The 288358-nt window shown below is 42.8% G+C and overlaps 2 protein-coding genes across 2 annotated transcripts in view; one reads left to right on the top strand and one right to left on the bottom strand.

The window, feature by feature from the left end:
• Positions 1–77180, bottom strand: part of imp3 (IMP U3 small nucleolar ribonucleoprotein 3) — a 264779-nt gene extending 187599 nt beyond the window's left edge. Inside the window, exons 1-2 of the mRNA XM_087990922.1 lie at positions 76948–77180; positions 61909–62016 (exon numbers count right to left, since the gene is read on the bottom strand). Coding sequence (XP_087847048.1) covers positions 61909–62016; positions 76948–77084 — 245 coding nt within the window. The 5' untranslated portion in view covers positions 77085–77180. The remainder of the gene's footprint in view (positions 1–61908; positions 62017–76947) is intronic.
• Positions 77181–128726: 51546 nt separating this feature from the next.
• Positions 128727–287104, top strand: LOC122554632 (neurogenic locus notch homolog protein 1-like). The gene is made up of 34 exons (XM_043699954.2): positions 128727–129008; positions 159874–159955; positions 202507–202769; positions 204828–205166; positions 210823–210945; positions 214474–214707; positions 220327–220482; positions 222871–223056; positions 224368–224481; positions 232741–232854; positions 233749–233982; positions 234729–234839; positions 237027–237219; positions 239020–239165; positions 240822–240935; positions 243589–243708; positions 244742–244894; positions 245788–246016; positions 249905–250106; positions 251342–251495; positions 251801–251985; positions 255632–255764; positions 256684–256941; positions 259199–259311; positions 261493–262001; positions 263147–263485; positions 265111–265253; positions 268889–269105; positions 271276–271372; positions 275384–275552; positions 277683–277987; positions 278839–278986; positions 279847–279944; positions 281352–287104. Exons 1-34 carry the CDS (start codon positions 128945–128947, stop codon positions 282759–282761), a joined length of 7455 nt encoding a protein of 2484 aa, XP_043555889.2. The 5' UTR covers positions 128727–128944; the 3' UTR covers positions 282762–287104.
• Positions 287105–288358: the final 1254 nt, after the last annotated feature.

Genomic DNA, 288358 nt, shown 5'->3' with positions numbered 1-288358 from the left:
GCTCATGTTGGGTATCGGGTCCTTCGTTCTGCTTCAATGTTGTAACTTCCAAGTAATTCATCCCTGTACCAAAGTCTTCACGTTGACATAATTTGATCACTGATTTTTCATTCATTTCATCTTCTCACAAATGACAGGCCTTGGGATAAATCTGTGTTTCTCCGATTTACAAAATGTTACAGCAATCGCTGTTTATCCATGGCAATACAACGGCAAAGGATGACATCAATTTCTGTAAGGAGAAAGCAAAACCTAGGCAAGTCAAATACTCAGGGTCCGTACATGAATTCCATGTCAAGCAGACCTTCAAGATAGCCAAGAAAGCCCCAAAGTTTCCAATGTACACTTGTCAAACAAGAAATAATAATATGAAAAATTAATTTTTAAAAATTTGGTCATACATTACAATGGTCTCACCTTGTACAGTAAAATGCATTAAAATTCTGAGTGTCTGCTGTGGATAAACTTTGTAAACTTTTTCTGCTCAGCATATCGTCTTTGAACGAGTATGCCTTGTCAACCACACAGTTGGAGAAAATGAGGGCTGCAGATGCTGGAGATCAGAGCTGAAAATGTGTTGCTGGAAAAGCGCAGCAGGTCAGGCAGCATCCAAGGAGCAGGGGAATCGACGTTTCGGGCATGAGCCCTTCTTCAGGAATGAGAAAAGCGTGCCACGCAGGCTAAGATAAAAGTTAGGGAGGAGGGACTTGGGGGAGGGGCGTTGGAAATGATAGGTGGAAGGAGGTCAAGGTGAGGGTGATAGGCCAGAGTGGGGGTGGGGGCGGAGAGGTCAGGAAGAAGATTGCAGGTTAGGAAAGCGGTGCTGAATTCAAGGGATTTGACTGAGACAAGGTGGGGGGAGGGGAAATGAGGAAACTGGAGAAATCTGAGTTCATCCCTCGTGGTTGGAGGGTTCCTAGGCGGAAGATGAGGCGCTCTTCCTCCAACCGTCGTGTTGCTATGGTCTGGCGATGGAGGAGTCCAAGGACCTGCATGTCCTTGGTGGAGTGGGAGGGGGAGTTGAAGTGTTGAGCCACGGGGTGGTTGGGTTGGTTGGTCCGGGTGTCCCAGAGGTGTTCTCTGAAACGTTCCGCAAGTAGGCGGCCTGTCTCCCCAATATAGAGGAGGGCACATCGGGTGCAGAGGATGCAATAAATGATGTGTGTGGAGGTGCAGGTGAATTTGTGATGGATCTGGAAGGATCCCTTGGGGCCTTGGAGGGAAGTAAGGGGGGAGGTGTGGGCGCAAGTTTTACATTTCTTGCGGTTGCCGGGGAAGGTGCCGGGAGTGGAGGTTGGGTTGGTGGGGGGTGTGGACCTGACGAGGGAGTCATGGAGGGAGTGGTCTTTTCAGAATGCTGATAGGGGAGGGGAGGGAAATATATCCTTGGTGGTGGGTTCCGTTTGGAGGTGGCGGAAATGACGGCGGATGATACGCTGTATATGGAGGTTGGTGGGGTGGTAGGTGAGGACCAGTGAGGTTCTGTCCTGGTGGCGGTTGTGGGGGCGGGGCTCAAGGGCGGAGGAGCGGGAAGTGGAGGAGATGCGGTGGAGGGCATCGTCGATCACATCTGGGAGGGAAATTGCGGTCTTTGAAGAAGGAGGCCATCTGGGTTGTATGGTATTGGAACTGGTCCTCCTGGGAGCAGATGCAGCGGAGACGAAGGAATTGGGAATATGGGATGGCGTTTTTACAGGGGGCAGGGTGGGAGGAAGTGTAGTCTAGGTAGCTGTGGGAGTCGGTCAGTTTATAGTAAATGTCCGTGTTGATTCGGTTGCCCGAGATAGAAATGGAAAGGTCTAGGAAGGAGAGGGAGGAGTCTGAGACGGTCCAGGTGAATTTGAGGTCGGGGTGGAAGGTGTTGGTAAAGTGGATGAACTGTTCAACCTCCTCGTGGGAGCACGAGGCAGCGCCGATACAGTCATCGATGTAGCGGAGGAAAGGGTGGGGGTGGTGCCAGTGTAGCTGCGGAAGATGGACTGTTCCACATACCCTACGAAGAGGCAGGCATAGCTGGGGCCCATGCAGGTGCTCATGGCTATTCCTTTGGTTTGGAGGAAGTGGGAGGATTGGAAAGAGAGGTTGTTCAGGGTGAGGACCAGTTCAGTCAGTCGAAGTGGGTGTCAGTGGAAGGGTACTGGTTGGAACGGCGGGAAAGGAAGAAGCGGAGGGCTTGGAGTCCTTCGTGATGGGGGATGGAGGTGTACAGGGACTGGATGTCCATGGTGAAGATAAGGCGTTGGGGACCGGGGAAGCGAAAATCATGTAGGAGGTGGAGGGTGTGGGTGGTGTCCCGAACGTAGGTGGGGAGTTCTTGGACTAAGGGGGACAGGACCGTTTTGAGGTATGCAGAGATGAGTTCGGTGGGGCAGGAGCAGACTGAGACAATGGGTCAGCCGGGGCAGTCAGGTTTGTGGATTTTGGGCAGGAGGTAGAAACGGGCGGTGCGGGGTTGTGGGACTATGAGGTTGGAGGCGGTGGATGGGAGGTCCCCTGAGGTGATGAGGTTATGGATGGTCTAGGAGATGATTGTTTGGTGGAGGGAGATGGGGTCATGGTCAAGGGGGCAGTAGGAGGAGGTGTCCGCGAGCTGGTGTTTAGCCTCAGCGGTGTAAAGGTTGGTGCGCCAAACTACTACCACACCTCCCTTGTCTGCCGGTTTGATAGTGAGGTTGGGGTTGGAACGGAGGGAGTGGAGGGCTGCACGTTCCGAGGGTGAGAGGTTGAAGTGGGTGAGAGGGGTGGAGAAGTTGAGGCGGTTAATGTCGCGGCGGCAGTTGGCTAAGAAGAGATCGAGGGCAGGTAAGAAGCCAGCACGGGGTGTCCAGGAGGATGGGGTGTGTTGGAGGCGGGAGAAGGGGTCGTCAGAGGGTGGGTGGGAATCCTAGTTGAAGAAGTAGGCGCGGAGGCGAAAGCGGCGGAAGAATTGTTCGTTGTCACGCCGCGTATTGAACTCGTTAATCCGGGAGAGTAGGGGAATGAAGGTGAGGCCTCTGCTGAGGACTGATCTTTCATGCTCAGAGAGGGGTAGTTCTGGAGGAATGGTGAAAACACGGCAGAGCTGGGAGCTCGGACCTGGTGTGGGTGTGGAGCTGGGAGTGGGGCGGGGTTTTGCATGTTTTTGTGTAGTGCTGCAAAATCCTGGAATATTTCTATAGCTTGGGAAATTAGTGGGTGAAAGGGTGGACAATTCTTCAGCCTCTTCAGGCTAATCACATTGATAACCATTCATTTCTTCCACTGCTACACTTTGTTCAATTACTTGATCTGCTCCTCAAAAATGATGTCGGTCAGCCAGGCGGTTTTGTTAGCCTAACATAGCAAGAGTCATGTCTTGATATTTATGAAGCAATGTGGCCTCATGGTCTTTTCTATTCCAAAAGCAACAGCTTTTTGGTGCAATCTATGGGTGGCCCAGAACATAGCAGTAACACATTCCTTGCTTCACCTTCCACCATTATATGCTTCATCTTTAAACATTAATGAGCAATCTGACAAAAGAATGTAAAATGGTCCAGTTTCATCGAAGTTAAAAATGTATATTTGTACATACTTCGGCAAGATGCCAGCGAGACCATTGTGTAGCCATCACCGCAGGCTTGCCTCTGGTTTCACTCTCTAAACCCCACGCTGATTGGTAGGTCATGTCAACAAATGTGACAAGCATGCACAGGTTTGACTAACACAGAAACACCAGTCTGGAACTTTGAATTATCACGAGTATCCTTCTACTCAATTTTCTATTCTGCTGATGGGAATGGCTGAAAATGTTGTCACAACTTGCGAGTTATAGATTATGCATATTTGACTCATTGCAACAACACTATAATAGCCAACAGAAATGACCAATGACTTTAATTCAAAATTGAAAAGTGGTGTTCTTTTCTACACTTAATGATATTTGCATTCCAAAGACATTATGTTTACTTGTGCAAAATGTCATTGAACTAAATAAGTTCCTGCCATATTTTTCAGACGCAATCCCACCTCATTGTGATGATCAATCCTCTCACATTTTCAGCAACCACACTACTGAACATTATAGACAAGCAATACTGTTAAGGTCATTGATGAATGATATCGCTAACAAGTGGTAAAAGCCAACACAGAAGAAAAAACAGGATGATTTGTGAGACAGGAGGAGTTGTTAAACATATCAGACAACATACATCACATGAAAACAGCATTAGACTCAGCCACAGTGTCTATTAGTTAATCAACTTACCAAGTGTCACTGCTTGAACTTGAGAAGAAGGGCCAAATGGATGAGTAACCAAAGAGATGCTGGCACCAGGGAAACTACTTTACAATATAATTTGTATCGTTAAATGGAGAAAAAGAAGAACCATGTAGTGAGGTAGGTATAGCAGTCATGATAGGTTCCTACATAAAGACCTAGGAGATCTTTATGTGGGAACAACCCAAAATTATTTTGGATATAAAGCACTGACCTTAGAGAAAATTGAATATCCTCCATGGCTACAACTTGTGCAATTGTGATTTACAGTAAAGATTCTTTGACTGTTGATACAAGTCTTCCAAACTATTGCAAATGCTATCAGTTTGGCTACATTGAACTGAAATGTGACACGTGAATTTCAGCAGCAGAGTCAACATTTAGATTGTCAACGATTGACCACCACATCAGCATTATCTTTATCAAGAATGTTAAACCAATGTAGGGAGGAAATAAAAACTAACTTTATAAAGGTAAACCTACTGGACCATAGGGATGCTGTCCAACCCCTAAAATCAATACAATTCAAAGAACAAAGAAAATTGCAGCACAGGAATAGGCCCTTTGGCCCTCCAAGCCTGAGTCGATCCAGATCCTCTATCCAAACCTGTTTTCCAAGGATCTATACCCCTCAGCTCCCTGCCCATTCATGCAAGTGTCTAGATTCATCTGAAATGACGGTATCGTGCCTGCCTCTACTACCTCCGCTGGCAGTGCATTCCTGGCACCCAACACCCTATGCGTGAAGAACTTTCCACGCATATCTCCCTTAAACTTTTCCCTTCTCACCTTGAACTCGTGACCCCTCACAATTGAGTCCCCTACTCTGGGAAAAGTTTCTTGCTATCCACCTTGTCTAAACCTCTTATGATTGATTTTGTAGACCTCAATCAGGTCTCCCCTCAAACTCCATCTTTCTACTGAAAATACTTCTAATCTATGCAAACTTTCTTCGTAGCCAGTGCCCTCCATACCAGGCAACATCCTGGTGAATCTCCTCTGCATCTTCTCCAAAGCATCCACATCCTTCTGTAATGTGGTGACCAGAACTGTACGCAGTATTTCAAATCTGACCAAACCAAAGTCCTATACAACTGTAACATGACCTGCCAACTCTTGTACTCAATACCCCGTCTGATGAAGGAAATAATGCCATATGCCTTCCTGACCACTCTATCGACCTGCGTTGCCACCTTCAAGGAACGATGGACCTGAACACCCACATCTTTCTGTACATCAATTTTCCCCAGGACTTTCCCATTTATGGTATAGTTCGCTTTAGAATTGGATATTCCAAAATGCATCACCTCGTAATTGCCCGGATTGAACTCCATTTGCCATTTCTCTGCCCAACTCTTCAATCTATCCACATTCTGCTGCATTCTCTGACAGTCCCCTTCACTATCTGCTACACCACCAATCTTTGTATCATTTGCAAACTTGCTAATCAGACCACCTATACCTTCATCCAGATTATTTACGTATATCACAAACAACAGTGGTCCCAGCACGGATCCCCGTGGAACACCACTGGTCACAGTTCTCCATTTTGAGAAATTCCCTTCCACTACTACTTTCTGTCTCCTGTTGCCCAGCCAGTTCTCTATCCATCTAGCTCGTACACCATGGACCCCATACAACTTCACTTTCTTCATCAGCCTACCATGGGGAACCTTATCAAATGCCTTACTGAAGTCCATGTATAGCCCTTTGCTCATCAATCAACTTTGTCACTTCATCAAAGAATTCTATTAAGTTGGTAAGACATGACCCTCCCTACACAAACCATGCTGCCTATCACTGATAAGCCCATTTTCTTTCAAATGGCAAGAGATCCTATCCCTCAGTATCTATTCCAGCAGCTTCCCTCCCACTGAGGTCAGGCTCACCAGTCCATAATTACCTGCATTAGCCTTGCTACCCTTCTTGAACAATGGGACAACATTCGCAACTCTCCAGTCCTCCAGGAACTCACCCTTGATCAAGGACACTGCAAAAATATCTGTTAAGGCTCCAGCTATTTCCTCTCTCGCTTCCCTCAGTAACCTGGGGCAGATCCCATCCTGACCTAGGGACCTGTCCACCTTAATGCCTTTTAGAATACCCAATACCTCCTCCATCGTTATGCCGACTTGACCTAGTGTAATCAAACATCTATCCTTAATCTCAAAATCCGTCATGTCCCTCTCTTCGGTGAATACCAACGCAATCACTAAGAATCTCACCCATTTTCTCTGAGTCCATGCATAACTTTCCTCCTTTGTACTTGAGTGGGCCAACCCTTTCTCTAGTTACCCTCTTGTTCCTTATATATGAATAAAAGGCTTGAGGATTTTCCTTAACCTTGTTTGCTAAAGATATGTCATGACACCTTTTAGCCCTCTTAATTCCTCGTTTCAGACTGGTCCTACTTTCTCGATATTCTTCCAAAGCTTCGTCTGTTTTCAGTCGCCGACACTTTATGTATGCTTCCTTTTTCCTCTTAGTTAGTCTGACAATTTTGCCTGTAAGCCATCATTACCTAACCTTGCCATTTCAATCTCTCATTTTCACAGCAATATATCTCTACAGCACAATAATCAACCTCTCTTGAAACGCCTCCCACATATCAAAAAACTGCTCCTAATCCATATTCCCCAGCAACTGCTAACTTTTGCTATAGTTGGCCTTCTGCCAATTTAGCACTCATCCTTGAGGATCATTCTCAACTTTGTCCGTGAATATTCTAAAACTTACAAAATTGTGATCACTAATCCTAAAGTAATCCCCTATTGAAACTTCAACCACCTGGGCGGGCTCATTCCCCAACACTAGGTCCAATATGACCCCTTCCCGATTTGGACTATTTACATAATGTTTTCTAAAACCTTCCTGGATGCTCCTTACAAATTCTGCTCCATCTAAACCTCTAACACTAAGTGAAGCTCAGACAATGTTGGGAAAGTTAAAATCTCCCATTACCACCGCCTGTTGCTCCTACATCTTTCCACAATCTGTTCACATATTTGTATCTCTATCTCACACTCACTGTTGGGAGATCGGTCATATAGCCCCAATATTGTTACTGCACCCTTCCTATTTCTGAGCTCTGCCTCATTACTTAAGTCCTCCTTCAGCACAACTGTGATATTCTCTCCTTCCAGTAATGCAACTCCTACACTCCTTTTACTTCCCTCTCTATCTCGGCTGAGGTATCTGTATCCTGGGATATTTAGTTGCCAATCTTGCCTTTCCCTCAACCAAGTCTCAGGAATAGCAATAACATCATACTCCCAGCTACTAAGCCAAGCCCTAAGTTCATCTGCCTTACCTACTACTGTACACTTCTGTTTTAAAACAAATGCACCTCAGGCCACCTGTCATTTGCATTCATCATCTGCTCCTGCCTACTTTTCCCCTTAGTCATGTTGACTTAATTATCTAGTTTTTTTACAGGCTTTAGGTACTACCTCCTAACCTCCTCATTTGGTTCCTAATCCCCTGCTACATGAGTTTAAACCTTCCACAACAGCAGAATATCCAAGAGGACATTGGTTCCAGTCCTGCCCAGGTGTAGACCATCTGATTTGTAATAGTCCCATTTCCCACAGAACCAGTCCACATGTCCTAAAAATCTGAACCCATCCCTCCTGCACCATCTTCCAAGCTACTCATTCACCTGCCCGTTCTTTCATTTCGACTCTGACAGCACATGGCACTGGCAGCAATCCTGAGATTATTACCTCCGAGGTTCTACTTTTTAACTTGGCTCCTAACTCCCTAAATTCTGCTTGTAGGACCTCATTCCGTTTATTACCTATATCATTGTAGGACTTTTGCTTCAAAACAAGAGTTATTTAACGTACTTGGTCTTTCTAGCATTACATGTTGAACAAATTGGGAGCATCTTTATCAGGATTCAGTAGTACAGTAGTGTAACATTTAATTAATTCTGATGATCGAATAGCCTCTGCTTAACTCAAAGTGCACATTGTATATAAATCACCAAGATTATAATAACTGGAATTAGTCAAAACATTCTTTTGGTCCATAAAACCTGATCCCAGTCTGGAGTGTGGTGGAGATGACTGGCAGCTTCAGAGATATACAATGCAAAACAAAAATCAACAATGGAGCTGAAGAACCTAGAAAGAAAGCTGGTGCATCTAAAATGCTAACAAGCCTCAGAAAGATTTATAATGTAAAAAATGCTGTTTAATTGGGGTAGCGGGAATTACAATGCTATTAGGCAGGAACTGTGGAGCATAAACTGAGAACAGATATTCTGAGGGAAATGCATGAGAGAAATGTGGAGGATATTTAGGGAGCAATTGCTACAAGTGCTGGATAGGATTGTCCCACTGAAGCAAGGAAGGGCTGGTAGGGTGAAGGACCCTTGGATGATCAGAGATGTGGAACATCTAGTCAAAAGGAAGAAGGAAGCTCATCTAAGGTTGAGGAAGCAATGATCAGAGAGGAGTCTAGAGGGCTATAAGGCAGCCAGGAAGAACTGAAGAATGGACTTAGGAGAGCTGGAAGGGGACACGAAAAATCCTTGGCAGGTAGGATTAAGGAAAACCCCAATGCATCTAACTTATATGAGGACCAAGAAGATGGCCAGACTGAGGGGAAGGCTGATCAGCGATAGTGGAGGGAACTTGTGCCTGGAGTCAGAGAAGGGAGGGTAGATCCTTAATGAATACTTTGCTTCAGCATTCACCATTGAGAGGGACCTTGTCATTTGTGAGGACAGCATGAAACAGGCTGATATGCTCAAACAGGTTGATGTTAAGAAGGAGGATGTTCTAGAAATTTTGAAAAAAATGAGGATAGGCAAATCCCCTGGGCGAGACGGAATACACTTAAGGTTTATATGGGAAACAAGGAAAGAAATTGCTGCGCCTTTGGCGAAGATCTTTGCATCCTCACTGTCCACTGTGGTAGTACCAGATGATTGGACGGTGGCAAATATTGTTCCCTTGTTCAAGAAAGGGAATAGGGATAACCCTGGAAATTAGAGACCAGTCAATCATACGTCGCTGGTGAGCAAATTATTGGATAGGATTCTGAGAGATGGGATTTATGGTTATTTGGAAAAGCATAGCTCGATTAGAAATAATCAGCATGGCTTTGTGAGGGGCAGGTCATGCCTCACAACCCTTACTGAATTCTTTGAGGATGTGATAAAACACATTGATGAAGGTAGAGCAGTGGATGTGGTGTATATGGATTTTAGCAAGGTGTTTTATAAGGTTCCTTATGGTCGGCTCATGCAAAAAGTAAGGAGACATGGGATACAGGGAAATTTGGCTGTCTGGAGACGGAATTGGCAGGTCCATAGAAGACAGAGGGTGGTAGTAGATAGAATGTATCCAGCCTGGAGCTCAGAGACCCCCTGGTGTTCCTCAGGGATCTGTTCTGGGACCTCTGCTCTTTGTGATTCTTAGAAATGACTTGGATGAGCAAGTGGAAGAGTGAATTAATAAGTATGCTGATAACACAAAGGTTGGTGGAGTGGTGCATAGTGTGGACAGCTGTTGTAGGGTGTAAAGGGACATTGACAGGATGCAGAACTGGGCTGAGAACTGGCAGGTGGAGTTCACCCTGGAAAAGTGTAAAATGATTCATTTGGGAAGCAAATTTGAAAGCAGATTACAGGGTTAAAAAGAGAGGATTCTTAGCAATATACAGGAATCTTGGGGTTCACGTCATAGGTCCCTCAAAGTTGCCACCCAAGTTGATAGGGTTGTTAAGAAGATGTATTGTTTGTTGGCTTTCATTAGCAGGGGATTGAGTTTAAGAGCCACAGGTTTATGCTGCAGCTCTATTAAGTCCTGGTTAGACCACACTTGGAATATTGTGTTTAGTTCTGGTCGTCTCATTATAAGAAGGATGTGGAAGCTTTAGAGAGGGTGCAGAGGAGATTGACCAGTATGTTACCTGGACTGGAGGGCATGTCTTATGAAGAAAGGTTGAGGGAACTAAGACTTTTCTCACTGGAGTGAAGAAGGATGAGAGGTGACTTAACAGAGGTAGACATGATGATGAGAGACATAGATAGAGTGGATAGCTAGACAGTATTTCCCAAGGCAGAAATGGCTATCACTAGGGGGCATTAGTTTAAGGTGATTGGAAGAACATTTTGGGGAGATGTCAGAGGTGCATTCTTTACACAGAGAGTGGTAGGTGTGTGGAATGCACTGCTAGCAGGAGTAGTAGAGTCAGATACATTAAGGATATTTAAATGAATCTTGGATAGGCACATGGATGATAGTAAAATGTAGGATACGTAGATTAGTTTGATCTTAGAGTAGGATAAAAGGTCGGCATAACATCGAGGGCTGAAGGGCCTGTACTGTGCTGTATTGTTCTATGTTCTGTGATTCTCAACAGGAGACTGTTTTTATCTAATTATCCAAACTAAACTCTCATCAAACCTTGGGATTTGTTAACTGGATAACTTTAATTTACAATAAAGAAAATGGGGAAGGGGTAGCATCTAGTCCATTTCATCTGAGCTTTTATTACCCAAAGGATTGCAAGCAATGTTTCACATGTTTACCAGGAAAACAATTATTTAAACAAGATGAAAAAACTGGTCCCAAGATAATTAGCAACCGAAAATGTTTTCAGTACAGAAAGGGTAGACTTGAAAGAGCCAGATGCATTTGAACATAATGGGAATCAGAGGAATTACAAGGAACACAGCTGTTGAGAAATTCTTCAACTAGATAGGGAGGTGGAGACTATAGATAAAAATGATCCCACATGAAGTTGATCCAAGACTGGAGTCTAGCCAACAGATGAGTACAAACAATAACATTCAGAAAAATATCAGATCCAGCTTTCAAATATAAGCCATGAAAGGCAATAAGGAGTGAATCTAAGGTACATAGACACAATTGTGAAAAACATTGCAAATAATGTGTCTGAACATAAGAATTAATTAACTGGATCAGAAATACAGCCAACTCCAGGTTGTGCAAATCAAACCAACTCACAATGGTACAGACAGTTTGAGGAGGACAAAATGTATTGTTAAAAAGGTGCAGCAAGTTAGTAAAGCAATCTCATCCTGGGATTAGCTTCAAACAATGCACACTGCTGGAACACATGAAAGCGAAAATAATACTTAGGAAACCAAGGGAACCAAACATAATCCTAAAGGATTATTTTCTTTCTGCTACAATAATGTTGTAGCTCTTACTACCACATGTCCCAAGACTTCTTTCTCCAAACCCAATCTGTTTGCTCCTACTATTCTCCTATAAAAAATAAAATGTTTAATTAATGCAACAGCCTGTTCAACAGAAGATCTTCTGAAGGTAATATTCAAAGAGTAAGGAGTTCTATTGAATATTTATCCCTCAACTAACACCAATAAAATAGATTTGCGCAATTTACTTTCATTGATTTCTGTCAATGTACTCAAATTGACTGCTACCCTTATCGACATTAGAACAATGATTTCACTTCAAAAGTATTTTATTATCCAGAGTTTCAGAAAACATTCACATGAATGGTCCTTTCTTAAGTAGACAATCCCTTGTGCGAATTAGCCGAAGTGATCTATCCAACTGTCAAGTCACAGACAAGACTAAAACTGCCCTCAATCTTTGTGTAGCTCATTTAAACCAGTAGCTAGAAAACTTACCAACAGCTTCCCCTCGCCACAAAGTGTGGTAAATCAGTATGGCTTTCTTTCTCTAATGATGACATAGCACCCTATACATTTTATCTTATCTGATCATCCATACAGGCCCAGTTACTTCATTTTTGATGGTACTGAGAGTTTTAATAATGCAGCCTCCCTCAATAAGCTACTCTGAAATCTCATAATTTGATTAATGTAGGTCAATGTTCAAGATTCTGCCAAATTTATGAATGAGAGTTAGCAGCAAATCGATTAGACAATGTAACACATTTAACAATGGACTAGCAAAAACAGGATGAAGCTATGAATGCAGTTTAATACATCCTCATAGTGTGAAGTTATATACCATTTGCAGACATACAAGTTCAACCTTCACTGGATCATAAACAGTTTTATTTTAACTGCAGAACCTGGAAAGTGAATATGGTTCAATTCATCAAGAATGCATCCAACAGAAGGTTATAACCAGGCTACATTTTCAACAGACATAACTAGATTATTTGACCTGAACAGAGATTCTTTTCAAGGCTTTCCTGTGGGAAAGTTCATTTTGCACTAAGTGTAGTTCTCATTGCAAACTTATAATTATAATTGCAGATATGAACATGGCTATATCAAGGACAAACAAGACATAAGTGATAACTAAGTAATAACAGAGGGACGAAAAAGCATTCGAGTTCAAACTTTTTTTCATTCCTTAAACAGAGGAATTTAGCCATCTAACACATAAAAACTGGATCATTTCACTCTGCATTCTTTCTTAAATCAGGAATCGTTCAAAAAGAAGGGAACTTAACCAGCATTTGGCTGAGGAGGGAAAAGAGATTTGTTGATTCAGAGAATGTTTATTGCTGCCTTCAAAAGTGGTTGGAAACACTTCTAAATCTTCCTTAGTATTAAATCAAGTTGACACATGAGAAAAGAAGAAAACTAAACCTTTGCGACTGTGGTGTATTATCCTAAAGGAAAACCTTGATGTCATATTTGACCCAGAGATGAGCTTCCAACAATACATTTATGCCATTAGACAAACAACATATTTTAATAACACTGCCTGATTTTGCTAGTCTCAGCTCATCTGCTGCTGATAATTACATTCTTGTTTAATTCTTTCCTGGAACAGAATCATAAAATCATTAAGTACAGAAGAGACAATTCAGCCCATAAAGTCTGTATCACTAAAAATATACTACTGCCTACATTAGTCCCATTTTCTCACATTAGGCTCATCACCTTGAACATTATGACACTTCAAGTGCTCATCTAAGTACTTTTTAAAAGGTTGTGAGGTTTCCCACCTTAACTATCCTCTTATGCAGTGCATACCAGATTACTCCCAACATCTAAGTGAAAACATTTTTCCTCAAATTCCCGCTAAACCTCCTGCCTTTCCTGTTTATGCCCTCATAATCTTATATACCTCAATCAGCTCTCCTTGTCTATAGCCGCATGGTGGCTCAGTGGTTAGCACTGCTGCCTTACAGTGCCAGGGACCCAGGTTCAATTCCAGCCTCAGACAACTGCCTGTGTGGAGTTTGCACATTCTCTCCATGTCTGCATGGGTATCCTCCACGTGCTCCGGTTTCCTCCCAAAATCAAAAGATGTGTAATTGAGGTGAATTGGCCAAGCTAAATTGCCTGTCGTGTTCAGGGGTGTGTACATTAGGTGCATTAGTTAGGGGTAAATGTAGAGTAATGGGGTGGGGAAGCGGGTCACTCTTTGGGAGGTCAGTGTGGACTTGTTGGGCCCATGAGCCTGTTTCCACACTGTGGGGATTCTATGATTGTCAACCTTCTGTGCTCCATACAAAACAGCCAGAGCTTATACTGCCTTTCTTCATAGCTGAAATGCTCCATCCCAGGCAACATCCTCATGAATCTCTTTTGCATCCCTCCCAATGCAATCACATCCTTCCAACATTGTGGTGACCAGAACTGCGCAAAGTATTCAATATGTGGCCCAATCAAAGTTCTGTACAGGTCCAACGTAATATCCCTGTTCTTATAATCTATCCCACGACTGACAAAGGCAAGCAACTGTATGCCTTCTTAACTACCCTATTAACCTGTTCCCTGGCCACCTTCAGGGATCTGTGGACAAGTACCGCAAGATCCCTCTGTTTCTCTCTCCCTTGTGTCTTGATATTCATTGAATGTTTCCTTATCTTATTCCTTCTTCAAAAGTGCATACCTCACATTTATCAGGGTTAAATCCCATCTGCCATTGACCTGCCTTTCTAATTAATCAATTTGTATCCTCCTGTAACCTACAATGTCCTCCTCAATTACATGGCCAATCTTTGTCATCCAGACTTATCATCATTACAACATTCTCATCTATGTCATTTGTGAATATCACAAAACAAAATGGGACCCAGCACTGATTCATGTGGTACCTCAGTGCACACTGTACTCTAGTCATACAAATAGACTTCTACCACCATTGCTGTGGTTCTGTTCGCCGAGCTGGAAGTTTTTGTTGCAAACGTTTCGTCCCCTGTCTAGGTGACATCCTCAGTGCTTGGGAGCCTCCTGTGAAGCGCTTCTGTGGTGTTTCCTCCGGCATTTATAGTGGCCTGTCCCTGCCGCTTCCGGTTGTCAGTTTCAGCTGTCCGCTGTAGTGGCCGGTATATTGGGTCCAGGTCGATGTGTTTGTTGATGGAGTCATCCACAAACTCCATCAACAAACACATAGACCTGGACCAAATATACCGGCCTTTACAGCGGACAGCTGAAACTGACAACCGGAAGCGGCAAGGACAGGCCACTATAAATGCCGGAGGAAACACCACAGAAGCGCTTCACAGGAGGCTCCCAAGCACTGAGGATGTCACCTAGACAGGGGACGAAACGTTTGCAACAAAAACTTCCAGCTCGGCGAACAGAACCACAGCAACGAGCACCCGAGCTACAAATCTTCTCACAAACTTTCTACCACCATCTTCTGTCTCCGGTCACTAAGCCAATTTTGGATTCATCATGCCAAGTTACCCTTCTTTATGAGTTTTCCATGTGGGACCTTGTTTGGCTTTTCTCAAATCCAAATAAACTACAACTACTGCCCTGTCCTCATCCAAACACTTGGTCACCTTCTCAGATAAATTCCACCCGATTTGTTAGACATGACTCCCCTCTGACAAAACCATGTCGACTATCTCTGATTGAATCTTGCTGCTCTAAATGGAGAATAACTTCTTCTTGGAAAAAAGGAGTTGGATCTGGGCATGGGGAAGAGGCTTCTCACCTCGATCATCCTTCTCACTGAGCACCTTTATGAAAAAGCCATTCAGACACAGTTTGTGGTGGATAAAGTTCTGTCAGCCCCTCTTTCACTTTATTGAAGTATAAATTTAATGCCATATACTGTTAGTTATTGTCAAGGGTCTTCATCCTGTCTGGAGTCCATGGACACAATAATCAGAGCTGGTCAGTAACAGCTAATCCAGGTAGCCGCCACTGCCACTGAAACCTGAGGCAGCGATGGGCAAGAACTGCTTCTGACTGCCATGGGAAAGGGCCCAGGCTCTGGCCATACAATTAAGGTGCTGAGGACTGCTGGTCCAGGCCCTATTTAGCCACTGGTGAGGAGGACTAGTCCCAGCTACTCCCCCATGAGGTAGTCATCCAAGTAATGTAGACTGAGGTTCTCACAGTAGATGGATATCTCAGAGACCTGCACAGAGCTGAGATTACAACACATTTTCAAAAACTTTTGGAAGTGTTTTTTCTGTTCATGATTGTTTACTTCCTTGGCGAGATTAGTTTTCTTTTTAAAAAAAACTTTTCTTCAAAAATTCACCAAAGCTCCATAGATTATTTTCTTCAAGTTAAGAGTTCAGAGTAAGGCAAACAAAGTGACTGGGGCAAGAGAGAGGGGGAACTGGTTTAGAGATGGAGGAAGGAGTAAGAGAGACGGAGGAAGGAATTAGGGGTGATGAGAAGGAGATGAGTTTCAGTCAGGGTGAAAGGAAAACAGGCTTCAAGAGGAGGAAACCTGAGGTTGACTTTACTTCCATCCGAGTTCTAACAAGACTGCATTGGAGTGTACCCCATCGAAGGCAATCAGTATTAGTTAATCCAAATAGCATTTATGGGCGGCATGGTGGCACAGTGGTTAGCACTGCTGCCTCACAGCGCCTGAGACCCGGGTTCAATTCCCGCCTCAGGCGACTGACTGTGTGGAGTTTGCATGTTCTCCCCGTGTCTGCGTGGGTTTCCTCCGGGTGCTCCGGTTTCCTCCCACAGTCCAAAGATGTGCAGGTCAGGTGAATTGGCCATGCTAATTTGCCCGTAGTGTTAGGTAAGGGGTAAATGTAGGGATATGGGTGGGTTGCGCTTCGGCGGGGCGGTGTGGACTTGTCGGGCCGAAGGGCCTGTTTCCACACTGTAAGTAATCTAATCTAACTCAGCCTCAGCCACTGCCCTTTCCTTGGTGACCATGAATTGAGAATGATTCTTCTTCTCTTCTCTTGATATGCTGCTTAATCAAAAATGCAACATTACTATTAAGTTTTGCTGCTTGGCACTTTTAAAGGTTATTTCTATTTATTACTCATTTAAGTTCTCAATTTATCATTTCTGAATTTTTTTCGGTGTAACTCATGTTTAGCATTGTCGCTAATTGTGAACAAGAAAGTTTGAAATGTACCTTCCCTACCCCAAGCGAAAAGGTTGTCCACCACTGCACCCAGTGATAGAAGTTGAAAGTTTGGAAGGAGCTGTTGAAGGAGGTTCAGTAAGTTTCTGCAGTGCATCTCGTACATATTACACCCTGCCACATTGGTGCTCCAACGGTAGCGGTAATAATGTTTAAGTGGTGAATGGGATGGGGATCAAGGAAATTGTTCTATACTGCATGGTGCCAAGACTCTCAAGTGTTATTACAGCTTTATTCATTCCATACACATACTTACTAGAAGTACAAAAAAAGAGTTAATGAGACAGAGATTTTTACGGAATTCACATAATTCACCGAGAAGGAAAACCTGTAAATTAAAATTAATAATGCAGTACTTAGAAATGACTGGTTGCACTGGACCTCCACTTTTAAGAATACAAAAACAAGTACAAGTGTGTTGAACTGAAGTAATAGCGTGGAAGTGTGAAGACAGGCCACTGCTGATGGAACAGGTAAGAGTGGTACCAGGCAAACATAGTCTCACCCAGCTAATTGATGGTGGACAGGCATGGCACAGATGGAGGGACAATGACAAAAAAAAACAAGAATCCTTGCTCTTGGCAACTGATCAAATTTGTCCCCCATGGGAAAGTTTGCATATGTGGATGAAGTCAGACTCAGTTGTCTTGACTCCCATCGTTCAAACAGTAGCCAGCACTAAACTGACACAAGACTGATCAATTGGGTGAAGATGCATGGAACTGGCTCCTAGAGAAAAAGACATAGCTTCCAAAGAGAAGAAATAAGGAAGAAAGGACTACGAACACTTAGCAGCACTGGGACATCTCAAATACTTCAGTCTGTTTCCATGCTGTACATCTCTGTGGCTCTAAGTGTCAGTGACACAGGAAAATACAGAGGCAAACTTGCATAAAATATGGACTCAAAAACAACAAACAGATAAAAGAGCAAATAATCTGGGTGGTTGTTTAAAAAAGGGAAGAAAATTTGACTAGGAAAAAATGCATCAGCAGCACACTTAATCCACAGCCAAAACCATTTGAGTCACCCGTATGATTGAACATTTGCATGAAGTTTCAAGATCTGTAGTGATGAATTCTCAAGAAAATATTTGTGGGACCATGACATAGATCAACAGAATTTTATATGTCAGACACTGGTGAGGATTGCAGGATTAAGAGTGACAAAATGAAGGACACAGTTCATGGTCTGAAATTGTTGAACTCAATGTTCAACCAGAAGGCTGTAGAGCCTAAACAGACAATGAGGTGCTGTTCCTACAGCTTGCATTTGCAATTACTGGAAAATTGCATCAGACCAAAGATAGGAATATTAGCATAGAGAAAGAAAGTGTATTAAATGGAGTGGCCAAAGGAAAATTGTGATCTTTCTGGCAGACTGAATGGTGATTCATAAAGCAGTCATCCATTCAGCATTTGGTCCCCCTCAATCTAGAAGGCATCACATTGTGATCAGTGCATACAGTAAAGAGGCAGAGTGTATGTATTTATGTGTGTGTGTGTGTCCAACCAAGGATTTATCCTCCCGCCCCTTTCATTTTTATTCAATTTACCACTCCTTGCTCACATCACCTGATCATGATTGGTAATTTCAGTGTTCTATTTGACTCCATCTTCAGTTCCCGACCCTATAGTCTGAAAATCACCATGATTGCCTACTATTTAACAGACTGGTAAGCCACATAGTAAAATGCGTACTGACAAAAAGTAAAACTAGATTCTGAAAAGGTGGAGGCTCTGATGAAATGATCCACATCTTTCGGTAAATACAAGGAGAAATCCTGCAATCAACAAATGGGACTCTACTGTGCCTTTGTTGATTTGATGAAGACCTCTAACAGAGTAAATAAAGGGGCTTGAATGATACATCAGATGAAATGTCAAGGAAACTTCACACTGCGTGCAACGCACTTCTTACAATCATTAGTAAGTAGAATGTATAAAAATGTTTTCCATTATTACAGTCATTCCCTTACTCCAAAAAGCAGAGACATGCAAATAACGTGCGTGTGAGAGAGAGCAAATTGGACCAAAGTAGAATATTTGTTATTTTGGGAACCCACATCAAGTCCTCCCTAGTCAGGTGAAACATAATAAAGGTCCCCTGCCATAACATCTCAGTCCCAAACTCTCCACCCACACTGTACCCACATTTTTCAGTTTCCCTTCTGCGACCAACTTGTGGTTGTCTGACTGCAAATGTTGATTTACTGACAAAGAAATGACAGATAGAAATTGAGCTGGCACAGCTTAAAGTATTTTAGGTATGATTTCAAAAGAAACAGCACACCATCAGGTGGATGTCAATGCAGTTCCCACACTTGGAATCTAAACAATGATATCAGTGACTCCTTCAACCAATATTCCATACCTGGAATGAACTTCAGACAAGACTGTGTGGAGAAGCAAAAAAAAACTAATCATTCAAAAAATAGTTATATGCTGAGTTTGGTGGTTCTAATTGCCAATGGAAAAATGAGCAAGATGTACCAACTTTGCCGCTAATTTCTTTCATGAGTTCCTTCCTTAAACCATTTCCCCCCCTCCCTCAATAAGTGTCAGGATGTTACATTACTGAAAACAACAGAGCTAAGCCTGGTCCTTCTCTCTCACTCACACACACACACAGCAATCACATTAAAAAAACTGTTCCCTCAGACTAAAGTCTCACAAACCTTCAAAGGCAGCACTTTTAGGCAATCATTTGACCAAAAATGCATGTACAATACACATTTATTGCAAACATCAGAGCTCATCTCACTATAGCAAAAAAATGCAAGTGAATCAATGTTCTGAAGATTTACCAGATGCCAGTTACAAGTTTAAAAATTACTGCAACACAATTTAAAATTGACCTTCACTGTGGGTGCATGAGATTTTTCATTTCTGGAGACTATGCCACCACCAACAAATCGCATCAGTTTACACTTTGTCTTGGAACTTTAGATTGGAATTAAATTCCATCCTAACTATACTATAGTTAAAAATGAAGGCACTCCAGGTGAGATAGCATCTTCAATCATCAACCTGAGGAAACCAGTGACTTTTGAGAAGGTGAACAAATATTGTAAACTTGTAAAAGGCATTCGGAGTCTCTGGGAGGTGGCCCTGCCAGTACCTATGCGATAGAAAATAGCATCAGGAATCAACAATTGCATATCCTCTACAAGCCCACAAATCTCTTGGACATTTTATGCTGTTCAGCAACCAAACAGGTAACTTCCCAGTTCAATAATATATATCAGCTGCTATATACCAGCGGTTTCACAGGATCCCACCAGAGGATTGAACCATACAACTTCCATGGTCATGCCCTGTTCCACCCAGGCACTCAACTAATGTAATTATATTCCCATTACAGAAAAATCAAGCAACTTAGAGGGAGGAGGGGGGAGAGGAGGGGGGAAAAAACCGTATAAATCAACTCCCTTGTCTCAGGAATCAAATACCACCAGCTAGCAGCCCCTCTTCCCACAAACCTTCAGGAAGGAGTAAAATAATGGCTACACAATATCTCCCTAAAACCAGACAGTAAAGGCAACCAGTGTTATGGTAATCCTGGTACTAGGAGAAAGTGAGGACTGCAGATGCTGGAGATCAGAGCTGAAAATGTGTTGCTGGAAAAGCGCAGCAGGTCAGGCAGCATCCAAGGAGCAGGAGAATCGACGTTTCGGGCATGAGCCCTTCTTCAGGAATGAGGAGAGTGTGCCACACAGGCTAAGATAAAAGGTAGGGAGGAGGGACTTGAGGGAGGGGCATTGGAAATGCGATAGGTGGAAGGAGATCAAGGTGAGGGTGATAGGCCGGGGTGGGGGTGGGGGCGGAGAGGTCAGGAAGAAGATTGCAGGTTCGGAAGGTGGTGTTGAGTTTGAGGGTTGGGACTGAGACAAGGTGGGGGGAGGGGAAAAGAGGAAACTGGAGAAATCTGAGTTCATCCCTTGTGGTTGGAGGGTTCCTAGGCGGAAGATGAGGCGCTCTTCCTCCAGCCGTCGTGTTGCTATGGTCTGCATGTCCTTGGTGGAGTGGGAGGGGGAGTTAAAGTGTTGAGCCACAGGATGGTTGGGTTAGTTGGTCCGGGTGTCCCAGAGATGTTCTCTGAAACGTTCTGCAAGTAGGTGGCCTGTCTCCCCAATATAGAGGAGGCCACATCGGGTGCAGCGGATGCAGTAAATGATGTGTGTGGAGGTGCAGGTGAATTTGTGGCGGATATGGAAGGATCCCTTGGGGCCTTGGAGGGAAGTAAGGGGAGAGGTGTGGGGGCAGGTTTTGCATTACTTGCAGTTGCAGGGGAAGGTGCCGGGAGTGGAGGTTGGGTTGGTGGGGGGTGTGGACCTGACGATGGAGTCACGGAGGGAGTGGTCTTTTCGGAACGCTGATAGGGGAGGGGACGGAAATATATCCCTGGTGGTGGGGTACTAATCCTCGTACTACACAAACAGGAAGACCTAATTCCTGGAAGACATGGATCAGGTTGGTTAAACTCATTTTCCTCACAATATATGTTCTGTACTAACACTGAATCCATATCAGCAGCACAACAAACACATTTTCAATGAAAAGTCAGGTGCTATTGAGATTAAATATTTACAGTGCATTACTGATACTAATCAAAACCATTGTACAATAATTCATCAGCATCTAGAATTTGCATCTGGCTTACCAGACTAACTCAAAAATGAACACATTCCACCATGTCACAAGGCACTAGATGCTATAATACCCGAAGACATCAACCTGACTACAGTGTGTCAAAGTTTTACAATGTCTTAATTAGAAATAACTTTATTCAGCTCACAATTACTTTTCAAGGGCAACTAGAGATAGGCAATATATGCTAGTGCTGTCAGCGCCATGCAAATAAAAACAATATCGAGAATAAAAACAAATAAAAACAGAATATCGAGAGAGCACAAATTTGTAGAGATTTGCAATAAAGCATTCACGATTAGCATAATGACCTTCCAAGTGCAACTGATAGTTTTTAAAAACAGAAGCAACAAAGGTACATTTATATCATTGCTGATTAGTATTTTTGTTCTTTTAATCAGTTTAGAGCCAGCGACAGTATTGAAACCAGTCTGATCAAAGACACCAATGAGATCCAATTTGTTATTCCTGCTCACCCTCAATCATCTTCACTCCATTAACTGTTCTGGAATACTTTTTTGGAGGACAACACTATCTTATCTCCATTCCTACATGCCCAAATATACTCAATGCAACTTCCTTGTTTATGTAATAGAATCATGCAGCACGGAAACAGACCCTTCGGTCCAACCAATCCATGCTGACCATGATCCTAAACAAGCTGAAAATGTGTTGCTGGAACAGGGCAGCAGGTCAGGCAGCATCCAGGGAACAGGACTTATGCCCGAAACGTCGATTCTCCTGTTCCCTGGATGCTGCCTGACCTGCTGCGCTGTTCCAGCAACACATTTTCAGCTCTGATCTCCAGCATCTGCAGACCTCACTTTCTCCTTATAATCCCAAACAAAACTAGTCCCACCTGCCTGCTCCTGGCCCATATTTATTCACATACTTATCCAAATGTCTCTTAAACAATGTCACTGTACCCGTATCCACCACTTTCTCTGGAATGCACACACAAACAACCCTCACAAAGAAATTGCCTCTCATGTCCTTTTTAAATCTTTCTCCTCCCACTTGAAAAATATGCCTCCTAGTCTTGAAATCCCCCACCATAGGGAATAGATACTACCATTCATATTATCTATACCCCTCATCATTTTATAAACCTCTTTCAGGTCACCTCTCAACGACCTACAGTCCAGTGAACAAAGTCCCAGCCTATCCAGACTCTCCTTATAACTGAAACCCTCCATTCCCCATAACATCCTGAACCCTCTCCAGCTTGATAATGTCCTTCCAATAACAGAGCAACCAGAATTGAACACAGTATTCCAGAAGAGGCCTCACCAACATCCTGTACAACTTCAACATGACGTTCCAACTCCTATATGCAAAAGGTCTGAGAAATGAAAGCAAGCATGCTAAATGCCTTCTTAACCACCCGATCTATATATGATGCAAACTTCAAAGAATTATGTACCCGAACCCATAGGTCCTTCCATAGAAGAGAGGGAGAATGTACTTTGCCTCTGAGCACATGAAACTGGAGTTTGTATGCTCAGATGAGATGTCCTCTCTTACATCCACAGTCTCTAGGTATGATCAATGAAGACTGTTGCTGCCCGCTCACAAGAGTGTAGCTCACACGTTGCTACTCCAGGGGCTTAGGCAGTTAGACACGGGCACCAATGTCTGCCATCAGCTACCACATGGAATAGGATCAAACCCTATCAGGGTTCCTTGAGATTTCGTGAGGCAGTCTTCTTCATTCTCAATAATTCATTAATTTAATAATGTTGTCCTATAATTACATTACCTTCTCTAGCTGTATTGACATATAGAGTACCTGGACTCAGAAGCATTAATTATCAATATCCCCCGATAATTATCAGTCCTCCATTTCACTTCAAGCAACAACTCACAAGGAAAACATAAAATACTGTGGTGTCTAGGAAATTAAATTGATACAAAAGAATACATATACTTTAGCAACAATTTGGTTTCCCCAGTACAAGTGATACATTTCTACACAAGAAAGCCTATCATGCTAAACATATCTTCCACATTGGTGAGATCAATATGCATTTCCATCACACATTCACAAAGCTGAAATATTTAAAACATGATAGGACTACACATTTTAACTCAAACTCAATCCCTAACAATAGGCAATAGTGTTCATTACAGTAGGATATACTACATTTACAAAGTATTCCAAGAATCTTAAACTCGAGACTGGGTATTCCTTTGCAAGGAACTCATTACCTCAGTAATGCAATGTTTTCCTCAATCCCAGTGAACTGTGAATTCTTTTGACAGGTTTAAAACAGTCCCATCTCCTTGGCAGCATTCCATTCCATTCCCCATCCTTGCAGCCTACTTCTTCACCCTTCTCCCCCAACCACCCCTTGCAGCCTTTATCCTCCAGACTCTTTTCAGTTTCTTTCTACCTTCTGAAGTCACCTTCTCCTCAACCACACATTACAGTCACCTTCTCTTCCCCAGCCTCTCTGCTCATCCTTCATCATTACTTGCAGTCTCCCTCTATCCCCACAAATGCCTTGTTTCAGCATCTTTCTCTTCTCCCTCAATCCCTTGCAGAATTCTTCTCCCAATCACCCTCCTCCCCAATCACAACTTGCACAGCCTCCTTCTCTTTCCCACCCTTCCTGCTCAACTTCATTCTTTCCTAATAGACCTTTGCAGTCTGCGATTTTTAGTAGATAATCAACTCACAGGAGCAATCATCTCAACACCCACTGCAGCACCCAGGAACTAAAAGTAGCAGAAGAAAAATACCGATACAGCATATTTAAGAAGAACAGGTATCTAATAAACACAGTCCACCAATTCTTAAACAACAAACCCAAACAAGAAGACACAAAACACCTAGAGACTCTAGCCACACTACTGTGCTTCAAAAGACATCTTGGAGATGACTACCAGATTACTCTGACCCCTTGGCGTCATGGTAGCCCACAAACCTACCAACACACTGAAACAGCTACTGATGAACCTAGAGGACCCTGTACCAACAACCATCAAAACAAATATCATTTACAAAATACAGTGCAAGGACTGTAACAAGCACCACACTGGACAGACAGACAGGAAACTAGCCACCAGGATACACGAACACCAACTAGCCACGAAAATGACCAGCTATCACTGGTATCCTTACACACAGACGAAGGAGGACACCATTTCAACTGGGACAACAAATCCATCCGAGGTCAGGATAAACAGAGATATGCACGGGAATTCCTAGAGGCCTGGCATTCAAACTGGAACTCCATCAATAAACACTTCGACTTGGACCCCATTTACCAACCTCTGAGAAAAAGAACCAGAAATGATATCACCCACCTTAACCAACTAAGACACATAAATAGACAGCAGGACAAAACACCAGCACTTCACCGGGGGCTCACTGGTGACGTTATCAAGCATGGTGATGAAACGTCTGAGAATAAATCTACCAGCTCAGCGAGCTAACTTACAATCGGAGTCCTTTGCAGTGTGCTTCTCCCTGCTCAAATTTCTTGCAACCTCTTTCTTTCTAAATCTCAACACCTAGCAGATGGAACTCTCAGCCTTGGGAAACACTGGCCCTGATCCCAGCCTCAGCAACAGCCCCTCCCACCAGTGAAAGGTTTTCCCATCAACTCATGCACTGCTATCATACACTTCTCCATTTGTAGGTTGCTTCTCCCCTGCATTGCTGATTATCAGCAACAAGTATGAGCGAGATCAGGTCCGTGACTGAAGGGGCAGCCCCTCACTATTTCTTTCCATTTAACTTATGGGAACAAACTTTCTCGAACTGGTTGACCCAGAGTGAATTTAGGAACTTTCAGGGGATGGATTCACCCGATATCTCCATATATTTGAGTGTTGATGTAGATAATATTGAGGCGCTGACCAGCCATGATCTAAATGAATGGCAAAACAGGGCCCTGCAGTGAAGCTACGATTCCATCATAACAAATAGATGCCAATCCACTAAGTAAAAGACAAGATGAATTGACATTTCCAAGTGGTCAGTATCAGAAAATTGAAGTCACCCTTTCCACCAGTTCCTGCATGCCACAAAATTTCAACCAAATCAAAACCTCTAACCAACCTGGTCCATTCACAATTATCTCCTTACAGCTAAACCATGCACATAACGTACTTCCCCTCTCCAACAATTGAAATCCACAGAATGACTTCTCACTTCAAAAGTCAATCCTTTATTGTCCTGGGCCTTTCCATCCCCAACATCAAAACAGTTCAGTTAACTGAGAACTCTCCAAAAAAATGTGCTCAAGTTGCACATTCAAGGCTATAATGCTCACCAGCATCACGAGCTGTACCCCACTGTATGCACTGAAATAGCTGCCTTCATTATCAAAATCCTCAAAAATCACAACATATCCAACTGAAATCTTAAATGTACTTTTAACACTTTCAGAGTCAGATACAAGTTTTCAGGTGCTAGTTTTCAAAATCGACATGGTGTATGAAACTCAATTTATCAAAAAAATGCCCTTGTTTCAAACCAATTCCCTTACGCTAATTGCCCTCAGCACCCACACTGGCTACGCCACTAAAGATCTCTCTATAAATTCATCCATATCCATATCCCACTGTCTCTGAAATATCCTCCAGCTCAAAACTGTTACCAAGGCCATCTGTAGCTTCCAAGGAGATCTATAAATGATATTATTTATTACTTTATCGATCACTGGATCAATAGTTGTCTCTATTCTGCTTGCCAGCTTAGTGGCTCTAAAATGCTGTACCCATGAAAATAGTCTTCAGAAACATAGTTTTGTAACTTTCCTCCCAAGTGCTTACTCATCAGTTCAGCCTACGTTCTCTTTTTATGAAATGACTTTGGACATTTCCTTATTTTAAAAATACTACAGATACAAATTGCGACTACACTCATCTTTTATTACACATTCAAACCCAAGACACATTTTTTAAACTATCTTTTTTTCTAGGAGAAAGTGAGGTCTGCAGATGCTGGAGATCAGAGCTGAAAATGTTGCTGGAACAGCGCAGCAGGTCAGGCAGCATCCAGGGAACAGGAGAATCGACGTTTCGGGCATAAGCATTCCTGAAGAAGGGCTTATGCCCGAAACGTCGATATATCTTTTTTTCTAACCAACCTGTTCAGAGATATTATTCCACACCTCTGGAGCAGTTGGGACTTGAACACCAACCTCTCAATACAGGGGAAAGGCACCACAAGAGGGCCCGCCTTGATAGATTCTGGAGTCTGCATTACTGTACACTTCTTGCCCTTTCTGACTACCAACAGAAGCAAGTCCTTCTGCTATTTTGTCCTTCATGCTCTCCAAAAATTATGACTTTAATGCTGTCTGCCCAAAGAGGCCTCCCTATCAACTTATTTTCAGTCATTTTTTTCCCCAATTGTTGCTAACCTTTGTGTCTTGTAAATCTTTCATACATTGCTTTAGATTAGAACTAAGATACATGTGATGTTAATGATTTCACCCTCCCTCGATTTCGTAATTTATGAATTTACTTTTTTTTAAACAGAGGGAAATTACACACAGGGAAAGTTTTCTGACTATTTCAATTTATCAAAGAGAACAAAGGGAAAGATCTGATATTGACAGTGACTGTACATACACTGTACATAACCTCAGATGTGATATTCACTTGTGATCACTATCTCAACAAATTTCTGGTAATCCTGCAAAAGATTACTTTTAACTTGACATTGCATTGCAGTTACCACTGCTGATATTGCTTATTTGTTGCTACTTTAACCTGGGTGAAGCTCAACATGAACAATTACATGCATGATTATCCTTGTGCATGGAAGAGAGAGAGAAATAATTTTCTTGTACATCTTTGGTTTTGTTAATAGTAAAATGTCAAAAACAATCAGTGGAGGCATGTGTTATGCCTCACTGGTGGAGAGTATTGGAAATCAAGCCTGGCTCTGCCTGGAGTCGTCACAAAAATTAAACATTTTAAAACGAACAGAATTTCCCAATCTTTAGGCCCAGATTGATGCAAAGCACAAGCCACATTTCAGCACTGAACAAGAATTTGTATCTATTTGTATCTATTTAATCGACTTAAATTATAGAAAAACAACCACGAACCATTGACACTTAATGCATATGGACAGACAGAGACTGACAGAAAAAAATGCATGCTTGCTACAGCTGGAAGGGAAGACTGGACAGGCAATTCAGTGGCCCCTATTCACAGGGCTTGCTGAGATGATCCTTTTGCTGATCAGAATGCTATTTCTCTACTTTCTTTCTGCAGGTACTTTTAGTTGTTTGCAGAAAGTACAGAGTGATTGATCATACTTTATAAGGTCTCTGATCCATTAATTAAGTTACAGTTTACTGCAACTGATGAGAGGAAATAAATTGGCTTTTGCAGAATTGAGGTACTTTTTAACTGCAGAAAAGAGACATGGTTCTTTCCCTTCCAGATGTCCGACTGCTTCTGCCCAAACATTCATACCCTGAACTGTTACACTACCTGGGAGTCGATCACATAGTTGTTGGTAGGCAGGAGGCCTTTGACATTGATAACTGATCACTATTTCACAGACCAATCAGCTACTTGTTGCCAATCGAATCTTCATTCATACACAATCCCAAGGCTCCAGCTAGTCCGTAACTAGGCTTTCTCCACTGCTTGAACCAACAGCTGTGATAACAGCACTTACAATAAGAATCAGGTAACTTGCTTTTAAAAAGTGCAGTAATCTTCAACAATCCTTGACTTTTAAAACCGCTCCTTTATATTTCCAGTTCACAATCAAAAATATAGAAAAATAGAAAGATATGACCTTTAGAAGTGTCATTTTGGCAAAGGCACAGACCAGTAAACCAGAACGCAAGACTAACACTCTGGGGACACGGGCTTAAATACCATCCTGGCAGATGGTGAAATTTGAATTCTATAAAAATCAAATAAATAATTTGCCCAAAGGAGGCACAGAATCATAGGAATAGGAATAGACCATTCAGCCACCTGAGCCTGCTTCTCCTACCTGCCTTTGAGCAATATCCCCTAATACCCATGTTCATCAAAAATGTATTGATTTCACATTTAAAACTAACATCTGATCTCACATCCACTGCTATTTGTGGAAAGGAGTTCAAAACAACAGTTAATTGTTGCAAAAGTTCATTTGGTTCAGTAACACAATTTAGAGTAAGAAATCTGCCATCCTTATTTAGTCTGGTCTACATCTGATTTCAGACCCGCAGCAATGTGGTTGATTCTTAGCAGTTTTTTGGGCAATTCAGCAATAAACTTTAGGCTAGCTAGTGACATCTACATCCCATGATTAAATATTAAAAAGTTATTGGCAAGAATATGGAGATGCTTTGTTTCCAAGATTGTTGTTTTGCTCTCTGGAAGGCGATGCTACATTTACAATACTTGGCACTGGCTTCAGTAACATTAATTAAGGTGCAAATGGTGAACCAGCATTCAAGGACAATGGTCTCCAGGGATCCAATTTAACAGTGCAATAAGACTGAATTTCATCATGGAGAAGGTGCAAAGAAGGGCAAGAACATATAGTACACCATATATAGGAGGTACGAGGGAGAATTAACAAAATCAAGACACAAGACAAATTCCAAATGCAATAAATAACTATCATTTCTGGGATGTAACACTACCCTTGCCAACCACTATACCCATTACTATGGAAATTGTTCCAACTGGTTTTGAATTCAAAAGAATCATCCACACTCATCTATCGTTCTTTTGCATTTTCAATTAGTTGCTCTGATCAGAATTGTAATTTCAGCGCAGGTTGAATTAAAACCTGCAAGGCAGCCTCAGGTTCTTTGGGTTTTGTTACTACACAACTCAAGTGTAAAAGTGTTCCTCCATTACGCAATTGCAGTGTATTGTTGACTGCTGAAAATTTCAAAGTGACCTAAGGCTGGCAGAACATATCAATTTGAAGAAAAATTGTCAGAACTTAAAATTACTGCAATGTCTTCCTTCTCAAAATAGGTGGCTCTTGGAAAGAGTGACGAAAATCATCAGTCCCTTGCAAGAATAAATGGCTGCCTGTACAAGTGACCCACATTAAAATAGACAGGACTTAATCCTCTCATGTGTTACAATGAGTTGCTAGAGATTTATTGCACTGGTTATTTTCACGAAACACTAATGTTATTGTCCTCACTTAGTGGATGAGCTGCTAATTACAGTATTTGGCAAGCTTTACTGAGGCCTACTTTGGCAACAAGCAGGCCTATGTTAGTTTTTGTAAAATGTTAATTGAAAATCCTGCTGTAGAGTTCTTTCCTTTTGATCATTATTGCACACTGCACTGTTCCTCCCTTTGCAGCCTAATTAGTGTCATCTGAAGCTGGTGCAAAGGTGGGGAAAGCATTCCCTTCCAGAATACGAACCAACAACCTCCAAAACAAAGGGTTTCCTTATTCCTGCTGCTAATGACTGACTGCTATTTGACTGTGAAGACATTTGCCTCCTGATCTCAGTAGACACAACTTTCAAAACAAAAGGGTGATCAATGTCCTGCCATTTTGTACTGATTTGGCAGTTGTTCATGACGATACCTTCCAGAATATTTTTACTGAAGCAAAACTGCAGCTATCCAATTCAAAGTTGTGCAACTTCTTCAGTTCTCTATTGTCTTCTACAAAGCTGTTCAAATCAAAAACAGTTACCATAGGAGCAGAAGTAATCCATTCAGAGTTTGCTCTGCCAATCGATGAGATCATGGCTGATCTGATGATCTGATAATCCTCAATGGCACTTTGCAGTATTTTCCTCATAACCCTCAATTGCCTTACTGATTAAAAATCTATCTTAGCCTTGTGCATGCTTAATGACCTGGCATCGATAGCCCACAATTTGATACTGTCCTTAATTTCCTCAGTTAATCATAGTTGGTTTATCTCTGACCTAGAATCCTTCTTCACAGAGATATATATGTTGTCAGTTATGAACTATTTTCTTAAATGTTTCCCATCATTCCTCAACCATCTTTTCTGCTAAACTCCTTGCCCAATCCACTCCAGCCAAGTCTGTCCTTGTTAGGCTAACCTCAGTCGTGGATAAGATCCTGGAATCTGTTGTGAAGCATGAAATTTCGAAATACTTGGAAGTGTATGGTAAAATAGGGTAAAGTCAGCATGGTTTCATCAAGGGGAGGTCATGCCTGACAAATCTTCGAGAATTCTTTGAGGAAGTAACGAGCAGGTTAGACCAAGAACCGCCAATGGATGATATCTACCTGGACTTCAAGAAGGCGCACAGGAGGTTATTGAGTAAGATAAGGGCACCTGGTGTCAGAGAGAAGGTGCTAACATGGATAGAAGCTTGGCTACTTAGCAGAAAGCAGACAGTGGTGATAAAAGGTCCTGCTCAGGAAGGCAGCCGGTGACAAGTGATGTTCTGCAAGGCTCATGTTGGGACCATAACTTTTCACTTTATATATTAACAATCTAAATGAAGGAACTGAGGGCATTCTGGCTAAGTTTGCAGTTGATACAAAGATAGGTAGAGGGACAGGTAACATTTAGGAGGCGGGGAGGCTGCAGAAGGATTTGGACTGGTTAGGAGAGTGAGCAAAGAAGTGGCAGATGGAATACCATGTGATAAAGTGTGAGGTCATGCACTTTGGTCGGAAGAATAGAGGCATGGACTATTTTCTAGATGGGGAGAAAATTCAGAAGTCTGAAGAGCAAAGAAATTTGGGAGTTCTGGTTCAAGATTCTCTCAAGATAAACTTGCAGGTTGAGTCAGTAGTTAAGAAGGCAAATGCAATGGTGACATTTACTTTGCGAGGACTTGAATATAAAAGCAGGGATGTACTTCTGAGGCTCTAGAAGGCTCTAGTCAGATGACATTTGAAGTACATGTATTATGCACAGCTTTGGGCCCCATATCTCAGGAAGGATGCACTGACCCTGGAGCATGTTCAGAGGAGGTTCACGAGAATGGTCCCAGGAATGAAAAGCCTAACATATGAGGAACCTTTGACGACTCTGGGTTTATACTCAGTGGATGTTTAGAAGGATGAGGGGGGATCTAATTGAAACTTACAGAATACTGAATGGCCTAGAAAAAGTAGATGTTGGAAAGATGTTTCCATTGGTCGGACAGACTAAGACCTGAGGGCATAGCCTTGGAGGAAAGGGAAGGCCTTTTAAAACGGAGATAAGGGAGAAATTTCTTCAGGCTAGTGTGTGGTGAATCTATGGAATTCATTGCCATCAAGGCTGTGGAGGCCAGCTCATTGAGTATATATAAGACTGAGATAGATCGGTTCTTGAGTATCAATGGGACAAAGGGTTATGGGGAGAAAGCAGGAGAATTGGGTTGAGTAACTTATCAGCCATGATTGAATGGCAGAGCAGACTCGATGGGTTGAATGGCCTAATTTCTGCTCCTATGTTTTATGGTTTTTATACTTTTCTAGTTACCGTTATTTAATTTAGCAGAGCTGTTTCCAATCCAATTTTCTCACTCACTGTATGCACTCTCTTCTATAATATCAAAGTCACTGTTTCTGAGGGGAGTTTTACTCTTAGATTTTATATCAAACCTACCTCATTACACATTCATCAGAGCCAAAATAGCCTGATCCCATCTTGGATCTACAACAGACTATTCTAGGAAACTATCCAGAAAACACACTACAAATTCATCCCTTTAGCTACCTCTGCCAAATGGATTTTCCCAATCTACGTGAAGCTTAAAGTCGCACCATAAGCAGTACGATAACTAACACATTGATTTTTAACATGTCTGCCTTATCTCCTGATTTATTCTCTGTCCCATCATACAGCTACTGTTAGGGGGGCCTGTAGAAAACTTCCCCTTGCCTTCTTCCTGCAGTTATTTCTTACCTCTACCCATAGGGATTCTACACTTTTCAATACAAGATCATTTCTTGGTATTGCACTTATTCCATCTCATACTAACAAGGTTATCCTTTCACCATTCTCTTTCTGCCTGTCCTTTCAAAAAAATCAAAATAAATCCCTAGTTATTTAATCCCCAGCTTGCAACTTTGTAATTCTATGGCTGAGATCATTAATCTCTATTTTTGCCATTAATTAATTTATTTTGTTCCAAATACTACATGCATTTAAGTAAAGAATCATTCAACTTTACCTTTTAACCATTTCATCCTCTTTTTATCTTAACCTACATTATGTTTGTAAACTCCGTCTCACTCCAAGTATCATTAGCTAAATTGCTGCCCTGTATTGCTGCCATATCTCTTGCTTTTGTAAGTCTATGTAAAACCTCTTCAGAATACACCCCAACTCTCTACCCAAACTATTCAATTCACTAGGACAAAGTTCCCAGCATGCTTCAAGTGAAGCCCACCTCACCAGACCCTTCTCCCTTCTATCTCAGTACTGGTGCCAGTTCCATGTGAGCTGGATCCTAATCCTCCCACATGAATCTTTGAGCCACATATTTAACTTATTGACTTTATTTACTCTATGTCAGTTTGTCCGTGACTCAAACAGTAATCTTGAGATTATCTTAAAGGTTCTGCTGCTTAAAGTGCCTAACTGTTCAAATCTTTTCAGTAGAACCTTGCTTCTAGTTCTGTTGACGTTGTTGGTTCTGACATGGATGACAACAACTGGATCCTTCTCCTCCCACTCTAAGTTCCTCTCCAGTCCTATAATCCTGGCATCAGCCAGGCAACTCGGAGTTTAAGATTCATGCTCACAATTGTAGTGAACAGAATCTATAATTGGAATATAAAGATGCCATCTCCTACCACAACTAGATTTCTATTTCTTCCCCCGCTTGAGTGGCTCCCTGTATCATGGTACCTTGTAATCCCTGCACTCGTCCACACAGCTTGCAAGAGCCCCCAAAACTATTGTGCAATTGCACGAGTTGAGGTTTCTCAAACACGAGCAACCACACTACCCACTCCAATTTTCTTTTACACCAGTATCAATCTTACAGTTAACAATCCACTTTTAAGAAAAATAGATAAAAGAGACTGGAGATCTAAACACAAACTAAATGTCTAACTTTTATTTTGAGGATTAGAAATGCTCACCAATCCATTGCTTTCCCTGCAGTGGCATCACATTGCGGTTTGTGACGTGACTCTGCCACTGGTCTCTCAACAGGCAGGCCTCTCAATCTATACTTTTTATCCTCTCCTACTCACCTCTCCCTCCAGTATGCCATTTTAAATCTTAATTAATTGAATAATCCTTAATCACTTACCAGACACTTACTAATAAACCAGCTTCTTCTCCTGGAGAGCAGAGCATGAATTCCTGGAAGCTGATGAAAGTTTAGGTAAAAACATGAGCCCAAAACACCACCTTCCCATCTCTCCCTGAATTCCCTGAAGTGCTCAACTCTCGCACTCTGTTGTAAAATGCACTCAAGTACTAAACTGAATTAAATTGGTACTTCTAAATGCACTCCTAAAACAAACTACTCATTTAATGAAGATCTAGTTTCAAATGGTTCTTGAGTAAGTTGTTCTTTCAGTGGAACCCTTGAAGAAAACCTACTTAAAGGTGGCAAACTACAGACTTTAAACTGTAGTCTTCCGCTTAATGCCAATTATAAACTAAATTAGGTTTGTATAAAATAAACTTGCAGACCCAACAATTTGTGCACTCGTTCCTAAGTAAAACTTGGGTTTACTAGTTGAATATTATATTGATCATAGTTTTAAACATGAGAGTTTGACGAGTGTATCAGTATGTTTCAGAACCTATACTCGGTTAATTCATATATTTCCCTATAGTCTGAATAGCAATCTAGTAAATAGGGATAGCAACACACTTTAAAGGAGGTGAATATAGTTTTAATTCTGAGGACATAGCCAAGATAGTTTTCTCTGTGGCTCTCCCATTTATAAGTTTAAGTCTATCACATTGTGGTAGATGAATTGTGTTACAACCACTGATAAAACAACTTACATTAAAAAGTAAATTGTAATTCCAATCAATAGCTGAAAGAATTACCCAAGATTATAAGTTGGAAACCACTTGCGGTAACAGATGACAAAAAGAAATATTGATTAGATTAGATTCCCTACAGTATGGAAACAGGCCTTTTGGCCCAATAAGTCCACAGCAACCCTCCGAAGAGAAACCCCCCTAGACCCATTCCCCTACCCTATGTTTACCCCTGACTTACGCACCTCACACTATGGGTAATTTGGCATGGCCAATTCACCTGACCTGCACATCTTTGGATTGTGGGAGGAAACCAGAGCACCCAAAGGAAACTCACACAGACATGGGGAGTATGTAAATTCCAAACGGACAGCTGCCCGAGGCTGGAATTGAACCCAGGTCCCTGGTGCTGTGAGGCAGCAGTGCTAACCACTGAGCCACCATGTCGCCCTCAACAACAAACTAAACAGTGTTCCTTTACAGACAATATAGGTGCAGCCTCGTGGCTGAGTGATCAGCACTGCTGCCTCACAATGCCAGGGACCAGAGTTCGTTTCCACCTTCAGGCAACTGTCTTTGGGGAGTTTGCACATTCTCCCTGTGTCTGCTTGTGTTTTCCCTGGGTGCTCCGGTTTCCTCCCACAGTTCAAAGATGTGCAGGTTAGATGTATTAGCCAGGGAAAATGCAGAGGTAGGGGGATGGGTTTGGGTGGGATGCTCTTCAAAAGATTGGTATGAATCAATGGGTTAAATGATCCGCTTCCACACAACAGGAATTCTATGAACTTATGCTTTAACTGGAAAAAGGACATTTGGCATGTTTTCTTATCATTCAGTTACCTTTCCAGAGAGTTATTTTTTGTGAAGAGGACACAAAGATAGGAATTACAGGAAGACAGTACCCATAGTGGTAATTTCACTGGATTAATACTGTAGAGACCCAAGCTAATGGGTGGAATGTAAATTGAATAAAATCTTGAATTGAAAGCTAATCTCAATAACAACAACCATGAAAACATCACTGATTACCCTTTACAAAAATAAACTTGTTCGCCTTACTCAGTCTGGCTTACATGTGTCATTGGTCTGCATTGCTTTCCATCAAAGAACTGGAAAAATTTTGCTCCCAGCTTCCAGTCGATCCCATGTCCCAACTTCAACAAGCAGTAACTTCACCATCTGCAGATATTTTCCTTGAATTTTAGGGAGTTTGTTAAATCCACCAACTGTAAGGCTGTTCTTATGATTCTTCCTCCTCCCGACCATGTGAAAAAAGTCACAGAATCCACAGCTTCATAATGCATCTCTTAAGTTCAGGATCATGTCCCTTACACATCTGGCTGTTGCACATTTCAAATTCAAGTTGCCTTTTCCTCATTGAACATCCACAGCCCCTGCTGTCTGGCTGCAATTAGCATTAATTTATACAGAAACCCAGAACAACATCTCAAAAAATTCTACAAGGCAGCTTGAAATACATTAACTTTGCAAGCAGGTAGAAATGCCGGTTAGCTATTTTTAATTACAACTCTTTATTTTAGAAGTAAATGCTACAGTATAACTGTTCAGAGTCAAATATAAATGACAACTTTATGGAACTTTGGGAAACTCAGGAGTCAACTCAGTAATCTCAGAGACTGCTGTCATCAGCTCCAAGCATAAACATCTTGCATCACTGTTTCAGCAAAAGAATTTAAGCCTTCCTTTGACCTCTTAGAACCAAGCTACCCAGGCTTACTGCTCAGTAAAGTAGAACAAGTCATATGATCCCCTTCATTTAAATATACTAAACTTAAATCAGAAAATATAATAATCTTGTAAACTTTATACTGGGCATGGGTTTTCTTTTGACTAACGACCTTGTTCTGACATGTACAGGGATGTCATATGTGCAAGTCAAGAGTCACAGAACTATGTAGGTGATGTAATAAATATCCTTTTATTGAGACAGTTTGATAATACAAATGCAATTATATCAGTGGTGCAAAAAAAAGTACTTCAAAGTTGCCAATTAACAACACAATTGTGGTACTGGTCCTTTAATCCTCCATGATCACATTGTACTGCTGTGTCATACTAAATTGCAAAGCATGTTGAAACAGACCACACAGGAGACAAATGATCAAATGCCAGAACATAAGAAACCAAAAAACTGTGTCTATGCTACTATCTGTTCTTATGCAGTATAATAACATATATACAATAATAAAATGTGAATTTCAATTGTATGTAATTGACCAAAATTGACTTTTGCAATGGTGGGAGGAGGGGCGAGGGGGGGAGAATGTGAGAGAGAGAAAGAGAGAGAGGGATTGTGTATGAGAGAGAGAGAGTGTGTGAGTGTGTGTGTGTGTGTGTGTGTGTGTGTGTGTGAGAGTGAGAGAGTAAGAGAGATATCAGGGGTAGTCATTTAACTCTAAGGATTAACGAGAAACAATTATTTGACAGGTATTAACATACAGCAATGGCTTACAACTTTTCCAATGGATATTTGAAACAAGGAAGAAACAACGTTGACTTTGTTTTTGTGTGACATCCACCCCAACTAGTGTTTTTATCAGTTGCAGTCTCTCATTGAGATTAGTTTGCTGGACACTCGGTCTGAAAACTACAATGTCCTTAAGGATGCAGTAATCAGTTTTTTTCAGCGAGGGAAGAGTGACAAAGGAAAGGAGGTCAAAAAGAAGATTATTAAAAGATGGTGCAAAACTGCTATCATGTTTTGTTTTACTAATAAAATGTGCTGCCTTTTCACTCTCATTTCTTCATTTTGAGTAATATCATTCCCAACTGATTCATTAAGGTCAATTTCCATTTATACTTTTTCATGAAAATAGTACCAGAAATCTGTATCTCATTTACAACACCAACTGGTGACCCAGAAGAAATGACTTCATGAGTAAAGCACACCTACACTGATCCTCTTAATATGTATAAAGGCAAACATTCAACAGTGTTACTCATATCATCATGGAGGATAGACTGGAATACACTTCCAGAAAATTTCTTTCAGTGAAATACTTTGAGATGCTCGGATTCTGTTTTGAAACTGCTCAAGGACAAGGAGAATCTCCTAATAATTACTGAAATAGCCGCTTGCAGTGAATGTTTCTTCCATTTACCAATAAATTTAAAACATATTTGAAATAGTGCTCAATCATTTGCTGACTGAATGGCCAGTTATTACAGTAACCAACATTAGGTTGTGTCAGACAAGGTGTGGCATTTTAACAATAAAAACCTGTTTCTTTCTAAATCTTGGTCCAAATTCATCTCTCTTCTTCACAACGTTACTATTTGCTTTCAGTTTGCTAATCATTCTGTCCCTTTTATGATCGTTGACTTTCTCCTTGGTACAAGCAGCATTTACAAGAATAATTTTGTCCCCAAAATATCATCAATAACTGTGTCCCTGCAATACTCAAAGTCAAAAAGTAGGAAGTCAGGTCAACAAATTACAGAATCATGCAGCCAATTCTCCCAGCATCACAATGATGATGATGCAGAATCAGCTCCAGTGGTCCAGACTGTTTGCATATGCCAAATAATCAGCTTCCAAAGCAAATTCTTTTTCACAACTTATGATAGCATCCAATCTCAAAAAGGACACAAAATCTTTTAAGAGCAATGTGAAGGGCTCATTGAAAAGGGGGGTATTGGTGCATGCAAGGAACTTGCTGCATACTGCACCTTCTGGGACAATTCATTTAACAAGCCACAACACAGGTAAAAGTTGACAAAATAAACTCTGCTGCAGAGAAATAACCAAAATGTAAGGACAGTGAATAGAACCACAGCTCAAGAAACCTTTCTTCAAGGCAACATTTGTTCTCTCTGCCCAAAGTGCTGTTATTGTCGTGCTGTTTCCCCCTCAGTCGAAGCAAAACGCTCAAAGACACGGTGTAGTTTTACCTCCATCTTTATTCCAGGCCTGGAGGGAGAGAGAACGATCGCCCATGTGCACAGAGACATGAGTCTACAGTCTTCTTTCGAACAGCAGTTTCTCAATGAACTATACAGTCATTTCACAGGGACAGGCATCGAGATAAGGCAACATATGTACTAATTGGGTGACTAATATGTACTGATTGTTACAATCAGCGAGCATCAACAGTAAAAATTAAGCCATCTGCTGTTATGCAATGGCTTCACATAATGAATACTTTTCACCTTGTTAAACTGACCTCACATACTGAATGCTTCCAATATTGTTAAATGGCTCTATACAATGACTGCTTTTCCACCTTGTTAACCCATTACCCTTGCCTTTAACACCCCATTGTTAACTATAAGTTCTTATCAGATCGAAGTCATGCTTAGCTGAACCCTTGTTTCACAAAGCGCATAACTTAACTCTTTCCCTGTCTGCTGATATCCTATACACGTTCTCACAGTGGCTATAAAATTGCCTGAGTTATAGTCATGAAACTTGGTGGACAACATTCTCATTTTGAGGGACCAAAGATGACAATGATAATCTCAAAAATGTTCCACATTTCCTTCTTTACCTTCTTTTGATGATTACTTTCCCTCAGGCTTCTACTTATGCTGCATATTGTTAGCAAAGAATAATTATTGGTATGTGTTGAGACTTTATAGACTAGAATGTTCATCCAGACTTGTAGATGGTGGACAAACATCAGGGAAAGAAAGATTCAGATAGAGATTTTCAAGGTTTTTTTTTGCAGTGATTGTCATCTTGTCATCTATGAGGATATTGGAACCAGATTTAATCAATACTTTCAAAAGGGAAATCATAAAGTCATAGAGATGTATAGCATGGAAACAGACCCTTTGTTCCAACACCTCCATGCTATCTTTGAAAAGTTTTTTTTGCAGGAAATGAGCGAGTGAGCAATTGAATAATACTTCCCAAGAGTCAAATGAGAAACAACAGACCAAAGTAAATTCTCACAATTGAAACAATTTTACAATAGTTGATTTCAGGAGTGACATTTGACTATAAATGAGGTTGGTACCCCTGTCAGAAGTCACCCAACACCAGATTACAGTCAAACAGGTTTATTTGAAATCACAAGCTTTCGGAGCACTGCTCCTTCATCAAGTGCAGTGGCAGGAAGCACACAGGCACAGAATTTATAGGTAGAGAGATCATTGCAAAGTAATTCCAGGTAATTAAGAGTGTCAAAATATGGTACAAACTGTGTGAGTGGAGTGTCGACAGGTGAATAGCAAGTGAAGAGTTGACCTACGATCCAATTAATCAAGACAGAGAGATAATTACAAAAATTCAAAATGGTGAAAATTAAACCAAATGGCTGGAATAACATGATACATATGATGGTCGAACCAAAGTAACAAGTAGTCCAAAACTGTACAAACTAATTAAGGTGGAGAGACCATAACAAGTTATCAAGCTGATGGTGTCAAAACAGAATAGGAAGATTTCACAAGCACGGAACAGTTTGGTGAGGTTACATGGAGCATGACATGACCCCAAGATCACAATTGAGGCTGTCTTCATCGATATGGAACTTGGCTATAAGTTTCTGCTCTATGATTCTGCATTGTTGCGTACCTCGAAGGCCATCTTGGAGGACACTTATCCAAACATAAGAGGCTGAATGTCCATAACAGCTGAAGTGTTCTCCAACTGGGAGAGAACACTGCAGCCAAGCAATTATTGTGCGGTGTGCATTCATCTGTTACTATAGTGTCTGCATGGGGTCGCCGATATACCATATCTCGGGGTATCTTGCCTGCAGCATATGAGGGAGATAGCATTAGCCAAGTCACACATGTACCTATTGTGTACTTGGCGGGTGGTGTTCCCATGTATAGTAGTATCCATGTCGATGATCTGGCAAGTCTTGCAGAGGTTACCATGGCAGGGTTGTGTGGTACTGTGGTCACTGTTCTCCTGAAGGCTGGATAGTTTGCTGCAAATGATGGTCTGTTTGACATTTGGCGATAGTTTGAAGGTGGGAAATGGAGGCATAGGGAAGACCCTGGTGAGATGTTCGTCATCATCGATGACATGTTGATCACTACGAAGAACATGGCATAGCTTCGCTGCTCCGGGGAAGTACTGGACAATGAAGGGTACTCCATCAGTTGTGTCCATCTTCTGAGGAGGTCATTGCAGTTATAAACGTTGGAATTAGTGATCAATGAGTTGAGCATCGTATGCTATTCTTATGAGGCATTTTTCGGTGTCTGCATGTGTCCGTCCTGTTGCTCCTCATCTGAGCAGATCATATGTATACACAACACTTGTCCATAGGTGATTGCTTCTTTAACATGTTTAGGATGGAAGCTAGAGAAGTGAAGCTTTATGAGGTTATCCATGGGCTTGCGGAAGACTGAAGTACTGAGGTGTCCATCCTTGATGGAGACTTGTGTGTCCAAGAATAAGACTGATTCTAAAGAGTAGTCCAAGGTAAGTCTGACATTGGACTCTGTGTGGGAATCTCTCTGGCTGTGCTGAGGGCATCTTGAAACCCATTGTACAAGGAACACCTAACTTCTCTGGTAACACTACAGATTTCTTACAGAAACTCAGCAGCCACGGACCAGTCAAACCGGGAACATTCCTCATGACAATGGACACTACAGCACTCTACACAAGCGTCCCTTATGGTGACAGCATTACTGCAACAGCCTCAATACTCTACAACAACTGACAATTTCTAAATGCCATCCTACAATGCATCCACTTCGTCCTAGACCACAACCAGCTCTTAATCGAGATACACTGGTTAGCCATGGGAACCAAATTTTAGTACCAACATACCAACATTTTCATTCACAAGTTCGAGCCAGACTTCTTTGCTACACACCATCGACAACATTTTTTTCCTTTGGACTCATGGCAAGGAATCACTGAAACGATTACATGACGATGCCAACAAGTTTCATCCTACCAACAGACTTAGCATGAACTACCCTTCAGAATCAGTCTCATTCTTGAACACATGCATCTCCATCAAGGACAGACACCTCAGTGCTTCACTCTACTGCAAGCCCACAGATAACTCAATGCTTCACCTCTCTAGATTCCACTCTCAACATGTTAAAGAAGCAATCCCCTATGGACAAGTCCTCCATATACCCAGGATCTGCTCAGATGAGGATGAACGTGACGGACACCTACAGGTGCTGAAAGACACCTTCATAAGAACGGGATACGATACTCAACTCATTAATCACCAGGTCCAACATGCCACAGCCAAAAACCACAATGATCTCCTCAGAAGATCGACACAGAATATGACCGATGGAGTACCCTTTGTCATCCAGTACTTCTCCGGAGTGAATAAACTAGACCATGTTCTTCGCAACCTTCAACATGTCATTGATGATGACAAACATCTTGCCAGGGGCATGCCTACTCCTCCATTGCTCGTTTTCAAATAACCGCAAAACCTCAAACAGACCATCGTTTGCAGCCAACTATCCAGCCTTCAGGAGAACAGCAACCACAGCACCACACAAACCTGCTATGGCACCACCTGCAAGGCATGCCAGATCATCAACTACCATCACAAGTGGGAACACCACCACCACATACACAGTAGGTACTCATGTGACTTGGCCAATGTTGTTTATGGAGAAAGTGAGGTCTGCAGATGCTGGAGATCAGAGCTGAAAATGTGTTGCTGGAAAAGCGCAGCAGGTCAGGCAGCATCCAGGGAACAGGAGAATCAACGTTTCGGGCATAAGCCAGATCATCAACAGATCATCCTGAAGAAGGGCTTATGCCCAAAACGTCGGTTCTCCTGTTCCCTGGATGCTGCCTGACCTGCTGCGCTTTTCCAGCAACACATTTTCAGCAATATTGTTTATCTCAAACGCTGCAGGCAAAGATGCCCCAAGGCGAGACCATACAGACACCATGACAACAGATGAATGGACACCGCACAACAATCACCAGGCAGGAGAGATCCCTTCCAGTTGGGAAACACTTTAGCATCAAGGAAATTTAGCCTCCAGTCTTCAAGTAAGGGTCCTCCAAGGCAGCCACTGAAATGTGCAACAACTCAGAATCGCTGAGCAGAAACTTATAGCCAAGTTCCATATCCATGAAGACAGCCTCAACGTGATCTTATGTAACGCCACCATACTGTTCTGTTTTGACACCATCACTATGTTAATTAGTTTGTACAGTTTTAGATTACTTGTTACTTTTGTTCGACCTTTGTCACGCGACTCTTATACCCTTCATGTTATTTCAGTAATTTCAGCTATTTGGTTTGTCTCTAGCACCATCTTATTTTTGAATCTTTGTAATTATCTCTCTGTCTTAATGAATCGGATTACAGGTCACCACCTCACTTTGGTATGACACTTTACTCACACCATTTTACACTTGCAAAGACTTGTTATTAGCCTGTCGATATTCCACTCACACAATTTGCACTATCCTTTGATACTCTTAATTACTTGAAATTACCTTGCAATGATCTCTCTGCCAATAAATTCTGTGCCTCTGTGCTTCCCGTGACTTCACCTGACAAAGGAGCAACCCTCAGAAAACTTGTGATTTCAAATAAACCTGCTGGACATCAACCTGGTATTGCGTGACTTCTGACTTTATCCATCCCAGCCCAACACCAGCACCTTCACATTACTGAAGTGGTGCCTCCAGTTTGACAGAAATGTGAAAGTTCTGTGCTGTACCAGCATGTGGTGATGAAGGGGAGATCCTTTGTCTAACATCACTGAAGACAAACAGAATTTGACAGTATCTGCACCAAGATTATACAGAAATTTCATGAGTTCTCAGACCTCAAGTCTTCAGAGATCAATTTGAAAATCTGTGCTTTTGAGCATCCGAAAAATGTCAATTAGTTTTCTATATATCCTGCAATATTCACGTCTGCTATACTTATGACCATTTCAAATAAAAGAAGTAATTTCTAAGCACTTTTATATAATGGACATTGGTTAGGCCACTTTTGGAATATTGTGTGTAATTCTGGTCTCTGTCCTATCAGAAGGATGTTGTGAAACCTGAAAGGGGTCAGAAAATATTTACAAGGATGTTGCCAGGGTTGGAGAATTTGAGCTATAGGGAGAGGATGAATAGGCTGGAGCTGTTTTCCTTACAGTGTTGAAGGCTTAGGGTGACCTTATAGAGGTAAATAAAATCCTGAGGGGCATGGATAGGGTAAATACAAGATCTTTTCCCTGGGGTAGGGAAGTCCAGAACTAGAAGGCATAGCTCTAGGGTGAGAGGGGAAAAATTTAAAAGGGACCTAAGGGACAGCATTTTCACACAGAGGTTAGTGAGTGTATGGAATGAGCTGCCAAACGAAGTGGTAGAATTGCAACATTTAAAAGACATCTGGATGGGTATATGAATAGGAAGCGGTTAGAGGGATATGGAACCAAGTGCTGGCAAATGGGACTAGATTAGGTTAGGATATCTAGTTGGCATGGACGAATTGGACCAAAGGGTCTCTGTCCATGATGTACATCTCTATGACTCTATGACATAAATGCAATGCAGGGCAAACCCCTTCATTGATCTACAATGAACTGAAATTCAATTCCTTAAGATGAATACAAACCTACTGAGCAACTTAGAATTCTATTTATCGTTTTAAAATTACCTTACAAGAGAAGATACTCCTGCAATAATCACATTGCACATTTCCTAGCTGTTCACAACCTGTGCCTACTGCACCAATATTTCAACACAACTTAACATAATAATGGTGTTCAAAAGTGAAGGCAATTTTATGGTAAACAGGTTATGAACAGCAATAGAGTGTGTCTGTAAAAGACTGGGACAGGTCAGTAATGTGTACTGCAATAATTTAGCAAATTTCTAAACATTATGAGATTACTTTGTACACAGTTGTACATCACATCTTCAGGCTTGCAAGTAGCACCAATATTTCAACTACTGGTTCACAGATTTCCCATGAGATAGAGAAAAGACAATTGGACATCAATAAAACAAAATGGGCAATAAAAGGACCACTATCACGTCAGTTTCTGTTCACAACTCTAAAGATCTTCACAATAAATAATGGAGTTTTTACAAACCACAGAACACATATATTGTTTTCCCATTGTTAAGATATAAATCATACATTTATGGCATGGATTCTATGTATAGTTCTGACAGCTGTGATTGGAGAAAGTAAACAGCAATAGTGGGAGAAAAACAAGAATAAACATCTTTTATCTATTGGTAAGCTTACAGCTGTTCACTTGACTGTGTGACCTGGACGTATATTAGTGTCTCAATTTCACCTTGGGATGGGTCTTAGACTTAACTCATTCACTGCTGCACAAGAATACCAGTGGGATTTCTTCATTCTCCCATCAAAGTTTAACAAGAAGTGGCAAATAGTAGCATCAGGCAAATTAAAGTCAATTTTGCTCTGATTCAGGTAAAGTGTGTCAGTGCTGTTAACGTTGCCAGGTACTAGTGGACAATTTTCAGACTCCCCCATCTGGCAACACAAATTGTCTGCGGAATGTAAAGTGCTACAAAGGACCTGGTTGTTCCCACAAGACAACCCAGTGACATGACACTGTCTGTTGCTGAACTCCTGATCTGGGTTCTGAGCTAATTTCAGGGGAAATGGTAGTTAAGAGTGCTACAAATCAGCAGCAGTACATTTAGTAAGTCTCAGTGCGCACTGTGGAGGAAGAGCAAAACAGAATGAGAAGTGGGCCAAGGAGGATAGGAAGAGACTGAAGAGAGAGATTGCAAGGCTGGAGAGAAGGAATGGTGTTATTTGGACAGACAGACCACTACGTTATTCAAACAAAGAATAGCGAGAGAGGCAGCAGACAGCATTTTATCTTTTCAGTATAGACTGGGTTTCAACTTAAGTTTAGAGGGGGAAAAACCAGTATTTAACCAATGAATTACTAAATCCTTTTTAAAAGGTTGCCTATTCATCGTCATTGCCTGCTTGAGGTAGCACTGTTGCACAACCAAACAATGTGACAAGTCGACCCTGATAATAATTTGCATAGAACCTGACAATATCATTAACAGCAACATTCACTCAACTCCTTATCCATCATCTTTGTAAAGATAATAATAGTCTTCATTCTGATTTGGAATGTAGTTCAAACTTGCAACCCTGGTGAGATGAGGTGTTTCACACGATAGAACTATTGAAATGATACACCTCAAAAGGAGGCCAATTGGCCCACTTTGTTCTTGCCTACACAAAGACACCCAGAAACCATTTCTAATACCATCCTCCTGCACATGACACATAGCCCTGCAGCTTACAGCACTTAAGGTGCAAATCCAGGTACTTTTTCAAAAAAGAGAGTTTAAGGTGTCTGTTTCCACAACCGACTCAGGCAGCGAATTTCAGGCACTCACCACTCTCCATTTAAAAACATTTCTCCTTATGTCCCCTCTCATCCTTCTGCCACTTACCTTGAATCTACGACCCCTGGTATTTGAACTATTTGTCAAGGAAAACAGGTTCATCTAATCAATCCCTACTCACAATTTTGTATACATCAGTCAAGTCATTCCTCAGCCTCCTCTGTTCCAACAAAAAGTACCCCAACCTCTCCAAATCTCTCCGCCTGGCTACAATTCTGCAGCCCTGGCAACGTTCTGGTAAATCTTCTCTGCATTCATTCCAAAGTAATTACGTCCTTTCTGTAACATGGTGACCAAAACTGCACACAATTCTCCAGTTGTGGCCTCACCAATGTCTTGTACAGTTTATTCTATCCCTACTTTTGTATTCTACATCTCTGTGCCAACGGAGAGCATTCCATATGTCTTCTTTACAACCATATCTCCTTGTACTGCTACTTTTACGGACCTCTGCACTTACATGCCAAGATCTTTCATTTCATCAACCCCTCAGTATATTCCCATAATTACATATTCTATTTTAATGTTAGACCACCCTAAATGCATTACTTCACACTTATCTGAACTGAACTCCATCTGCCTCTTTCCTGCCCATTCCATCAACCTATTATATATATTTCTGTATATTTCATCCACTTTCCAGGTCTGATTATCAGTTTTTTTTTTGTTCATAGGGTTTAGTGGATATTGGAAAGACCAGCATTTACTCATCCCTGGAAAAGTTATAGTTAGCTTTTTCCTTGAAAAGCCGCAATCCTTAGGGTGTACGGACAGTGAAGAAATGATGGGATGTGGCTTGGATGTGAACTTGCAGGTCGTGGTCTTCACATGCATCTGCTGCTCTTGTCCTTCTCGGTGACAGAAGTCACACTTTGGAGGAGCCTTGATGAGTTACTGCATTGCATCTTGAAGATAGTGTGCACCACTGCCAATACGTGCTGTGATGAAGCTAGTGGATGTTATTAAGTTGGTGGATGGGCTACCAATCATCTGCAGTGCATCTTATGTACTATCAACACATTGTTGTCACTGAACTGGCGATTGAGGGAGTGTATATTTGTAGATGTAGTGCCAATCAACCTGGTTGGTGTCAAGCCTCTTGATTATTGTTGGAACTACATTCATTCAAGCAAGTGACAAGTATTCTATCAACTCCTGACTTGTGCTTATAAAATGTGAACAGACATTAAGACCACAGAAGTTAGTTACTGGTCAAATTACTGATACAGGCAGAATTCCTAGCTCAATCCTGATCTTGCAGACTCAATATTTATGGCTGGTCCAGACAAGTTTCTGGTCTATAGTAACCACCAGAATTTTAATAGTGGGTGATTCAGTGATGGTAATGCTGCTGAATATCAAGGGGTTATGGTTAGTTTTTCACTTGTTGGAGGTGTTTATTTCCTCACACTTATGTGGCGTCAATGCTACTTACCACTTATCAGCCCAAGCCTGGATTTGTCCAGGTCTTGCTCTATATGGATATGAACTATTTCAGTGTCTGAAATAACACAAATGGTACTGAATATTGCACAATCAATCAATCAGCAAACATAAGCAAACATCCCCACTTCCGATCTTATGATAGAGGTAAGGTGTTGGTGAAGCAGTTGACGATGGTTAGGCTGAGGATATTCCCTGAGAAACTCTTGCAGAGACTTCCTGGAACTGAGGTGACTGACCTCCGACAAGCACAACCACTTTCCTTTGTGTCAGTTATGACTCCAAATGAGAATGTGTAAAGAGTATAGGCAGGCAAGGAAAGAATTAAGTTCTGAGTTTTGTGAAACAACAGATTCAGCTGAACATGACACAGACCAGAAAAGAATCTACAGTTACCAATGGGGTGCTGGAGGCAAGGGTAATGGATTAACAAGGTGGAAAAGCAGTCATTACGTAGAGCCATTTAACAATATTGGAAGCATTCAGTATGCAAAGTCAGCTAACAAGGGGAAAAAAATCCATTGTATGAATCCAGTTAACAAGGTGAAGAACATTCATTGTGTAACAACAGATGGCTTAATCTTCGCTATTGACACTCGCTGATTTTAACGGTCACCCAATCAATATGTATGTTGCCTTATGTGGATGGTCCTCCCTGTAAAATGACTACGTAGTTCATTGAGAAACTGCTATTCCGGAGAAGACCGTGAACTCATGTCTCTGTGCACATGGGCAATCATTCTCTCTCCCTCCAGGGCTCGGAATGAAGATGAAGGAAGTAAAACAACATGCGTCTCTGAGCTTCTTGCTTCAACTGAGGGGTGGGAAACAAGACAACACAACCAATAGAGAGCTTTCCCCACGATTCCCATTGACTTCAATTTTGCTCGGGCTCCTTGGTGCCATACTTACAATATGGCCTTGATATCAAGGCCAGTAACTCTCATCTCATCTCTGGAATTCAGCTTTGTTGCCCATGTTTGAACTAAGACTTTAATGAGGTCAGGAGCTGAGTGGCTCTGTCATCAGTGAGCAGGTATTGCTAAGCAAGTGCTTCTTAACAGCAATGTTGATGACACCTTCAATTATTTCACTGATGATGGAGAGTAGACTAATGGGGATTAATTGGCTGGGAATGCCTGATGAAGGGCTTTTGCCTGAAACATCGATTTTCCTGCTCCTCGGATGCTGCCCGACCTGTTGTGCTTTTCCAGCACCATTCTAATCTTGACTCTAATCTCCAGCATCTGCAGTACCCACATCCATCTACCCAAAAACATTTCACTGTCTAGTAACCTACTAATATTCATTAAAGGAGAAAAGCAAAATAAAGTAATCGTTATTCACCAGGAGACGAGGACTGCCAGTAATTTTGGAACTACTGCATAAAGCCTGAAGTTGGGTTCGAATGATGCTATCACAAAACCAAAACCTAAAACATTAATAACTGACTCAGAAATCAAACCTACTCTGGTGTAAAGCTGGTCCATTCAAAAGGTCTTCAAATATCGTCATTGACTGGAGGATAAACATTCCATTTAGTGCTTATAAATAGCACCATTACACCATACAAGCCAATGATGGAACAAGTTGTTCACAGTAACAGTGCAGCTGGACTCAGGCCTCCTTTCCTCAAAGTACGAAACAACTGTATCATAACAGCAATTTTTATTTAAATTGCTGTGACCCACGTAAGTCAGAAGTTACAATACATCCAGGTTTCATAATCTATTGACGCAAAAAATCTTGAAGCGCATTCAAAATAAACATTCATATAGAAATAGGTCAGCTGAAACAGCCTACTTTTTTTGTTTACAATTATTTCAAAGCCATGGTAAAACAATGTTTCTGCAACATTGACCACAGTACAGTCATGACAATATTATTAAATGTATGCTTCATAAAAACCAACAGAGTTATGTTTTATTCAACTGAAAGTGAATATGTAATGAAATACCAGTCACAAATCAGATTCTTGGCTGTCTTTAGGCTAATATGGAACAAAAAAGATCTGTATATCTCTGACACCTCATCCTACTATCCCATTAATTATGAACCCATCTCTGATCAACAAATCATCATCTCCCAGACCGTCAAAAATCTCACCACCTCGAGAGATCTCCCATCTACAGCCTCCAACTTGATAGTTCCCAACCCCACACTGCCTGTTTCTACCTCATACCCAAAATCCATAAACCTGACTGCCCCAATCAACCCTTTGTCTCTGCCTGCTCCTGCCCCACTGAACTCATCGCTTCTTGTCTCGACTCCGTCCTCTCCCCTTTGGTCCAGGAAGTCTCCACCTCTGTTCAGGACACAACCCACACCCTCCACCTTTTCCAAGACTTTCAATTCCCCTACCCCAACTCCTCATCTTCACCATTGACATTCAGTCTATCAACTGTACTGCCCATGAAGAGGGCCTCACAGCCCTCCATTTCTTCATCTTCCACAGGCCCAACCAGTCCCCCTCCACCAAAATGCTCATTTGCTTGGCGAAACTAGTCCTCACCCTCAACAATTTTTCCTTTGACTCCTTCCACTTTCCAGAAACCAAAGCAGTGTCTGAGCTATGCCTGCCTCTTCGTTGGATACTGGAACAGTGCCTCTTCTGCTGCTACACTGGCACCATCCCTCACCTTTTCCTCTGCTCCAGTGATGACTGTTTCAGCACTATCTCGTACTCCTATGAGCTCGAACAGTTCAATTTCCACAACTTCCACCCCGATCTTAAATACACATGAACTATCTCTGACACCTTCCTCCCCTTTCTGGACGTGTCCGTCCCCATCTCCAGTAACCGGCTTAGTACCGACATCCATTTCAAACCCATCAATTCCTACAGCTACCTCGACTACACCTCCACTCACCTGCCCACCCACAAAAATGCGATCCCATGTTCCCAATTCCTCTGCCCCATCTGCTCCCAGGATTAGGGATTCCACTCCAGGACATCCCAGATTTCCTCCTACTTCCATGAGCAATAATGTCCTCAACCATATCTCTTCCAATTCCCACAACTCTGCCTTCAAAATCCCCTGTCTCAACTACAATAAGGATAAAGTCCCCTTGCTCCTCACATACCACCCCACCAGGCTCCAGATCCATCACATCATCCTAGACCACTTTCGCCACCTGCAGTCAGACCCCACCACCAAAAAGACATTTCCTTCCACACCCCTATTTGCTTTCTGTAGGGACCGTTCACCCTACAACTCCCTCATCAGTTCCACACTCCCCACCAACCTCTCCTCCACACCTGGCACCTTTCCCTGCAAACACAGGATGTCCAACACCTGTACCTAAACTCCCCTTTCATTCACATCCAAGACCCCAAGCAATCATTCCAAATCCAGCAGAGATTCACTTGCACTTCTTCTGTCCTGGTGTATTGCATCTGCTACTCCCAATGTGGTCTCCTCTACATTTGGAGAGACCGAATGCAGACTCAGCGACCTGCCCATGGAGCATCTCCACCCTGTACGCTCCTCAACATCACCTTCTGGCTACCAGCCATTTCAACTCCCCCTCACACCCCCTTGGTGACACGTCCATCCTGGGCCTCCTCCACTGTCCAAATGAGGCCACACACAAACTGGAGGAACAACACTTATATTCTGCTTCAGAAGCTTACAGCCCAATGGCCCCAACATAGAGTTCACCAGCTTCAAACTCTCCCCACCCTCAACCTCATTCCACACCCAGCCCTTCCTCTCCTCCCCGCCTCCTTCACCTGGAGGAGACTGATACAACTACAACATTTAAAAGGCATCCAGATGGGTGAAGAAATAGGAAGGGTTTAGAGGGATATGGACCAAGTGCTGCATATGGGACTAGATCAATTTAGAATAACTAGTTGGCATGGATGAGTTGGACTTCGGTCTGTTTCCATGCTGTACATCTCTGTGACTCAAAAAGGAATTCCTGAACTAGACAATAGGACACGATTTGGCCCCACATCCATTTTGCAAATACACCAGAAGCTCTGGATCCAGTATTTATACCAATCTACCAGAAATTTTTCACTACTTCTTCCACAAAACATCCACCAACTTCTTGACAACTCCAAAATCATTTTCTCCAGGGCACACTGTAGAATCAGTTTGTTCTGTCAATAATGGAATCAATATCCAAATCAGAACTGAATGTTTATGAGAACAATAGCTTTAAATTCTAAACACCATTTTCATGTATCCAACCATGAAGCATTTTTGAAGTAGAATCAGAGAGTCATAGAGATGTACAGCATGGAAACAGACCCTTCAATCCAATTCATTCATGCCAACCAGATATCCTAAATAAATCTAATCCCATTTACCAGCATTTGGATCATATCCTTCTAATCCCTTCCTATTCATATACCCATCCAAATGCCTTTTAAATGTTGTAATTATACTAGCTTCTACCAGTTCCTCTGGCAGCTCATTCGAAACATGCACCATCCTCTGTGTAAAAGCATTGCCCCTTAGGTCCCTTTTAAACCTTTCCCCTCTCACCTTCAACCTATGCCCTCAAGTTTTGGACTCCCCCACCCCAGGGAAAAATCCTTGTCTCGTCATCTTATCCATGCCACTCATGATTTTATAAATCTCTATAAAGGTCATCCCTCAGCCTGCGACACTCCAAAGAAAATAACCCCAGCTCATTCAACCTCTCTCTACAGCTCAATTCCTCCAATCCTGGCAACATCCTTGGAAATATTTTCTGAACCTTTCAAGTTTCACAACGTCCTTCAGAAAGGAGGGAGACCAAAATTGCACGCAATACTCCCAAAGTGGCCAAACCAATGTCCTGTGCAGCTGCAACACACCCTCCCAACTCCTGTACACAATGCACTGACCAATAAAGGCAAGCATACCATATAATATAAAAGCAAATTACTGCGGATGCTGGAATCTGAAACCAAAAGAGAAAATGCTGGAAAATCTCAGCAGGTCTAGCAGCATCTGTAAGGAGAGAAAAGAGCTGACGTTTCGAGTCTAACTAACCCTTTGTCAAAGCTGGCAAGCATACCAAACTTCTTCACTATCCTATATACCTGCAAATGAAGTAATGTTTGACACAGTCAACTCATGGGAGTACAAGTATCAAATCATCTGGCGCAATTTAGTCATTATTCTGACTTGAAGCCAATGTACAATCATTACCCACATTGTATTGGACTTCTGTACGTGTAACAACTTCACATCAGCAGAATGTGCTGAAGCCTTCAATTTCTCAGTGCACAGTTTTCAACTGGTGAATGGCTTAACGATTCTTAAGCCACAGTTTAACGGACAGCAGAAGTGAGGTGCATCCCACTTTAAAACAGTCATTCATGCACTTGTCAGAAACTAAATAGATCTTTGGCAGAAAAGAAGAAAAACATTTTTACCACTTTCAATAGTGACATTCATTTCAAAAAATGCTCAGAATCAATATACAGAAAAATTCCATCATGAGGTATGGCATTCTTACTGAAAATGAAATCTAGTTATTTTTATCGCATTTAAAACTCACTTACCATTTGTTATATTTACTGATTTTCCATTAATGCATAAGATGGGGTTTATGGAAAGCAAATCTTGGTGTGCTCAGCAAATGGCTAGTCTTACTTGCGATCGTAACTCACAGAAGCTGAAGCATGCAATTTGAGCGAGTTGGCTGAGAGTGATGATGCTGGCAACCTCCAGGGTCTTGAATGTCTCAGTCTTCCACAAGGATTTATATTATGGCTAATCTAACTGTACAAGTCCTTGTTTCTTTTGAATAAAAAACTTCATCGCTAATACAAAACAGGGTGTCGAAGAGACAAATGTTTCGGTCAAAAAATTCTGGTCTCCTTCCTATCGGAAAGATGTTGTGAAACTTGAAAGGGTTCAGAAAAGATTTACAAGGATGTTGCCAGGGTTGAAGGATTTGAGCTGTAGGGAGAGACTGAATAGGCTGGGCTGTTTTCCCTGGAACGTCAGAGGCTGAGGGGTGACCTTATAGAGAATTATAAAATCATGAGGGGCATGGATAGGTTAAATAGCAAAGACTTTTCCCTGGGGTGGGGGAGTCCTGAACTAGAGGGCATAGGTTTAGGGTGAGAGGGGAAAGATATAAAAGAGACCTAAGGGGCAATGTTTTCAGGCAGAGGGAGGTACGTATATGGAATGAGCTGCCATAGGAAGTGGTGGAGGCTGGTACAATTGCAACATTTAAAAGGCATCTGGATGGGTACATGAACAGGAAGGGTTTGGAGGGATATGGGCCAGGTGCTGGCAGGTGGGACTGGATTGGGTTGGGATATCTAGTTGGCATGGACATCTCTATGACTCTAAAAACAATTTTTTACTTGGTCCTTTCAAGAGAACTTGCGGACAATTTTACAAATGGTTTACATTATAATCGGAGACAAAGTAATACCCAAAGAGGACATGATAAATAAATTATAGTCTTAGATGTTTGAGTACAGTGACTACCAAGTATGAATTAACACAAAATAAAACAAAAAAAAACACTTGGTTGCTGGAGGTCTGAAACAAAAACAGAAATGGCTGGCAGCATCGTGAGAAGAAAGCAGAGTTACTGTTTCAAGTCTGAGTTTTGCCAGCCATTTTTGTTTTTGTCATGAATTAACACAACCCAAATGCATAATTTATTCCCAAATCTTAATAAATCCCATCCCAGAGACTATTTGTGAATCACAAAAAAAAGAAAAAAAGAGTGCTTTATTTTGTGCTTTTTATGATCTTTGGACACCCCAAAGCACTTCACATCCAATACTTTTGAAATGCTGTCCCTGTTTTATTGTAGGAATCACATCATTACAAATCATACCACTCTCTACAGTTAAGAAAACTTTTCTTGCCATCTCCTGGGAAGCAACACTTCTGGCTTCAACTGTTTGGTTTTCATTTTCATAATACTCGGGTGGGAGAAAGACAGGTACGGACGAGGAGAGCTCCAAATACTAGCAACAGGGTCTTTGTTTCAAAAGTAGTTAAGGCAACTAAATTAAATGTCTCTAGTTTCATACAACATTCAAATTCAGCACTGTAACAATTACTTGTGATCAAAAGGTATGATAATGACTGGCAAGACTAATTCCTTGTTCTCTGAAGCAGTGATACCCAGATCTTTTACAGCATAAGATTCAACGTGCATAAAGCAAAAGAGCCCTTTCATTGAAGAAGTTTCTTGACAAACAAGCTTTTCGTGTGATCAAACAAATTGTCTCCTATCTTTCATTTTGAAATTTAGTGAGGATCGGGTTCTAAGCTAACACTATGTCATCTTTAAAAAGATATGAAATAAAAACAGAAAATCAACGTTATGCCAAATGATCTCCCTTCCCTAACTCAGAGATGACACCAAGACAAAATGTTGCTGTAGAAAGATTAAATCAGATAGGGTTCAGAAAAAAATTATCAGGATGTTGATGGGCCGAGAAGGAGAGGCTGGATAGGTTGGAACATTTTTCATTCGAGTGTAGGATGTTAAGGTGTAACCTTGCAGAGGTCCATAAAATCATAAGGGGCATAGGGAAGGTGAATAGCAAAAATCCTTTCCCCAGGCCAGGGGAGTTCAAAATTAGGGGGCATATTTTTAAGGTGAGAGGAGGAAGATTTAAAAGGGACCTGAGGGGTAACCTTTTCACACAGAGGGTGGTCTTTATGTGGAATGAACTTCCAGAGGAAGTGGTAGATGCGGGTACATTTACAACATTTAAAAGACATTTGGACACGTACATGAATAAGAAAGGTTTAAGAGGGATATGGGCCAAATGCTGACAATTGAGCCTAGCTCAGTTTGTGAAACTTGGTCAGCATGAGTTGGTTCAAAGGGTCACTTTCTGTGCTATCTGACTCTATTACTTTATGTAAAGCAAAAGGCCATACAAGCTAACTCAGCACAGATCACAGATTGAACCCTAAAATCTGGCTAGACACTGTAGACCTGGATCACATCTAGTGTTGCAAGAACTGATGATGCCATAAGAAAGTGGTTAGAGGGTGGGGACTGTGAGTCTTTTTGATCATGGAAGTGCAAGGCGGGCAATTATTAATCATCCTCAATTGCTCCTGAGAAGGTGATAGTGAGCCATTTCTTAAACTACTACAGTCCATATGGTGTAGGTACATCTATAGTGCTGGTGATGGCAGTATTTAAAAAAACACATTAATACAGCTCAAGAAACAGTATAACAGGACACCACACTTAAGATGAAGAAAGTTTATGCATCTCGGTTCCATTTTTCTGCCCCATTAATCCCCAAAATCATCAACAAGATCTTTTCAACTCCAGAATTTAAATTCTTGCACAAAGTTTCACCATACAATGGCAATCCTAAAATCAGACCATAAACAATGAAATGCATTCAGTATGCAAAGAATTAAATGTTTACAGCACTTTTCGGGAAGCATTCAAGGTAAACAACAGTAGTTAACTAAGGCAATTTAAGATAGAACAAAGCTTTGTTCAAATTCCACAAAATAGAAATAACATTCTCATACAACAGCTTCAAAACAAGAAAGAATACTGAGCCAGACTTTCTTACTCATTTTATCAGCGGTACAGTTCATAGCACAACACGGAACACAACTCAAAGAGAACCCAGCAGAAAGGATAGAGAAAGATTGATGTATTTGCAGGAGTATGTCTGACAGAGTACAAATTACACAACATGACTGATGTATAACTACAGCAGCAAGAGACAGCCACACTATAAAAAGTGATATTTTTTCCCTTTCTGTCCAGCTAAGTCACACAAAAAAACATATTTGTACAGATTCTAAAGCACAATAAAACATCTGAAGATACTTTACATAGAATGGAGTCGGATAAATGAAGTTTTAAGGAAAACGTGGGCTAACTGAAGACAAGAGATGGTAAGCATCCAGAGATTTAGGGTAGAACTACCAAAAAGTGGAACCAAAATTGCTCCATTAAGCAAGGAAAATGGCAAGTTCGCAATTTCACCATTACTAATTGCTCTTGAATTTGGGATGGTTTCGGATGGCAAGATAACAATGGGACAGCAGTTTCTGTGAAAAACTCATACAGCATACATTCAGACTTTTGTGGTGAAGTGGTTGTGTTTCTATTTCTGGGCCGTAAAGTCCCAGATATGTGTCATAATATACCTGAACAGGTTGAGTAAAAACCTTTTAAGGTACGCATTAGCCATTTAGAGTCATAGAGTCATAGAGATGTACAGCATGGAAACAGACCTTTCGGTCCAACCCGTCCATGCCGACCAGATGTCCCAACCCAATCTAGTTCCACCTGCCAGTACTGTCAAAATTAGCCTTCCTCCAATTTAGATCTGATCTATCCTTTGCCATCACTATTTTAAAACTAATAGAATTATGGTCCCACAGCGCTCCCCTACTAACACCTCAGTCACTTACCCTATCTTATTTCCCAAGAGTAGATCAAGTTTTGCACCTTCTCTAATAGGTACTTCCATGTACTGAATCAGAAAATTTTCTTGTACACACTTTAATTCCTCTCCATCTAAATCCTTAACACTGTAGCAGTCCCAGTCTATGTTTATAATGTTAAAATCCCCTACCATAACCACCCTGTTATTCATACAGATAACCGATCTCCTTACAAAACTGTTTCTCCATTTCCCACTGACTACTGGGAGGGTCAATAGGACAATCCCAAAAAGGTGATGATCTCTTTCTTATTTCTCAGTTCCACCTAACTAACTTCCCTAAATGTATTTCCAGGAATATCCTCCTCAAGCACAGCTGCAACGTTATCCCTTATCAAAAACGCTTCTCCCCCACCCCCCACCCCCACCACCCCCCATCACCACCCCCCAAATCCACCCTTCCTATAGCATTTGTATCCTGGAACATGAAGTTGCCAGCCCTGTCCATTCGTGAGCCATGTCTGTAACTGCTATGATACCCCAGTCCCATGTTCCTAACCATGCCCTGAGTTCAGCTGTCTTCTCCTGCACTGAAATGAATGCAGTTTAATGTATCAGTCGTACCTAACACTGAATTTTATTCCTCCACAACTTCAGAGATTCCAACAGACCCTGCATTAACATATTTTTGACTGACTCCAGTTTCAATCTTTTTCAGGAAAGAAAAGGTTTAAGCTTTTTATCATGAACCTTGTGGCATCGGCATTGACGCCAGACCTCCTACCACATGCTCATCATCACAGACTGCTTACACTCACCATTTTCTAGCTGAAGCTCTCATCAGATCTTTGCATCATTCAGACTTCATTATTTCACTGCCTTCGTGGCTGGCTTCCAAACTCTCCCTAAGCTTTAGCAAAATTCTTATTACCCTGGTATTATTCTCAACTTGCACAATACATCCACTACAGACCACCTTACTTATTGGTTCCAAGTTTCAAATTGAATCTCTCTATACATCTGTATGTAATCTACTTTCACGTACAGAAATGTCTCCCTGAATGCACTCATGCACTGATTGATGTCACTTTCATCACCAGAGCCCAAAGGACTGAAATTGCCTCACTAGTTCCCTTTGATCAAACAAGTTACTCTCTACCTTTAAGACATTTAAAATCTACCTTTTTAGTTAATCAGAATAATTCTTGCTATTTCTACTTATTTTCCTTCCCCCTATGGGATTTTATCTACATTGTTAAACATCACAACACCAGGTTATAGTCCAACAGGTTTATCTGGGAGCACTAGCTTTCGGCATGCTGCTCTTTAAAATTTAATTGAAAGAAATAACTTGCACTTCAACCTTGCTTTGATGTTCCAAATACTTTACAGGCAATGAATTATTGTCCAAGTAGAATAACTGCTCTGGAAGCAAATTCAGCTACCATTTTGGTTCTGAATTGCAAATAAAATGAATGACCCACTCATTGTCTTTGGTGGTGTCCGTTGAGGGATAAGCATCTATCAGGACATCATGAAAACTCCCCATTCTTTGAATGGTGCGAGCCGACTTCTACATCTGCCTAGACCTACAAACATCCATATGACAGATTCCCTGTCAATGCAACATTCTTTCACTAAGTACTGCATTGAAGCTTCAGCCTAGATAACATGCTCAAGACCTAAAATGCGACTGAAACATACAACTATCTGGTTGAGGTAAAAGTAATATCACAATATCAAGCTGACACATTACTCAAAATTATTATTTTCTTCAAAAACACAACAAAAAACGCTATTAATGATTAAAAGATTAATCAGCTTCACAAGGTTCATATGAAGTAAATCAGAGAACAAACAGTAAAACAGCATTTAGAAAGTCACCTCTTATCGCCATAAAATGGAGTGATATTTATGATTCCTATGGAAAAATACTAATAAATTATTTTTTTTAACTGCATGGACTTTGCATGAACTTTAAAATTATTGATTTTTATGTATGACTTTAGTACATCTATTTGAGCCTCATAAATCCCATGTGAAAGTTATAAATCAATGTTTCCATTAATCTCTCACCCAACTTTAATCTGAAGATAATCGCCAACCTTGGTATTTTAATGAAACGTTGCAATTTCGTTAACGGCCCCCAACAAATTTATGAATTTCAAACATGGCAAACAAGCAAGAAGAGTTTAATTGCAAGTTACCTGGATTTGGTTAATCATATTTTCTAAGCATAAATGACTCAGGGATCATTATTTGGAAATTTAAAAGGATTTCAGATGCAGGAGTCACCAGAAGGCTCCCTGGAACCAGGTAATCACAACTGCTCTTTGTTTTCATTTTAAAAATTTGCCCATCTCTTTTTCATCACCCCACTCCACCCCATCTCAACCCACTGGAATCCTCTTCCACGCATTTGCTACCTTTAGACCATTCTAATATACTCCGAGCAAGTATACCATTTTATATTATTCATTAACTTAGAAGTCATACAAATAGTCTGCTGCCCATATCCTAAATTGTAATACATTATCCAATAAGCACGTGAACTACATTGATTCAAGCCTAGACTTGAAAATTATCATTTTGTTTTTAAATTTGTGCATTGTCTCAGCCCATCCCTTCCCCATCTTCAGCCCAGTATCTGTCCAAGAAAACTGCATCCCTCCAATTGTCCTCTTACATATCTTTGATCCTCAAGATGACCCAAAACAGAATTCTGATAAAAAGGATGAAGATAATGATGAATCCAGGGAACAGGCAATTCTGGATTTAGTGATCTATAATGAGGCAGATTTGAATCAAGAACTTAAGATGAAGGAACCTAGAGGGGGCAGTGACCATAATATGATAGAACTTACCCTACATTTTGAGGCGAAGAAGCTGGAATCAGATTTAACAGTATGACAATTAAGTAAAGGTAACTACAGAGCCATGAGGGAGGAGCTAGCCAGAGTTGAAGAGGAAGGGAAGCATAGCAGAGAAGACAGTGGAATAGCAATGACAGGAGTTTCTGGCAGTAATTCAGGAGACACAGCATAAATTCATTCAAGGAAGAAGAAACATTCTAAGGAAAGAGTGAAAGAACCATGGCTGATGAGAGAAGGCAGGGATGGCATACAAACAAAAGACAAAACATTCAATGTGGTGAAGATTAGAAGGAAGCCAGAGAATTGTGAAGCTTTAAAAACCAGCAAAGGATAACTAAAAAAGTAATAAGAGAGGTGAAGATGAAATAGGAGTGTAAGATAGCTAGTCATTTAAAAGAAGATTGCAAAAGGTTTATTTCAGATATATAAAAGGGAGAAGAGAGGCAGGAGTGTGATTTGCACCACTGGAAAATGAGGCTGAAGAAGTAGTAATGAGGAACAAAGAAAAAACTGAATAGGTACTTTGCATCAGTTTTCACAGTGGAAAACACCAACAGAATACCAGAACTCCAAGAGAGTCAGGGAATAAAAGGTGAGTGTAGTGATCATCACTAAGGAGGCGGTGCTGGGGAAGATGAAACGTCTGAAGGTGCATAAATTATTTAGACCAGATGGACTAAACCACAGACTTCTGAAGAACTTAGTTGAAGAGCATTGATTGTGATCTTTCAGGAAAGAGTGGAGTCAGGGAGGGTCCCAGAGGACTGGAAAGTGGCTAATGTAACACCCTGTTTAAAAAGGGAGGGAGGCAGAAGACAGGCCAGTTAGCCTGAACTCATCATTGATCAAATTTTAGAATAAGTTATTAAGAATGAGATTATAGAGTATTTCGAAGTGCATGCTAAAATAAGGCTGACCCTAAAAGGGGCATTCATATTTGACAAATCTGTTGGAATTCTTTGAGGAGGTAATGAGCAGATTAGACAAAGGAGAGTTGACGTACTCCAGTTGCATTCCCAGAGATTTTTAACAACGTGCCACACAGCCATCTGCTAAACAGGATAAGAGCCCATGGTATATGGGGCAAGGATAGAGGATTGGCTGACTGGCAGAAGACAGAGAGTGGGGATAAAGGATGTTAGCCGGTGACTAGTGGAGGTCTGCAAGAGTTAATGCTAAAACAACTATTTACATTACATCATCCATTGGGACAAAGGAACTGAGGGCATTGTTGCTAAGTTTGCAGATGACACAAAGATAGGTGGAGAGACAGGTAGTGTTGAAGAATTGGGGAGGCTGCAGAAGGACTTGGACTGGCTAGGAAAGTAGACAAAGAGGTGACAGGTGAAATACAATGTAGAAAAGTGTGAGGTTATGCACTTTGGTCGGAAGAACAGAGGTGTAAACTATTTTCTAAATGGGGAAAGTCTTCCAAAATCTGAAGCTCAAAGGGACTCCCACTTCAGGATTCTCTTAAGGTTAACATGCAGGTTCAATTGGCAGTTAGGAAGGAAATGTAATGTTAACATTCATTTCAAAAGAGTGAGAATACAAGAGCAGACATGTAAAGTCGAGGCTGTATAAGGCTCTGATCTGACCGCATTTAGAATTTTGTGAACAGTTTTAGGCACCGTATCGAAGGAAAAATGTGCTGGTGCTGGAGAGGGTCAAAAGGACGTTTACAAGAATGATCCCGGGAATGAAGGGCTTGTCATACAAAGAGTTGTTGAGGATTCTGGGGATCTGTATTCAAAGGAGTTTAGAAGGATGAGGGGTGTCATTGAAACTTAGAGAATACTGAGAGGCCTGGTGGAGTGGATGTGGAGAAGATGTCTCTACTCGTAGGAGAGATCAGGACCCGGGGCACAGCCTCAGAGTGAAGGGATGACCCTTTAGAATTGAGAGGAGGAGAAATTTTTTCAGTCATGGGATGGTTAATCTGTGGAACTCATTGCCACAGAGGGCTGTGAATGCCAAGCCATTTGAGTATATTTAAAACAGAGTTAGATAGGTTATTGATATGTAAGGGAATCAAGGTTTATGGGGAGAGGGCAGGAAAATGGGATTGAACAACATATCAACCATTATCAAATAACAGAACAGATCTGAAGGGGCTAAGTAGCCCAATTATGCTCCTACATATTATGATCTTATTTCAGCTATTCTTACAGATTCTTAGCATCTGAAATACCGTTCTGAATAGACCAGATGAGACTTCAGTTTAACACTCCTTTCAGATGGTGAATGAAGCACTCTATTAAGTTATGCATTGAACCATCAGTCTCGATTACAAGTTCATTTCTCCAGAGTGCGACAACTTCCAATTATCAACTGAATCATTATGACTTTTTGTTTTACAGGTTTAGGATCTTTCAAATCACAAAACCAAGTTGCAGTCTAAAATCAAAGTTTTAACGTTTACATTCAGACTAACTTACTTAATGAAGAGAATGGAAATCATGATAATTTACAATTAAAAGAGTATGAAACTGCCCAAACAACAAAGTGATTGTTTGAGCTGATTTGATTATTTAGTGGGATATGTGTACTGTGATATATGAGCCTTTGAGTAAGATCTTACATCTATCAGGAGTTTCTTTATTCCAAATAGAACAGTTGAATGACTACAACTGGTCTCAGTGTGCTGAGGATACTAGAAGAGGAGGAAAAGTGAGAGAAAAAGGAAAAACATTAAGTTTTAAGCATTCAACATGAAACTGGGAAATGAACTTCTATAGGACAACATTAGTAAATTAAAATGCATAAAACTCAGTTTCCAACTATAAACATATTCATGGTTTAAATTTTCCCAGTTTAAATTATTATCCTTTTGCTTTCTTTAAATAGAGTTAGAAGCACTCACAGTTTTTCCAATAGTTGGCTTGTACACTTGACTCGGAAGGAGTCTTTCTCATTAAGGTCTCGGATCTTGCGTGCCAAATCTCGAACTTCTCGACTCAGCTTATTGTACCTGTTAAAAATGAGAGAGATGGAAAATCTAATTTTTCACCATTAAATAGGTAGTTCCACACTTGGTCTGGACAAAATGCATGGCAAATAAGGTAGGATTAAAAGTAATATTTGTCTAGATCCTACACACTAGAAAAATGGTTTCAGGCGATTAAGAAACTACATTTAAGAAAACATCTAATCCAAGTTGTAGGCCATAATGCCAAACTATTGTTACCGTCTTGAAAGTCTGAGATAAAATCAATTGCCAGTCTGGTTTTCAGCATGGCTACAGCACCGGTAACCTTGTTTGCAAATCCAACAATTTAGTGCAATTCAAGGATTTTTTGGATTAATTTTCATAAAACCCCAGCAGAATTGTGATTGTTCTTTACAATTGCTTTCAACTCCTTTTCTCATTCACCCGTGGCTGTCTCTACCAGGCCCCACTTCAACTAGAATCTGTTGTCTCTATGAAGATGCCAGGTCTCAAGTCATGTTACATTTATCTGGATGCTTAATACAGAATAAGTTTACCTCCAAGAATTTAAAGAAACTTTATGGCTGGAAAGGGCAGTGTCCTAACAAGCAAATACCACCGAGAAGATTATGTGACACCAGAGACCCGGGTTCAATTCCCGCCTCAGGCGACTGACTGGGTGGAGTTTGCACGTTCTCCCCGTGTCTGCGTGGGTTTCCTCCAGGTACTCCGGCTTCCTCCCACAGTCCAAAGATGTGCAGGTCAGGTGAATTAGCTATGCTAAATTGCCCGTAATGTTAGGTAAGGGGTAAGTGTAGGGGTATGGGTGAGTTGCGCTTCGGTGGGGCGGTGTGGACTTGTTGGGCCGAAGGGCCTGTTTCCACACTGTAAGTAATCTAATCTAATCTAATCTAATCTAATCAGTTATGAAGAGGTAAGCAACTGCCTTCATGAAACAATTTGCCCCAATTTATAAAGACACGATGCTCAGCAAAATGTTAAAATAACATTCAGCTCCAGTTCATAGGGCAATAACTCTCTATTCAGAGCTCCCTAGAAAACGTTGATACGAATTATAACTACTGCAGTTCACCTGTCCCCACCCCAAACTGTGGTGAAACAAACATTTTGCAACAGTGAATCAATAATGAGACAGCAGAACAAAATCACAGATTTTAAAATGATTAAAATAAGATTTGATAGTCTTTAAAATAACATTTTAAGAATGGTGCCATACTTGAATGAGGGACAGGGCTAGTTTGTGCAACCAAAACAGTGGGTGAGCTTGTATCTATTACCCGGTGTTACGATTAATGTATTAGCATGGACAGAAGATTGATTAACTGATGGGAAGCAAACAGTGGGAATAAATGAGTGCTTTTCTGGTTGGTGAACAGTGACTAGTGGTGTGCCTCAGGGATCAGTGCTGGGACTGCAATTATTCATAATTTACATAGATGATTTGGAGTTGGCGACCACGTGTACTGTGTCAAAGTTTCCGGATGATACTAAGATAAGTGGAAGAACAAAGTGTGCAGAAGACTGTGAAACTTTGCAATGGGATAGAGATTGCTCAAGTGAGTGGGCAAAGGTCTGGCAGATGGAGTACAATGTTAATAAATGTGAAGTAAAAAGGAATAACAGTAAAAAGGACTATTATTTGAATGGTAAAAAATTGCACCATGCCGCTGTGAAGAGGGACCTGGGTGTCCTAATGCACGAATCACAGAAGGTTGGTCTGCAGGTGCAACAGATAATTAAGAATGCAAATGGAATTTTGTCCTTCATTGCTAAAGGGATTGAGTTTAAAAGCAGGGAGGTTATGTTGCAGCTGTTAAGGGTGCTGGTAACACCTGGAGTACTGCATGCAGTTTTGGTCTCTTTAATTGAGAAGTGATATACAGGCACCAGAGGGGGTGCAGAGGAGGTTCACGACGTTGATTCCGGAGTCGAGGGAGTTGGTTTATTAGGACACAATGAGCAGACTGGGATTATATTCATTGGAATTTAGAAGAATATGGGGGGATTTATAGCAACTTATAAAATTATAAAGGGAATAGATAATATAGAAGTAAAGAGGATGTTTCCACTAGTGTGGGAAATTAGAACAAGAGGGCATAGCCTCAAAATTAGAGGAAGTAGATTTAGTACCAAATTGAGAAGGAATGTCTTCACCCTGAGGGTTATGAATCTGTGGAATTCCATGCCCAGTGAAGGAGTTGAGGCTTCCTCATTAGATGTTTTTAAAACTAAGTGAGATAATTTTTTGACCAGTAAAGGTATTAAGGGTTATGGTGAGAGGGCAGGTAAGTAGAGCTGGCCATGAAAAGATCAGCCATGATCGTATTGAATAGCAGAGTGGGCTCGAAGGGCTAGATGACCTACTCCTGCTCCTTTTTCTTCTGTTCTTATATCTAAGGTTAGCATGAGTTGATTTGTACCAGATTATAAAACATGCAGAGAGAGATGGAGTAGATTATAGAAGATGGGGAGCATTGGGGTAGGCGAGTCTGGACAGAACAAACACATGGCTCGGAGATTCAACTTCAGATGGGCTGATAGAGATAGGTGACATTAGATAGGTGAAAGCTCAGATCATTATAACTACGGTTGCAAATAGTTTAGTTTGGTTGGAGACTGCAACCAAAACTTGGTAACATGGCAATGGAGAACATACCCCAATTTTTAACTGGAAGAAATTTCATCTAATTTCAGGACTGAATGTCAGAGAAACAATTTGTCAAAAAGGAAGTACTGTCGAAGCCAAGACAAATAGTGTTGAAGCAAAGGTTGGGTCTGATTGTACATATTGAACATCATGTCTTTGGATGGTGCTGCCAAGGAACAGCATAAAGATTTTAAAAAGTATCATGAAGTGGTTTATGTCATAGGATGGATTGAGATTAAAAAATTAACAAATTAAAATGTTGAAACAAAACAAATTACTGAGAAAACTCAATAAGTCGAGCAGCATCTAGGGAGGAAAAGCAGAGTTCACGTTCTGCATCCAGTGAACAAGGGTCACTGGAAGAGTGGGTTAGAAAGTTTGCCGATGACACAAAAGTTGGTGGACTTGTGGATAGTGTGGTTGGCTATTGTAAGTTGCAGGATGCAGAGCTGAGCTGAGAAGTGGCAGATGGAATTCAACCTGGAAAAGTGTGAAGTGATTAATTTTAGAAGGTCAAATTTGAAAGCAGATTACAGGGTGAAAGGCAGGATTCTTGGCAATGTGGAAGAACAGAGGGATCTTTGGGTTCACATCCATAAACCCTGCAAGGTTGCCACCCATGTTGTTAGGGTTGTTAAGAAGGCATATGGTGTGTTGACTTTCATTAGCAAGGGGATTATGTTTAACAACCACGAGGTTATGCTGCAGCTCTATAAAGCCCTGGTTAGACCACACTTGGAATATTGTGCACAGTTCGGATCACCTCATTATATGAAGGATGTGGAAGCTTTAGAGAGGATGCAGAGGAAAGTTACCAGGATGCTGTCTGGACTAGAGGGCATGTCTGATGAAGAAAGGTGAGGGAGCTAGGCTTTTCTCATTGGAGCAAAGAAGGATGAGAGATGACTTGATAGAGGTGGACAAGATGATGAAAGTCATAGATAGAATGGACAGCCAGAGACTTTTTCCCAAGGTGGAAATGGCTACTATGAGGGGACATAACTTTAAGGTGACTGGAGGAAAAGTTTAGGGGAGATGTCAGAAGTATGTTCCTTACACAGAGTGGTGGGTGCGTAGAATGCACTGCCAGCAGTGGTAGTAAAGTCAGATACATTAGGATATTTAAGCCTTGGATAGGCACATTGATGATAGTAAAATGTAAGGTGTGTAGGTTAGTTTGATCTTGTTAACTCTAGATGGCTGGTTTTCAATTGAAAGTGACATCGACAATGTGAATTCAATTTCCAAACCAGCTGAGGTTACCATGAAGGACTCTCCTTCTCAACCTCTCCTTTCAACTAAGGCATGGTGACTTCAAGTTAAACCATCACCAGTCCTATCTCTAATAAGCAGCCCTGTAGACTGGTAAGACTACGGCAATTTGACCTTTAATCATTAGGAACAGCACAAGCGCGATCTGTCCTGTGTTCTGTCCATTTTAACATCACTCCCAAAGCCACAAAATCCCACAGTTCCAGACTATAAATCTCTGGATTCAGGATTTCCAGGTCCAGGATTGCAAATGACAACTGGTGGCCATGTTGTGCTTCAGGAAAACTTGGTTAGACATTATTCAATGTCTTGAATCGCTCCGTATCTTGACAGGGTGTGTATTTCTACATATACAGGTTGAGTTACCATCATGTAGACTCCCATCAAAGTTCCCTTCACATCAGTGTAGATGCCTCTTAAAATAATCCACTGTGATGTGATTGATGTCTCACCCTTTCCATCAACTCAAAGTTGGCAAGTGGATAATCCTCTATCCCGTACTGCTTCTTCATGCCAACAATACCAGCAACATCCAACAATATGTTACTCTGTCCACTTACATTTGTCCACTTTGTGCAAATGACAGGATGCCTTTACCATTCATGGTAGGTAGGTAAAAGATAAATAATGAAAACACTGAACAAGATTTTTTAATGACTCAAAGTCCTACATTCAAATGTAAACACCAAAGATCAAAGAATTCTAAGTCAAACTCAGACTGCAAACTAAGAAATAAGATTGAAGCCAATCCTGATTTTCTAGGAATTTCCATCCACTTCCGTTTCCATTTTACAAATTGCAAAATCAGTTCAAGCATCGAAAGGTTACACACTACCTATGGCACAAAGAGGAAACTGGCTCAGCAAAGGATTACTGAACTTCCAAAGGTAAGTTTTTTTAATAAATAAATTGCAATTATCCAAACAAAATCTGAAATGATGCCAATAAACAAAAGCATTCAAACAAATCAGTGCTACTTGTGGTAAATTAGAAGGTTCCAAGTCAAAACTAATTATGCTGAATTAAGAACTCACAACTCAAATGGTACCAATTAACTCTATCATACAAACTGCATAGTTAATAAAAAAATTAAGAACCTTAATGCAAGACATTGAATAGTTATGAGCTGCTCCCCTGCTGAGATTAATGGCCATCATTTCGGCACTCGCAAAAGGAGTTGTAGTTAGTATCCTGATACATGTCTACTTTCAAATCCACGTGGTTTATCATTGTTACTGGATCGGGGAGGCATGCTACAGTTTGTGGCCTACTTTGCACACAGTCACAGGTGTAAAGACATCCCAATTAACTGACTTGAAAGGTTTAAAAAAAAGTTAATTTTGTCATAATTAAATCTTGTTCCAAAGCTGAACCTGGCTACTGTACTGGCTTCTTTCAACCTCAAAACTGAAAAGGTATTTCTCTGGTGATATTGGTCTGGTATGAGTCATGGAGTGTGGAAAATAAAGCAGCTTCACTCATTCAAATCACTGAACATAAATTATGTATTGTGGCAACATGATCACAGACATCTTTCTTTTATAGGTCTATGATTTTTCCAGTTGGTTGCCAACATTTGTTTCAGCAATATATTAACAGGCAGACAGTGCTCAGATGCTACTGTTATGCAATGCGAACTGAAAAAAATGTCAAAGTAGAAAAGGCAGCGCTTGACATCAAGATCAAATTCAATTCTTAGTCGGTAAATCTTAAATGTCCTCTACTTATAGTTGCATTTAAGTCACTACAAGCAGGTAACTGCTTTTGCATCCACAGATCTACGTGCTACACCTTCATTCAGTTTTTCTAGAATAGTGGGCTACTGTTAAAAAAAACTACTAGTCTCAAGAATATCTTTGAACGTATTCCTATGTAATCAGCACATAGCTATTGCGGAAAACATAATTGGCTGTGGTTTGCGCACAAGGACTCTCTGTAAGCGTACGAATTTCATTACCGAAACATCTATTGTTTGGTAATGCAAATACAAATTGTTGGAAACACTCAGTAGCATCTGTGGGGACAGAATATTTCAGGTTTATGACCTTTCATCAACGTCTCTACAGGTGCTGTCTGACCTGCCGAGTTTTTCCATTATTTTCTGTTATTCTTTGATTTCCAGCTGAGCCATATGTGTGTGTTTGGAAAAATTACACACTCCCATTCATTTTCTGGCATTTTTAAATCCTACAAACATTAATTGTCTTTTTCTTCCCCAAGATGCAGAGTATTTCCAGCATTTCCAATTTTTATTTCAGGTGTCCAGAATCTGCAGTAATTTTCTTTTATTTTACAGAAGATTTCAAAAGTTCACTGGAGATCTGAAAGGCACAAGTATGCGTGATATTGCAATTCAAAACAGTTCTCGGTAGAACTTAGCCAACAGGAGAATTAGATAAACACCCAACTCACAATTATACAGTCACTTCCTTTTGATGCAAACAATTTTGAGTTCAATTCAATGAGAGTGGGACCACTGTAAATACACTAGGAGAAAGTGAGGACCGCAGATGCTGGAGATTAGAGTCGAAGAGTGTGGTGCTGGAAAAGCACAGCCGGTTAGGCAGCAACCGAGGAGCAGGAGAATCAACGTTTCGGGCATAAGCCCTTCATCAGGAATGAGACTGTAAATACACCCCAATTTTCTCAGTAGCAAAGTCATTTGTCACTCCATTTCTCGCATTTTGTTTTCCTTCCACTTCTCCTGAAGGTGGCAAGTCATGCTGGAAAATGGAGAAAGACAACACCAGCAACTTCATCTCGATTCTCTTCATTTGCATACTGAGGCCAAAAAGTGAGTTAATCAGCTATTTTGACCAATCCTGTCCTTGCCCAACAGTTACAAATATTCACTTTCAGTGAAAGTCACCAAATTAAACAGTAGTTCTTGGTTAATTTATCCCTTGCAGGCTTAGCAATGGTGAAAATAAATCATGGCATTGCTATTATCCAGCTCACTTAGCTAATTCAAAACATGTATATTTTTTAAAACCTGCAAAATAAAATTCAGCAAATAAAGCACAGTACTAGAAATGCACAACAATTTCAACAGGTTTTTCTTGGTCACAGAAACTGTCTGAACATTTCTAATCAAGAGCTGCAATTTAACCTGTTAAACTGGCATTTTCTTCCTCAGCTGTTGAAGACCCTTCATCCTCTTGACTCAAGATACCTTTGTTGAGCATTTGCATAATAATATTCACACTATGTCTTATGAGGAAACTCGCAACACAAACAGTCTAATTGGCATCATTTGCATTTCAGAATTGTGGCCTGAGAATTGGCAAGAACAATTTAATAGAGGAACATTTAAGAATACAAAATAAGCATATGGATTAATTAGGTTACTGGAAAAATACTGACAATTATCTGTTAGGGTAAGGGGCAAGGACTCAGAATTGACCAATCTCTCCCATCAATCCAATATCTGGCTGCCTTTAGGAAAGTAAACAAAATGTTCTGACCTGGAAGAATCAGAATGTTTACCAATTGAAGAAGGTTATCCTGCTACCATATAGAGTTTTGTTTAAACTTCTGTACAGCACTGACAACCTCATTAACCCTATAAGCAAGAAAGAGAAAAAGAATTTGAACAGCTAGGAAAGGAAACTGAAGCGGGTTACAAAGATGATGTCCAAATTAATAGGACTTGCAGGTGTAGCATTGGTCAAGAATATTTGCTTGTACAAGTTAGAACAAAGAACACAGCCGAAAAGGAGATACATTCAGGTCGAACATGAGAAAGTACATTAAAGGCAGGTTTTAGAAGCAAGTAGTTTAGATCAGTTTAGGTTAAATTAAACAAACATTTAAGAGGAGCATCTTATTTATGGTAAGCAAAAGAAACACACACACAACTGTGGATGTTGAAAATCCAAAACAAAAACAGCGATTGTTGGAGAAACTCAGAAGGTCAGACAGCATCTGTGTAGAGAAAGCAGAGTTAACACTTCAGGTCCAATGACCCTTCTTCGAACATGTGTTCCCAGACCCAAAATGTTAACTTAATTCTTGATTCTACTTGGCCATAGAAAGATGAATGATATTAATCTTTTAAAGCCTTGAACTCTTATTTGTTTCAGCACAGGTGAGGCATTGTGGGTGGTTTAGTAGGACACAATACAGTGCATAAGAGTATAAGGATTAGGAGCAGAAGTAGGGTGCAAAATGATTTACAAGGATGTTACCGAGACAAGAAAGTTTGAGTTTTCAGGGGAGGCTGATAGACTGAGACTTTTATCCGTGAAGCATAGGAGACCAAGGGGTGACCCATAAAGCTTTATAAAATCATGAGGGGCATAGATAAGGTGAATAACCAAGAGTATTTCCCCAGGATAGGAAAGTCCAAAATTAGAGGGCATTGATTTCTGTTGAGAAGGGAAATTTAAAACTGACCTGAGGGACAACATTTTTTATGAGCTGCCAGAGGAAGTGGTAGAAGCAGGCACAATTACAACATTTAAAAGACATTTGAACAGGTACACAGATAGGAATGGCTTAGTGGGATAAAGGCTGAATGGAACATGTTCAGTTTAGGAAACCTGATTGGCATGGATGAGTTGGGCCGGAAGGTGTTTCCATGCTGTATTACTATGACTCTGTGTTTATCTCTAAGTTTATCTGCCCCAGGCTTCAACTCCTTTCTCATGCCAGCTCGTCATAGCCTTCAATTCCCGAGTATTTCGAAAATCTACCTATCCCCTCTTTAAATACTTTCAGTAATCTAGCCTCCAACACTCTCTGGAATAGAGAACTGCAGACATTCACAGCCCTCTTGGAGAAGAAATTCCTTTGCATTTCAATTTTGAATGCATGTCCCCTTATTTTCTAACTATTGCCCCTCGTCCATGACTTCCCCATGTGGAAACATCTTCTCAACATCTATCATGTCAATCCTGTCAGTACATTATGCTTCAATAAGAATACCCAGATAACGAGTTAATCAGTTAACCAAATGATTAACAACAGTTTTATACTCAATGCATGTTACATCAAACTATACCAGTAATATTGATTTTAGGACATGATCAATATGACTGCAACATTTTGAAAAATAAACTCAGATTTATACAGTACTTTTGACATTCTCAGAACATCCCAAATCACAATCATTTTGAAGGCTCAATATCATGACGTAGGCAAACATAACAGCCAGTTTATACACAACTAACTCCTAAACATTAAGGAGGATGATTTTCTAGTTCGACTCTGATATGTACTTGTTCTATGTATTTCGAACAGAGGTGGTGTTGGTGTGAAATATTCTTGAACCACAGTAATCTATATTGTATTAGTAATCACACAGAACAACATAATCTCACAGATTTTGACCCAGCAACAATAAAGGATTGGTAAAATATTTCCAACTCAAGATGATCGAAAACCTGAAGAACTTTCAGGGGGTGGTGATCCATCCACATCCTGCCCTTGCAAGTAGTAGAGGTCACAGATTTGGAAGCGACTGCCAAAGGAAGCTTGGCAAATTTTGTAGATGTTAACACTATTGCCACTATGAAGTGGTTGACCCAAATATTGAAAAATAGAGTATGGGGTGCTGATCAAATAGGTTACTTTTTCCTGAAAAGTCATGCTGAGTGTCTCAAGTGTTGTTGGAGTTGCACTCATGCAGATATGTGTCAACTGTTCCGTCACACTCCCGACTTGTACTTTGTAGGTGTGGACAGGCTTGGAGTAGTCAGGTGAGTTATGTCCTTCTGACCTTCTCTTGTAGTCACACTATTTTTCATTCAGTTAAATTTCTGATCCACGAAAACCTCACCGAAAGGTTAATGGTGGGGGAAGTTAATGTTGCTAATGTGGAGAGATGGTGGTTAGGTTTTCTGATCGAGATTTTCATTTGTGTCACACAAATCCAGGCAATCCAGCAGATACACGACTGGACAGGGAGCAGAGGGATACAAATCCTAAGAAAATAGGCAACACGTTTAGAGAGAGGATCTGGATTGGTGCAGGCTTGGAAGGCCAATAGACCTGTTCCTGTGCTATAATTTTCTTTGTTCTTTTGTTCAATGCTACTTAACACCTATCAGCTGAAGCCTGAATATTTCCTGTCTTGCTGCAGGTAGGCATGGGTTGTTATTGATTCCAATGAGTTGTGATGTCACTATATTCAGATCCAATCATCAGCAAATATCCACACTTTGAACCTTATGGAGTTATAGAGGTCTCCACACAGAAAAAGGCCCTGAAGGCCATATTGTATGCGATGGTCAAAAACAACCACCCAATTATTCTAATCCAATTTTTTTTTAGAACTTGGAACATAGCCTTGGCATTGGAAGTATATATGTAAATACCTCTTAAATGCTACAAGGTTCCTGCCTCCACCACCCATGTTGGACAGAATGTTATTAATGTACCATCTGGAGATGGTTGTGCTAACAATACTACTCTAAGAAATTTTGGCAGCGATGTTAAGGAAGTTTGAATTATTGCACATAAACAATAAAAATCTTCCTTCATGTTAGAACTGAATCAGAGACTTTCCTGAAGATTTTCACAAACTTAATTTTTACTGAGGTCCTGATGTCATTCTCAATGAAATGCTGCTTTGATGTCAAAGGCAGTCAATCATCTTTGATATTCAACATTTTTGTATGCTTGGAAAGAGACTGGAATAAGTTTTGAACTGAGTTGTCTTGGTGTAACCCAAACTGAGCAATAGTGAGCAGATTTTTACTGAGTAAATGTTTCTTGAGTGCAGTGTCAATGACAATCTTCAAGCAAAGTGGTGGAAAATATGATTAGTGGTAACTTGCCAGATAGAATTTATGTGGATGAGACATATTTGGGCAATTTTCCATACTGATAGCATTCGAGTTACATGGAACAGCATTGTTCGTGATGTTGTTGGTTCTGAAGGAAAAGTCTTCAGCAGAAACAGCTGGGTGTTGTAGATAGCCATAACCTTTGCTGTAATTAGCTATCACCGAGCAAATCGATGGTTGAAGACTGTCATCCATGTAAAGGGGACCTCAAGAGATGTATCACCCACTCAGCACTTTTGCTGAAGATGGTTGAACATATTTGTACATGTTGTTTTGCGCTGAGAAGCAAGCCACCCTGATAATTGAGGATGAAGTGTCCTCTTATCTGCTATTCAACTATTCACACTTTTCATGGAAGGGCTGCACAATATTGATCTGATCTGTTGCTTGTAGGATAATTTAGCTCTATCCATAGCATGTTATTTCTGAAGAAGGGTCACTGTATAATTTAAGCTCTACTTTCTCTCCATAAATGCTGCCAGATGTGCTGAGTTTCTCCAGCAGCATCTGATAATGTTATTTCAACTATTTGGCATAGATATAGTTCACTGCTATAGCTTCAGCAAATTGACACATCTATAAGGTCAAACCATTGCTCCTCCCTGCATGGTCTCTGGTATTCCTCACTAAACCAGCGTTTGTCCATGAGAATGAGGCATGTTCTCTTTCATTTGAAGCCATGAGACTTCATGAGGTCCAGAGTCAATCACTTTTAGAACACATTTCCCAATTCAAAAACGTGAAATTATACAAAATAGAAAGAGAGTTAGAAAATAAATTGAAAATGAGAATGATCCCTCAAAGTATAAACTTGCTGATGACTTAGAGGACCTTTCTATCCTGGTCAAGTACCACCGTTCTACCACCTTTGGCGAATCTGTCCTGCAGATAGAACAGGACATATATATACAAATCTCATAAATTTGGCACAAGAACTTTGCAGGGTCAAATGAACAGGGTTTACTTTTGTTGTTGCAGTCACTCAGTTGACACTAAACAATTCATACACTTCCATTCTTATTCTACAGTTTTGTGGCTTGCTAGGCCACTCAAAAGGTAGTTAATCAATCATATATTTGTTGGTTGAGAATCACACATAGTCCATGGTAGATTTGCTTCCCCAAAGGACATTATGAATCAGGTGGTTTTTTATGGCAATACAGTAAATTCATGTTCGCTAGTCAGAGTCATAGAGATGTACAGCACGGAAGCTAATCCTTTGGTCTAACTCATCCATGCCGACAAGATATCGTAACTTAATCTAGTCCCATTTGCCAGCACTTGGCCATATACCTCAAAATCCTTCCTATTCATATACCCATCCAGATGCCTTTTAAATTTTGTAATTGTACCAGCTTCTAGCACTTACTCTGGCAGTTCATTCCATACACGCACCACGTTGCCCCTTAGGTCCCTTTCACATCTTTCCCCTCTCACTCTAAACCTACGCCCTCTGGTTCTGGACTCCCCCCACACCAATAAAAGACCTTGTCTATTTATCCTATTTTTAAACCTCTACAAGGTCACTCCTCCCCCTCCGACACTCCAGGGAAAACAGCCCCAGCCTATTCAGCCTTTCCCTATAGCTCAAATCCTCCAACCCTGGCAACATCCTTGTAAATCTTTTCTAAACTCTTTCAAGTTTCACAACATCCTTCTGATAGGAAGGAGACCAGAACTGCACGCCGAACCAATGTCATCAACAGCCACAACATGACATCCCAACTCCTATACGTAATACTCTGACCAATAAGGGGAAAGCATACCAAACACCTTCTTCACTCTATATCTACCTGCGATTCTACTTTCAAGGAGCTATGAATCTGCACTCCAAGGTCTCTTTGTTCAGCAACATTCCCCAGGACCTTACCATTAAGTGTATAAGTCCAGCTCTGAATTGATTTTCCAAAATACAGCACCTCACATTTATCTAAATCAGCTATTAAGCTATTACTGATTTTTAAATTCGAAATACATTTAACTGAAATTAAATTTCCCCAACTGTCATGATGAGTACTGAACTCCTATACTGTATTTGGGTCAATTAGTCCAGCAATCTGACTTATTGGCCCAGTAACATAATCATTATGTTATTGTACTCAATGCACATAGCGTACTAAAAGAAGATAAGGAAGTAGAGTTGATTAGTACACCAACTAGGATTTGGAACTTTAACAGGTAGGCAGAAGAAGTCAAGGGTGTACGTTCACGAGCAGGTTAGTACGTGCTGGAGCCGTAGACCACCACAAACTTTCCAAATAATTGTTGTTTGCATTTTGGCAGTACCTAATTTTTTCTATCTGTCCATTTTTCCAATACCTAACTCCTGTTATATGTATTCCGAAGTCTGGACCTATGTCTGAGGAAACTTTTAAGTCATTTTGGGAATCAAGAGTTTGCTGAGTAGTCTTCTCAAATGGATGTAAAATAATTCATAATACCTTTGAAAAAACGTTCAGTGAATACACACTTAAAAGGTAAAATAAATGTTAGGGTTATGAGATAAAGCAGGAAACCGAAACTAACTGGATATTTGTCTTAAAGATAGGAGACAGGCACAATAGACCCAATAGCTTCCTTCTGTCTGCATCCTCTAGTTTTGGTCATACCAGAGCTGCCAATTCTATTACTTCATCTTTTCCTGCCTTAAACTTTCAAGTGGACACACAGTGAAAACCTAACCGTGCCTTTTCAGCTGCCGGTTTGCTCATGTGTCCAGCATGCTCATCCGTTGCACATGCCAGGTGATGATGATGCGGGGCAGGACTGGAAATACTAGACTGCACAGTGCAAGGCTGCACAGACCAGACTTGGAGGACGAGACACGCAGGTGGTCTTTGGCCAGATGACTAACCTGACAACATGCTGCATTAAGGCCAAAGGATCTGCAGAAGGAGCTCGAGCACACTGCAAAAGGAAGAAAAAAATACATTCCATACAACGATCGGGGTGGGGGGGGGGAAAGAGTGATTCTAATGAGGCAGCACAGGGTTATCACTGCTGCCTCACAACTCCAGGGATTCAGGTTCGATTCTAGTGTCAAGGTGACTGCCTCTGGAATCACCTGCAGGGAAGGGGTGACAATGTGTCGGGAGGGGGGGGGAAGGGGTGACAATGTGTCGGGAGGGGGGGGGAAGGGGTGACAATGTGTCGGGAGGGGGGGGGAAGGGGTGACAATGTGTCGGGAGGGGGGGGGAAGGGGTGACAATGTGTCGGGAGGGGGGGAAGGGGTGACAATGTGTCGGGGGGGGAAGGGGGGGTGACAATGTGTCGGGGGGGGAAGGGGGGTGGAAGGGGGGGTGACAATGTGTCGGGGGGGGAAGGGGGGTGGAAGGGGGGGTGACAATGTGTCGGGGGGGGAAGGGGGGTGACAATGTGTCGGGGGGGGAAGGGGGGGTGACAATGTGTCAGGGGGGGAAGGGGGGGTGACAATGTGTCGGGGGGGGAAGGGGGGTGGAAGGGGGGGTGACAATGTGTCGGGGGGGAAGGGGTGACAATGTGTGGGGGGGGAAGGGGTGACAATGTGTCGGGGGGGAAGGGGTGACAATGTGTCGGGGGGGAAGGGGTGACAATGTGTCGGGGGGGGGAGAGAGGGGTGACAATGTGTCGGGGGGGGGAGAGGGGTGACAATGTGTCGGGGGGGGGAAGGGGGGTGGAAGGGGGGGTGACAATGTGTCGGGGGGGGGAAGGGGGGTGACAATGTGTCGGGGGGGGAAGGGGGGGTGACAATGTGTCGGGGGGGGGGAAGGGGGGGTGACAATGTGTCGGGGGGGGAAGGGGGGTGGAAGGGGGGGTGACAATGTGTCGGGGGGGGGAAGGGGTGACAATGTGTGGGGGGGGGGAAGGGGTGACAATGTGTCGGGGGGGGAAGGGGTGACAATGTGTCGGGGGGGGAAGGGGTGACAATGTGTCGGGGGGGGAAGGGGTGACAATGTGTCGGGGGGGGGGGAGAGAGGGGTGACAATGTGTCGGGGGGGGGAGAGGGGTGACAATGTGTCGGGGGAGAGGGGTGACAATGTGTCGGGGGGTGGACTCGGGGGGGGGTGGAGGACTCGGGGGGGGGGGTGGAGGACTGGGGGGGGGGGGGGATGGACTGGGGAGGGCGGTGTGGACTGGGGGGGGCACTGCCTCCAGGGGAGCACCACTCCGTTGCTAGGGCCTGGCCAAGATGGCAGCGCCCTGTGTTTCCATCCCCTCCCCCCCCTCGCCCACTCGGCCTGCTCTCTGAGCCGCTCTCGTACTCACTTGGTGTAATCCTCTCTGCGCTGGATGCGGTACCGGCGTAGCGTCTTCACCTCGCTCAGGTTATTGTCCACCTCCCAGGAGATAAAATCTACTTTCTTCAGCAGCTTCTGCTCGTGGTACTTCAGTTTGCGCACCATGGTTACCGGGGTCCTCGGTGAGAGGTCGGGCTGTCCGCGGCACTGCCTGCTCAACAGCAAGAACTCTCGAGATCTGACAGAATGGAGGGGGAGAGACTGAGAGAACCTCTGCAGGAGGGAAGGAGAGAGAGAGAGAGAATATGAAGGAACTCCTACAGAATGGAGGGGGAGAGACTGAGAGAACCTCTGCAGGAGGGAAGGAGAGAGAGAGAGAGAATATGAAGGAACTCATACAGAATGGAGGGGGAGAGAGTGAGAGAACCTCTGCAGGAGGGAAGGAGAGAAAGGGAGAATATGAAGGAACTCATACAGAATGGAGGGGGAGAGAACTTCTATATGACTAAAATGAAGGAACCTCTGCAGGAGGGAAGAGAGAATGTGAGGGAGGGGGAGAGAGAGAATATTAAGGAATTCATACAGAATGGAGGGGGAGAGAGTGAGAGAACTTCTACAGGAGGGAAAGTGAAGAACCTCTGCAGGAGGGAAGGAGAGAAAGGGAGGGAGAGAGAGAAATTGTGGGGGAGCCTCTGCCAGAGAGTCAGTGTGTGAGAGGGATTTTCCACATAAGGCAGGGAGAGAGAGAGAGAGAGGGAGGCAGGCAGTCATACTATATGGGAGAGAGGGGAGGGGGCAAAAACTACAGGGAAGAGAGATCATATGGGGGAGAGACAATATACAGAAGGGAGTGATTGTACTGGGGAGAGACTGTGTTTCTACAGGGCAGAGAGAACATAGAGGGAGAGTAAGATAAAATCTACAGAGGAGAGAGAGTGATAAGTGACAAAAGTAGGTGAATGAATATACTGTGGGAAAATCTGGGGTCATGTACTTTGGAAGAAGAAGTGAAGGCTGAATATTACTTAAATAGGGAAACACTGCAGGGACCTGCAGCACAGAGGGATTTGGGGTGAACGCATAGAAAAAGCTAATACCTAACTTCAGCTGGTAATGGGTTAGGTAAAAACAATGACTGCAGATGCTGGAAACCAGATTCTGGATTAGTGGTGCTGGAAGAGCACAGCAGTTCAGGCAGTATCCGAGGAGCAGTAAAATCGACGTTTCGGGCAAAAGCCCTTCATCAGCAATAAAGGCAGAGAGCCTGAAGCGTAGAGAGATAAGCTAGAGGAGGGTGGGGGTGGGGAGAAAGTAGCATAGAGTACAATAGGTGTGGGGGAGGGGATGAAGCTGATAGGTCAGGGAGGAGGGTAGAGTGGATAGGTGGAAAATAAGATCGGCAGGTAGGACAAGTCATGGGGACAGTGCTGAGCTGGAAGTTTGGAACTAGGGTGAGTTGGGGGAAGGGGAAATGAGGAAACATTGATGCCCTGGGGTTGAAGTGTTCCGAGGCGGAAGATGAGGCGTTCTTCCTCCAGGCGTCTGGTGGTGAGGGAGCAGCGGTGAAGGAAGCCCAGAGCCTCCATGTCCTCGGCAGAGTGGGAGGGGAAGTTGAAATGTTGGGCCACAGGGCGGTGTGGTTGATTGGTGCGGGTGTCCCGGAGATGTTCCCTAAAGTGCTCTGCTAGGAGGCGTCCAGTCTCCCCAATGGAGAGGAGACCGCATCGGGAGCAACGGATACAATAAATGATATTAGTGGATGTGCAGGTGAAACTTTGATGGATGTGGAAGGCTCCTTTAGGGCCTTGGATGGAGGTGAGGGAGGAGGTGTGGGCGCACCTCCACCCTCAGACCCCACCCCTCCAATCGTAACAAGGACAGAACGCCCTGGTGCTCACCTTCCACCCTACCAACCTTTGCATAAACCAAATCATCCGCTGACATTTCCGCCACCTCCAAAAAGACCCCACCACCAGGGTTATATTTCCCTCCCCACCCCTTTCCGCCTTCCGCAAAGACCATTCCCTCTGTAACTACCTGGTCAAGTACAAGCCCCCCTACATCCCACCCTCCCATCCTGGCACCTTCCCCTGCCACTGCAGGAATTGTAAAACCTGCACCCACACCTCCTCCCTCATCTCCATCCAAGGCCCTAAAGGAGCCTTCCACATCCATCAAAGTTTTACCTGCACATCCACTAATATCATTTATTGTATCCTTTGCTCCCGATGCGGTCTCCTCTACATTGGGGAGACTGGACGCCTCCTAGCAGAGCGCTTTAGGGAACATCTCCGGGACACCCGCACCAATCAACCACACCGCCCTGTGGCCCAACATTTCAACTCCCCCTCCCACTCTGCCGAGGACATGGAGGTCCTGGGCCACCGCTCCCTCACCACCAGACGCCTGGAGGAAGAACGCCTCATCTTCCGCCTCAGAACACTTCAACCCCAGGGCATCATTGTGGACTTTAACAGTTTCCTCATTTCCCCTTCCCCCTCCTCACCCTAGTTCCAAACTTCCAGCTCAGCACTGTCCCCATGACTTGTCCTACCTGCCTATCTTCTTTTCCACCTATCCACTCCACCCTCCTCCCTGACTTATCACCTTCATCCCCTCCCCCACTCACCTATTGTACTCTATGCTATTTTCTCCCCACCCCCACCCTCCTCTAGCTTATCTCTCCACGCTTCAGGCTCTCTGACTTTATTCCTGATGAAGGGCTTTTGCCCGAAACATCGATGGTAATGGGTTAGCCAAGTAGATGCTAGTTTCTTTTTCAATAGAAACGGAGTATAAAAATAGGGAGTCTTGCTAAAACTATGAAAAGTACTAGTCAGACCATAGCTGGATTACGATGAACAGTTTTGCTCTGCTTATCGAAGGAAAGATGTACTGGCATTGGAGTCCAGAGAGACCCACTAAGCTGATCTCGGTATGGAGGAATTCTCTTACAAGGAGAGGAGAGGGCTTCTTTTCATTGGAGTTTAGAAGAATGAGAGGAGACCTTATTGAAACATTAGATTCTTAGGGAACTTGACAGGATAATGCAAAGAGGTTGTGGGACATTCTCGGAGTAGAGGCCATAATCTCAGAGTAAGGAGTAGCCCATTTAAGACAGAGATGAGGAATATATGTGTAGAATTCTTTATCACAGAGGGCTGTCAGTGCTAAGTCATTAAGTACTTTTAAGGCTGAGATAGACAAATTTCTGGTCAGTAATGGAACCGAGGGTTTCGGGGAAAGGTGAGAAAGTGGAGTTGAGTATTATCAGATCAAACATGATCTTATTGAATAGTAGAGCAGATTTGATGGCTTGAATAGCCTGCTGATACTTCTTATTGTCTCATCTCCAGCAAAGGGCGTAGTTCAAATCTACAAGAGTGGGGTGAGAATTTACAGAAGAGTGAGATGTGAGCATCTATGAGTGAGAAGTGAGGCTTACATCGGAGCCTTTGTGTTTTAGAGAGAGAAAACAAATGCATTCATTTAGCTTTCACCCCACTCCCACCCCTTCGGGCTACCTTCCAGCCAATTAAGTATTTTTTGAAGCACAGCCACTGTTTTAATGTGGGAAACTCATTTGTGCAATGCGAGATCCCACAGAAGTCAACGTGGTCATGTCAATATAAATGTTCTTGTGATTGTTCTTAGCCAGGACACTGGAGATAATTGAGGAGAAAGTGAGGTCTGCAGATGCTGGAGATCAGAGATGGAAATGTGTTGCTGGAAAAGCGCAGCAGGTCAGGCAGCATCTAGGGAACAGGAGAATCGACGTTTCGGGCATTAGCCCTTCTTCAGGAATGAGGACAGTTTGTCCAGCAGGCTGCTGGACAAACTGTCCTCATCACTGGAGATAATTCCCAACAGCCTCTTTGAAAACATTGGTCATGATTCAGTCCTTAGCAGAAGATTCTGGACTCAGTTCCTACTCCAAATTTCAAAGTAGATTCATGTTTAATACTTCAGTGTAGCACTGTCAAAGGTATTAAAAGCTGAAGGCCCATCTGCTCTCTCAGATGATATAGCACTATTTTGAAGACAATGAGGGGAATTGTTGATTTTCGTCCTTCAATCAAACATTACAAAAAAGATTTGCTTATCATTACCAATTTGCTGTTCACAATTTATTTCTACATTTGCTAAATTACAACATTGAATACATTTCAGAAGTGCTCCATTCAATATGAAATGCTTTGGAACATCTAGTGGACATAAAATGCTACATAAATGCAAGTTTCTTTAAAAGTTCCAACTGCAATTTTTTTTACATTCTCCAGGGAGGAAATTCAGACCCTCAGTTTAACATCTTACCTAAATTACACCTCCTGTGAAAAGTGCAGCACTCCCTCACTTATGCACTTGATTTGTATGCTGTAATCCTACAGTGAAAATGGAACCAACAATCTAACTGAGTTATGGCTGGTATTACCTTTATAACAGAATGAACAAGAACAAAATATTTGGTTGCCTCCAATCAAAGGTACGCAACTAGTTAAAAAATTGAACAATTAATCAATGAAAGCTGTAATATTATTCCTATGTCTTTCAGCCACTCCTGTCCCTGGATTGCTCATCACTCAAGGCAGGTGCCTCACAAACACCAACAAATGAAATGAATTTTAAATCAACAAATATGCTGTCTTCTTTAAGTCTGGCACAAGCTTTCACAGCAGATCTTTTTGGCTAAGTGGCATTGTTACAATTTTTAAACTGTTTCAAAAATCTCAAAAGAAAATGCTAATAAGTAGATTACTTTGAGCTGGTTGAATTAGGAACAACGGTGCATTTTCTTAGAGAAAACTCTCTCTTTGAACATAAACGCAATAAAGAAATCACCGAGGGTAACAAATAAGGAAATCCTGGCACATTGGAAGCAATTGAACCATTAAACTGCTAATCTCCCAGAAATTTATGGATTCCGCTCTACACTTAAGTGTGATTCGGAAAACGTTAATAAAACGAAAGTAACATTGTGTCATGAATTCTGGTGAGGGCTATAATGGAAAATTACAACAGTAAGACAGAGCCTCATATTGTGCACATGGCTTTCTCTTGGCATCATCATCATTCAGATAATTAAACATAATTTTATATCTAGAATTAGTGTTATTGTCACTTGTACTCACATGAATACAGTGAAAAGTTTAAAAGAAGTACAACAAGATCTTGATCAGATGGGCCAATGGGCTGAGGATTGGCAAATGGAATTTAATTTAGATAAACGTGAGGTGCTGCACTTTGGAAAGGCAAATCAGGGCAAGACTTAAAGACTTAATGACAAGAACCTGGGGAGTTTGCTGAACAAAGAGACCTTGGAGTGCAAGTTCATACCTCCTTGAAAGGGGTGTTGCAGGTTGATAGGATAGTGAAGAAGGCATTTGGTATGTGTTTCTTTATTGGTGAGTGCATTGAGTGTAGGAGTTGGGAGGTCACGATGCAGCTGTACAGGGCATTAATTAAGCCACTTTTGGAATACTGCATGCAATTCTGGTCTCCCTGCTTTTGGAAGGACGTTGTGAAACTTGAAAGGGTTCAGAAAAGATTTACAAGGCTGTGCCAGGTTTGGAGGGTTTGAGCAAAAGGGAGAGACTGAATCCTCTCTGGAGTATCATGAGGCTGAGGAGTGGCCTTATAGGGGTTCATAAAATCAAGAGGGGCATGGATAGGGTGAATAGCCAAGGTCTTTTTTTCCCGGCTGAGGGATTCCAAAACTAGAGGGCATAGGTTTAAGGTGAGAGGGGAAAGATTTAAGAAGGACTAAAGAGGCAACTTTTTCACACAGAGGGTAGTACATGTTTGGAACGAGCTGCCAGAGGAAGTGATGGAGGTTGGTACAATTACAACATTTAAAAGCATCCGGATGGGTATATGAATAGGAAGGGTTTAGAGGGACATAGGCCAAATGCTGGCAACTGGGACTAGATTATTTTCAGATATCTGGTTGGTATGGACATGTTGGACCTGTTTCTATGCTGTACAGCTGTACGACTACGTTGCTACTTATGGCACCGCCTTAGGTATGAATGTACATAGGTACAGATTCTTAAGTGCAAGTTCTTAGGAAAAACATCAGAAGACTAAAGTACAAAGTCCAGCATTGCAGATGTTCACACCATCTTTGATACAAAAGTACAAAATCATAGGAATAAATTTGAAAAATAAATAAAAGTTTTAAAAAAAGAGTCCTAACAGCCCAGTACATGTCAGCACCTAGCCTCCAGACTGTGCCAGGCTTTATCACGGGGCCAGGAGTCCACTCTGGATTCACCTTGAGGCCAGAAGTCTGCATTGAGGCCAGGATTTGGCGCTGAGGCCAGAGGTCCACATTGGGGCCTGGAGTGACATCACATTGAGGCTTTCAAGGAAGGGAGTCCATGTTGAGGCCGGGAGTTCATGTTGGCCTCCCCTCGAGGCCAGCAGTCCTCACTGAAGAAGTGTTGTTGAATGTTAACTGCCCAGTTTTCAGACCTGCTGAGTTTCTCCGCAATTTCTGTTTTTTAATGACCTGGAATGTGGTTTGGTTATTCACTTCATTGTTTTTTGTGGAGTCTTGTGTGCAAATTTGCTGTATGTTTTCTGCACTATAGCAGTGACTATATTCCAAAGCTATTAGATTGATTATAAAATACTTTAGGACATAGGCCATGAGGCACTATTTCAATAAAAATCTTTTCACTTTATTTTTAATACAAATCTTTGATACTTCCCAGATCCTTAGATTCATTGCTTGGTCTCATCCTTTTCACTGTCTGGTCTTTAATCCCATCTGTTCCAACAGCTGATGTTCCCTTCCAGGTTTCTTTTCCTTCATTGCTTGGTTTTCCATGTCCCTACCATAGTCTCAGAGATCAAGGATTTTTTCTTCAACTTGGATGTTTGAAAATGACACAGGCTTATGTGCAAGATCAGCCTGAAGTTAAGTATGGCAACGATACCAAGGGAAGTGAGACAAATGAGAGAGTGAGTACAGTGGTTGGAAGTAAGTTAATGATGTTGCTGTGGAAGCACAGGAAGATTAGGCACACTGCATTGCTGGTTAAGCCATAGTACTGCTGCTGGTTGATGAAGAGCCACAATAATCACTTCTGAGCCACACAAGGTGCAGGCTTTAATGTGGTAGCTTTAAAACAGAGATAGGGAGGACCCAGAGTTGAACTGTGAATGACATTGTCAGGAATTTGACATCTAAATTACATGTGGCATCCAATTTCCACCCCGAGGCCCAGGTGATGTCATGTAGGTGATTACTAACACTGTAGTGTGCCACTGAGAATTTAACAACATTAAAATCTACTGCAAAGACCTGGTTTGCAAGTCAGAGGCATAACAGGCAAGAAAATAAAAACTTGTATTTATAAAGCAACTTAATATGAAACAAACAAAAAATTACATCAATTTTGTTATGAAGGGCAAATTCAGCTTCCAATACCAACAGCAGTGAGAGACATGATCATTTTATGGTATTGCTTTTCCAAAGGTGGTGGTGAGCTGCCTTCCTGAATTTCTGCAGTTCATGTGGTATCGGTACATTGATAGTGCTGTTAAGGAGGAAATTCCAGGATTTTGACCCAGTCAGAGTGAAAAAATAGTAATATATTTCCAAGTCAGGAAAGGAAGTAGAGGAGAGTTTGGAAATGGTGGCGTTGCCAAGTTACTGCTGTCCTTCTAGTTGGTTGAGGACATGAGTTTGGAATGTTCTGTTTAAGGAGACTTGGTGAGTTGTTGCAGTACATCTTGTTAATGGCACACGTTCTGACACTGCATCAATGATAAATAGGTTGAAAGTGGAAAGTGTTAGATGGGGTGCCGATTGAGCACGCTGCTTTGTCTCGGCTGGTGTCTAGTTTCTTCAGTGTTATTGAAGCTGCACGCATCCAAGCAAGTAAACACTATTTCAATCACTTTGCATTGCAGATCAGCTTTGACAGGCTTTGAGGAGCTGGGTAGTGAGTTACATATCACAAAATTTCCACCTTCTGGCCTGGTTTTGTAACCACATATTTATATGACTGGGCCAGATGAGTGATAACCCTGCAGAATATTTTTACTTGAGGATTCCGCTATGGTTATGCCATTGAATGTCAAGGGCAATGGTTGCCTTCTCTCCCATTGGAGAAAGTCGAGGCACTGGTGGTGTAAATGTTACTTGCCATCCATCAGCAAGGCCTGAATGTTATCTGAGTCTTATTGTGTTTGGACCTGGATTGCATCCATTTCTGGGGAATCGCAAATGGTGCTGAACTTTATGTAATCATTCGTGAGCATCCTCACTTCTGACCTAACGATGGAGGGAAGGTTGAAGCAGATGAAGATGACTGGCTGAGGGCATAACATTAAGGACCTTCCGTTGTGGCCTCAAACAACGGTTTTCTTTTGTGGTAGGTATGACTCGAATTAGTGAAGAGATTTCCCCCGTTTCCAGCTTTGCTAAGGCTACTTGGTGCCCCTCTCGGTAAAATTCAACTATGATGTCAAGGGAAGTTACTCTCACCTCACCTTTTTTGTCTATCTTTGTACCAAGGCTGTAATGGGACCAGGATCTGAGTGTTTCTAGTAGAACCAAACTGAATGCCAATGAACAATAATGTTGTGTTAATGCTATTTGATATCTGTTCCATCATTTTGCTGATGATCGAAAATAGTCTGACGGGGCAGTACTTGGCCAGCTTGGATTTGTCATGTTCTTTACTGACAGGGCATGCATGCACAATTTTCCATATTGTCAGGAAGCTGCCAGTGTGGTAATGTTTGATTAAAACAATGTTTCATACAGCAACTTCCAATAGGCAGTCACAGCCAGTTACAAGATTCACCAAGACTCCATAGACGGCAAGACTCATGACCGCTGTCATCTGGAAGGACAAGGATAGCAGAGGTATGGTGTGCAAGTTTCCTTCTAGGCTACTCACCATCATGAAAATATTCCAACATGCCTTCATTGTTGCTGGATCAAATTCCAGAACTTCCTTCTTAATGGCATCGTGGGTCTACTTTCAGGAATGCAGTGCAGTGGTTCGACAAGGCAGCATATCACCACCTTCTTAAGGGAAACTAGGGATGGGCAGTAAATGCTAGCCCTGTCAGTGACAGCCATGTCTCCTGAATGAGTAACAAAAAGTAATCAACCAATACCCTTCACCTGTGTATCTTTAACCTTACTACACAAATATAATTAACATACCATTTTTATATCAACTTCTTTCACTACCAACACCACCTCCCCCTACAGCCCCATGACACCTTCCCCTGCAACCACCAAAGGTGTAACACTTGCCCATTTACCTCATCCCTCCTCAAATCCAACAGCCCAAACTCGCTTTCCAGGTGAAGCAACACTTTACCTGCTATTCACACAATCTAGTCTACTGCATTTGCTGCTCACCATGTGGTCTCCTCAGCATTGGGAAAATGAAGATTAGACTGGGTGACCGCTTTGCAGAACACCTATGTTCTGCCTGCAAAAATGACCCTAAGCCTCCACTTGCCTGCCAGTTTATCACATCACCTTAGTTCCTAGCAAACATCTCTGTTTCAGGCTTGCTGCAGTGTTCCAGTGAAGCTCAGCGCAAGCTGGAAGAACAACACCTCGTTTTCTGTTTGGGGACCCTGCAGCGTCCGGACTCAATACTTTTAGGGCCTTAGTTCTTCCATGTCCTAGCCCCCAACCCTACACACACAAAGCCTGCCATTACACATTGCGTATTGTTAGCCACTAACAGTCTCCATTAACAGCTATTCACCCTCTTAACCAGATTGTTATCCACTCCTTTGTCTCTCAAACGATTCATTTCTCACTTTGGCTCTATCACCACTTATCATTTTGTTCTTACCCCTTCCCCCACCTTATCTTCTGAATTTCAACTGACATTTCCTAGCCACCATCACTTCTGAGGAAGGGTCACTGGACCCAAAATGTTAACTCTGATTTCTCTTCTCAGATGCTGCCAGACCTGATGAGCTTTTCCAGCAACTTCTGCTTTCGTTTTTTGATTTTGATCTTGCAAGAGTCTGGCTTGAATGCATGGGGAGCTTGTTTCAAGGAGAACGCTTGGTTTTGCTTGCCAGTCCTCCAGTTGAACCATATACCTTGCTTGACACCCATCCAGACCTTGAAGGTATTTGTTTCATCTCAAATTTAGGACAGTTACAGTTGTATCATCAGGAAATATTTGCAGGATAATATTGAAGTTTCTGACATCTCAGAATCATTGAAGCACAATCCACAGATGCTTGCAGTTGGCTGAAGCGAATGCTTTAAAAGGTAGGTAAATGCAGTAAGAGTTCCTGATGGCGAGCTTGATATTTTTCTTGAACTTGTTTGACATTAAAGACCATGTTTGAGGTTCCTTTTGTAAGGTCTAAAACCCCACCATGTCTCTTGAAGGATTTCCTCAGATACGAGAAGGTAGCAATTCAGGAGAATGTGCGTCAAGCTTGGATAATAACGAAAACCTCAATACTTCTAAAGTTTGGTTTATCTCCTTTCTTGAAAACAGTTTTGTTAGTTACAGTACTGCAATCAGGGTGAGAGTCTTTATCCTAACAAGATGGTGAGACGAGTGATGGAGTCTTGATGTGAGCAAAGCCCCACCAGCTTTGAAGACCTTGACTGGAAATGTAATGTTAGAGGCAGAGGACGAACCCTCTGCTCATTAAAACCAAACCCCCAAAAAGCTTGCCTCACCTCGTAACTTATCAAAATGTGTGATTGAAAGAAGATCCTTGATTTCCACTGGATAATTAAAAATAACAATTTGTTTATTTAACCCTAACAGTGAACACTAACCAAAACTGTTAACAAACCGAACACTCTTTCCTCTATCTCGCCATTATGCCTTAACTGAACACATTTCTATTAATATGCTGTTCCAATAACACAATTATTAAACATTACATAAACTTAATTTCTCAAAGTCCATAGAGTCTTTTATGTTGTCTTCCTGCTGGTCTTCGTTCCAGTCCTCTAATCCTGCTGTCTCCTTCTGGGTTGTCTTCTTTCTTGTTACTGCTTTTACAGCAATAAGTACCCTTTTTATAAGATTAGATTCCCTACAGTGTGGAGACAGGCCCTTCGGCCCAACAAGTCCACACCGACCCTCTGAAGAGTAACCCACCCAGACCCATTTCCGTCTGACTAATGCACCGAACACTATGGATAGTTTAGCACAGCCAATTCACCTGGCCTGCACATCTTTGAACTGTGGGAGGAAACCGGAGCACCCAGAGAAAACCCACACACAGGGAGAATGTGTAAACTCTACACAGACAGTTGCCCAAGGCTAGAATCAAACCTGGGACCCTGGCACTGTGAGGCAGCAGTGCTAACCACTGAGCAACTGAGCCTTTTGATAGATAGTGCCTCCTTACAAATTTCTTTGAGAGCTTCTCATGTTAGATTGCCAGTTCGTTCTACAGCAGGTGCTCTGACCAGTTTTCAAAATGCCCGTGTTTTGTATACCCCCAACATTATTACCGCTCATTGGACATAATTTAAATTAATTGGTTAATTTTGAGTTATGGTCGAAACAGCAACCAAAACTCAGGTATCCAATTCATAGCCATTGGCTACATTTATCTATTTTGGAAACGTCAATCTCTTAGCTGTTATGTATTCTGGCAGATGTGGCTGTATTTTAAATTTACTTTAAAATTCAGAAAGCACTTTCTATCTTAAAGTGAACATACACTTTTTTCAACTTCTTCATAGTAACAATGCCAAAGTACCCAGGATATGGAGGAGCCGGTGTTGGACTGGGGTGAACAGTACCAAATAAGAACCGGGTGCGATGCTCAATTCATCGATCACCAGTTCCAACATACCACAGGGAGAACCTGTAATGACCTCCTCAGGAGACAGACACGGGATGCAACTGGTAGGGTACCCTTCGTTGTCCAGTCCTTCTCGGGAGTGGGAGAACTACACCATGTTCTTCACAGCCTGCAACAATTATCGATGAGGATGAGCCAAGACCTTCCCTATGCCTCCACTTCTCACCTTTAAACAGCCGCCAAACCTTAAACAGACCATTGTTCACAACAAACTGCCCAGCCTTCAGAACAACATGGATCACAACACTGTACAACCCTGTCATGGCAACCACTGCAAGACGTGTCAGAGTGTCGACATGGATACCACCATTACATGTGGGGGCACCACCCACCATGTATGCGGCTGGTACTCATGTGACTCGGCCAACGTTGTCTATCATTTGCTGCAGGCAAGGATGCCCCGAGGCATAGGTACATTGGCAAAACCAAGCAGACGCTATGACAGCGAATGATTGGATACTGCGCAACAATTACCAGACAGGGGTATTCCCTCCCAGTTGGGAATCACTGCAGCGGTCAGGGACATTCAGCCTCAGATCTTCAGGTGACTGCCCTCCAAGGTGGACTTTGGGATACGCAACAATGCAGAGTGGCCGATCAGAGGCTGGTAGCCAAGTTTGAAACCCATGAGGATGGCCTCAACTGGGACCTGGGGTTCATGTCTCACTACAGGTGACCCCACCACACTATATACTCTCTCATACAAACATACCCTTACATGCTCACACACTCACGCAGACCCTCTCACATACACACGCTCTCTGTCAAACACACACACATACAACCCCCCACACTCACAACCAAGCACACACCCTCTCACAGGCTTACACTCCATCACACACAAACACACTTTACCAAGCATGCACACATGCAACACACTCTCTCATGCACACTCATGCGCACACTCACATGCACACACTTGCACTCTGTCTCTCTCATGCATGCACGCACACATATATGTCTATGAGGTGAATTTGCAGAATCATATTTGCAGATGCATTCTATTTTGCTCAAAAAGTGCACAACCTGTGGACAGTCAATGCAGGCAGTCAATCCATGTAATATTTTATAAATTCCTACTTTGGAAATAGAACCAGCCTGACTGGTTGGGATACAGACAGATTCTCACCTCATACCTTCAATGTATTGTCTGAGCTGAGATGTCACTTTTTTTATAAAACCTTACGTTATCTCGAGAATGTGACTGAAAGAAGTTCTGGGATTTACATAATAATTAACCGAAACCTGCAACCGATTCTAAAAGATGTAAGGCTTAACAGCAGTCTAAGTTTGTTCAATATATCATTTCAGTTGCATGACACTGAAACCTTTTGCTATAAATTCTGTGTCTTTGCTATTGTTCCACAGCTACCTGATGAAGAAGCAGCACTCCGAAACCTAATGCTTCCAAATAGACCCGTTGGACTATAACCTGTGTGACTTTTAACAAAAGTACCCAGAGACAAATACAAAAGATGGAGTATGTGAGGTAGGAAGTGAAAACCAAGAGATGCAGCAATTTGCTGATCATCAGGACATGATCATTTTGTTTTGAAGCTAGCAAGGCCGTCTCTTGAGCAAACCTCATCTCTGGATTACTTACCGCCACATACCAGTAAGAATAGAAATAGGAGGTTGGTCCTGACAAAAGCGTGCCTGGGAGAGATGGTGCAGAAGGGTGCGCTTTCAGTTTCTGAGATCTTCGACTGTTTTTGGGTGCAGTGAGATTTGTACAAGACAGATGATTTGCATCTGAATTGGAATGAGACCAGCACTCGATGGGGTTGTTTGCTGGTCTGCTAGAGAGAGTTTAAACTAACTTGGCAGGGGTTGGGATCCAGAGGGAAGGTTCAACAGAGGGAGATGAATGGCCAGACTTATAAAAACAAGGGGGTCAAGAGGCATAGAAATCATGCCCCAGTTGAGGCACAAAGAGGTTTGACATGGCTGGGTGGTATTGATTTGAATGCAGGGAGTCTGATGTACAAGGCAAAAATGTTCAGGGCACAAAGGGGGCATAATATAAATGTGATCATTGCATTATGGTTGAGGGGCAGGACAGGTGGCTCAATATTGCAGAGTATAGACTCTTCAGGTGAGACATTGAAGGAGTTAAAAGAGGAGGGGGTGTCACAGTACTGATCAGGGAATCAAGTGCAGCAGTAAGGAGAGATGATATCTTAGAGGGCTTCTCAAATAAAGCCATATAGGTAGAACTTGCAAACAAAAAAGAAGCAATCACATTGCTGGGAGTGTACTATACACACCCTAAATACCTGAGAAAAGTAGGAGACCTGTGGCAAATGGACTCCAATGCAGATAAATGTGAGGTGATGCACTTGGGTAGGATAAACAAGGCAAGGAAATACTGATGAACAGTAGGGTCAAAAAATGTAGCACTGGAAAAGCACAGCAGGTCAGTTAGCATCTGAGGAGAAGGAGAGTCAATATTTCAGGCATTCCTGATGAAGGGCTGATGCCTGAAACATTGACTCTCCTGCTGCCTGACCTGCTGTGCTTTTCCAGTGTCCACACTTTTTGACTCTGATCTCCAGCATCTGCAGTCCTCACTTTCTCCTGATGCACAGTAGGTCCCTGGAAAGCACTGAGGATCAGAGGAAGCTTGGTGTGTATGATTAGATTACCTACAGTGTGGAAATAGGCCCTTTGACCCAACAAATCCACACCGACCCTTTGAAGAGTAACCCACCCAGACCCATTTCCCTCTGACTAATGCACCTAACACTATGGGCAATTTAGAATGGCCAAAACACCTAACCTGCACATCTTTGGACTGTGGGAGGAAACCAGAGCACCTGGAGGAAACCCACGCAGACATGGGGAGAATGTGTAAACTCCACACAGACAGTTGCCCAAGGCTGGAATCGAACCTGGGTCCCTGGTATTGTGAGGCAGCAGTGCTAACCACTGAGCCACCGTGCCACCCCTAAGTATGTCCACTGGTCCCCTAAGATATCATGACAGGTTGATAAAGTGGTTAAGAAGGCATATGGAATATTGTCTTTATTTGCCAGACATAGGATGTAAAGCACAAAGGCTATCCTCAAACTGTATAAAAAGCTAGTCAGGCCCAAGCTAGAATGTTGTGTGCAGTTCTGGAACCAACATTATAGGATGATGTGATTTCACTGGACACGGTGCAGATGAGATTTACCAGAATGTTGCCTGATTTCTATTGTTTCAGTTATGAAGAAAGATTGGATAGATTGGGGTTGTTTACCTTGGAGCAAAGGAGACTGAGGGGGGACATTATTGTGATGTAATACATTATGAGGGGCATAGATAGGAAGAATCATTTCCCCTTGGTGGAGAGATAGATGACCATTGGACATTTATTTTACGTCAAGGGGCAAGAGGTTAAGAGAAGATATGAGGAAAAACTATTTCACCCAAAACTCTCCGCCTGTAAGTATGGGAGAGGCAGAAACCAAAGAATTTAAATGTGTCCTTACAATGCCAAGACATACAGGCTGTGGGCCAACTACTGGAAAATGGGATGAGAATTGCAAGATGATTGTTTTGATGGGCACAGACTCGATAGGCTGAAGGGCATTTTTTTGTACGGCAAGTTTCAATGACTCACTGAATGGATAAGGTCAAATGGACAAAATCATCTTTGCTTACAGGATGGTGTTTCTACTCTTAAGGATGACAATGCATCCCATCAGTGTTGGAAAGAACAATTTCAACAATTCCTTAACTGAATCCAAAGTTTGTAGCTGATGCTCTCCAGGCTATCCCATTACCCTGTGGGAGAATGTAAGGGTGAAGCAGCATCGATGGTAGAGCTGGACGAGCAATGGAACAGATGAGAAACAGCAGAGAATGCTTCCACAATTTATTTTTAAATGAGTAGAATGAGGGAGTGACCTCGTAGAAACCTATTAAATTCTAACAGGGCTATACACGGTAAACGCAAGAAGAATGTTCCTGATGACTAGAGAGTCCAGAATCACAGTCAAAGGATACATGGTAGGCCTTTTGGGGCTGAGATGAGAAATTTCTTCACCCAGAGAAAGTTGAACCCATGTAATTCTGTGCTGCAGAAAATGGTTAAGGCCACTTCAAGATACATAATATGATAAAGCAAAGTCAGCAATGCTTCACAAAGGAGATATCATACCTAGAATTCTTTGAGGAGGTAACTAGCAGTTTAGATAAATGGTGAAGCAGAGAATGTAATATATTTGGACTTTCAAAATGTGATGGAAAAGGTACCACAAATTAGGCTCCTTAATAATATAAGAGCCTGTTGTGTTGGAGGTAGTATATCAGCATGGAGAGAGGTTTGGCTAACTCAGAAAAGACAGAGAATTAAGATAGGTGGTGCATTTTCAGGATGGCAACTTGTAACTGGCGGTGTGCCATAGGGATCAGGGCAGGGGCTACAAGTGTTTACAACATCTATGAATGACTTGGATGAGGAAAGTGAACGTACTGCAACAATGTTTACAGATGACACAAAAACAGATGGAAAGGCAAGTGATGAGGATGATACAGTCTGCAGCGGGAAATAGACAGGTTACTGAGTGGGCAAAAACTTGGCAGATCGAATATAAAGTGGGAAAATGTAAGGTCATGCATTTTGGTAGAACAATTGAAGAGCTGGATATTATTTAACTGAAGAAAGATCACACAAAACTACACAGCAGAGTGTTTTCAGAGTCCTCGTGCATGCATTACAAAGAGCTAACATCCAACCGGGGAAGAGCTAACATCCAACCGGGGAAGGCAAATGGAATGTTGGCCTTTATTTCAAAGGGCAACAAGTATGAAAATAGTGAGGTTTTGCTAAAGCTATACAAGACACAAGTCAACCCACAACTGGAATGCTGTGAAATGTTCGACCCCTTAGCTGAGGAAAGGTATACATATATTGGAGGCAGTCCAGAGAAGGTTCGCAGGCTGATATGGATATGGAGGGATTGTCTTATGAAGAGAGGTTAAGTAGACGAGTCTGTACCCATTGGAATTTAGAATAATAAGAGGCAAACATATTGAAACATACAGATTCTGAGGAACTTAATGGGGTACTTGTGGAGATATTTCCCTCTTGCGGGAAAGAACAGTAGACCATAATTTCAGAATAAAAAATCGCGCATTTAAGACAGAAATGAGGAGGAATTTTTTTCCCTCAGAGAGTAATGGATTTGTGGAATCCTTTACTGCAGAGATCTGTCAAGGCTGAGTCATGAAGTATATTCAAGTCTGAGACAGATTTTTAAACCAGGGAGTAAAGCATAATACTAAAAAGACAGGAGAGTGGCATTGAGAGGTATCAGATTAGCCATGAATGGCATAGCAGATTCGATGGCTGAATGGCCTACTTTTGCTCCTACATCTTAATGTCTTATGTTAGTCCTCCGAAACTAAGAATCACTTAATATTGGTCCTGGAAGAATTGAATGATAACTAAATAAATAGCATAAAATATCACTGTAGAGTACAATTTTTGGTTGTGTTCAGTTCTGTAGTTTAAAGTACATTAAATAATTAATTAAACTTTGTCATATCATCCTTTCAGCGGATGAATAGAAATTCTCATTTAGTTTTAAAAGTCTGTACAGGGATTGTGACCTACTCAGAACAGTCTGGTGTTGTATGGACCAAGTTCAAATTCTGATTTGTGTTCTGTTCGGTGCTAATGGCCAAAGCAACAGGGATAACTTTATAATTAGTGGGGTGGGTATATTTGACCCAGACTGTGTCCACATACACTGTGTAACAATAGCCAGGATGATTACAATAAAGAATCCTTTGTTTGAGATTTTAACCTGCCCATTCTCATTTCCGATGCAAACAAGTCTGCTGAGCACTTCCAATATTCCTGCTTTAGCTTCAGTATTCGCATTTTTTCTTTTCTGCTGTTCTTTGTCCACTGTCATCATTAGCTGCAGTGAACTTGATTAAATATTCCCACCATGACTGCCATGCCCTATTGTGCATTTCAGGCTGCATTAATCCTATTTGCTCACTAATTCAGATACCATAGCTCAAGATAACCCCGAATTGGCACGAGTTGGTGCTACATTGCTGGGAGAAAAAGAGAAAGTTAATCAGCAGTTTGCGTGGGTGGGCTTTGAGGATTCGGATTACATTACTTGAATTTTTGTGTGCTGGCAATACTTGGAAAAAACTAGAGACTAACAAGGTAGTAGCTATGTGTTGCTGTGTGATGACGGTATGAAGTTTTGTTTTGCAAAAAGAACAGCTACTTTTGTAGAATTATGGGAAATGTAGCACTTTGAGAGGTAATTCATTCCATGGTGCCTGTGCTAGTGCTAGACTTGCAATTAATATCATCAGTTCAAGTCCCAAGACCAGCTATTGACAGATTAGATTAGATTCCCTACAGTGTGGAAACAGGCCCTTCAGCCCAACCAGTCCACACCGACCCTCCGAAGAGTAACACACCCAGACCCATTTCCCTCTGAATAATGCACCTAACACCAAGGACAATTTAGAATGGCCAATTCACCTGGCAGCCCATCTTTGGACTGTGGGAGGAAACCCGGGCAGACACGGGGAGAATGTGCAAACTTCACACCAGACAGTCACCCAAGGCTGGGTTCAAACCTGGGTCCCTGGTGCTGTGAGGCAGCAGTGCTAACCACTGAGCCACCGTGCCACCCCAGATATATGCCCTTCTTAGATATCTTCTAATCAATCTGTTTGGAGATGTCATTACACACCTCTGGAGCAGGTGGGGCTTGAATCTGGGCACTACCATAACAGAAAAGTACCCCCATACATCTATAATTGATATTGTAGTCCTAACTCAATAACCACTTGTGGTAAAACACTTTGTGGCTAGGTAACTATTCTAGAAACTGTATGAAAATACCTTCCCAGCTTGCAAAGTATGGCACAGAGCCACATAAAGAGATACTATGTTAGATGATCACAAGTTTGGTAAAAGAGATGCCAAAAACAGTACTTTAACGTAGAAAATGTAATTATCCAAATCTCTCTTGAAAGCCATGATTGAATCTGTTTCCAAGCATTCTCAGGCTATGCAGATAGAAACAGTAATAGGCCACACCATCCCATGAGCATTCTCCACCATCAATAAGATCATGTTTAATCTGGTTTTAACTTCAATTCCACTGACCTGCCTGTTGTCCATAATTCTTCACACCCTTATAATTCAAAAATCTGTCCATCTCAGACCCTAACGTTTGAAATTTATTTCAGTGGATATTGGAGTGGCTGTCTACATAAGCGTTTATTGCCTATAGTCGAGAGTGTGGTGCTGGGAAAGCACAACAGGTCACATCAGGATGAAGGGCTTTTGCCCAAAACATCGATTCTCCTGCTCCTGAGATGCTGCCTGTCCTGCTGTGCTTTTCCAGCACCACACTCTCAACTCTGATCTCCAGCATCTGCGGTCCTCACTTTTGCCCAGTTTATTGCCCATGCCCAATTGCTGTTGAGAATATAGTAGAGCCACTGTAATCCATATGTTTTAGATAAATCATAGATGGAGTCATAGAGCGATACAGCATGGAAACAGACCCTTTGGTCCAACTAGTCCATGCCGGCCAGCTATCTTAACCTAATCTAGTCCCATTTGCCAGCATTTGCCCTGTATTCCTCCAAAACTTTTCTACTCATATACCCATCCAAATGTCTTTTAAATGTTGTATTTGTACCAGCTTCCACCACTTCCACTGGCAGCTCATTCCATACACGTACCACCCTCTGCGTGAAAAAGTTGGAGTTTTAGGCTTGACTCAGTGACATGCACTACATCAATAACTGTATCGGTGCTACCTTGTGCTCCCTCAAGGAGGTTGAACAGTTCATCGAGTTCACCAACACCTGATCTCAAATTCACCTGGACAATCTCGGACACCTCCCTCCCTTTCCTGGACCTCTCCATCTCAATCTCTGGTGATCGACTGACCTCGGACATTTACTACAAGCCCACCGACTCCCACAGCTACCTAGACTACACCTCCTCCCACCCTACCTCCTGTAAAAACGCCATCCCTTCTTCCCAATTCTTCCGCCTCCATCACATCTATTCCCAGGATGACCAATTCCACCTTAGAAAATCCCAGATGGCGTCCTTCTTCCAAGATCGCAATTTCCCTTCCCACGTGGTCAATGATGCCCTCCAGTGCATCTCCTCCACTTCCCACACCACCACCCTTGAACCCCACTCCTCCCAACGCAACCAGGACAGAGCCCCCGTGGTCCTTGCAATTAATATCATCAGTTCAAGTCCCAAGACCAGCTATTGACAGATTAGATTAGATTCCCTACAGTGTGGAAACAGGCCTTTCAGCCCAAACAGTCCACTCCACCCCACCACCACCAACCTCCTTATGCATCACATCATCCTCTGCCACCTACAAACGGACCCCACCACCAGAGACATATTTCTCTCCCCACCCCTATTAGAGTTCAGGAGAGACCATTCTCTCTGTGACTCCCTCATCTGGTCCATGACCCCCCCATCAGCCTCATCCCACTCCCAGCACTTTGCCCTTCCACCACAGTAAGTGCACAAACTGCGCCCACACCACTTCCCTTACCTCTGTCCAAGGCCCTAAAGGATCCTTCCACATCCGACAGAAATTTACCTGTACTTCCGCCAATGTCATCAACTGTATCCGTTGCACCTGATGAGGTCTCCTTTACATTGGGGAGACAGGATGCCTACTTGCAGATTGTTTCAGAGAATATCTCTGGGACACCTGCACCAACCAACCCCACCGCCCCATGGCTGGACACTTCAAATCCCCCTCCCACTCCGTCAAGGACCTGCAGATCCTGGGCCACCTCCATCGCAAAACCCATATTCCGCCTTGGACCCCTGCAAACACATGGGATCAATGTGGATTTCAACAGTTTCCTCATTTCCTCTCCCCACCACATTATCCCAGTCCCAAGCGACCAACTCGGCACCACCCTCCTGACCTGTCCATCACCTTTCCCATCTATCCGCTCCACTATCCTCTCCGACCTATCACCTTCTCCCTCACCTTCATCTACCTATCGCTTTCTCAACTTCCCCTCCAAACCCCACTCCCCCCGCATTTATCTCTCAGCCCCACCGGCACATAAGCCTCATTCCTGATGAAAGGCTTATGCCCGAAGCATCGATTCTCCTGCTCCTTGGATGCTGCCTGACCTGCTGCGCTTTTCCAGCACCACACTCTCAACCCTTGAATCAGTGATAGCCAGTGTTGGAGGAAATGAATAATGTGGTGGATGGTGTGCCTGTCAACTGAATTGCCTTGTTCTGCATGAGTGTCAAGCTTCTTGAGTGTTGCAGAAGAGAAATCCAAAAACTCACAGCCCATTAAGGGAAGAAATTTTTCCTCATCACCAACGAAGCATACTGTGAAACAATGCTTTCCGGTTAAGCAACAGGTTCTGAAGAAGGAGCACTGGACCCGAAACATCAACTCTGCTTTCTCTCCATAGATGCTGCCAGACCTGCTGAGTTTCTCCAGCAATTTTTGTTGTTATTTATTACTTCCATTTTGCCTTGCTGTTTGCGCAGACTCAAAGACAGGAAGCTTATCATGCCCATCAGCAGACCTCAGTTAAGTCAAGGGGATACCATTCAGACTGGGGTCCGGCAACAGTAAGTTGAGTGCAACCTCTGGTACTAGTCTAGAGTTTGGACATGGTCAATTAGCTACTTGGGGCAGTCACCATCAGAATATTCTCATAAGGGAAGAGAGACTGAATGTCGGACAACCCACCACATCTTTTGACTCTTCCTGCCCTATTTTGGGCGTTTTCCTCCTGGAATGAGAGAAAGGGAGGTATTATGGAAGATGGAACAGGATGGAACAGCTGTTGCTTTTACGCAGGTCGGGAAGTGTCCCAAGTGAGTGAGAAGGCAGCGCAGAGTTTATGCAGGGGTATTCGTTTCAGGTTAGGGCAAATGACACAAGGCAGGGAAGAAGATGTTGCAGGCAGTAGTGAGAGTGGAAGAGCATGAGCTTCGGTAGGAAATGTGTACAGCAGCAGGGATAAAGAGATTGCGAGAAATTGGAAGAAGGCGGTGACACTTCAGCTGGCAGAGTGAGGAAGGTCAACGACCTTCTTCCCAGAGTTCTAAGCAGTCTTCCAGATGGCTGAGGCTGTGCAAACCTGGATCAGGCTCTTTTCCCTGGGGTCGGGGAGTCCAGAACTAGAGGGCATAGTTTTAGGGTGAGAGGGGAAAGATATAAAAGAGACCTAAGGGGCAACTTTTTCACGCAGAGGGTGGTACGTGTATGGAATGAGCTGCCAGAGGAAGTGGTGGAGGCTGGTACAATTGCAACATTTAAGAGGCATTTGGATGGGTATATGAATAGGAAGCGTTAGGAGGGATATGTGCCGGGTGCTGGCAGGTGGGACTAGATTGGGTTGGGATATCTGGCCGGCATGGAAGGGTTGGACCGAAGGGTCTGTTTCCATGCTGCACATCTCTATGACTCTATCCATATCACCTGTCCAGCGGGACCTCTAGAACCTCGCCCACAAAGCGTGGCACTGACCTCCCCCTGCGTGTGATGTCTGGGACGAATGTCAGGAACTGTGCACTCGGGATTGACAGTGTTTGTTCAGGTGCACATCAAGCTTTTAAAGATGCAAGGGATGCCAATTAATTCTGTAATATCTGCCAAGTGGCAAGGTATTTTGGGAACAACGCATGATTAAATGGGTCTCGAATCAGACATGAGGGAAGCCATAGGTTGTGGAGTTTGGTAAGATACAACAAGAAATCTCATTAGGCCTCACGATGAAAAAGCCTCCAAAACCTGATGCAACTCATACTTAGCCGAGAAAACATAAGATTCCACTCAATAATTCTGACATTGGGGGTAGAACATCAATTGTAGGCTAATCTTACAATATTTGGGCTATGTATCAATTGTGTCAAGTTTGTTGGAAGACTGTTTGCTGTGAGGCTGAACAGGATCTCTTACCGTATCTTTCCAGATGCACATCAATAACTCCCAATCGCACACTTGTGGCTTCACTCTTGTCCGATTGTAGCCCCATCTTAATGTGCTCCATTCCTGGAATAACTCATCCCTTACTGGCCATCTGCCAAGAGACTAGCATTGCTGGCACCCATGCCATCTTTAAAAGGCTGCCTCATAACCAAACAAATATTGGCAGTCCAGTGTTGTCCCCCACCAGCAACGTAATGCCGCAGCAGCCACAAACCAATGCTGCTCATGGCACGTCGCCAGCATGTCTGACACACCTTTGCACGTGCAACTCTAATTTTTCACCATAGTCACTGTTTAACCACCAGTTTACCTGTCCTTAGCCACATCCCATCTAAACACCCTCTCTAAGATACAGCTAATCTGTCATCAGTGCTCACTGGAGACTCACAGCTTGGTCATTGTCCAGTGGGGAGCATCACATACAGTTAGATGATTCCAAACATGGGCTTTTATTTACAGCTGATGAAAGCATGCAGAAGCAAAGCAAGTAGAGGCTGCAGTTCACCCCCACAAAGCAAGTCAAATGCCAGCATCATGACTAATGATGACTTGACTTTGGACGAATGCTGCACCCAGCTCTCTGATTGATCCTGATGTCCATCAGAATTCTTGCAGCTGAGGTCTGTCGTGTAGAAGGTGAGCTCCCTCATCCCCAGTGTCATCATCCTCCTCCTCGGAAGGCAGCCGGCAATACTCTGGCTCTTCAGCATTTCTCACATTGCCTCATTGCCTGCAGAACACAGGACACCAGGATAATGTGACACACCCTTTCCAGACTGTATTGAAGCACACCCACCCACATGCCAGACCAATCCAAATAGTTGAACCATATCTTCAGTAGTCCAATCACCTGCTCCATCATGAGCCTAGTCAGGATCCTTGTCCCCACTTTAACATCCCTGAACAACATGGGGCAACTTAGCACAGCCAATTCACTTAACCTGCACATTCTCAGATTGTGGGAGGAAACTCGAGCACCCAGAATAAACCCACTCAGTCACAGGGAGAATGTGTAAACTCCACACAGACAGTCACTCGAGGCTGGATTCAAACCAGGTCCCTGGCACTCTGAGGATAAGTCAGGGGTAAATAAAAGGTTGGGCAAAGGGTGTGGGTGGATTACTCTTCAGAGGATCGGTGCCTGTTTCTACACTGTAGGGATTCTATGATTCTATGTGCTACTGCTTTCCAGCCCAGCCTTGACTGCCCCACTTGTTTTGGAAATGCTCCTGTATTGGTCCTACAGCCCCACCTTGTACCTTTCTTAACAATCACAGCATAGACCCCCAGTATTCAAAGTATTCAACCAACATCTCTGGCTGACTTCAACAAGGAGCCCCAAGGTATGAAAGGCCAGACAAACCCCAAACATTATGTTTGCAGTCCCCTGGCTGACATCCAATTCCCTGATTGCATGTGATGGCCCTCTGGACTGACTGCTGACCACAGCCTGGAATGTAGTTGGACATGCTCCCTGACCATGAGCCGCCCAAGATGATAACTATCCATGTTGAACCCTGGACTGTGTGACCTTGTGTGAGAGTGGCGATATGAAGAAAAGAGGGTCCCTGTTGAGCACTGGATACGATACTGATAGTAACCACTGCAAACTGTGTTCCCTGTCACCATATGCTGCTCTCTAGATGTTTCCTGCAACTGGAAATTGGTTGGAAAGTCGTCCTGGGTGGCTGGAGAGTTGGTGTCAGCTTGATCGGTAAGATTGCAGGATCCTCATCTGCTTGGGCTAAGACATTGAAGAAGCAAAATCATGAAGCAGGTGTTTGCAAACTGCAGCTACATTTAATTTGCCATCATTTCTTTGCCCGTTTGCAGAGGAGTGAATGCGCATCAGATTCAAATACTGGTCAAAGGCAAATTGCGGACTGAGCTAGTGAATGATGGAGCTATGATCCCCTGACTGACAACATCCCCCGCCTCTTGACGAGACTGAGGATTAGCCCCCACCCACTTTCTGGTTAATTGGTTGAATAAGCATGCAGTGTGTTTACTGCACATGCCAGAGGTGTTAGGTTGACATCTGTGTCCCATCCAGCAAGCTGGCTCTACCCTCTACCTCCAGATTTTGATCAGTGAGCATAGTCATAGCTGTGATTTTATTGAACGATGGAGAAACTCAATGGTTTACTCTCTGTTCCTATTTGTATAATCTCTGATGTTCAGGATTTTAATGAAATATGTGAAAAGAGCAGAGGATTGGAGCTAACTTGATTGTACTAATTCAGTTGGAGCAGTCTCAATGGGAAGAGTGGTGTGCTTTACAGCTCTGTGATTCACAGTCAAGTTGGAAAACCAGTCAAACCAGCTAAAAACTCAGCAGATGACAGCAATGATGAGAGATGTGCTGTAAATGAGATGACTTTTCTTAAGATTTAAGTAACTTAATAGTGATCGGAGACACAGTTCTGAGTCTCACATTACCAAGCAACAGAGAGGCATAGTTCATGTTTAGAGAAAGCCAGGACTTTAAAAACCATGTTTGAGAGAAAAAGAAATCCAGTGCTCACTGATTGGGGATATTCGTGGGTCTATGTAGAAAGCATGAAGTTTGCAGATCCAAAATGTAGTTAGGACTAAACAGCTGCCATTAATTCCTGGCGATTTTAAATGGAAAAGGGAGAAAGGACGAAAGGTGATAAATGCAAATTACAACAATATGGCATTAAAAAAAATTGGATAATCGAAAATCTGAAATAGAAATTGCTGAAAATGTTGGAAATACTCAACAGGACTGGCAGCATCTTTGGAGAGGGCAATAGAATTAACTTTTCAGATTCATGACCTTTCACTGGCACAGGAAAATAATGTTAGAAATGTACAGTCATAGAATTTTATACTACATAAGGAAGATTGATTGGTCCTTGACAACATGGATTAGATTTTAGCTAAAAGATAGAAAATATAGGTACAGATAGGCATTTCTCAGACTGGAGACAACTTGAAAGTGCTGTTCTCCAGGGATCAGTGTTGAACCCTCGCTTTTTATGATTTATATGGATACTTTGGAGATGAGTGTTAAGGGAAAATCTCTAAATTTGCAGATGATACTAAACTAGATGGGAATAGTGAATTGGAGGATGATGCTAAATGATTTCAGAGGGACTTTGACAAGTTGGCCAAAGGGCAGAACCTGGCAGATGAATTTCAATGCAGAGAAATGTGAGATAAAGAGGCAATATAGGTTCAAAGATGCAACGTAGAGGGAAGTATAGGAGCAGGGGGAACTTGGGGTTCAAGTGCATAATTCGTTGAAGGTGGCCAGGAAAGTTGAAACAATTGTTAAGAAGGCTTATAGAATTCTGGGGTTTATAATTAAAAGCATGGAGTATAAAAGTAAGGAAGTGATGCTATCACATCTACAAATCATTGGTTACACAACATTTGGAGTACTGTATTCAGTCTGGGCACCTTATTTATAAAAGGATGTTAAAGCCCTGTACAGTCTCCCATAGGACTAACCAGCTAATCCTATTCTCCAGCCCTATCTCCAGAGCCCTCTAAATTAATCACTTTCGAATGTATATACAGCTCTCTTTTGAAGCATCCTATGGAATCCACCTCCAACATTCCCCCAGGAAGCACATTCCAAATCCTAACAACTCTCTGAGTAAAGAAGTTTCTCCTCATCTCACTCCTAACTCTCTTGCTGACAATCTTGAAAGTGTGATCCCAAGTTACTGACATACCAACTAGTGGAAACAGCATATCCTTCTTTACCCTGTCAAAATTATTCATAATTTTGAACACCTCTATAAGGTCATCTCTTAATTTTCTCTGCTCCAAGGAGCATATATCCAATTTTGTTACTCTTTCCTTGTATCTAAAATCCTTCATTCCTGGTATCGTTCTAGTAAACCTCCTTTGCACTCTCTCCAGGGCTTTAACATTCTTCTGTAAATAAGGTGCCCAGACAGAATACAGCACTCCAAATGTGCTCTAACCAATGATTTGTAAATGTGATAGCATCACTTCCTTGCTTTTATACTCCATGCCTTTATGTATAAACCCAAGGATTCTCTAAGCCATCTTAACAACTATTTCAACTCCATGCAAGGCCATTCCCATGGTTCCTACACCAAACTTCATCCCCTGAAGTAACCACGGGAATGACCGTGCACTTGAGTAAAGGGTTTACCCAGGCATTCCATGAATTTGGGGGAGCACCTGGCAATAATCTTTGGACTTGTTGGCACTCTGGGCACTGCCCCTCCAACACAGCTATTTCTGCACCCAAACCTGGCCATCAGGCATAATGTCTCGCCAACATCTCCATTTTGGAAATCCCTCGGTGACCCTGATGGATTTCAGCCAGTATCTGCCAATAACCTTTTATTTGTCATTTCTACTATATACAACTGATGCAGTAAAAATGAGACAGTGTTCCTCCAGGACCAAGGGTGCTACACAAACATACGTGGCATAAAGTGCATAAGAAGTGCAAAACACGTAGGTTACAGTGTAATAAAAGAATGATAAATAATAGACATTTCTAGTAGCAATTCAAAGTCATGCAAAGAATTTCAGATGGGAAAGAGTCCAATCATGCTGTTTTAAGGAGTCTGATGGCTTGGGCAAAGAAGCTGTTGCACAGTCTGGCCACGAGAGACCGAATGCTCCGGTATCTTCTGCCAGATGACGGGAGGGAGAAGAGTTTGAGTGAGCGGTGTGTGGGGTCTTCCACAATGCTGTTAGCCTTTCGAATGCAGCGTGTCGTGTAAATGTCTGTAATGGAGGGCATGATTTGGAGATGCCGGTGTTGGACTGGGGTGTACAAAGTTAAAAATCACACAACACCAGGTTTATTTGGAAGCACTAGCTTTCGGAGCACTGCTCCTTCATCAGGTGGTTGTAGTAATTCAGAATTACATTTTACTTTGCTCAAAAACTGCATGAATCCATGTACGATTCTATAAATCCGTTTTTCAGATTAGAATCAGTCTGACCATTGTGGCACAGACAGTCTCACATAGGGCAGTTAGCACCTTCAGTGTTTTATCTGGGCCGACATGACACCAATTGTTAAAGTTCACTTGAGAACGTAACTTTTAAAAAAAGTTTTGCAATTTACATATGAAAGAATTGAAATCAACACGGTCATCCGAACAGATGAGAGATTTAACAAACAATCCAGGTCTTTTTCAATGTATAACTTCAGTTACATCACTCTATAAACTTATGCTATAAATTCTGTGTCTTACAATCTTATACTCCATAACCACCTGATGAAGGAGCAGTGCTTCCAATTAAACCTGTTGGACTGTAACCTGGTGTTGTGTGATTTTTAACTTTGTAATGGAGGGTAGAGAGACCCCAATGATCCTCTCAGCTGTCCTCACTATCCGTTGTAGGACCTTATGATCCGAGACGGTGCAATTCCCGAACCAGGCAGTGATGCAGCAGCTCAGGGTACTCTCAATGACCCCTCTGTAGAACGTGATGAGCGCAAGGGGTGGGTGGTGGGCTTTCCTCAGCCTGCGCAGCAAATAGAGGTGCTGCTGGGCTTTCTCGGCTATGGAGCTGATGTTGAGGGTCCAGTTGAGATTCTCCACCAGGTATACGCCAAGAAATTTGCCATTCTCTACTGTGATCTGGCCTCACCGAGTCCAGAAAACTTTTAGTTCTGGTTGTGACGACCCTTTGGTTTCCCCCGTCACCATCAGCTGTTTCAGTTTCGCTAGGACCAGATCTTTCTGTGTCCAAACTCTGATATTGTCAGCTGTGACTAGCAGTGTGTCCAGAAAATTTAAAACGAACATGGACTCTTCCAGTGGTGGTACCAATGGCGGTGTATTTACCAGCGGGAGGCAATTCAATGCATCTGCATGTGCTCCTTGACCTCCTGAATGGTGTTCCAACTTGTCATTATATGCACTGAGCCCACTGCTGAATTCGGCCTGATGCTATTGGTGGCCTCACTTTGTCCCCTTTAATTAAACCTAGCAGGGGTTTGTGGTTCCTTATTATTACAAATTTACATCTGTAAAAGTATTGGTGGAATTTCCTGACTCCGCATATGACCACCAAACCCTCCTTTTTTAGCTGGGCATATTTACCCTCTGCGTCAGTCAAAGTCCTGGATGCATACGCTATTGGGCGTTGCTCTGCATTGGGGCCATCTGTTTAGATTAGATTCCCTATAGTGTGGAAACAGGACCTTCAACCCAATAAGTCCACACCGACCCTCCGAAAAGTAACCCACCCAGACCCATTCCCCTAGCCTATATTTACCCCTGACTAATGCAGCTAGCACTATGGGGAATTTAGCATGGCCAATTCACCTGACCTGCACATCTTTGGACTGTGGGAGGAAACCGGAGCACCCAGAGGAAACCCACGCAGACACAGGGAGAATGTGCAAACTCCGCACAGTCACATGAAGTGGGAATTGAACCTGGTTCCCTGACGCTGTGAGACAGCAGTGCTAATCAGAGCCACCATGCCACCCCATTTAATGAATACTACCCCTGTGCCATATAGGGAGGCTTGGCATGTCAATACTACAGGAGAAAGTGAGGTCTGCAGATGCTGGAGATCAGAGCTAAAAATGTGTTGCTGGAAAAGTGCAGCAGGTCAGGCAGCATCCAGGGAACAGGAGAATCGACGTTTCGGGCATAAGCCCTTCTTCAGGAATGAGGAAAGTTTGTCCAGCAGGCTAAGATAAAAGGTAGGGAGGAGGGACTTGGGGGAGGGGCGTTGGAAATGTGATAGGTGGAAAGAGGTCAAGGTGAGGGTGATAGGTCAGACTGGGGTGGGGGCGGAGAGGTCAGGAAGAAGATTGCAGGTTAGGAAGGCGGTGCTGAATTCGATGGATTTGACTGAGACAAGGGGGGGGGAAGGGGAAATGAGGAAACTGGTGAAACCCGAGTTCAGCCCTTGTGGTTGGAGGGTTCCTAGGCGGAAGATGAGGCGCTCTTCCTCCAACCGTCGTGTTGTTGTGGTCTGGCGATGGAGGAGTCCAAAGACCTGCATATCCTTGGTGGAGTGGGAGGGGGAGTTGAAGTGTTGAGCCACAGGGTGGTTGGGTTGGTTGGTCCAGGTGTCCCAGAGGTGTTCTCTGAAATGCTCCGCAAGTAGCCGGCCTGTCTCCCCAATATAGAGGAGGCCACATCGGGTGCAGAGGATGCAATAGATGATGTGTGTGGAGGTGCAGGTGAATCTGTGGCGGATATGGAAGTTTCCTTTGGGACCTTGGAGGGAGGTGAGGGGGGAGGTGTGGGTGCAAGTCTTGCACCTCCTGCGGTTGCAGGGGAAGGTGCCGGGAGTGGAGGTTGGGTTGGTGGGGGGTGTGGATCTGACGAAGGAGTCATGGAGGGAGTAGTCTTTACGGAATGCTGATAGGGGAGGGGAGGGAAATATATCCTTGGTGGTGGGGTCCGTTTGGAGGCGGCGGAAATGACGGCGGATGATGCGCTGTACATGGAGATTGGTGGGGTGGTAGGTGAGGACCAGTGGGGTTCTGTCCTGGTGGCGGTTGTAGGGGCGGGGCTCAAGGGCGGAGGAGCGGGAAGTGGAAGAGATGCGGTGGAGGGCATCGTCGACCACGTCGGGGGGCGGAAATTGCGGTGCTTGAAGAAGGAGGCCATCTGGGTTGTACGTTTTTGGAACTGGTCCACCTGGGAGCAGATGCGGTGGAGTCGAAGGAATTGGGAGAATGGGATGGCGTTTTTACAGAGGGCAGGGTGGGAGGAGGTGTAGTCAAGGGAGCTGTGGGAGTCGGTCGGTTTGTAGTCGATGTCCGTGTTGATTCGGTCGCCTGAGATAGAAATAGAAAGGTCGAGGAAGGGGAGGGAGGAATCTGAGACTGTCCAGGTGAATTTGAGGTCGGGGTGGAAGGAGTTGGTGAAGTGGATGAACTGTTCAACCTCCTCGTGGGAGCACGAGGCGGCGCCGATACAGTCATCGATGTAGTGGAGGAAAAGGTGGGCGGTGGGGCCAGTGTAGTTGCGGAAGATGGACTGTTCCACATATCCTACGAAGAGGCAGGCATAGCTGGGGCCCATGCGGGTGCCCATGGCTACTCCTTTCGTTTGGAGGAAGTGGGAGGATTGGAAAGAGAAGTTGTTCAGGGTGAGGACCAGTTCAGTCAGTCGAAGGAGGGTGTCAGTGGAAGGGTACTGGTCGGTACAGCGGGAAAGGAAGAAGCGGAGGGCTTTGAGTCCATCGTGATGGGGGATGGAGGTGTACAGGGACTGGATGTCCATGTTGAAAATAAGGCATTGGGGACCAGGGAAGCGAAAATCATGGAGCAGGTGGAGGGCATGGGTGGTGTCCTGAACGTAGGTGGGGAGTTCTTGGACTAAGGGGGACAGGACGGTGTCAAGGTATGCGGAGATGAGTTCGGTGGGGCAGGAGCAGGCTGAGACAATGGGTCGGCCGGGGCAGTCAGGTTTGTGGATTTTGGGCAGGAGGTAGAAGCGGGCGGTGCGGGGTTGTGGGACTATGAGGTTAGAGGCGGTGGATGGGAGATCCCCCGAGGTGAGGTTATGGACGGTCTGGGAGATGATGGTTTGGTGGTGGGGGGTGGGGTCATGGTCAAGGGGGCAGTAGGAGGAGGTATCTGCGAGCTGGCGTTTGGCCTCAGCGGTGTAAAAGTCGGTGCGCCAAACTACTACCGCGCCTCCCTTGTCTGCTGGTTTGATAGTGAGGTTGGGGTTGCAACGGAGGGAGTGGAGGGCTGCGCGTTCCGAGGGTGAATACTACATCAATACTACATCTTGTTTAGGATCATAGTGTGCCAAGACCTTTGAGGAGGATAGCTGTTTCTTCACTTCCCTGAAAGCTATGCCTTGGCTACGTGACCATTTCTAAGGCTGACCCTTTCAAGAGTTGATGCAAAGGTGCCAGGTTATGTATGAACTTTTCATAATAGTTCACCAGCCCCAGGAAAGACCTGAGCTCCATTACAAATGTGGGAGCCAGGGCACCTTTGATTGCCCTCACTTTGATTTCCAACATGTGTAACCTGGTCTTGTCAACTCTGGAGCCCAAATAGATCACTTGGGGTGCCTGGACACATGTTTTCCCCATCTATGGTGTACACCCACCTCGAAGAAATGTCTAAGAGCTATGTCCAAGTTCTCTAAGTGCTCCTTATTGGTCTTCCCAGTTATTATCACGTCATCCAGATAAATAGCAACTTGGGGCAGACCTTGTAAAATGTTCTCCTTAGTCTGCTGAAAAATTACACAGGCTGACAATACCCGAAATGGCAGTCTCCTATATTGGTACAAACCCTTATTGGTTTTAATTGTAGCATATTTCTAGGAATCCTCATCTGACTACAAATGCAAGTACACATGGCTCATGTCCAGCTTCGTAAAGGACAGCTCCACTACCTCCTCAATGTTAGAGGTTGACTTAGGCAAATGGCACTCAGCAGACCTTGAAGAATCATGGAATTGCTTCATGCAAGGTAGCCTTTGCTCCTTTGATAGTCCCTACAGCTTCCTGAAAAGCTTCTGGGTATTTAATTTAGACCTCACTCAGGAAGCCATTTTCTAATCAAAATATTTTGAGCCAATCCAGGTGAATCTTTCTCAACCAATTTCGCTCCATCAAGCTTAGGCCCAAGCCTTTGACTATAATCAGTGATAAATTAACCAGTTGTTTCTCATCAGGGACTGAAATCAAAGTTGTACCCTTAATCTGTAAAGATTCGCTGGTATAGGTTCTCAGTCTAGCTAAGGTTTTGAGCAAACAGCCGTCCTGGTATCAACCTCCGTTATAACCCAGGTGACCATTTAACCAGCCATCTATTTTGATTGGCTTTGATTTGGATGTTGCTAAGCAATTTAACTGTTCCAAAACAGACATAGGTGGACTTTCCAGGGTGTACACTCTCCTGGATATTGGCCTATTTAATTTAGGTCGAATGGGATTCTTTTGCTGTCTCAGGTCTACATTCAATGTCTTGCTGGCCCGGATCCTGAAGAGACTTTTAACTGTTTGGCTGAGGCTTGGCTTTGTTTTGGGACTTTGCTGTGGGCTGACCGAGAGTCCCTCTGTTAAGGATATGTCTTGAGTGAAGTAATGCAATTGTCTTCATTCAAGTGGAATTCCTCAAGCTCAGTCAGACTGGTGAGGGTGTCCACTTCCATCGGAATACCCTACAACTCATATGCTCCACTTGCCACATTTTCCAATGATAAAGCCAGTTCTAGTGCCTATTTGAAATCCACTTGGGCTTCAGGTAGTAGGTACTTTTGCATGGTTACATCATTAATCCCACATACCAAACAGTCTCTCACCATCTCATTAAGGATAAATCAAAATTACATGCCTCTGCAGTCATTTCATCAAAAATCTGGATACAGATTGCCCTTGTCCTCGAATTGCTAAGTAAAATCAATAGTGTTTCAGAATTGGCGGAGGGTTGAAGTTATAATATTCCTTAATTAAATCCATCAATTCTTGAAAGGCTTTAATATCTGATGTCACAGGGAAAGTTAGACTCCTAATAACCAAAAAAGCTGCAGGTCCACAAGCAATGGGAAGATTACTCATTGCTTTTTGAAATAATTCTACAAAAGCCGGTATTCCATCACCAAGTCATCCTTTAGTTACATATGCACAGTATATGACACTGATCCAGCTCGCACAGACTCAGTTCCTAGAGTGAGCATAGCCTCTGACACTCTCTTTTTTTGTCACGTGTGTGCAGGTGTGAGACACAGTGAAAGACACAAGGTGCATGAATCTTTATTCAGTTTCCACCACCAGGAAGAAAAGAAACACCCGAGTGGCCAGTGACAAACAGTGCCCTTCACCTCAAAGGGCAAGACTGCATGATCAAACAGTGAAGGGGAGGGCAGGGGTTAAATCAAAATAGAGTTGGAAGGGGAAATAATGCACTCCACTCCCTGCAGCTCCCACCTCTCTCAAGGGTGTTGGTGGACAGCGCATGCTCCTTCTCCAGAGACCCAGGCTCGAACGTAACCACAGAAGAGAATGACCCCCGCTACCTGGACCTGTTTATGGCCAGTTTGAACAGGCCCAGGAGCAGACCCATGACACTCCTGTTTATATCTGTCAGCTATGACTCCCTGATTAGACCAGGTTAATAGCATCACTCAGGAAACTCATATTCTATAAGATCCACCTGGCTGACATCATTTCAAACATTATACTTTTCATCTGCCCTAATGTCAATTGCCCAGAAGACAATGCATTCTTTCCAGATACTGGGCCCAGTTTTCAATGGCAGGATCGAATATGTCATGCATCCCAAATAATGGCATGATGCCAGAAATGCTTATCCCAACTCAAATATGACTGTTGTAAGGAAATTTCTTCAAGAGCTTGTTTTTCTCTTGTTGCTATTGAAGTCCATGGCAACCGGTATCCCATCATCAAGTCATCCTTATTTACACGTGGAGAGACTTTGACACTGATCCACTTCCCTCAGAGCCAGCTCGCAGAGTGAACAGGATGCCTGACAGTCCTGTTCTTTCTTTTTCTTTTCCTTTTTTTCTTTTATGTCTTTTTTTATTATCCCCACACTATCACCTAACTGCGGTAAGTGCTTATTTTTTCCCCTGCACCCACATTGTGTGTGCAGGTGTGAGACACAGTGAGAGACACAAGGTGCACAAATCTTTCTTCAGTTTCCACCACCAGGAAGAAAAGAAACACCGGAATGGCCAGTGACAAGCAATGCCCTTCACCTCAAAGGGCAATGATGCGTGATCAAACAATGAAGGGGAGGGTGACAGTCCTGTTCTTATCTGTCAGCCAGGGCTCCCTCATTGGACCAGATTTACAGCTTAAATCAAAGAACTCATAATCAATTAGGTTAATCTGGCTGGTCTTGTTCAATCACAACAAAGGGAACAGGCTCCCAATATCTTTCAGGAAGGGGAATACCACTATTTTTCAGTTTGGCCTATAACTGATTGCAGTGTCACATGAAATGCTTCACTCTTAATGCCATTGGATAACTAAGTGTGTGTGATAAATGTAGCCTCTCAGTGTCCACTCTTATCCTGATGGCTTTTTTTTTAAAGGCAGAACAATTTATGTTTCGCTGGAAATAGACTTCATCTTGTGGCGCAAACTATCTGACCAGGAGAGTTTGGCATTGTGTTCTGTGTCCTGTTGAGTTATGTCTGACATCACCCAGGTCAGCTGTTATGGTGTTGTAATTAATTTAACAAGTCTTGCACTAACAGGGAAAGAGATCCTGTCCATTTTTAACTCCTATTCATAGTTTTAAAAGATTCATAGATGTGAATCAAAAACAGAAATTGCTGGAAAATCTCAGCAAGTCTGGCAGTATCTGCGGAGAGAAATCAGAATTAATGTTTTGAGACCAGCAACCCTTCAAGTTTTTTTCATTATATAAATATTAGTTGAGGATAAGTTTTAATTTGGTATCAACAGTCGCACTGATGGAATGACAGAGGTGGCTGATCACATTTGAACCCTATGCCATGGGAAGGCAAGCAAATGTGGGGGTACTCTAGCCTTCCAAAATTGAACCACTGGTTTTGAGTTTATTGTTTTATCACAGTCATAATTATGTAGTGGCAGTTATGAACCTGGAATGAACAGAGTTATCTCAAGTGGCAAGAATTTGTATTATGCTACGGCAAATGTTAGTTATCTTTGCTTGATTATCTTCTGAACGTGTTCAGTTGACTTGTGAGAAAGTGAGGACTGCAGTTGCTGGGACCAAAGTCGAGAGTGTGGTGCTGGAAAAGCATAGCAGATCAGGCAGCATCCAAGGAGCAGGAGAGTCGATGTTTCGGGCATATGCTTTTCATCAAGAATGAGGCTTGTGGGCCAGGGAGACTGAGAGATAAATGGGAGGGGGGGGTTGGGGCTGAGGGGAAGGTAGTTGGGAATGCAATAAGTACTTGAAGGTGGGGGAGACGGTGATAGGTCAGAGAGGAGGGTGGAGTGGATAGATGGGAAAGATGATGGACAGATCAAGAGGGCGGTGCCGAGTTGGAGGCTTGGGACTGAGATAACGTGAGGGGAGAGGAAATGAGGAAACCGGTGAAATCATTGAGTTGAATTGTGGCAAGCTCTATATATCTTTTGTTTAAGATCTCATGTTGTTCCCTGGGTTAATTTGGTGAAGTGTGCTCTTGCATGGTTTGATTGCTGTGTTGCACTATACGGGTTTGATGTGGTCGATGTTGCATTTTCTTGTGGTTTTATTGAGTGAGCCAAGCACTGTGTGATTTGATTTGGTGTACATTCATGTCTCATGGTTTGGTTTGCCGTGCTGTGCCATCCAGTGGTCTGATTTGGAGTACGAGTACAGCTGTATGGTTTGATTTGGTATGTTGTGCCATTCCATGGTTTGATTTGGCATGCAGTGCTGCTCCATGGTTTGACTTTGCTTGTTGTTGTTTATTTGGGGGAACTGTGCTTCTTGTGTAGTTTGATTGGTCAGTTGTATAGTTGAGTGTTTTGATTTGGTGTGCTGCTCTGTTGTGTGGTTTGATTCAATGTGCCGCGCGAGTCAATGGTTCAATTTGATGTGCTGTGCCATATGGTGGTTTGATTTGTTGTGCTGTGCCATTCCATGGTTGTGTTTGATATGCTGTACTATTTCATGGTTTTGCATTTGGTGGGCTGTGCTGATCCTTGGTTCGATTTGGTGTGCTGTACTGTCCCCTGGTTTGACTTCGCTTTCCATGGTTGGGTGGGCTGTGCGCTTTGTGTGATTTGATTCAGTGTGTCGTGCTATTATGTGGTTTGATTTGGCGTGGTGTGGTGTTTTATGGTTTTATTTGGTCTGTTGTGATTTGTGTGGTTTGATTTGATGTGTGTTATCGTGTGGTTTGATTTGGTGTGTCATGCTGTTGTGTGTTTTGATTTGGTGTGTTGTGTTAGTATTTGGTTTGAGATGGTGTGCTATGCTGTGCATTTTCAGCATTTTTTAACTCCTGTTTCCCTGTCTGATGTTTTTTAAAGTAAAAGACTGATATATTTCCTTCTGCATACTGCTTGATGATCAAGTGAGATCATGAGCAGTTACCAATCTCAGCTTGCAACCATCTGCAGTCTGGTTAGTAGACATCTCTATTGCTTTTAAAACCGCTCAACTGAAAATGATCAATTGGTTTAGTTGGTCATAAGTGACAAGTGTTCCATGATGCCCTCAGATTTCTGTGTAAATTATAATTTGAATGAATTTCAAACTATTTTATTTTACAGCGCACATGTATCATAATACATAGATGTATCATTTCTTCCTCCCTCTAGTTTCCTGTCGAAGAAGGTATTTCATTTCCAGTAAAATCCCCCAGTCTCTTTGAAAGTTACAACTGTGGATGGTGTAATGAGAAAACTGTTCTTCTTCCTTCCTGTGACATTACCCTCACGCAGTGATCACATTGATGTTGGTCACAGCATTCTCAAGCAACACCAAAAGGTATTGCAATGGGTAAATTGCAGAAATGGAGAAGTAGGCAGCTCTATCTTTTATCATGAACTTCTCTTGAGTGTATTGCATTGGGCTTGTTGTCCAAGTCAAGGTATTGAATTTTGCTTTCCTCCTTTCACCTAATTGGATATTTTCTGCCTCCACTATGCATTGTTGTTCAGCATTTATAGTGTGCATAAATCTTCTGTTGATTTTAATTTCCACATTCTGCATAAACAATCTTTTGATATACAGTCACCATGACAGCTTCTCACCAGGTCATGGTGGTAATGAAAATACAAAAAAAAATTACAAACACACCTATATATTTGGCAGTAATAACCTGTCATGCCTTAATACCTGTCAAAAACAGATCAATGTGAAACAATGTTCTGTAATCATACCTGAATTCAGAGGTACAATCTTTTAATTGTCTTAAAAATTCCATAGCCCCTGAAAATGAGTGAAAGCTCACAATGCATGATTAACCTCTGCCCACTCAAAGTAATGCAGGCAGCAAGCAAACATAATTTTGCCTGTTAATTTAAATGACAGTCATGTCCAACTGCGCATTGATATATTTTGTCCTAATCATTGACATTTCAGCAGGGGGCCTGAAGTTTGTGCAATGCTAGTTCAATTTAAAGGCATCCTGAATGTTCTGGCAGGTACTCAAAGTCATTGTGGAAGAGTATCTGACCAATAGCAAGAGATCAGGCACCCAGATTTTCAGAAACCCGAGCAGGGGGTGGACGTGTGGGAAGATGTCCTCTTGCCAAAAAGGGCCAAAAGGCTCTGCAGGTTAAGCTCTTTGAAGGGAATGGGAATAGAAAGCATGGAGGTCAATGCAGCATTGAAAGAAGTTTAATTACCTCAAGTTAGTGAACAAGCTAACAGAATTCACCCCCTTTTAATTCATTCTTGGGATAAGGGTGTCACTGGCTAGGCCAATATTTATTGCCCAGCCCAGAGGACGGGATCCTCCTTAATTGCCCTCTTAACATCCCAGAGCTGTGAGTCTGGAGTCACATGTAGCCCAGATCAGGTAAGGGATATTAATGAACCAGATGGGATTTTCCAACAATCGACAGTGGATTCATGGTCATCATTATAGTGTTTATTCCAGATTTTTAAAAAATTAAATTCAAATTCTACCATGACGGGTTTCAAACCCCAGTCCCCAGACCATTACCTGGGTCTCTGGATTAACAGTCCAGCAATAATACTACTCGGCCAATGTCTCTCTATTAATGATACGTTCTAATACCTTCTAATGACACCCTTGGCATTGCATAATTTACAAACATCAATTCACTTACTACGAATTTGTCTCTGTCAAACTTGAGTCATATATTATGTTTATACCTCCACCCTCACGTACTGATCATTGCTGCAAGCCTCACACCATGCAAGCAATACCAGCTATTAAACCATAGCACCTACATCATTGAAACACATTGCATCACATTCACTGGCACACTTCAGTCTTTCTTTCCTGACACGTTGCACTCTGATAATTGTGTTCAGGTGGTGGACATTAACTGGGGAGTCATTTGTGCATTAGAACAGGCTGATTAGATTAGTGATATTTAGTTAGAGTAGATGGTATGTGCTTGTAATGTGTATCTCTGCAACTAACGGCTTTTAAAGTGTGAACGGATTGGATTTCTGGAGTGAAACACTCAAGTGGAGGCAACTGCAGTTAGCAAACATGGGAATAGGTGAAGCCACAGTTGGGACAGCCATTGCAAAGGTTGTGGCCCACGTTTGGTTTGAGGTCAGGGAAGATGATGGTATGCTTTCACCCAATCCACCTTGTGTGTGTTGGGCCAGCATTTATGTCACATCACAAATTGCCAAAGAGGAGGTGATAGTGAAGTGAGCTTCCCTCTTGAACTGCTGCAGTTGCTGAGGCATGGGTAAGCCCATAATGCTGTTAGTAACTGAGCTTCAGGATTTTGACCCAGTGATAGGGTCTGAAGTGAAGGATCAGTGATCTATCCATGCTTGGCTTAAAAGTACTGAAGGATTCCACTTTTATCACCTTTTCAGAAAGAGAGTTCCAAAATTTCATCATTCTCGTGAGAAAGAAAATTGCGTCAACTCTGTTTTAAATGGCTGACCTATTATCTTCAAACGATGACCCAGTTCTAGATTCTCCCATAACAAGAAAGGCTCTCTCCACAGCCAACCTGCCAATGTCCCTCAGGGCCTTAGCGTTAATCAGCCTGTTTGGACACGCTGTGACACACCTCTGAGTAGGTGTGACTTGAGCCACCTGCCTCAGAGATGAGAACACTACCATTATGCAAGATCGTTAACCAAGTATTTTGAGTCAACCTGTTCTGACATGTTGTGACACTGTCACTGTACCTGCGAGAAACCACTCTCACCACAGATGCCATCTGATCTGCCAAGGATTGTCTATAATTGTTTTTGGCAAAAACATGTTTTATTCATAAGTTTTCTACAAATAAATGTAAAACAGTTCAAGCCACTGATTACAGGAAAAACAGAAACATTATCACATTTCTCATTTGAGTGTTTGCACTGTTAGCTGCCTCAATCCAAATGCAAAAGTTGGTATGTTTACCAAATATGACAAGAAACTATTTACATCCCTGAACAGGTGCTTCTATATGTTAACAGACCCTGGGTATATTATGGCAGAAAGGCCTCAATGGAGAACTTTCCCAACTGTGCCTTGGTGGCTGCTTTAGTGTGTTTCCCAGCACTGTCCCAGTCCTTGGAATATGCTGGCCTGGAACACCCAGTCAACTGCTTGCATTGGAAGGCCAACAACTTCCAGGCAGAGGCTTCCACTGAGTCGATGGTCTTCCAGGTCCTCGATATTTGTCTCATCACACAGGGCACAGAGTGCTGTGTCACAGAGCTGCTCAGGGCAAATCTGGTCTAAACCCACTACCTCTCTCTCCAGATCTTCTTTCGAAAGGCAGATTCCGAAACAGAGATGCGCAATAGTCTCTTCACCTCTGCAGCCACCTTGAGGGCAGCATATACTGGTGCAGAAAGTCCAGGTGTGCAAGAAAGATCTGACAGACACTGCCCTCCTCACCACCAGCCAAACTATGTCTTGGTGTCTATTGGAAGTTCTCGGATGAGGTATTCTGCAAAATTACTTTGACTTAGAGCATTCTGCAGCGATATGGCCAGATCCATCCTCTGCAACATCAGGAATGGTAGAAATTTAGCACACAGTGACACTGATGTTTGCATATTGTGGGTGTGTGACATGGGTAGACGATTGGCTGAGTGGCAGAAGGCAGGGAGTGGGGATAAAGGAGTCCATTTCAAGATGGCAGCCAGTGACTAGTGGAGATCCACAGGGGTCAATATTGGGGCCACACCTATTCAGTTATACATTAGCAATCTGGATAAAGGAACTGAGGGCATTGTTGTTAAGTTTACATAACGGTAGGTGGAGGGAGAGGCAGTGTTGAGGAAGCAGGGTGTCTGCTTGGACATGCGAGGAGAGGGGACAAAGAAGTGGTGGAATACAATGCAGCGTAGTGTGACATTATGCACTTTGGTAGTAAGAACAGAGGTGTAGCGTCAAAAAGTGTGGCGCTGGAAAAGCACAGCAGATCGGGCAACATCTGAGGAGCAGGAGAGTCGATGTTTCGCGTATAAGCCCTTCATCAGGAACCTGCAGTCCTCACTTACTCCCAGAATAGAGGTGTAGACTATTTTCTAACTGAGGAAAGGTTTTGGAAATCTGAAGCACAAAGGGACTTTGGAAATCCTAGTTCAGGATTCTCTTAAGGTTAACATGCAGGGTCACTTGGCAGTTAGGAGGGCAAATGCATTGTTAACATTAATTTCAAGAGGACTGGAATACAACAGAGATGTTCTGCTGAGGCTGTATTACATTCTGATCAGAGCATATTTGGAATATTGTGAGCAGTTTTGGATTCTAAAGAAGGATGTGATGGCATTGGAGGGAGTTCAGAGGAAACTTACAAGAGTGATTTCGAGAATGAAGGGCTTGTCATTATGAAGAGCAATTGGGTCTGAACTCGATAGTTCAGAAGGATGAGCAGGGGGATCTCATTGAAACTTAGAGAAGACGGAGAGGCTTGGATAGAGTGGACATGGAGAAGGACCTTCCACTAGTAGGAGAGACTTGGACCCAAGTGAACAGCCTCAGAGTGAAGGGACAACCCTTTAGAACAGAGGAAGAATTTCTGCAGCCAGCAGCTGGTGAATCTGTGGAATTCATTGCCTTAGAAGGCTGTAGAGGCAGATCATTGAGTCTATTTCAGATAGAGATAGATAGGTTCTTGGTTAATAGGGGGATCAAGAGGAGAAGGCAGGAGAATGGGATTGAGAGATATATCAGCCATGATCGAATGGTGATGCAGATGTGATGAGCCGAATGGCCTAATCCTGCTCCTATATCTGATGAGCTCATTGGTGTACATACACCTTGGTGCAGCTGCAACTTTAATCTGCCTTTAATTGTTTTACAGACCTTTGCTGGAAAGTCTGCATATGTTGCTGTTTTTGATGTACCCCTTGTACTGGCATTCAATGTCTCGGTTCAAGCAATGGTAAATTAGCTACTGGTTTATGGTGCCAGAACATTTCAGCAAGTTAGAATAGCATCCCCAGTAAGAAAACAGTCCCAACATGGGAATAAATTACAGAGAAATATGAAAAACCATAAGATAAAGGAGTAGAAGCAAGCCATTAAACTCATTGAATTTGTTTCACAATTTGATTAGATAGTTGCTGGTCTGATAAACCTCAGCTCCCCTTTCCTGCCTTTTTCTCATAACCCTTGATTCCCTTACTGATTAAAAATCCGTCTGCCTCAGCATTGAATATACTTAACAACCCAGCTTCGACAGCCCTCTGTGGTAAGGAATTCCACAAATTCGCCACTTCGGAGGTGTGTTTCTGCAGCTTTATAATTTTTAAAATTCTGTTTTTTTTTCTCTCCTTAGTGTTGATTCCTTGTTTCCTTCAGAAAGAAAAAGGAATGCAACATTGAATCTTGAAAAAATGTACGTGTTGAAAGACTGATCCAAAGAATCTGAAAACCATTGTTTCAGGGAATGTACACTGAATTACTGTCTCCCTCAGTCTCGGCTTTCAATAGTATTCGGCCTTATCCCGACTGACAGCTACTCCCTTTCTTCCCATTTTGACTGCAGGCTGTGGCGTCTGTTGTCTCTCATGTCACTGCAGCATTTTTGGCATACGCATTGTGCTCCCTTTCGAGTGCCATTCATCTAGGTGGGGATTGAGAACAGATGTTTCAATGGATATTTTCATCCCCAAACACCCAAATGATTGTTCACTGGGGCTTGTGTGTCTCCTTAGAGATTGTGTGACAGAGGAAGACTTCAAGAATTTCAGACATGGACCTCTGGAGTTCCACAGTGCAGAGAGAGAGAGGGAGCTGGGAGAGGGTTGTCTTATGATGTAATTCCGTGAAGGATGCAGGATTTTTCAGAAGTAAGACCTTTCATGACTGAATTAGAGAGTCTTCTTCAACTGCACTCCTCCCTCTGTAACTTTATGATTATTTAAGCTTCAGGAGAAAATTAATTGTTGAACAAAGTATCAATCTGAAGTGGCAACAGCAGCTGGAAGCTGTGAGGTGTAAACCTTTAAATAGACCTTTTAGTGGATGTTGAAGATGCAGAGAAATGTTTTGCAGCTAACAGCAGTGCGGCAGAGACCTCAGTGTCTTCTGGACAATGAGAAAGTTGGTGACCGCACAGTCTCTCCGTTGTTTGTTCCCATTCACAATACGAAGCCTACCCCAACCACTGCCTTCATCCAATACCCCTCCAACAGTCACAAGCATTGGTGAATTACAATTGGGTAGGGTGGTAACTTTTGGTAGGTGCTGTCCTGGTAAAGGTTATTGTCAATTTATAAGAGTTCTACAGGTAAAAAATGATCTGAATGAGTTTGCAGCTGAACTATTGATTAACCCTTCGGTTAATATAGACAGGCAGGAATTTTAGCAATGCTGTTCGCTGCAGCATTAAAATAGCACGCAGAGGAAATCAAACCCACATGTGTTTTAACACCAGTCTCTCTTTTACTCTCCACTTTGTTTGTTCTTCCACTTTACCACTTTCTGAAAAGTATTTCTGTCACCGTTAAAGAGATTTTGATACTTTGTGAGTTAGGTACTGTTTCAAATCCAACATTGCGTGGTATTAACAGCATAAGTGGCACACAGCTTCAATTTTGTTATTTAGAATAGCAACACCTCCAACTAGCTTAGAAACCTCTATTGAATAATCATTTATTTAATCAACTCAGGTTACCATGCTGTACAGGATACAACGTAATGCTTGTTTAAATAGTCTTGAAAGTGTGTTTTATTTAGCCGGTGTTTCATGATGAGCTGCAGTAATGTTTGTGCCCTGAGATTTTCTGGTCACTTGGTTCAACCCCACTTGCTGTCCTTGCTCACTAAAACAGCAGCAGGTAGGGGCACAGTTTTTCCAAGGTTTGCGCCAAGGTAAGTTTGTGCTTATGCATTGGCCCATCGTAAACACCCACTCTCTCACTTGTAGGCAACTTGGAGACTGTAATGCTGAATGTTTAAAAATTTATGTTCAAGAACAAAATGGACCAAGAGATGTTTTCCCCAGGGACAGGAGACACATCGGTGGAAAAACTAGCCCAAAATACGATAGGTGCTGGAAAACTGAAAGAGAAACAGATTTGTGAAAATACTCAGTTGGTCAGACAGCATCCATGGAGACAGGAACTGACTTAATGTTTCAGGTCTATTCCGTTTAAGTCAGAATTGGGAAAAAGTTTTAAACAGGTGAATGGGGTGAGTGTGGGGAAAAGAAGAAATGGACAAGTCTGTGATAGGGTGAAACATGGGAGAGGTGAAATGAATTAAACTAATGAAAGATTAAAAGAAGTTAATGGTGAGATAAGTAAAGAAACAAAAGATGTGCCGAGGGGAGGAGAGTGCAGAAGAAAGATGAACAGCTATCATCCAAAATAAAAAGCAAGAAAGAAACATGAGTAAGACAATAACAAAAGAAAAGAAAAGCAGCAAAGTCCCATGCTCAGTAACCCTGCAGAAGGCAGTGGGGAACCACAGCAGGGTCTCCTGGTCAGTAACCCTGCAGAAGGCAGTGGGGAACCACAGCAGGGTCTCCTGGTCAGTAATTCTGCAGAAGACAGTGAGGAGCCACAGCAGGGTCTCCTGGTCAGTAATTCTGCAGAAGGCAGTGGGGAACCACAGCAGGGTCTCCTGGTCAGTAATTCTGCAGAAGACAGTGAGGAACCACAGCAGGGTCTCCTGGTCAGTAACCCTGCAGAAGGCAGTGGGGAACCACAGCAGGGTCTCCTGGTCAGTAACCCTGCAGAAGGCAGTGGGGAACCACAGCAGGGTCTCCTGGTCAGTAACCCTGCAGAAGGCAGTGGGGAACCACAGCAGGGTCTCCTGGTCAGTAACCCTGCAGAAGGCAGTGGGGAACCACAGCAGGGTCTCCTGGTCATTAATTCTGCAGAAGGCAGTGAGGAACCACAGCAGGGTCTCCAGGTCAGTAACCCTGCAGAAGGCAGTGGGGAACACAGCAGGGTCTCCTGGTCAGTAACCCTGCAGAAGGCAGTGGGGAACCACAGCAGGGTCTCCTGGTCAGTAACCCTGCAGAAGGCAGTGGGGAACCACAGCAGGGTCTCCTGGTCAGTAATTCTGCAGAAGACAGTGAGGAACCACAGCAGGGTCTCCTGGTCAGTAACCCTGCAGAAGGCAGTGGGGAACCACAGCAGGGTCTCCTGGTCAGTAACCCTGCAGAAGACAGTGAGGAACCACAGCAGTACTTTACCTGTAAGTCTGGACTGATCCAATAGAAGTAGGGATGGGAGATAATGCAGCTAGCCAGTGGAAGGGCTGGTAATGAGGCATCTCCCAGGTTTACATTGAATGATGATAGAGTATTATTCAGGACTGCACCATTATGTTGTGAATAGAACAGTTCGTCTGGAGTGCTGAAAGGGAGAGAGTGGAAAATGGGCTTTGGTGCATGATGCTGGTGGTGCAGAAACCTAATTCTTGGCTTTCCATTTCATCTCGCCAAGCTACTTGCATTTGAAGTTACCATATTCCATTTGCAATCCTTGATCATTCCAGTTGCATTTTGTACGAATCTCTACATGCACACCTGACCCCACCTCTGCCATCTAACCCCAGCCAAGTTCCATCCAGTTCGCTTCCCTCGTTAAAACATCTGCCACAGAATTGGGACTCAAAAGAGACTTAATTTTGAATACATTTATTAGTCTGCCTTTATATTCAACAACACCACCTCTGTGCTGATAGTTCACCCAAGTTGTCCATTTGTCATGTTTCCTGACGGTGAATGTTAGTGGGCTATTTAATTATGTGGCTCATCAAAGCTTTTGCAAATTTCACATCTCCCAGAGATTATTGGATTCTGGGCAGAAACGGAATCTCCCTCCTCCTCCCAAGGCTTTCCTGAAGCCATTGACCACAACTGGAGCACCTGTATCACTGCCCTAATTGAGGTTATGTGACTAAGCAGAGATGACACTTCTAACACTTCTCCTCTCTGTAGCTAAGAATCTTAGCAGAAACTACACTGAACTTTCCAGAAAGTCGTTGGCTTGTAAATCCTAAATCCTTGACATCCTCGAAATGTATACCACCTCCTCCACCCAAAAGAAATTAGAAAAGAATTGTGAACTATCCAAAATAATTAACAATACATCAGAATGTTTGCTTCACTTTGAAAAGTGATTTGGATACGGTCCATACTTGAAATGGAAATATTTTCAGGGAGAAAACCAAGACAGTGGGATTGATTGGATGGCACTTTCAAAGAGTTGGTACATCTGTGTGTGCCAGAGTCTCCATCCGCACTGACTGACCCAATAAACAAGAATTTTTAAAAGTATGCTTACTTTGGCTGACTTTACAGTCTTTTTTACTTGTTTATCTCCTCCTCTCTCTGGAAAATTCTGAAACTTTACTGTGATATGGCACAAGCGATCCTCTAGAATCTGCTCAAGTACCTGAATTTTACATGTGAACTTGAATACAGGTGATCAGTGGGCTGACTGACTGCAAGGAGAAAGTGAGGACTGCAGATGCTGGAGATCAGAGCTGAAAATGTGTTGCTGGAAAAGCACAGCAGGTCAGGCAGCATCCAAGGAACAGGAGAATCGACGTTTCGGGCATAAGCCCTTCTTCAGGAGTCCTGAAGACTGACTGCAGCGCTGACTGACTGCAGACAGCAATGATTCTAGCCCTCTTCTCAGATGAAGTGCACAGGCATGCCTCTCACTCAGAGACATGCCTCTCACTCACAGACACAGACATTATTATTTCAACTAAAGTTATTGGATAGCAACTAAGACTGGATGTTTCCAATCCATTGCCCAGAGTCACTGAAGCCAATTATCACATCCTACTGCTGATACCACTTAGATCAGTTAACTCAGCACAGAACCAGGATCCAGCCTGACACTTAGTAGAATTTTGCCTGTTAACCATTTAATTTTATAGTTTTCACTGATTTAGAAGGATGTGCAGTATTCAAAGGAAATGGTTTTATACACGCTTTAGTGACAAACCAGATAACCTCTTAAAGGTGAAATATTGTGGGCATTATCTGGCTGTCTGATAGGACTGCTCCAAGGTACAAAAAGATTGAAGATCAGATTCCTGATAATATTTGGATACACCACCCAGTGGCTGAATGAGGAATTGCGGTGCTATTTCAGCGTCATTCACATTTTGGAATGAAATTCACACCTCCAATGTGCTTCATGAATGTTGTAATTGGTGTCTTGTCCAGGTTTCATTGAGTTACAACTTTCTCTTCTTATGAATTTCGAAAGCAAGTGGGACTGGAATCATAAAAAGCCAGGTTAGCAATGGCAGATACTCTTACCCAAAGGGCATTTATCCTGGAATTTCAACTCTTGGCCAGTGGACTATCAATCAAGGTCTCTATCTTTGTCTTTCTGTTCTCTTGGTAGTTTAGCAACTAAGTTTCGGACTTTGCTTCCTCTGTCCTTTTGTCAACAGAAAGTTTCGGTTATACATATGTGTAAACATGTAAGGTGACAGTAGCAGGTAAGGTGGTTATTGCCACTTTGGCATATTTTGAAGTGTGCTCCTATATCATTTAGGTTGTGTCACCAAGTGGTCAGGAGAATGATAGAGCTAATATTTGTGTTGGGAAGTGAAATACTATATATAGGAACTTGAAAGAACAACTACAGCTGGTCCTTGCATTGTAGGTGGAATTTTGCTGATCATGAAAATATTCTACCTTGAAAATAAGACAGGACCCTGTCACCTTAGAAACCACTCAACTCCAACAGCAATTGCTGAAACTGTGCATTTATACTCTGGAGGGACAGAAGGCTGAGAGACAAGAAGTGTTTTATACTGCGGGGTGGGGGGGGGGCTTGACATTTATATTATATTATAATTCATTAGGTGCTCCCTTCCTTAAAAAGTTGTTGGCACTGACATGAATTAATCCCTTTAGAACACAACTGTCTGTTCACAATCCCAATCACAAATCAAAGTGCTGTAATAAACAAAGAAATGAATTTTTTTTTCACCTGAAACATCATTGGTGGCTCATTGGGTGACTGAGCTTTTAATGTCACAAAGTCTTCTGGCATGTTACCTTCTCCTATGTCTAATCCCTTTGTAGCAGTGTGGGTACAATAATTAGCCATAATGCTTTGAGTCTGAGCTAAACAGTTTTCCCTTCTCAAGGCCAGTTAGGGATGGGCAACAAATATACATTCCATGAAAGACAAAAACAATGTGGATATTAGGTAAGAACAGGATCTCCTAAACCACTGTCATTACCCAAGTATAATAACATACTAATTCTGACGAGGTTCATATGTAAAGACATTTCTGTTGATTGAACTTACCCATAACCACGGAATGGTATATTTGGTGAGAAAGGTTGAGAGGAACGAAAACAATTTATTACATTTTTTTAAATGAAAAGAACAATAACATATTCTGCTCAGCGCATCAAGGATTGAGATTACATTTACATTTGTTTCCATTTAACTTTAGTTTCCTTTTTGGTAATTTTTTTTTCTTCTTGAATTCTGCAAGCACCAACAAATCCAGCAATGCTGTTGTTGCAAACATTTCAGTCTTTTCAGAGTACAGTCCTTGATGAACTAAAATTGCTTGGCAAACCTGTTTTGCGGAAGAAGAGACACACTGTTTGTTGCAATGTCGTACTTTGCTGTGGTTCATGCCATTGCATCATGGATTCACAAACTAAACAAAGATTTGTCACATGCCATGAAGCAAGTTAACTTTATGCATATATATAGTATGAGTGTAGTGTTTTTCCAGACCCACATTAAATCTCTCCTGATTTTGAAATTAATGAAACTTTAAAAATTAGAAGTATTTTCAATTGAACTGAAGACTCACTATCATCTTTTTTACACTACGTTTAATACATAGTCTTAGCTAACTTTTAGAGCAACTGCCAGTGGCAACACTCTGGTTAAAGTCCTGATGATACTTAACCTGATGCTTAAAAGCTCTCGTTTCCCAATATATCAACTAGTCTTGGTTGCTGATAGTTTCATCAGTAGGACAGAAGTTGTGAGCACCCCTACTGAACCTTTCAGATCCCTGTTTCCATGCCATTACAATGTTGATGTGATGCTGTATTGACAAGGCCACCATCAAAATAAGATATTAATACAATACCCATGTACTATTATAGAGGTCCTTTTACACAATTCTCAGAAGAGTCATCATTTGTTCTTCGATTTAGGAAGACATCTATTCAGGGCCATGAATTTCTGCCATGAATCTTCATATGACTGAGTCGGTAAAAATAAGGACTTGCAGATGCTGGAAACCAGATTCTAAATTAGAGTGGTGCTGGAAAAGCACAGCAGGTCAGGCAGCATCCGAGGAGCAGGAAAATCGACGTTTCTGGCAAAAGCCCTTCATCAGGAATCAGGATTCAGGATGAAGGGCGATTTTCCTGCTCCTCGGATGCTGCCTAACCTGCTGTGCTTTTCCAGCACCACTCTAATCTAGACATATGACTGAGTAAGCCAATATTTAGTCCATACATCTTTGAGCACATGGGATGCAATGTTCATGGGGTAGTGGGATTTGGAATGCAGGATTCATCTACTTTTAGAGTAGAAAGTCCTTCTGGTGCTCTTGTCAACATTCTTCATCAGTCAAAAAATAAATAGATGCTTATTCATTCAATCTGTGTTTGTAGTACCTGACTGTGGGCAAACTAGTTGTCTTGACAGCATTTCAAAAACTTTTGCATTGTCTTGAGGAAGTGACACAACTACAGTTTCTTAACGTGAAAGTATGCATTCTTGGCCAATTTCTTTTTTGGGTGATTCACATTCCCATGACTCCAGCAGCTCTGAGATGACTGAATGTGAATATGTTTTGGCACCCATCTCAGAAGCATTCCAAAATGACATATGCAAGAATTTTGGTATTCAAGGGCATCACTATGATAAACGAGGCACAAAGCAAGCTCTTAGGAACAACAACGAGCTGAGATCACCTTTATATCCCATCATCAGACCTTTCATTTATGTGATAAACAAAGCCAATCTAGTTTTGATGATCACTGTGATATCTGCACATTCAAGACTGATGCCATACAGTTGGAGGTCTTGAAAACACACTAGACATTAACAATGTGAAATGAGGATATCAATCAAATCATTAAGAATATTACTTCATGTTAGGACACAGCAGGAAAAATCAATATTTGAAGTGCTAGTTCATTTCCCAAAGTAAAACTGAAAGTGACATTTTAAGCCTCAACAAAACTCCTCAGATTAAATATTGGGAAGATTGAAGTCATTGTTGCTCATCTCTGTTCAAAACTCAGTTCCCCAACAACCAAATCCAGCCCTACACTGGCAACTGTCAAGAGAAAGTCAGCTTGTTTGTAATCTTGGTGTCACATTTAATTCTGACATGAAGTTCCAAACTTATCTTCATACCATCACCAAGATTGCCTTTCTCTACCTTTGTAATGTTGCCTTTGTCTCAGCTCATTTATTATGGAAACCCTCATCCATACCTTTTTTACTTCTAGACTTGGCAATTCCATTGCACTCCTGCCTGGTCTCCAACATTTCAGGTCTGTAAACCTGGGGTCATCCTCTGCTGCTAGTATCTTTTTCTCACATCAAGTCCTGTTCCATGTCACCCCTGTGGTCACTACATTGGCTTGTATTCACGCTACCTCCTAAATTTAAAATCCTCATCCTTATTTTTATATCCCTCCATATCCTGGCCTCTCCGTCCTCAGTCCCACAATGTTTTGAGTCACTTTACTCCCCTTTGTGCAGTCCTAGTTTCCAACACTGTTCCACTGCTGGCGATATGTTCACTGGCCTAGACCCCTCCCCCCTCCCCCAAACCAAGTTCTGGAATCCCCTCACATCTCTCCAACTTGCTTTCCAACATATAGGAACTGGGACGTTATGTTGCGGCTCTACAGGACATTAGTTAGGCTGCTTTTGGAATAATGTGTTCAGTTCTGGTCTCCCTGCTAAAGGAAAAATGGTGTGAAACATGAAAGGGTTCAGAAAAGATTTACAAGGATATTGCCAGGCTGGTGGATTTGAGCTGGGGGGGGGGGGGGAGGGGGGAGCTAAATAGGCTGGGGCTATGTTCCCTGGAGCGTTAGAGGCTGATGGGGGATGATTTTACAGAGGTTTATAAAATCATGAGGTGCATGGATAGGATAAATAGGCAAGGTCTTTTCCCTGAGGTGGGGGAGTCCAAAACTAGAGGGGCATAGTTTTAAGACATGAGGGGCCACATTTTCACGCAGAGGGAGGTGTGTGAATGGAATGAGCTGCCAGAGGAAGTCATGGAGGCTGGTGCAATTACAACATTAAAAGGCAGCAGGATGGCTCTATGAATAGGAAGGGTTGAGAGGGATATGGACCAAATGCTGACAAATGGGACTAGATTAGTTTAGGATGTCTGCTGGGAATGGATGACTTGGACCGAGAGGTCTGTTTGTGTACTGTAGATCTCTGTGACTCTTGAGACACTTCTTAAAACCAACCTGTTCAACTGAGCTGTTTGCCATCTGACCAGACTCTGATTCAGCGTGGTAATTTGTTTTATCAAATCTCAGTCAAGTGCCAGGGGATATTTCATCAAGGTGCTTTGTAAATATGTATTATTGTTCAAACAGAGACTTTCAGAAACTATTTGCACTCAGGATCCATGAACACCGCTGCTAATTGGCAGACAGCACTTCACGATCCGCTTGAATAGATGAATGAGGGGAGAGACAATGTAACTTTAATTCTGGAAGAATTGACACATTTAAAAAAAAAGAACTTGAAATAAAATACCTCCGCAAAAAAAGGGAGGGGGGGGGGGGTGCTAAATAGTCCCACCGAACTGAAGGAATGACCAGATGGATAGGGGACAGGACTGGGGGGGCTGAGGGTGTGGGCAAGTGAGGGAGGGAGGGAAGGCAGATAGATAGATAGAGAGGCGGTGCTAGAGCTGGGAGGTTTGGGGAGATTTGTAGTGTGCCTGGCGGAGGAGTGCGGGCGGGTGAGGCGGTCTCGGAAAGTTACTGTAACTTTCCAATGTCGGCGAGATTGGAATTGGAGTGTTCGAGGCCGGTGGCAGAACTGCAGAATCAACTCTAACTTCAGTGTTTGAGAGAGAGAGAGAGAGAGACAAAGTTTGTTCGCCCGCTGCGTGTGTTTCTCGTTCTCTCTCTCTCTCTCTATGAGGAGCGTTGAGAGGAGGTAACCGCCGAGAGATGGGAGCCAGCCGGCTGTGGTGGAATTTGTGGGGCTTGCTGAGGATTGTGGCTGTGTGTGGAGGTGAGTGAAGGGGGGGTGGGTGGGAAAAGTGTGAGGGGCGTCCACACCACTGAGGGAGAGGGGGTGGTAAAATGAAGCGGAGACAGAGAGAGAGAGAGTTAGTTGGAAAGCCCGGCCAGCCTCCTTCCTTCAAAAACTTCTGACAAACTTTCGTCTGGGTTTACAAACTTTGCCAAGAAATTTTTTTTTAACTTTTTAAAAAAAAACCAGAAACCGTTCTTGTCCCCACGTCAGACCGATTGCCCACCGTAGCCTCCCTGAATCAAAATAAAGTTGGACTCTTTCTCTCTGCTGCAACATCGCGGGCGAATAATTTGCAAAGTTCATTAAACTTTAGGGAATCCTTCAGCGCGCCCTGAGCGGGGAGACTGAAGGATTCTCATGACAAATACTTTTTTGCCATTGTGATCATTTCCCTCCATTTGGTAATCAGAGCGCCTCAGGAATTGATTTTAAACGCTGTTCCCCCCCCCCCCAAAAAAAAACCAAAATCTCTTCGAGTTCCATGGGCAGATTTTCCTGATCCAAAATGAACTCCTCCAGACCCAATTCTCTCCATCTTTACACAGACCCCCGGGCAGTCAGGAAGTTTCGGTTTGTGATGGGGATATGCAGACCCAGACCAGACTCGTGCTCTTTCCAAAGCAGACCTGATGGTTTTTTTTTAAAAGATTCCCCAACTCCCGACCAAAAAGAAACTCTATCCATTAACTTTCTTTCCCCGATCATGTAAACTTGTTACTCTTCAACTTTTCTGGAAGTTTCTTTTTCTGGGCCGTGAAGAATTTTTTTTTAAAGGATTCCTTCAAAAAAAACTTTGGCAGTGGCTTCACATCTATATTGAGACCGTGTCTGATTTTTTTTCTCTCTCTACTGTTGACGAATGTGCTTTCCCCAAAGCCTTTTCTTTGTAAAAAAAAAATTAAGGTTTAAAAATAAAACGTTTTGGTAATAAGCCTTGATGTCAGGAAGCGAACCGAATGATCAGAATGCATAAGTGACAACATGGAAATTTTATTAGTCAAAAGATTGGTGATTCATATTCACAGAAAAGTGCATCGAAACATTTTTTTTTAAGGTGTGAGAAGGAACAGGGCAGGAGTGGTACGGCAGCATTTTCTGTCACTAACCAACCTGTGAGAAGGCTCATTCACTAGTTGCTATGATGGATGTTGATGTTGTGGCCTTTTCTTTAAAGAAAGGGATGGCGGACACCTTGTATGTGCAGTTGAGATGACCTTATTCTGTGTGCAGTGCTGGAGAACATTGGTTAAGCTTCACCTGTAGATTGTGTGTCTCTCTTGCTCTGTTTGAAGTTCATGGTTTTACACAGACACACACACACACATATATGACCCACATGTTGAAACACTGATTTCATTTTGTTCAAACGTGAGTGCATTCTGGGCTTTTCTGCAGTTTAATGGGTTGAGCCACAACGTGAAACACACACACACACAAAAAAGTTGTGAAAACTAAAATGAGCGTTTGCGGAAACTCCCCGAGGCTGCCAGTAAATGCTCTATTCTCTGTAAAATGAGACAGCAGCACTTGTATTTGTGCAGCGTCTTATCGCGTCATTCGAGTGTCTGGGGAACTTGACGTGATGATTTACTTTGAAGACCAATGACTATTATTATGGAAATAAGCGCCTCGTCCAGTCTGCGTTTTCCATGTTTCCAAATGGTATTGAGACGATTGGCCTAAATCGGGACAGAAGTGCTGTCGTTTCGAGGGGGTTGCAAAGTCAGTTTCCCTGGGTGAGGGTTGGCATTTGAACGTTGTCCACTGCTGTAGGGTCCAGTGGTTCAGCTGAAGAACGATTCCAAGTGCAGTCCTTCAGAAACAGACTGTAAACCACAGTCCATGCAGTTTGGGTGGGATCTTTCATTATGTTAAAAACACAACACATATAGATGTCATTGTTGTCACCATCCTTATTTTCCAGCCAAGTTAGCAGGAATTTAATTTTCAACTCCTTTCACTTGGAGAGAAAGGATGATCGCGCACAGAGCATTAATATTAGTTTGAGTGGAATAAGTCTTTAAATGTGCGCAGGAAGTATTGTAACATGTGATTCAGTGCTTGTAGTGTAGGTCTGGTGTATTGGTTCGTAATTTTGAAATAGCTTTTAAATAAACATTAGCTACCTTTAATATTCAGCCCGAGTAATTAATTTTTCTCTTTTTCTTATTTTTACATGTTTGTTTCAGTTTGATTGCTTAATCTATACAGTATATGAAATTTTTGATGCTAACGTCTTCACAATACAGTCTTGGGCAGCAAAAGTGTTTCTTTAATGTACAATGAAATATCTGTAATTGGAGGTGAGGAAGGTATAACCCTTTCTGGTACTCTTCCCCAGCAATGTTCACTTTGCAGCTGTAAGGCTGTGTGAAAAAAAGGATCAGGGATGCTCAGCACTGCTGTAGTTGCTGTCTGCCTCTGCGATGGTTTGGTCATTTTTTGTGCTTGGATCATAGTGTGTTTTACACACAGGTTGACAATTGCACTTCACACAATATGGTCAAATAAAACCACAGCATCGCATTTACAGTCATTGACCAGTGTTCAGCAGCACAATCTGGAAGCCAGACAAATAGTAGGTTGAATGTCAAAAATCATCATATTTTTCTTGTGTGTTTCTTTGAAATAAATTGGAAAGGCTGAAGGGCCACAGAGACTTCTCCCACCAGTTTGCACTTAACCCCATGCTTTAATGTGTGTCTTCAGATGGTTTTTGTCTCAGCAAAGCTTGTGTGCCGCCTTGAGTTATGGCTTTCTGTGGTACTGTACTTGGTACTTCAGCATCTGAAATACTTGTGATGAAGCGAGTTATGGGTGGGACTGGATTAGGAGTAGGCAACACACTACAGAATAATACACCGTGTTCCCATAAGTGCAATCGTAGCTCCAGCACGACTGCGACCAAAGGGCTGATTCTGAGAAGCGTCCCTGACTTACCCTGTGTGCTGAAGGACAGGGTATCTTTGAAAACCCCTTTCCCTTCCTTGGTTCTGACACTCAGCTAAGGGGGCTGTGATAATGATGCAGGTTTTGTTCTTGATAGGATCATTTGACAATCCAATAACTTACTGATCACTATTGGATTTATACTTTCAGACTTGTTTTTTGCAAAAAACTCTTGTTCACAAATTGTCAGTGAGATTTGAACACATTGTCTACATTACTAGTCTCGAGATCTGCCACCATGAGGCATTTAAAAAGCATCTGGGCAGGTGCATGAATAGGAAGGGTTTAGAGGAATATGGGCCAAATGCAGGCAAATGGGATTAGATTAATTTAGGACAGCTGGTCAGGATGGATGAGTTGGACCGAAGGGTCTGTTTCCGCAATGTAAAACTTTGACTCTGAGGGGAAAAGATGTACAATAACATATCTTTTAAGTCATACCCACTCATAGGATCATGTGTGAAGCTACAAGCAAGAAAGAGTTTAAAATGAAAAATCAACCTCTTGTTTTGCTTACGGTGCTCACTCTTTTATATTACTGTATCTTGTGTTCATGTTCGCTGGTGGTGGCAATCTTCTGATCCTTTTATAAATGTGGCAGTTTTCCACTGATACCTTTGAATATGTTGAATGTTGGTAAGTTAGTGAACAATGGGAACTGAGAGGGGTAAAGACCCACTCTTGGTCCAACCAGATCCCACACATTATCTACTTGGGAGTTATTGTGCCTTGAGGAGGAGCATGGATTCTGGCTGATTATTTACCTCTGTCAGTCAAGAAAGCTTGGAAACTATTTTCATCATTTCCTTTGCTGAGCCAGCTGAAACCCAGATGCAAATCTCCAACTTTACCCGGCATGTTGCCCAATACCCAATGGTTCAATTAAATGCTGAGGTTGGGAGGAATTCCCCCCTTTTTTTTTGAAGGAGTTGATTTAATATAAAGCTAGTTATATTTTTTTATTTAAAATGAAACAATTTCAACACTGAAGGCTAAATTCAGGTATGAATATTATAGTCGTGGGGATCTACAGCACATAAAAAGGGTCTTCAGCTCATTGTATCCACACTGGTCAAAAACAACCATCTCACTATTTAAATCCCATTTTCCAGCATGTGGCCCATTGCGATGTGTGTCTTGGCATTGCAAGTGAACATCTAAATCCTTCTAAAATGTTACGAGGGGTTTCTGCCTCTACTACCCATGCGGAAAGTAAGTTCCAGTTTCCCACCACCCTTCATGTCCTCTAAACCTTCTGTCCCTTACCTTAAGTCTATGCCCCCTGGTCATTTATCTCTCCATTAAGGGAAAGAAAGTTTCTTTCTGTCTACCCTATCTATGCCTCTCGTAATTTTATAAACCTCAGTCATGTCCCCTTTAAATTTCCTGGGTTCGAAGGAAAACAATTGCAGTCTGTCCAATCTCTCTCTCATAACTGAAACTCTCCATCCCAGGTAATATCCAGGTAAATCTCCTCTGCACCCTCTCCAGTGCAATCACATCCCTCCTCTCAGATGGATTTCGGAACTGCACACAATACTCTTAGCTGTACGTTTGAGTTTGTTTCTACAGATGCCTGTTGAGAATTACTTAAACAAGGAGCATCTGGTGGGAATGAGAGATTAGAAGGTGTGGAGTGCACTGGCTTCCAGTCTCCAAAGCAGGAGAAAAGCATAGGAGGCATTTACACAGGGACACTGGATTTGCTGGACAAAATGGGTGACGCAGTGGCTCAGTGATTAGCATTGCTGCCTCATAGCACCAGGGACCCAGTTTCTTTTCCACCCTTGGGTGACTGTCTGTGTGGAGTTTGCATGTTTTCCCTCTGTCTGCGTGGGTTTCCTCTGATAGTCCAAAGATGTGCAGCTAGATGGATTGGCCATGGAAAATCAGAGGTTAAGGGGACGGAATGGGATGCTCTTTGGAGGTTTGGTTTAGGCTAGATGGGCTGAATGACCTCTTTCTGCTCTGTAGGGATTCTGTGATTGTAAACGGTCAAGGTCCTTCTATTCCACTTTCGAAATCTTGGTGGTTGCTTGACTCAGTGAGAATAGAATTCTTGAATAACATGATAATCTTCACGTCAGTCTTCACTGTGGAAGATTCCAGTGGTCCACCAGAACTTCAATGGAATCAGGGGGCAGGAGTGAATGTAGTGGCTGTCACTAAAGAAGAAGATGCTGAGGAAGCTGAATAGCCTGAAGGTGGATAAATCATCCTTACCATATGAACTATACCCCACTGTCCTGAAGGAGATAGCTATGGAGGCATTGGGAGTGATCTTCCAGCAACCACTGGAGTCAGCGATCCTTGAGGCCTGGAAACTGACTAAGTAACACCCCTATTTAAGAAGGGAGGGAGGAGAAAATGGAAATTTATAGGCCAGCTTGCCTGATCTCAGTCGTTGGGAAGATTTAAGGATGGGTTTGCAGAGTACTTGGAAGTGCATGGTAAAATAGAGCTAAGCCAGCACGGCTTTGTCAAGGTGTGGTCATGCCGAACAAATCTGTTGGAATTGTTTGAGGAGGTAACAAACAGGTTAGCCAGCAGATGTGATCTGTTTGGATTTCAAGAAGGCCTTTGATAAGGGGCTGTGAAATAAGATACGTGCCCATGGTGTTCAGGGAAGGTATTGGCATTGATAGAGGATTTGCTGACTGGTAGAAGGTAGGGAATGGGGATAAAAGGGTCTTTTTCAGGATAGCAACAGATGATTAGTGGAGTTCTGCAGTGGCTAGTTTTGGGACCTCAACTATCCATTGGGCATTGTTGCAAGGTTTGTAGATGATACAAAGGTAGGTAGAGGGACATGTAGTACTGAGGAAGTGGGGAGGCTGCAGAAGAATTTGGACAGGCTAGGAGAGTCGGCAAAGAAATGGTAGATGAATTACAGTACGGGAAAGTGCGAGGCTATGTACTTTGGAATAGATGAATAAGGGGAGAGATAATGTAGTGGCTGTACAGGACATTAGTTAGGCCACTGTTGGAATATTGCGCGCAGTTCTGGTCTCCTTCCTATCGGAAAGGTGTTGTGAAACTTGAAAGGGTTCAGAAAAGATTTGCAAGGATGTTGCCAGGGTTGGAGGATCTGAGCTACAGGGAGAGGCTGAACTGGCTGGGGATGTTTTCCCTGGAGCGTCGGAGGCTGAGGGGTGACCTTAATTTTGTAAACCTCTATATGAGGGGAATAGATAGGGTAAATAGGCAAAGTCTTTTCCTTGGGGTCGAGGAGTCCAGAACTAGAGGGCATAGGTTTAGGGTGAGAGGGGAAAGATATAAAAGAGACCTAAGGGGCAACATTTTCACGCAGAGGGTGGTATGCGTATGGAATGAGCTGCCAGAGGTGGTGGAGGATGGTACAATTGCAACATTTAAAAGGCATTTGGATGGGTATATGAATAGGAAGGGTTTGGAGGGATATGTGCTAGGTGCTGGCAGGTGGGACTAGATTGGGTTGGGATATCTGGTCGGCATGGACGGGTTGTACCAAAGTGTCTGTTTCCATGCTGTACATCTCTATGAATCTATGACTAAATGGGGAACGGCTTCAAAATTCGAAGCAAGAAGGGACTTCGGAGTCTGAGTTCAGGATTCGTTTCAGGCTAACATGCAGGTTCAGTTGGCAGCCACGAGGGCAAATGTACTGTTTGCATTAATTTCAAGAGGGCTAGAATATAACAGCAGAGATGTGCTGCTGCAGTTGTATAAGGTTCTGGTCAGACTGCATTTGGAATATTGTGAGCAGTTTTGGGCCCCATATCTAAGGAAGGATGTGCTAGCGTTGGAGATGGTCCTGAGGAGGTTCACAAGAAAGATGCTGGGAATGAAGGGTTTGTCACATGAGGAGCGGTTGGTGACTCTGGATCTATACTTGAAGGAGTTTAAAAGGATAAGGAGGGAATTTCACTGAAACTTGGAGAATACTGAGAGGCCTGCATAGATGTTTCCACTAGTAGGAGAGGCTAGGACTCGGGCACAGCCTCCGAGTGAAGGGATGACCCTTTAGAACTGAAATGAGGAGGAATATTTTTCAGCCAGAAGGTGGTGAATCTATGGAACCCATTGCCGCACAAAACTGTGGACGCCAAATCATTGAGAGTATTTTAGACAGAATGATACCTCCTTGATTTGTAAAGAGGTCAATGGATTTGGGGCGAAGGTTTTTCAAACTCATATACTGCCTATCAGTCATGATTGAATGGCAGAGAAGACTCAATGGGCTTAACTTTACTCGTATATAATTTGTCTTATGGTCTGATCTTTATCAATTAACATCCACCAGCACCAGAAATGAGGTCAGGAAAAACCCAGCAGTGAGAACCAGGGATAAGGTCACCATCTTTTGTCTCTCAGTCACTTACCACGTGGCATGCCTCGAAGTATTTGTGTAATTCACCCAAAGTGTTATCTTGTGGAAGAGTTTTATTTAATGTGCGTTAGAATTAATTGTTAGAAACTTACCCTGCTGTTTCGCAAAGGAAATGTTAGTGGTGCGTTTGAAGCATAACCACCATTAGATACAGACACATGTGGAACATCATCCTTTAACTGAAATTTACTGCTTCATATTGGTGGAGGGAACTTGTTCAGTGGTTGAGACAGTGTCTGTAAGAGTCCTATATTTGCGCTTGAAGAAGTAATTTGCTAATTAAAAGCTTGGCAGGATGGTTGATATCAGTGCCATCTCCCATTACTATTGCTTCCCACCCTCTCAAAAGGGATGTTTTTTATTTGTCAAAGGAATATTAAATAGAGAAATTAATATAAGGATAAATAGCCCTCCCACAAATCCAACCCAAACTCTGGATCAGATATGTGGACGACACTTTTCTTATCATTAAGGCAACAGCGATCGAGAACACACACTGGATTATCAACACCTTACTCGCAGGGATCAGATTTATGAGAGAGGAGGAAACCAACAATCGACTCCCATTCCTAGATGTGATGATAGAAAGGACACACAGGTGAATGCATCACAAATGTGTACAGGAAAGCCACACGTACCAACCAGGTCCTGAACTACAACATCAACCACCCAAAATACACAAGAGAAGCTGCATTAGGACCCTGTTCAAAAGGGCTACAACACACTTGCAGCACTCCTGACGAAAGGAAGAACACCTCTACAGAGTATTCGCCAAGAACAGATCTGCCTGCAACTTCATCCACAGGTGCCTAACAGACAAACAATGCGGTGAGGACATGCCACGACCCAACTCACTAGCAATGCTACTTTATATTAAAAAAAAAACCTCGGAACTGACAGCCAGACTTCTGCAACCGCTGGGATTCATGACAGCCCATAAATCGACAGCCACACTCTGACAATGACTCACCAGGACAAAAGACCCTATATCCAGCATGTGCAACACAAATGTAGTTTACAGGGTTCAATGCAAAGACTGCAAGCAAGACTATACAGGACAAACAGGCAGACAACGAGCAATCCTCATCCACGAACACCAACTAGCCACACTAAACACCATGATCAGCAGTCCCTGTTTCTTCCTCTCCTCCCCACCCCCACCACACACACACATGCACGCGCACACACACACACATACACACTCGACTGTGACAACACAACGATCAGAGGAAAGCCAGAGAATTTACAGAAGCATGGCACTCATCCACTGACTCCATCAACAAGCACATAGACCTAGACCCAATATACTAGCCACTACAACAAGCAACTGGAAGCCGCAGGAATGAAACCAAGTAAATTCCAGAAGAGACAGTACAGCAGCACTTCACAGGAGACTCCACAGCACTGAAAATGTCACCTAGACGGGGACGAAATGTCTGCAAATCACCTTCCCAGCTCGGTGAACATAGCCACAATAGAGTCATAGAGATGTACAGCACTGAAACAGATCCTTTGGTCCAACTTGTCCATGCCTGACCAGATATCCCGTCCCAATCTAGGGGTGGTATGATGGCTCAGTGGTTAGCACCGCTGCCTCACAGCGCCAGTGACCGGGTTTGATTCCCACCTCGGGAGACTCCGCAAACTCCACACAGACAGTCTCCCCGTGTCTGAGTGGGTTTCCTCCAGGTGCTCTGGTTTCCTCCCACACTCCAAAGGTGTGCCTCCAAAGGTTAGGTGAATTGGCCATGCTAAATTGCCCATAGTCTTCGGTGCATTAGTCAGAGGTAAATGTAGGGTAGGGGAATGGGCGAGTTACTGTTTGGAGGGTCAGTGTGGACTTGTTGGGCCGAAAGGCCTGTTCCCATACTGTAGGGAATCTAATTACTAATTACACCTGCCAACACCTGGCCCATATCCCTCCCAACCCTTCCTATTCATATACCCATCCAGATGTCTTTTAAATGTTGCAATTGTACCAGCTTCCACCACTTTCTCTGGCAGATCATTCCATACACATACACACTCTGCATGGAAATGTTGCCCCTTAGGTCTCTTTTATATCTTTCCCCTCTCACCCTAAACCTATGCCCTCTAGTTCTGGACTCCCTGACCCCAGGGAAAAGACTTTGCCTATTTACCCCATCCATGTCCCTCATGATTTTATAAACCTCTATAAGCTCACCCCGCAGCCTCCGATGCTCCAGGGAAAACAGTCTTAGCCTATTCAGCCTCTCCCTATAGTTCAAATCTTCCAACCCTGGCAATACCCTTGTATATCTTTTCCGAACCCTTTCAAATTTCACAATATTTTTCCGATAGGAAGGAGACCAGAATTGCATCCAATATTCCAACAGTGGCCTAACCAATGTGCTGTACAGCCACAACATGACCTCCCAACTCCTGTACTCAATACTCTGACCAATAAAGGAAAGCATACCAAACACCGCCTTCACTATCCCATCTACCTGCGACTCAATTTTCAAGGAGCTATGAACCTGTACTCCAAGGTCTCTTTGTTCAGCAACACTCCCTAGGACCTTACCTTTAAGTGTATAAGTCCTGCTAAGATTTGCTTTCCCAAAATGCAGCACCTCACGTTTATCTAAATTAAACTCCATCTGCCAGTTCTCAGCCCATTGGCCCATCTGATCAAGATCCCATTGTAATCTGAGGTGACCTCCTTCACTGTCCACTGCACCTCCAATTTTGGTGTCATCAGCAAACTTACAAACTACACCTGTTATGCTCACATCCACTCATTTATATAAATGATAAAAAGTAATGGACCCAGCACCGATCCTTGTGGCACTCCAGTGGTCACAGGCCTCCAGTCTGAAAAACAATCCTCCACCACCACCCTCTGTCTTCTACCTTTGAGCCAGTTCTGTATCCAAATGGCTAGTTTTCCCCGTATTCCATGAGATCTAACCTTGCTCACCAGTCTCCCATGGGAACCTTGTCAAACGCCTTACTGAAGTCCATATAGATCACATCTACTGCTCTGCCCTCATCAATCCTTTTTGTTACTTCTTCAAAAAACTCAATCAAGTTTGTGAGACATGATTTCCCACACACAAAACCATGTTGACTATCCCTAATCAGTCCTTGCCTTTCCAAATACATATATATTCTGTCCCTCAGGATTCCCTCCAACAACTTGCCCACCACTGATGTCAGGCTCACTAGTTTATAGTTCCTTGGCTTGTCCGTACCGCCCTTCTTAAACAGTGGCATCACGTTTGCCAACCTCCAGTTTTCCGCACCTCACCTATGACTATCGACCATGCAAATATTTCAGCAAGGGGTCCAGCAATCAGTTCTCTGGCTTCCCACAGAGTTCTAGGGTATACCTGATCAGGTCCTGGGGATTTATCCACATTTATGCGTTTCAAGACATCCAGCACTTCCTTCTCTGCAATATGGACATTTTTCAAGATGTCGCCATCTATTTCCCTATATTCCACATCTTTCATGTACTTTTCCACAGTAAATACTGATGCAAACTACTCGTTTAGTATCTGCCCCATCTCCTGCAGTTCCACACAAAGACCGTCTTGCTGATTTTTGAGGGGCCCTGTTCTCTCCCTAGTTACCCCTTGGTCCTTAATGTATTTGTAAAAACCCTTTGGATTCTCCTTAACTCTATTTGCCAAAACTATCTCATCCCTGGAGTGTCGGAGGCTGAGGGGTGACCTTATGGAGGTTTACAAAATTATGAGGGGTATGGATAGGATAAATAGGCAAAGTCTTTTCCCTGGGGTGGGGGAGTCCAGAACTAGAGGGCATAGGTTTAGGGTGAGAGGGGAAAGATATAAAAGAGACCTAAGGGACAACCTTTTCACACCGAGGGTGGTACAGATATGGAATGAGCTGCCAGAGGAAGTGGTGGAGACTGGTACAATTGCAACATTTAAGAGGCTTTTGGATGGGTATATGAATAGGAAGGGTTTGGAGGCATATGGGCCGGGTGCTGGCAGGTGGGACTAGATTGGGTTGGGATATTTGGTCGGCATGGACAGGTTGGATCGAAGTGTCTGTTTCCATGCTGTACATCTTTATGACTCTGTCTCCTTTTTGTCCTCCTGATTTCCCTCTTAAGTATACTCCTACTGCCTTTTTATACTCTTTTAAGGATTCACTTGATCTATCCTGTCTATACCTGACATAAGATTCCTTCTGTTTCTTAACCCTCAATTTATTTTGTCAGCCAGCATTCCCTACGCCTACCAGCCTTTCCTTTCACCCTAACAGGAATATACTGTCTCTGGACTTTCCTTACCTGATTTCTGAAGGCTTCCCATTTTCCGGCTGTCCCTTTATCTGTGAACATCTGCACCCAATCAGCTTTTGAAAGTTCTTGCCTAATACCTTGCCAACCACGACTAGGATTAACAAACTTCCCGAAGTTTGTTTTCTGTCTTGATGAACAGGTTTTTCACTTTTTAGAGTGGTATTCTAATCACAGGGACTACAGTCCTTGCTTTCTTTCTGGCCTGTATTTCTCACAGTAAGTTACACTTCTTTTTTTGTCAAAGTGTCTTTGGAAAGCCCCAAGCTAAAGTAAGGAAATTTGTAACAGCATCTGTACTTTGTAAGCTGGCAGCATTGGAATTGGAAAGTATTTACTGCCAGTCTGTGAAAACATTACTGATTTCAGGAAATAATGGGCTTAATGCATTTTTATTTTTTGGACAGTATATCTTCAAATCTTACTCCTAGATGTGTGGGCAGGTAGAATGCCACAGCGAGGAGCAGGAATTCAGGCAAGTACCAGTGGGATGAGTGAGGGGAAAGAGGTTGGTGAAAAATAAAGATTATTAGTACCTCGCCAAGAATAAGTTTTTGTTTGAATACCAACACCAAAAGCGCAGCATGACTCTTAACCACTAAAAATGTTTGAGTCATGTGGAAATGACTCAGCTGGTAGATTAAAGCTATGGTATGGTATGGAGCTACTCAGAATAGAAATTGAAGTTTTGATCCAATCTCAATTCTCTGTATTCAGTGAATTGATTTCAGCAGGGACAATGATGAGTATGCTGTAAAATTCAGTGCCCTTGGGTTATGGAGGTGCAGCATTCCCTTTTTATAGTCCACGAGCTTTGAAGCAATGTCCCTTTATTTCGTGGGGTTTGTTTCCTCCTTTTGTGAAATGACTACACGGAGGCTGGTATCCTGTCACCAAGTCACCCTTTATTTACACTGGCTCAGACCAGCCAGCTGAGAGCCAGCTCCTAGATTGAGGAGCCCTTCTGAATCTCCTGGTTATATCTGTCGGCTGGGGTCCCCTGATTGGGGTTGTTAACCTGCGTCAATCAAGTATCTCATAGTCAATGAGATCCATCATGTCCTTGTCCCAGTCATTGCACTTTGCTTTTCTGACCTGAGTTGCCAATTTGCAGGTTATGTTGGGAAGTGTAGGAATGGTTGGGATGTATCGGGGAAGAGAGGAAAAGTTCACAAGGTGACCGGCTATCGAGTTCACAAAGACACAAGTTTACAGTGGGATTCTAATCATGGTCATGTTTGAAAAGAATGCCAGGAAGTAACTATAATTTACCTGAGCAAGAAATGGGTATTTAATGTGGGTTGTGAAGTTGCTCCATTGACTTAATGAGTTACTGGAAAAGCGCAGCCCCTCCCCCAAGTCCCTCCTCCCTACCTTTTATCTTAGCCTGCTGGACAAACTTTCCTCATTCCTGAAGAAGGGCTTATGCCCAAAACGTCGATTCTCCTGTTCCCTGGATGCTGCCTGACCTGCTGTGCTTTTCCAGTAACACATTTTCAGCTCTGATCTCCAGCATCTGCAGACCTCACTTTCTCCTTAATGAGTTAATGCTCCAGTTGGGCTATATCATTCACTAAGGCTCGATCCCTGGTTTTAGTTTATTCATTTAGCATCAGTCACAGCAATTTCTAAAACTTCCTGTGGCTAGCAAGGGTTTCCACATCTAATCACTTTCTACTGACCCACGCTGGGATGAATTCAAAGATGTTTAGGTGAGCATAGAATCAGTATTCATAGCAATTTTTCTGAGGTCGAATCAATCATGACTGAAACCTGGTTCTGAATAATGACTCCTTTAGTGAGTTAGCTGTGGTAGACCAACACTTGTGGGAATGAAACCTACAACTGACATTTAGAGACTCAAGAAAAGTGGTAAGCAAGAAATCTTGAGTACACTTTTTGAGAAAAAATGTTTCAATCCTAATTTTGCACATGGACTAAAGATTTCCAGATGTACTTTCCATACCACTTGCCATAGGGTGTTCAAGGTCACAACTAAAATTCTCAGCTCGAGTTTGAACATTGAGTTGGTACTGACGAATCTGTGCCCCTCTACGGGTCTTTGAACGTCTTGGAGTGTTGTCTACAGGTATGCGGACTTGATTGGGATACAGTGACACCAAGTGGCAGGTTTGCTCCAACATCATCCTTAAAAGAGCTACTATTGTATCAGTTATATGCAGTTCCCCTGCCCACTCAGTAACCAACAATGCATATTGATGCAGCCATAAGGATGAAAAATGTGTTGCTGGAAAAGCGCAGCAGGTCAGGCAGCATCAAAGGAGCAGGAGAATCGACGTTTCGGGCATAAGCCCTTCTTCAGGAAAATTTTCCTGAAGAAGGGCTTATGCCCGAAACGTCGATTCTCCTGTTCCTTTGATGCTGCCTGACCTGCCGCGCTTTTCCAGCAAAACATTTTTCAGCTCTGATTTCCAGCATCTGCAGTCCTCACTTTCTCCTAGTGGCCGTAAGGATGACAAGATTTGAGGTTCAGTGCCTGGCTTAAGGCATTGGCTAACTTTAGGGAGGGATAGTGCACTGGGAGTGACTGATTTATTGTGATTACACACCAGATGTATCTGAGCAGACTCACTATGAAGCCAGATTCTTCCACTATTGGTCTTTATCAACACAACTGTGTTACCTCCAGAGAAGTAATGTTGGGAGAGGAAGGAGAAATGCATATTCATAGGCCTTGCTGGTTTGAGTGCTTCCTATTCTGGCACAGAATGCATGAAGGTAATTCACTGACGGTTTTGTGATTTCATTTGAAACTAAGGCATTGAAAGAGATATGGTAGTGTAGGTAAGAGGTTTGTGTTTAGGACAGAAAAGAATAGTGTTCGGATGATTTTACACGTCACGAATGGTGTCAGAGAAGTCAGTGCTGGGGCCATTGTTTTTCGGATAAATGTGTACAGTTTACAGTGGCACTATTGAAGCTTGCCAGCCAGAATACAGGACATCAGAAGATTGACTTGAGAATGTTGGGCAGGTAGATTTCATACGCAAAGTTTACACGAGAGAAATTGTGAATCTGATACATTTTAGAATGAATTAAAAAAACATACATTCATAAGATGTGGGAGTTGCTGGCCGGCCAGCATTTATTGCCTGTCCTTAGTTGCCCTGAGAAGGTGGTGGTGAGCTGCCGCCTTGGACCGCTGAAGTCTACCTGCAGTGGGTTGACCCACCACGCCATTCGGGAGGGGATTCCAAGATTCTGACCTGGTAGAATAAAAAAAAATCATACAACAAAACTTGGAGCAGAGAATCCAAAAAAATGTGGAGTGCAAAATGATACGAAACCTATACAGGTAGGTATTTGAACACGGTTAGGCTATTGTGTTAAATGTTGGGAACTATGCTGAATAAAATACATCAAGGTCATGGGGATGGTGCAAAAGAGGTTTGCTGAAAAGTTTCCGGTATAGTGACAAAAATCTACTGTCTTTGGTGGAATGTGGATGGTTAGAAGTTCTGACGAATGTGCTCAAAGTTCTGAGGGATTTTGATGAGGTTAATTGGGAAATATTATTTCCACTGGCCAATGAAACAGAAACGGAAGGAAATAAATTTAAACTCGCTAAAAGAGTGAGAAGAGAGTTCAAGCCTCTTTAAAGTTTTTAAAGAGGAAGTTGATAAATACTTGTGGAAGATATTATGTAAATTTACAGAACAGAAGCAGGCAATTTGACCTAACTAGTCTTTGGTGTTTATGTTTCAGAGAAACCTCTTTCCACCCCATATTTATCGCTCCATTTATCAGCATAACCTTTATTTCATTCTTTCTTGTGTTTATAGCTTCCTTTTAAATGCATTTCTCAGTTTTTTTTAAATCTCAACTAGTCCTTGTGGTCGTGAGTTTCACATTCTAAGTACTTTCTGGGAGCATAATGCTGGTTATTGGATTCGCAAAAGAAGACAATTAGTAAGGTTAAAATGTTAATGAGGAAGTATCAAGTCAATTGTTGGATAGTTGCGAATGAACATTTGATGGTTTCCAGTGCTGTACAATATATTGTAATTGCTTTGAGACCTGTAGAAACTGGTTCCTATCAATCCCCAGGATTAAAGTATCGCAGGCCCACTCTCATTTAGGTCGCTATGCGTGCTTCTCAGATTGACCTCCAAAGCATCTACAGGTCATAATTGACTTGAAGGAGCAGCACATGTATATTGTTTAGTACTTTTTTAAAAATCCACCTGTTTGGACATTTATGATGCACTTTCATGACAGGTGGCACTTGAACCTGGACCTTCTAGAGACTCATCTCTTTACTATAAGACGTCTGGATCTCATACAGCAATAGTGGAACCTGGTGTAGAGTGCATTGACAGTTGGCTGGTTTCTTTACTGCAGGAATTGACTAAAGTCATCTACTCAAATGATGCAATGCACTTGCATCATGCCAAAAATGCCTGAATGATTGATAAGCATGTATGTGAAAATACAAGCACCAGTAACTGTCTAAACACTGGGCTTCTGTACTTTCTGATTGGTGACATGTCTGTTTCTGAAATATCCATCGTACTTTCTGTGAGTACATTTAGTTTGAGTATTTGCTTGGTAGATGCTAATAATTTTATTCTGCAAAGTATATGTCAGAAGTGAGTGATCCGTAATAAAAGTGAGAGACGGTACAGATTCATACAACTGGAAAGTAAAATGTAGAGAATGGAATTCTGGTACAAGTGTACACTTTTTATGAACAGTTACTTAGTTTGGTATGGAAAAGGTTGTTTTCCCCACGGAGTCTATTATTTCCAAAAAAATGTTAATTTTTGGAAATTAATAGTTTCTGGAAGCAATTTCTTCCCCTTCATGAAATGTTTTGTTTAGTTCTTTTTGTCCATTTGAGGTTTATTACCTGTGTAGATGTAGCAACTTCTAACACATAAGTTGTTGCAGATCATCCAAGGACATGGATTGGCAACTTGTTTTTCCTAGAGTCATTGACTAGCTGTTGGGTGCTACAGTTTAGAGGTAAAGGATGGAATTTAAAGACAGGCTTTTTTATCAAAAAGACTAATTGTGTTTGGATGATGCCATTGTGCTGAAACATCAACAGACTTGAGTAGTACGTCTTCAAAGCTGTCTACGTATTGGGATGTTTCTCATTCCATGTTTTACAATTCAATGTCTTGCTGCCTGTAATGACTCTGTCAGGTATTTGTCTGTGGAATCTCTGTCATGAAGACAGCAGTCATTGGAATGCATTATCTATTGGCTTCTTTGTGAAGGTTGTTATAGTGTCAAGCCCTATGTATCTGCCAAAATAACAAACAAGAAAGTAGTTTGTGCACTCGTGTCGCCATCTGATGGTACCCAATAAATTTTAAATGTATTGAGAATAAAAACAATGAATATATGTACCCTTAATATTTGAATAAATTCAGGTTAAATTTATGAATTCTGTGGGTTCCTTGAATGTTTTTTGATGAAATGGGAATTGAGTCGATAATGTAATTGTCTTAGAGTCACAGTATCATACAGCATAAAAACAGGCCCTTCGGCCCACCATATCTATACTGACCAAACACCAAACTATACGTATCTAATCTAGTTGCACTTGGTCCCTAGCCATCTATGCCCTGACATTTTTCGTGAATTGTCTTCTATCTTGCGTCAAAACTAATTAAACCTGAAAAATCAGGTTATGATCTGACTCTGAAGTTTGCAGCATACCTGTGACCTCAGACTCTCTTACTCCTACTGTCTTCTAACCTGGGACACGCCCAGTGGTGTCAAGTCAAAGAATGTTGTTTAATCCCAGTCTGATTTTTCTCCTCGCCTATGCTGCTGATATGCTTCCTACCTCAAACACCTCTTTCAATACTTCCCCAGCTCTGGAACTGGCTGAGTCCTCTCTTGTTCCACCCCTCTCAAATTTACTTAAGACCTCTATTTTAAAATACACAAGAGTCAGACCAATATGAATCATCACTGGTTTTTCTCATTTTTGCTTCTGGGATATGCTACCGTTGTGCTATCTCACTGTATATTGTCCACTGAAATCCCTTCCTGTTGGGAAGCAGCTGTATTTTCCCTCCTTGACATGAGCATGATTGAAGTATGTAGTGTACACTAAGTACATCCGCTGCCAAAACTATGGGAAGGCCAGATTAGCCATTTTTGATTTATTTGATGACCTGCTCGTGGTCCTGTTGCCACTACCTTTGACAATGCTTAATTTAGGAGCTCTCACAGAAGATTCATAACTGCACCACATTTAGGTTTTTGTATACTTTTCGCTACAGACAGTGGTTAGATCACAATATTCTTTGAAAGAAAGGCCAGGTTTTAAGTCATTTGCTAGTTGCTGGGCACTATTTGGCCTACACATTATAATGCTCGACACTGCTGTTGGAATAATTAGTTCCATCAGTTTAATGTTTGTTAAATGCTTGATGAATGTCAGGCATTATGGATTTGTGTCTACACCACCTCATTTGTGTGACATGTTGTACCAGCCATTCTGTTTGTGAGGAGCTTGTTACATTTTGATACATAGTTGGAAGAAATGAATATTAACACCGATTCAAAGTGATTAATAGGAAGTGTTTGTTTACATTTACAGACCATGCCAGCATTCCTTAGGACTGTGGAATTTTTGTGTTCCCCAGTTCTGTTGTTTGCGTAGGCTGTGGCATTCAGCATTCTGAAATATTAATGAAATTTAACTCTCGGTTGAAGGGTGGATAGAATCCTTGGTAAAGTAGTACCAGTGGAAGAAATTTAGTTCGCGAAGATAAGTTTTTATTTGTGCATTTTTGTTCTTTATCTAAAGTCACACAGAATAAAACTTCAAAACGCACAGTGGTGCATCACCAGATCACGAACAGACGTGGGAGCCCCTGCAGTCACTTGTTGGGGCTCAGTGAGTTAAAGCAAAACAGCAGCTCAGCAACTATCCTAATCTGTGATTGACGAATTAAGTACGTACAGTACTAGGCATCAGCACAGACCTTTTGAGGGCTATATGCCCAGTATTATGCCAGGTGCTATCTTGATCCGTGAGGCTACAAGTGACAACCCTTATATCTTTTTGTTCCCCAAATGCCGTTGAGCAATGTTCCCCTTCATTAAGCATATTCCATCCTGTTGCCTCCGTAGCACCTGTTTAGATTAGAATTAGATTCCCTACAGAATGGAAACAGGCCCAACAAGTCCACACTAACCCTCCGAAGTTACCCACACAGATCCATTCCCCTGCCCTTATATTTACCCCAACTAATGTACCCAACACTATGGACAATTTAGCATGGCCAATTTGCTTGACCTGCGCACCTGGGAGGAAATCCGAGCACCCGGAGGAAACCCACGCAGACATTGGGAGAATGCACAAACTCCACACAGACAGTCGTCCAAGGCGGGAATCGAACCTGGGTCCCTGAGGCAGCAGTACTAACCACTGAGCCGCAGTGCCGCCCATGAAGATGACATTAACTGATTAGAAGAGGACATTTTGGATCCATCAACCTCTGAGTTATATGGGCCCAGCACACTCCCGCTGCGCCACTCTGTCTGCTAAGGTCAAGAATAACTACCTCAACAGTCATGATTTGGAGATCCTCTCCTCCCTGACCTATCACCTTCATCTCCTCCCCCACTCACCTATTGTACTCTATGCTACTTTCTCCCCACCCCCACCCTCCTCTCACTTATCTCTCCACGCTTCAGGCTCTCTGCCTTTATTCCTGATGAAGGGCTTTTGCCCGAAACGTCGATTTTGCTGCTCGTTGGATGCTGCCTGAATTGCTGTGCTCTTCCAGCACCACTGGTCCAGAATCTGGTTTCCAGCATCTGCAGTCATTGTTTTTACCTCCAATTAAACCTGTTAGACTATAACCTGGTGACCTGGTGTTGTGTGACTTTTAACTTTGTACCTCAACAGTGACTATGGTGGAACGCTTCACTCTTTATCAAACTTGAGTGCTGTAAATGATATTGTTTATAAAACTATTTTGAGATTAGAGTTGAGTAGTATCTTTTATTTGGAGGGGCAACATATTTTCATGTTTTCTTTAAGAAGGAAAGCTTGTTCTTCTCGATATTAAAGTGGTTGTGTGGGGGGGGTGGGGAGAGGGGTCGCTTACCAAAACACACTGTTTCTTCTTAGAAGCTGTGAGGATTTGTAGAGGTTAAATAGATCACAAGGAGTGAAATGCAAGACAAGCAGAGAAACAGAATGTGACAATTGGAAATGGAGATAGGAACCTGCTCGTGGTGCATAGCACTCTCTGCCATAAGTTGAAGGTTGTGGATTCAAAGTTAGATAAAGCAGGGGAGGTGATGCCCAGTGGTATTATCACTGACCTATTAATCCAGAGATCACGGTAATGTTCTGAGAATACAGGTTCAAATCCTGTCATTGCAGATGGTGAAAATTGAGTCCAATAAAAAGTAGTTTGAAATTAAAAGTCTAATGATGACTATGAATTCATTGGCAATTGTTGTGGAGAAACCCATCTGGTTCACTATTGTCCTTTTAGGGAAGGCAGTCTGCCTTACCTGATCTGGCCTACATGTGACTCCAGACACACTGCATTGTGGTTGATTCTTATCTGTCCACTGGGGCAATTAGGGATGGGCAATAAATGCTGGCCAGTGATGCCCACATCCATGAATAAATAAATAAAAGCAGCATACTCTGGTCCTGCCACATAGATGGTTATTTGTAAGACACTAGGAATTAATTGTTACGTGAGTATATATCTTGGGATGACACATTTACTGCTGCATTGTAGTCATGTGACAAGTAACAATCTATCCGTCTGCCAATCACATTGGAGAGTTGTCGAAAACTACACTCAAATGAAGCTTCAGCATTTTGAGTCTGAAGTGAAGTTTTTTTAACTTCTAGAAACCAAAAGATGTAATAACTCCATAACATTTAAAGAAATGTTGCACTGCCTGCTCTCTTGGGTGCATTTGCAAGTTCCCATTGCTCCATTCAAAACAATAAATGCTTCTACTCCAACATGACTAAAATAGATTACCTGTTAACTTATCACTTTATTTTGTACAAAGCTGGGTTGCCTTGTTTCCTATGTTACAGCAGCAACAGCATTTCAAAAGCACCTGATGGAATGTGCTTTTCAATGTACTGGGGTTGAAAAGATTTCTAAACTCAAACCTATGTTTTTGTGGCATTACAGAGTCTTTATGATCAACGAAAACTGAAAAGCAGATGGATTTAGATTTATTCTTCTATTCATTTTAGAACTGTGTTAAATATTTGCTTCATAATGAGTGGAGCTGCTTGTGTTTACGTTGAATGTGCCCTTCTGATAGAAGTGAATTGCATATGGTTAAAGCAGGACATGTGCTCAATTCAAAGTCACAATTTGCAGCTTTTCCAGATACTGTGCCTTCCCTACAATGCTGAGTGCTGAACACACATTGAGATTGGAGACTGGGAGACTTTCAGTGAGTAGAAGACAGTAATGTGTTCCGCCTGTAGCAGCAGTGCTTACATTCGCTATGAGAAGCTTGGCTAATTCCAGAGATGTAGGTGGAAAGTGCCCTGTCCCAATAATTTATGGCTCAGGTATCCAAGCTGGGGGCAGCAGGCTATAATTAGGCCCAGTATGCAGTTTTCTTTTTTAGGACTAAGATTTCTGGATTTCGGAATAGTTAACTTCATAGGGGCATTAAATAGCAAAGTTTGGATTTGCTTCGAGGTGTGGAATGTGTTACAGCAACGGAAACATTGATTCAAACTTTATATGCAGCCCAGAAAGTTTCCTTGTGCACACCTTGGGAATCCACAAATGTTGATGAGCAACAGATTGTTCAGGTCCCAACGCAACAGCTCAGGAAATTTCATAGCACCAGGCTGACCTTCAGCAAGGAATCCTCTGGCTAGTTACAGTCATTCACCTCCAGCTGATGAATTAGTATTTCTATGTTGAACAGTACTTTCTCAGTAGGAAGGGCATAGAAAAATGGTTTTCAGGGCCCATCACAAACAATGACTTGGTAACATCACGGCTTTTCAAGCTCTCTTTTGTTTTGTTCATCTATTCGTGGGGTGTGGATGTGATTGGCTGAGCAAGTATTTATTGTCCATTGCTAATTTCTGTTGAGGAGCTGAGCTGCGTTCTTGAACCACTCCAGCCGATGTGCTATAGATGGACTCAGAATTTCATTAAGGAGGGAATCCAGGATTTTGACTCTTGCGAAAGTGAAAGAACAGTGATATATTTCAAAGTCGGGCTGTTGAGTGGCTAGGAATGGAACTTGGGAGGGCAGATGGTGAGGATCCCATGCCTCTGCTCTTGTCCTTCTACAGGGAAGTGGTCATGGGTTTGAAAGGTACTGTGAAAGGTGTTTCGGTGAATTTCTGCAGTGTATCTTGTAGATAGTACACACTGCTGCTACTGAACATCAGTGGTAGAGTGTCCAGTCTTATGAACATGCCTGTCATATACAGTCATGAATAAGGGTGACACCTACGCAACTAACTGGAGTGGAAAAGCTCATGCTAAAGCATTTGCAACCATCTTCAGGCAGACATAGAAAGTGAATGATCCATCTTGGACTCCTCCTGAGGCCTACTCAACCAGCACTCTTCAGTCAGATCTGCCACCTAGAAGGACCGGGACAGCAGATGCAAGCCACACACCTTGGAATGATGTGGCTGTTCCTTCACTGTTACGGGGTCACAGTTCTGGAATTCCCGGTCAGCACTGGGAGTGTGCCTGCATCAGGTGTCCTGCAGTCATTTAACACATGGCACGGTGGCTCAGTGGTTAGTACTGCTGCCTCATAGCACCAGGGTCCCAGGTTCAATTCCACCCTCGAGCGACTGTGCAAACTCCACGCAGGCAATCTCCCTGTGTCTGCGTGGGTTTCCTCTGGGTGCTCCGGTTTCTTCCCACAGTCTAAAGATGTGCAGGTCAGGTGAGTTGGCCATGGTAAATTGCCCATAGTGTTAGGTGCATTAATCAGAGGGAAATGGGTCTGGGTGGGTTACTCTTTGGATGGTCGGTGTGGACTTGGTGGGCTGAAGGGCCTGTTTCCACACTGCAGGGAATCTAATCTTTTTAAAAAAAACCACCACTTTCTTGAAGTCAGGTGAGGGTGGAGCATTAAATGCTGGCTAAGTCAGAGATGTCCTTGCCCCGTGAATGAGTTTTATAAGGAAAATAAATGAAAGGGGTTTTGAGCGTGGATGACTGGCTGTTGACGTCATTTTGTTTCTTGGTGATCAAGGATGTGGTTCTTCATTTGAAACCTTGTTACTTGAATTTTAATCAGAACCGCTAGGAAGAAGAATATATATTTTTTTTAATTTCAAAGCCTCTTTTCAAATTCAATAAGTCCTGAGACACCATATTCCTCATTTACTTGTTTTCCCAGCTGGATCTGAGCAATTAAGTTGTGGGGGTGGAGGTTTTGGAATTTGAAGTAAATCAGGAGACAGTGGGATGCAGCAAGCGCCTGATGCCAGACGTTTGTTTGCAGCATGGAAGTTCTGGCACTCGGAGTGGAATTTTAATAAGAGACATCCGGCCCCGGATGGTAGGCTTTTGTAGATTCTTTATTCTCTGTGTGATAGAGAGGATGAAATGGTCAGAAAAACAGCTCGTGTTAAGAATGATCTGTTGTGTGCAATGGCAATAAGAAAATACGCAGGACACACTGCTCAGCTTCAGGTTTCTTGTACTTTTAATTCATGGACAATTCTGCAGTTCCTGCACAAGACTGTTGGAGAGCTGAGAGAACTGCTTCCTCACCATAATCTCCGTCCTCCAATGCCATCCCCAGCCTGACTTGCATCTGCTTTGGAAAGACAGCTCTCTTCCACTTTGGTAATGAATCTTGAAAATCTCAGATAGCATCAGCACCATGGGCTGAGTGTCAACATTAAGCTGGCTGTAATGAGACCCTTGCATACATTTGGGGCTGAAAGGCTAACATTCACATGGAGTCAATAAGCTGCCTCTCCTTGTGTTTGGGGCTTGGGCTGTGTGAGGGTGTGTGCATTTTGGGGAGGGGTGGGTGGTGGTTGTGGTGACGGTGGGGAGAAGAGAACATTGTGGAATGCTTCCTCTTGCTGGATAAACTAACATTGGTTTTGTTTCTGTCTGCATTTGCTGGTCTTAAGTTAATAAGATACAGGAGCAGAATTAGGCAATTTGGCCATTCGATCATGGCTGATATGCTCCTTATCCCCATTTTTCTCCCTTCTCTCCATATCCCTTCAACCTGTAACCAATTAAAAATCTATCTGACTCCTCCTTAAATTTACTCACTGTCCCAGCATCCACTGCACTTTGGGGGAGCGAATTCCACAGATTCACAACCTTTTGGGGAAGTAGTTGCTCCTCAACTCTGTTTTAAATTTGCTCGACTTTATCCTAAGACTATGACCTCTCACCCTAGGATGCCCCACAAGAGGAAGCATCCATTTTATCCATCCCTTTCATCATCCTGAATACCTCAAATTGATCTCCCCTCGTTCTTCTAAATTCCACAGAGTATAGGCCAAAACTGTTCAATCTCTCTTCATACGACAAACCTCTCATCTCTGGGATCAATCTAGTGAGCCACCTCTGTACTGTCTCCAATGCCACTATACCTTTCCTCAAATAAGGGGGCTAAAACTGTGCAAATACTCCAGGTGCAGTTTCACCAATGCCTTGTAAAGTTACAACAATACTTACTTACCTTTTTATATTCTAGTCCTTTAGCTAAAACATTCTATTAGCTTTCTTTATATCTGCTATACCTACATGCTAGTTTTCTGTTACTCATGAATGAGTACACCTAGATCCCTCTGCACCGGCTCACCCCAAATTCTCTCCCCATTAAGATAACAGCACTTTGCTTTCCCATTTTTTTCACCTGATTCCTGATGAGGGGCTTTTGCCCAAAATGTTGATTCTCCTGCTCCTCGGATGCTGCCTGATCTGTGCGTTTCCAGCATCACGCTCTTGTCTCTCAGATCAGTCAAGCAACAGCCTGACACAGTCATTGTCTGTAAGGTATGATTGTGTGACTGTGTCCCAGACTCCACCGTCATCATCCCTGGAGATGACCTATTCCACTAGCAGGACAGACCCAGCAGAGGTGGCTGCCCGGTGGTGTACAATTGGAGGGAGTTGCCCTGTGAGTCCTCAATCTTGACTCTGGATCCCATGAAATCTAATGGATTCATGTTAAACGTGGACAAGAAAACTTCCTGCAGATTTCCATGTTTCATTTTCCCTTGCCTGATGAATCAGTACTCCTCCATGTTGAACAACACTTGGAGTAAGCACAAAGGGTGGCAAGGGTACAAAATGTACTCCTGGGTGGGGAATGTTAATGTCCATCACCAAGTGTGGCTCATCAGCACCATTACTGATTGAGCTGGTTGGATCTTAAAAGATATTGCTGCTAGACTAGATCTGCAGCAGGTAGTGAGGGAACCAACCAGGGAAAAATGCACATGACCTCATCCTTACCAATGTACCAGGTGCAGATGCATCTGTCCAAGACATTATTGATGAGAGTGACTGCCGCACAATCCTTGTGGAGATGAAGTCCCACTTTTGCATTGAGGATAACCTCCATCGTGTTGTGTGGCACTATCACTCTGTTAAATGGGACAGACTTTGAACAGATCTCGCAACTCAAGACTGGGCATTCATGATAGCTGTGGGCTATCAATAGCAACAGAATTGTTCTCCAGCACAATCTGTAACCGGCATATCCCCTAAACAACCATTACCATCAAGCCAGGAGATCAACCCTGGTTTAATGGAGAGTATAGGATGGCATGCCAGGAGCAGCAACCTGGTGAAGCTCCCAGACAGGACTACTTGCATGCCAAACAGCATAAGCAACAAGTGATAGACAGAGCTAACCGACCCCATAACCAATGAATCGGATCTCAGCTCTGCAGTCTTTTGCCAATATGATTCACTCCATATATAAAGAGGTGGTTGGAAGCATTGGATGCTGCAAAGACTGTGGGTTCTGACAACACTCTGTAATAGTACTGAAGACATCTGCACCAGAACTTGTTGCTCCCCTAGCCAAGCTCTTCCAGTACAGTTGTGATACTGACATCAATCCAACAATGTGGAAAATTGCCCAGGCATATCCTGTACACAAAAGATAGGACAAATCCAACCTGGCCAATTAGTGCTCCATAAATCTACTCTTGATCACCAGTGAAGTGAGGGAACATGACATCAACAGTGCTGTCAAGCAGCACCTGCTCACCAACTGGGCTCAGTGATGCCCAGTTTGGGTTCCACTAGGGCCCCTAATCTCCTGACCTCAATACAGCCTTGGTTCAAACATGGACAAAAGAGCTGAATTCCAGAGGTGAGGTGGGAGTGACAACCCTTGACATCAAGGCTGCATTCGCTCAAGTGTGGCATCCAGGAGCATCAGCAAAACAGGAATCAGTGCTTTTGGGGGCAAGCTCCTTGCTGGTTGGATTCCTACCTGGCACATAGGAAGACGGTTGTGGTTGTTGGGGTCAGTCATCTCAGTCCAGGACATCTGTGCAGAAGTTCCTTAGGATAGTGTCCTAGGACCAGTCAACTGCAGCTGCTTCATCAATGATCTTCCCTCTGTCAGAAGTGGGGATGTTCGTCAATGATTGCACAATGTTCACCATTCACAACTCCTCAGGTACTGAAGCGGTTCATGTTCAAATGCTTCAAAACCTGGACAACATCCAAGCTTGGGCTGACAAGTGGCAAGTAACATTTGTGCCACACAAATGCCAAAAAATTATCACATTTAATAAGAGGCAGTCTAACCATCACCCATTGATATTCAGTGGTATTACCATCACTGAATCCCCCACTGTCAACATCCTTTGGTTTACCATTGACCAGGACTAGCCATATAAATAGTGGCTTTCAGAGTAGGTTAGAGACTAGGAATGTTGTGACGAGTAACTTGCCTCCTGACTCCCCAAAGACAGAAGTCAAGAGTGTGATGGAATATTCCTCATTTGCCTAGATGGCTGCAGCTCCAATATCACTCAATAAGCTTAACACCATGCAGGACAAAGCAACTCACTTGATTGGCACCGCATCCACAAACATCTATTTCCACCACCAATGCTTAGAAGCAGCAGTCTGCAAGATGCACTGCAGAAAGATCTCTAGACACCACTTTCCAAACCCATTTTTCAGGTCAAGGGTATTTGAAAATGTAAAAAATGAATACCAAAAATGGTCAACTGGTCCCTCCAGCTTGCACACTAAATGTCTGATACCTTGCACATTACAGTGCATGGATTCCCAATCCTACCTCCGAAACCACTCATTTTCTTTAAATGCTTTCAGTGATCCAGTTACCTGCTTTTCACTTAACAACTGCAGTGATGGCATGGTTGAAATGACAAATTCTGTGGTGTAGGAACATTATAGGCACAGGTCCTTATCCCATCACATTGGGTTATCGCAAAGGTAAGTAAATAACATTAGTGTGGACAGTTCTGTGCTTCTGAGAATGTAGTGCATTGTTAGTTCCTGTCAGGCTAAGTGTCTTGTAGGTGACGCTGAAGCTTTATGTACCTACCTGTCTGTTTTTCAGGAGGAAGAGAAGTGATGGGAAGTTTGACCTTTTTCTCTGTGTGTTTGTGGTTATCGGTGCACCAGATTGAAATTGCAGATTATTGTCTTTCTGTTGTCCAGATTGTAAGCAATGCGCATTCTTGAAGTGATTTGTTGAGCATGCACTGACATTTCTAGTCAGTTCCCCTGGATACAGCTAGGATGAAAAATGTGTTTGTGGAGTAGATCTAAGGATTAAACAAGACTTCATCCGTCCAGCAAACTTCCGAAGAGTAATTTAGTCTTGTACAATTGGGCAGCATATTAGATGTCTTCTCTGTTCTTATTCTACACATTAAAAAGAAAGTCCCTGGTTTCAAATCTGTTCTTTTTGAAATTCTGATGAATAAATGTAAATATTGACGTAAAACAGGCCATCCATGTATCTTTTTTCAGTGTGTTTCAGTGTTCTTGCCTGTCTGGTTGAAGTGCAATAACCATGATGCAAATCAGATACGGGTCAGACAGGAACTACTGACATGAAACTAGCATTAAAAATAACTCTGCTCATTTCACTCTGGTCTACAATCTGTAACCCTTCATTGGATGGTATATTTCCTGTCACTGTGCTTTTAATTTTGATGTTTTTGTATATTCTAACCCCTGCTCCACCCCATTTTGAGTAATCTTTTCTCTCTTCATCCGGGTTAAACAGGTAGCTTTAACTCTAGCCTCTGGCACTGTTCCTTCACAATAAGCTTAGAAAAGTGTGATACTCATCAGCATTTCATTGTTCTATTCTCACTACAAAGAAACAATTAACTGCCTATCCTTTCCTATCCATTTTTTGTGCTTTTATTGTCGAATAGACACACAAATGTTTGCTGTTTTATGTCTCAGGCTGAGGATCTACAGTATCTGTGATGTTCAGCAGTGTTGAGTATTCTGTTGACAGAACATTCTTGTGCTGAATGTTGCTTCAATCATCAAGGTCCCCGAAGGTGCATGATACTTGGGAGTTGTACAACTCAGCAATAGTGTCTTAACAAAGAGGTTAGGGGGGCATAATGCAGGAGGTCAAAAAATGTTAGCGTACCAGTGGACATGGAGGAACCAGGGACATGGAGGAATGCAAAAGAGTTGTGTACCAAATGCATGTTGTGACTGATGCATTTGTTCTCCAGCAGCTCAATTGACCTTTAGTATTGTGCGAGTTGTAGTGGTAACAGATTTAGTCTGCTTTGAATGCACTAAAAGCTAGGACACTCGGCTATTAGATTTTCAGAAAGGAAGATCATCTAGGATTCCCATTTCAGAACTTGTGTCCAAAGAATTTTGCTGCAGGGTGCATGGTTTTGGTTTCTTCACTCCTGGGATGTGGACATTGCTGGCTGTACCAGCATTGCCCATCCTTAGTTGCCTTTGAGAAGGTGGTGAGCCACCTTTTTGAACTGCTGCAGTTCATTTTGATGTCATTGGGAGGGAGTTCCAAGCTCTTTGATAGAACTACTTTGAAGGAATGGTGATGTATTTTCCAATTCAGATAGTGAGTGGTTTGGAGGGGTACGTTCAGGGGGTAATGCTCTCATTTATCTGTTGCCTTTACACTCCTTGATCGTAGCAGTCGTGGATTTGGAAGGTGCTCTCCAAACAGCTTTGGTTATGATGCATTTCGATATCAAGTGTAGACCAGAGTGAGCTCAGCTGTGATGTCTCCTGTCTCTGATTGTGAAATATTTGCAGCTTATAAATGAAGAATGGTCACTTGGATGAGAGCCTGGAGAGATGGATGATTCCAGAGTGCCACACACACTGTCCCCAGCAAAATTTGGGATATGTGGGATGAGAAACTATTCTTCCAGTTAGACGGATTCTTCTTCCAAACCAGTTGGTTCCCCCTCAACATAAATTTCACTCTTTGCTATTAGTTTAAAAAAAATGGAGTTATTCAGGCAGTGTTCATTTTTAATCATCCACGATGTTGCTGAACTGCTTCTAATGTTAACATTTTTGTCGTTCATCAAGAAAACAATGACTGTTAATGAAAAAGTGTCAAAAATGAAGAAATCCAGTCTTTCACTGAATTTAGATTTGACAAGTTGAACATATTTTTATTGTGAAAAGGTGCTGTTCTAACTTTGAGCAATTGAATTTCAATGAAATCTGATTTGAGTTTGATTTTATTATTGTCACATGTACTGAACTACGGTGAAAATTATTGTTTTGCATGCTATCCTGGCAAATCACAACTTACGTGAGTACATCAGGATAATAGAACAGAATGCAGAATATAGTGTTAACTATTCTTGACTTTTACTTCCTTTATCCTAACTTGCACCTCATCCTATTGAGTGATCAACATTTGAGCTAACCACCATTGACTTCTGGTCCTCCAGTAACTTTCTTCTTAAAAATGTTTATCCCTGTTTCAAATCACTTCATGGCCCTCTAACCTCCCTGTCTCTGAAAACTCTATATATGATCCAACACCTCGCTGTTTCACGAGTTCTCTTGTGCATCTTGGAATGCAGAGGAGTGATTAAAATCAGTATCTTCAGCAGTGTAGGTTCTTGAATTCCCAATGCTTTGCTGCATTTCACTGCTTTAAGATTCTCCTTGATACCTTTGGGAGACAATGGTTTAGCAGTTATGTCATTGCTTAGTAATCTAGAAGCCTTGGTTAATGCTCTGGGCATGTGGGTTCAAATTCCATCATGGCAGCTGTTGGAACCTAACTTTCAATTCCAAACTTTATTTATTAAATTTATTTTCATTTATGTTGACTGTGAGACTATCATCAATTGATGCAAAAACCTATCTGATTCACATATGCCCTTAAGTGCAGGAAATCTGCCATCCTTGGGCAGTCTGGTGGCTCAGTGATCAGCGTTGCTGCCTCACATTGCCAGGGACCCAGGTTTGATTCTTCCTCGGGTGACTCTGTGTGGAGTTTATACATTTTCCCCATGAATGCATGGGTTTCCTCCCAGTGCTCCAGTTTCCTGCCGCAGTCCAAGTATGTGCAGGTTAGGTGGATTAGCCATACTAAGTTGCCCATATTCAAGAATGTGTGGGCTTGGTGGATTAGTCATGGGAAATGCAGCATTACTGGAATAGGGTGGGGGGATGGTTCGAGGTGGGATGTTCTTCAGAGGTTCTGTGTGGGCCGAATGGCCTGCTTCCACACTGTAGGGATTCTGTGATTCTATTCTATGACTCATACACAGTCCAGTCTACATGTGACTCTGTGTGGTTGACCATTAACTGCCCACTGAAATGGCTAAGTAAGGCACTCAGGATAAGGGCAGTTAGGGACAGGTAACAAATGACACCCTCATCCCATGACCAAATTAACACAAAAGCTTTTGGCCACCTGTTTGAATATCTCTTTGAATTTTACTATCAACATTTATGCAACAACACTCCTGTGAAGCACCCTGGGACAGTGTACTATGTTGAAGATGCAATATTGATGGGAGCTATTACTTTTGAGAAAGCAGATAGTTGATTAAGGTGCCACTGTTACACTCTGCACTGCTGAGTTAAGAAAATGATGAGTATGATCTCTATCATACAAGAGCTAGAAATAGCAAATATTACAACTTGAAGCTGCTTGGTGAAATTTTGTCTTTCTTTGACAAGGTAATTTTATAACAGTTGGCTGTATTTTGAAAAATGCTGTCTTTGCACTTGCTCTAACAGAGGCTGTTTTTCTCTTAGCATTACAGTGCCGTGACTCCTTTCAACCATGCATTAATAGAGGAAAATGTGTAACCCATCAGAACGGGACTGGGGAATGTGTGTAAGTAGATGCTGAGTCCGTACTTCATTGTTAATTTCACACTTGCTCTGCTCTTTATTACTTCCTTGATTTGCCACAGGATGGTTGAAAAGAGAGCAGTTTGGATCACCCTCACACTTACAGGAATTTAGTGCCACGAGTAAGCTTTCTCTTCAAGTTGCAAAGAGGGTATCGAATAATTTTGCCCCTCATGTGATATTGTGATGCATTTTATTGCCAAACCCAAACTGAAGGATCACACTTGTGACTTTGACTTTGACACATCCTGATCTGCATGAAAGGCTGTGGAGAAAATTTGGTTCCTATCCTGGCTGGGATTGCAAATGCAGACACGCAAGCATAGGGAATTTGCTGGAGAGTACTTTTGGGTAAGATCCAAAATTTTGCTGCCTGTATCCTACCCCTTCCCTACTTAGCCCAACAGCCTGTGCCTGCTCACTTGTTTAGGGTTCTGGCCATAGCATCGTCGAGATGTACAGCACAGAAATAGACTCTTCGGTCCAACTCGTCCATGCCTAGGTTTAGATATCCTAAACTAATCTAGTCACATTTGCCAGCACTTGTCCTGTAAACCCTTCCTATTCATATATACCCATCCAAATGCCTTTTTTAAATGTTGTAATTGTACCAGCCTCCTTCACTTCCTCTGGCAGCTCATTCCCACACACACCATCCTCTGTGTGAAAAGTTGTCCCTTAAGTCCCTTTTAAATCTATCTGCTCTGACCTTAAACCCATGCCCTCTAGTTTTAGACTTCCATACCTTGCGGAACAGATTTTGTCTATTCACCCTATCCATGGCCTCGTGAGTTTATAAGCTTCAATACGGTCACCCCTCAGCCTCCAACACTCCAGTGTCCTTGAAAGCCAGCACCTTTCAGACTTGATTCTATGCCTGTGACCTGCTCCAGCCATATAAACCTTTTGAAACCTCTCTGTTCCTCTGATTCTGCCCCCTTGATACCATCCACCATTGATGGCTGAGCCTTTTGGCCTTTCTCAAATTTGTCTTAAGGAGATACTCCTTAAAACCCTTCTTTTTGATCAAACATTTGGCTGGTCACAGTCTCAACAAGAACTTGACTCCGGTAGATGACATCCAGATGAAATATGGCAAAGGAACTGCCACAATAAAATGATCCTGTTCCAATTTGAAATTTTTAACACAAAGTTACCTTGAAACAACTTGCATTTGCATGGAGGCTTATTGTCTCAAAATATCTCTAAATGGTGTGTGCCCTATAAATGACTTTTGAAGGATTGGCACTTTATTAGTGCGTGAATGCAACAGTCAGTCTATGTGCATCGAGCTCTGACAGCAAGTAAGGTGACTGACCAGGTCTGATTGTATTACAGAGTCTAATTGTACTAGGTATAGAACGTCAGCTGGCAACCCAACACAAGCAAAGAAAGGACAATCCTTTGGTGAGGCATGCTTTTGCACAGAGCAAACACCTATGAATGTGCTAATGTTTGTAAAGCCGAGGGCTGCATTCGCTCCATCGGTAATAGATACTCCCTGAGACGCAGACAAGAGCTGCATTGTTCCTGAGGGAGGGACAGGTTCAATAGCAGAGCAGTGCTTGAGAAAGTTTGTCTTGAAAATGATTTTGGTGCTTTAGGGTCACATGAGCTGGTTCGCTTTTGCAAGTTGACCTGGATTTGTCACTTTCTGGATTCAATAGGGTAAAATTTTGTTCACCACATCAATAGATTTACAACTAGTGTGCTGCATTAGATATAAATGGAAGAGTTGACTGCTTTCAAATATATCCCTGTGCCCAACTTTACTAAATATTCACACATGCATATCCAAGCAGGTTAACTGGATAATACTTAGGAAGAGGATACCATGTGTTATTGGATCAGTGTAGCTGCCAAATTCTGTCAAACATGGTTGAGGAGATGGAGGACAAAGTTAATTGCTAGTGAAATATTTTGAATGTCACAGAAGTTCTTGACAATCGGCATGTTTAATTTTTGCTCCAATCTGGTGGCTTTCAAAGGTCATGCATCTCGAAAGATTTGATGTCAATGAAAGTGGACTGTTGGCAACCTTCATATTGACACAGCAGACTGGAATGTTGTGCAGCAGACAATCCTCTGTTGCTAAATATTTACTTTTTCAGTGTTAACATCTTTGGTAGTGCTTGTTTCCCCCCCCCCCCCCCCCCGCCTGCCCTTTTTTTATGATTTGTTTTCCTCCCACCTCTCAAACTTTCTTTGAGCTGTCAAATATCCTCCAGACTCTGGAGCTTTTTAGTGGCCCTGATTAAATATTACGATCGGCAGGAGACGGGTGCTTTTATACTCTCATGACAAGTGTGCCACCTTTTGCTTAACTTGATAAGATATGAGCAAATGACTGCATGGGGAATGTTGAAATGGTGACTAGTTCCCCATCTGTCTCCATGGCCAGTCAGAAGATACCGTGTCGATACTGGGACTTGTAACGGATATTCATCCCTGTCCCTACCAGCTTCATTCCTTCTGCACTTTTCCTTTCTACTTCCTTCCTGGAGATGCTGATTCAAAGCATTGGATGCCTTTGGCCGGAACGTGTATTTGCAAGCGGTTTGACCACAAGCACATTAGTGTTGTCTCAGAACCTTTCTCGGAATCCCACATGTCGTAGTCATCCCCAGAACGCATTCTGGCTGGTATTTTCTTTTCCCCAATACCAGCACGCCTGAAAGACTCCAGTCAATTGTAGAGATTCCGTGACTTGATCAATTGACAGAGAAAACAGCAAAGTCCTTGATTCCATGCAGCTCAGTGCTTGTGCAGTATCTTGTCCCACGGAGGAGTGGTGGAGTCACTATCTCTCATCTTGATTCATGATTCTAGTTCCAGTCATCTTGGCATTAACAATATGTTTGTTGTTTTCCATTGCTTCCCTTGTCCAGCTTCTACCTAAGAATGTCTCCATTTCCCGAAGTAGGCAGGGGTGTGTGTTCATGCACGTGCATAGGCACATATGTGTCAGGGCAGATTAGACTGGGGCTTCCCCTGGTTTTGTAAATTGTATTTTTTTGTGTTTACTAATGGACCCCCATGGTCTTTTAATAAAAAAACTGCTATCCTGTTGGCAGGCTTCCACTTTCACACAAAGCACTCGATGGTGTCTTAGCAAATATTTTGAGGTATTAGGTCGTGAAAGGATCTGCTGCAATCACTATGACACGGCATGATCTTTGAAATTTGCAGGCTGTAATTTTGGAAAGGAGCTGAGGATGCCTGGAGCGATAGGGACTGCTTTTGTTCATCAGGAAACTGTGATCTGCTGCTGCCGCTGCCATGGAAACGCTTGGTGTGGGCGTGGGGGCTTGTTTCAGTTTTTGATTGAACGTAGGATTTATTAAGTTAGGGAGACACACAAAAAAATACAGTGAAGATTGCTAATAACAACAGGCAATGTCTGTGGTGGGGTTTGGAGGAGGGTTGAGGATGACGTGAAGTGGTTGTTCTACCTGATTGTATGAAGCTGGTTTGGAGCCAGTTTAGATGGGCATTGTGCCAGTGAAAGCCTCAGTTTCTCTACCTGGGTGGATTGCCTCCACCTCCCCCTTGACAGTGAAAGGAGAAATTGTGTTTCTTGAGGGTTCTGGCCAGCCGATAATGGGGTGGCCATGTGTGGGGATGTGTTGGACGGAGTGTCTTCTGAGGTTTCCAGACTACACGAGCAGGGCCACGGCAGCCACTCCATATGCTGCTGAAGCCCTGGCTTTCAATTTTGACCAATGGCTCGCAAAACATCATGGAAGGTATGCAATAGTCAGTGATGGAACTGCAAGAGACAACTTGCAAACATCTGCAGGTTTCCATGTGCTTTGACTGTTGCAATAGCTCCGTGGAATCCACTTGGTGACGTAAAGTAAACAGGCGTCCACAGCCTGAAGTCATAGCAATACACATGGCGCCATCTTTTGAAATGTTTTTAAGCCATTTGTATGGCCCATTACTTGTGCAGTAAATTGACTGTCGTGCTAGCAAATGGCATTAAGATGAGTGAAAGGTTAATATCTTTCTGGGAGTGTTGGCGAGGAAATATATGTTGGCGGGAATAGTAAGAGAATTTCCTGCACGACTTTGAATCATGGATGGGATCTTTGACATCCGGCAGAGCCTGGAGATGAAACTATGTTTAGCGTCTTGCCTGAAAGACCTGAAGTGGTCTCAAACTACTTGTATTTATATCAGAGACAGGAGCAGAGAATAATTGGCTTGGAATCTTAACTGTGGAGCTGAAATGAGAATTACTGTGGTGTGGCAGAGTTTTGATTGAGTTGCACTGTTCATTAATAGAAAGTGGAGTGTTCCAGAATCCAATCAGTGAAACTGGATTCCATGGGATTTTGAGAAGCTGGGGAGATACTTGCCAATATCAGCTTGTCGCTGCAATTAGGAGGTCTTGCGTATGTGTATTTGATAAAATGGGCGCTTCAAACACTAGCTTTGGAAAGTGGTGCAGTAATCTCATGTTAAACTATATAATCAAAAGCTCCAAAGAGGAGTCATACTGGACTCGAAACATTAAATCTATTTCTCTCTGCATGGATGCTGTCAGACTTGCTGAGTTTCTCCAGCGCTTTCTGTTTTTAATTCCGATGTCCTGCATCCACACTGTTTTGTTTAAATCAAAAGCTTCATTTGATTGATTCTGTACATTCAATGAGCAAATGCGAGGTCATGCATTTTGGAAAAAAGAACACAGGCATGGACCATTTTATAAATGGTGAGGAAATTCATAAAGCTAAAGTTCAAAGGGATCTGGGAGTGCTGGTACTGGACTCTCTAAAGGTTGGCTTGCAGGTTGAGTCCGTGGTTAAGAAAGCAAATGTAATGTTGTAATTTATTTCAAGAAGGTTGGAATGTAAAAACAGTGAGTAGCTACTAAGAATTTATAAAGCTCTGATTTAGGCCCCATTTAGAATACTGTGTCCACTTTGGCCCCCACACCTTGGGAAGGACATATTGGCACTGGAGTGTGTCCAGCGGAGATTCACACGGATGATCCCTGGAATAGTAGGCCGAACATATGATAAAAGGCTGAGGATCCTGGGATTGTATTCATTAGAGTTTAGAAGGTTGAAGGCAGATCTAATAAAAAGTTATAATGCATGGCTTAGAAAGGGTGGATGCTGGGAATTTGTTTCCGTTAGGTGGGGAGACTAGGACCCGTGGGCACAGCCTTAAAATTAGAGGGGGTCAATTTAGAACAGAAATGAGGAGACATTTCTTCAGCCAGAGAGTGGTGGGCCTGTGGAATTCACTGCCACTGAGTGTAGTGGAGGCCTTGACATTAAATGTCTTCAAGGCAGAGATTGATAAATTCTTAATCTTGCAAGGAATAAAGGGATACAGGGAGAGTGCAGGTAAGTGGCGTTGAAATGTCCATCAGCCATGATTGAATGGCGGAGTGGACTTGATGGGCCGAATAACCTTACTTCCACTCCTATTTCTTATGGTCTTATGGTCTTTCGAACAATTCAACCCAATGCCCTGGCACACAGAGGTGGGCAGTCTAACTTAACCCACAGTTGCTGGCTGCTTTTGTTCTTTTCAGTAATACAAGACACCACCTGTGCATTTCCCCCCATGTTGATGCATAGTTATCACCTCTCTGCAGCTTGAAAACATAAGCACAGTATCTCACTCTTTCATAGAGGAGTCTTTGGGCAATTACAGCTTTCAAATATAAGCAGATAGACTGCTGTCGGATATGTGGAGAAAGTGAGGACTGCAGATGCTGGAGATCAGAGCTGAAAATGTGTTGCTGGAAAAGCGCAGCAGGTCAGGCAGCATCCAAGGAACAGGAGAATCGACGTTTCGGGCATATTTCTGAAGAAGGGCTTATGCCCGAAATGTCGATTCTCCTGCTCCTTGGATGCTGCCTGACCTGCTGCGCTTTTCCAGCAACACACTTTCAGCTGCTGTCAGATATGTGTGAGACTCAGGAGCAGTGACACGGAGGTGAAAAGAAGCATCAGGAGAGGTCCCAGAGGCAGGCAGACAAGTGGTGGACCTCTGTGGGATTCTGCAGTGGTGACAGTGAGGTTCAAAGGAGCAGGGAAGGTTTAGAAGACCTAGAAGCAACCAGACTGGGGGTAGACCTGTGAGGGACAATGAGGAGGCATTGACAAATCAAATAAAGGAAAACCAAAGGGAGTTTAGATATGAGAAGAGCAAGAGAATAAGTAGGCAAAGAGTATGGGCCCATTAAGGGCGAAAGAGGTAATCTATGTGTGCATCTAGAAGGTGTGGGTACAGCCCTCGATGAGTACTATGTTGCCCTTCACAGTGGAAAAGGACGATGCAAGTATAGACATTAGGGTGTAGGACTGTGAAATTTGAGAAGGAATTAAGACAGAGAGAGGTATCAGGTGGGTTTGGCAGTTTTAAGTGGACAAGCCTGCAGGCCTGAATGAGATGTATCCCAGGCTGTTGAGGGAGGTAAGGCAAGAGATATCAGGAGCCCTGGCAGCAATTTTCAAATCCTCACTGGACGCAATTGAGATGCTCAAGAAATGAAGGATTGTTAGCAATGTCAAATTATTAAAATAAAGGGGTGAAAGGCTAGACCAGGCCAATCAAATTAACTATCTGTGGTGGCGAAGTTATTAGAATTCTGCGGGACAGAATGTATCTGCATTTGGAGGGTGACAATTAATCAGGAACAGTCAGCATTGAATTGTTAAGAGAAAATCATGTTTTGACAAAGTTGAATGAATCTTTAGAAGAGGTAACTAGGAATGTTAGTGAGAGTAATGCGTTTAATGTGGCCTTTGTGGACTTTAGCAAGATTTTTGACAAGGTACCTCATGACAGACCAGTCAAGAAAGTCATTGAAAGCAAAGTGGCACATTGGATCTAAAATTGGCTGAAAGGCAGGAAGCAGAGAGATGTTTCTGTGACTGGAAGTCTGTTTCCATTGTTGTTCTGCTGAGTTCCTTGCTGTTTGAGATGTATGTTAATAATTTGGTCTTAAATATAGGGGGTATGAAGTTTATGGATGATATGAAAATTAGTAGAGTGCTTGTATAATCATGAATAACTTATTGTGTGTACTGGCCCACAGGTGGTCAGAACATATTATATGAAAATTAACAGAGTGGTAAATAGTGAGAATGGTACCAATGGACTGTTAGGCGCTGGCAAATAGAATTTGACCCACTTTAGCTGCATTTTTAATGGTGGCCTGTGTAATGTACAAGGTCATTTACAGACACTATCTTCCCCCACCATTGAAGTACCATAAATTTTATATTTGTGCTTGCATGCATTAATCTCTCTCATGTAGAGCTTTCATCAGTATTGGATTGCAACTGACACTTGCGTAACCTGTGTAGACCATTCTGGAGCTATTTCTGAAATTTTGTGTTAGTATGTATCGTTCTACTGATGCAAGATGCTGCCTGATATTCATTGGGTCTTATTATACCCCAACATGTGTTGTGCATTCGTGAGTCGAGGGAAGGAAGCTAACGTCGAATATGACCTGCTGCAGAAATTATTTCAGAAAATGTCATTGTGGTTTGTGCTGAGGCTGAAATGTGTTCAGAGCACCTCCGGGCTAAAGTTGACTCGTCAAGCTTTGATCCAATCTCTGCCAGATACAATCAGATAAGAGACAGAAACTTCCCCCTCTTCGCCATATGAAGAAAGCTATGCTGCTGTGTTTGCACTGCACTCTGTGCTTCTCTCTCTCTCTTTCTCTCTCAGCGATTCCTGCTGAGTGCCGTTGAAGTTAGCGCTTCCCAGACATTTCCTTTTCTCACCGTGACCTCATTTTGAGGCTTAAAAATTGTCCCAACCTCTCAAAGAGAACTGCAAGAGTGGAGGCGGAGAGAGGACAAAACCTGAGAGAGGGGGAGGGGATTGACCAGTGTAGTCTTGGCATTTGTGACCCCACGATTTAGCTTGCAGCCTTATATTGGGTTCTGACCCCCACTTTATTATTGTGCTGGAAGTAAATGCATCACATTACTCCCATAATTTGGCATCTTGTTGGTGGAGCTGAAACGTGCAGTTCAGACCAGTTTCCTGCCGACACATTACAGTAACCACTAGATGCAGATGCTACCAGAGTGGTGATTCCGGTCTTTGTTGGAGTTATAATACATGATGATTTTATTGGACAGCAATTATTCAATTAAAAAATTTATGAAATGTTATATTATAAAACAAGACATCAAGGAGGAAGTACAGATTCATATTCCTTGTTCTCTTAATCCAGCAAAATAATGTAAACTAAAACTGCAATGAATGCTTCTAGTACTAAATTGCCCGTCATTCTCCTGTAAGTGCTGGTATAATCATGAATAACTTATTGTGTGTACTGGCCCACAGGTGGTCAGAACATATTATATCAATGTGTGGAGGAAGTGTTTCATTCGCCAATACAGAAACAGTTATTTCGGAGTATAGCTCATCAAAGGAGAAATTCTAGTGGGAAAGGGTGAGGATAGACAATGAAATGAAGTTACTAGCACGCAGGATAATGTTAAAAACCATGAAAGAAATGCCAATGATATACAATAGACTTGCATCCATGGGCCATCTCTCCCATATGTCAGCAGAGCATTCACTTCTGAAAGTCAAAAATTTCAGAGTGTGGGATCTGGGTGTCCTTTTGCATAAATCACAGAAATCTAGTATGCAGGTACAGCAGGTAATAAGGAATGCAAGTGGAATTTTAGCATTTATTGCTAAAGGAGTAGAATATAAAATATGGGAAGTGTTGTGCAACTGTACAAAGCGTTACCGTGACCGTACCCGGAGTACTGCATACAGTTTTGGTCCCCTTACTTGAGGTCCCCAGTTGTATTGGGAGGGAGTTCACTTGATTGATTCCAGAGATGAGAGGTTTGTCTTATGAAGAGAGATTGAACTGTCTGGAATTGAGAAGAATGAGAAGAGATTGCTAAAGAGGATTGACAGGGTAGATGTAGAAAAGTTGTTTCCGCTTGTGGAGTAGTCTCACATGGAAAGCTATAGTTCTAGGATAATAGACGGGAGAGATGGAGAGGAATTACTTCTCTCAAATAGCCGTGAATCCGTGGAATTCCTTACTCCTTTATGTGGTGAATGACAGGACATTGAGTAAATTTAAAGAGGAGAAAGACATTATTTGTTAGTACCTGGTTGAAGGGTTGTGGGGACCAGACAGAAAAGTGGTGTACAGACTGAGATGAGATTGAACGGTGGAGCAGGCGCAAAGGGCAGAAATGTGAACTCCTGCTCTTAGTTCTTATGTTCAAAGGGACAAAGTGAAATAAAGGGCACACTGGAGGTTGCAGTCGGTAGTAGAGAGTTTTGGCAAAGAAAGAGGTTGCAGTCCCACTAAAGCTGAGAGAGATGGAAGATAGAGACCATTGGAGACATTTAAACACAAGGATAATATTTACAAATCTGAGGTTAGCAAGGGAATGGTGAAGGGTGGACTGAATTTCATGTAGTATTGTAATGTGAGCAGTAACGTTGTGAGTGAGCTTCAAGAAAACATCAGATTAATTGAGTCTGTTGGTGACAAAGTAGGAGTTTTTCCATGACAGATAGGATTTGAGATATTGGCCATTGTGACCATGGGAGTCCTTGAGTGGATACCTTGACCCCAAACAGAGTGATAGTAAAGAACCTAACAGAGATAACATTAAACTTGGGCCTTTGTTCCCAAACAGTACTGTACTGCAATGGAGCCACTCTGTTAAGAATTGGTGATATATGATCTTGGTTTTTGGCAAATTGACACATTCCAGAATCTTTATTGCTGCTGCAGCATTTTAACTTTAGAGTTGACATCCATCTCTGTTGTGATACCCCTAAATATTTTATTTTTGTAATTCTGTCTAGCATATTTATCCTAGACATGTATCCAACTCTGCAAGAGGGACTGGTTTTAGGACCTGTGGTCCAACTGTGCTGTTGCAGTTTGCCTTATCAGAGCCTTAAATATTTTAACCTTCTGAGATTGCCACTTAGCTTTTTTTCTTTTTCACAAGCACAATCATTTCCATTAAAGGTGTATATACAGCATGCTTTGTGCTACTCTTATTTTTCAAATTGAGAAATCCAGGGGCTGGGAGAGATCACAGAAGCTGGTGCAGGTCTTCAGGAGAAATAGGAGCAAGATGAAACTATTCAGTCCGTAGCTGATCTGCTTGTGGCTGTGATGCCACATTGTATTCTGTACCTCATTACCTTAACTCCCTTGGCAATCTAAAGTCTCTCTCTAATGTTCAGGTTTGGACACACTCTGGGAAGAGAATTCCGAACGCTAATGATCTCCTCAGACAAAATTCGCTCCCATCCCTGGCTTAAGTGGGAAACTGCTTCTGTCGAAACTTTGTCCCCGGTTCTAAATTCTCACTTGAGAACAAGCATCCTCTCAGCATTTACCCTGTTATACCACTAAACAATGTTTTTGTTTCAATAAGGTCATCTTCAAAGTAGCAAAGATGATGAAGTAAATTGAAAATTCCCAAATCGGTCATGTCAGTCTTCGGTTTTAAATGGTTCTAGGTTGAAGTCAAGATCTGGGAGATGAATTGATGTCACGGAAGTGGTGAAATTCATTGATTTTGGCATCCAGAGCAAAGAATTGCTCAACTTCGTTTTCACTAAATTTGCAGCACGACTTACCAAGGACCACAGTACAAAGGGATTTCAACTCAATCTGCTATTTAAAAATCCCAGGCGGTCAATGAGTGTATGTCAACTGACGACTCATTTAGTTCCCTCACTGCGGCCCTCATAACACCTTTATAGTCTAGCTCATGAGCTTGTCTTACTGGTATTTATTGTTAAAAATTGCACAACACCAGGTTATAGTCCAACAAGTTTAATTGGAAGCACTAGCTTTCAGAGCGCTGCTCCTTCATTAGGTGGTTCATGGTATTTATTGGTGTTATTGGATTTGCTGGTATCTGCATGTGAAGAAAGCAATAAAAGAACATTCAGGATATTGGTGGTGGCATCATTGTCGAAGTAGTTGAGTTTCAGATTGATTTATTGTTGTTACATCTACCAAGATACAGTGAAAAGGCTTGTTTTGTGTACTGTACAGGCAGACTGTTCCAAAGAGAGTACATCAGGGTTGCAAAGCAGAGTGCGGAATACTGTTACAGCCACAGAGAAGGTCCAGAAAGAGAGATCAAGCATTAATGTTTGGTCTGTTCAAAAGTCTGATAACAGTGGGGAAGAAGCGGTTCTTGAATCTTTCGTACATGTATTCAAACTTTTATATCATCTGTCTGACAGAAGAGGGTGGAAGAGATGGAAGTGGTCTTTGATGATGGTTGCTTTCCTGAGTCAGTGGGAAGTATAGATGGAGTCAGTGGATGGAAGGTTGATTTGCGTGGTGGACTGGCTGTGTTTGTGACTCTCTGTAGTTTCTTGCAGTCTTGGGAAGAGCTGTTACCATAACATGCTGTGGTGCATCTAGCTATCATGCTTTGTATGGTGCATCTGTAAAAAATTGGTAAGAGTCTTTGTGGATATGTTGAAGGTCCTTCTGCCAACTGAAGAAGTAGAGGCATTGTTGTGCTTTCTTGACTGTCGCGTTGACATAGGTGGACCAGGATAGACTGTCACTCCCGGGACCTTGATGCTTTCGAACTTCAGGGTTGTGGGGACAGGATGGGTCTGAGTGGAATGCTGTTTGGAGGGTCACTGCAGATTTGATGGGCCGGATAGCCTCTATCTGCACTGTCGGGATTCTATGATTCTAATAGTTACAATACAGGAGTAGGCCATTTGGCCTGTTCTGGTCACCCTGCTGTAGGAATTGGAGAGGGTTCAGAAAAGAATTACTAGGATGTTCCTGGGACTGGAGGGTTTGAATTATGAGGAGAGGTGGATAAGCTGGATCTCCTCTTGCTGGAGGGTAGGAGGTTGACTGGTGACTTTATAGAGGTTTATAAAATCATGGGGGGGGGGCATAGATTCAGTGAATAGCCTGGTCTTTTCCCTAGTGTTGGGGAATTCAAACGTAGAGGGCATATTTTTAAGGTGAGAGGAGCAGGATTTAAAAGGGATATGGGAGCAACCTTTTCAGACAGTGGTTTGTGTGTGGAATGAACTGCCAGAGGGGGTACTGTTATAACATTAAAGGACGTTTGGACAAGTTGATGAGAAGGAAATGTTTGTGTGATATGGGCCAAATGCAGTGAAATGGGACGAGTGTTTGATTTGGGAAACTTGGTCAGCATTGATAAGTTGGACCGAAAGGTCTGTTTCTGTGCTGTGAGAGTCTCTCTCCACCTCCGTACTATTGATGCAGATAGGAACATGCCCTCCACTCTATTTCCTGAAGTCGGTGACCAGCTGTTTTGTTTTGCTGATGTTGGAGGAGAGGTTGCTGTTTCCAAAAGTTCTGAACTGACTGCGGTTAAATGTACTTTACCAGCCCCCTTTAAATTTAATTAAATTCTAGAAATGCTTTCACATGCCAAGTGTACTCTTGCCTTGATTTCGTCCTGGAGGAATTGTTGTTGATTTTTGGCACTGAATTGTCACAACTTGATGTTTGACTTGGGGCCATTTCCTTGTTTATTGATTGCATGTTTCTGTCTCTCAGTCTCTCGTTTCATCTGGCACCACCTTGCTTGTAAACTTCACGTCTGTGGAAAGTATTTCAGGAAACAAAATGCATTCACGCCGCCTTTTTCAGATCTTGTACATAGCAATTTTGGACGGGCAAATGGGCAAAAATTTATTCCCTGCAGACTGTTGCAAATGCAGAAATTACCATAATTGATTCTTGATTTCGAGACTGTTTTCTACTTGGCTAATGCTTAAACTCCCCCTCCCAAGGTGCAGAGGATGATGAGGGAGAGAGAAAAAAAATACATTGGCTAAACTCGTTAGTCCTGTTGGAAAGATGAGATGTGAGTTTGTGTAAATAGATGGCTGACAATTTGACAATGAAGAATAGTTGCAGAAGTGATATACTGCAGGCACGTGTCAGATGGTACCCCAGTGTAAGAGGGACAAATACTGTCACTCGGTCAGAAGAAAACTGCACATTCCTGTTTAGTATATTGCAGTGATTTGGATTTGTTTGGTAAATTAACTGAGAGCGAGTTCCTGAGGCATAAAGCCAGGCAACTGTTACCTGATCCACACTGCTAATTGGTTCAAATTATTTGATGATTTTGTCTCATGGAGCACATTCTTAGTCGTAATTTTGTGGGCTTTTTAAGCTATTCTTGACTTGCTGACCGTGACCTTGCCTTGCGTGGTTCTGTGCTGAGAACTCATTGATTTCTACCACATGGATGTAATTCCAGCCTTGCAGCCTTGTTGGCAGGCGCAGATGTTTTGTGTTTAAGTGTAATGTTTGTCACGGGGGTTGGGGGGTTTGTGTTTGAATGCAAGGGCACTTGTGCTGCTGATGCCTTTTTGGAGAATTGTAGAAGTTGGGGCGATGGGGGAGTTTTGGAAGAGGCCACAGCTCACAAGCGGTGAATTTACTGAAAAAAAAAGTCTTTCTTTCTCCAGAGCTAAAAATCACACAACACCAGGTTATAGTCCAACAGGTTTAATTGGAAGCACACTAGCTTTCGGAGCGAAGCTCCTTCATCAGGTGATAGTGGACGGCTCGATCGTAACACAGAATTTATAGCAAAAATTTACAGTGTGATGTAACTGAAATTATACATTGAAAAATTGATTGTCTGTTAAGCCTTTCAGCTGTTCAAATACAGTGATAGTTTCATTCCTTTCATGTAAATCACAAAACTTTTTTAAAAAGTTGCATTCTCGGGTTAGCTGTTAACAATGGTGATAGCTAGACAATATGTTGAAGGTGTTAGCCCCCTGTGTTCTCTGTCTATGCCATGATGTTTAGATTGATTCTAATCTAAAAAGTGAGATAACAGAGTTTTACATGAATTCATGCAGTTTTTGAGCAAAGTACAATGTAACTCTGCAAGTACAAATTCACCCCACAAAATGTATGTGTGCATGTGGGTCTTTGTCTGTCTGTGTGTCTGTCTGTCTGTCTGGGGTGGGGGTTGGGAGTGTGAGAAAGTGTGTGTGTGTGTGTGTGTCCGTGTGTGTGTGTGTGCATGCATTCATGTAGAACTCTGAGCTCAAAAACTGCATGAATTTATGTAAAACTCTGTTATCTCACTTTTTAGATTAGAATCAATCTAAACATCATGGCATAGACAGAGAACACAGGGGGCTAACACCTTCAACATACTGTCAAGCTATCACCATTGTTAACAGCTAACCCGAGAATGCAACTTTTTTAAAAAAAAGTTTTGTGATTTACACATGAAAGAAGTGAAACTATCACTGTATTCTAACAGATGAAAGGCTTAACAGACAATCAATTTCTCAATGTATAATTTCAGTTACATCACACTGTAAATTTTTGCTATAAATTCTGTGTTACGATCGAGCCGTCCACTATCACCTGATGAAGGAGCGTCGCTCCGAAAGCTAGTGTGCTTCCAATTAAACCTGTTGGACTATAACCTGGTGTTGTGTGATTTTTAACTTTGTACACCCCAGTCCAACACCGGCATCTCCAAATCATTTCTCCAGAGCGGTTTTAACAGCTGTGATTTATGGAGGTGGCCTTTGGGCCTGGGGGCTTCACATGTGGAATACCACTGTGCAAAATTGATTTTCTCTTAAACTTTCACCAAGTCCACTGCAATGGGAGATACACATTCTAGCTTTTTTTTCAGTTCATGGTTGGGATTTCTAAAATTTGTGTGGGTGGATAGTAACAATGCACGTGTTTGACTACAAGCTTTACTCTTTGGGACTGATTGGGAGAAATGCCAAGGAAATAAGTATGCATTTGCAACTTGATGAATCCTTTGCTAGGCTTGTGACATTGGCCAGCAGTGATAGGAGCCCATTCTACGGCTGGTAATTCCATTTCAGGAACAGCATTGTTCCAGTGTACCAGATGTGGTGCTTCCAAGAAGCATTGAGTGAGTGGGCTTTGCATCTGGTCCTGCATGAGATGGGTGAGTATAGGGTAAAATAACACACGCTTTTTGCAAACAGCATTTTGTGACAGAACATAAATATCCTGCTCCCGCTCCCACTCTCACCCTCATTTCTTGCCAAAGATAAACTGGGGAAAGGTGAGGCATTTCTGTTCCAATGAGCCAGTCATCTGTAATTAGTCAAATTGTTGCTCAGTAAATTAAACTTTGACGTACTGAAGCTAATACTATACACACACACACACACACACACACACACACACACACACACACACACACACACACACACACACACACACACACACACACCTCCCTCCCTTATCCTGCCATTATACACTTCAGCTTAGGCAGAAGATTGGAAGATATTTACCAAAGAGGCGACCCCAGCCAAACTATAACTTGTTCTCGCCTGATCTATTTTCATGCATTGCTTGGTGGAAGATATATCGGTGAAGAATTGCTCAATCACATTGCTCACTGAAAAAAAAAGAAGACCTAGCTTCTGTAGGCTTTGTTCCCTCCACCTTTTTAAAGTCAAAGACAGTGGATTGAGTTTTGGCTTCAAGATTACTCAGCAAATACCTGGTATTAAATCTCCATGAAAGTGAAAGTCACACTTTCAGAGGACCGTAGACACTTGGTCATGAGGGAGATACGACTTGTGGTCAGTTTGACCTTTTGGGTCATCGTGCCTCAGGCGAGGGGTGAGTTTGAAAAGGCAGGGCCTTCATGGTGTCCTCAGCTGATAGGGGAATTGAACCTACACTGCTGGCATCACTCTGTTTTGCAAGCAACTGTCCATCCAACTGAACTAACTAACTGACTGCCTCAGGCTCCCTGTTCCACATTGGCCAGTATGTTCAATTGTAAAAACCTACTATTTGACCTGGGTTGCCAACGCGGATGGTTTCATCAGGTGATTTGAGCTCTGATTGGTCCACCCGAATGGTGCATCACCTTTCCATATCTATTCGAAAGTAAATAGACTCTCTGTTGAACAAATCCTTGGCTGTGTCAGTGACCCAGTGCCTTTTTGCTCAGCCTCCACATTTTTATGTAACGTATGTTCTCCGTTCGTCTCTGGACGGTTTATCTTCCTTCAGAAAGGTTGCCTGTGCTATGTTTGACAGGAGCTGTGAATATTCAATTTTGTTGAAAAGAGACTAGGCTTCCATTAACATTTTAATAGGCATGTTCCTGCATTCCAAAGCTAGGATGCTGTATTTCATTGAACCGCAAGCTGTCTGTTACGAGATGTCAGATCAGTGTTGATTGAACAACTTTGATGTTTGAACAATCCTGTGCACACATAGTGGACCCTATGACCTCTTGCATGGTGCAGTGAGAAGGGAAACACGTTTGATTCAGTCACATGAAACATTTCACAAATAGCTGTGAACCAAAACAAGGTTCAAGTACAAAACAGTGCCATTTATCCTATTATCCCTCTGCTAGCTCTGAAGCAGCTTTCCAATTTGGTCCTATTCCCTACCCCGATTTCAAATCATTTTTCTCCAAATATTTGCCTGCTCCCCTTTTCAGAGGCTACACACAATGGATTCTGCCTCTGCTAATTATACAAATATATTGACTCAGCTGGGTCTGTAAGTGACTCCAGTCCCATATCAGTATGATTGGATCTTAGCGGTTCTCTGAAGTCACCTAATAATGGGAAGCCAGAGAGTGCAATCAGTTTTGGTCTTCACTTGGCCACTTTGAGAATGGCAGCTTCACTTGCCTCCCCAAGTCCGATGTCAAAGCATCAAAGAAGTGAAATGACAGGTCTTGGTGCTGAAAACCTGACCTAAGTTCAGGAGGGGGGATGGCAGTCTTGAGAGGGAAATTGTTTTGGTTAGATTCCCTACAGTGCAGAAACAGGTCCTTCAGCCCAACAAGTCTACACCGACCGTCAGAAGAGTAACCCACCCAGACCCATTCCTTTCTGACTAATGCACCTAACACTACGGGCAATTTACCATGGTCAATTTACCTAACCTGCACATCTTTGGACTGTGGGAGGAAACCAGAGCAGCCGGAGGAAACGCACGCAGACACTGGGAGAATGTGCAAACTCCACACAGTCACCCAAGTCTGGAATCGAACCTGGGACCCTGGTGCTGTGAGGCAATGGTGCTAACCACTGAGCCACCGCATGTTGAGATATAATTTAGATAAGATTCTTTCTTGGTGGCAAGAAGGGATATGGAGAATTATTGACAAGTGTCTTAGTAGATGATGGCAAACTGGTGATAGTCAAGGCAAACTGACAATTGTTTCTCCATAAGGTAATCATCTTTCATAGAGTTGTAATTGGTGATGAGGTCAGATGAGCATATTCAATATATTTTTTCGAAAAAAAAGTGCCACAACAGATTCCTTCAGAATCCATCTTACGGAACCAAGGTCAGTATGGGTAAACTATGTGCTGCTTAGGATTGGTGAGATAAATATGTATGTTTTATCATTAATTCATGAAAACAGAAGCAAGGGTTTGACCTATAATATGCTTATGAATTTTACATTGCACTTGTTTCAGGCTGTACGTACTGGAGGGATTTGGATACAGATTCCATCTTTTCTTGAGGTTGTAAAACCCTTTTGAAATTCTGTACCCGCTGGAAATGTACAATATGTACAATTCCATCTCATCTCAATTATCTTGGTGGATTGGGTGTCAAATAGGTATGTCCGTCTCCTAACTCAATGAGGCTAAGGGGTTTGGTGAGCATGGTTTTACCATTCTACTGACAGCACATGGGCGGCACGGTGGCACAGTGGTTAGCACTGCTGCCTCACAGCGCCAGAGACCCGGGTTCAATTCCCGACTCAGGCGACTGACTGTGTGGAGTTTGCACGTTCTCCCCGTGTCTGCGTGGGTTTCCTCCGGGTGCTCCGGTTTCCTCCCACAGTCCAAAGATGTGCAGGTTAGGTGAATTGGCCATACTAAATTGCCCGTAGTGTTAGGTAAGGGGTAAATGTAGGGGTATGGGTGGGTTTCGCTTCGGTGGGTCGGTGTGGACTTGTTGGGCCGAAGGGCCTGTTTCCACACTGTAATCTAATCTAAATCTAAATCTAAATCACATGTACATTTATTTGATGTGGTTTTAGTTTTCACACTTACACAATATCAAAAATATGAATTGGGCTGTGAGCTAATTGTTAACTTTTAGCTGCAATCAACAGTTTTCAGCTACCTTGGAGACATGGTTAATAATAGTCTTTACATGTCTTGTCTTTGGTCTGCCAGTACACTCTGCCAGTTACACAAAACTAAATGCTGCCCTGTTGTGATCAAAGGAGTGTCAGATGGGGGCATTCATTGCATGCTTGAAGAAAATATCTATAATTCTGCCTGATAGCATTTTGAGGTGAAGTCATATATTGCTGAATCTTCAGTAATGTCTTCAGTCGATCCAAACTGTTGATGTTCGGTTTGCATCTTGCTGTGCCTCACATCAGAGGCACTTAGCCTGACTGCATTTCTTCCTGTCATGTTAGGAAAATTTGAGTAGATTTGAAGAATTGGTGATTGTTGTCTTTTGGTGAAACGGATAATGATTTGTGGAAATTTGTTTTCTGAGATTGGAAGAATTGGATTCAAGTGAGAGATGCTTCCTGATTAGTGTATATGTCCCTGTATAAGAGTACAACTCTCCAAGCACCAAAATTGCTAGAACACCAGATCTATTGTTGCAAAATGCAGTTTTTTTTAATGTATTCTTTGGTGTGAGCATTACTGTTCAGGCCAGTTTTTATTGGCCATCCCTAATTGCCTTTGTGATAATGGTAGCTATCTGCCGTCTTGAACCAACCGATGTGTTGTAGGTTATAAAGATGGTATCTTTTATTTTTATGTATTCTTCATTATGGATTGAAATGAGAAAGGAACTTTTTAAAAACCAAGGATTGCTCCACTTCTTAAAAGCAAGTAACTGGTCACTCATTGTACACAACTCCTTGAAACAGTACTAGTTTCCAAGGAGCTTATGAATAGAACTTTGGCTGATGACAGCTCACTGACAACTGGTCACAGTCCACAGAACAATGACACAGTCCTTTGGACTGCCAGTGGCTATGTAATCGGCTCTCTGGTAGCTGTAATGAACATTTAGATGGAAACCATTAAGCCTGTGGACAACTAACTATTTTTTGCTCCACAATTTAGAAATAAATTTAAACCTGAAGATAGCCAGATTAATTTTTAACCTCTGTAGTTGCTGTAAGCTGTGACTCTTAATCAGTAAGCCTGAGAGTTTGCAAGTGTGAACAAGCTACCCTGTACCTTCTACAAATAATTGGCTTTCATTAGCAGGGGGAATTGGGTTTAAAAGCCATGAGATTATGCTGCAGTTCTGTAAAGCCCTGGTTAGACCACACTTGGAATATTGTTTTCAGTTCTGGTTGCCTCATTATAGGAAGAATGTGGAAGCTTAAGAGAGGGTGCAGAGGAAATTGATCAGGATGCTGCCTGGACTGGAGGGTATGTCTGATGAAGAAAGTTTGAGGGAGCTCGGGCTTTTCTCATTGGAGCGAAGAAGGATGAGAGGTGACTTGATAGAAGTGTAAGATGATGAAAGGCATAAATAGAATGGATAGCCAACGACTTTTTCCCAGGGCAGGAATGGCTATTATGAGGAGTCATACTTTGAAGGTGCTTGGAGGAAGATGTAGGGGAGATGTCAGAGGTAGGTTCTTTACACACTGTGTGGTGGGTGGGTGGGTGGAATGCACTGCCAGCTGTGGTAGTCAAGTCAGATACATTTGGGACAGTTAAGCGGCTCTTGGATAGGCACATGGATGATAGTAAAATGGGGGTATGTGGGTTCGTTTGATCTTAAGAGTAGGATAAAAGGTCGGCACAACATCGAGGGTCAAAGGGCCTGTACTGTGGTGCACTGTTCTCTGTTCTAAGTGAAATTAGCTGGAGAAGGAGAGTCCAGGAGCAGCATGTCTTGATAGGTCAAAAGAACCGTCTCAGCGGACTTGTGAACAGGGACCATTTGTACTAGAGAGGCTGGCAACTTAGTACTTGCAGCCAGCTAAGGAAGGATCAAAAGCATTAATGCTTTAAATCCCCCAGAATAAACTAAACCGCCTTCAACTACAAGTGCAGACGCACTTTTGAAATCTGCTCAACTCAATAATTTCTAACTATTCATGGCCCTAAATGTGTTCCAATCACTGCAGTCAGTTCAGGGCTCTGAATTTCACCCGTGGCATTTCATATTTGTAACAATGTTTATAAGAATACAACTTTTAATCGTTAAACTGACATATAATTGAAATGCACTGGATCGGAGCAAAATGCAAATTATAGTAAATTGCAAATTACTGTGTTAGTGGGAAACCTGGGTCGACTGGCATATGCAGAGCCTTTTGATCCAGGGAAGAATTGATGGCAGGGCCATTCACAAAACTTGCTCCACACCCACTTGCTGTCTTTTACATATGCCAGTGTTGAAAATGCTAGCTGACAGAGGTATGTTGTCAGAACCAGCAAGAATACAGCAATAGCTTGCCAATACCTTGCTTTTAATTTGATGTTTAGTTTTGATAAGTTTCATGAATTGTGATTTTGGTTTGTTTGTTTTACATTGAATTTTATTAGCTGTGCATAACATTTCACAGCTCTTGGACAGCTCTAATGGCACACCAGTGTGCTGCACACTGGGTGAAAACCACTGGTCTAAAAGATGGTTAAACTGAAGGATTTTGGGTACTTTTCAAAATCTTTAACTCTTGTGATGACTCCGCAAATAGCGGAGCTTGATCTCCAACGCCGTATCCCAGTGGTTTGTAACATGATACACACAATGTTGATGGGTGGGAGTTCCAGCATTTTAACCCAGTAACCATGAAAGCGCAGCAATATATTTCCAAGTCAGGATAATTTGAGATGTGGAGGGAAACTTGCAGCTTTTCACCCATTGGAACAGAATGGCTTTTTTTAACAACATGCACATGAAGAGATCGTGATTTTTTTTTTACTTTAATTAAAAATGCGTCTGTGTACCAATTGCCTGACCTTGAGGGGCTGAATGTTGTCATCATAGAATAAAACAATAAGCTTGCTGTGCTGCAAAGGGGGTTACCAGAGGAACTAAGCACATTCATCCACGTACGTTTATTCAGATACAGACAATACAATCCTTCTTCTCTGTGTGAAACTAAAAAGAAATAATTTTTGTTCCTGCTGTTGGACATTGAAAAAAGTTTTGTTGCTCAGATGTCTCACTTGAACAGTTTTAATGAATGTCTCATCGTATCTTATTTGACAAAATGATCTTCAATAATGCTGGACCAGAGCCCTGTGTAGCGTGCCTAATGTCAAAAAGGCTGCTGTTCCCTGCATTCTGTTTTATTTGCATGCTCTTAATTTTCTCCCCTAACACTTTGAGAACCTCCTTTCAGCTTGGAGTGAGAGAGGGAGTGTGGCACTGTATGTTCAGCAGATCACACTGTACTTTCTCTTCCCACTTCCTCTTCTGCTGCTCACCTTGTGTTGAGCTCCCAAGTTTTGGAAGCTAGTGGTAAGTAGATCCTGGAAAATCTGCAAAGCATATTCTATTAACCATCGTCATCATCATTGTCATCATCCTTGCATTTTTCTGTATTTGTTCATTTACAGGCATGCTGTTTTTACTCTGATCATTAATGACTCTGATCTTTTTTTACCAGAAACTTGCAGCAAGCACAGGCCATCAACTGGCCTCTGCCAATGTTTGTGCTGCACCCAAACCTACTCCCACTGTGCTTTATCTAGCTCTCATGCCAAATCCTTGCATTCCTTTCTCATGTACTTATCTATCTTGACTAGAAATTAATCTTTGCTTGCTGGGCTAACAACTCCCTCTGGCAGCAAGTTTCATATTCTAACCCATATCTGCTGAAGAAGATTTTGCCTGATCTCTTGTTGGTTTTATATGGACAAGTGGAGCAGAGGGGTGACTAAACCGTCACACTCATGATCGCTACTGAGCATGTGTAGAAGGAGCTATGTCATAGTCGAACTGGGACCCAACTGTCAGGTTCTAGATCTGTATGTAGTTATACTGAATAAAATGGTCACTGGCATGGATGTATGCTAACTTCTGTCAGCAACCCAGATATGATCTTACCACTGATTTGCCTCTGACCCACTCATATAAGTGGTAACATCTTCTTGACATCTACTCTATAAAATCTTTTCATTACCTTAAATATCTCTACTAGGTCTCTCCTTATCCATCTTCTTAGAGAAAAGAACACCAAGCTGTTCAATGGTTCCTGATGATTTTACACTTTTTGGTACCTGCATTTTTCCTGGAAATGCAATTTACTCTTTGACTAGTGGCTCCATATGATTATCAGGTGACTTCCGTGGTTTTTTCGAAAATCTGAACCTGACTCGCTTATGACTGTCTGTCAGTATTTCTAAGTGGTATGCTGCACCGAAAGGTTTGCTGATTGCACACAATTTTAACTTGGCCAGAGAGATCTGTTGTGTGCATCCTGTTTCCTGGACTGTAGACTGGTGTAGGAACTATGTCATAATGATGTGAGATCATATAGAACTGTGGAGGGTTCCAAAGGTGTCCCTCCTTTTCATCTACTGTTTATAGCCAGACTCAAGGAATTAGAATTCCTATAATGTGGAAGCAAGCCATTCAGCCCAGCAAGTCCACACCGAATCTCCAGAAGATCATAAGACCATAAAACATAGGAGTGGAAGTAAGGCCATTCGGCCCATCGAGTCCACTCTGCCATTCAATCATGGCTGATGAGCATTTCAACTCCACTTATCCGCATTCTCCCCATAGCCCTTAATTCCTTGTGACATCAAGGATTTATCAATTTCTGCCTTGAAGACATTTAGCGTCCCAGCCTCCCGTCTGCAGCAATGAATTCCACAGGCCCACCACTCTCTGGCTGAAGAAATGTCTCCGCATTTCTGTTCTGAATTTACCCCCTCTAATTCTAAGGCTGTGTCCATGGGTCCTAGTCTCCTCGCCCAACGGAAACAATTTCCTAGCGTCCACCCTCTCCAAGCCATGTATTATCTTGTAAGTTTCTATTAGATCTCTCCTTAATCTTCTAAACTCCAATGAATACAATCCCAGGATCCTCAGCTGTTCCTCATATGTTAGACCTACCATTCCAGGGATCATCCGTGTGAATCTCCGCTGGACATGCTCCAGTGCCAGTATGTCCTTCCTGAGGTGTGGGGACCAAAACTGGACACTGTACTCCAAATGGGGCCTAACCAGAGCTTTATAAAGTCTCAGTAGCACAACGGTGCTTTTATGCTGTGGTTCTGTTCGCCGAGCTGGAAGTTTTTGTTGCAAACGTTTCGTCCCCTGGCTAGGCGACATCATCAGTGCTTGGGAGCCTCCTGCGAAGCGCTTCTTTGATGTTTCCTCCGGTGTTTATAGTGGTCTGTCCCTGCCGCTTCCGGTTGTCAGTTTCAGCTGTCCGCTGTAGTGGTTGGTATATTGGGTCCAGGTCGATGTGTTTGTTGATGGAGTTTGTGGCTATCCTTGGTAGCCACACATGCAGACAACAAGCAACATGAATTCAACTGGGACAACACTACTATCATAGGGCAAGCCAGACAGAGAACAGCCAGGGAATTCCTAGAAGCATGGCATTCATCCACAAATTCCATCAACTTTGAACACTTACGGTGCTTTTATATTCCAACCCTCTTGAGATAATTGACAGCATTGCATTGCTTTCTTAATCATGGACTCAACCTGCATGTTTACCTTTAGAGAATCCTCAACTAGCACTCCCAGATCCCTTTGTACTTTGGCTTTACGAATTTTCTCTCTGTTTAGGAAGTAGTCCATGCTTGTATTCTTTTTTCCAAAGTGCAAGACCTCGCATTTGCTCATCCCATCCAGACCCATCCCATCCCTATAGCACTGCATTTCCCATGACTCGTCTTTGAACTGTGGGAGGAAACTGGAGCACCCGGAGGAAACCCGCACACAGAGAGGGAGAATTGTGCGAATTCACCACAGACAGTCGCCCAAGGCTGGAATCGAACCCACTGGCACTGTGAGATAGTAGTGCTAACTACTGTGCTTCCCGATACTGAATAAAGTGTGTTGGTGGTCACCGGCATGGATGTGGGCTAACTCCCATCAACAAACAATCGAAATGTGATCCTACTGTTGATTGCCTCAGACCCACTTTAGATTAGATTAGATTCCCTACAGTGTGGAAACAGGCCCTTTGGCCCAACAAGTCCACACTGACCCTCCAAAGAATAAGGGCAATTTAGCGTGGCCAATTCATCTGACCTGTACATCTTTGGACTTGTGGGAGGAAACCGGAGCACCTGGAGGAAACCCACGCAGACACGGGGAGAATGTGCAAACTCCATACAAAGTCACCAGAGGCTAGAATCGAACCTGGGACCCTGGTGCTGTGAGGCAGCAGTGCTAACCACTGAGCCACCATGCTGCCCCTTACATGAATGGAAGCTGTGTCTTCTCTGAAAGGATAACGCATTGCTACATGTCCTCAAGAGCATTTTCTCCCAACAAAAATTTGGACCAGTTAGAAAACCTGAGAGTATCTGAAGAGTCCTTTCAAATGGGACAGGAAGTTATTTATAATCGCTTTACAAACTTGCAATTTGACCTCAAGCTTTTCAGAGCAGTATGTGTTGATAGCACCTTGCTCTGGTATGCTAAGAGGTACAAATAATCATTTACCTGGATGTTAAGATGAGTCTATGACAGTCCTTTGATCTAACTTTTCTCATTCTTATCACTTCTACATAAGAAAGAGTTAAATCTTGTTCAGTGAAGATTGCTCTGGAAGGTATTGTGGCAATTGTTCTCCACCAGTCTGCTAACAGCACAATTACGTGGTTATACAGGTTGTGCCCTGGTGGTTTCTGATCCTGTCTGTCTTCATTCTCAGCTACAACAATGTGATGGCATGATTGAGCTGCAGTGGTTAAGAAATCAGTACCAATGCATAACTGATGGTAATAATGTTTCTTGCAAACTCTGTGGGCAGAACAAAGTTAAATTGTTACTAAATTCGGAATGGAATTTTAACTGCTGGGGAGGGGAAGGCCTAATGGTGCATTGTTAGTCACGGGTCTCCGGTAATATTCTGGGGACTGGGGTTTGAATCCCCGGTAATGGTGAAATTTGAATTCATTTTTAAAAATCTGTCATTTGAGAGTGTAATGATGATTACAAATCCATTGTTTAGTGTCAGAAAAAACACTAATATCCTTTAGGAAACTGCTATCCTATCTGTTCTGGCCTATATATGACTACGGACCCACAAGAATGTGGTTGACTCAATTAATGATAGGAATAAATGCTGGAACAGCCAGTGACACCTTCATCCCATGAATTAATAAAATAAAATCTCTTGATCAATTCCGATCTGGTTCCTTGCTGGGTCTGTAATCAGCTCTTGCCCCAAACCCCTTGAGATACCTGGACTCCTCTAATTCTTGGTTCATCAGCATCCTGATTTTAATTCATCCACTTTTGGTAGCTGCACCTTCTGCGGTGTAAGCCCTAAGCTTTGGAATTTTATTCTCACACCATTTAGCCTCTCAACCTCACTTTGCTCCTTTTACACACTCCTGACAACATTGTCCAAAGTGGTAGGTTTTATTATGTAAGACTCCAGACCAGACAGGCCTGTATCTGTAATTCACTTATGTGACATTGTATAAGTGTTCTCACCTTGCCTTCAGTCACACTGTCTGTGTAGTGGAGTCAGTGTGGTCAGCTACGTGTGCATGATGTATGGTGATATCAGTAAACATTGAACCTAGACAGTTTAGATCTGTGATTTGTAGTTGTGTAAAGGGTCAGTGTTTATAAACTTCAAGACATCTGTCTCAGTAAAAATCTGACTCTGATGTTATGTAGACAAACATGTAGAAAGCCACAAAGAACATCAGACAAATATTTGATAATCTTCCCTAATGTCTTGTAATGGAGCTCTGTATCACATCTTGTTTTAGAAATGAAATAAAATAGAAAGTTCTGGACATATACAGCAAATTAGGCAGTATCAACCTGAAACACGAACTCTGTTTCTTAACACAGGTGATTTCTGTTTTGCTGTGTAATTCCAGCATCTGCAGTATCTTGCTTTTGTGTTTATTTTATTATGCCTTTGGGATGCACCTCAGGACATTTATAACATTAAATATGCTGCCTGAATGCAAGTAACAGCGACAGGAGTTTTTTTCCTCGGCCATTCTTAAATGCTTAGTCTTTGCTGTTTGCGGCGTGCACTTGTTTTACCATTGCTTTCCAGTAGTACTTGTCTGTATATTATGAAGAGGTATTACCCGAAATACTAATTAATAACATTATTGATTGGACATACGTGGAGTCATAGAGATATACAGCAGGGAAACAGACCCTTCAGTCCAACTTGGTCCATGCCAACCAGATATCCTATATAAATCTAGTCCCATTTGACCCATATCCCTCTAAACCCTTCCTATTCAGATACCTATCCAAATGTCTTTTAAATATTGTAATTGTACCAGCTTCCACCACTTCCTCTGGCAGCTCATTCCATACACCCAACACTCTCTGCGTGAAAAAGTTGCCCCTTAGGTCCCCTTTAAATCTTTCCCCTTTCACCCTGAACCTATGCCCTCTCGTTCTGGACTCCTCCACCCCAAGGTAAAGATCAAGTCTATTCACCCTATCCATGCCCTTCATTATTTTATAAACCTCTATAAGGTCACCCCTCAGCCTCCGACGCTCCAGGGAAAACAGCCTCAGCCTATTCAGCCTCTCCCTATTGCTCAAACTCTCCAACCCTGGCAACATCTTTGTAAATCTTTTCTGAACCCTTTCAAGTTTCACAACATCCTTCCTATAGGCGGCAGACCAGAACTGCTCGCCATAGTCCAGAAGTGGCTAACTTGAGTTTTTTGCTGCTGTGGCCATAGCTTTTGCTTTGTAATGTTGCATTTGCAAGGTACAGGCTGCTCCAGTGGAGACAGTAAGCTTCCAAAACTTTGAGAGAGGTTATATAACCGAGTTTGTGGATGGAATAAACCGTTTGATTTGATCACAGACGATCAGAGAAAACCTGCCTGCTGTAACAACTTCTAACCCCTCTGTTTGCTGTATAATCACTTTCAAGGTTGAAGTAGGAAACCTCTGTACAATATTTGAAGAATTTCTAGAAGGAGAATTCGAAATCTTCACCACTGTCTCCAGAAATTTGATTTCAACCAGCCATAACTGATCCAAGAAAACATGTCCATGCCAACAGCTTGCACACAAAGTGACTTTGCCCAAATGTTGGTCTATCGCTAATCTGTGAATAATTCTTTGTCCTTGGAATTTAATTCTTGGACAAAAATTTTAAGCTAACATTCTGCAGAGTTTAATGCTTTTTTGCCAGATGTGTATGAGATTTTTCAAAAACGATGGTTGCATATTTTTGCATAGGTTTAAACCTTTGTTTTAATCTTTGCTTGATTAAGTTTTGTTTGCAATTAGCCAGTTTTATGGTTGTTGCTTGAGGAACCTAGGCTGAGTTGTTTCCAAAACTCAGCATTGTACAGTCTCTATTAACTCCCTTTTTTAATATTAAAGTTTATTGTAACCAGTGGATGAGAGATCAACAAGGAAAGGACTCCCCTTAACCCAGTTGTAGCATTTGTTTATCCTTGTAATTGTGTCCCCTGCATCTCTGCTTCATCTTGTCCTTTTCCTAAGATAGCTTTTACTTTGTTGGACCTCCAACTGTCTTTGCCAGTCTATAACCTATGCCATCATAAATTCAGTTAACAGTTGATAACTTGCCTCGCGTGACAAGTACACAAAGTGATTTTTAAGTATGCAAATTCTGTGGGTTTGCTTGGTAACTGCATGCATTGCTGACTGTTTAATGTGGCACCATAAAGCCACATATAAGATGATGCGCAGACTGACATGGGATGCATGCAGAACAACTGGGCCAGCAAGCAATAAGACAAAAGGTCATGTTTCATTAATCCCTATTGCTGCTCTGTCTCCAATGCGATAAAACTGCTTAATTAACTGAAAAGCACTTCAGTCTCTTCTGAATTTGCAAAAGATAACATAGAGCTGTGAGCTAGTATTTTAACACAGTGATTTAGGGAATGCAGAGGTTCTGTATTCCTCACAGATCCAGCTGCAGTTTTAAGACTGGAGTTCTAACACTTACTTTCTCTCTCTCTCTCTCTCTTTCCTTTTTTTTCCCCCTGTCTCTATACTCCATATTGGTTCCAGTGGGCTGTGGTGCAAAGAACTGCAGAATTGAGCAGAATGCCTAACCTTTAGCCGGGCAAACCATTCCCAACTTTCACACGAAGGAAAGGCAGCTTGTGGGACCTGTACTGTGAGAGAGCAAATCGACAAAGTTGCAGGGGGAGAAAAGTTCGCCTGTGTGGAAGTTATTGTGGTTTTTTCCCAAAATCTTAGTTGTGTATGGGGGGGGGGGGGGGGGTTCGTGGGATATGTGTGTGTGGTTTGGGGGGGGGGTGTGAAGATCACGTGACTGGCGGCTCTGAAAGTATCGCTGGCCCCTTCCGCTTCACTGCTAATCTGCAGTGTGGCCCTGCAGTGCCTTGTTAGAAACAGTTCAGTGAGTCTTTGTTCCGGAGTGCTGCCATAGCCGGGGCATTGAGCATGGGCGTACAGGCTGCACACGGTCGTCATGGGGACTGAACATTATGACAGGGGTGGCTGGTGCTTGCAGTCCTACATATCTCCGAGGAACTGATGCAGTGATAATCTTATTTACTATGTGGCTACGCCTTGGCCAAGGGCCTGGTGCTGAAATGCTTTTAGCCGTTCCTCTCGGTGCCCGAGGGAGTTTCTGTTTATTTCATGCAGAGGAATGAAAGACATGGAACCACGTCTCAGTGTGGTCGAGATTTGCTAAAAATATCGAGCGATTTTTTTTTTTGTGTTCTTACCAATCCACTTTCCTATGGGAAAGTTTAACAAAACAAAACTGTTCTCTATCCTCACCTTGGGATTTTTCCACTTTGGGAGGATAAATTTTACCCATTTTACTGCTGAAGTTTCTCTTTGCTATTTTAACGCAGTCTTCAGCCCAAAAAGCCACGGGTGTGTGTGTGTATGTGTGATACATACTTGGTGTTTGTGCGCGAAGTGCTCAAGTTTGTCTCGTTAATTTGTTAGCACCTGAGATGCTGCAAATGGTTTATTGTCTCAACAGGTGGGGAACGTGCCTACATTTCTATTTTGCATTAGCCATGTTTTGGCATCCCCTCTGGCGAATTCAGGACACTTTGGTCATGCAGGGTTTAGGAGCAGAAAGGAGTTTGAGTACTTGGGAATGGTACATGTTCAATCTGGATGTAAAAATCCAGTATGGCTTAAGTTTTGAGTTCACCTTGTTCAGAAAAAAGGGGGGTGTCAACCTCAAGTATCCAAGTGTTTTTGCTTCCATCTCACATTTCAATTAAATAGCCCTCAAATTTCCCTTTCTTTTTTATTATGAGTGACAACAGATTCAGAGACTGAAGTGCTTTGCCATCCATATTTACTGATTGGTGAAACTTGCTTTCAGCTGTCATGTTCAATGAAGGTGAAACACCAAACACAAATGGCTGAGTGCAAATTTAAAACACTCCTCTAGTTCAGACTGTGGTGTGGTTGGAGGATTTGTGCCTGCCAGCCTAGAATCAATTATCTGCAGAGAGAGATAGGGAGGATGTTGGAAATGTTGAAAGGCTAGTTAATCTAGATCATTCCCACACACGATTTGGAGGTGTCGGTGTTGGACTGGGTTGTACAAAGTTTAAAAATCACACAACACCAAGTTATAGTCCAGCAGGTTTATTTGGAAGCACTAGCTTTCGGAACGCTGCTCCTTCATCAGGTGGTTGAGCTAGTGCTTCCAAATAAACCTGTTGGACTATAACTTGGTGTTGTGTGATTTCTAACTTTTTATTCCCACACGCATTCTATAATTGCTAGTTATGTTGTATAATTTACAGGATCTGGACTATAGTTAATCAGTAGCTATGCAGGGAGGAATAACATAGAACGAGAAGGATGGAAAGAGGTACGGTGAATTCAATTTTTAAAAACCTGAACTTAAGAATCTCCTGATTTGGGGGGGAGGGTTCTCTTGTACTGCTCTGGTAACCTCCCTCTCCCTGAACTGGGAAACATGGGTTCAAGCCCCATGTGTAATAGCATCTCTGAACAAGCTGATTTGAAAAATAAGTTACTTTTTAAAAATATCTACTGCTATTAATGAAACCACTGCTGATTGTTTGAAAGAAAACTCCATCTGGTTCACTAATGTCCTTCGGGTAAGGAAATCTGACATCCTCACTTGGTCTGGCTTATATGTGACTCCAGACCCATAGCAATGTGATTGACTCTTAACTGCCCTCTGAAATGGCCTAGCAAGCCACTCAGTTCAAGGGCCGCTAGGGACAGGCAATAAATGCTGGCCAGCCAGCAACATTCATGAGTGAATTTAAAAACAAGCATTTAAAATGGGAGAATTCTTAATTGGTAGGAAAGTTGGAAACTAAGCTTCCTTAGGGCATGGAGGAGTTAGAAGAAAGAAAAGTGGTGACTGTTTTTAACAATTTTGATGCCAGTGATGCAGTGCCGAAATAGGTCAGTGATAAATGGTCTGCCTTGTTGAGATTTGGTTTAGTCTATAAATGACTCAGTTTGGCACTGAAATTACAGCCAGTCTCTGAGATGGGATGGAAGAATAGCTTCCAATCAATATTTAATGATGAAATTGGATATGTCCGTGCCGGAGGGCAAGTTAACTAAAAACCTGTGATGTAAGTGGATCCATGAACACACTGATCATGGCGAAATGTCTGATTTTCCACAGTTATTGTAAACTAACTAATTGTTAGATATATTCCCTGGCCCCAGCATCTCTCTAATCCTCTTCTGGCCCATCTCGCAGTAGGCCACTGCCAAGATAAGCCCAGGTCAGAATTTCATTCATGATATCCCTCTGGACCATTGATTTGTTCTGTTACATGTCAAGTTAAAATCTGTCCTTCATTTAGTTTGCATGAGTCTTGGCTGATGACTAAACTTGGTAAACTGTTTTATCCACCAAAGAGGCTACAGTGCTAAGAACAACAGTTTCCAAATATTCAGACCCAATGGGACATAAGTTCAAACAAATTATTTTGCGAAATGTAAGCACAAATAGAACTAAATTGCTTAGGGTAGATCCAGGTAGTTGAAGTAATCCGAGACTTTGAAAGTACTTCAGTGACTATGCAGCACACCCTGACAATGTGAAAGAGTTATGCAAATGGAAATTCTAACTTTAAATTTGCTGTCTGGAGGGATAATTGGAGAATTAAATGACTCTGGCCGCCTGAGAAAATGGTGGTGAAATAAGCAATGATAATACCTATCTGGCTGTTTCATTCTTGCCTTTCTCCACCTATCTACACGTGTTTAAAAACAAAAACTGTGCTGGAGAGAACTTTGAACAAATATTTTGATCAGGGCATCTCAACACTAGTATATTTCAACATGCTGTGCCCTGATGCACGAAGTGACCTATGCAGGTGTTTCACCAGCCACCTGTGTGTATCAGGTGCAGCGAGTATAGTTCTGTTGTGTTTGAAGATCAGATTTTTGTTTTAACTTTATTATTTCTTGAATTTTGCTGTGAGCAATTGACTTTGTCATAGGCAGAAGCACAATTTAGAAATGAAATTGGAGCTGGCCAATATTTTAGATTTTGTACCATGAACGATTTAACTCCCCAAAAAAAAAATCTTTGTTCCATTCACTATCATACCATAAGAAGTGAAATCGGAGTTTCTAAGTTGTTATACTGCCTGAGCCTGAAGTTTGTTAACCTACCTAAACTTCTCCACCTCCCTCTCTACCCCTCTTCAGTATTTTCAAATCAACCTGCTCAGAGATGCTGTGGCACCTGGAGCAGGTGAGACTTGAATCTGGACCTCCCTGCTCAAAGGTAGGAGCAATGTCACAGGAGCTCCTACACTCCCCTCTTTTGGTCCTAACTATTTAACATTTTAGAGACCTGTCCCACAATCTGAACATTTGGGTCAGTGTCAGGTTCTGCTTGATGGCTATCCTGTCGACCTCTTTGGGGCACGTTGCTGCATTAAATATGCTACATAACAGTAATTCAACAGATAACTTCCAGTTGTTTAGTTGTATTAGACTTACTGATGGCATATTTAGGAATAAATGCAAAGAATAAGTTCATATACTGTAGTACAATTCACGACTTCAGTAACTGTAGTAAGAGGGCCAGATCTAGAGACATGCACAATCTTTCTATTCTGTCAAGTTGTGTTGTGGCATTTGCATCAGAGATTTTTCAACTGGAAGAAACTGGATGAGGTTCTGCCTAGAATTGAGATTGGAGTATGTTCGGAGAAATTTCTGGATGGTGTATGAAGATATACTATCTTGAGGAAATCAAAATACAGACTACATGTCCATAGCTTTCGAGAGGCCATAATGGTGGATTTTAGAGAGAGAGTGAGCTTGATGTTTTGAAATCATTAGAGACCAGGGTCACTCATTTGCAAGCCTTGTCTGCACACGAGCCATGCTAATTCAGTAGTTAGGAGAAATTGAGGACTGCAGATGCTAGAGATCAGAGTTGAAGAGTGCTGTGCTGGAAAAGCACAGCGGGTCAGGCAACATGCGAGGAGCAGGACATTCGATGTTTCAAGCATGAGCTCTTCATCAGGAATGATGGGGGTGGCCCAAGGGGGCTGAGAGATAAGTGGGGGGGTGGGTCTGTGGGGAAGATAGCTGGGAATGCAATAGGGTAGATGATGGTGAGGGTGAAGGTGATAGGTCAAGAGGAGGATGGAGAGCGGATAGATGGGAAGGAAGGTAGACCAGTAGGACAGTTGAAGAGGGCAGTGTCGAGTTGGACGGTTGGATCTGGAATAGGATGGAGGGAAGGGAAATGAGGAAACTGGTGAAATCCACATTGATCCCGTGTGGTTGGAGAGTTCCAAGGCAGAAGATATAGGCGTTCTTCCTCCAGGCGTTGGATGGCTAGAGTTTAGCTGTGGACGAGGCCCAGGATTTGAATGTCCTTGGCCGGATGGGAGGGACAGTGAGTATTCAGCTACAGAGCGATGGGGTTGTTTAGTGCGTGTGTCCCAGAGATGTCCTCTGAAAAATTCCACAAGTTGGCATCCTGTCTCCCCAGTGTAGAGGAGATCACATCGTGTGCGATGGACATGGTAGATGATATGTGTGGAAGTACAGGTACATTTCTGTCAGATGTGGAAGGATCGTTTGGGGACTTGGGTGAAGGTGAGGGGGGAAGGTTTGGGTGCAGGTTTTGGACATCTTGCGGTGGCAGGAGAAGGTGCCGAGAGTGGAGGGTGAGGTTGTGGGGGTGGGGGATTGGTGACAAGGGAGTCACGGAGGGGATGGTCTCTCTGGGATGCAGATAGAAGTGGAGAGGGATATATATCCCTGGTGGTGGGTTTTGTTTTGTAGGTAGTTAGCAGATGATGCGATGTATCCGGTGGTTGGTGGGGTCTAAGGTGGAAGAATTGGAAATAAGGGATAGCATTTTTACGGGAGCCAGGGTGGGAGGAGGTGTAGGAGTTTACAAACCCACCAACTTCTACGGCTATCTGGACTACACTTCTTTCCACCCTACCTCCTGTAAAAACACTATCCCATATTCCCAATTCCTCCGCCTACGACTCATCTATTCCCAGGAGCATTGTACAGTCATAGAGATGTACAGCACAGAAACAGACTCTTTGGTCCAACTCATCCATGCCGACCAGATATCCTAAATTAATCGATTCCATTTGCCAGCACCTGGCCCATATTCCTCCAAACCCTTCCTGTTCATATACCCATCCAGATGCCTTTCAAATGTTGTAATTGTACTAGCCTCCACTACTTCCTCTGGCAGCCCATTCCATACATGCTCCACCTTCTGTCTGTAAAAGTTGCCCCTTAGGTCCCTTTTAAATCTATGCACTCTCACCCTAAACCTCTACTTCTGGACTCCTCTACCCCAGGGAAAAGACTTTGTCTATTTATCCTATCCATGCCCCTCATGACCTCATAAACCTCTATAAGGTCACCCCTCAGCCTCCGATAACTTGATTGAAATGTATAATATCCTGAGAAGGCTGGACAGGGTGCACGTGGGTGGAAAATCCAGATAAGGCATTACTATTTAAAACAGAAGAAATCATCCACTTAAGACAAAGATGACACATTTCTTTATGCAGAAGGTAGAGTCTTTGTGAATGACTTTTCCTCAAAAGACAGTGGAAGCAGAGGCCTCGCATGTTTTTAAGCCAGAGGTAGATAGGATTTTGGAAAACAAAGGACTTAGAGTTTCATGGCTAAGTGAGAACATGGATGCCAGTTCTATCATAGAACATCCCAGATGGCCTCCTCCTCAAAAGACTGCAATTTCCCCTCCCATGTGATTGATGATGCTCTCCGGTGCATCTCCTCCACTTCCTGCACCTCCACCCTTGAACCCCACCCTCCAATCACAACAAGGTCAGAACCCTCTTGGTCCTCACCTTCCACCCCACCAACCTCAGTGTACGTTGCATCATCCTCTGCCATTTCTGCCACCTACAAACAGACCCCACCACCAGGGATATATTTCCCTCCCCACTCCTATCTGCATCCTGGAGAGACTATTCCCTCTGTGTGACTCCCTTGTTAGGTCTATGCCCTCCCACCAACTCATCTTCCACTACCAACACCTTCCCTGGCCACCACAAGTAGTCCAAAACCTGTGCCCACACCTCCCTCCTCATCTTCATCCAAGGCCCCAAAGAATCATTCCACATCTGACAGAAACTTACCTATACTAGCGCACACACCATCTACTGTGTCCATTGCACTCAATGTCATCTCCTCTATACTGGGGAGACAACATGCCAAAGAACATCTCTGGGACACGCTCTAAACAACCCCACCGCCCTGTAGCCGATCACTTTAACCCCCCCTCCCACTTTGCCAAGGGCATGTAAATCCTGGGTCTCCTCCACCGCGAAACTCTAGCCACCCGATGCCGAGAAGAAGGACACCTCATCTTCTGCCTTGGGACCCTCAAACCACACTGGAGCAATGTGGATTTCACTAGTTTCCTCATTTCCCCTCCTCCCACCTTATCCCTGATCCAATCTTCCAACTTGGTACAGCCCTCTTGAACTGTCCTACCTGTCCATCTCCCTTCCCACCTATCCGCTCCACCCTCCTCTCTGACCTATCGCCTTCAACCCCACCATCATCTACCTATTGCATTCCCAGCTAACTTCCCCAACCCCCCCGCCCAACCCCACCCTCCTACCATTTATCTCTCAGCCCCCTTGGGCCACACCCTCATTCCTGATGAGCCTATGCTCGAAACATCGACTCTTCTGCTCCTTGGATGCTCTAAATGATGTGTATGGAAGTACAGATAAATGTCTGTCAGATGTGGAAGGATCCTTTGGGCCCGTGGATGGAGATGGGAGGGGGAGGTGTGGGCGCAGGTTTTGGACTTCTTACTGTAGCAGGGGAAGGTGCCTGGTGTGGATGGTGAGTTGGTGAGGGCGGCATGGACCTAACAAGGAAACTGCGGAGGGAATGCAAATAGGAGTGGGGAGGGAAATATATCCCTGGTGGTGGGGTCTGTTGAAATCGAAGAGGATGATGCAATGTTGGTGGGGTGGATGGTGGAAGAATCGGAAATAAGGAATAGCGGTTTTACAGGAGGCAGGATGGGAGGAGGTGTTGGAGGTTTACAAACCCACCAACTCCCACAGCTACCTGGACTACACCTCCTTCCACCTAGCTCCTGTAAAAATGACATCCCTTATTCCTAATTCCTCCATCTATGCCGCATCTGTTCCCAGGAGGACAATTGAGTCACAGATATACAGCATGGGAACAGACCCTTCAGTCCAATTCGTCCATGCTGACCAGACATCATAAATTAAACTAGTCCCGTTTGCCAACATTTGGCCCATATCCCTCTAAACCCTTCCTACTCATATACCCATCCAGATGCCTTTTAAATACAGGCTGGAGCTGTTTTCTCTGGAGTGTCGGAGGCTGAGGGGTGACCTTATAGAGCTTTACAAAACTGAGGGGCATGGATAGGATAAATAGACAGTCTTTTCCCTGGGGTCAGGGAATCCAGAACTAGAGGGCATAGGTTTAGGGTGAGAGGGGAAAGATATAAAAGAGACCTAAGGGGCAACTTTTTCACGCAGAGGGTAGTACGTGTATGGAATGAGCTGCCAGAGGATGTGGTGGAGGCCGGTACAATTGCAACATTTAAGAGGCATTTGGATGGGTATATGAATAGGAAGGGTTTGGAGGGATATGGGCCGGGTGCTGGCAGGTAGGACTAGATTGGGTTGGGATATCTGGTCAGCATGGACGGGTTGGACCGAAGTGTCTGTTTCCGTGCTGTACTTCTTTATGACTCTATAAATGCTGTAATTGTACCAGCCTCCATCACCTCCTCTGACAGCTCATTCCTTACACGTACGACCCTCTGCATGAAGAAGTTGTCCCTTTGGTCCCTTTTAAATCTATCCGCTCTCTATGTCCTCCTTAAACCTGCACCCTTTACCTTTGGACTCCTGTACCCTGGGGAAAAGACCTCGACTATTCACCTTATCCACTTATTACTGAATTTGAGGGTCTACATGGTTAGATTGTTTATTGGCTTGGATAGTTACTGATGTTTCCACTTTTGAGCTGATGCAGTTATCGGGGTAGGAAGAAGGAGGTTGTTGAGGAGACAATATTTGTGTTCAGTTGTGTGCAGCATTGAAGAGAAAGTGAGGACTGCAGATGCTGGAGAACAGAGCTGAAAAATATGTTGCTGGAAAAGCGCAGCAGGTCAGGCAGCATCCAAGGAGCAGGAGAATTGACGTTTCGGGCATAAGCCCTCCTTCAGGAATGAGGAAAGTGTGCCCAGCAGGCTAAGATAAAAGGTAGGGAGGAGGGACTTGGGGGTGGGGCGTTGGAAATGCAATAGGTGGAAGGAGGTCAAGGTGAGGGTGATAGGTCGGAGTGGGGTGGGGGCGGAGAGGTCAGGAAGAAGATTGCAGGTTAGGAAGGCAGTGCTGAGTTTGAGGGATTTGACTGAGACAAGGTGGGGGGAGGGGAAATGAGACTGAGACAAGGTGGAGGGAGGGGAAATGAGACTGAGACAAGGTGGGGAGAGGGGAAATGAGACTGAGATTTCTCCAGTTTCCTCATTTCCCCTCCCCCCACCTTGTCTCAGTCAAATCCCTCGAACTCAGCACCGCCTTCCTAACTTGCAATCTTCTTCCTGACTTCTCCGCCCCCACCCCACTCTGGCCTATCACCCTCACCTTTACCTCCCTCCACCTATTGCATCTTCAACGCCCCTCCCCCAAGTCCCTCCTCCCTACCTTTTATCTTAGCCTGCTGGACACACTTTCCTCATTCCTGAAGAAGGGTTTATGCCCGAAACGTCGATTCTCCTGCTCCTTGGATGCTGCTTGACCTGCTGTGCTTTTCCAGCAACACATTGTGCAGCATTGAAACCAATATTGTAAGAGGTAACCATAAGTGCCTTGAAAAGATTGGTGCCCAGTTTTTCGTCTGATTCTTCTGGCTGCAGTCCAGTGCCATGCTGATTAAACTGTTAATCTCAAACATGATGCAACAAAAAAAACCTTGTGGTATTTGCAAGGTTACTGAAACTTTACAAAAAGCCCAGCTGTTTGAGAAAATCTAGTGAATTCCATGCTATGCGTGAAAGTAAAAAGGCATTGTTCCAGGCTAAAGTATGGACTTCCATTGGTTTATCTCTAACGCCCTGAATTTACTTTCATGTTTCATTCTTTGCTCCACTATTCTTCCAACATCTGTTCTTTTCACTTGGGGATGTTTGAACCACACAGAAAAACTATACATTCCTTTAGAAAAAGAGAGACTCTCCCAATTTCTCTTCTCCCCATTGGATAAGTTCCAGAACAGTTGAATTATGGATATTAGATGTTATATCTTTCTTTGACTCAGCAATGTATCTTAATCCTTATGTGTGAAGCACTACTGCAGCTCCAATACTTCTGACATTTTTGTTCCCATCTCTGATCCCTCTGGCCCTTTTGGGTGGGTCTCGTCTATACTGAATTCAACAGTATTTATGGTGTACACATTGGCAAACTCATGGCTGATTTGAAATTGCCCAAGCTCATCTTGCGCAGAGTTTGAAAAGCAAATGGTGAGACTTTCACCTCCCAGTTTGAAAATCAGTACTGAGTCTTTGAGGCGATAAGCCAGTGTTCTAACTCAGTGCTTCACCCAGTTCCCTTTGCAGTTCAAGAAGTTGGAAAAACTTTGAACAACGGTGTGAATGTACATTATAGCCAGATGTGCACCTGTTCAGGAAGCTCAGTGGAAACCAACGGTTTGCTAGTTGTTGGAACAGGGTCAAGTAAAGCAGAGATTTCAATTGCATACTGAAGAATGCTCTTGAATATGTTTACCTCTGGTGTTATGCCACCTTCATTTAGATACAACATGTAAACTCTGTTCAGTACTCCTGATTTGTGGTTCAGACTTTGCACTATACTTGTACGTCACTTTTGTGTTAACTATCACAAATGTAGATTTAATTTACGCTTTTTTTTTCAAATATACCACACAAACTGCTGCTCCAAACTTTGTGGATGCAATTGTTTTCTGTCTTTCCGTCTCTCTTTCCCCCCCCCCCCCCCCCCCCCCCCCCCTGCCCACCAAGGTCATGATTGACTTATGTTGATTATGGGCCACTTATAGTTAACTTTGAAGAACTGCAATTTCTTTGAGAATGATTGGAGTTGAACACTTGGGAAGGTTTCACATGGAGGGATAAACATTGAGTTCAGCAGATTTGCTCAGCTAAGTGAATAAACTAACACTGAGCTTTGGAGTTGAGCTCTTACTTTATTGGAGCAGGGAAAGATTGTTTTAGTGGCTACAAACATTGTCCAAGATATGTTGCTTCCTTTGTGCTCATGTCATTGAGTGACTGCAGAGCATTTTGAGCAGAGGGGGTAAATAGACTGCAGTCATGCTACTTATTGGTATCAGCAACATGGACAAAAAGTGGGATGAGATCCTGCAGGCAGGCTTTAGGATGCTAAGAAAGAAACTTGCAAGCAGGACCTCCAAGGTAGCAATTGGTATTCTGCCTGGTGCCCCAAGCGAACAAGTATCAGGACAGAACAGATGAATGTGTGATGGAAGGGAGGAGTTCAGATTCCTGGTTCATTCTCCTTGGTCAAAAACAGCAGCGTCGTTGAATTCCCCATTAGCAACATCCTGAGGGTTGCCATTCACCAGAAACCGAATTACAATTGACATACAGAATCCTTAGCGTAGAAGCAGGCCATTCGGCCCAAGTCCATATTGACTGTCTGAAGAACATCCCTCCCAGACTCGCCCCATCCCTGTAACCTTGCATTTCCCACCTAATCTGCACAACGTTTGACTGTGGGAGGAAAATGGTGCACCCGAAGGAAACCCATGCAGACGCTGGGAGAATGTGCAAACTCCATGCAGTCACCCAGGGGTGGAATCGAACCCAGGTCCCTGGCGCTGTGAGGCAGCACTGCTAACCACTGAGCCACCGTGCTGCCCTTTAAATCTTGTGGATGCACAAATAGATCAGAGACTAGGAATACTGCAGCAAACGATTCACCACTAGTTTCCCTAAAACCTGTCCACCATCTACAAGGCTGTGTGAGATGGAATATTCTCCACCTGCCACTTGACAGGCCAAGGTAAGAGGAAATATGGCCAAGTTAGGTTCACAGTATATGTTTATAAATGATTGGGATGGGACAAATAACAATGGTGAGCTGCAAACTCAGTGCAGTGATAATAAAGGAGATCCTCCTCTGAAAAGGGCAAGATTCCTGGATACAGGGTACAACAGAAAGATAGTGAACAATTTGGGGGAAAAGGCAAACAAGTGACACCTGGTTGGGTTGCTCTTGCACAGAACTGACGTGCCCACAGCTGGCCGAGTAGCCTCATCCGCGTTGTAACTATTCAATTGTTGGATTGCAAAATAATCTTTTGCATTTAACACCTGTTAAGGTGTGTCAGCTTCATAGCTTATTTTTATTCAGGGGCTGAGAGTGTGGGTCAGGAACCTGAGCTGGGCTGGTGCAGGTAGAGATTTCTCAACAGATGTTCTCTGTAGACTGAAGGAATGTGATGACAGCAGGTAACTGGCAAACGTGGGCAGGAAGGAAGCAGGATTGTGAGCATTTCCCAGAGTGTAGGAATGCACCTCCAAAGAATAGGACTCTGTGTTGGGCAGTGATACTTGATAAGTGTATAATTCAGTCACTAAAAATGTTGCTCCTCGTCATGTTTAATGTTAACTCTTCCTTTGCCAAGTAAGATCTCTAAATGTTCTGTGCAGTAGATGCATGAAGATTGTGCATTTTATAGGATTCCTTACTGTCTGTGAAATGCTTCACTTGCCCTTCTTCCTTTATCCTGACAGCAAAGCCTGTTAGTTTTGAGAATTCTAAGCATATTGACGGAAATGGTACTGCCGTATGAGTCATGTTAGCGTGACCTTTGCCACAGCTTTGTGCCCAGAAGCTACCCAGCCGAGAGAAAACCAGTTTGAGTCACCCATCCCACTGTCTAGCACCTTCTTTTTGAAATACTGTTTCACTAGTCAACCAATCTGTAAGCATCTCTTTGATTGTCAGTGTCTGTCACATTATTGGTCAAACTCCCTTTGGGATGTTCAGTCACATTCCCATTTTGTCTTTTCCATGGTTGTGGCTGTAAGACTTATATCTTTTAGGCGTGTAATTGATTTTATAAGGTGTGGTAAAATTATTTGATAGAATTTTCACTTTCATTGACTAGGAAAGGAGGTTTTGCAATGTTGTCTGATCTCCCAAGTGGATCCTAAAGGTTCTCCGATATATTGAACCAACATCCACTTCCTTACAAACCATCTTTTTGATTTTCAAATGCTTTGATATAGGTTGATATAGATGCTGGTTTCTGTTTCCATGGGGTGGTGGCACTTGTCTGGGATCTTGGGCAACTTATGATCAGTCAGATATTCTTGGTTTGAAAACAGAAAATGCTGGAGATCAAAGCAATCAACCATGGAGAGAGAGAAAGAGAGAGAGAGCGCGAATGTTTCAAATCTAGATGATTCTTCATCTCTTTTCTGTCTTCAGTACAGATTCCAGCATCTGAAGTAATTTGCTCTTAGATATCATTGTTTTGTTGGCTTTGTGTTAGGCGCCCTGTTTATTCCCTCCACCCAATGAAAGCAGCTTCTAGTGGTGTGGCTAAATAGCTCTCCAGTATCTTTCTTTCCTCTCCCTCCATCCCCTTCCTATGCCTTCCTCACCCCTCCTGCAGGCTGGAGTTCAAACAGTTAAGATCTTCATGACTTCTGTGGTTTAGTATCACATCCGACATGTTGTTCCTTCACATGTCAGCTTTCCAAGCACTGCTCCTTCAATAGGTAGCTGTGGAACAGGATCACATAGCTGCCTGATGAAGGAGCAGCTCTTCGAAAGCTAGTGCATCCAAGTAAATCTGTTGGACTATAACCTGGTGTTGTGCGATTTTCAACTTTGTCCACCCCAGTCCAACGCCAGCTCCTCCACATCACAGCCCTCACGTGTTGGTCATCAAGTACTGTCTAATTGCCAAAGCAGTGCCATATGAAATAAGATGTTCCTTATTCATTTCAGTGGTGGTTACACAGTAACTTTAATGCTCTCTTTATGTATTTGTGATGTGGTACAGTAAACTGTGCAAATGGCAAAAAAAACCCTGAGAAAGGGATTAAACCCAAAAAAAGGTAAAAGCTTTCGTAAGTTTACCTATGCTAGATGTTCGGATAGACAGACTTTAAAAAAATACTAATGAATGCATTACATTCGAGCACTGACTGCACCTGATGTAGGTTTAATCTTCCTCTGACCAGACTACTCCATTTTGATCTCTAGCATGCTGAGTGTAAGGTGTGACATTTCTCCAAGCAAGGGAAGAGGTATGAACTGACTGGCCTATGGGAGACACTCTTATTTTACAGTGGCTGGGGTTGGGAGGCACAGGGTGAAGCATGGTACAAGGTGACACCCCTTTTCAATTGCTTAAGCTTGAAAGTGAATCTAAACGCAAGGAAGATAATTTGGATAAAAGTATTTTTTTTTCTTCAGAATGTACATATGTGAGAAGTGAATATGGTCTCACGAATTTGCCTGTTGTACAACATGTCGGAGTATAATGTCACTTTGACTTTCCTTCAGGTTCACCCTTTGCCGGCCAATCTTTCCACATATCTTCCCTATTCTCCACTATGGCAATGTGCTGAATGTTATAGAATTAATAGGCAGCCACTTGGATATGGGCACTAGTCCATGTGCATGGTTAGCTATCTGCTTTTGACTTTTAATTACCTTTGATCTAGCTTTGGTTGATTTTGAGATACCGGCAAATGTTGAGTGTTTAGATGCAGATACAAATGGGGTTTTATATGCCAGTCGTTTCGAACATCTCTGCAAGTGACCAATTTGAGCTCTGTACTTCTCTCCTTTCTCTAGGTGTCAGCCAGGATTTGTCGGTGAATTCTGCCAGCACTCGGACCCCTGCCTGATTTCAACCTGCCATCATGGAGGCACATGTCATACTTCAGTCACAGAAGGGAAGTTACAGAGATCGTGTAAATGTGCTTTGGGATATAAGGGTGAGCGGTGTGAGGCGACTGTCGCCAATGTCTGTTTGAACAATCCTTGCCAAAATGGAGGAACCTGCCGTCTCATTACCCTCGAGAAGTATGAATGTGATTGTCAGCAAGGATGGTTAGGTAAGAATGACCACATGCTCTAGGTTGAGAGTTGGAATCTACTATCAGGGCTCAATTTAAAAAAAAAGATTCCTGCGAAAATAGAAACATAAGAGCAGTAGTAATCCATGTAGCTCCTCAAACCCATCCAGCCATTTGAGAGATCACGGTTAAAGACAAAAAAAAACGGATGCTTGAATCCAAAGTAGACAAATAGGAAGTAGGAAGAAGTCACCAAGCCAGGCAGTATCAGGAGATGGAGGAGTCAACGTTTTGGTATAACCCTTCTTCAGGACTTCTGAAACATTGACTTCTCCACTTCTGATGCTGCCTGGCTTGCTGTGTTCTTCCTGCCTTCTGTGTACCTCTTTAAGAAATCATAGCTTATTTGCAATTTGATCCAAATACTTATCTTTTTTCATATTTTTTTCACTGATTGGTTAACAAAAATCTATCAAGCTGCAATCAGTCCTTTGGTTTTAAAACCAATGTCAATTGCCATTTATGGAAGGGACATCCAAACTTATTCCACTGTTTTCACGTTGAAGTGGTTACTGATTGAATATCTGAAAACTCTAGCTGTATTATTTGACTATGCCCCCTGGTCCTGGACTCTCCAACCAGCAGAAATAGTTTTCGTCCACACTATCTGTTCCCCTTAATATCTTGGCAACTTTGATCAAATCACTCCAGAACCCCTCAGTTCCAGGGAATGCAACCCCAGCATGTATCATTTCATTTCATAATTCAAGCCTTGAAGAGTAGATATCATGTTTGAAAATCCGCACTGCTCTCTCTCCAAGGCCACTGGATTCTACCAAAGGAATGTCACCCAGGACTGTTAGCAGTCGCCCAGGTGTGGCCTCACCAGGGTTTTGTACAGCTGAAGTATGACTTGTAATGACATGTACTTTAAGCCCTCTCAATCCCTGTTTGTCACATTGTAATGCTTTTTGACCTGGCCACTGAATTTATAGCTTTTCACCATTTGGAAAGTATCCTGTTCAAATCTTTTGAAGTGAATGACGTCACAACTGCCTACAATGAAATATATTTTCTACTGCTTTGCCCATCTATTGTCTCTGTGTAATGTTATACGTTGTTTACGTTACCACTTATCTTTCTGTCATCAGTGAATTTGGACCTACGGGTTTCTATCCCCTCACAGAGGTCGTTAATAAAAATGGTGACCAGTTGAGGCCCCGATATTGATTTTTGAGAGAAACCATCAGTCGCATTTCTGCTCATTTAACCCCACATTCTGGCCAATAATCTGCCTTTGTTAGCTGATATTAAAGTGTTCTATGTGACACTACACATTTCTACACCCTAGAATCATCATTGCCTGGTATCACTTGGAAACTGGATTGATAAAAAGCCTGAGTTTAAATAAAGTTAAGGCTAATAAATTGAAAAAAGCTACGTTTCTCTAGCAATTTTCACACCCTCAAACACTGGGTACTACTGAACTGGTGAATTATCTTGAGAAGTAGTCATGTTATACAGCTAATTTCTATTTAGCAAGGTCACTAAACAACGGAGAGTTAAATGGATCAGAGTTAAATGAACTGCAGGGAAACTTTCCAGATTGTTGATCCTAAATTGGTTTTAGGTATTTGATCTTTTCTTTTTGTCTTTTCAAGCGATCACATTACGTTTTGAGGCAAAGGAATCTCCTTAAAGAATGGGACAGGCTGAATGGGAAAAGTTTTGGGTGAATCATGTTCAGGGCATGGAGAACACAGACACAGACCGACATACACACACACGCACAGAACCCCCCCCCCCCCCCCCCCCGCCACACACACACCAAGTAATGGCATGCAATTTTTAATGTCCACCTGAGAGAGCAGACAGTGCTTTGATTAATCCCAACAATGATATCTGTGACAGTGCAGCACACTCAGCATGGAATAATTACCCAAAGTCTTTGGAGGGGGACATGAGCCCAAGGCCTTTTGACTTGGAGGCAAGGGTGTGGGCAGTGAACTACAGCTACATTCAATGATGCAAAATTATGCAAACGGTGTGACAAAGGAGAGACCTTCGATCTTACGACCTTCTTTGACTTCTCAACAGGTAAAAACTGCCAGCAAGTAGATTTCTGTACCTCTCAGCCATGTGCTAATGGGGGCAAATGTAGCAGTTCAATAGACAATTACACCTGCAGCTGCCTCCCAGGCTACACCGGATCCCACTGCCAGACTGACATCGATGAATGCCACACTGGGAATCTGTGCCAGAACAGTGGCACATGCCAGAATGTACCAGGATCATACAACTGCCTGTGCAAACCAGGATTCACTGGGACCAATTGTGAGAGTGATTATGTTGCCTGCTCGCCATCGCCATGCATGAATGGGGGTACCTGCCGATCAACCAATGATGACCTAACCTATGAATGCAACTGCCTGCCAGGTAAGAGCTCGGAACTGGAGAAGGATGCTAAGTATCTTGGCATTATTTTAGTCCAAGTTAGTGCTGCATCTGAAATGGGTCAGTTAGACTCGAAACGTCAGCTCTTTTCTCTCCTTACAGATGCTGTCAGACCTGCTGAGATTTTCCAGCATTTTCTCTTTTGGTCATCTGAAAATTACCTGTACCTTAAAATCTCTCCTACCAAGCAAATTCCAAAGTATTGCACTAGAAATGTTAACCCTGTTTTTCACAGATGCTGCTACATTTGCTGAGTTCTTCAGCATTTTTGATTTCATTTTAGAGTTCCAACATCTGGAATATTCTGGAATGTTTTGCTATCGGTTTCTGTGTTGGAAGCTCTGGTAAACCCAACGTCCACGGAGTCTGCACTACCCTATATTTGAATCAGTGTTTTCTGACTTCCATCCCAAGGGACTTAGCTTTGATTTTGAAATTGTCTCCAGCTTCTTGATTCCCCCTCACCGGGGGGAATAGTTCCTCCCTTTTTACAGTATCAAATCCATGAAAGGTTTCCAGCATTACTCAATCAGATCATTCCTCGATCTTCTGTACTTAAAATAAAGTTGAGAAATAAAATGATGCTCAGAACCTGGTGAGGAGCTAAACACCAGAGTGATGGCAGTCAAATAGTAGTTGATGATTGTGTGTTGTAAAATCTTGCAAAGGAGTAGGAAAGGATTAAAAAGGTCAACATAGGAATTGCCAGACAAAAAGTGAGCAAAGTGCGTCTGGTTCACATTCTGCAAAAATGAGAGAGCAACAATTGAGTTGTTGTCTATTCATTGCTTAAAACCAGAGTTGCCAGGAGGAAAACTCTCATCAGGAACAAGTTGTTAGGATCTGGAATCTGCCTACGTGTGTGTTGGAGGGAGATTCAATCATGGCTTTGAAAATGATTTGGATAATTATGTGAAGAGGAGTTTTGCAGGGCTGTGGAGAAAAAATGAGCTGGTAGGACTGGCTGAGTTGCTGATGTAGAGAGCATGTGTGGGCAGAATGGGCTGCATAGCCACCTTGTGTATTGGTAATCGCTTTGTAGTTTTGTAATTTATCAGCAACGCTCCAGTAGTTGAGGATGAGTTTGAGAGGACACAGCTCAATTTGATATGGGTCTGCAGCTGCAAGATTTCCCTAGTTGCAGTTGTGCGTCTGTAGAGGATTGCTGAGCAGGGTTGTGTACATCTGCAGGGAAGGGGACATCAGACTAAATCTTCTCTGAGGCTGAGGCAGCATGGATTCTTGCAGTTGGTGTTTAGGTAGTAGAAGGCCCATCGTACCACATGCATCTCTGGAAAAGCCAATGCCAGATATTTAAATGGGGAATGGTTCTTCCTCAATCCAAAGTGAGTTTAAGTTTTTGCTGTCCTTGAACCCCAATGCAAAATTCTCTATATAAATTGAAAACTCACTAAGAAGCTTCTAACATTGACTGCTCATTTGTATTTTGTTAGATATAGTACGTGTGGCAGTGATGTGATATTGCTGTAAACCGTTGTTTCCGTAGAGAGGGATTATTGAGCCAGGCTTTCTCTGTATGATTGCCATCTTCCAACATCACCTTATCCCCATCTATTCCACTCAGAATTTGTGCATAGCTTCGGTTAGTGGAAGCTCTGTGTAAACTGTGACTCAACCCACAATATCCTTTGCTACAACAGTACAGACCACTCCTGAGAGAGTGCGGGAGTACTGTGTACAATTTTCCTTAATTGAGGGATACACTTACATTGGAAGCAGTTCAGAGAAGATTCACATGTCTGATTGCTGGGATGAAGTGGTTGGCTTGTGAAGAAAAGTTGAGTAGATTGGATCCATATCCTTGGAGTTTAGAACAATGAGAGGTGATCTTACTAAAACATACAAGATTATGAGGGGACTTGACAGGATAGATGGTGAGAGGATGTTTCCCTTCACTGGTGAATCTCGAATGAGGGCAAAGTTTAAAAGTAAAGGATTTCCCATTTAAGACAGAACCGAGGAGGAATTTCTTCTCTAGAGATTGTTAGTTTATGAAATTCTCTCTCTTGCTCAGAGAGCAGTTGAGGCTTGGTTATCGAATGTATTCAGCACTGTGTTGGGCAGGTTTTTGATTACAAAGGGTTGAGGAGGCAGAAACATGGAATTAAGACTACAGCCAGATTGGCTTCAGGGCCAAGTAGCCTTCTCCTCTTTGGGTCTTAAGGCATTGCAGTTTGGTAACCACCCAGCATTACATAGATTACTAGAACCCTATTCCACACAAGCATTTGTACTCCAGTTTGATTCAGCACCATGGTGAGGAAGAAAGGAGAAGAAAACCACCTTCTGTGTTCCACAAATTCTTATTTAACATAATTAGGGCTGTTCACAGAATGCCAACAGTTTGTAGCTATTAGTGACCATCTACCCTTGAGTTTACTGTTGCCCTTGTGCTCTTAAGTGAGTAGCTGACTGTGGGCATGTCCTAGAATCGCTGACTGCAATCACAATCACTAATTAACTGTCAGAAGTTTATAAGCTTAAACACCCCATTTTAACATGTTGATAATTGCAGCTGTAAAACTTCTGGTGTCCTAACGAGTAGTAGTGTTTTGGTCTTTGCCAACCACCTTTTCCAGATTCTGAGTTCATGTTTTGATAAAGTTGTAACAGGTTGCACTCAGTTATTAATGGTGAAAGTGAGATCAGTGAATAGTTTATCATGTTTCATAGAATCCCGACACTGGAAACAGACCATTTGGCCCAACAAGTCCACACCGACCCTCCAATGAGTAACCCACCCAGACCCATTCCCCTTCCCCAATACTCTACAATTCCTCTAACTAATGCACCTAACCTACACATTTCTAAACACGATGGGCAATTTAGCATGGCTAGTTCACCTAATCTACATATCTTTGGACTGTGGGAGGAAACTGGAGCACCCAAAGGAAACTCTCAGATGCAGGGAGAATGTGTAAACTCTACACAGACAGAACTCGGGTCCCTGGCACTGTGAGGCAGCAGTGCTAATTCCTGAGCCACTGTGCCACCCAGTCTTGCCAACTGTCCCTCAATCACCAGCAATTAATTGAGGCAATGGTCTTATTGTCCCTCCTATTTGAAAGGTTATGGATTTTAAAGGCAGCATATTCTGCCATTGCTTGCCACTTGCTTTAGTAATTCCTTCTCTGAACTTGTGGCTGATGTGTCGAATAGTTATTTTTTTATATAATCTGACTGAGGATCTTAGCCAGGAAATGTGTTTTGCCAATGAGGAAACATTTAAACTGAAATTGCAGGTGAATTACTTAAACAATTAGCTGCAATAGCGGGTCCCTGTTGACATGATTAACTCAGCTCCAATTTGACCTTGGAGCAATCGCACTGACTGGGCAAGGCAGTCGCCTGTGGGGAAAGGGTTTGCAGGAAACCAAGCTTCACAATGTTACAGGATGTGCAGTGCTAGGAAAACAAACTTCTTGGAAACAGTACAAGAGGATATTGATGGAAGTACTTAGCATACAAGAGAGCACATTGGAGCAGCAGGACTTGATCTGCTAGTCCGAATGCAGCTCATTAATACACATGTAGATTTAAGTGGCACTGTGCAGTGATCTGGTTTTCAAATTGGACCTGGCATTACTCCTGTGCTCAAGATGGCTATGACTTTGGAATTGAGTAAGGAGAAATCATTTGGTTGGCTAACGAAATTGGCTTATACTTTTGTCTCTGAGGATTTTCTTGGCTGCTCCATTCTGGGGCGTCAGTAAAACTGCAGTACGAAATGACATTTCTAATACAAACAAGGTCACCATGGTTCTGGTGTTTGGTTTTGAGTTTCTTTGTTGACGTATGCCAAGGTACTTTACAAGGCCAATTGGCTGCAATGACGACTACATTTTGGGATTTGACTCGATAACATGAGCAACTTAAAATTTCTTTTGCCTGATTGAGTTTTAGAAAGCCATTTGTTGGAATCAGAATGACACAATGAAATCCTCCATTTTGTATCCCTTTTCTACTGAGCACCCCAGGCATCTGTGACTGTAACATTTATCTTAGTTATGTTTGGTGACATTATGTTCTGATCCTGGTCCAGAGCACAATATTTATGTCATGATCTGGTTAGAATAAAATATATGAAGTGAGAGATCTGGAGGTTGGGGGCGGGGGGGGGGGGGGTCTTTCCTAGAGAATAAAGCCACAAGATTCCACAGTTTTGAGCAATACAACATTAGAACAGTAATACAATTTATGATGATTTTTTAAAAGTCACCATATAGACCATGGAGCTGCTCTCTCATTAGAGGGAGACAACTGGTGGTGATTTAAACTGAGGATCACCATACCTTTGGCAAGGGGAGAGGTTCATAAGGAGAGTCCTTCATGGTAACCTCAGCCGGTGTGGAAATTGAGCCAAGGCTGTTGTCACTCTGCATCACAAATCACCTGTCCGGAAACCTTAGCTAATCGTCCCCCTGGATGACACCTGGGTCCTGATTGCAACACTTATGAAGATGCTGTTGGAATTAATAAGCAGCTGAGTTCTAATAGCACGGAGCCATCTTGGTGGTCTTGGACTCCTCACAATCTGTGTAGTAAAGCTGGTTTCCCAGCTAACTTCAGCACCTGGAGTTTGTCTTTCTCTCTCTCATTCTCCCCCTCCCTCTCAGCTTTGAACTCCCCTTGAGTGACCTCCTGGACTGTCTCGGGAGACCTATTAAAAATCTTATAATAAGCCTCTGCCCTATTGCTGAACACAACTGGATGTGGCCACCACCCATAAATGTCACTAGCCACAGATTGTTAGCTTGTTCAGTACAAGCAAAAATAAGAGTAGAGAGTTTCGTTACACTAAAGTTAAAATTTCTTGTGCCAGTTTGAGTTTGTTGAATCAGAATCACATGACAAAATCCTCCAGTTTGTGTCCCTTTTGTACAAGGTGATGGATACAGCATAACCCTCGTGATTTTCCTTAAAAGACTTTGTGTAAAAATGCGTAGATGCTAGGATTATCATGGGGCGGCACAGTGGCTAGCATTGCTGCCTCACAGCACCAGGGTCCCAGGTTCAATTCCAGCCTCTGGCAAACTGTCTGTGTGGAGTTTGCACATTCTCCCAGTTTCTGTGTGGGTTTCCTCCGGGTGCTCCAGTTTCCTCCCACAGTCCAAAAGTGTGCAGGTCAGGTGAATTGGCCACACTAAATTGTCCATAGTGTTAGGTGCATTAGTTAGAGGGGAAATGGGTCTGGGTGGGTTACTCTTCGGAGGTTCGGTGTGGACTGGTTGGGCCAAAGGGCCTGTTTCCACACTGTAGGGAATCTAATCAAATTTAATATGAGCCAAAGTTGACTGGGTCGCACACACTTTAGAAGACCAGGTAACCTATTTCGTTGATATCACAGTGCCAGCTTCAGAGTTGATGCTAACTGCTTCTCACAACTCCTGTAGGGTTTATGGGGTTCATTTTATTGGAGAACTGCAGTGGAGAAAATATTATGTAGTGTTCCACATGCCACCATGCTGCCCAGATAGATGAAAGAGGGAGAATGAAACTTTGTTTCTGAAAGTGTGACTGGTTCATTTGTTGCTGGAACATCTGTATTAGTTACAGAATCCACTGTTTTAATGCTGTAAAATAATCCATGAATTGCATTCCCTCTTGTACTCGGCAGGATTTAGTGGAAAGGACTGTGAGATCAACATTGATGACTGCCCTGACCACAAATGTCAGAATGGTGGTACCTGTGTGGATGGAGTGAACACTTACAATTGTCGATGTACACCTGAATGGACAGGTATGTGAAGAGGTTTCTGATGAATTGCTTTGAATTATACATTTGAAGATAGCTCAACTTAGATTGAACCAAATTGTCTTTGAAAAGAACTTTATCAGGATTGGTTTATCTCAACCAGGAAGGTGGATTGTGACATGAATGAAAAGTTTGAATGTGAAACATTCCTTTACACACCTTCAGCAAACAAATTACATCTGATGTGTGGTCCCTTATTTTACATTGACAAATATTGTTGCCAAAAACAGTGAGCAGCAAGGTCAGTTCCACAAACAGTAATGAGCTGTTTGACTAGTCGAGGCTATTTTTGGTTCACTTGTTTTATTTTCAGGGAGGGATGTTGGACTGGGTGGTGAAGAACGAGAAACTCAGCCGAAACCCTTGCTGCTGACCTCTTTCCGGTGATGACTATTAGAAATACAGATGAGAGCCTTTGATGGGCTTAGCCCTCTTTCACTCATATCCTCGGTTCTCCTTGGAGGAATGTGCATCTGTAATGGAGTGCTAGAGTATTGCAGAACCTTACTACCTGTTAAAATAAATTGTCATTGGGTCTATTCAAAGCTTATTGCAGAATAAAAGTTTGTGATATCGGGGATGGATAGATGATTGGCTTGTTAACCGGAAACAGAGAATAGGAATAAGTAGGTCATTTTCAGGCTGGCAGGATGCCATGAGTGGTGTGCCACAAAGATTGGTGCTGGGGCCTCAACTCTTTACAATTTATATAAATGGTTTGGAATAAGGGATCAAAGGTATGTTCGTTAAGTTTGTTGATAACACAAAGTTAGGTAGGAAAGTGAGTTGTAAAGAGGTCATGAGCCTACAAAAAAAATAGGTTAAGTTAATGGGCAAAGTAACAATGGAGTACAATGCGGGAAAGTGTGAAATTATGCATTTTGACAGAAAACATCATGAAAGGAGCATATTATCTAAATTGTGAGAGGCTGCAGAGCTCTGGCTTGCAGAGAGTTCTGGTGTGTAAGTACATGAATTGCAGCAAGTCAGTATACAGGTACAGCAAGCAATCAGGAAAGCTAATAGAACACTTATTGTTTATTGCAAGAGGAATTGAACACACAAATAGAGGGGTTATGTTTCAGTTATACTCTGCATTGGTGAGACCACATCTGGACTACTAGGCACTGAATTTAAGGAAGAATGTATTGCGTTGGATGCAGCTCAGAGAAAATTTACTGGACTAATACCTTGACTGAGTGATTGCCTTATGAGGAAAGGCTGGGCCTGTATCCTTTAGAGTTTAAGAGTCAGAGGTGACTTAATTAAAGCATTTAAGATTTTGAGGAAACCTGACTGCTGAATGTTGGAAGGATGCTTCCTCTTATGGGAGAACCTAGAACTAGGAGTTATAGTTTTAACAAAAAAAGGGGTGCCTATTTAAATCAATGATGACAAAACATTATTTTCTCTCATAGGACTATGAGTCTTTGGAATTCCTCTTCCTCAAAAAGGCAGTGGATGTAAAATCATTGGATTTTTAAGACAGAAGTAGAAATTCTTGATTACCGAGGGAATGAAAGATTCTCAGGAAATTGCAGGAGTGTTGAGTTGAAGTAAAATCAGATCAGCCATGATCTTATCAAATGACAAACAGGCTTGAAGGGCCAAGTGGCCAACTCTCGTTCCTTGTTTATACTTTCATAATATTTGAAGCCTGAAACAAAACTTATGACTGAAACAAAACTTCAGTCATAAACTGAATTTATTTATTTTTTCACATTTCGCAAGCTGGCTCTCAAATTCTTTCTTGTCTCCTTTCCACCCCCAATTTCCCCAAACAATTGCATGAAATACATGTCGTGAGTAGGTTAGGTAGGTAAGAAGGGAGATGCAGGATACATAGGACTGGAAAGGGTGTGGGTGAGCTGAGAGGGAAAAGAAATGTTTAAAATTAGGTAGGCGAACAGGATATTGGAGTTAATTGAAAGCAGAGCGGAGGAAGGCTTTGTGAACAAAGGAGTTTTTGGTTCAGACCCTTTGGCAGTGACTCTGGCTTTTCAGCTGGAATACATTCTGGGTAAGTGAGCAAGACATGAGTTGTGGAATTGATTTGGTCTGGTTCCAGCTATTTGACTTCGGAGATTGATGAGACTCTAGTTCAAGTTTGGGTTGGGGGGCTGGGAGAGTATCTGCAATTTTATGCTAATGCTGTGGTCAGCAAGTTAGGGGTTTTTTTTTGAACCAAAAGAAAATACATGCAAATTGTCTTCTTTTACGTAACAAAAATCATTTCAGAATACAGTTTGGAGAGAGAGTTAGAGCAGGGTTATAACACATGACTCTGCCCCTTCCTGGTATTCTACTTGATAACTTTCTACCCTGGTGTAAATGTAGGATAACAAAGAGTTATATTTCATTTGTGGCATAGAAATGGGCTATTTAGCATGACAGTTCTATATAACTTACCTTACCCATGAGTATCCTCCTCCCACATTTCATCTCACCATGTCAGCATGTTCTTCTATTACTTTCTACCTTGAGCTTATCTAGCTTTCCTTTGAATGCATCTGTGCTAATCATGATGAATCTAATCAGGGTTCCTGATGAAGGGCTTTTGCCTGAAACATCGACTCTCCTGCTCCTTGGATGCTGCCTGTGCTTTTCCAGCACCGCACTCTCGACTCTGTGCTAATCATGTCAACTATTCCATTGGTATCTACTTTCAAATCTCACCCCTCAGTGTGAAAGAAGTTTGTCCTGAATTGTTTTAAATCGGGCCTATTACGGCTAGGATGAGGTGAGTCATACTGGAGGTAATAGTGTCAGCTGCAATCCCATGACACTGAGTTTTAGTGAGGAATGGTTGAAATAACCTGCCTGTATTTTCTGTCTGATGGAAAATAAACCTTCCTCATTCGGATGAGTATCCTTGATCTGTAGCCCCATTGTGAGACATCAGGACCTGCTGGTGCAGGTGACAGTGTGTTTGGTTACAAGTAACCATCCTAATTCAGTAAAACATTAGTCACCAAATTGCTCTAATTTTGGTGGTGGGGAGGTGCAGGGAAAGTTGTGATTGTTGGATATTAGACAGTGGAGAGACACTTTCATATCTTTGGAACCAGCTTTCCAGACTGATATATTCCTTAGTTGATATGTTCAAAGGCACCAACGTTTTCCTAGGTTCGACAGTGCCAAACACCTATTGGAGTAGTAATGATCGAAAATGCTGGGAATACCCAGCAGATTTAGCAGCGAGGAATAGTGTCAACATTTCAGGTCTTATGACCGTGCATTAGGACCAGTTCTCTTCACAAATGCCCGATGTACTGAGAATTTCCAGCACTTATGTTTTTATTTTATATTTTCAGCACCTGCAGTACATTGCTTTTGTATCTTGTGCAGCAGAGTGACCTCACTTTGACATTGTTATTGTGTTAAACTCAACCATTTGTACACCTTGCAATGCCCATTAATAGCTGAGCCAGGCCAACATTTCTGTTTGATTATGTGGTAGATAAGGTGCTTGGTTTCTGTCTATGAACTCTTTATCCCTGTTCTCCCATATAGGTCAGTTTTGTACAGAAGATGTAGATGAGTGTCAGCTGCAGCCAAACGCATGTCAGAATGGCGGCACCTGCTCCAACAACATCGGAGGTTATAACTGCGTCTGTGTCAATGGCTGGAGTGGTGACGACTGCAATGAGAACGTTGATGACTGTGCGAGTGCGACTTGCATGAATGGGGCCACATGCCATGATCGTGTGGCATCGTTTGTTTGCGAATGCCCTGTTGGCAAAGCTGGTAAGGCTTCTGGTCTGGAATTTATTTTCTTTTCCGACTCACTAATAAAACTGTCAAGTCCTAGCTCTCTTCAATTGGAGAGGCAGTGTGGTGGTGGTAGGGAGGGTTGATAGGATCATAGAGATATCCAGCATAGAAACAGATCCTTCGGTCCAACTCGTCCATGCCAGCCAGATATTCTAGATAAATCTAGTCCCATTTGCCAGCATTTGGACAATATCCCTTTTAAACCCTTCTTATTCATATATCTATGTTGATATTGTACCAGCCTGCACCACTTCCTCTGGCATTCCCTACACACACCATCCTCTGTATGAAAAAGTTGCCTCTTAGGTCTTTTTTTTATATCTTTCTCCTCTCAGCTTAAACCTATGTCCTCTAGTTTTGACTCCCCGACCCTGGGGAAAAGACCTTATCTATTTACCCTATCCATGCTCCTCATGATTTTATAAACCTCTATAACGTTACCCCTCCGCCTCCGACGCCCCAGGAAAAACAGCCCCAACCTATTCAGCCTCTCCCTACAGCTCAGATCCTCCAACACGGCCAATATCCTTGTAAATTGTTTCTGAACCCTTTCAAGTTTCACAACATCGTTCCTGAAACAGGGAGACCAGAATTGTATGCAGTATTCTAAATGTGGCCTAACCAACGGCCTCTACAGCTGCAATATGACATCCCAACTCCTGTGCTCCTATCCTATCTACCTGTGACTCCACTTTCAAGGAACTATGAACCTGCACTTCAAGGTCACTTTGTTCAGCAACACTCCCCAAGACCTTACCATTAAGTGTATAAGTCCTGCCCTGGCGTAACCTTCTTCACTGTTCACAACACCTCCAATTTTGGTGTCATCTGCAAATGTACTAACTATATCTCCTATGTTCACATCCAAATAATTTAGGTAAATGATGAAAAGCAGTGGACCCAGCACCAAGCCTTGTGGCACATGACTAGTCACAGGCCTCCATTCTGAAAAGCAACCCTTCCCCACCACTCTCTGTCTTCTACCTTCAAGCCATCTTAAACATAAGCTTAAATTTACTTCTGAGTGTCCTGAGTCTTCGGCTTGTTTTACTGGACATAATTAAATTTAAAACCCAAGAGCCTTCAATTTTGATTTGTTGAGCAAGAGCTGGAGAGCAGATAAAACTAATCAATCTGCATTTATAATCCTCTGCATCAAGTATTATTGTTCCACTCGCTCCTATTTAGTGGAACTTCTGTTTCTCATTTTAAAATTATAAATACAAGTTCCACCCCGAGTCAGTGCTCAGACATTTCTGGTTCTGAATGTTATCTGGGTCTGCGCATTCCCAAAACATAACAGTTAGGTTTCTGAAGGTTACATTAATCTCTGACTTTAAGACTGACGTAAAGGCTGTTATTGTTCGGTTTTCTAGCCTTAATCAGCACCTTATGTGTGTGAGTCACTATCACACACTGCCAAAAAGCCCACCAGTGACTTTAAAATTCTGAGGTGTCCTTTCTAGTTTTCAGCATCTACTATGCTCCTACATCAAGAAGCAAAGCTTGCAAGGTTAACGAAAAGTCCCTTATATATTTATGTAAGGTTAATGAGCAGAAGTTGATACGGGGTTCAAATATGCTTTGTGAACATTTCTCAGTGGTGCTTTACCTCCCACCACCACCAGCCTCCTTCACAATTTTAGATCTTGACCGACCCGACTCCAGTAGAATTTCTAACCTTGCCTTCTGATTTAACGTCCTTGAATATGTCATAGTCTCCACGTTGTTTGTTCTACTCCTTGTTTATGATTAGATTGCTCTAATCTCGAAACCCAAACTTGGTGCAGAGAGAAGGAAACCAGGTTAAGTGTGCAGTTGGTATCTTGATCTCCAAAGTTGAAAACCGCGTATGACCAGAATTCACCAGGGTGATTCAGTGGAGTTAACTCCAGCGATAATAGATTCTACAAAGATGTTGACCTTGCTGCGATAGATATTTGTTTGAAAATCATTAGAAAGTCAGTGGGTAAAGCTTCTGAGAGACAAATAACTTCAGGCTGTCAGGAGGAACATTCAATAGTCTTCACCTTGCCATCAGAATAACCACAGGAGCATTGCTTCTATCCACAATCAAGGTGCATGTTCTTCTGACGATGCATGGCTCAATAGGGAGTCATCACCCCAATTGCAACACCCATTATTCCCCTTGACAATAATGAGTGATGAATAAGCCTTGCAGCTCTTGGTTGATGAAGTTGTTTTCATCATGTCTTTGTGTCTTGGCCAGTGACTTGAGAAGTTTCTGCCTGATTTTTACTCGGTTGATTTGAAAAGGATGGATACTGTAGTAGAAACGGCAACATTCAGCAGTAATTAAATATCCATATTGTGCTTCAAACCCTGATAATGAACGTCATGCATACAGATTTGAAGCTGTGAAGTGCCTCCTGGGAAGATACTCGTTTGTTGAGGATCCACTCTGAATTCAAGCAAACCTTATCCACAATTAAAGGGATTCTCATCTCATGGGAGAAGCATATGACTAACAATGGGCAATGTTTATTCAGTACAACAGCAAACTAAAGGAAAAATCTGATGTTATCTGTAATTATTGACGTTATCACTGTTAAGGTTTAGGAGGGAAGCTGACAGTGCAAATAAAGTACACTTGACCACTCCCACCTTGTCGAGGGCAATCAGTGATAGACAATAAATGCTCGTCTAAACAGAGGCACCCACATTCCGTGACAAAATAAAAAGTGCTGCTGAACAGCCAACTGCAAAACCTTTGTTGCTTGCAGGCCAGCATTACTCAATTGTTCTGCATATGTTTGGCTATCAAAGACAGATTCAAGCCAATAACCTTTCCCAGATGAACAGGAAACCTCTCATGTTGGTTTTATTTTAAAAGCAATTCCATTCTGTACCTGCATTGATTGTTATCAGCGCTGTATTACATATTGACTGGCCCCGTGTATCTTTTTTATGTTCATCTGCCTACAAAAAGTATTGCTGTTAATTTTAACAGCACTTAACTGGCTTCCCATGGTTTTTCTGTTTCGTATCAGCAGTGAGAGTCAGTGACCTCACCGGGGTAACTGTCTGGGAAGAGTTAGATGGAACACGTGAAGGGGTTTGAACAAACATCTGCAGCATCCTGTCATCTCCACTGTCTGATTAAACTCCCACGGTTCAATTTAACTCCTTCATGCTGGTTCCCTTGATGTGACCAACTCTGAATGTTTATATATTCATTCAGTGAGTGAGCAAAAGACTACAAAACGGGATCATAAATTCATTGGGATGGCCAAACTCCTGCTTTTAGCCAAAAATTGAAGCCAATGAGTTGCCAGAGGAAGTGGTGGAGGCTGGTACAATTGCAACATTTAAAAGGCATCTGGAAGGGTATATGAATAGGAAGGGATTGGAGGGATTTGGGCCGGGTGCTGGCAGGTGGGACTGGGTTGGGTTGGGATATCTGGTCGGCATGGACAAGTTGGACCGAAGGGTCTGTTTCCAAGCTGTACATCTCTATGACTCTATAATTCCTATTTTTTTGGAGTAGGACTCTCTTCAATAACTAGATCAATTATTGATTCTAAACCTGAATTTTCTTTTTGTTGTTAATTCAATTAATTAAGGATATTGAAATAGCTCCTGTCACCAAGTCACCCTTTATTTACGTATGGAGAGTCCTTGATGCAGAGCCAACTCTCAGAGTGAACAGAACCTCTGTCAGCTCAGCTCCCTGATTTGAGCTGTTAATTTGCTCCAGGCATGGAACTCATATTCTGTGAAGTCCACTTGGTTGACCTCATTACAATCACTACAGATACGTGGATATAGTTCACAGCTCAGCCCTGACCTAATATGAATGGCAGAACAGCCTTGAGCTAAAAAGCCTCAAGCTAAATAGCCTCAACCTGATGGTGTGTTTCTACCAACACTGGTAGAGATGCTAATAACTCCATTGATAACTTGCATTTATTTGTTTATTAATAGAAGCATAATTGGACATCATTGCCTGAAACCCATCCCAAAGTCAATGTGTTGAAGGTGGAGAAAGCGATAGAAGTTTAATGAGATTCCAGAGGTTGAGCACAGGAAACCTGAAGGCTATCCAACAGGAAGGGAGTGAAGAAAGTCTAAGATGGACAAGAGACCAGAATTAGAGCAAAGCACCAAACTTCAAGGGTTTTAAATTATCTGACTGCTTGATCAGCATCCAGTATGAGGTGAACAGAGATTCCCTCCAGTTAAACATTAAATAAAGCTGTTGTCTTTAATCCCTGCCGCAAACTGTTCCTTAGACCTGGACTCCATTCTTCCCCCTGGCAGCTGTCTTTAACTAAACAAAACTTTTTGCAACTTTGGTGTTAAATTTAAGTCCAACACAAGCTTCTGAATTACACGTATGCTCTGTTTCTGAACCCATCTGTTTACCTCTAGAACACTACGTGTTAACTCTAGGCTTGACTACTTCATTACCCCTCGACTGGCCTCCTGTTTTCCAGATTTCTCCATCCATTTGAAACTTTTCTGGTATCCTAACATGTATAAAGCTCCAATCAGTGATCATCCCTGTGTTGACTGACCTTCATTCACCGATAAACCAACTTTGTGGGCTTAAAATTTTGTTCTTGTTTGTGAATCCTTGCATGGCCTGTTCCCTCTCGACCTATGTCCACTCTTCCAGTCACATCACCCTCCGAGATATCTGCACTCCTTAGGTGTATCATCTTACTCACCCCAATTTTAATCATTCCACTAGTGCTCACTGTGCAAGGTCCCTAAATATCTCCTTTCGACCTCTGTGCTGCTTGAGAACATCTCTGAAAACCTAATTGTTTGTTCAAGCTTTTGCTTACTCTAATATCTCCTCACGCAGCTTGGGGAATTTGTTTGCTAAAGTTCATTTCAAAGGTCTTGGATAGCTCTACTATGTTGACGAAACTACATTAATTGTGAATCTAGAGGAAATTACAGCAAGGAGCAGAGGAGTGACTTGAGGCAGTGGAAGGATTTCAACACCTGATAGGAGGGAGCTTTAAAAATTGCCCTTTTTTGCCCTGTATGGAAACAGGTCCTTTGGCCCAAAAAGTCCACACCGACCTTCCGAAGAGCAACCCACCCAGGCTCATTCCCCTATGTTCATCCCTGACTAATGTATCTAACACTATGGGGCAATTTAGCATGGCCAATTCATCTAACCTGTACATCTTTGGACTATGGGAGGAAACCGGAGCAGACACAGCTAGAATGTGCAAACTCCACACAGACAGTTGCCCAAGGTGGGAATTGAACCCAGGTCCCTGGCGCTGTGAGGCAGCAGTGCTAACTGCTGAGCCATCGTGCCGCCCCACATTTGTGAACAACCCAGTTTAGTCAGAAACCAGTGCCACAACTAGCAGTCAAGAAAAGACAATAAGAGAATAAAAAAAGGTAAATTGTAAGAGAAAAAGTTTTTCAGGAGCTGAATGTGAATTGTTGAATTGGAATCTGCTAGAGTTGCCAAAATTTCTTTGTGGGCTCAAGAAGGAGAAGGTAATATGTTAATAATAAGTACTTTCTAATTTTCTGAATTCCTTTTCCTCCATTGAGGAAGTGTTTTCTTTTGCCTGTGAGTAATGAAAAATTGTTTATTTTTAGGTATCTTCTGTCAGGTGGATGATGCGTGTGTTAGTAACCCATGTCATGAAGGAGCCACATGTGAAACCAATCCTCTAAAGAGAAGCTTCTTTTGTAGTTGTCCCCCTGGATACAGGGGAGCTATCTGTGATGAGGATATCAATGAATGTGCGCTGGGTAAGTGTCTGGACAACGGAAAGCTTTTCATCTTGTCATGTCACTGATTGTATTCTACAGCTGAACAACTGAGAATTACTACTCTTGTAAATCACTTTTTGGGATGAAGCTTGGCAATTATTATTCACCCCAGTGAGCTCAAGCAGTTGGCAGTGAGCTGTCATCTTTAACTGCTGCAGTATGTATGGTGAAGTTCCTTCTAAGGTACTGAGTTTGGGAATTCCAGGATTTTGACCCAATGAAAATATCGAAATTATTGTTTTTTATCAAACTCTGGATGCTTGGAGGGGAACTCAATGATGATTTTCCACAGACCAGGTACCTTTGTCCCTCTCATGTCCACAAGAGCCAAGTTGAGCTCATTTAAAACTCCTTTCATGTTGCCTCAATGTTGATGGTTTTCTCCCGTTGATTTGTGGTCCTAGGGTAATATACTGCCATAGAGCACAAACCGGGGATGTTTGAATCTGATAATGTACCCTTTTCTGTAAAATAGAATAATCCTTAAACTCACTGTCCTTGCAAGCCATTACTTCATTTCAACCTTCCCTTTCCTGTCAAATCCTTCAATGTCGTCACTGCTTCCGGTGCCTGGGAATTCCAAGTTTGAACCGGCACGGTGGCACAGTGGTTAGCACTGCTGCCTCACAGCGCCAGAGACCCGGGTTCAATTCCCGCCTCAGGCAACTGTCTGTGGGGAGTTTGCACATTCTCCCCGTGTCTGCATGGGTTTCCTACGAGTGCTCCGGTTTCCTCCCACAGGAAAAAAAAAGTGTAGGTTAGGTAAATTGGCCATGCTAAATTGCCCTTGGTGTTACGTGAAGTGGTAAATGTAGGGGAATGGGTCTGGGTGGGTTGCTCTTCAGAGGGTTGGTGTGGACTTGTTGGGCTGAAGGGCCTGTTTCCACACTGTAAGTATCTAATCTAATCTGAGCCCCTTCAGTAGGACTTATACCTTTTCACCAATACAGTACTTCGTTGGCTCATTAGAGTTGCAAATTATGACCTGTGTGATTGTAATGGTGGTGAAGTATCCCTTCTTGTCCTTATTCACCTGTCTGCAATTGACCACACCAACCTTTCTATAACACCTGTCTGCTGTTGTCCAGCCGGGTGAGATGGTACATAGCCAGAAAGTCACTTCAGATGGCTTCTCCTCCTGTTTGTCTCCTCTGGTATTCATAAAGAACTATCCTGTTTGTCTCCTCTTGTATTCATAAAGAACTATCCTTGGCCGCCTTTCTCCTCTACATGCTGCCCCTCTGGAGCATTATCTGAAAACACTCGTCATTCTTCACATGCCTTATGACAGCACCCAGCTCCACCTCACTCAACTTGCTTGTCTCGACCTCTCCACTGTTTTTGAATTCTCAGACTGTTTATCCGACAAATAGTATTAGGCAAGCAGAAAGTTTCTTCAGCTAAATGTTTGGAAGAGTGAAGACATTATCTTTGATTTCTGACACAAACTCTTTCAACCAGCCTATAATTTTAATCCTTCTCCATGGTTTACTGTCTGAGACTGAACCAGAATCTTCACAGTCTTGGTGTCACATTTGATGGGAGCTTCTGACCACCCGATTCCATCATCACCAAAGATGTCTGTTGTCACTTTTGTAACATTGCCGTGTCTCTGCTGCTGCCCTAACTCATCAGCTGAAGTCCTCATTCATGCCTTTTTTATCTCCAGCCTTGATTACTCCAGTGTACTCCCAGTTGGCATTTTGTATTCCAACCCCTAAGTTGAGGTAATCCAAGTCTCTTTGTGTGTGCCCTAAGCTACAATAAGCCCCATTCACCCCATGAGCCTCTGCTCAATAATCAGTATTGGCTCCCAGGTTAAACCAATTCTCATCCTTGTTTCCAGAAAACTCTGGAGCTTCAACCCTCCTGATCTCTAATCGTCACTCCTGTGTCTCGGTTCTACACAATTCTGGATATTTCTGCACCTCCAGTTTTTGCCTCCAGAGGAAAATCCCCTGACTTGAATCACCCCACCACTGGTAGCCACGCCTTTACCTGTCAGGACTCTCTCTCTAGAAGTCCCTTCATGTGTGGAAGCTTTGCTTCCTCTCTTTTTCTCCTTTTGAGTCTCTTCTTGAAAACCTGTCTTCTGACCATCTTCCCTTGTGTGTCCTTGTAAGTCAATGTCACATTTGAGAGAAAGACTTTTTGGGGCATTTTGTAACATGAAAGACACTAAATAAGTTCAGATTTTTGTTGACACAGAATTATTGGCATGTACAATATTGGAGGATGAGAACTTTGATGAGAGGGAATGCATTTCTCATAAGTAAATGGTAATTGTGTGCGCGGGTAGCGTCATTAATGTCCCAGAAGCTTGAAATCATACAAATGTCTCTGACCTTTTGGACATTTACATTGTAGGAGGCAATCCCTGTGAACATGGAGGGAAATGTGTCAACACCAAGGGCTCTTTCCGCTGTGAATGTATTGTGGGTTACACAGGACCGCGTTGTGAGACGGACGTCAATGAATGTCTTTCCATGCCATGCCAGAATGATGCCACCTGCTTGGACCAGATTGGTGAATTCAAGTGCATCTGTATGCCAGGTGGGAACTAACAGGGCAGAGGCAGTACATATCTGACCAATTGGACACATGTTTTCAAAATACATTAGCTTGTGCATTCAAGGCTGGTTGTCACAGGGTGAAATGATGGTTGAGGCATTTACTTATCGTGGAAGTCAGATTCAGAACTAGTCTGCAACAGGCCCTGGTATGATAGGAGGGAAATCTCCAGGTTTAAGTAAATAAAAAGACCAATGAGTAAAGCAGTAAATGCAGCACAAGTTAATTTCTTAGTTTAACTTTTGTAAATGCCAAAGTGAAAAGACAATAGTAATAGGTAGCAATGCAGCACATGTTTAGCGATTCCTAATGCAATATTTTAGGTCAAAGTTTGGGCAGAGTGACATATATCCAACTTTCTTTCTGAGAGATTCGTAAAATGAAAGGATGACACGTTGAATAAATTATGTAAGTAATTAAACATAAATCCTAGCTGTTAGTGGAGGCACCTGCAGCTGTATCATGTTGTATTGTGTAGCCACCCTTGTGTGGAAGTTATCATAAATAGCCTGAATGACTGACCCACATTTTGAAATTGACAGCTCATTGCATATCCTGGCATTACCCAGTCTCCTTTGTGTTTGGGGTTTGTGCTGTGATCTCTTGGAATGGGCTGATTACTCAACAAAGTGGTACCACGTTTGACAAACATGATAGTACCAGAGTTCTCTCGGCCTATTTAAATTTACTTGCAGAGACCTATCGTTTCTCCTATCTCCTCCAAATTCTCATTCCATCTCCATAGCTATGGACCCCATCCCAACCTTTTTGTGAAAATACTAATGCAGCAGCATCCTTAATATTGACTCCAGTGGAAGAGTGTTGGTAACCAGCCTCTGATTCTCACTATTTGCACCAAATAGTACCATAATGTGGCTTTTATCTGCAGTCCCTCACTGTCACGGATTTGACTCCTGCTTTTCTTTAAGGCAGAACTGTGGAACCCTTTTACGTCAATCCGCCAAGAGGGCAGCAGGGCTTTTGGCTCAGTCCCTCATCTAGTTCTCACTCAATGCTGCACTGGGTATTTAGCCGAGATTCATTGCTGAAGTGTCTTGAGTGGGAACTGAAAATGCAATAGTGCTACCCACTGACATCTATGAGTAGAGAAAAATATGGAGGATTGATGGAAATAAATAACGTTGTCGAGCTGCCTCCTCATTCCATTAATGTGTTAGAATTTATCGTTGAATATTATTGGTTGCTTCCATGTTTGTTGAGGAGCATACTTGTTTCATTAACTGTGATTTTTAAAGAGCTTGTCATTGAGTCTTCATGTTTTGCTAACGTTAGGTTTTGCGGGGACGTACTGTCAGTTGAACATTGATGAGTGTGAAAGCCAGCCATGCTTAAACAACGGTGTGTGCAAGGATGAAGTGAACAGATTTGCTTGCAAATGCCCATCTGGTGAGTAGATTTTTACAGATCGAGAGAAATATAATTTTTCTGTGAAGCTGCAGTGTTGAGATCTATGTTCATGGGTCATTTCAATGACTTACTGACACATCTGCAATGAATGACACCTTGAATCCCATTTGCCTCTCTGGTTTCTGCACATTTCTTCAGGCTCTTCACCTCCCCATGGGAAATCGAACTTTAGTCACTCTTCCACCTTGCTGGTTGGCCACTCCACATGAATTTATCAAATGGATTATATTGTCAGATTTGTTTTGTGGTAACAGTGCCCATCATCGATAACTATCATATTTGTGTTAATTCATTTTAGCCATGATAAGCAGTGGACATTTAAAGCAAATTTAATAGGGTGGCACGGTGGCTCACAGCGCCAGGGACCCGGGTTCGACTCCATTCTCGGGTGACAGTGTGGAGTTTGCACATTCTTTTTGTGCCTGCGTGGACTTCCTCCGGGTGCTCCAGTTTCCTCCCCACAGTCCAAAGACATGCAGGTTTGACGGATTGGCCATACTAAGTTGCCCATAGCGTCCAGGGTTGTGCAGGCTAGGTGGATTAGCCAAGTGAAATACAGGGTTACAGGTAAAGGGTAAGGGGATTAGGTCTGGGTGGAATGTCTTCAGAGGGTCGTTTGTGGACTCGTTGGGCCGAATGGCCTGCTTCCACACTGTAAGGGTTCTGTGATTCCAAATTGTGGGTACCAGGTGATGTCCAGGACCTAGTTTGGCTCTGAAAAAGTAACTGATGCCCTGAGCACATATATTCCTGCACTTCACAGGTACATGTGACAATCAAACAGTCCCTGCAATGACGAGCTGAGGTGGAACTGGGCAGGCTTTCAGTTTTTACTTGGAACTTGATGCACCCGAGGATGGTGTGGAGTGTTAGGTGCCACTAGAAATAGAAGAGACGATGCTCTAACGCATGTTGGGAGTGAACAATCTAATTGTTATTCATGAAGATGTGACCTTTTAGCTAGGTCACCCCAGAATTGGCATGTAGGTGTCCGAATTGCTTGCTTTTCACCAGTCTAAATTCCTTGTATTTTCATTAGGAATCATAATCCTCCATATGGTTCCAAAGTTGGTATAAAAGATCCTGGTTTATGAATACACTGTGTTGTGACCACCATGACGGTGCTGTTCTTTAAACAGCATTTTGCTTCACATAACCATGTCATTTCTCTGACAGTAACTAATAATAAATTATTCAGACAAGGGATTTTGTCAGTCATCTCACAATAGGTCTCACTGTCCTTTCATAACTGGCCATGTTGTCTGACACTGCGGTATATTTTTAATGAAAGCAGTTCGTAGCCCTCGTAGTGGCTGACTGCTTCTGACAAGACCCATTCTGCTCAGTTAATCCATCAGTGCTACTCGAGAAGAGGGCCAGCAGAGGAGAGGAGCTCTGTCTGCTCAGAATACCAATGGGAATACAGCCTCGTTGCGGAGTGTGAAGGCATCTGCAGAGACTGCTTCAAATGCACACAATCAGAGCACTGTTCCACGCCGTTGGACAACCCACACTTGTTCGATTTTTCTCCTGTTTTCTTTCACAATTACAGCTCCCCTCGCCCCCCCCCCACCTCGCAAATTCCCCAATCCCCATCCACCCACCACCTCAAACATCATGTCTTCGTTTCTGAACTTTGCAAGAAGAGGCAAACTTGTACAAACACTAAGCTGCTCACTTTGTAACTAACAGAACTCACGATCTTTATAGATTCTGTGGTATAATAGTACTTCATTGATGCAGGGAGAGGGGAAAAAAAAGTAAGAATTAATTGCTGAGTCAGAAACTTACTTGCAATAATACAAGTTGCTGAAGACTCTAGATTGGGGGAGGGGGAAAAATCTGCACATTCTATGAAAAGGAACTAAAACTTCTGAAAGGCTAGCCTTTCCAGGAACCTTTTGTTAGGAGTTTATTTTACTTCTTGTTAACCTTTTCAGATATATCCATTTGTCAGCCCTATTTTTGTAATTGGAATCCGGCTATACTGAGGAGACATTGTTTTGCAAAGCCGAGAATGTGTATTTCCTTGCCTGAGGATGCTGTCCGAATACAAGTGGTCGCATTCCTCACTGTTGTATTATTGGACAGTCCAGTAATTGACGGTCTGATCCTGTGTCTTTTTTCCTTTGCACTTCTCCCCTTGTAACTACTACTGGGTATATTTACGTAGCCGAGGACTTCAGAGATCAAACTGAACCATTACTGTGAAGTATCGCTGTGAAGGCAGCATGGTGGCTCAGTGGTTAGCACTGCTGCCTCACAGCGCCAGGGACCCAGGTTCAATTCCTGCCTCGAGCGACTATCTATGTGGAGTTTGCACATTCTCCCCGTGTCTGCATGGGTTTCCTCCCACAATCCAAAAGATGTGCAGATCAGGTGATTTGGCCATGATGAGAAATGGTGTTAGGTGCATTAGTCAGGAGTAAATATAGAGCAGGGGAATGGGTCTGGGTGGGTTACGCTTCAGTGCATCGGTGTGGACATAATAGGCCATGCTGTTGGGAATCTAATCGAAAAGTATCAAATGTAGCAGTGATGTGCTCTACCTCCCCAGTAGTTTGCCTACACTCAGTTTCAATGCATGTGTGAGAATTATGGCCACTTGCCTGAGATACTGGTGAAGGATTGACCACTGGTTGTAAGAAGAAAGAAATCCAGCAGTTAACACCATCATGAGGTGTGGAGAGAATGAAGTCCAAGAAGTAAAAAGAGGATATACCTTAATCATGCACCATGATTTCTTGCTAACTTATTTAACAAAGTGATGTAATGATAATTTAACGTCTTCAGTCAGAATTTTGTACTTATGTGTAAGTATCTATATTCATGTGTATATTTGTTTTATATATGATATGCTGACATATATAATGTAAAATGAAAATTTGTGTAGAATAATTAGAATGTTACACATAACATATTTTAACTTTGGAGAAAATGAGGACTACAGATGCTGGAGATCAGAGCCGAGAGTGTGGTGCTGGAAAAGAGAATCACCGTTTTGGGCATAAGCCCTTCAGCAGGAATGAGGGCTTATGAAATATTTTTCTTTGGGGTCCCTTTAGAGTTGTATAGCACAAAAACAGACCTTCGGTCCAACTCTCGACCGTACCGACCTGGTATCCTAAATTAATCTGGGCCCATTTGCCAGCATTTAGTCCATATCACTCTCGACTCTTCCTATTCGTGTGCCTATCCAGATACCTTTTAAATGTTGTATTTGTACCAGCCTCCACCACTTCCTCTGGCATCTCATTCTATACACCACCCTCTGCATTAAAAGGTTACCCTTAGGTCTCTTTTTAAATCCTTTCCCTCTCACTTTAAATCTATGTCCTCTACTTTTGGACTCCCCTACCCTGGGAAAAAGGGATATTCACTCTATCCATGCCCCTCATGATTTTATCAACCTTTATAACGTCGTCCGTCAGTCTCCAATGCTCCAGGGAAAATAGCCTCAGCCTATTCAGTATCTCTGTGTAGTTTAAGCTCTCTCACCCTGGCAACATCTTTATAAGTTGAACACATTATTCCAAAAATGACCCTACCAATGTCCTGTACAGTTGTAACATGATGTCTCAACCCCTGCATGTTGGAGAGGTTGCTCTTTAAGTGTCCCACTCTCCAACATCTACTGAGCTGAATTTTAAGAGGAGACTTTTACTGATGGTTCCATTTACAGCAGGACTAATATTTCTAGACAGATGTAAAAATATCTTTCACTTAATCACCTCTCTGTTTCCCTAAAAAGGAAAGCACTGGTGTCCCCACATCTTTGTAAGCAAACTTAGTCCCATCTTATCTTGAACAGGGTTGCACATTGATGGTGCTCTGAATAGCATCCCTGTTGAGTTATTTGACCAGCTTGGTGAACTTTTACTGTAGCCTTGACCCAAAGTTATGATATTGAAGTTGATATTGAAGCTCACCTATCTTTTTATCAGTGGAATACTTGCAGATTTTTCATGCCTGTACAGTCGTAGTTTTAAATAAACTCATCTTGTTGGGGTTGATTGCTTCATTGCTGGCACTGGTTAAAATCACAAGCAGCTGTTTCTGAAGCATGTTTTGCAAAATATTAAATGTCTGCAAAGTATCTATGTCAGATAGATATCCTGGAACTTTCAGGGAAAGTAGTGAACAGAACTCATAATTATCCAGAATAATTTTAGGAACTCTATAAAATGAAGAGTGAGGTAAGGTTTGGAGCTGGAGGAAGCACAACCGATCAAGCAGCATCAGATGAGCAGGAGAGTCAACGTTTTGAGTCAGGACCTATCATCAGGACCAATGAAGGGTCCCAACCAGAAACACACGCTCCTGCTCTTCTGATGCTCCTTGAGCTGCTGTGCTTTTTCCAGCTCCACACTTTATTGACTCTGACTCCCCAGCATCTGCAGTCCTCGCTGTCTCCAAAATCAGGAGTGAGATTTGCGGTGAAGTATCGAGCAAATGGATTTGAACTGTTGAGTGGCAGTGTAAGATGTACCCACAACTTACAGAATTTTGTTTCGCGTTGATGGTCAGCTGGCAAGAGGTTGGAAGGAATTGGAAGCATGAATTTTAAAAATAACAAGCTGTGTACAATTAAGATACTTGAACCTAAACTAATAGGTTCAAACTATCTGATAAGCATAGTAGTTCTTGGTTTTTTTATGATGTTTGACACATAAGGTATTTAAAGTTCAAGGGCGCCAATGTCTAGGAAGCTCAATAATTTCCGTTCTAAGGCCATCAGGGTTGCTGCTTCACAATAGGCAAAGCCCTTTGTCAAAGGGAAGTAACTAATTTATTGGAACTTCTTTGAAGTAGTAACTTGTGTTGTAGATCAAGGGGAACTATTCGGTGTATTGTATTTAGATTTCCAGAAGGCATTTGGTAGGGTACCATATCAAAGGCTATTGAAAATAAAAATTCATAATGATGGTTAGAAGGTTAGCTGGCTAGCAAGAAGCACAGAGTAGGAATACATTAATCTTTTTCAGGCTGGCAGGATTTTGTGAGTGGTGTGTACCACGGAGGTCGTGCTGGGGCCCCAATGCTTTACAATTAATATAAATAATCTGGATTAAGGAATCAAAGGTTTTGTAGTTAAATTTGTTGATAACCTAACAGTAGGAGGGAAAGTGAATTGTGAAGAGGACATAAGGAGCCTCCAAAGGGTTACAGATAGTTTAAATAAGCGGACAAAGATTTTGCAAATGGAGTCGAATGTGCAAGAGTGTAAAATTATCCATATTATTAGAAGAAAATAAAACAAGAAGCATATCGGTGAGAGATTACAGAGCACTGAGATGCAGAGAGATCTGGGTGTCCTAGTTCATGAATCACAGAAAGCTAGTATGCTCGTACAGCAAGTAATCAGGAAAGCTAATAGAACAAACTTGGTTTATTCTGAGGGCAATTTAAATGCAAGAATAAGGAGGTTGCGCTTCAGTTACTAGGACATTGGTGAGATCGCAACTGCAATACTGTGTACAACACCTGTCACTGTAATTATGAAAGGATGCTAATGTATTCGATGTAGTTCAGAGAAGATTTACTAGGCTAAAGCCAGAAATGAGCAGATTGCTGACTGAGGAAAGGTTAGACAGGTTCGGCCTGTATCCTCTGGTGTTTAGAAGAATCAAAGGTGACTTCATTGAAGCATATAAGATCCTAAGGAGACTTGACCAGGTGAATGTGGAAAGGATGTTTAATCTTGTGGGAGAATCTAGAACGATGGACCACAGTTCAAAATAAGGAGTGCAACAGAGATGAGAAAACATGTTTTTTCTGAGGACTGAGACTTTAGAATTCCCTTCCTCTAATGCAGCGGATGCTTTAAATATTTTTAAGGCAGAGGTAGCAGACTTGCGATTCCCAAGAACTGAAAAATTCTTGGGGATATGGAGGAATGTAGAGTTGAGGTCTTATTGAATGACAAAGCAGGCTTGAAAAGCTGATTGGGTTACTGTTGTCTTTGTATGTTTATATGAAGTTAATGGACATATATTGGCTTTTTGCTTTGTCTTTTCTTATGGCTCACCAGACCCAAAATGGCAAGTCTCAACTCTGACCCTGTTGGATATGCTACTTATGTCCCATTGCAGCTCTATTTGCTTCACTGGGAGATACTCTTCCAGCGTTAAGGTCTAGAAAAGTGCTGTGCCATTAAGTACTGTGGAACTGTAAGGAAGCAAACCCATCATGAACTCGTGTTGTATAGACCCCAGCAAACTAAACAATTCAATTCTCAGTATACAGAATTCTGCAAGACTGAAATTGTCCCGATTACCTTTGGTTTTACAGATTTCCAAGTAATCAAGTCCTTTTCTATTTAGATAGTATAGAATTCAGTCAGAACAAAGCCTTATACTGATATCCCAAAGATATCAAAAGCTGTTTTCCCTGAGCACTCTTGATAGGAAACTGTAAGAAATTAAACTCTTTTTCCATTCACATATTGTTTTTTCAGCATTAGTTGTCCAGTTTATTCTTGAATTTCATTTTACCACATCAATCACTTCTGTGAGGACTAAAAGCTTTGTCAGTGTAGGTTAGTGTTAAAAAGGAAGATATAGAATTGCTGAACGAGTAAAATGCAGTACAAAGACTTCTGTAACTTCTGAACAGCGGTTGCTGTTGCTGGCAGTTTTGACCTAAGTCTTGGCAATTTATCGGGGTACAGACAGAATATGGGCTGCAGCTTTGGCGGCGTGCGTTTCACTACCTTTTCACACAAGCGAACTCTTCCATTCTGTGACCCTCGGACACAGAAAAATGTGCATCCCTTCTGAGCTATTGCTCTGCTTCAGCTTCAAATTTGGGGACACTCCAAGGAGACGAGGAAATGATTTTATCAAAGCTTGGGAATCTTCACCACCCTTCCCGGAGGTTCCTTGGGGCCTGAGAGCTGCTCTGTTCTCCGTTACACACACAGACAGGATTCCAGGGCTTGTGTCAGCTGTTGCCAGGCCGCAGTTCACGCTGATGTGTCATTTGAAGCACAGGCAGAGCCTCGTGGCCCGGGAGCTGTTCAGCTCAATTCAGCCCTGCTGCCTGCCAGCACTTTGGCTAGCCATGGTCTAACCAAGCTCTTCAATGCGCTCCCACAAGGCCGGAAATCCCTTTGTGCTGGCTTCCAGTGCTGCACAGGGGGTGAATCTTTGAGTATGTTCTACTATATAAAAGCTTTTTTTCTCATGATGAGTAGGTGGCTGGGGGAGAAAAGAAAGAAAAGTGTGAAATTAAGGCACTGCATATTTTATTAGAGCTTCCCATAGCCCTACAGAACATTGCTCTTCCCAGTTTGATGCTGAGTATCACATTGTCTGCTGATAATTTTGTTTTCAAATTGATATCTTTACTTAGATCAGGGTTTGACATTCTCAGCATTTGAAACACACATTGTCAGACCTTCAGTCTATATTCCAGCTACATCTTGCTTTAACGCGAGCAAACCCATTATGTCTGCTACTAGTTTTGTAATCTGCTGCTTTGTAGAAATTTGGACAAGTTACTCGATCTGCTTTGGGGGAGATAGGGTTGGTGGAGGATTGTGGAATGAAGCTTCAGTAAACTTGCATCAGCTTTTAAAATGAGCATTTAACTTTTAAGCTGCAGGAAGTAGCATCTGGCTCCATGAACTGAATGTCTTGTGCAGTTCACCTTACAACGTTTTGGTTTTGTTTGTTTAACAGTTGCCAGTGGTGTTTATACTTGTATTTTCACTGTAGCATCTTCTACCGTGTGAACAGAGATTTCCTTCCACCATTTGTATTCTTGATGTCTGGGTTAAGATTGCAATCAGGTGCTTAATCCAGCAGTTGTATTATTCCTGCATTGGCGGGGTGGGGGCAGGTTTAGTTGGTCATACAGCAACAATTTATGGAGGCACTTAACCTTTTGAACAGGACGATTGAGGAGAGTGGAATGGCATGGACTAGGGGGAAATATTGTAGAAACTCGGGCTTTGCACAATGGCTGGTAAGCAGGGCACTACAGATGCTGGAAATCTGAAATAAAAACAGAAAATGCTAGAAAACTACTGAGCTGGTCAACGATGGTTGTGCAGAGAGAGATCTGTAGAAGCGGCTTAAGAAGGCAGTTTGCCACCATTTTCTTGAGTGTAATTAGGAACGGGCAACAAATTTTGGCCACACCAGTGGTGCCCAGATGCTATGTAAGAATAAAAGTTAAGACAGTTTAGGGATTCATTGATTTGCGTATTGTTTCTGTCTGTGTGCATATTTGCAGGTTTTGCTGGGAGTATGTGCCAGATTGACATCGATGAGTGTGCCAGCACACCATGCCAACATGGAGCCAAATGTATTGATCGCCCAAATGCCTTTGAATGTGATTGCAGTGAAGGTAAGCCCATGGATGCTCAAAATGCTGGAAATGAAACTAAACCTCTCGCGCATTTGAACATTTGCACTCGAGGAACGCTTTGATAAATTGCCTTGCCTTGTAATTTATCCCCCACCTTTTATGGCCTCCAGTGACCAATCCCATTTCTGTCAACCCCAGCTGAGAAAGAAAATGATGCATTGGAAAAGGCTGCTGAACAATGGCTGTTCAAATGTTTGCTGTCTGGCAGCTGTGGGCTCCATGTTCAACCCCTCCCTGAATCTTCACTCACGTTCCAAAGGAAACTTGAATTTCCTTGCTGTTGGAGGAGGTTCCTGCTCCACTTTTACTGATACTTTCACTAACACTATCCTGCGGTTTATTTCAGCATTAGGTTACTTGTCCCCAGGACACTTTGGAATTAAAATAACTTTCCCACATTCGCTTTTAACTGCTGCGCTGCCAGTCTGTTTTTCAGCCTGTGCATTCTTGGGAGGTTCATCAAGTGCTTGGTACCCTTTACAATGACCACTGCCGGATCCAGGGCAAGCCGCTTAAAGTTTGCGGCTTTACATCCCCAAGGAAGGTTTTGCAACAACCTTGTCATGTGCTGCTTCAATTTTTTTTTGTGTGTTAACCAATTCATCAGTTGATGAACAAAACATTTGGCAGATCAAAAAAGGGTTGTGACTTCGCAGGTAAGAAGGATTACTTGGCACAGCAAATTACTTGTCACTCAGGTGCCAGTACACTCCAGAAGACGTTGTAGTCAGTTAAAGTTTAGCCAGTGGCTATTTGTAGAAAGTCATTGAGCTTTTGAGAAATACAGAATGAAAATATAATGGATTGGAAACATTAAAGGTGCTTCTTTTTTCTTTCTGTCTTGCTCTTGCCTCTGCCCCTCTGATTTCAAAGGCTTTACAGGGACTACCTGCGAGATTAATGAGGATGATTGCTTCCCTGACCCTTGCCACTATGGAAAATGTGTGGACGGAATAGCTGGCTACACCTGCAACTGTACAGCCGGCTACAAGGGTCCAATCTGTAGTGAGCAGATCAATGAATGCCAAAGTAGTCCCTGCCAGAATGGTGGCACCTGTCAAGATCGTGTGAACAATTACATATGCCACTGTCCTGTTGGCACCTCAGGTAAGTGGCAAAGAAACGGACCCATTTGAGTGCAGAAAAGTTGTCCAGAAAATTGGTAATCGTCCACGGCTGGCTGATCACAATCACTGCCCCCATTTCACTTGGTAGGATGTATTTCTTTTTAGATTACTTACAGTGTGGAAATAGGCTCTTCAGCCCAACAATTCCACACCGACCCGCCAAAGCACAACATACCCAGACCCATTCCCCTATGCTTACCCCTTCACCTAACACTACAGGCAATTTAGCATGGCCAATTTACCTAACCTGCACATCTTTGGACTGTGGGAGGAAACTGGAGCACCCGGAGGAAACCCACGCAGACACGGGGAGAATGTGCAAACTCCACACAGCTAGTCGCCAGAGGCGGGGATTGAACCCTGGTCTCTGGCGCTGTGAGGCAACAGTGCTAACCACTGTGCCGCCGTGCCGCCCACTTTTGTGAACCATTGTTTATAATTAAGATTAATCCATGCTGGTGAGTCAGGAAACTAAGTGTGTGTTGTCCAGGCACAGTTCAAATTTGGAAGTGCAGAATCAATAATAGTGATAACTACATCATAATATTCTGATCTTTCACAGTTTTTAGTGACTCTTGTTAACAGTTCATGCAGACATCGTGGAGGACCTTCCACATAGTGATACTTGAGTGGTTGCACATGTCATAGTTGAATTATTTGATCTTGCTAAATGCACCAGTGGAGAACAGAAAGCATTTTAAAAAATTTCTTTTGATGATCCTGCAGGTGTCAATTGTGAAATTAACTACGATGACTGCGCTAGCAATCCATGTAGTTATGGGAGCTGTCAAGATGGTATTAATCGGTACGACTGTGTATGCAGCCCTGGCTATACAGGTAAGTTCAGTTCCTGTGAAGGGACTAAATGAAGATCTAGGATGCCACAGTTGTCACACTCTACTGTGCTGCTTTCTAACTTGTGTGCAACTTGTCCCAAGATGCTAATGTCTCCATTTTGAAACACCTCTCAGCATTGGTGCACTTGGGAACCTCATTATCAAAGAAATGAAGCACTAAACACCAGCTTTGATCGGTGAACCTGACGTTGCATTAGTCCAGCGCTTTTCCAAATTGAACGAGTTCCCAAAAACCTTGCAGCATATTTGAAGGGGAGTCATTTTCCTAATGTTGGAAGCATGGCAGCTGATTCCAAACTACAAGCTCTCTCAGACTGCATTTTGATAATACTCAGGTAATCCATTGTGGTTGTTAGTTGAGGAATAAGTATTGATCAGGACAATGGAAGGAACTAAGTCACTTTTCTTCCAAATAACAATGCCACAAGATCCTTGGCATATGTGAGAGAAGGCAGGTCGGACCTTGCTTTAACATCTTCAGCTCGCGACCTTCTGACTTCAGAGGACAATGTTACCGCGACTGACACCCAGGTTCGAAAAGACCAGGAACTGGGTTGAAAAATTGGAACAAAATAGGATTTGGAGATCTTCACAATTTAACAGAATAAAAATTGGACTCAAACTTGAACAAATATATGTAGGGGACGTTTGGGTCATGTATAAGGCATGAAGTCTGTGAAATGATTATGAGGGTAAATTTGTAAGGAAGACTGTGTATGAAGATGGGAGAATGAAAGAAACAAACTGACTCCTCTTATAAAACAAAACAGCTGTAGGTGTTCTGTGCAAATACCTTCATATCCATTCCACATCCAGCTCTTGCTCCCAAGTGTACAGCAGCCACACTTTTCAAAGCCATGTGATGTTCAAGTAGAATCTATATATCTTCAAATTTACAGTCTTCACTATTCTTTTATCAATCCCCTCCATGTTACTGAAGTTTTGATAAAATGCACAAGGCAATCTTTTCTTGCTAGAGTTCATTGTACACTTTATAGGTGTTGTGTTCACACGTCCTGTTCTTGCAGTAATTAATATCACAGAAACTGCAATGTAATTCGCTTATTTGTAATGCTTCAGAATTCTGTTTCTGTTATAATGTTGGTGACATCTAGCTCATTCATTGGTTCCGAATGGATGGTTGGGGAGAGAGCATGGCTGGATGGAAGTGAGTTCCTCTGTGGTGAAATAATAAACTGACTCATTATAAACAGAGTTAAAACTCACACAAAACCAGGTTATAGTCCAACAGGTTTATTTGGAAGCACTAGCTTTCAGAGTGCTGCTCCTTCATCAGGAAGCTGTGGAGCTCCACAACTACCTGATGAAGAAGCAGCGCTTCGAAAGCTAGTGCTTCCAAATAAACCTGTTGGACTATAACCTGGTTTTGTGTGAGTTTTAACTTTGTCTACGCCAGTCCAACACCAGGACCTCCAAATCATTATAAACAGGTTTGTGATTTGGTTTCTCAAAGCATACAGGAAATCTCCAGTCGCTCTCCCTTTTTCTCACACTTCTTGATTTATTCATTAACTGGATGCGGTATCACTAGCTAGGCCAATATTTATTGTCCATCCCTCCTTATCCAGTGGGCAACTTCTGTGGGTTTGGAGTCACATGGAGGCCAAACCAGGTAAGGACTTCAGTTTCCTTCCCTAAAGGATATCAGTGAAGCATATGGATTTTTCTGACAATTGATAATGCCTTCAAGGTCATCATTCAACTCTTAATCCAAGATTTTTAATGAATTCAAGTTTCACCAACTACCATAGGATTAAAACCGGAGTCCTTGGAACATTACCTGGGTCGCTGGTAGTCTAGCGATAATACCACTAAGCCATCATCTCCCCATCTCTCTCACCTGCGTTCGTTCGTTCTCTCTCTCTCTCTCTCTCTCTCTCTCTCTCTCTCTCTCTCTCTCTCATGCATATACCCTGTCCCTTTCGCGCGCACTCTCCATTGCAGACACTCACTCTCGCACATATATAACAGGCCCACTTGCAATCTGCTGTGCTATTTGAAATCTTATTTCCTAATTGGAATGAGTATGAAACCAGGTGGGAAATGGAGTTTAAAACATTGAAGGGGTATGCCTCTGTCTCTAGGTCAGAATTCTTAAAACTGTGTCTGGCTGCTCATTAATATGTTTCTCCATTCCTGCCTGCAGGTCCCATGTGTAATATTGACATCAATGAGTGCGCATCCAACCCATGTCACAATGGCGGCACATGTTTTGATCAGATGAACGGCTTCACGTGCCGTTGCCTTGAGGGCTATCATGATCCTCACTGTATATCTGAAGTTGATGAGTGCAAGAGTAGCCCTTGTATCCATGGCAGATGTGTGGATGACGTCAACAGGTGATTCTTCATAACTTTTCTGTCATCGTAATATTTGTCATTCTTAGTTCTTTCAATTTCTGTTTCTTTCTAAGATGATTACATCTGGCTTTCTGCATTTTTTAATTGTCAAATGGTTGTAGCTATTATGAAATACTCCAATGCAGACAAAGGGAACAGTGCAGGGATGGCTGGAGGGAACAGAAATCTGATGTGTTGCTTACAGTGAAGGTTTGGGTTCCTCCTCTTGCTAGGCCTCCAGGAATCATTGGATAGCTATGCAGACTTTAGGTGCTTTGGTTTGGCCACTGAACCGCTGTGCTGCCCATTGAATGGTTTAGTTGCATGAATATCGTTAATTCACAGCATGGCTCATTGACGTAAGAGGACATGCACTGAGAACACATGCCCAAGATTGCAAAAGTAAACCAGCAATATGAATGACAGGTGTGCACAAAATTGAGGGGGTGTAATGTTTGTGTTCGAACTGTTAGATTTTTGAAGGTAATCCCTGGGAGGCCATCTGTTGAACTCAGTTCCTCCCAATTTTATTTTTGGCACCTGCTATTTTCTGTTTGTTTATTTTTCCCCACAGTTGAATTGGTTGTTGGAATTGCAACTTTTCAAGTGCAGTGAACAAGTCTGTGCAATGTACATTCTATTAGCCATTAACGGGGAGATAGATGTCAATATCATCTGTACAGGAGAATTCCAGAGTGACGTGTTTGGAATCTCTGTCCAACCTTATGTCTAGGGTGGCATGGTGGCTCAGTGGTTAGCACTGCTGTCTCACAGCGCCAGGGACCCGGGGTTCAGTTCCCACCTCTGGCAGCTGTCTGTGTGGAGTTTGCACATTCTCCCCGTGTCTGCGTGGGTTTCCTCTGGGTGCTCCGATTTCCTCCCACAGTCCAAAGATGTGCAGGTCAGGTGAATAAATTGCCCATAGTGTTGGGTGCGTTAGTCAGGGATACATGCAGGGGAATGGGTCTGGGTGGGTTGCTCTTCGGAGGGTCGGTGTGGACTTGTTGGGCCGAAGGGCCTGTTTCCACACTGTAGGGAATCTAATCTAATCTAATCTGAATTTAACTCAGCACAAAAGTTCATTCATGGCACACAGAGCAGTACTTTTATTATGATGGAGATTCTTCAGAGATCAGTATCAAAAACCAGAAGTTAGAAATGTCTTCTGTGAATTCAGATGCTGTCCCAAAGTCAGTTGTATTCTTTCATGGGGTGTGGGTATTGCCAGGAAGGCAGGGCCAGCTTTTGTTGCCCATCGTTAATTGCCTTTGAAGTGCGTGACTTATGAGAGCAGTTGAGATTCAGCCACACTGCCTGGGGGCCGAGGGTTCCATGCAGTAGATTTCCTTTCCCAAATGATGCGAGTAAACCAGATTGTCGGAAAAGAAAACAACAGATGGCAACAGCTTCATTTCAGTAGCTGGCTCTTTAAAATTCCAGATCTGTCATTTTAAATTCCACCAGCTCTTGAAGTGGGACTTGAACCCAAGTCCCCCACCCATTTGCCTGGACCTCTGGATTAGTAATCAAGTGGCATTACCCCTAAAATACTTTCCAAGTGCAGTCACTGTTATATTGTAGGGATCATGTCAACCTGCTGCCACACAGCAAGTTCTCTCAAACATCAGTGAGATAACAAAATTGAGTGATTTGGAGTTTAGACTTTTGAAAATATTGTGAATTTATTTACAGGGCTCCCCCCTGCCACCGTACTCAGTTGGTGCGACATTTTGTAATAAACAATTGAATCAGTGCCTTGCCTACGACCAACATTTTCTCTGCCTTTTCTTGTTTTTGTAGTTACCAGTGCGTTTGCGAAGCTGGTTGGGCAGGGGTCAACTGTGATGTGGACAAAGACGAGTGTGAGTCAAATCCTTGTCAGGAAGGAGGAACCTGTGAGAACCTAATCAATGGCTACAAGTGCACATGTGTGAAGGGCTTCAAAGGTGAGGGGAGGACGGTCAAGCACTGAATGAAGGAATGCCACCAGTGTAAAGCTGAATATTAAACTTACTGATTCTGATACTCAGAACTACACTCTGCTGGTTGAAATTTTACAGCGGTTGCACAGATGGCCATTCAGCCCATTTGTACCTGTGACATGTCTTTGAAAAAGCTATTCAATGGGTCCCTCTCAACTCCCCAGTTCCCACTGTTTTGCAAGTGCATTCCCTTCTCGATCCTCCATATCAGAAGGGATGCTTTGTGGGTTAAGATTTTTGTGTTCTCTGAAGCAGTTATCTCGTACTGTTGGGCTTCATACTTAATCCCATAGACCAAAAGTGACTGACAGATTTCAGATGTTCATTAATGGTTTTTTGAACTAATAAACACATCCTTTCATTTTTACTTTGTTTGATGTGTTCCTCTATTCTGATGCCTGATGGTTTAAGCAGTGATGCTTCTTTTTCCCCCTGAGCTTTGTATTTTGAAATTTCTGTCCCTCCACTGTTCTGAGAGTCTTGTGCTGCCACCCAACCATCAGTGTAACCAGGATCTGAGTTGATAAAGCTGCATTGGCTGCCAGACCTAATGTTGGATTTCTGACGTTGTCGATGGTGGTTTCCAGTGCATTTGTACAAGGATATCATTGGGTTAGCTGGTGCTCACTCATGATAGGCACTGACCTTTCACCTCTGAAAATTTAATAACTCAGATGCTGCCACTACTTAGAATATTTTTGAGTAGTCTTGGCTTTTTATTTAAATTATTCATTCTTGTGGTGTGGATGTTGTGGCAGGATCAGCATTTATTATTCCACCCAGAATCCCTTCCCACCACCAACTTTAAACAGGTGGAGTCTGTGTGGTGAAGGAAGCCCCACGTTACTTTGAGGGCGGGAGTTTCAGGGTTCTGGCCCAGCAGCAACAAAGAAATCCATTTCTAACTCGAAATGTTGTAGGCCATGGGAGGGGAGCTCAAGGTGGTCCCAAGTGTCGGGTGCTTTTGTTCCTCAAAGTCATGACATTTGTGGGTTTGAAAGACATACTCTGGGGACCTCAGCAAGATGCTGTGATGCTTCCTATAGCTCATGTGCACTGCATCTGTTGTCTAACAGTTTTGGAGGCATTGAGCGTTGAACCATGTGAATAGGGTGCTGGTCAATGCTGTTGACCGAAAGTTCTGCCAGCCCTGGTAAGCATTGATCCACATAAAACTGCCCCAGATTTGCCACCAGTTGGCACTTACTCATCAAAGCGCCAAGAATCTGGGGTTGAACTGAGAGGGAAGATGTCACATTGGTGGGATTTACATCAAAGACATGTTACTGGGGTGGAGTAGTGGTCATTTGTTAGCTTGTATCTGCCCTGCACGTGCCAGGCCCCAGTTGGAGTTTCCGGTACGAATGTCTTTGGCAAAAATTCCATTACCAAAAACTAGCATCTGTTACATCACTGTGTGCCAACAACAAAATTGATTAAAGGTTCCTGAAGAAGGGCTCATGCCCGAAACGTCGATTCTCCTGCTCCTTGGATGCTGCCTGACCTGCTGCGCTTTTCCAGCAACACATTTTCAGCTCTGATCTCCAGCATCTGCAGTCCTCACTTTCTCTTCCTGATTAAAGGAGTAACCTTCTTTCCCTGTCTTCTCTGAATTTTAAGGTTCCAACTGTGAAATCAATATAAATGAATGTGCGTCAAACCCCTGTCTGAACAAAGGAATCTGTGTTGATGGCGTGAATTCCTACCACTGTGTCTGCTCTCTCCCATACACTGGTAAGAGACAAAAAAAACACAAAGGGGCATAATCTGAAATGATGCATTTTCTAGCCTGTTGTGGTTGAGGTAGGGAGCTGCTGACTTGGGTTTCTCCTGCGCTGTGCTGAAGAGGCAGCAATAAAACTGGAAAGTGTCGGGATTGAACAATGAACTGAGGCCGTGCATTTAACCGCTTTAAAGATCCCTGCTCCACGGAGGTGTGCGCTTGTTTTGGGGTTGAGTGCACGAGTATCTGTTTCAGAATGCAGCCTCGCCTCCTGCCAGAAGCAAAGTGTGTGCTGCGGCGACCTTTTGAGTTATTGCCTGATTAATAGGCCAGGCTTGTAAGTATCAAATTTCCACATCAAACAGTCTCAAACTCCCTGGTGCATTTTTCATTAGTTTTGTTGTGTGTGAACCGAATTCAGTTCTGTGCATTCTCTGAAAGCAAGTGGAAGATTAAGATCAGGATAAGACGTGTCAGGATAAGTGAGAAACATTGCTGATTTCTTTTGTTTGTCTCCTTGTCCCATCTCACCCCCCCCCCCCCCCCCACTGACACCACTAGCTCTTGATCACCTGGTTTAGCATAGTCTGTGGGTGCACCCAGAGGTATTTGATGTCTCCGGCTCAGCAGCGTTTTCTTGCAGCTGTACCCACTGGTCGGTCAGGGAAGGGCATCCATTTTTATTGGACCTGCCACAAACTCAGGATATCCTGTCTCTTTCAGTTGTTGCTGAATAAAACTGCAACCGTCCTGCAAAGATTGATATGCTAATGAGCAGATTCCAATCCTATTATCCGATTCAGATAAAGTTGCAGGTCGATGGCGAGTAGGTGAGATTACAGTCTGAGTTCCTTCTGTGCTGTGACCATTCTTTGAAAATGCCTTGGGATGTGACACAGCCATCAGTTTAAAGTCACACACAAGAGATGGCTGCTGTGGCACAGCAGCACCCACACTGTATCGGGCTGGAAATGGCAGCATGGAAATGAGCTCACATTTCTGAAGTGAGGTTTGTTTTACCACAACTTTGGCTCAGCTGCCTCACAACACCAGGAAACTAGATTCTATTCCAACCTCGGGTTACTGTCTGTATGGAGATTGCACATTCTCCCCATCTCTGCGTGGGTTTTCTCTGGGTGCTCCAGTTTCCTCCTACAGTCCAAAGATGTGCAGGTTAGGTAGATTGGCCATGCTAAATTACCCCGTAGTGTCCAGGGATGTGCAGGCAAGGTGGGTTAGCCATGGGAAATGCTGAGTTACTGAACTAGGGTAGGGGGCATTGGGTGTGGTTGGGATGCCCTTTGGTGTGTCAGAGTGGACTCAGTGGGCAGAATGGCCTGCTTCCACACTGTGTTGATTCTATGATTCTCTAATTCAGATGGAAGTGTCACCCACTGAGCTGTACTGACACTCTGAACTGTGACACTCTGTGCTGTGCTGACACTCTTATAATTGTGAGCTTTGATGTCTTGTGACTTTTCTTAAAATGTTAGCACAGACTAGGTGAGTCTGCATCTTTTTTTTTGTGTTCACACAGCCACCTGGTTAATGCTGCTCACTGTCCATCCTTGCTGGTCTCCTCCTCGGAGCAGCTATCTCGCTCCCTTGAAACAATATTTGTCAATTGTGTTTTCATTGTTAAGGCAGATGACTCCATGTGTGACTGGTTTAGTCTGGTGTCACTGATGGGAAAGGTAGCTGAAGGCCTTTCCCAGGCATTCTGGAGGTGCAGATTACAGTTATTTTTAAAATATAACATTGCACTGCACGCTACTGCCAAGTTATCTCTCAGACTGCTTTCAAACCTTCTGCATATTTCTGATCAGTTTTGCGCCCTGTTTTTTTGTGGCTCTGCTGAGGCTGGCCTTTGGACACTTCCCCTGCACTTAGTCCGACCGTGTGGCTGTTGTAGTTCCAGGCCCTCAAAACTGTTCACACTTTCTCCTAGTTTGTTTAATCCTCTGAATCATCCACAGTGCACCCGCTCCCGTTATTGCCAGCAGGATTGTCACTAAGTGATTGGGGCCTGAAGTATGGTATTCCTGTTACTAGAATCATGGAGGACAGCATGTCATTTTGGTTTATTGTGTCTGTAGATACTCTATTTCAAAAACCTGTTCAATTACTGCCACTGTTTTTCATGGCTGCACTGCTGGTTCATCGAACCCCTCCAGTGTGGAAGCAGGTCGTTTGGCCCATCAAGCCACATCGACCCTCCAAAGAGCATCCCACCCAGAATCACCCCCTTACCCTAAAAGCCCAAATTTCCTAACCTGCACATCCCTGGGTGCAATGGGTAACTTAGTACGACCGATCCACCTAACCTGCACATTTTTGGACTTTGAGAGGAAACTAGAGCACCCGGACGCAGACGTGGAGAGAATGTGCAAACTCCACACAGACAGCTGCCCAAGGGGAGAATCTAACCCGGATCCCTGGTGCTGTGAGGCACCACAAGAGGTTTGTCAGTGGAAACAGATTCTCCTTGTTCACTTCATCAAAATCACTCATCGACTCGAACAACTTTAGTAAATCTCCACTGAATGTCCTTTACTCCATGGAGAGTGATTGTAGCTAAAGAAGGGCGTGCCCTGATAGCCTTCCGCATACTTGTCATTGGCTGACTCTAATAGGTTCCTTCTCCCTTCCTCTTTTTACCTGCAGGTAAGGATTGTGAGTTTGTTCTTGCTCCATGTTCCTCCCAACCATGTGAAAATGGAGGTGTTTGCAGTGAAACCGAGGACTATGAGAATTACATGTGCACCTGCACAATGTATTGGCAAGGTGAGATATTACTCATCAGCACATCGTAAAAAGGAGTCGACCAATCAGCCCTTCCTACCTGCTCTTTATTTCAGTTAAATAACGTCTGGCCTATTGCTTCAACTCTGTTTTCCTGCCATTGCTCCATATACCTCTGTACCTTTACTCAACAAAATTGTATCAGTCTCAGGTCTTGAAAGCTCTTGTTGACTATCAACACGATTTGATAAAAATTGCCCAAGTTTCTTACTGCCCTTGTTGTGAAAAAGTGCTTTGATTTTACATGCAAAGTGTGTGGCTTTAGTACGAATACAGTAAGACTTTGTACCTGAATTATTAAACCGGTTTCTCTCCGCTAATCCAATCAACTGAAACCCCCCCCCCCCCCCCCCCCCTCAAAATCAATGGCATGCCAACTAACTCTGTACTATCTCAGCGTGTGATTTAACCATTTTTAGCCCTGACGTTTGAACTCGGTGCACCAGGTGGGGTCTGACCACACTGTTATGCACACTGAGACTCAGTAACTCTCCCCCATCCCATTATGAAAGAAACACCAGGGTGAGTGGGCTGTGGTTTGTTGTGGAGTGAGTCGTAGACCCTGATGATCCTGTGGAAGTCCTTTAAAATTATGGAAAGTTTTTATAGGAGTGGGCAAAGAAAATATGTTTCCACCTGTAGGTGAGTTGAGAACAATGGATTGTAAACCATAGACATAAAGGGCTTGGTAATAAACTCTTTGGGAATCCAGGAGAGAGAGTTTTTTATCCAGTTATTATTTTGAATGTGCAACTCAGTACCACATGGAGTAGTTGAGACAAATGGAATAGGTGTTTTGAAGGGAATCATAAGTACATAAGGGATAGGGGAATAGAGGGCATTGCCAGTAGGGTTAAAAGGGGGAACTTGTGTGGGACGTGAACAGTACAGTCCATTTGGAGTGTATATCCTGTTTTAATGCTGTAGCTCCTATGTAATTCTTTATACACTGTAAATGAAGTCATACTGTCATACACAACGCAGTGCATGTGTTTAATACTGGCTTATCTTGTAGGTCAGAGGTGCTCAGTGGACATTGATGAGTGTGTTACTGACCCGTGTAAAAATGGTGCTGCTTGTCAAAATACCCCTGGGAACTACGAGTGTCGATGCCTCCCTGGCTACACTGGAGTGAACTGCGAGACAAATATCGACGACTGCAGCCCCAGTAAGTGCTTGAAAGAGTGATTGAAAAGAAGCTGTCTGAACCCGAATCATCATTTCCTGTTTAGAGGAAAGAGCTTGTGTTTCACCAGCTCAGGAAGTTCCAAAGTGCTTCATTGACAGTAAAGGACTTTGTGAATTGTAGCTTCCGTTGTTTTATCAACTTTATTCTTTGGTGGGATGTGGGCACAGCATTTTCTGTTGCCCTTTCCTACTTGCCCTTGAACTGAATGGCTTGTGAGGCCATTTTAAAAGGCAATTAAGAATCAACCACATTGCTGTTGGAATCAGATGCATGTAGGTCAGACTGGGTGAGGACAGCAGATTTCCTTGCTGCAAAAACATTAATGAACCAGATTGGCTTTTTTACCAATCGATGATCACTTCATAGTCTCCATTACTGAGACTTGCTCTGAATTCCAGATTTTACTGATTGAGTTTAATTCTAACCAGCTAGCATTGTGGGATAGTTATGGCGGATAAGGGGGTGACAGCCAAATTGTACAAAGCAATACCTCAGAAACACGTGTGATAGTGACAGAGTAATCTATTTTAGTGATGAAAGAAAAATCTTGATTCCCAGTGTTCTTAACAATAGGGCTGCAGGATCATTTACATCTATCTGCTGGGGTAAACAATGCCATGCTTTCATGTTTGATCCAAAGGGTGGCACCTCTGACTGTGTTGCATTCCCTCAGTATTTCACTTAACTGTCAACCTAGGGGTCCAGATTTTGTCCTTAAATCTTTAGAATTAAGCACCTTGCTGCTTCTAAGGCAGGAGTGGTGCCCACTGAATCATGGCTTGCTTAGTTACTTGTGCTCTTCCAAACTCTTCCTTGTGGAGAGGCCAGGTTAACTCGTGTTCTAATTCCAACGTGATGTGACAATTCCATAGATCCATGCCAGAATGGCGGTTCCTGTATCGATCTTGTCAACACGTTCTCCTGCAGCTGTCTGGCGGGGTTCACTGGTAATAAATGCCAGCAGGAGATAAATGAGTGCTTGAGCAACCCGTGTCTGAACGATGGGAACTGCTCTGACTATGTCAACAGCTATGTCTGCAAGTGCCCTCTCGGCTTCAACGGGATTCACTGTGAAAACAACATGCCCGACTGTACAGAGAGGTAAGATGAAAGAAAGACTTGGATTCATTTTTGCACCTTTCCTTCACCGCCTTGGGATTTCCTGAAGCACTTTACAATTACTGAAGTATTTTTTAAAGTGGATTCATTGTTGTACCCTGTGCGCACAGAGCAAAATCCTACAGCGATATTACTGGGCTAATGGCTGTTTCTAACATATTGGTTGAGGACAACTATTGGACAGGGCACAGGATTAACTTTCTTGTGGCTCTTCGTATAGCTGTGCCAGATGTGTTATGGTTGTAAGTGAGAGTAGGTAGAACTTTGTTTCAACCTGTCATGGAACCGTAGAGATGTACAGCACGGAAACAGACCCTTTGATCTAGCTGGTGCAGATATCCTAAATTAATTTGGTCCCATTTGGCGCATATCCCTTTAAACCTTCCTATTTGTATATCCATCCAGATGCCTTTTAAATGCTGTAATTGTACCAGCCTCTACAACTTCCTCTTGCAGCTCATTCCATAACCTCTGTGTGGAAAAGTAATTTTAAAAAAAAATCTCAAGCTTGCTTGCTTTAAAATATCAGCCAAATTTCAGCCCAATTTCAAACACCTCACTGAAGCCCAAGCTTTCTGTTTTTAAAGAGGTACTATTGTTAAAGGAAATCTTTAAGCAGTGCTCAGAAAGGCCAAGGTGCTTGCTTCAGCTCAAAGTTTGCAACCCCAGATTCTACTCTGGGGCTACGACCTGTAGTTTGCGAAACCCTGGCCTTCAGGAACCTCCCTGGATGTGGTAAAAGGTTAAATTGCAGGGATGAAGCACTGCAGGGGAAAAGAAACACGAGGGACTCTCATAAAGGGAACACCTGTGATGAGTGTCATTTTCTGCAAAGTGGTGCACTGTCTTTTGAGTTTTTTTTTTATCCTCCGAAATGACAGGCCTCACGTTACGAGCTAAAGATGAAATGGTTTCACCCTGCGCTGGAGGGCTTTAGCACATGAGACTTAAAGGAAGCCATCTATAGGACTAGCGTTGGAGGGTGAAGCTTGGTTATGAGCTGGGGGGTGGGGGAGGGCAGAACCATCTGAGGGAAGAGGATTCTCACACATTGTTCCTGCATTCCTTTTCGCCATTAATTTCCATTAGCCTGCTGTAAATCAACTGAGACTTGCTGAAGGCAGCACAGCCAGTCACTAATCCCTCAAAGCTGCTTGGGAGACAGGGGGGAGCGGGTGAAGAGGGAAACAGAATTCTATTGTGTTCACTTACCCCAGAGTGCATTCTCTAACCATCTCCGTGCTGGCAGCAAGGTCTCGGGGGAATATCAAGTGTGTGTCCAGGTGCTGGTGAGCGAGGTGTGGGGGAAATATAGCGTCTTCAACCTATCCCAGCAGCCGTGTTGTGCAGCGAATGATCAGTTTGCTTACTGGTGCCTCTCGGTAGTATGCTTGCAAAGCTAAATAGCAAGTATTTTTGTCCAGCGCTCCCCTTGTGTGACATGGAGATGGTTCTCTTCAGTGATCTGTTTCAGCAGCAGCAGGCAGTTTCCATCTTTTTTTCGTGTTCTTATTCTTGTCTCATAGAATCAGAGAGATGTACAGCACGGAAACAGACCCTCCGGTCCAACTTGTCCATATCGACCACATATCCTAATTTAATCTATCCCACTTGCCACCATTTGGCTCACATTCCCTCTAAACCCTTGCCTTTTCCTATACCCATTCAGATGCCTTTTAGATGTTATAATTGTACCAGCCTCCACTACTTCCTCTGGCAGCTCATTCCACACATGCACCACTCTCTGCATGAAAAGGTTGCCCCTTAGGTCCCTTTTCAAATTTTTCCCCTCTCACCTTAATCCCACACCCTCTGGTTTTGGACTCCAGTACCCTGGGGAAAAGAGCTGAAAATGTGTTGCTGGAAAAGCGCAGCAGGTCAGGCAGCATCCAGGGAACAGGAGAATCGACGTTTCGGGCATGAGCCCTTCTTCAGGAATCCTGAAGAAGGGCTCATGCCCGAAACATCGATTCTCCTGTTCCCTGGATGCTGCCTGACCTGCTGCGCTTTTCCAGCAACACATTTTCAGCTCTGATCTCCAGCATCTGCAGACCTCACTTTCCCCTGGGGAAAAGACCTGTCTCAGTCTCACTTTGCATGTAAGTGGTTGAGACTCCTTCAATTCAACCTGGCCCAACGTGTAGCCTGAACTGGAAAACCCATGTTGGTCGTTTGGGCCACATGAATTTCCTCAGATTTTAGTGTGTGACATCCTGCTGTATATTCTAATTCACTATTTGTTTTAGTAGTTGCTATTGTGGTACCAAGGCATCTGGGAGAAAATTTAAACATGCCATGTGCTTTTGATCCAGCTAGGCATCCTCTGATGGGTGGCACGATGGCTCAGTGGTTAGTACTACTGCCTTACAGTGTCAGGGACCCAGGGTCGATTTCCCACCTCTGACGACTGTCTGTGAGAAGTTTGCACATTCTCCCCGTGTCTGCGTGGGTCTCCTTTGGGTGCTCCGGTTTCCTCCTACAATCCAAATATGTGCAGGTCAGGTGAATTGGCCATGTTGAATTGCAATTTTACATGGCCCATAGTGTTAGGTGCATTAGTCAGGGGTAAATATAGGGTAGGGAATGAGTCTGGGTGGGCTACTCTTTGGAGGGTCGGTGTGGACCTGTTGGGCCAAATGGCCTGTTTCTATACTATAGGGAATCTAATCTAATCTTTCATTGCTGGTGAATTGTGTAGAGTCCAACACATGTTAGTAATGGATATACTATGTTTAAAGGATACTTTTTTAAAGAATTCGTTCATGGACATCATCAGCAAGGGTAACATTAATTGCTCTTAAACGGAGTGGCTTGCACACTCTTTCAGAGGGCAGTTGAAGGTCGGTTGCACATGGTTTAAGTAAGGATGGCAGATTTCCAACTCTTAAACCATGTTAGTAAATCTGAAACAAAAACAAGTTGCTGGAAAAGCTCAGCAGGTTCTGTGCAGAGAAATCAGAGTTAATGTTTCAGGTCCAGTGACCCTTCTTCAGAAGTGACCGTAGCTAGGAAAATGTTTTTTTATGCATAAGATAGGATGGGGGAAGGGGCTAAGGAGCAAATGAGGGGTGGGGATAAAGAGAGAAAAACAGTTGGACAGACAAAGGAATGGATAACGATCTGGCTAGGAGCATGAATAGCTATTAATGGGGACTATTAGTGGCTAACAATAGATTGTGTGTAATAGCAGACTGTGATGATAAGGCCTGGTGTGTGGGGGTTGGGGTAAGGACGTGGGAGAGCTCCAGCCCTAATTATTGAGCTCGATGTTGAGTCCAGAAGGCTGCAGGGTCTCCAAGTGGAAAATGAGGAGGTGGTGTTGTTCAAGCTTGTGCTGAGCTTCGCTGGAGCACTGCAGCAAGCCTGAGGTAGAGATATTGACTGGGGGGGACGGGGCGGGTGTTGAAGTGACAAGCAGCTGGAAGCTCGGAAATATTTTTTTGTCGACCCTGCATGGGTATTTTCAACAGCCGGTGGTTAGTTTTGTGGTCACCATTACTGGGACTAGATTTCAATTCCGGATTTATGAATTGAATTCAAATTCCACTTCTTGCCATGGTGAGATTTGAACCATGTTAGCTATATTACCATGATGCAAACATCTCCCCTCCCAGTTCCTTTGAGCCCCATGATAGAAATAGACCTCATTGCAGAAAGCTTATAAACCACAAGTGTGGACAGACCAGACCACAAAGATAAAAGCAAATCAGTGATTAGAAATTGTCGTTTTAAAATATCATAATATGTGACCAAGCACGTATTGGAGCAGAGCTCTTTGTGCAAATCGTTAAAGTCTCTGTCGACAGGGTTCCCAGGAGGGTGTGCTGTTTTGTCTACATCTCTGAGTGGGCTGCTTCTTTCTCCTGTTAGCTCCTGCTTCAATGATGGAACCTGTATCGATGGCATCAACTCGTACACCTGCCGCTGCCAACCTGGCTTCACCGGTTCCAACTGCCAGTTCGATATCAATGAGTGTGACTCCAAACCGTGCCAAAATGGGGCCACCTGTATCGACGGGCTAGGGGGCTACCGGTGCACCTGCCCCTCCGGCTACTCGGGTAACAACTGCCAGGTGAGGGAACCCCGTTCGAGGTGCACAGTGAGCATGCTCTGTCTGTAAAGTCGAAGTTGGCACTGCCTGTCTTTGTTTGTCTGTTTAACAAGTGGTTGCCCCGGGGCTGATGTAAAATGGTGGTTACGAAGGATGAAAGGATTTGCATTTATATAGCTCCTTTCACCTCTGCCACCACCCGATACCCCAAAACCTCTTGCAACCAATGAAGTTCTTTTCTGGAATTGGAGCCCCAAAACGTGGCAATCGGTTTATGCACATCAAGGTCCTGCTTTTGCTGGTCATGATGCCATTAATGTTGGATGTGCCTTCTGTGCTCAGTGAGTCTGGCGCTGAGTTAATGAGGAGGCCCAGCAATTAATAGGTTTCTGGAAAGCCAAATTGCAAAGGATGATACTGGGCCCAATTTTCACTGAAGTCTCTCATTTACTTACAGAGTTAAACATTACATGCATACACCTAATTCCAACCGCACCACTATTTTATCAAGAGTCTCTTAACAAATTTATATATTTTTTATCAACCTATTCAGTGGCCATCACGTGCAAGGGTAGAACATGAACCCATATAGCCTTCAAAATCCCCGGGTATCTCTTGTAAAATTATTTTTAATCAACGTGTTTTGACATGTTTAGACACTCCTCCAGGGCAAATGGGATCTTACAGCCCAAAGGCAGGGACACTACCACTGCAGCACAAGTAGTATCTCTTTAGATGTGTTCAAGTGAAACCTCAATCAGTGCCCACAACATACATGCAGCCAACTGCCAGCTCTCTTTACAGAACAAGGCACGAATGCCCGTTGTTTAGTTTTCCTTGGATTTATTTGCAGGACCTGGGTGTTGGTGTCACTTATTGACGATCCCAAGTTGCCATGATGAGCTTTCGCTTAACACATATGAGTGGCTTTGCTAAGCTTCTTCAGAGGGCAGGGCAAAGTTGACCATGACTGGAGATGTTCAGAGAGTTTTATTTCCAGAATGCGCTGAAACCCTGTCAGTAATCCAACAGCTTTGGGGTGCTTTCTTTTAACTGATATTGGTGTTTTCATTGCGGATTTCTTTAAAAAGAACTCCAATCCTGAAGCAGCTGTGGCAAGACTTAACCTCCTGATGGGCCTGTGAATCCAGTAACGTGGCTGCTTGTCGAACAGAATTGTGAATGATGTGGTGCCGTGAGTGACTGGGCACAACTGTAAAATATCAATGCTCTTCTTGTTGCTTCCACTCACTCAGACCTTGGTGAATCTGTGTAGCGGGTTGCCCTGTAAAAACAGAGGCAAGTGTGTGCAGCAAGGCGCCACGTACCGTTGTGAATGTCAGAGTGGATGGACCGGGCTGTATTGTGACGTACCAGATGTGTCCTGTGAGGTGGCTGCTCATCAGAGAGGTAAGCCAAGCCCTGCATATAGAATGGCACTCGCTAGGCATAATGTTTGAAGAAGGCAATGTTGTAACCACAGGTGTATTCTGCCGAGGGAGAGGCTTAAAACCAGGCAGATGGTCTGCCTCTAACTCAGATTTATTTGTTGTTTTTTGTTTTTTTTTGCCAAAAGAATTTCACTGGGAGGAGGCAGAGAATAGAGTTTGACCTTGGGTTCATTTGTTTTCAATTCCATTAGTGCTGACTGAGATGCAGATGTGTGAAGCTTTTTTTTTCCCCTCTTATTATTCTGTTAACCTCTACCTTTCCAGGCTTGACTGTTGAGCAACTGTGTCAGCATTCTGGGATATGCATCAATATAGGCAACAGTCACCAGTGCCAGTGCATGTCTGGGTACACTGGCAGCTATTGCCAGCTGGATGTGGATGACTGTGCCTCAAACCCATGCCGCAATGGAGCCACCTGCAGAGACTACCTGGGAAGCTATACCTGCGAGGTGAGTTCATCACTCGAACACTGTGTTTCTATCTTGTGCTCTTTATCACACACACATTCTTTGTCACACGCTTTCACACACTCGCACTGTCTCGTGCATGTACTTACCCACTGTTTGTCTTCCTCACGCTCTTCCTCTTGCATTCACACTTACTTTATCACAATAAGTGTTTCTCACACACTCTCACACTTGCTCGCGCTCTCTCTTGCATTCATTCATTGTCTTGCACTTGCACTCTCTCCCTTGCTCGCTCTCTTTCTCACTCTCTCATGCACTCGCTGTCTCTCTCATGTGCTCTCTTTCACACACACTCTCGCTCGCTCGTGCGCTCTCTCACTTGCTTGCTGTATCTCACTCTTACACTAATTTGTGCTCTTTCTCTCTCACTCTGTTGTGCTGGCTTGCACACTCCGCTTGCTTTTACCATCTCGTGCTTGCTCGCTCCCCTTCTCATGCTCACTCTTCCTCTTCTCACTTGCTCTCCCTCTCATGCTCGCATACTCTGTCACGCTTGCATTCTGTCTCTCTCTTGTGTTCTCTCTCCTGTATTTGCTCTCTTTCACACTTGTTCAATCGCTCTCTGTCTTGCGCTTACTCTCTCACACTAGCTTTCTGACTCTCTCACTGGCTCGCACGTTCTCTCTCCCCCTATCCTCAGCTGTTCTATGTGATGTTTCAAGGGTCTTTGGTAAGAAAGGTGAGTTGTAAAGTCTGAATAATCTGGGACAGAGTAGGGGGCACTTACACGTACAAAGTTGCAAGAATGCATGACCAGGCTAGGTGATTGAAGCAAACAATGTGTCAAAATTTACAAAATGTTTCTACACCCTATATGGTTTATTTCTGCTTCTGTTTTGTGTATTCATACGTTTATATACATAGCTGAAGGAAAAGAGGTTTTGGTAAAGAAGAGGGAACAGCAGACCAGGACTATAGGATGGAACACTTAATTAGCATTTTCCACAATCTCATGATGTCACATGACGCTTTCCAACCAGCCAAGTATTTTCCAAAGTGTGCCTTTGCTGTAATGTGTTTAACCTAAAACTATCAGTATGAAAATGACGGACAATATGCTTTGATTTGGGTATTGGATAAATATTGGCCAGGATGCCGTGGAGAGCCCTCCCAGATATTCAGAATCATGCCATGACACTGGCACCTGTTTGGACTGACACGACCTTGCGTCTCACCTGAAAGAAGGCAATGCTGACAATGTAGCATTCCGTCTGTACTGAAGTGGCAGCTGAGATTTTGTGATCACCTCTGTGGAATTTTTTTTTTTAACCACAGCTTCTGACTTTGTGCCACTTGAGGTAGGGGCAGACAGCTGCTGGTGTGAAGGACCAACACCAACTCGGTGATGAGTTGGAGACAGAGGAGGCATTTGCTCTGACTTCATGTTCATTTGTGGCTCTCTGTGGTCCACCTGACTGAGATGTTGACGAAACTACAATTTAGGATTTGTCCCTGCCTTGGGGCAGAACATAAAGCGATTTTAAAGAGCTGCTGATAACAGGAATTTTCTTTTTCTTCTGCTTTCAGCATGAGTTAGTTGCCAGCCACCACTTTAAGTCTTGCTGAGATTAGTTCACGTCGGTGATGTGGACCCAAGTTTCTCAGGTTGTAGTTTCTAAGGTGAGGTGTTTGGATCTGGGTTAAGAAGCTTGGCTGTTGACTTTATTGACCATGATGTGGAGGAGCCGGTGTTGGACTAGGGTGGACAAAGTTAAAAATTACACAACACAGTTGTGTGACTTTTGACTTTATTGACCACATATTTAAATGGCAGTGCAGAGACCTGACTGCTTCTTGTACACTTCTAGCTGTATTTTCAGCAGTTAAAAGCACAGGTGTGGGTGAACCACTTTCCAGCCACACTTTCAGAAAGGTGGCATTGTGTTTCTGCACGCAGAACAGAGTTGAAAAGTATAGTGAGGACCTGTCAGAACTGGAGTTTGATCCATCATTGTCACAAATCAGGAAGCCGATCAGTGGTTTTTATTTTACAAGGCTGACCAGGAGCTCCCCCTCCTGACTTGATTTGGTAAGTGACACAAAAACTGTGTTTCCAACGGAATTTCATCTCGCCCCTATTCCTGTCCGGATTGAAGTGTCTGAACTCAGATGTGGCCACCTTTCCAGTATGTCCTAGAAATTAGAGACTAACTTCCCAAACAATTCTGCAAACACCTCAGCAGCAAAACAGAAAAAAAAACAGCATTAAGAAACATTGTTAAGAATTCACTGTTTCATTTACTAGATTTTAAAATATTGATGTTGAGGGCTGAGGGGCTTGGAGAAAGGTGTGATTTATCTTTTTGGACATGGGCGATCACATGACAAAAGGCCGCATCAATTTTCAATCTCATTTTGCATTGAACTGATGAGGGTGCTCCCGTTCTTGCTCTGAGCTAGAGAACTGAAAAATTGACAGGGCTTTCAATCTGAGAGCTGTTCAGAAATTTCAGTTGTCAGGTATAATTAATTTGGGTATCCCTTCCTCCACTGATGATTGCTGTATCAGCTCAAGAGTCATTGCTAGGGTGCTACACTGTAAGGGCTAAGGGAACCATTGGCACGTGACTTCAACGCCCAAGTTTGCAGTGCAGGCCGAGGAGTGGAGAAGTAATTAGTTTTCTCGAAGATAAGCAGGTTAATACATTGATTTGGATCACTGTCCAGCCACTTGGGTTATAATCTAACAGATGTGCCAGAAAGGTTTCACTTGATGGGGAGTGAATGTCAATGGTTGAAAGAGGCCTGTTAGCCTGAGGTCTGGCTGGCAGTCCACCCTGAGAATGGAATTGGACTTTGTGCTCTGCAAGTGACATCTGTGGAGCATACAGTAGTGTTCCCCTGAGCCAAGGTGAGTCAAGTCCTCACTGGACCCAACTTGCAGTTGTTGTTTGTTGTTTTGTCTCTTTTTGCCTTATTTGGGGATGACAGTTCAGAAACAGCTGCTGTTCATTTCATTGAGGCAGTGATGCTGTAATCCAAAATCACAGCAGTTAGTATCAATAACTTTACACAGATGGTAACCTTTGGTATGTCAGTCTGAACTCAGTGTGGGAATCTCCCAAGCTCCACACACCCCTGGACAAAGAATTTGGTTATGGATTGCCTAAGAGGCAGGCTTTTACAAGGTGATGTTTAACACTCAGTTTTGCAGGGAGTGCTATTTGCCTCTAGAGCAGTTACTATCTCTTATCCCCTCCTCCCCGTCCTTGTGTTTTAACTGACTTTCCATTACGTCAGTCGCAGCACAATCAGTATCTGAGATTCCAGATTGAACTCTCTCAAGTCTTGAATGCATGTTTAAGGCTGGCATTCTCTTGCAGTACTGAGGGAGATACCATCTTTCAGCTAAAATAAATGCCCATCTGCCTTCAGATAGATTCAAATGTCCCATGGTACTATTTCAGACAACAGCAGGAATACTGTCTCTAATTAATGTACTTCCATCAAACAGTCTCCATAAAACTAATTATGTGGTCATTATGAAATTGGCACTGGATTATATGATGTAGTATATTTACCTTGAGGAAGATGAGAGGTCTCCTTCTAGGGATTAAAGTCGAAAAACTATACTGCTGATGTCTTTATTTTAATAACCATACTAATGATCACATCCCTTGGTCTCCAGTGTGTTCCAGGGTACCAAGGCGTCAACTGTGAATATGAAGTAAATGAATGCCAACTCTATCACTGTCAGAATGGAGGAAAATGCATTGACCTGGTGAATGATTACAAGTGCTCCTGTCCACCAGGAACTGGAGGTAATGAAACATTTCTTAATTTTTTGATCTCTCACCAAACATACCCAAGGAATAGAACCACATCTCTTTACGGAGGAAATGACATCACAGACAAGTGACTACTCAGACTGCTGACTGGGATTACTGACATGTGACAAATGTTGAGGATCCAACTTTGGTTCGGGTTACATGATGACATACTAAAGATATTTTGAAAGACCTGAAGAAGAGAAGGTTGAATTGCTTCATTTTTTTTTTTTAGCAAATACATAAACGTGTTTTTGTGTTAGTCCGAGCCACTAAGTAATGTGCACAGGGAAAAGAAGTGTAAAACCAAAGAAAGGTATGATGTTGAACAGACAGAGGTGTCTTTGTCCCCTCGTGGACTATGGTTGATTATGGATGTGTGGATAAATGTTGTAGGTGCGCAGAGGGATTGTCAGCAACTAGACAAATATAATCTGATCAGAGAGAACCAATGTGAATTTGTAAAGTGTAAGTATTGTTAATGAACCTGGTGAGGATGTAACTAAAATAGTAGCTGAGGTGTGTTCGCAGATGTTACTTGAGAGGCATCCTATGTGGTTCCAAACTGAGACTGAACAATTGGAATTGAGAGAAATCTGTTTACCCAGGCAGAGAACTGATGATCAGGTCCAAGACCAAGTATAAGAAACAATTGATCCAATTGACATCTAAAGAACAAAATTAATTGGTTTGCTGTTTCTGGAGCTCGAAAAGCACCCCAGCTTAAGAATTCTTGCAGCTCTCAAAACTTGGGTTACACAACCCTTTTTATAAAAACCAAAACTGGTAAAAACCTTTAATTGGTACAGTTATGGATTTTGAACAAGGGAATAGGATATGTAAGAAAGGGGCGAGTTGGCAAGCACAGAAAACATGTTTTATTTTTCCAAACCGAAGTGTTCTGTGTTCACAGGTGTCCTGTGTGAAATAAACAATGATGATTGTGAACCCAATATTGATCCGCACACTGGGGAGCACAAGTGTCTAAACGGTGGCCGATGCGTTGACAGAATCGGTGGTTATAGCTGCATCTGCCCGCCGGGTTTCATTGGAGAACGCTGTGAAGGGGATGTAAATGAGTGCCTTTCCAATCCATGTGATCGCAAGGGCAGCCTCGACTGTGTGCAGTTAACCAACGATTACCTGTGCAGATGCCGACCTGGTTTCACAGGTGAGTTGCAAAGCCTTGTCCCTGCCAGTGTTCTCAATTTACCCATCAGTGCCTGGGGCTCGTGTGTGCCTGTCAAGTGACCACATTCCTTGGTATTGAGTGGTGAGGGACCTGTGTTGGGCTATTCAACCACAGAAGTCATGGCATTATGTTAATCTCACTGGTGTAGACATCCAGAGCCTCGGGCTTTTGTTGTGAGGACAGGAGTTCAAATCCCATCGTGACATGTGGTAAAATTTGAATTCAAACAAAATCTGCAATAAAAAATAAACTAGCCTAATGGTAATCATGCGACACATATCAGTTGTTTCAGGAAAAAAAACTCATCTGCCATTTAGAGAAGGAGTTTTGCCATCCTTACCCGGTCTGCCACGTGACCCACCAAATCCACAGAAATGTGGTTGACTATTATTGCTGTCTAAGCAATTAAGGGTGGACAATAAATTCGTAGCTAAGGAAAGCCAAAAATGCATGGCATTTTCAGTGCTTGTCCCAAATACTCACCATCTCAACAATGGTGGTTAGGAGCTGCAGCCCCGCCTTATTTTAAAGGAGGAGGTTCAAACAAAACCAATTGTGACACCTCCCCAGAAAGTTGTCAGTTGTTGAAGCCCCCTATTTCAACCCAGATCTGCGAGCTTTGTGGCTTTGTAGTTTTGATATTTGACACCTTGAGCGGCAGGACCACTCCACTCATTTTCCAACTTGTACCCCATCAACCAGCATAGGTCGTATCTTTGTTTGATGGTGAAGTTAATTAGAGCAATAAGTATGACGGCAGCTGAGTGGTGCAGTGATTGAGAAGAGACTTGAAGTTATTTAATTTGAACTTTTATAATCGGTGAAGGAAATTAATGCCAGTTAATTCCCCCGAAGTTCCAAGATGAAGTTTTCAGTGATGCTACGGAGACTTTGAAGGAGACACTTGAAATAGTTCTCCAAAACAGTTGGACGAGAGAGAAAAATATGTGGAGTAAATTTAATAGCATTGGATAAGCTTGTTAGCTCTAAAGATCTTCCATTGTACCACAAGATCCTTGTCGTCTTGTTTGCATCAGTTCGGAAACAATCCTGCATTGATTCGAGAATATCATCTTCGTCCATTCTAATTGTGAAGAAGGATCCAGCTGTTTGGAGACAATCCAACTTCCTGTCTACAGATCATTCAAATTGGCACCATGATGTGTTTCTGATTGATCTTAATGACTGTGACTAAGTATGTTTGAGGAAGGTCATTCAGTCAACCATCTGTGTGACTAGATACCCACTTGCCCTCCTCTTTAAAGGCAGAGGAAGAAGGAGTGAAATTAGAATCATAAGTTTCCTACAGTGTGGAAAGAGGCCATTTGGCCCATCGAGTGCACACCAACCCTCCGAAGAGCATCCCATCCTGACCCATCCCATCCCTGTAACCCTGCAGTCCCCATGGCTAATCCACCTAGCCTACCCATCCCTGGACACTATGGGGCAATTTGACATGGCCAGACCACCTAACCTGCTCATCTTTGGGCTTGGGAAGGGAACCACAGCACCCGGAGGAAATTCACACAGACACTGGGAGAATGTGCAAACTCTGCACAGACAGTTGCCCGAGGGTGGAATTGCACCCCGGTCCCTGGCGCTGTGAGGCAAGTTGAGGGGGTGGGGGTGCATTTTAGAGCTTGCAGTTAATGGCACAGTCCCCATTGTGATCTAAAGGGGTGCACAAGAGGTCCGAGTTGGAAGAACATGATTCTTGGAAGATTGTCATCCCGGATGATATCGGAGCCATAGGGAACTGCTAACCTGCTGCTCAGAGCAGGCCCATGTAACCTCAGCTGTGGTATCATAGACATGCTCAATGTGTTATTCTTATGAATGGCGTATCACTATAGCAATGAACGGCCAAGAAAGAGTAGTTCTTTGATTCTGCCAATGCTGGATTTCCTAAAACAAACTCCCAGCTGTTTCCACCTATAATTTTATTTTGTGAATTCATTATCCAAAGGGATAGGGCTTTTATAATTTGTCTGCCTAGTATGCAGATGTGCATTCTATCTTGTCGAAAAGTGGAACCTATCATTTTTTTTTCAGGTTGTGACCAAAGTGGTGTTCTCCCTCCCCATGGGAAAGAGAGTGCCCTCATCAAAACAAACATTGTGTCATAAATCAAAATTGCATTGACTGTACATCACCCAGTGCCTATCCTGTTAAATGCAGGAACTGATAAGGATCTTTTATTGTTCCACCAATGAAACAAGCCCCTGATCTCTTGCAGGCCGTCACTGTGAGACTATTGTTGACCTGTGCCTTTCTCAGCCCTGTCAGAATGGAGGGACCTGCATGTTTGCTGTAAACACCCCACTTGGTTATACTTGCCAGTGCAGACCTGTAAGTACAACAAAGTCCTTCCCTCTGCTCTGTGCATGTGAACATTTTATCAGTTGTTTTGAAATCGTGTCACTTTGTGTTTTAAATACAATGATTACCACGCATTCCCAATCCCTCCCGGTGATTGTTTTGGGACCCAAGGCAAGTGATTGTGTAACCAGTAATAGAGACATACAGCATGGAAAAAGACCCTCTGGTCCAACTGTCCTTGGTTCAATCCATACTGAACATAATCCCAAACTAAACTAGTCCCACCTGCCTGTTCCTGGCCCATATTCCCCAAACCTTTCCTATTCATGTATCAATCCAAGTATCTTTTTAAATGTTGCAATTGTATGGACATCCACCACCTTTTCAGGAAGTTCATTCCACATGTGAACCACCCTCTGTCTAAAAAATTTGCCCCTTGTATCTTTTTTTAAATCTTTCTCCTTTCACCTTAAAAATGAGCACCCTAGTCTTGAAATCCCCCATCCAAGGGAAAAGATGGCTACCATTAACTCTATCGACACATCTCATTATTTTATAAAGTTTAAAAATCACACAACACCAGGTTATAGTCCAACAGGTTTAATTGGAAGCACTAGCTTTCAGAGCACTACACCTTCATCAGGTGGTTGTGGAGTATAAGATGATGAAGGAGTGGCGCTCCAAAAGCTAGTGCTTCCAATTAAACCTGTTGGACTATAACCTGGTGCAGTGTGATTTTTAACTTTGTACATCCCAGTCCAACACCGGCAAAGCCAAATCATTATTTTATAAACTTCTATTAGATCACCTCTCAATCTCCTGTGCTCCAGTCAAAAAAGTCCCAGCCTTCCTTTATAACTAAAACCTTCCATACCCAGCAACATCCTGGTAAATCTCTTCTGGCACCTCTCCAGCTTGATAATATCCTTCCCGTAACTGGATGACCAGGAATGGACAGCGTATTCCGGAAGAGGCCTCACCAGTGTCCTGTACAACTTCAACATGACTTCCCAACTCCTTCACCATCTGAGTGTGTCAACGATGGTCGACTTGTGTTCCATTTAGACTGACTAATGCTGCAGGGTGAAGTGGCAGCAACAGTGGATCCTTTGTTCAGGCACCTATCAAAGGCTTGTTAGCTGATGTTACAAATGTTGTCTCAGGATATGCTTGCATTTTTAACTGCGTTAAACACAAAGTCTGATAAAGTTCTAACCATCCGATGTTCCCATAATTTTTTTACATTAATTTCTCTTCCTCTTCCTCCCCCACCCCCATTTTGCTGAAGGGAGGGTTAGGTGGTTTCTCATGAAGTGGTTCACAATAACATGAAAGTTTGTTTTCCCATTCTCCCATTCTCATGAAGGTGAGATTGGAAAAAGCACCAGTGGAAGCCTTCCGTTTTCCAGCAATCTGATTGCTTCCTCCTGGAAATTGCTGAAACTTGTACAGAGTGCAAGTTTCAGACCACAATCTCCTTGCAGAGGAAAGTCATTGAGGTGACCTCTTCCTCATTTTTCCAGAAACATTTACCTGTGGTCTCTTCCCACACTCCACCCAGCCACCACATCACCACCTCTGGTTGTTTTATATTAAACAAGGCTTTTCACTTTGCTACCTTGAAGGTGAAATCCAAGTGTTGGTTTTAATAGTATATTATCAAGCTTGAACTCAGTTTAGTTTGCCATAACTGTCTGAATTTTCTTTTATCCAAGTCGTGGATATTGCTGTTGGATTAATCTCCTTTTAAGGGCCAAAAAGTCTATATTTCTGTTAATCCATGTTTGAACTGTCCCCTGTCACAAATGCTATCTGTGTGACTTGATTGCTAAAACCAAGTAGTTCATTTGTTCTCTAATACCAATGAGAGCCCGGCATGCACTTAATTATCCAGGAGTGGCCTTTGCTGATAGGCTGCTCAGTCACAGAGGGCAGAGAAGCTGTTTCCTGTGCTTGTGCAGACACACAGTGTCAGCAGTCTGGATGCTGGATAACCAGGCTTGGAACTTTTCATGGTTTAACAGTCTGTTTGTTCGTCTTCTTGTCTTTGGCTCCATGCAAATCCCTTGTGGCTCGAAAAGTCTCTGAAAACTTATCACGATTCCCCAAATGGTTGCATGTGTGACCAGGGCATGCAGCCACTTAGCAGTCAGAGGGAAGGAGGGATGGTGCCGAATAATCCTTAATCGCCGATGTTAATTCTCTCTGCAGGGTGTGGTGGGAGCAAGTTGCGAATACACCAATTATACCTGCGGGCAGATGTTGTGCCTGAACGGTGGGACTTGTTCCATGACTCCCCATGGCCCCAGGTGCCTGTGTTTGAACGGATTCAGAGGCTCAGAGTGCCAGCTGCCCACCTGCTCTGCCAGACCGTGCCACAACGGCGGGACCTGTCTCCCCAAGTCCACGCCGCCGTTCTTCAGCTGCCGGTGTCCCCTGCAGTACCGCGGCCCGAGATGCACTGAGCTGGTGAGGAAGAGCTGCCAGTTACCTCTGTGCAAGGAGAAGGCCAGGGACCGGGTCTGCCACCAGGAGTGCAACAACCACGAGTGTGAGTGGGACGGCGGTGACTGCTCGCTCTCCTTGAAACCTTGGGAGAACTGCACCGAGAGCCTGCAGTGCTGGAACTACTTCAACAACAACCAGTGTGACGAGGCCTGCAACACCCCAGAGTGCCTGTTTGACAACTTCGACTGTCAGTCCTCTCCGAAAACCTGCAAGTACGTTCAAATTCTGCACCACCGTTCATGGCTCTTCCTCGCTGGGTAGCTGTCTGAAGTTAGGTTGACATGGGGTGGGGTAAGAAAGCGGATTTACCTTCTTAAACAGTGGATTTTATATTTTCAGAGCATCCCAAGATGCTTTGTAGCCAATGAAACAGAGAATTTTCAGCAAAGAGGAAGACCACTTAGCCTGATTGTGTTTTGCCAATGTTTATGCGATTCACGAGATTCCTTCCTTTCAAATTGAACTCCCAGCCCCGTCAGCTTTACCTTCCTTCTGTTTCTTTCTCCCACAAAATGCTTACCTAGCTTCCACACAAGTCCAGCCACACCATCTGAAATTGTAATGTAGGAAGTGTGACAGCCAGTTTGTACAGAGCAAGCTTCCACAAGCATTGGGCGGCATGGCGGCACAGTGGTTAGCACTGCTGCCTTACAGCGCCAGAGACCCAGGTTCAATTCCCGCCTCAGGCAACTGTCTGTGTGGAGTTTGCACATTCTCCCCATATCTGTGTAGGTTTCCTCCGGGTGCTCCAGTTTCCTCCCACAGTCCAAAAATGTGCACGGTAGGTGAATTAGCCATGCAAAATTGCCCAAGTGTTAGGTGAAGGGGTAAATGTAGGGGAATGGCTTTGGGTGGGTTGCTGTTCAGAGGGTCGGTGTGGATTTGTTGGGCCGAAGGGCCTGTTTCTACACTGTAAGTAATCTAATCTAATTCAGTTCAGTGATGCTGGTGAGGAATATATATTGGGTAGGATGTATTCTTCAAAATAACCCTGCGACCTTTATATACCCTGAGAGGGCAAACAAGCTCTCGGTAAAGCTCTCATCTAAAAGTGGTACCTCAGGCAGTGCAGACTTCCTTTGGTCTGACTGGATTTTATCAAGCTTCTGGAGGGGGACTTGAACCCAGGGCATTCTGCCGTAGTGGCAGGAATTGTACTCACCGAGCCCATAGCTTCATGTTTTTTCAAAAATACTATTTGAACTTCAGCTGATGAACATTATTGTCCTTGTGCTTGGAACAAAAAGCTATATCTGTGTGTGTTTGGCAAAGACATTCATGTCCATGAATGCTGCAACTGGACAAGGTTGATTTTTGAAGACTGCTGTCTAACGTATCCCCCTTTTAATCCACACAGCCCCTTTTACGAGAAGTACTGTGCTGACCACTATCAAGATGGACGTTGTGACCAGGGCTGTAACACGGAGGAGTGTGGCTGGGATGGCCTAGACTGTGTGGACGACCTGCCTGAGCGACTGGCCAAGGGGACGCTGGTAGTGATTGTCCTCCTGCCACCAGAGGAGCTTCTCAAGGACGCTGTGAACTTCCTTCGAAGGCTCGGTGCCCTGCTGCATACTACCGTGAGATTCAAGAGGGATGCAAATGGAGAGCCAATGATTACCCCTTACTATGGCCATGGCTCCAGGATGAAGAGATTTCTCAGAAGAGTGAGAGAGCTTGAGCGAGAAGTTATAGGGTAAGAGGTTCAGTGGCTGTGTAAGCTTTATTGCTTGGTGTATTAGTTTGGGAGGCGGTGGGGTGGGGGTCCTGAAATGCACCATGGTTGTGCTTCTCCACCATGCAGTGAGCTAACTCTTAGTAGATTCTTGAGCAGCGTGACTAATTAAAGCAGTTGGGACTGCAGCCTCGCAACTTGCCTTGCAGCTGCACTGCATCTGTCTACACTGAACAGAAGATACCAGCTTCTGGAATGAAAGGAGAGAAAGTTTAGTTTTAAATATAGGAGCACTAGAAATGACTTTGCTGAAGATTTGGGTGCTGAGGAAGGAGCAGGGTAAACTGGGGAACTATAGTTAATGTTTTTGGGTCTAGTGACCCTTCCTCAGAATTCCGGTTCTGAAGAATGGTTACTGAACCCAAAACGTTAACGCTTTCTCTCCACATATGCTGCCAGACCTGCTGAGCTTTTCCAGCAATTTCTATTTGTGTATTTCTGATTTCAGCATTCAGAGTTCTTTTGGTTTTTATTAACTATAATTATGTTCGTCTAATGTCAATTGTGAACAAACCCTTTAATTCCTTAATCTTGATTACCTTGGTGAATATTTCACTGAGCACCAGAGAAGAAAGACCATTCTTCCATTCTTTGAAGGGAAGTTTTGTGAACTTGGATGAATATCTTTTAATTTGTCATACAGCTAAAGGGGATAATACAAAAAAAGATTTTCAGAAAACACTTGGTAAGATTATCTCTTCGGAAGCATATTACACAAATTCCTGTGTGTTATACAGGGATGGAGCTGCACAATTGACTTAACAATCATTATCCAGATTGGAAAAATGGTGAACCCCAAGATTCGATGCTTCTCTTTGTGAATAGGCTATTTAAACTTGGACAGCAGCACAATGTTTAAATGTGATGACAAATCAGATTTAGGGACTTGGTAAAGAGGATGATAAAATACTTTAAATTAGTACGTACATTGAAAGAATGGACAGATGCCATTTAATGGGCATTTTTGAATAGGAGGTAATGCTGAAATAGTTGGGACCTATTAAAGCCACAGTAAGTAGTGGTGTGAAAAATAGGAGTCAATAAATCCACAAAAATGTTTATTAACATTTTGAGTTTAATAAATAGGGACGTGGAATGTGAGTATTGAGGTAATGGTTATGTTGCAGTTGGAGCTTTGAGAGATATCCACATACAACAAATACAGAAAAACTGTGCAGAAAGATTTATTGGGGTAATACTGAGGTTGTGAAACAATGGCTATGGAATTATAGGTCTGTGTCCACTGAAGCAGAGGTGTCCAACCTCTGATTTAAGTTTTTTTTAAATTACACAGGGTTATGCCTAAATCAATATGAACAAATAACTTTTCTGCCTGTTTTGGATGAAAAGGTGTTTGTCACAGGGTGGAGAGAGTGATTGGTAGAATTATTTTTTAAAGTTAGGGCAGTTGAAGTGTAGGATGCTTTGCCTAAGATAGTGATTAAAGCATCTTTCAAAGGAATGTGGATAAAATTAAGACTCGGGAAGATGCAGCAAGAAACAAATGAGTTGAGTGATCATAAACTAGTGCCAGTTTTATTATTGACCTTGGCACTTATGACTTTTTCTTGTTATTCACACCACAGTTCTGAAGTCTGCTTGGAGATTGACAATCGTCAGTGTTTTCAAACATCGGAGGATTGCTTCCCATCAACTGAGAGTGCTGCTGCCTTCATTGCTGCCCAGTCCAGCAAGGGCAACCTGCCTTACCCCATTGAGTCTGTTGAAAGTAAGTGTGGCCAGTTACCAAACCTGGCCATTTAACCACCGCCCCCAAAGTAAACGTTTCAACCAAAGGCACTCCAGGAAATGTTGCTATTTGCCTGTTTGTGAGAATGCTTATTGAATTGGAATTAAAAATTATCTGTACTTGTGCTTTATAATAAACATTTTCACCACCTCTACTTCCCACAGTACGTAAGGTTTCTGGGAGAATGGGTGCTATTTGAGATTTGTATGTTTTGATGATGGATGGTAAGGCAGCATTCATTACCCACCTTTGTTCAATGTCATCAGATAAAACATAGAACAGTACAGCACAGTACAGGCCCTTCAACCCTCTACGTTGTGCCGACCTTTTATCCTACTCTTAAGATCTAATTAACCTACACACACTTCATTTTACTATAATTCATGTGCCTATCTAAGAGTTGCTTAAATGTCCCTAATAAATCTGACTCTACTGCCATCACTAACAGTACATTCCATGCACCCACCACTCTCTGTAAAAAGCCTACCTCTGACATCTCCCCTAAACTTTCCTCCTATCACCTTAAAATTGTGCCCCCTCATGATAGCCATTTCCACTCTGGGGAAAAAAAGCCTCTGGCTATCCACTCTATCTATGCCTTTCATCATTTTGTACACATAATTATTCCTTTCCCATGATGTGGGACTGGAAGAAATATGGTCTTAGACGAGTTTTATAAGGTCATTTTTCAATCTGCAATGATAATCTGAAAAATATATCACTTCACTCTCAGTTGAACTTTGAACATTGCAGGGTCCATGAGGGGTTGGAGGAGGGGTGGTGAGCCAATAGAGCCATTATTAGCCAGATCTTAACTGAGACCCAAGTGAAGCTAAACATGAGTATACACGAGTAAACAGCCTGACACCATAAACTTAACGGAGGAAACACATATTTGTGGCTAATTACAGTTTTTCTGTTGATCATCCATGTTGTAAGCCAATGAATAATTGTTACTGTATATCAGTTGTCATCAGTACTTAGTGGATATTGCAAAATCTTCTCATCCAGCCCAACATTTTGCTGTTGCCACACTGTGCAGTTGTAGCCAAATGAGCCATTCAGTACAGAAGGAGGCCGTTTGGCCCATCACTCCCATTTGAAAGAGCCATCCAGTTAGTTTCATTTCTCACCTATTTTTCCACAGCTCTGTCATTATTTTTTCCCTTTAACGTATTATCCAATTCCCTCTGAAAGCTAGCATTGAACCTGCTCCCATCATCCTTTCTGACAGGTTGACCTGCAAGGGTTAACTCAAAAGCTCTGGTATTTCCATCTGCACTGAGATGTAAATAACCCTCTCTAGGGAGGAGCGATTTAGATGAGCAGTCTTGACAACTTAGAGACAATGGAGAGATTGAGGAACATGGTGTTGAGGTAAAACTGGGTGGTGTCAGAGTAGGAGAGTGAGAAGGTGGAATCACAGTAATACAGTTGAATAAAAACAACTACGAAGCCATGAGGGTGGAGCTGACCAGAATTGACCAGGAGAGGATCCTAACAGGAAAGACAATGGAACAGGAATGGCACGGGATTTTTTTAAGATTCCGTACAGTGTGGAAACAGGCACTTCAGCCCAACAAGTCCACACCAACCCTCCAAAGAACAACCCACCTAGACCCATTCCCCTACATTTACCCCTGACTAATGCACCTAACATTACGGGCAATTTAGCGTGGCCAATTCACCTGATCTGCACATCTTCGGACTGTGGGAGGAAACCCACGCAGACACGGGGAGAATGTGCAAACTCCACACAGACAGTCGTCCGAGGCTGGAATCAAACTTGGGACCCTGGTGCTGTGAGGCAGCAGTGCTAACCACTGAGCCACCATGCCACCCGGGTTTCTGGAAATAATTCGGGAGACACAGCAAAAACTTCACCTCTAGGAAAAAGAAGTGTACTAAAGGGATGATGAGACAACCATGGCTGACAAACTGTGTCAGGGAAGGCATAAAAGCAAAAGAGAAAGCACATAATGTGGGAAGCTGACAAAGACCAACAGAGGACAATGATAAAGAACAAAGCATAGGAGTAGGCCCTTCGGCCCTCCAAGCCTGCATCACTACATTTTGCCCTTCCAATGTTAAAACGGTCTTCACTTACAGGATTCATATCCCTCTATTCTCTTCCTATTCATGTATTTGTCCAAGTACTACTTGTATGGGGAGGGAAATAAGGAAGAAGAAGATTTAAAATAAGGGTCAGCCAGCCAGTAATATGAAAAGAGGTTGCAAGAATTTCTTTAGATGTATAAAGAGAGGTAAAAGTGGACATTGGGCCACTCAAAAATAGTAATTGGGAACAAAGAAATGGTGAAGGGGAACTGAACAAATACTTTGCGTCAGTCTTCTCAGTGGGAGACACAAGTAACATTCCAAAAATTCATAAGAGTCAGGGCTCAGAGAGTGGTGAATCTCTCTGCCTCCCAACTCTCATGAATTTTTGAGAATTCATTGCCACAGAAGGCTGTGGAGGCCAGGTCATTGAGAAATTTAAGACTTGAGATAGGTAGGTTCTAGAGTACTGAGGGCTCAAAGATTACGGGGAGGAAGTGGGAGAATGGGGTTGAGAAACTTATCAGCCATGATTGAATGGCCAAACAGACTCGATGGGCTGAATGGCCTAATTCCTGCTCCTATGTCTTATAGTCTTATGAGTACCTATGGAGCCTGATGCTGTGCTTTTAGATGGCTTTAAAGAGCAGCATGTGGAAGAGAAATAGGAGGAGACCAACAATAGATCCTTGGAGTGATGATGCAGGAACAGGAAAATAAGCCATTGCAGAGGTTCTCTAACTCAACGGGCTAGATTAGAGAATAACCAGGTGCTGGCCAGCAGTGGAGAGGCATCAGAGGAGGACAGTGTGTCAACCATGCCAAAGGTTGCAGATAGTTTGAGACAAATGAAGATGAGATACTTGAGAAACCGGCTGGTCAAATTCTCCAAAACAACAACTAGATATTCTTTTCAGTCATCATAGATTAGCAATATAAATATAGCATAAATTTAATAAGTGAGACGTGACTTCTAATTGAGCACATTAGTTTGCACACCGTACTGTAATAAGCAAATGTACAAACAACAAGTGGTGTTGTGGTGTTGGTGTTGACTAGGGGTGTCATTTCCAAAGGTAAGTTGAAGTGGAGCCATCAGTAAGTTGCCTCTGACAAGACCAAGAAAATAACACTTGATAAAGTTGGCATTAGCTAAAGATGCTGGAGTTTAACAGGGAGCCCACAAGATGGAAGGTGCATGTTTGTTAACTCTGCTGAAAATGTGCATAGACCACAAATATGGCAGTCCCCGACATTCACACACACCACACACACATCCCTACTGATCTTATCCATTTCTTACTTGCTTTCATATGTCGGGGCAAAATGAGAAAGTCCTGGACCAAGTGCAAGTAATAATGACTGATTATATTGAATGTACTCTGTGTAGAAAGAATTATTTTCTTCTTAACAATATTAATTGCAAGTAATTTAATGTTTCAGTCAACTCTAGACCCAAGTAGAGGAAATTAGTTTTTGTTTTTTTGGTGCTTGCCTTTTCTGACACGGGTCATGCAATGTAAGGAAGTAAAAGATGTCATTTGTTTTCTGTGTAGGTAAACCTAGTGATCATAGAATCCAGGAATCGCTGAGCCTCCTGTACCTTTTGATGGTTGCTGTAGGGATCATCATCCTTATTCTGATACTTGGTGTTGTAGCGGCTAAACGCAAACGCAAGCTGGGCCCACTGTGGTTCCCAGAGGGCTTCGTCCTGAAGAAGGGTGGCAATCGTAAACGTCGTGAGCCCGTGGGGCAGGATGCAGTGGGAATGAAGTAGGTGTTGATGTCCGTGATACAAATGTTTCAGCCTAGGTATTAATGTAATGCTAAATATTATTCCGTGCACGAATATACAAAAGTATTAATGTCGTGATGGGTCAAAATGGTCAGTGTTAAGAGTGTTATGGGTATAAAATGTGATGAAAAAAATTAATGTTCAAGTGTTGGTGGATGGGCCTTACACTGAGGAATGAGAACATGCAATGCACAGCATTGGTATCAATGAAGAGGTGTGGGCCTGGATGCTGTGGGAATGAAGTAGGTGTATTGTAACAACTCAGTTCAGTCTTGAGGCCAAAGAATTCCACAGCCCAAGGTTAAGAAGTTGACTTGATGTTTTTGGCTCGTCAAACAATTGAAAGAAACATTTCCCAAGCTTAAATAATGTTGAGCTCAATTTGGCAGAACAGTGAGCATTCTGTCAAAACCCACAGCCTCTCACATCAGCATATTTTTAAATGTATCTGTCTGCTGTATGAACACTTAAAAAAAAGAAAATAGTGGGAATGTGAATGTGCAATACCCTAAACACTAAAAAGGAGATGCCTTAACGCCTACCTATTCTATTGTGGCTTCAAAAATGCTGCTTAGGTATAACCAGTTAAATTATTTCCTGAGGGACAATGTCAAAACATTTTATAAAGTGGGATTCTGAAAGGACAGTGCTGGAGCAGGGCAATATGGATTGAAAGAAAGTAAGTGTTGCATTTATAGTTACTTACATGACCATCAAATGACGCAAGTGCTCTTAAGTCAAATAAATACTTTGGAAGTGTAATCATTGTTGTAACTTGGGAAATGCAACAGCCAGTTTGTGTACAGTAAGACCTCACAGACAGTGAAGTGACAAAGAATAGATCTGTTTTAGTGGTGTTGATTGAGGGAGAAATATTGGGCTAAAATTGAGTGGGAAATTCCCAGCTCCTCTTCAAAATAGTGCCGCGGCATCTTTAATGTGAACCCAGTGGACAGAAGGAGTTTTAGTTTAAAATTTGCATCTGAAAGATGATGATCATGACAGTACACCAGTCCCTCAGACTGCACTGGACTGTCGGCCAAGCTTGTGTACTCCGATCTCTCTGGTGGAACTTAAAGAGTGGATGTGCGAATGACTGCTGCTGACTGAGCCACAGTTTACACTGAGCTTGTTTTAATTGTCAAATGAGAGCCAAAAGGAATTCCTGAAAATTATTATAACTGATGATTTACAGAAAGAATAGTCTTTAAGGTGATGAAGGGATTCAGTAGGATCGATATTTGCTTTGAGGGAATGTTGAACAAAGGCACATTTGTTTTGAATGAGACCATTTAAGAGTAAAGTTAAGAAGTATTAATTTACTCAAAGGTCAATGGAAGTCTTGGGCCTCTTTGCCCATACCCTGCTTCCATCCCCCATTCCCACCCTCTCAAAAACAAACCCCCTCAAAAGGGGGATGCGTTTGCTTAGCTCATTAAACCTTCGAGAACAGAAGTAGATCTTTGTTACATGTGGGTATCAAGAGGAATGGGACAACATCATCAGTTAAATGGGGTTGAGGGACCGATCAGTCGAGATCTGATTTGAATGGTCTGGCACAAGGGGGTGAATATCTGCTCCACCTGTAACATGCCTTGCTGTTCTGGGCTGATGCTGCTGGTAGGCTGCATTGCTGACAATACACTTCTGGTGCTCCTGATAGTCTTCATGCCAGAGGGGACGTTGTTAACTAAACCAGTTTTGGATTAGGAGGTGTTACACAATAACATATTTCCTTCGTATTCTTGTCGTGCAGTAGTTGCCAAGTCTTGATGGTATCCCAGAAGTTGCCTAATTCTGCTCCATTTTGTTATGGTTTGATGATGTGTCATTCCCCCATACTTCCCTTGGCTACCTTTGTGGCTTTCGGCTTCCCATCAACACAGAGTTTGCTACCCTCCTGAGAGGGTTTGAATCCCTAGGTTAGCACATAGTTCTCGATTACTCTGCCTCTACACCGTGCAGGGGAGGGAAGGGAAGCTCTGTTAAAATGAGTCTGTACTAGGATGCTTACTTGATGCAATGTCCCCCATTTCCTCAATCTACCCAGAAGTAGGTAGACTCCACACATTGACTACAGAGGACATCAATCCCAATTAAGATGAGATCATGTTTGAGTGAGATAAAAGTTTGCCTTTTCTTCCTTAGAAATCTCTCAAAGCCAGTACCGGATGACAGCATGATTGATGACAACCAGAATGAACAATGGATGGAAGGTGGAGGGCCTGAAGCAAAGAAACCAAAGGTGGGTCTTCAGAGCTGGGCAACACACTACACAACCCATAAGGGTTCAGTAGCTAATAACATTGCAGTTGTGGTGTTGGTTTCACTGTTTAATTGATGGGTCATATTAATGGTGGAGGGTTTGGAGAATGCCAGAATTGTACAATTGTTCTACTCTTAACAGAGAAGCCTTGCCTTTCAGATTCAGACTAGAGTACTCTCAGCCTTGGGGTGCAAACTTAAATGGTTGATCTAGTCAGTGAGAGTGGTATTGCCCTGATGCGTTATCTGAAATATTCATTTACAATATCATTAGGTGGTGCCACTATTTAAGAAAGGTGGGTAAGGAGAAGCCAGGGAACTGTCGACCAGTGAGCCTGACATCAGTGGTGGGCAAGTTGTTGGAGGGAATCCGGAGCGACAGGATTTACATGTATTTGGAAAGGCAAGGATTGGTTAGGGATAGTCAACATGGCTTTGTGCGTGGGAAATCATGTCTCACAAACTTGACTGAGTTTTTTTGAAGATGTTACAAAGATAATTGAGGAGGGCTGAGCAGTGCACGTGATCTATATGAACCTCAGTAAGGCATGTGACAAGATTCCTCGTGGTAGACTGGTTGGAAAGGTTAGATCATATGGAATACAGGGAGAACTAGCTATTTGGACACAGAACTAGCTCGAAGATAGAAAACAGAGGGTGGTGGTGGAGGGTTGCCTTTCAGACTACAGGCCTGTGACCAGTGGTATGCCACAAGAATCAGTGTTGGGCCCACTGCTTTTAGTCATTTATATAAAGGATTTGGATATGAACGTAGGAGGTATAGTTGGTAAGTTTGCAGATGACACCAAAATTGGAGGTGTAGTGGACAGCGAAGAAAGTTACCTCAGATTACAATGGGATCTTGATCAGAGGAGCCAATGGGCTGAGGAGTGGCAGGTGGAGGTTAATTTAGATAAACATGAAGTGCTTCATTTTGGAAAAGCAAATCAGGATAGGACTTATACACTTATCGGTAAGGTCCTGAGGCGTGTTGCTGAATAAAGAGACCTTGGAGTGCAGGTTCATAGTTCCTTGAAAGTGGAGTCACTGGTAGGTAGGATAGTGAAGAAGGCATTTGGTAAGCTTTCCTTTAATGGTCAGAGCATCAAGTATAGGAGTTGGGAGTCATGTTGCAGCTGTACAGGACATCAGTTAGGCCACTTTTGGAATATTGTGTGCAATTTTGGTCACTCTCCTATTGGAGGGATATTGTGAAACTTGAAAGGGTTCAGAAAAGATTTACAAGATGTTTCCATGGTTCGAGGATTTGAGCTACAGGGAGAGGTTGAATAGGCTAGGGCTGTTTTCTCTGGAGCGACAGAGGCTGAGGGGTGACCTCATAGAGGTTTATAAAATCATGAGGGGCATGGATAGGGTAAATAGACAAAGTCTTTTCCCTGGTGGGGGCTCCAGAACTCGAAGTCATAGGTTTAGGGTGAGAGAGGAAAAATTTAAAAGGGATTTAAGGGGCACCTTCTTCATGCAAAGGATGGTGCTTGTATGGAATGAGCTACCAGAGGAAATGGTGGAGGCTGGTACAATTGCAACATTTAAATGGGTATAGGAATAGAAAGGGTTCAGACGGATATGGGCCAAGTGCTGGCAAATGGGACTTGATTAGTTGAGGACATCTGGTCAGCATGGATGAATTAGACCGAAGGATCTGTTCCATGCTATGCATCGTGTGTGTGTGTGTGTGTGTGTGTGTGTGTGTGTGTGTGTGTGTGTGTGTGTGTGTGTGTGTGTGTGTGTGTGTAGGTCTGTGCATGTGCGTATGGGTGTGTTCTTGAACATTTTAGAAAAGACACTTTCTACATCAAAGGACACTGGCTGCCAAATGCTGCCAACTATGGGACAATTTTCCATGGCCAATCCACCAAACCTTTGTACTGTGGGAGGAAACCCAAGCAAACAGAGGGTGAACATGCAAACTCCACACAGACAGTCACTGAAGGCTGGAATCAAACCCAGGTCTCTGGTGCTATGAGGCAGTACTGCTGACCACTGAGCCACTATACTGTCTGTTTCTAAGAAAAGTGAATTCAACCAGCCATAACTGATCCAGGAGAGAAATCCAATGTCAACAGCTTATAAGAAAGCGACTTCAGCTGTGGAACAATCTATGATTTTTCTTTTCACTGAATAAAACTATTATTTGGCTGAAATACTTGTGAAACATCACTGCAGTTTCTATATTATTTTCTCAGGTTTTGGGAGTGGAGGGGATTGTGTGTGTCTGCTGTTTTTTGAGTAGGGTAGTTAGGTTTATGTGCATATTTTAATTTGCACTTTCTGCATCTTTACTTGAGTATTTTGTATTTCTCTTAATAAGCTAGTTATTTATTAATTAATAAAGGAACCTGGCTGACTTGTTTCTGATCCTGCGCTGTATACATTCAATATATAATTTACAATATCCCCTTTATTTTTAAATTCAAATTTTGTTGTGACCAGTTTTGGTGAGGGACAAGGTAACATATAAGTCCACCACTCCTAACGTAGTCATAGCATGATGCTGTCGATGTAAAATGTGTAGCAATGCTAACACTGACCATGGAGTCACTTGATTGGACTGCAGCTGCCACAAATAAATTGTATCATGAGATGCTTGTCGCTCAATTCAGCCTCCAATGCGCTAGCTCATCCAGTAACGAGAAAGTCTTACCAAATTAGATTTGGCTATTAGTAAATGCAGCAGAGAAAATGTCTGTGCTCCTGGGTGAAAATTTGGATCTGAATCACTCTCTAGGAACCGTGCAAAAGGCATCAATTGTCAGGGCTGGTTCTTAGAGAGCTGTCACATTGTGCTGTTTCCCCTTCTGAAAGAAGATTGATGCCTGAGAAAGAATGGTCAAATCTTTTACCCAGGTATTCTTCCCTTGTGTGACAGACAAAAGGCAGGATCTGACTTCGATTGTAACTGAACAAATCCTTATTTATTTTAACTCTTTAAGTATAATACTCAATACAAAACATACATTCTTTGCAACTTTTATTTCTTATTTCATCTAAATTCAACTTTAATTCACTTCATTTAACTTCTCTTTACCTTAATCGACGTGTGTCCCTAATTGAAGTTTAACTCAAGTTTTGGCTTGAATCAAATACTACCCCAATTTGAGTGAAATGGCCAACTTTGTTCACTCGGTGGATCTTGTCTTCTGGATCTTTGTCTTCTCTGAAAATTACGAGCGGGCCCGTGTCTCTCAAATGTGATCTGGGAGGTTTCTTCTCAGAAGATGTCTTTGTTCTGTTAATATATCTGAAAATTAGTACCTTTCTAGAAAGACCTCTGGCATTCAGCCAGTGAATTGATCAAAACCTGATCACACTGTTCGATCCCAGCCAATGGAGTTTACTGGTCAAAGACTCCCAAATGTTTACACTAACCCATAATTATTACATTCCCTACTCCATTTAAGGTAATATGATGCCAGTTTGATGAGAGACACCATGATACTTGCCTTATTTAGTCAACACAGGAAACTGCAGGTCACAATATGCCCTGTCTACAGTTTAACTGAGGTCAGAGTTTAGACTAGCTTGACCAAATTTTCAGCATGCTTGGTTGTAGCTCTTAAATAGTCCAGTAGCCGTTTCTTCTGCTGGCCACCTGACCACACATTGAAGACTGCTGTTGCTTGGTTTTACATCTATGTCCTCCTCAGCAGGTATATTTCTGATTTGCCAATTTCATTAAATCTGTAGCATAGGAACCAGTCCATGTTTGTGCTTATTCTCCTGATGAGCCGCCTTCATCCAAATCTCGCCTTCTGTTCCTCACACCTTCATCCTCACCTAGTTTCCCATTCTATGTATCTGTACAATTCACTTCAACAATGTAATGAGGCATATACCTTATAAAGTATATACTTTATACATTCAGTTCTTAGCAGCCCCAGTGTCTTCAGGCTGCGCAGTTTCAGGTAATATAACAACAAACCTGTATGATGTTGGTGAATGACACACATTGTCTCTCTGGTCTTTACAGACTGAAGATCAAGCCCTACTGCCAGAGAATGAAGACCAGGTTGACCATCGACCATGGACACAGCAGCATTTGGTGGCTGCAGATATCCGTTTAACACCAACCCTGACCTTAACCCCACCTCAAGCAGAGCAGGATGCTGAAAGTATGGATGTCAATGTTAGAGGTCCAGGTAGGGGACAGTTTCCCTATTTATTGTTATGCCTCACAGGGGTAGGCTGCTAGAAACCAAGCCCTGCTATTCCTGGAGTTAAAGTCAAAAATTTAAAAATGTACTCAGAATTCCTCGGTTTTTCCTGTCTTTTATCCCAGGTTGATGGAAAGCACCAATCAGGCATCTAAGCTTAACAGCAATTAAAATTTATTAGAAATAAATGGATTTGAGCTGCAGGTAAATAGTTATGGCCCATTGACATAGAACTTTCCTAATCAAAGCTCTAACCCACTTATAAAATTCCTCCTCTCCAGATAGAGATAGACTGATATAACAAAACGTGGGTGTTATGAATGGGGAAAGACTGAGAAGGCAGTTCAGTGACAGTAATCCACAGGTTTGCTGAGCTGATTGTTTTGCTGATCAGAATGCTATGTCTCAATTTTGCTTCTCTAGATACTTTGGCTTGTTTGCAGGAGGCACAGGGTGACTGGTCCACACTTATAAAAGTCTCACTTATTAATTAAGTTACGGCTTACAGCAACTGATAAGGAAAATCTTCAAGCATTTTATGGCAGCAGAGAAACAGCTTCACTTTCAGCAATCCGGTGGCTTCTGAACTGAATATTGTTAAGGTTAGATTAGATTAGATTACATACAGTGTGGAAACAGGCCCTTCGGCCCAACAAGTCCACACCGACCCGCTGAAGTGTAACCCACCCATACCCCTACATTTACCCCTTACCTAACACTACGGGCAATTTAGCATGGCCAATTCACCTGACGTGCACATCTTTGGACTGTGGGAGAAAACCGGACCACCCTAAGGAAACCCACGCAGACACTGGGAGAATGTGCAAACTCCACACAGTCAGTCACCTGAGGCGAGAATTGAACCCGGGTCTCTCTGGCGCTGTGAGGCAGCAGTGCTAACCACTGTGCCACCGTGCCGCACAAGCAGTTCATGCTCCTGGGAGTCAATCACTTAGTTTTGGCAGGCAGGAAGCCTTTGTTATCAATAATTTTGGATGCCCTGTTCCCATTCACACACAGTCCCCCTGGCTGCAGCTCATCTGTAATAAGGCTTTCCCCACCGCTTGAACCAACAGCTGTGAAAACAGCACTTACAATGAGTGTCACATAACTTGTTTTTATAAAATGCCATAATCCTTCAACAATCAGTGTTTTTAAAATTGTTCTTTACCTATTTCAATCCACAATCAAACATAAAAGGATTTGGACTTTACATTTAAAAAAAAAAGCCAGACATTGGGAAGTTTTCATTTGGTCTATTATTCTGTGCCTGCCCTCTAAATCCTAAACCCAGCTAGTCCCGCCCTCCTGCCCTTTCCACACGGGAGTTTGGAAGTTTATGGGGTGTAAGTACATGCCTATAATCTTTATGGATAAGCTAATTCCTCTCTATGTCATGAGCAGAGAAAAGCATTTAGCCTGCAGATTTCCCAGCAGGCACTTGGATTTAAGTTAGAGATAAAGTTAGGCTGAGTGTTTTTAAAGGGAACAGAACTGAAAAGCAGAAAAGTTATGTTAAATTTAATGTTAAAACAAACTTACTAGTTGATTCTCCATGGTCTTCATATTATAAGAGAAACTGGAGAAAGTGCAAAAAAAAATGGATTAACAAGGGTGATTCCAGAACTAGGATGGTGAAAATATCAGGCTGGTAGGGTCCTTGGATGCTGCCTGAACTGCTGTGCTCTTCCAGTACCACTAATCCAGAAGATGGTGAAAATATCAGAAAAGAATTAACTTGCTGGAGTGCTATCTTTAAGAAAAGAAAAGATTTTTAATTTGAATGATGTATTTAAATTTGGAAAGATTTGATATGGCAGATGTAGGAATGTTTGATGTTGAGTTGAAAACAATCAGCCATAAATGTAAATAATAAATACTTTAAGGAATAAAGCAGAGACCTCTTTACCCAGGGAGTGGTTAGAATTTGTAACTCGCTATGACAAGGTGTAGTTGAGGCAAGTAGCATCAGCGTATTTAAGGGAAGCTCATTAAACACAAGCGAGGTATAGGTATTTATTGACAATGCGGAAGGCTAGTGTGGAACATAAACACTAGCATGAATCAGCTGCACGGAATGCCCCCTTGTTTTCATTGTATGTTGTTCTTGCCCAGATGGTTTTACACCACTTATGTTGGCATCACTAAGAGGTGGCGGGCTGGACACTGGAATTGAGGAGGAGGAAGACACTGAGGACTCATCGGCCAATGTCATCACTGACCTCATATACCAGGGTGCCAGCCTCCATTCCCAGACAGACCGGACTGGAGAGACATCTCTTCACCTGGCTGCACGTTATGCTCGGGCAGATGCTGCCAAACGTCTGCTCGATGCAGGCGCCGACGCCAACGCCCAGGATAATATGGGTAGATCACCTCTTCATGCAGCTGTGGCAGCCGATGCACAGGGGGTTTTCCAGGTGAGTGGTTGCTGGGGACAGGCTAAGGCAAATACTAAACAAACCAAATGCAGCAAGAGTCCACACAATCCTCTGAATGGCCTTTGAAGTAAAGGCAGAGGCTCCTGAGCAGAGTTGAAAAGCACCTTTATTTTCTTGCGGTCCTTTCATTCCTTTTCCTTTTGTTTTCCTGGTGACTGGCATCAGTGGTTCAGTGTACATTTGGTATTCATACCTGAAAGGTGGAAGCTGACACAGTTCGGTGTCTCTGCTCAGATGATCCTCCTTTGTACCTGATTTGCACTGGATGCGCTCTCATGAGAGAGGGGGAGAGAGGGAGGGAGAGAGAGAGAGAGAGACACAGAGAGAGAGAGAGACACAGAGACAAAACAAGTGTTTAGTTTAACCTGCACGTCACCACATTTCAGGAGAAGAGCAAGGATGGAATGCAGGCCCCTCATCATGATTTCAGCCAATATCGGAATTGCATCCACACCACACTGCATCACAAACCAACTGAGCTATCTACATGCATAGCAATAAACTGGTGAAACACAGATTCATGTGTACCCAAATTGCAGCAGCGATTCCATCAACTGGGAACATCAAGCACCTTCTTCTAAGCAAGGTGCCATTCTTTATGGACCGGGACTGTCCTTCTCCTACCAGCCTCCTTATCCTACAATGATGATGTGTGTCATGGTATCCTATCCCAACTTCCCTAATCTTGAATATAATACAGGGGTTGATATTTTTCACCCCTGCCAGCTAAACAACCTTTGTTTGCTGTGGGAGATGAGGAAGATATTGAGGAATGGGTATGCTGAAAGCTTAAAATAAGGTACAATAACCAGGTCTCTCTCCTTGTATAGATTCTGATCAGAAACCGGGCCACTGATCTGGATTGCCGAATGAATGATGGCACCACCCCATTGAGTCTGGCTGCCCGCCTTGCTGTAGAAGGGATGGTGGTTGAACTGATTAACTGCCATGCAGATGTTAATGCTGTGGATGATCATGGTAAGAATAGAAATGGGATTTAGAATAGGTATAGGATTTAAGTAAAGAAATTAAAATGCTCAAAGTTGTGCCTTTCATGTACCCACAAACAACTAATGTTGATCTTACACATTCCCAGCTCTTGATGAATAATGACGTGGGATCTTTTACATTGTTATGATCTCGAACCTGACCGCCCCCAACTTTATCATGACCTGGTTAGCCACTATTATTTTTTTATTTCTAAAGTTGAAATGAGATCCAAGGTACTTGCTATGGAATAAAGCCAGAAGATTCCAAGGTTTTGTACAAACAACAATACTTTACAAGTGCAACTTAGAACATCAGTACTCTCTGCAGCAGAACTGGGAATTTATAACAGTCTGAATCACCTTGAATTGAATTGAATTTATTGACATGTGTACCAAGGCACAGTGAAAAGCTTTGTCTTGCGAGCAATACAGAGTTAAGTAGCATAGATAGTAAATAATAGGTAAACGGCAGCAAAAACAAAAACACAGGTACAGGCGAATGTTAAGAATTTGAGTCCATGATAAACCTGTGATGAACATGGATAAACTGTGATCAAACACCCTACAACACACCAAAAATAGCAAATGCAATCGAGACACAGAATTTCTCAGTACCTTGACCTGAATGTTAGTTACAGTAGACTAGAGAGAAACTGGACTCAACACGGAGATGCCTTAATCTAAATTAATCTATTACTTGTCTCTTGCTCTGCAGTCTGCTCATGCAGTGAGAGTTGTGCATGTGTTTAACTTGGGTTAATCATTATCTTACTTTGGTCATATTGCGTTTAGTTCCGACACTGCTCTGCCCTGTTCTCTTTAACACTTTGTGGTGATGCTTTCCCTCAGGAAAATCAGCACTTCACTGGGCAGCAGCTGTTAACAATGTGGATGCAACCCATGCCCTCCTGAAGAATGGAGCCAACAAAGACATGCAGGACAACAAGGTACTAAAATGTTCTGAATTAAAGCCACCTCCAGTTATAGATAGCACATTCTAAGGCATAAGGGTTGCAGGTTTCCACAGCACCAGTATCCCCATAATAGATCCCAGTCACTCCTTTACTATCTATGTTACCGTAACCTGGCTCCCTTACCATGGCTAAGGCCTAACAGGTGCCCTGCCCAGTATTGACCTTCCCCTGACAACCAAACCATGGATGTCAACAAGATCTGAATCTAGGCAAGAACCAGTTGCACAGGCATCCAAAGCCCATCTACGGCACTGACTTCTAGAAGTCAATACTGCGATTGTGTGCCAACACTGATCACCATACATGGAACTTCGGAGCAACTGTGCATGCGTGCAGCGGCACAGCTGGGAGAGAATGTTGGTCAGAATGGTGAAGTGGGTATTGAAGGCCAAAGAGAGAGAAACGTAGTTGGGCAGACAAAGGAATGGGTAAAGGCCAGCCTGGGAAAATTGTTAGCTGCTAATGTTTGTGGTAGCAGCACATGTGATGGCAAGGTCCGGTGTGTGAGAGGTAGGGCAAGGACATGGGAGAAGGCGATCGGGCACGAAGATGATTGAATTTGATATTGAGCCCTGAAAGGCAGCAGGATCCCCATGCGAGAAATGAAATGTGAAATGTTGTTCCAGCTTGTGTTGAACTTTGTTGGAGCACTGTAGCAAGCCTGAGACAGAGATGTTGGCCAGGGAACACAGTGGTGTGTTGAAGTGGTGGGCAACTGGAAGCTCAGGGTCACTGTGGCATAGGCATACTGCAAAGCAGTCGCCTGGTCTGTGTTTTGTCTCCCCATTGTAGAGCAGACCCATTGCGAGCAGTGAATACAATAGACTAGATCTAGTCAAGCTGGAAGAACAGCATCTCATTTTCTGATTGGGGCCTCCACAACTCTGTTTGAGTTCAATAATTTTATGGCCTGAGTACCTCCTCCCATGTCCTTGCCTTGACCCCCACACACCAGACTTTGTCATCACATGGGTAATGCCAGTGATCCCCATTAGCAGCTTTTGACTCTCCCAAGCTGATCTCTGTCTCCCCAACTGTTGTTCTCTTTCTCTGAGTTTCATCTCCACCTATCATTTACTCCTCCCACTCCATCTTCTACGTGTATACTAACCTTTTCCTCACGAAAATCAGTTCTGAAGAAGGGTCACTGAACCCAAAACGTTAACTCTGCTTTCTCTCCAAAAATGCTGCCAGACCCGCTGAGGTTTTCCAGCAATTTATGGACCTATTTCCATGCTGTAAGAACTCTGACCGTCTGATTCTCTCTGTCTCTATGACTGCCCCAGTGATGTACAAGGAATGTAGCAATATTTTAAATTTAGCTCGTTTTAGTAATGGATACCTGTTGTTGCTCTAACAACTAATTCTCTTGGCCCACAGGAGGAGACACCCTTGTTTCTTGCTGCAAGGGAAGGCAGTTTCGAAGCTGCCAAAATCCTACTGGACCACTTCTCCAACCGTGACATTACTGACCACATGGACAGACTGCCCCGTGACATTGCGCAGGAGCGAATGCACCATGACATTGTGCAACTGCTGGATGAGTACAACCTTGTGCGGAGCCCGCAGGGCCCTGCTGGACCCATGATGGGACCCAATGTGTCTCCAGTGACCTGCTCGACTGGTGGCTCTTTTATGAACCTCAAGATGACTCCCATGGGCAAGAAGGCAAGACGGCCAAGCACCAAGGGCCTCACTCCAGGCAATGCTAAAGACTCGAAGGAAGCCAAAGCCAGGAGGCGGAAAAGATCAATCGGCAATGAGAAAGGGGCCATTGCAGAGGGGTCACTGACTCTGTCCCCAGTCGAGTCACTGGAATCCCCACATAACTACTTATCCACCACATCTCCACCTGTACTCACATCTTCAGGGGTTTTACATCAATCTCCTCCAGCATCTCTCCACCCGTCCACTCCGGTGCAGAGCCAGCTGGCCATGTCCTTCTCCAACCTAAGTGAGATAAAAGGTATGAACATGGATTCCCACAGAGTCTTGAGCCAGGTCCACCCCTCCATGTCCCATCCTTCCATGGCTGGGCAAAGCGGCAGCCTGGGGTTGCCCTTGGGAAGGGTTGAGCATTTGAACATGCAGTCGGACTGGATGAACCGGATGGGAATTACAACCACCCAGTACAACCCAATGCTGGGCATCATGCAGCAGGTCTCTGGCTCCTACCCGAATATGCAACAACAGAATGCAGTGCTTCAGGCTAACATGCCTCAAGTGCACATGACCATGCTCAGGGAGCAGTTACCGCAAATACTCACCTACCAGCCCATGAACAATGCTGCCTCACAGTCTGTTATCCAGCAGCAGCAGCAACAGCAAAGTGCTCAAGTAACACAGCAACAGGGACAACCTTACTGCAGCTCAATGACACCAGGGCCAGTCAGCAACATGCACCAGATGTCGGAGATCATCCAGCTGCCAAATGGACAACTGAACAACTCCATGCTGTCCACTAGCCAAGACGGCCAGGTATCACAGACCACCCTGCCACCCTACCACAAGCTGCCAAGCTCAGTGCAGATCGATAAGTACCCCACACCACCGTCTCAGCACAGTTATGTTTCAGCAACAGACAACACCCCGAACCACAATGTTCATCTTCAGAGCGAGCACCCTTACCTAACACCCTCTCCCGAATCCCCCGATCAGTGGTCCAGCTCATCTCCGCATTCCACATCCGACTGGTCAGACATCACACCCAGCCCCGCTCCAATCGGACAGCGACCACAGGTTTCACACATTCCAGAGCAGCAGAGGAACAACATGCAGGTGTTTGCCTGAGCATTTGTGATGGGAGACTCTTTGCCTGCTCGTAATGAAGGAAGAAGATTCCTTGTACTTCAGGTCGTGAAATTTCCCCTTCATTTGGTTGGGAGGAAGGAACTGTTCCTATGAAGTACTGAACAATTCTTGAAGAAGAACAGCTCTCTCAGAATTTAGGAACTCAAAGACACGACTTCAGTGTGGTTTGAAGAAGTTTTTTATTTATTTTAATCACTGATGTCACTGCCTGTTTCTATGTTTATGTGACACTTTTTAAAAAAAACTTCTGTTTAGCTCTGGACTTAAGCAAAGCTTTTTTTAAACTTGCCATTTTGTCACCAGTGTCATCTGTGTTCTGTGCAGTTCTCCCATCAAATCGGAGAACTGTCCCAGTTGTAGATGCAAGCAGATTTGAAGTTGAAGTTGGGATCAAACCTCAGCCTGAGGATTGGTTGCAAAATGTGACAACAGCATTTGCCAACTCTTGCTGATGTGGCTGTTAATTAATCAGAATATATCATTAATATTGAAGGAAAATGCAACCTTGCCAGTTGTGGGTGGGGGAGGTTGTGAGGAGGAGAGTGGTGGGACAAGAGGAGAAACACTGAAGTTCAGTGAGTCCATACTTCCAACTTGTCATCCATTGCCAATTGCTTCCACAAGCTGACCTCTTATTTTAAATTGTCTTTCTAGTCTTCCATGGTACTAAGATTCCTAATGTGGTACCTTCATGTAAGTTTGTACTGAATACTTGTCTTGTCAGCAGCACCGTGACAGAAGGATTTGACAGGTGAAATAGCTCAGAAATATTACATTTTTGTACTGGTTTTACTTTTAAATGTTAAGTTTTAATCATTCCTGCATCATAGAGTCATAGAAACTTGAGTCACCTAAAGTATTAACATTTCTGGTGAACCACTCACTTGTAGTCATCAAAACATGCTTTCTTTCTCCCCTTATTTAAAGAATAAGTGGATTTGAAACTGAAGGTAATTGCTCAGTTTTGGTATTCTTACCGATTAGTTCTTTTGCACCCTCGAATCACTCATTGCTGCTTTTGAAAGGCCAGCCAATTGATGAGCAGACCTGGGCCCTCCATGAGAGCAAGACTCCACTGGATAAATCATTGACAAGCTTACTTTGGCATGTGGAGTGTTGGAGAAGGTTGCTCCATTTTTGAACATCACTGCTGTCAAACCCCTTGGCACTTAGTGGGAGTCTCATTGCAGCTCTAGAACAATCCATCTCTCATGGGCCATGGGACCTGATGAAGAGTGGATAACTCAAGACGATTGTTTCATTTCCTGTGACGTGATACAGCTTGGGTGGGTTCTTAATTTTTACATATTACATCTAAATATATTTCTGTCTCAATGTATTCTAGAGATTACAATTAGATTGAATTCACCACATTGGAAGCTTAAAGTGAAGTGATAAACAAATAAGTTTAACTGTGAGACTCATTTTGATATGGTGAGGGCAAACCACATGGTCTACTCTCTGAACAGTAATTATTGATCCAAACACTTTCAGAAAATATTTCCTTTGCTTGGCCACCCAACCTACAGAAAGGATTTTGTCCCTGTGCTTAAATTATGAGATTGGGTTAAAGGATGGCTTCCGGTTATGGCATCCTCATCCAACTCCCAATGTCAGTTCGGAGAAGGGGTACAGTTGGCATTTGCCACAGGAAATGGTATATTTTCGATTTTGTCCAAAGATGCCAAACCTCTGGTAGCTGGGAGGAGGGCGATGGGGGTACAGGGTTGAGCAACCTCACAGTTCCCAGCGGGGTAGAAACCTAAAAATGCTTTATTTTCCACCACCTCTTCCCAGTGAACCACTCTCTTCATTGAACTCTTGAGTGGGATTGACTAAACGTGTGAAACCCCCGTCACTCCTTACTCCTGTTTTAGTTTTTAAGCTTGTTTCTTGCCAATTTTGAACCATAACTAATCATTTTGGATTTTTCTCAAAGTTGTACTTTATACTGTCAATGGAGAAACACAGTGTTAAATTATAAAATGAAATCCCATGTTGAGGAAAAAAAAACCCTGGGGTTGTAACATTTCACTGCACTTATGAAACACAGGAAAAATTCTTTGGTCTGTAAAATTTACAGATACTTAGATTGTTATGCTAATATTTGAGAGATTTGGTGTGAAAATCAGTTTTCTACACTTGTTTTACCACCACAGAAGATATTTGGAGTTGGTGCTTTTATCTGTTAGGTTCCAGCCATAACCTGGAGATTAAAATTTCTTTCTTTTTCTTTGCCCAGATATTGTATATTATTGTGAATTTCTGAGAGAGACATGGTTATGGTTTTGTACTTTCTATGAAATTATTGTGGAAGAAAGCATTGAAGGACCAAACATTTACAAGGTACTTTGAAAGAAAACAGGGGATTTCAGGCGTCTGTTTTAGCTACTTACAATGTCGAATCATTTGTGAAATTACACTTGGGTCAAAGGGCATAGCCCAATCAGTAACCGAATGTTAGAGGTAAGCCTTCAATCAGTAAGACTTCTCTACCAAATCAGCCTGCTGAAAACTAAGTAATGAAGGAATTTGTTGAATACAATGATCTAAAGGAAGATAATTTTCCAATTCAATTCTGTATAATGTTCCATTCAATAACATGTTCCATATTTGTAAATTAACATTAACAAATGTTATGGTATGAAAGGCATCCATGAAATTCCTGCTTATTATGAAGTTTATTGACCTATTTTAATAGAGGGGTACAGGAAGTAGAATATGACTGGAATTGCAGCACTGATGACATTTCCATTTTTAGCTTTTTTTTGGGCTCATTAAGAATTCTCATAAATGTTAAGTTCCCTTTCTTTCTTCTGCCTACCCTTGACCCCAAAGTCCAATAATTATGAATACCAGTGCGTTGACTATTTTGATGCAACTCAGCTAAAATTCGTCAAGTTTGAGAGTCAGTTTGCTGTAGAATCATCTCCATATCTGTTCATGAAACTAAATTGGCCACCCTATGTACAGGGAGAGCTGGTGTTGCCGATTTAACAATTGTGACATTGGTTAAAATGCTGGTTAGGGCAGGACAACATGAGCCTATTTACAAGTCAGATTTTAATTTTTTTCTTGTCCTGATGAAATCTTCCTTACACAAACTATAAAATCTGTAAGCAGCAACTTTTCTCATTTACCATCCCTTGAAAACAAAACAAAGTTCAGGCATGCTAATTAATGTTTTTAATAGCAACCTTTTAAAAAAAAATACACTTCATGTTAGATTCCTGGTCTTCAGTCTATGGAATTGTGGAAAGTATTGCACAAACCTGACTTGCACTTGTTCTTTTAATGTTACAATACAGCCCAAGTTAATTTCTATAAATTCCTCTAAAATCCGTATACAATAATGGTCGATCTTGCTGTCCATCCCGCTGACAGTATTCTGGAACAAAACTTTAACCCTCAGTAATATGTTGCACTTTAAACCCACGAGCTGAACACTCTGATCTCTTTCCTCTGAACTACCTGTAGGAATGCAGTGAGAAACAAAAATTAATCGACATGTTTTTAAACCCTCCATTCCTTAAAAATGGCGACATCGGTTGGATGTGTCAGACAGGTTTGACTTCTCAATAGTGCATTCTCTCTCATAATCTTTCAATATTAGACCAAAAAACCATGAAGTCTCCACATGAATGTAAATACAAAGTGCATGTTAAAGAAACAATGTTTCTCCTGATCAACTCCTTCATTTTTTTTTTGTCTGGTTAAAAATGCCCACAGTCACAGGCTGGTGCACTTAACTATTCTGTGTTTAATGCACCTTAGGGTGTATCTGTTCACCATAATACCCGAGTGTTCCATCCTCCAGCACTAATGTCCACCTCAACTTGACAAGTGCAAAATACACTTGAAAAAACACTTGAGCTTCCTTCCAATTTACTCTTAGCTTCTTCCCACAACAAGCTGTAAATGGAGATGTCTGGGCGATGAAGAAAGATGTACTTCATACAGACAATCACGTAACAGTAACTTGTGCGTGTAATGCACACACTCAACTACAGAGAAACTACAGAACCAATGGTTCATGTCTTGTGGAGCCAATTAATTGATGTAAATAAGCTAACTTTGTATGAGAAGTTGTACCTTTGACGAACTTGTACTTTTTTTTTTGCTGTCTTTTAAATGTATATGTACTAAAAATGCTTATTCATATTAGATGAGCTATTGAACTAGTGGATGGAATACTATTTTTTAATTTTTACACAAGAACTTTTCATGAGAAAAGTTTCAAATGAATTTCTACAGAAAAGTATTTTTGAAGATTGTGATTTATACATGAAGTATGAAATGTAACATAAGATGTTTAAAATAGATATGTGTTGTCTCTTTGTCTTTATGGGTGGAAAATTAATCAGTCTAATTTGTTCAGTACATTCATACAAAAAAATGCCAACTACTACTATGGATGAGGAATATAGGGGAACAAACCGTGTTTATTGTCTCTTTAAGAACTTAGTGCAGAAGATGAACTGCATTGATCAAAGAACTTCCTGGAGCCTTTTGTTGGTCTCTGAGCAACACTCAAAAGATTAAGCAGAGGCCATTCAGCCCTCAAACCTGCTCCCCCATTCCAGTAGATCAAGGCAGAGATATCTTTTTAATATGTGCTCAAAACAATGCAGTGCCCCAAGACACAATCTGACTGTTCTCCATTGTATTCCTACTCCTTTATCATAAAGACCCATGTCCTGTTAGCCTTTTCGATTACTTTTTTAAATCTGTTTTAATGGTTTGTGTACTTGGAGTCTCAATACCTCTGCTGCGCCACACTCCACACATTTTAGCCATTTAGAAAGATAAACTGGGACTATTTTCCAATGGACGGCCTCACATTTTACTGCATGTTGTTTGGTCGACTTACTTCATTGGCTTCTGCATTTCTGTTTTCTTCTGTGCTCCTTACTCTCTATCCTAACTTAGATTAAGAAATAGAGTTATACATCCAAGTTATTGTGAAATATATTAAAAACCCAGAGTAGATCATTTAGAAATGCCGTTTGCCACATCCTGCCAACCATATTTATCAATTACCCCATTGTTGCTCCCAACCAATTACCAACCCAATTTAAAAAGCTACGGACTTTCATTTTTGATAGTAGTCTCTTATGAAAAAAACTATAAATTAGTTTAAAATTGTTCAAATAGATATCAGCCATTTCATATGGCCATGTCAACTCTGATCAGCTTAGTTCAAATTTTCAGACATTCTGTCACCAATGACTAACAGATTCTAATAGTTTCCACATGGCTGATGTTTAACTGACAGACCTTTGGTATATTCAGTTTTTATTTAACACATTTACAAATGCCAGCATCTGTTTCAGGTTGATGGTGCTTTGATCAAATGTGTAAGGTTTTGAGCAAATGAAAAGGCAAGAGGAAGTGGCAAAGTGATCAGAAGGGAAGGCCTGTAATGGGATGAAAGCCACGATAGATGAAATAATGGCGGTTTTGATGGTGCAAGGCAAAAGAGAGACTTAATGAGACCAGTAAGGGAACAAAATAGTGTCCAGAAGAAGGTGTAAATGGCAGAATCATGAAGCTACTGCCTAAAAGGAGACAAACGT

Source organism: Chiloscyllium plagiosum, unplaced genomic scaffold (genome assembly GCF_037043375.1).
Source record: "Chiloscyllium plagiosum isolate Xiang-an unplaced genomic scaffold, Cpla_swu_hap1 HiC_scaffold_9, whole genome shotgun sequence".
NCBI lineage: Eukaryota > Metazoa > Chordata > Chondrichthyes > Orectolobiformes > Hemiscylliidae > Chiloscyllium > Chiloscyllium plagiosum.
Note: the sequence above shows the minus strand (reverse complement) of the source record. Positions and strands in the feature narration are given on the sequence as shown.

Excerpts from the sequence above, each read along its gene's own strand:
- LOC122554632 (XM_043699954.2), top strand. The coding sequence starts at position 128,945 with ATGGGAGCCAGCCGGCTGTGGTGGAATTTGTGGGGCTTGCTGAGGATT. Across the intron at positions 223,057-224,367 it reads CAAGTGCATCTGTATGCCAG|GTTTTGCGGGGACGTACTGT; the intron begins GTGGGAACTAAC and ends TGCTAACGTTAG. Across the intron at positions 269,106-271,275 it reads CAGGATGCAGTGGGAATGAA|AAATCTCTCAAAGCCAGTAC; the intron begins GTAGGTGTTGAT and ends TTTCTTCCTTAG.